Consider the following 288,358-nt stretch of genomic DNA (forward strand, 5'->3'; position numbering starts at 1 on the left):
GTCATCCGATACGTGGAGATGGTCGAGAAGCGTCTGAATAGCTGAAGGATCTTAGGATCGTAGGGGGTAATTGCACAAAAGATTCCGATGGGTCGAAGTGTATCCGTAAGGGCCCCCGCAGATATAAGATAAGATAAGATAAGAATCGTACCTCGATTTTATCGCGCCACCTATTAAACACTATCATAACTACACTGATGATGCCTACAATTTTTTTTTCAAAATGTGTATTGATTGATGTGATATCATGATATTAAAATAAAGAAGCATGTCATTTGTTCTTATAAAAAATAAATACACACAAAAATATTTGGGGAAAATATAATTTTGGCCACTTCCAGGCTGCAAAACAGCGCTATCTAGTTTTAAGCCTAAAAGGCCCATACATTTCAGGGGTACGCTTTTTTGTATGGGCTTTGTCTGTCCCGGTATTATATCGTCCTTGGTTATTACTAATCAGGTATGGTAACATGAGGTAAAATTGAAGAGTTATTAAGGGATAAGACGAAAAATGTTATTATGAGCCTTACGGCGGTTTCTAATGTTTCTATCTTACCCTGCAAGAAAACCCCTTCAATATTGCCCCATGTTACCTTACTTCATCATCGGATCTATTCGAGGTCCACAAATAGATAAATGTTTTACTTGTGAGGACCTTGTATATTTGTATATTTATTAAGTTAGATTAAGCACACCTTCTTTGCATGCTTTGATAAGCAGAATGTACTATGGGACATAATGTATACTGTAAGAACATGTTTTGTGAACTACATACATTCTTGCAAATGAATAAATGATTTCATTTGATTTGTTCGTAGACCTCCCAACAAAGTTTGTGAAATTTGCTTCCTTGTCACAAAAACTAAATTTCGCTTACCTATTCCTTGTAAGAAAGTATCTTGATAGGGTAAAATTAAATCTTGTCAGGCTTTACATTACTCGACTCTTTTCTTTCCGCACAGACCTTGCTTATAACCTCCTTGAAACCATTTTTATTGAATGATATGTTTTCTGTAGACTACTGTCAAATTATACTGAACTGAGTGGTAAATAGTAAGGTTATCCTATAATGAGAATTGTTGCTTTTTCGTGAAACACAATTAGTTATTGAGGGAAAACTTCATTGTAGAATGGAGAAAATTATTATAGATCGGTTAGTATCTACGTATCTACCTTTAAGGCAGTTCCTGTTTAAAATACCCCGTACCTATGAACTGTACCCAATAGTGTCCCTATCCGACTTATTTGTCACCCTATTTAATCCATAGGTATGGTAGGTACCTACTAATATAGGTCCGCGATTCTATCGCTACTAATATTATAAAGTTGGCCTAAAGGGGTGGCGCGTGTGTGTTCGCACTGTTCTATTGTTACATTACGTCCGAGTCTTTCACGTTCATAAACGATGTCCACGAATTGAATAATGCTTAGTTTAGGTTCCGTATAAAAAGGTACAAAAGGAGATCTTATTATAAATCCCACGGAAAAATCCAATAACCGGCTTGTGATGCTGAAGGCTTAAACAAAAATATATAAATACTGTCCGTCTGTCTGTCTGTCTATCACATTATTGAGAAAATAGTTTTAATCATTGGCAGTATATACTTATGCTATCTCTTTGGAATTTGGAATACTTATGAACATCGTTAATCTTTACAAATTGAAAGTATATTTTTTTTTATTTATTAAATATTAATTACAGAAAATGGCCAAAATGAAAGGGTGGCAATTTGTGAAATTTCCACTAAACATGGCTATAGTGAATATAACAGGAAAAATGAAATCGTACACTTATCTTGAAAACTTTTTTTTTAATTTATAAACAACCGTTCAGATTTACATTTTCAATTTCAACACCCTTGCTGGTGTTTATTGTACCTGTATTTTTTAACAAAATAACAATGAAATTACCTGCTTTCAAATAGAGGCAAAATGGTTAAAATCGGTTCACGCAATAAACAATTATCCCATAAAAATCATCTTCCATACTAGCTCGCGCGCATTAGTTTACTCAATTTGCCGATAGATGTCGCTGTACGTTGAACGCTCATTTCCTACATCGCGTTTTTCTTGACATAATGAGGTCAGTTCGACGTTCAGGTCGAAACTATTGAAGTCGAATAGTCATGATTTTATTAGGACGTTGTCGAACAATAAAATGGTATATTAAAATATTACTCGTCATGTGGGAAATTGAGTCTTGAGGGATTTAGTCAAGTCTGTAGAGTTCTATGAATAACATTTTGATGATACAACTATTGAAAGTTTGTACGGAACCCTCGGTGAGCGAGTCCGACTCGCACTTGACCGGTTTTTTTTTAAGTGGAGATAGTTGAAGGGATGGAGAGTGACATAGGCTATTATTTGTCTCTTTCTAACCCCCCACTTTCCTAAAATGGGGGTTTGTATGGAGCATTCCGCAATTTTCGAATTTAACTCGAGCCAAGCTGCGGGTAAAAGCTAATACACCCATAAAACCGTAAATCTGAAATTATTCAGCTTCAAGAACTTAAGAAGTGCGTTAAGTTTTACTCCCTAGATGATTACTTGATTGCAAATAAAGGGACAGAAGACTAGTCAAACCCTTATGCGACGCTGATAGAAAACGGTCCCAACTTGTCTTTTCCCTTTAATACAGTATCATACAGATCCAGTCTGACCCCCCCTGGAGCCTAAGTTGGCCATACAAATAGACCATGATACCAACACATACAGAGTCTGTATGATACAACACATTTCCAAAATTGTGTTATTAATATGGGAAAAATTCGCTCCGCTCACTTGAGAATTTTTATGTTGTACTTATGGTACCCTGGACTTTAGAAAAAATAGATCTTATAAGGAAAGTTAGGTCATTCGCTACCGATCAACCTAGTTCTTGTAATGAGAGCTATCGCAAAAGGAGTATTCAAATAAAAGAGATTAGTAATGGTCGTTTCTGTAATGGTCGTTTGTCGTGATCATGAAATAATAGGTTTTATGCAATCGCTAATAATAAAATCGCCACGTTTTACACATAACCATTACCGTCCACGATGGTATTTTTAATATTTGAAGCCCAACTCGAACAAAGCTTGTAAAATGTAAGAGGGATACGATACCGAATTTTCTATTAAACCACATAATTTAATAGAAAATTGTAGGATCTTAAAATTTTCAAATAGCTTTGCCAGATATTACTAAGTTTCAGCATGTGTAGTTAATAATTTGGATAGGTGTATTTTTTGGTCTAGCATAATAAACGAGTAATACGATTTCAATTAAATTCAAAATATATGTAACAAAAAAAAAATCGTACTAAAAGGTTTTGTCACTCTGCAATTTTAGACATTATAGGCACAGTATTTAAAAAATGATAAAGAATACTATTGTACATCGTTTGTCACTCTGCTTAGACCATAGGCACAGTATTTATGATAAAGAATACTATTGTACAGTATGGCCACTCCCGCTCCCCGCTGAAAGTGCCGCCCACCCCCTCTCGGTTACCTCACACTTACCGTGTACGTGACGATTTTATTATTAGCGATTGCCAAAAACGCGAACCGTCGACCTCATATTTCACTCATAAATACAAGCATACTCGTACTGCATTGTACGCGTTCACCTTCACGAGCTTAGACTGTGTGCTAGGAATGCGCCTCTTTCATATATTTGATCACTAGTGTCCGAGGTGTGCTATAGGAGAAATGACAATCGTTGATGCCGATCAAAACGCAGTCTGGCTCTGTCGCGCCAATATGGAAAAGCCAATATGGCTACGATAAATGAAACAATCTGTCGCACTAATGAAGAAGAGTACTATGAAGCGTTTGTTTACCGTAGGGCAATCGATTCTCACCTTGGCTAGGCAGGTCTATTAATTACATCACTGGAAGAGTTTGAATAAAACATTTGTTTGTTTTTAGTGCTACGGAAGAATTCCCTGGCAGTAAACGGTTTTTATTGGCCCTGAATGTAATCGGACTGATGGGTTGCCTTATATTGACTATTGTTTTAGTCCTATGGGCTATAGGTAAGTGAAGTTATCAACCTTAAGTACAGTCAACCAATATGATGTTCTACTATATGTAGAACCTTTTCACAGTGCATTTTGAAGTGACTTCTATAACAAATACAGCACGATGTCAATAACACAGAGTTCTAGAGTGGCCTATTTAGGATTCAAATTAGTTGACCGTAGGTAAATACCTCCTTACATACCTAAAATGTAAACTGTCTAAGCAGATTTAAGAAGTTCGTACTTCCATACTAATATTATAAATGGGAAAGTGTGTGGGTCTGTTTGTTTGTCCGTCTTTCACGGCAAAACGGAGCGACGAATTGCCGTGATTTTTTAAGACGATACAGGAGGGGTCAATTGTCCATACCAACGCTCTCGACTATTTCCTTCCTGGTGGCTAGCCGAATGGCACAATCGCTCACGAAACGCTCACGAAACGAAGCGCTAGTAGATATCTATCTCTATCGCGCTTCTTGAAGATACGTTTGGCGTCGGAGAAAATGAGTTTTTACTGCAAAGTTTTTAAACACAGATTATTATTATTTTTATCTATGTCGGACCGTTTTGATTTTTTTGATATTATAATTTTTAAAGACGGAGGCTAGGCTCTAGCGTCAAATTTCGTCAAACAAATTTCCGATAACCTAAAATTAAAATTTTGAAAAAACCCCCGACCGCGACATTGTAGACCGATTTTCATGAAACATGGCTAAGAACACTCCCGACTTACTCAGCTTTCACACAAAAAAAAACTAAATCCAAATCGGTTCATCCGTTCGGGAGCTACGATGCCACAATTTTTTTCGCAATATCTTTTAACTGAGTTGTGCTTAATGCACTATTTTTTTTTTCGACAAATCTAGTTAATAACTTAATTAACTAAAAATTCCCAAATTGAAAGGGGGCTCCTTTCCATTTTAGCATTTTCGATCCTGTGTCGTCTTTTATGGTTGAAGTAGTGTTGCTATAAGACTAGTCTTGAAGACTTTTAAACCTTAAAGACTTGCAAACCCTAAAGGTTCACGCTTTAAAGACTCAAGCGTTAAAGGTTTTAGCTCAGAAACGGTTCAAAACCTTAACGACTCAAGCTTTTTATGAGCTCTTAAGAGTGAGTCTTTAAGACTCGGGCTACGTAGAGAGCTCAAGCCCCCTAAACCTCGAAGGCCTGTGTCAAGCTTTAAGAGCTCAAACAACGAGCTTTATAGGCAGATAGTATTTATTTTTAACCCTTAATTTGACGGTGTCGGTTTGGTAGATTTAGGGTTCCGTACACAATGGGTAAAAACGTAAGTCTATTACTAAGACTCAGATATCCGTCCGCCCGGTCACGTCACCACGCTGTATCTCATGTATCTCAGGATACTAAAAAGTACGGAGCTCTCAGTGGGCGAGTCCGACTCGCACTCAGCCTGTTTTTTTTACTTCTGTTGACCTTAGGATCTAGTTTATTAAAAGCTCTTAAGACTTAAATGCTACAAACCTTATAGACCTAAACCTTCAAAGCTTAGGAGTCTTTAAAGCTTGAGGACTAAAGACTCGAGGATTCTGTGCTCGTAAGCAGCAACGCAAACTTATAAGGTTGAGGCTTATATTATATGGTCGAGGCTTTAAGGTTCGAGGCTTTAAGACTCAGAAGTCGCGACTCGAGTTTTGTAGTTTACGCCTCAACGCTTAAATTCACAACACTAGGTTTTGAAGTGATGGAGAGTGACATACGCTACTTTTTGTTTCTTTCTAACGCGAGCGAAGTCGCAGGCAAAAGCTAGTACATATATGTAACACTAGAACGACGAATTAAACAACACCGATCCCAGTTTCCCGACCTCTGAAAATGTTATCCATACCCATAGGATCTGCATAGCATAGGTATTAGATTTACCTACATTACAAATTTTCGATCACGGTAGCCAGTGAGCGCGCTAACTAACCTTTTGACTTGCAAATCTACTTACTAGCGGGAGGTAAACTTGATGTCACCATTGTATCTTAATTTTTTTTAATAGCCTATAATGTGTCCCACTGCTGGGCAAAGGCCTCCTGTTTTCCGCCACTCGTCACGGCTCTGTGCATGCTCTCGCCAGCCGCCACAAAACGAGCCCAGGTGTCGTAGCCGAAACGAAAACGAAACGCCACGAAAGGTAATCTGGCTCTGTCGCGCCAATACGCAAGAGCGATAGAGATAGATATCTACGAGCGTTTCGTTTCGTGAGCGTTTGTGCCATTCGGCTACGTACCCTGGTCTTTCCTCCATCTCGTCTTTGGTCTACCTCGGCATCTGGTAATTTCTGGCGCCCATTCGGTCGCTACCTTGGCCCATCTCTCCGGATGCATCCGACAGACATGTCCCGCCCAATCCTACTTGAGCTTAATTAAGTACATCTAAAAAAACAATATTAGCCTTTTATGGTAAAATGGCACGAGGATTTAGGGCGCGTATCTAATCGGGTACGTAGACTTAGTCATCATCATTCGCTTGCTTTGATCCCAATCCCTTGAGGTCGGCGCAGGATGTGTTCCTCTTGCATAAGTACATCCCTATCACCCGACATCTCATCATAAACTTGGATCGTAATTAATATATTTTTACACTGTAAATATTGTGCACTTTTAATAATACTCTTCATTAGTCATAGGATCAAATTAGGATAAAAGGGGAAATGTCACAACCGGCCTCTTATGGTTCTGACAGCGGTTGGGGTCGGTTAGCGACAGCAAATCAAACCATTGCAACAATAGGTACATTCTTCATATTTACAACCTTCCATTACTTAAATATATTTGGGCAGGAGTCATGTCCAGAATTTTAAATACAACAGCTAAGGAAGGTTTTAGTTCTTACCTGCAGTCGTATACGTATAATACTGAAGTCCTCAATAGAAGACCCTCAGGTACAGAATTGTGCGAATAACTTACAAGCGTCACTTGTTTTTAATGTAGTCTTATATTACGGAACGCAAATGGTGCTGACATTAAGAAGGGGAGGCCTATAACGAATCAAATTAGGGAGGTTTCGTGTCCTAACTGAGCGAGTGTGAGAGTCTTCAGTGTTTAATTAAGGGTTCCGGGTGTTACCTATTTAGATTTTCAAAATTATTATTGATTTACGTCATGCGCCCCGGCAGAACCACATCGTCTTTCGTAAACATAAACATATCAGAAAATATCTATAAGATATCTATAAAATTCTAGGACCATTTGGAAAAATTCTATAAGTATGCCTAGTTTTTGTGTAAATCTAATTTCAAAGTGGTTCTGCTACAGAGCTTCCTCCAAGATATTTTTTAACTACACATGCTATTTACACGTATACCACATCAAATAACTCTATATTAATTCTTTATTTATCTTATTTAAATACTAAATCACTCTGTTTATTCTGAATACATAAATTAACGACTTAATGTATTAGTACATATAATACCTACTTCGGTTTTGTAGGAAGAGGCCTTACTGTGCTATACTATTTATTATTTATTCTGTGCCAAAGGATGGAGCACGGGAAATTGGAAACTGCAGCCGTATCGAAGAAACAGATCAGCCGGAAAACAGATTAAAGTAATTCACTTTGTAAGTCTGTGTGCACGCATTAGTCCACAATCATTTAGTTGCTGAGGAAATCCTCGAATGGAGGGGATTTGACTTTGTAACTGACTAGTCTGACTTCGGTCGGCTGTCAAAAGCACAAGCCATGATTCATCATTCCGCTTCCACATTAATTCGTAAATAATTCCTTTCACGTCAAATGACATTCATCCCTGAACATCACATACCCATACGGTGCCAGTCGATTCACTGTGGCTTGTTCCACTATCGGTGCAACTTTTAGGCTTAGAAACAGTACCTATTAAGTACTACATGTTATCTGCGCTAGAGCACAGAATATATAATAGAGTTAATTTTAATAACGTAGACCCTTCATAATTGGAATTTTATCAATCTGAACGGGTTGCCGGAGATTAGAGGCCTATAACCGGGAAGTAAACTGCCAGGGAAATGACACGTGTTCTAAATCGTTCTAGAATAATTTTCGGCATATTTGGTAATGATATAGGTACTAGCTTTTGCTCGCGGCTTCGCTCGCGTTAGAAAGAGACAAAAGGTAGCCTATGTCACTCTTCCCTTCAACTATCTCCACCTAAAAAATCACGTCAATTCGTCGCTCCGTTTTGCCGTGAAAGACGGACAAACAAACAGACACACACACTTTCCCATTTATAATAAAACGTATCTTAGGTACTCATTAAAGAGATTGCTTATACAATATTTCAATTTTAGTCATTAATATATGCGAATTAATATAAAACGTACTTTACCTATACGTATACATACTCATGAAAGACTGCTTAAAATATGTAATATCATTTCGAAGAAATACTTCTACTAAAATGTGACGCCGTTTGCTACAGGTATTAGGTAAAAAGTAAGTAGATGCTACCTGCGTTTGCTTTATCTATTGTATGATTATTGTTCAATGTAGAGCTATAAAAACACTCGATGATAGATTATAGTTATGTGCGACAGTAAGATTTATATATAAACTTGTCGGAGATATAGGATCCCACAATTTACTATCAAACCCCTCAAGAAAATCCGTTCAATCGTATCCCATATTCAATGTTACCTTACATATATTTAGACAACACAAGCCTTCTCGGCTTATCGTGGAGGTTAGTCAATCTCTGTAAGCATGTAATATTTACTTAATATTATGAGGTACAGAATTTGGTCGAACATCTCTTACTGTAAGTACAAGCGTGCACTGTGCTTATACGGGTAGCGGGGCGTTGAGTCGACCCAGTTTTCCGAACAAGCTTGATGATACGTTAATCGGCCCTAATCTCTCCAAAGCTGTCACCGACAAACAAAATTTGCTTGATTTAGCTACGCAGGTGCGTGTTTTCAGCGTCAAACAAATTTAGTCAAGGGTTCTTAATATCAGTATACCAAGCCGAAAATGAATTGAGATTGGTTTTAGTAAGTTCTTTGCTGTTTCGTGCCTACTTATCTACATTGTCAATCGATCCTGCTATTTTAGGTGGTTATTAGACGGTATTTTCTATAGGTATTAACTATAGAAAATACCGTCTAAATTTACAACTTTTCTTTTGCAAAACCTGTAGCAACTGGGTGGCTAGCCAAATGGCACAATCGCTCACGAAACGCTCACGAAACGAAGCGCTAGTAGATATCTATCTCTATCGCGCTTGCGTATTGGCGCGACAGAGCCAGCGGCGTATCGCTTTCGTTTGGCGTCGGAGAAATGCCATTCGGCTACGGGGGCAGGCCCGTTTTCTCGATTGTGCCATTCGGCTTGCCACCCTGGTGTCACTTTAAAGTAGTACGGTGTAAATGTGTTTTAGGTGATCCAAAGAGCACCTAGAAAACATTAGATTTTACATATCAGTTTATAAAAGTCCTATAGAGATGCTACAGATGTAGTGCGTAAAGGGTTTCCTTCGGAAACGTTCGTATCTGTCATGCTAGTTCAGTCAATGTCGGTACATCTTGTACTGAGACTGACTGAAATAGCATGACACGTTCGTACGTTTCGGTAACAATACGAAGGCAAATCTTTTCGCACTACATCTGTACCTACCTTAACTGGGTGTGTAATGATTAGTATAACTTTCTTTGGTATAATTACATTTGATATAACAACATTTCGTATATATTTAAAGGATATAATTACTCATTTGACATAATTAACATTTGGTATAACCACAAAATATCTACTTTTATTTTGTATAATCATTATTTCGTATAACACATATTTATAATAACCGTTATATGGTATAACTATCTATTGATATACGATTAGTATAATAGAACTAGAAAACAGTATAAAACATTTCATGAATTAATTTTATTCTTTTTTGAAGGAATCACAGTTCTAACCTAACCTAACCTACTTTTCTGATAGCAGTACGTGTGTTTAAGGGTCACAATTCTAACCTAACCTAACCTATTTTTCTGGTAGCAGCGCGTTGTGTGTAGGGGTTACAGTTCTAACCTAATCTACTTTTCTGGTAAATGATTAATCTAATTTACTGTACAATTGTTTTTTATTCTAATTGTGCTTTAGAAAGAATTTGTGTTATACAATTTATTTATTATCAGAAATAAGCATTATACTAAAAGTGTGTTATAATAAATGATATTCTAAAAAATGATCATTATATTAAATAAGAATTATACAATTTGTTAGTATATTATTTATTGTTATATGATTCAATAATTATAGCAAATGATCGTTATAACGACTAAAAATATATCAAAAAAAGTTATATCGATCGATACGCACCCCCTTAACTGTATCTTTCATGCAGTTTAGAGACAATGAATACGAAATATAAATCAAACGACTTATGTGTTAGGTACCTACTTTTGCAAACTTGGCATAAACTGCATAGTATATCATACTAAGTAACTGTTTCTCACGACTTCGTACGCGTTGATTAATTATTACTTGACCCGATATCCATAGCTGGGCATTAATTAACTCGTTAATCCGTTAATCGTTAATTAACGAAGTTAACATTTCGATTAACGGATTAACTTTTAAGTTAACTTGAAAAAATGTTAACGGACTCGTTAACTTCCGTTAAATTTCTCCGAGTCCGTTAATCGTTAATCTAGTAGGGCACAGGCTCCATCTGCGCTGCGAAAAACACGTTCTGAACGCTACTATAAAAGCCCGAAGTACGGCAAATCCTATGATTTGCCGGTAAATCCTAGGTTTTACCGATGTTGATTCCTAAAAGTCCGAAGTATTACCTAAAAAGTATTCTTCACGTGGATTTGCTTTTACTAACTTTGATTCGGTGAATCCTAAGGTTTACCATGGCGACTGTTGTAGTGATAGGGCAGCAAATTCGAGCCCTATTTACGACCACATTCGCTTCCCTAGCCTCTACCGCCCAAAGTGCCACAACAGTCCCGTCACCGCCTGCATCCTGACACAGCTCTTAGCAGTAGCTCAGGCGATCACTGCCTTCCACGTGCAGCCTAGAGTTCAATAGGCTAGCTGTACTTCGGCCTTTTAAAGAAATATAATACGTTATAGTGGATACTGATGCAACTAAATATTTAAAGAAAAGTTCATTTTTTTCACGTGTTAACGGATTAACGATTAACTTTAACTTACGTTCAATTTGTCGAAATGTATCGCTTTAACGATTAACGAAGTTAACTTTCTTAGTAACGGATTATTAACGATTAACGAAGTTAACTATTTGATTAACGGTGCCCAGCTATGCCGATATCCAGTTTCATTCAACCCCTGTTTTTAAATTTTAAGGTAATTTATTGTTTTAAGTTTCTTTTCTACGAATTTCAAGCCTCTCGTCAAATATTTCTAGTGTGCAATCAAAACTTGTTCAACAAAGCACATTTGCTAAGTTTATCTTTTTTTAGATACTCAGATCAGAACTATTGATTAGGTACCTATACCTACCTTCTTAGTTGAGTCAATAAAATCAGGCCCATGATAAAAATAAGTAAAATGAGGGTCTTCTTATTCAGCAGTTTGTTAAAATAAAATAAGTAAATAATGCCAATACATACATACAATCACGCCTGTATCCCATGAAGGGGTAGGCAGAGCACATGAAACTACTCAAGTTTCAGTGCCACTCTTGGCAAATAAGGGGTCGATAGAAAACGAAACTGTGACATTGCAGTGACAATATAATTACGTATTAAGTAATTATGTGATTAACATTACAGGTATCCTATGGCCGGAACCAAACACAGCGAGTTTTTTGATCAAAATAATTGAAAGTAAAAATACGTCGAAAATCGGTCGCGCTGAAGATGGAACTGTTTGTGACAAATGTAAATCTTTACGTGAAATCCTAAAGACGTTGTATTAACAATGTTACACTTTAGTAGTGACAGGTGAGTTCATTGCAACTTTTTTCCAGTCTCATCATCCTCCTTGCGTTATCCCGGCATTTGCCACGGCTCATGGGAGCCTGGGGTCCGCTTTGACAACTAATCCCAAAATTTGGCGCAGGCACTAGTTTTTACGAAAGCGATTGCCATCTGACCTTCCAAACCGAAGAGTAAACTAGACCTTATTGGAATTAGACCGGTTTCCTCACGATGTTTTCCTTCACCGAAAAGCGACTGGCAAATATCAAATGACATTTCGCACATAAATTCAGAAAAACTCATTGGTGCGAGCCGGGGTTCGAACCCGCGACCTCCGGAACGAAAGTCGCACGTAAGTTTACCGCTAGGTTACCGCGCCATCAACTTTTTTCCAGTCTGGGCTAGTAAGTTGTATGAAGTGCGTTACAATAGTTAAAGTTTCCCGAGGTTAGGTACATTCCAAAACATTTGAGTGAAATAATTGTCTACGAGGGAAATAATGTTCACATACTTGTCTAATATAGATTTCACCACACCAACTGGTAACGGCTTACTTTGCTATTCGAAAACAGATAGCAAAATTGCATTTTATCGACAACAGTGCAAAGTAATTTCATACAAATTTTAACTTAATATCTCGAGCTGGCTGGTAGAATTTACCTATACATGATGATTTTGAATCATAAATATTGAATAAATTGATAGATTTGATTTAGTCTGATGTTTTGTAGTCAGTATTTTGTTCGCGTTCGTGTGGTGAAAATTTTTGTGTTTCACTCGGCGGCGGCAAAGTTTGTTTAACCTTCGTGCCTTGAAACCCTCGCAACGCTCAAGATTCCACTTTTTGAACCACTCGCTAGGCTCGCGGTTCAATATTGGAATCTTTCGTTGCTCGGGTATTAATATTGGCTCATGCGGTTAAACAACAACTTTGCCCCTTTGTAAAACCAATAACTATTAATCATTTCGTTTAAATGTTCTGCATCAGCAGTCTATAAGTCCCTGCCTATCTTAAGTGCAGTTCACAAATTTCATTTAACCTACCCAATTATATCTATCACTAACCAAATCCGCCGGGCAATGGGTTCAACGGTTTATTTGTTTAAGATAAATATGATAACAGACAATGGAGTGGAAATGTACGTCAGTAGAATTGGACTCTGCGTTCTAACCAGCTGTTTGCAAATATCCTCAGCTGGGCCTAACCTAACACTGCTTTGTGATGCTGATGAACACATTGTGCCTATAAATAGTTCCAATTATGATAGGGGCCACTAGTTCATCTCAAACTGGTATGTACCCACTTAAGTTGTTTACAAATGAAATGACTAATGGGATGATAAAACTTTCTACATTTACTTTGTATTTAAAAGCCGATGGATAGTGAAGGAGTTGTGAGACAGAATTTTGAGTTCGCGACAGATTTGATAGTGGTTCTTAGGTCAGCCAGTGTAGTCTGAGAGACAGCCCCGGTAAAAGGTAACTATTTAGGTGCATTGTTAATCATGAACAATATTAACGTTTCCGGAGGGGCTAAATTAAAGATAATTAGTTAATTGTCGATTTTTAATATGGAAGCAGACAGGTTAATAATCAGTGAGCCTTGCAGACACCACGAAATCTACAAGGTTTTCCTAAAAAAATATATATATTATGGTTAATGCTTGGGAAAGGATTATCACGTTCACTGTTCGTGCCCCCGCATAGCAGCTTCTATTACAAAGTCGTAAGGTTGACAATTCTTATATATTCTTATATCTTATACATATATTATAGTTTCTTAATTCATCATAAAAACTGATTATAAAGTTTAAGGTTTAGTGGAAGGATCAGCCGGAAGAGGAATAACTTTAGTCCAACTTTTCTCGGCCAAATGGGTGATTTTTTTTATGGGATAGGAGGCAAACGAGCAGACAGGTCGCCTGATGGTAAGCGATCACTGACGACCATGGACACCCGAAACACCAGAAGTGTTGGAGGTGCGTTGCCGGCCTTTAAGATGGGTGTACGCTCTTTTCCTGAAGCTTTTGAAGGTCGTATCGGTCCGGAAATACCGCAGGCGACAATTCATTCCACAGTTTAGCTGTGCGGGGAATATTGCAAAAAGGTCAGGTGCCGTAGCCGAATGGCATTTCTGCGACGAGAAACGAAAACGAAACGCCGCGAATGGTAGTCTGGCTCTGTCGCGCCAATACGCAAGAGCTATAGAGACAGATATCTACGAGCGTTTCGTTTCGTGAGCGTTTGTGCCATTCGGCTAAGTACCCAGGTCAAAAGTACCTACCCGAAACCGAAGATGTGTGAAAAACGTCATGAAAATGAGTGATGGGAAAGTGGTTTGTCAGGAGCGTAGCTGACGGAAATCCGTGGTCTCTGCTTAGGTATACTCGTCGTCGTCGTTCTTCGAAACAAACGGTAAAGCAAATATTATCACTATAAAAGCCGGCAAATTTGAAAAGTGTTGGACTCGCCGGCCAATCCATACTTAATATAATAAATAGGAAAGTGTGTGTTTCTGTTTCTTTGTCCATCCTTCACGGCGAAACGGAGCGACTAATTGACGTGATTGAAGGGATGGAAAGTGACATAGGCTACTTTTTGTCTGTTATTGCTAACCTCCCGCTTTCCTAAAAAAGGGGGTGGAAGTTTGTACGGTGCATTCGACAATTTTCGAATTGAATGCAGGCGAAGCCGCGGGCAAAAGCTAGTTCTTCATAAAGCGCGTGCCTTTCACCTTGACTATGGCGGAATCATCGACGAGCCGTAACACTATAGGGGCGAAGGTTTATCAATTTTATCATCATCATCATTTCAGCCATTAATCGCCCACTGCTGAGCATAGGCCTCCCTTCGTGTACGCCACTTATCCCGGTCCTGGGCTAATCTCGTCCAGTCCCGCAGTTTTTCGAATGTCGTGCACCCAACTAGCCAATTTTATCATACATATAATTTACTAAGAATGGGTGAGGATCGGCTGCTAAGAGGGCGTATTTGGGAAGACCAACTGGTGGCTGCCCGCCGGGTCGGCCCAGATACCGTTGGGAAGACAGTGTGATGGCGGATCTGTGTCAGCTACAAGCCGATGATTGGCAGGAAGCTGCGCAGGATCGGGACAGGTGGCGTGCTCTCGTTTTGGAGGCCAAGATTCTCTTTGGATCGCAGAGCCATGTCAGTTAGTTAGTTATTATTTCGTGCCCTTTTTAGTGACGTCTGTTTAAGTATAGTTTATATTTTAGTTATTTAGTAACTATCATTAAATTTGTAACCATCAGGTAACCACGTTTGGAACTGCGCGGCGCCCGGCCCCGGCTACAACATCACCGGGGATATGTTCAACCTGTCGCTGCTTCTCATGGCCGTGGGTGTGCTCATCGTAGTCTTGTTCACGCTGTTTGTCAAGATATACTGACGAGTAACAGGGTGGGTCCGAATATACTGATGTGCCGACTGCCGACAGACTTGCAAAATTGCGAAATTTTCAACATACTTAGGGAAAAATCTGAAATGTTCCTCGGTTTAGTATGGAGATTGAATCTATCCATTTCATTAATTACTTATATAAACATGTAAAACTTCATGAAATTTTCAAGAAGTTTTCATTTGTTTATAAAGTTATCGCAACTTGCACATTAGTAGGCCCGAATATTGGCCATAGATTTCAATTCTTAACCTTTTGAACGCTTTGCTTGATAAACATAAATATAGCTACTCTTACTACTACTATAAGCTACTTTACTCGAGTATCCAAAGAACTTTGACATCCATAACAACTGTACTTAGTTGTTTTTGGCACTATGAGCACGACAACTTTCGGTGTTTTGGCTTTCAAAGTGTTATTCAGTAAGGGTTTAGTCTCATTCCAATTTAGTGATGTGCAAGTGGCGAAAACTTTCCAAAAAAATCTCAAATTTCTTTAAAAATTTATGAAATCTTCACGAAAAATAAAGAGAATTTAAATTTATGAAATGGAAACTTTCCATCCACACAATTGTCCATACAAAGTATGGAAAGTTTTCGAAGTTTTTCTATGTGAACATTTCAGAATTTTGGAAACTTTCCGTCTTCACATCAGTACCTACTCCAATTCACCGCAAATTGTATGTCACCAACCAACTCTTCATCGTCATTGTTAACATGGTCAAATTACCTGTCAGGTTGTATGTGTTTCTTAAAATGTGTAATAACGGGCACGTTCAATAAAACAAAAATTGGAACGGCTCATCCATTTTTATTGTAACTTAAAAACTTAAGGCAAAAAGATAATGAATACAATGTTTGCAATGAGTATGCCGCCGTGCTATAACTACCTACCTACTGAGTATAACTTTTAACATTTTAATCACTCTTAACTCTTATGCTAATAAGGCTACCCTTAAATTCTACCGCTTCCAATCAAATGGGCTGAACTTTTCGTGTAATTTATATTTTATTGCTTACAATGTCATCTAAAGATAATCTTAAATTAATAAGCAATTTTGAACAATATTCTTTCACATTTAAATGTCGAGTAGGTAAGTATTTAACTAACATAAGTAAATTAATTTAGCCTATTAAAATCTTAAAACATAACAAAATATAACATTACTTATTAAACATAGGAGCATTATAATAATATGTAACGCAATAGCCAATATTAAGCGTACACCAGCTTACTGAATAAATTCCTTAATAGGCGCAAGCGAAAGATTATCGTGATCGACTCACTCACTTCGTGTATAATCAGTACCTTATGATATGCTAATGATATGATAAAAAATCTACACTGGTTCCAGCCAGCTCTCAGAACGGCGTCACTAAATAATTATGACTGTATAATAGTTTCTAACATGCAATTCAATAAAAAAATCTTAACTATATCACTACCAGTATTTCGTTAAGGCATAACATAATAATTTATTATATTGTCAGATCTATTAGGAAGCATGTTCTCTTAATTAGTAATTGATGGCTTTTTATTGACTTTGTTGTATTACTTCGTAAACACATACACATTAAGGAGCTTCTAAACGGGCCATATTTTCACTGCAATATGTGGCCGGCAACTATTGGCGTCCCTCTTACTCACATGTGAGAGAAAGACACCAATAGTTGTCGGCTGTTAGGTTTAAGATATCGGGTAGATGAGATTTCCCCGCCTGCCGGCTGCACCCGGCAACCGTCATGGTCAGTCGAAATATACCGATACGTGAAACGGACGTGTCTTCTCGACACCCCTTTTCTCTTAAAAATAACACCGGGAACATATTGCAGCGAAAACATGGCCCGTTTAAAAGCTCCTTTACTTAAAGAGCAATGATTGTAAGCGAAATATTGTCTCGTTTGCGACACTAACAGCAAATAATGGCAGTATTATTAGCTTTTAGACTCATCTAAAGTATCGCGAAATTATAATTTAGTCCCGATATATATTTCCTACTAAAGTTTTCAAGATTTTATGGTTTAACATTAAATTGATATTAAGATATTTTATTTGGGACAGTAATTATATTGGTTTAGATTTCTTTTTTAAAGTGCTTAAAACGGCAATTTTTTTTTTCATTGCCCCTTAAAGGATCACATTTATAATTATAATATCTGTAATATTTTCAAATTGTTTGCATTGCAGAGATTCTAGGTAGCAATGAACACAGCTGAAAATACTGATTACATATTAAATAAATACGTTCAAAACTCGCCCTGTATGCGTTTTTCTTCTACTTGAGCACTCTGAGCTGTTAAGATATTTACGTAGACCTTCATATCTGTGCCCTACGCCAGAAAAAAATATGTAAAATAATGTAGACTGAGCAAGTTAGCATCGATTTCGATAGCAGCGCCTGTGCAAACGTTAAGTAACCGTCGTTAAAATAACATTTTGTACGATCGAGGCTGTCAAAATTGCTGCCACCTCAGCTTGGTAAGAGTATGTATCTAATTATTTTGTTAATAATTGCCAATGAATGCATAAAGGTTTTGGCGTCAATGACGGTTGTGGGACCGAGAGATTCAGTCTTCCCTCGACTGCAGGTAGGTAATTTAATTTTTAAAAGGGTATTTATTTCATGTGGGGAGCGAGGTTGCAATAATTGACCGAAGACCCGTGCGTAGGTCACAAGCGTATATATTATGCTCTGTGAGCATAGCAACAACGAGTAGGTAATGTAATTATTAGCATACCAAGTCCATTAAATTAAGCCTAATCAACAACGAATGTTAGTTCATTCTTCGTTATCTTGTATATTTATTGTATTTGTAGCACTTGGATAGGTATTGTCGTAAGCAAGATCGCTTTGCGTCATCGCCTTTAGTGTCTACACTTATTTCACGTGAGAAGTACATAGAAATATTTTTAATATCTCCTAATAACATTAAAAGTAAACACCTCAATTTTTCAACTTGGATAGAGGCCTTCGGCTCCAGGCCGATTACATCAAACAAATTTGAAATTTACTTAATCGAACTAAAATCAAGGTTCTTTCTACTCAAAAATTACGTATGCCACTTGAAGGGATAAATACATCTTATATGTAATAATATATTTATTATGCATAGAATGCGGTTGCATAGCTTTAAGTGTTATGAAGGCTCATTAAATAAGTGTCATGTTAAGTCAGGGAAAATAATTGTAAACAGTTTTTTTCCTTAATTACAGACTGCAATAATACTTGTATACGAGTTACAGATATCTTAATGTATATGTATGTTTTATGTACCTATGTCCGGATTAAGAACACGTTGTATTCCAATACCATTTTAGAATCTAGATTTAGAGACATATTGTATTGCACAAAATATATGCATAACAACAGATTGAACCATGACAAACAATCGAGTTAATTCACCCATTTATAGCCAAGACCGATTGAATTTGTAACAGACCGAGCTGTGTCTGAAATAGATCTTGCATATTTGATTGCTTAATAGCAGTAATAGCTAAATTTTGAACCGATTTCTGCATTATAAAAATAAATAAATTGATTTAACAACAGTTTTTTTTTCTATCGGTCCAGAGTATTCGTTTTGTTCAACATAGGCCTTTACCTATAGAGTGAAGCGTTCAATGTCAATAGCCAGTAGGGTGGTCCACGTTTGTATGGGACAAAAATAAAAAACAGTGCGTAGAGTCCCTCCACGCGGAAGAAGTGAAACTTCGTAACATAATTGTGATAACTGGGGGCAACCCGGGGATAGAAGAAAAAATAATAAAAATAAAAATGCTAAAAGATTTGCCGGGGATCGAACCTAGAAATAAGGCTAGCGTGACGGCAAAAATGTACTGTAGCCTCTGGACAACCGTGCTTTACACAAATGGGTGCAAATTTAAGTGTTATGTGCAGCCAATGTCCAAGTAGAGTGAAAGTAGATTGAATGAGTGAGTTGTCGTTGCGCAACGTAACACTGACTGAGTGTTACGCGCTGTCAGTTGGAAGTCGCATTAACAAGTAAGAAGTTTCACTTCAATTATTAACCATTACTCCACAAGGCTACTTGTCCTCCTACTACTTGTACTCCACAAGGCTGTTAGTCCTGCCTGTCCTCACACAATTAGATTCAATTTTTATACGCTTTTAAGAAAAAATAACCATGTGAAGCCCTAACATTAAAAAAAAATTAGGTCCACCCTAATAGCCAGTAGGCATCTCCGAAACGCATGCTTAATCTTATTTTTAATCAGTATCTTAATTGTTCGATAAAGAGTATATTTTATAATTTAATTTACGATATAAAATTAACTTAAGCTGGCCTTTCCTCTCATATGTGTCAAATGGAGTGAATAGATGGCAGGGCTGCCAAATTCTTTACAAAATACTACAGATTTTGTATCAACCGACCAACCGATTGAAATTGAAATTAAAAGTAGGTAAATATTTAGTTGGACAATCAGCACGTTTAGTGTTTTCTTTTTATATTCTACAATATAGGCCGATAAATCACTTCTACTAAATGAACATAAGGCCTTTTAATTAACGGGACTTGAAAATACCTATGCTATTTTATTTTTATGCTATTTACCTAATATTATTACGTAAAGACGAGTCTTTGCAGAATATTCGTAGCTAATAGGTATTTTAAATGCATACTTCAGTACCTATTCGATCGTTATACTAATGTAATGTTGCGCGTGCATTTATGGTAAAGATTATTAATTTATTATTTACCACTAATCTATTACAGTGAAACCTGGTTAAGTGGGACCTGGATAAGTGAGAAACCTCTTTAGTTGGGACAAAAGGTGCGGTCCCGACACTTTTGCCCTGCTTTACCTCTATTAGTGAGACAAAACGGACCTCTATAACTGAGATAAGCTTTTTCGACTGCATAGTCACATTTACCTCTGTTAGTGAGACAGAGTCCATTTTACCTCTGTTACCAGACTATACATATTTGAAAAATTACATTCATTTAAAATTGTTTCTTTAGAATTTTATAGGAGTTTACCTCTGTATTTGACACAGTCAATCTATGACCTCTGTAACTTGGACTTTATTGAAAATCAGTATCCATGTTTTTAATAAGTAATTCTTCATTCATCCTTCATCCATCCATGTTGTCGGTTATTTGTGTTTAGGCGAGTTGAAGGGTTTTCACATTTATTTTAAGTATGTAATTAAAACTATCGAACTTAAAACTAAAATCTCAAAAAATTACATAAAAAATATTTTTTTAAAAATCACAATAATCATAATATAAAAGTCGAACGCGCAATGACGTCCGAGCTTTCGATATTTTTTTAGACAAGGTTTATTTTGTACTTTTATACCTTTTTAGAGAGACCAACTAGCTACCAGCAGCAGCTCGTCCATACAAGCCAATTCCCACCGGCTTGCCTAAAATTGATTACTAATAAAGTACCTAATGTTAAGGTAGGTTTCTTTTTGCTCGGTGTTGCCTAGCAGAAATTTTCACCAGCCGCCACCACTGCTAGGTACATAATAATAACAATATTATGTTACCTCTATAACTGACAAAACCTCTATTCTAACCTCTGTTAGTGATACCCTCTGTAAATGAGACAGACATTTTATTATACCTGTCTAACTGAGACCCTTTATAAGTGGAATACCTCCTTAAGTGACAAATTCTGTCGCCCCTTGAAGTCTCACTTATCCAGATTTCACTGTACTTGCCTTTATTTTCAATATAAATGTAGGTAATTTGTAAATTTACGTTATGATAAAGACGAACCAAAACTGACTATTTTCCTACCTCGAATACTAAAGACTCGCGAAAAGTAATACATTCAAATTTAGCATCAACGTTTCAATCGTTTACCTATAGGTAGAGCTACCTTACAAACAAGTGCACTTAATGAATCTCACTACGTTTATAGTTCCGTTTGTTGCGTTCTCGACGCGCGCGCCACCTTGCGGGCGCTGGCGTCCCGGTATACGATATGACACCATCAGATCTTAAATTTCACTTACAGTCCAAGTTACTACTTAATTATTACTTAATCACATGTACAAACCAAGCGACTTAAATTCAAAAGCAACCCGCTTGCGGTTTACAAATAACACTCATCCAAATCGTGAATGTTAAGTCTATGTACTGTGCAAGCTACTATTCAAAACGTGTATTTTTGAGTCAGTGTGCATACCTCGTTACATGACGAGAGCCCGGTATCGTCTATCCGAAACTTCGGGGTTTGATATCGACGATCGTATTTATCTCATGGACGGAGATTATTCAGCTTTCTATATCATTTGATCCGACGCGGACATGCGTGCCGCTCAATGTAGTAATTAATTGTTATCACCAAGTGTTTAGTAAAGCACTTAGCGAGTTGGTGTTTCGAGTAGCGTAACCGAATATTCTCTAGTTTGAAAAGCCACAATATAAATGTAAATGTATCACACCAGGCGAGCGCAAAACGCGCCCGCCCGTCCCCTGTCTAACGTTACTGGCCGATCGAAGCCACTTGTTCGCACTACGACGTTCTCTAAACTATATTACTCATACAGTGTCTAAACTGGAAGCATTAACAATTCCTCAATTCCGTGAGTGCTAATGCCTAAGCTTATTCGTAATTAAAATGCATTAAGTAGAAGAGACAAAAATTGCTCGTACACATGTACTTGTATACATTGCTCTTACCTATATTACAGTATTGATTAATCAAGCAATTTTGACCTCTCGTAATTTAAATGGTCCATCTTTTACATTTGGATATAACAACGACACACCGCGGTGTTGTACACAACCTGAGCTCACTAATTACATCTAACATTACTTCACGACTTTACTGGAGTCGATTATAAAGCGCAAACATTCTACTGAGCTAGTTCATTTGTTAGTATAATATTTGGAAGAGTAAGGACAAACGCTGGAAATGCATTCAGTCTTCAGAAAATATAAGTATGAATGGCTGAGGGCCCGTTCCATACGTAAGTTTCATTGAACCAACCGAAAACGTTCAACATGTATATCGTTTAACCCTGATTCAATAATATACAACTAAATAAAATGAGAACTAACTTATTGTAAACTCTGCCCGACCACTACTTTTTCCAACAAAAACAAGTTACTGGTATGTATATACTCGGCCACAAACTAAAGTGTCCTCTAATAAATATTACTCTACATGGTTTAATAATACTGGTGTAGTAATGAGAACTAGTATTTTTGTAACTTCATTTTATAGCGGCCGTATTTGCAATAGCAACAATGTGGAATGTTCCAAAATTTCGTGGAATCAAATTACGTTCACTAAGAGATTATTTCAAATAAACTAAAATTTACAATTAATAACTAAAACATGTAGGTAAATAACATTTTAACTAAAATATTTTTAGCACGTACACTATGTGCGTTTAGAAAACTAATAGTTGCTTTAGAGATATATAGGGAAGACACCTGACTGAGATTTGCTCGAACATGCCGCGCTTGACTAGGCCAGCGGCGGCGCTGCACCATTCATTACCAGCTAAATAAATAAAATAATATATTACCAATTTGTATATCAACAACGTGAAATATGTAACTATTATTCGTTCGTTTTCTCATGGATTACGTAATATCATTGTGTGATCGAGTATCTTTGTAAGGGGTAAAACTCTTTACTAGCCATGTGAGTCGCATTGTGCGCCATGCGGTATCCCCACAGCTCCATCGCCTCCTTGCATGCCATCTGAAATTAAATACACATGTTATATTGATGTCATCATACTCAAATTACAACGGCATTCCGTCACAGTGTGGAAATATGATAACTGTATTTAAATTAGCATATATTTATTTTGTTTAAGCAAGTGTTATTTGACGAACAAATACCTACTTATACGGTCGGTAATGCAAATAATATTTTTATGTATTATTTGTGTATGACTGATATTCTTGTATTTAGTCATTTGATTATTATCAACAAAGAGCAACATTAAGGGCTCCCACATCGAGCGTTAGCTTTTTCCATACAGTTGGCCCGGCGCTACGCTCGCGAGACGCTAGAGATGCGGGGGGGGTAATTGGGTGGGTTATATACCAACATGATGTCATCTAACAACTAAAAGAAAAAATATATACAATAGGGTTGCCCTTACGGTCAATCCGCATTGGGCTAACGTAGGGACTATAGCCCCAGCCCTGCCACGCGTGGTAGGAGGTCTGAGCCCAACAATGGGCCATATGTATTATGTAGGCTCAATTATTATTATGAGAGTATCAAACCTTTGGGTACGGAACTCTAAAAAGTACTGGCAGTAAATGCGGTAATCCGTAGCCTTGGTTCGAATACAATCGTTCTACGTTTACATAATCACAGGTGCCTATCATGGTCGACGGTATAATGCTCACATGATCAACTCTAAGAATTCCTAAGCAGATGGTTATGAGCGAAGTCTCATAAAATTAGATAGTTTATTATTTAGAGGTTAAGAAGCTGACGATATTATTTACAGTAGGTAGCGTCTAACTAACCTAGGGTAAATTGCCAGTAACTAGCCAGCGTCCAAGCTGACAAAGTGTCAATCGGTGTGAGATGACATTTGAATCGAAATGACAGACTGACAATAAAATACTCACTAACGAAGATCCGTAAAAATGTAACATGTGTTAGATTATGTTTAAAGTAAGCGAAATATTGTTTTCAGTAAAGATGGTGTTTTTTTTACGCACTAGTGCGAGAAGTGGTTCATTATATGCCAGGTCGAAACTTCGGAGTGCCATTTGTACTGAAAAACGTCGTACGATACACGTGCGAAAAGGAAATTCGTAACTCGTGTCGATTTAAAACAGTCCCTTCGGTCGTGTTTTAATTTATCGCCACTCGTTTCGAACTTCCTTTTTTACGCACTTGTATCGTAATGTACTATTTCAGTACAGATGTTGTTTTTTTTATATTTTATATTATATGCCAGGTCGAAACTTCGCAGGCTCATCTGTACCTACTGAAAAACGTCGTACGATACACGTGCGAAAAGGAAATTCGTAACTCGTGTCGAACTTCCTTTTTTACGCACTTGTATCGTAATGTACTATTTTAAGTTGTTGATTTTTTTAAATATTATTACAGGATTTTATTTAAAATTTCATTAGGTTGCGCGAGTTTACGTTTCGTGGACGCTGTCATGTGTCAAAAAGAGGTTCTTACAGCTCTGGTACAATAACAAGCATTAAATAACAAGATACAATTTAACATACAAAAGTTAACATCAAAAAATATTAACAGACTAGGTACTCTATGGAAATTAATTTCAATAAATTATATTGTAGCTAAAATACGTCGTTCTTTTTCAGAGAAAACATATCAAATTGTCACAGAAGAAAAAGATAATATAAATCTCAATGTCATTAAATATGCACTTTACAAAACATACATTATTTGATGTGCTTTGTTATCTGAACACATAATACAATTATTTTAATTGCTATTCGTCGATAGGTAGGATAGATTCGTTATGTTAATCCACATATACACAGCACTTCGTCAGAGGAACCGAGAGGCCTTGGCTTCAATGCCGTGGCTACATAATAAATGAGTGTCCAATTACATACGTCAACTCCACCAGCTTTGCTTCCTAGTGCACAGAAGGCCTGCAAGTGATTTGTGTGGGATTACCCCTGTTAGAACTCACAAAGGATAATTACTTGGATTGAATCTGCATTATGAAAATGCCAATTTACGATACCCTAGTGTACCACCAAAGTCACCCCATCAATAGTTTATTAGATTAGTGTTGAGTAGACGACATGTTACGTGATGTGGACCGAGCTAAGAAACGCGCTGTGTAAAACAAAACTGCATGTTAGCCTATTTAGGCACATCGCTGAGCTATAACACGATGCTAAGGCACTAATTTAGGGTATTTAAACAATCGCATCATGCAATTTAGATTCAGTAAATGACAACAAATGATGGTTCAAATTAATATTCACTGACTAGCCCTGTAGTCGAGGTGTGTAAACTTTTTTATAATCAACGAAACCGTGTATAAAAAATATTAATTACGAACAAGAAAAATGTACTACGTTACATCATAAAACATAACATCAAAAATAATCTTAAAATAAACTTTCGCCCAGGCCCATCTCTCGAAGCTACAAGTTACAAGCGGAAGTCTCCAACTTGTCATATTAGACATTGACAACTACTTGTAAATTGTAACTTGTAGCTTCGAGAAAAGGGCCACAGAACGCTCTTTTACCGGAAAGAAATGTCGCAAGACAATTCGAAGGTAGGCATTTGACTCCGGCCGTTGGGAGTGCAGGAACTAGTCCATTACGGAGGTCAGGCTGAGTCCTAGGAAAACAGTTGAATTACCTGGATCTCCTCAACATAGTCGTAGTCGAGAACAGTCTTCCACCGGAACGGCACGTCACGGGACACCCTGAACGTGGAGCTGACGCCGGCCACCTCGATATTGGTGTGTGAGTGGAGGAACTCTTCGACGGCGGGCGTCAGGCTGAGCCCTAGGAACTTGAACAGCCGGAGCGTGGTGGTGTTGGGTTCCAGGGCCAACTCTTCGTAGCGGAGTACCCTGCAAATTAATGAATTATGTTTAGATTTTTTAAATGCCCGTTTATGTGTCCTACTGCTCCCGTTCTGTGCTATTTCTGACCAATTAATCGTGAAGGTGTTCAAGGTCGTCCCGCCATCTCCGTCTGGGCCTACCACGTCCGCGCTTAACTCGAGCCAACCATCAGGTGGACGTTTAGAATAACATCGTAATTTAGATAAATGTAATATTCCACGATACTAGTGCGGAAAAAAGCAAATTCGAGACAAACCGGAGTGACGAAATCAATACTAGTTGCTAATTGACTACGCTTAGACTGACTATTGCTTGGACAGGATACGTAATCAATACGTCAGAGGGTCTTTCAGAGCCAGTAGCAGACAAACTGCGGGAAAGTAGACTTCGCTGGTATGGTCACATAATGCGCAGAGATGACAGCTACTCCGTGAAAACTGTACTCAACATCAGTACACAGTCAAGTGGAAGAGGCAGACGACCAACGACGTGGTGGTCAACTGTGGAGAAGGATCTAAAAGCCCAGAAACTTAAATCAACGACAACCCAGGGTAGAATATCCTGGCGCCGATGCACAAGGAGGCCCGACCCCAGATAAACTGGGATTATGGGCAAGAAGAAGAATAGAGACATGTAGATTTGTATAATCGATTCTTTGATATTATTACTATGTCGTACTAACACGAGCTAAGCAAGTTAGTTCCCAAAGTTTAATCGATTGTTGCCTATGACGGCTTTGTCATTATAAAAAGCTTTCAATTCTATCATTAGTCATGACTTTGTCAAACAAAACACGAGTTAAAATGTTCACAAATTTTAACGATGTGGCGCCGATGCACAAGGAGGCCCGACCCCAGATAAACTGGGATTATGGGCAAGAAGAAGAATAGAGACATGTAGATTTGTATAATCGATTCTTTGATATTATTACTATGTCGTACTAACACGAGCTAAGCAAGTTAGTTCCCAAAGTTTAATCGATTGTTGCCTATGACGGCTTTGTCATTATAAAAAGCTTTCAATTCTATCATTAGTCATGACTTTGTCAAACAAAACACGAGTTAAAATGTTCACAAATTTTAACGATGCAATATCTATTCGTATGCAGTAGGTACCTATAACGGTACTGTTATCATTTAAATCGGCCTTGACTGAAGTCGCAGCGAGCCACATACAGATGTTATGAAACATTTTAGCGCAAGTACCGTTTGCCGAAATTTCTTCTATACGAATGTACGGTCGAGGAAATTGATTCTTTAGCAATTTGCGGTTCAATTAGATTTGGTTGACACATACTAATGCTAAGAGCTGTCAAACGTAAAGTGAACCGCTAACTGCTAAAGAATTAATTTCTTCGACCGTACTAGCCCCGATGCATATGTTTTCGTCTAGTCAGACCATTTTTTGAGGTTCTCCTTTTTGTACAAAAATAATGTCTTAGTTCAAAAATCATTAATGTTTAATATTAATACTAATCTAGTTTATTTTTTATGGCAGTGTTTATCACTGATACTGAAAGGAAAAAAAAATACGATTTTTATTTTATTTTTTATCGATGGGTATTGTAATACATGACTGATGTAAGGCCGCCCAAGGAAAGTAACTAAGTTTTGCTAATAAACTAAAAACATATCTTAAAGCCTATGCATGCAGAACTGCTATAGGAGAGGAGAAGTTAAGACAACATTTTTTAAAGTTCTTTTTTTTAACAATATAAGTCACATGCAACATTATTTTACAATCAAAATAAACTATATTAGAGTACTTTTACAATTCTCACTACTGGGTCGTGATATACCTACATGTGTAAACGTTATTAGAATAAACAAAATATTTCTGTATTACTAGACGAACTCCTCTGCATCGGGCCTAGTATAGATGATTTTCTTTTTCATTGCAAAAGAAAACCGGAAATTCTTTAAGAGTATAAAGAAAGATAGTCTGGCATTGAATCAAAGTAAAAAAAAAATATGAAGACAGTTGCGGATGTAATCATTTGGTTTGTATGGAACAAAGCATGTTGCTGATTTACATTCAAATCACATGACAATGCATTGTGCTTGTCTTATTTGGCTACATATACCTAAAAATATTTCGAAGTAGCTTTTCTTTTGTCTTTACTTATCTATAACATCTATCTATTTATTTTACAGAGTCACAGAAAAAAAAAGCATACATAATGATACAGCAGATCGATAAACATTTATATTATAGTGTTTGAAGCTACTACATTTATGTCAGTCAGCACCGCCGGTGAAATTACAGGGTTGATGGAATACGTCCTTGCTTTTGTGTTAGACAAAAGAATTAAATAAACCCGACAACACGTGGTTTATACCTTTTCAGGGTATTGCTCATGTGTTTATTACATAGGCAATACTGAGTTAAAGACACATAACAAACCCGCATTTAGGTACTGACGGCGGGATTTATACTTAAGAGTTATTTTATCGAATCGATAACAAGTTCAAAAGTAGGTACATGATTTTGATTAACTAAAAATATCTGGGCAACCGAGCTTCGCTCGGTTCTGTTTTGTATCCTTGACATGTGTCGCCATCTAGTTCAAAAATGAATAGTACCTACATCGAGCGAAAGAATTCTCAGCCTTAACAACACAACTACTCCACACGAGATGGCGCGCATTTCGCCACAAAAACTCAAATAGTGTATTTTCTATTCGTTTTAGCCTTGACCTGTGTCGCCATCTAGTGTTTGCAATAAATAGTACTTACATCGACCGAAAGAATTCTGTCTTAACAGTACAACTACTGCACACGAGATGGCGCGCGAAGAAAAACGCATGAAAACTCGAAAATTCGCGTTTTCCGGGACCTAAGGATAAGTTAGACCGATTTTTCACCCCCAAAAACCCCCACATAACAAATTTCTGCGAAATCGTTAGAGCGGTTTCCGAGATCGTCAGTGTAAATAAATATATATATAAATAAATAAATAAATAAATAAATAAATATACAAGAATTGCTCGTTTAAAAGTATAAGATGTATTTAGGATGCCACATAATTCGTTCATAAATATTATATATTTTTACTATTAGATAGGGATTATAGCTGGGGGAAGGGAGATATTTTGAGGGTAAAAAAAGATATTCAAATAACTTTAGTGCGTAGATTAGGAAAAATAGATTACATACGAGTAATGTTGGGCGGTTAATATTACTCTGTTGACCATTGCAACGAAAAAACGGCAGGATTTTTTTTAATATATAGGTATAGAAACTTGTCCGCTCAAAATTGAACAACGAACAGCCTATATGGATCTACCTAGCTCATTAATCTGGAAGGGGGTAATTCCATGGCAGAGAGCGAAAAAAATGAATTTTTTGAGGTCAGAATTTTTAAAATCTGGTTATGGGGTAATGTTCTTTGGCTCTAGACCTTACTTGAACTGATTTTTAGGGTTCCGTACCTCAAAGAGGAAAAACGGAACCCTTATAGGATCACTCGCGTGTCTGTCTGTCCCTCTGTCACAGCCGATTTCTCCGAAACTACTGGACCGATTTACTTGAAATTTGGCACACGTATGTAAACCTGTGGCCCAAAGACGGACATGTAATTTAATTAAATGAAATTTAATCACAGGGGTCACTTTTGGGGGGTAAAATTGAAAATTAAAAATCAAAATTATTAAAACTATATTGTGTTACATATCAAATGAAAGAGCATTTTATCAGCATCTGAAATATATTTTTTTTATATTTTTTGTTTTGGTAATTTAGAAGTAATTTAAGAAAATAAGCAAAAAATTACCATTCCCCCCCCCTTATCTCCGAAACTACTTAGCGTAAAATTTTCAAAAAAATACACGAGATAGCCCTCTCCCTGTAGATTACAGGAAAACCTATTAGAAATCTACAGTCAAGCGTAAGTCGGACTTAAGAGAAAAAAACTCAGATTACGAATTTCACTTACTGCCGCTGCAAGTAGGTACTAAACGTCTTAAAATTGTGTAAGTGCGTTGGACAGGTATAAAGAAATTAATTTCTGTCTTTTTCTTTTTAGAACTTGTTAAAATTTTTTTTCATTTGTACAAAATGACTTAAGTTCCTACTAAAAAGGAGGCGCTTAAGACCGTTTATAAATTGACTGAGCAAAATTTTATTCAAATCGGTCCAAAAAAAGGTGTCTGTTGACGAAAACATAGAATTTGTGCCACCGAAAGCCCAAATCTGAAGTCCATTTTGCTCTATCTCTTATCGTTTCCGAGATATATACGTAAAGTCTTGAAAGTGCGAAACGTTAACTTTGCCATCATAGTCGTTCAGGCGCTCATGAGTTCTTTGTATGGAAAAGTCGAAAACCGACTCGCACTTGACCAATGTTCATAGAACGTTGTGGTTTTTTTTATTAGCAAAAATGACTTAAGCGCCTTCAGAAGTGCAGGTGCTTGAGACCGTTTGTAAGTTAAAGTTAGCTGTGATGGCTCAACGAAGAAAGAAGATTTCAATATCCTACTTATACATATTTCATTAATTTAACTATACAGTTTTTATTACTCAAGCCAAGCGTTACGTTAGCTATTGCTATTGAAAGGAAAACTTGTGTATAAAGCTTGAAACAAATTATGGGACGCGTCTGACGGACGCGGCTGACGACCGCGACTGATAAGCCGATGGCTTGCGTGGGCGACGGTCGCGCGACGGCGATGCGACGCATACGAAATCAAACCTTATCGATATGGAAGTAGACGATGCGATGAGACGTGACGGCGACGGTCGCGCGACCGTCGCCCACGCAAGACACGGCGTAAGTGTGCACAGTCTTAAAACATTCAGCGCCTCAGATTGCGGTAGGACACCACCACCGATTCATCCGAACGCTCAAGGCCACGTCCACGGTTTATGTCCAATAGTTTGCACAATTCAGTGTCATATTTAGAGATGGGCCGAATATTCGGTAAATATTCGGTATTCGGCATGTTCGGCAAGTTTTTCAATGTTCGTATTCGGCCGAATAGTTCGGTTACATTGCCGAATATTTACCGAATAAACAAAGTAAATAAATAACGTAAGTTGTTTCGTAATTCATGGGATAATGACATCCCATTTCAAGATTCTAAGGACCAAAGGGGGTTATAAATGCGTTAAATATAAGTACCTACACTAAATTATGTAAAAAAGTAAAAATAACATAGCTTACAAAACAAAAATCTAAATTTTCTTATGCACTAAATTATAGGAACATTAAGAGCCTTAGTTAGTATCCAATGTACCCATTACCAATCATTGAAAAGTTTTTAACTCTATGCCACGATTTCAAATATGGTGGAACCGAATATTCGGCCGAATATATTTTGATTTATTTTTGAATTTATTTTGATTTATGTTTGAAGCGATCGGACACTTTTGAGTGTCGAATTTGTAGGTGACTGACAGTGTATCTAGCCTCGTGGCGCCGAATGTACTTTCTAAAGTACATAATGGTTTCAATGGAATTTTAACTCTCATGTAAACAAATAAAATATAATTTCTTTTGTTTCTAAAATTTTTAGAATAACTGAAATTGAATTCAATCTCAAGTACAATAAGAATCAAAATTCCCTAGCAAAAATTTTGTATGGTGGGCGCCACGAGGCTAGGGAAGTTTAAATCGATGTTATCGCATCGATCTACTGAGGGGGGCGGTGCCTACAGCAGTTGTAGTTGTATGCATACCTAGCTCACGCACACAGACGCGTCCACTGGCGCCGCGCCGGTGTCTGCGTGCGCTCTCTGCAATGTCTCTGCAAATTCTATGCACAGCGCAGAATATGCAGAAACCACATGGTGGTCTGTGGCAGAAACTCAATTCTACATTTTTAGGGTTTTTAAAATAAGTACGTTTTGCCATATATCAATAATTACCTATCTATATTAAATTCATTAATCCGTATACCTACATTACATTTTTACAATTAAGTGTATGAATTATACTTTTTATCGTACGGTCAGCTACATAAATATCTATACACCTGTATTCATTCAATTTTGAACCTTCTTCTTCAGTAATAAGTTTCGATATGTAAAGAAATTGAAGGACGATACACAGGCGGGCGGAGACACCGCGCGCCGCTGCGGGCGGGGCGGGAGGGAGGAGGGGTGTCGATGGACGATGTCACGCGGGATTCGCCGCGCGAACTCATCATTCGCGCGGTCGGCTCTCGCTGCCTGCACACGTTCGCTGCTCTCGTACGATTTGATATTATACAGGGTGCCCGGTAATTAATGGACAACCTTTTAACCACCAAGAGGGCACCTTATACTGGTCCAGAAAATCTATGGGATATGGGTTAAATTGTGGTGTAGGCGAGAGGCTGGCAACGCCCAGCTGTCACTGCAATGCCATAGTTTCGTTTTCTTTTAACCCCTTATTTGCCAAGAGTGGCACCTTATATTGGTCCAGAAAATCGACTTTAAGGTTTAGTAAAAGTCGCCTGGTTTTCGAGATTTTCACAATTTTTAAAATTTTAATACCTACTACCTAAAATTTTAAAAAGTGTGAAAATCTCGAAAACCAGGCGACTTTTACTAAACCTTAATGTCGATTTTCCGTAAGGTGCCCTCTTGGTGGTTAAAAGGTTGTCTATTAAATACCGGGCAGGTGCACCCAGTATATTTGTCAAGCAATTTCTGTATATAATAATGTATTTATTAAATAATATTTATTTAGTAATTTCCCGCTAGAAACTTGCGTTACACTATTCTGTATACTTTTTCAGCTACCATAACCAAATTTGGATTAGATTAAAAAACCTGTAAAACTTAGAACCTTTCAGATTGTTTTACTCACCCTTTCTGATGTTTACCATACTTACTTACCCCGTTATTCATAAACGTACACTAAAGTTATCAAGCCGATAAATTTCGTTTGTCCCTTTCCGACGTATCGGTGTGATAGAAAGGGACAAACGAACTTTATCGGCTGGATACTTTAGTGTACGTTTATGAATAAGGGTGTTAAAATTTATAGCTACGAAATTTTACATAAAACACCTACTTTAAAATAAAATAAAAAATGTTGAATTTGGTTAACATTATAAAAGACCTCACGCAAGCTGTGCTAATTAGTTCGCGAATTCGTCGAGAGGTGGCGCTAAACACAATTATGCTCATTAGAGAACCTATACTTCTAGCCTAGCCCAGTCTTTAGAATTATGTGAGTAACGTAAAAGTTTTGTAGGTACGGAACCCTCGGTGGGCGAGTCCGACTCGCACTTGGCCGGTTTTTTTTTAATAAACTGAGTTTAACTAAGTATGCCATTTTTTTTTAAGTTTAAAATGCGTGCTTTTTACGATACGTGCGTAAACTGAACTAATTAAGACTCACATTATATTCAAGGGATTATTCTAATTATAAAAAGTAGCTGACATTTTTAGAAAAATACTAAAATAACATAATATTCAAAAAAATCCAAAAAATTATTAAAAACTGAATATCTTTTTTGGGGGAAATAATATAACCTTCCCTCATATCCCTAAAAATCAAGGAATCCTGTATTTTTTTACTTCTGTAACATTTACTTCATATTTCGATCACTTACTATAAAAAAATACGTTTCATTCGGACGTAACAAAAGTTACTGATTTCTTGAAACGCAAGTTACCAATGTTTTGCATGGTTATTTTCATAATTGAAAAATATTAAGATTCCTTTTTGCTACATAGACATACCTGTACTCTTGACTGACACGATTTAAGTTACAAGAAAATTCTTAAAACAATAATGGAAATAAAAAATCGTATTTAAATGATGCTTTAAAAACCCATGTCCAATTTCTGTAACGAAAGTTACCACCTCATTTTAGTGTACTGAGGCCAGAAAATGGTTATGTTTCAAATAATTTCCACTTTAGTTTAATGAGATTTAACTGTATTAAATGGTGCACCAGCAAAAAAAGATATTTAAGTATGAATCAAGCCACAAATAACCTTTGTTTGACAACTTTGCGTTCTAAATGTAACGCAAGTTATCATGGAATTACCCAAGGATGTGCAAGGTCATTGCAAACATTAGAACAATTATGCCGTTCATGAATCTACTGTAAAAAAGAATAAGTAGCAATGCTGATGCTGGTTCAGTTTGGCTCGCTACGTTTTTCCATCATTTGCATATACTGATTCAGGACCGTACCAAAGCACTTACAAAATTACTCAGGTGAATTTTAGGCGTTCTTGGGCGTATTTCTGATAAAGTAACTCTGTAAACCTATTATTCAAGTTGACCAAGGTACTTAGCAGAATAGCACAATGCTCACGAAACGAAACGCTCGTAGATATCTATCTCTATCGCTCTAGCGTATTGGCACGACAGAGCCAGACTATCTTTCGCGGCGTTTCCTTTTCGTTTCGCGTCGCAGAAATGCCATTCGGCTACGGTACCTGAGTTGTTTTTTTTTAAATAGTAACAATGGATCTTTATAATGAGCATCATTGTCATCTTGCAGCTTTTAATAGATACTACCATACTATACTAACTACATATGCGATTGGCAAAGCACATGACGCGGGTAATATCGGATGCAGCAAAGAGGATCGAGTATTATAGAGAGTTACTGTCAAAGTAAAATGTGTAATCACAGTGCATAGACCGCCATCTCTTGACACAAGCTTAAAACTTTTGAACATCAGTTTTGACAATTTGGCCCATATTCTTAGCTTGATATGTTTTAAAATGTCAAATATTAATATTAACGCCATCTAGCTGAGCGTAGGTACCCCAAAAGTGTAATGCCATCTAGGCCACCGTACCTTTTTCTGTATGGTACTGAGGTACGTTATTTTCTTAGACTTTATCTGTCTATACGGAGTTATATATGTCTTTGGATGCAGCCAACCGTCTTTCATTGTAAAGCTTTACATAAAAGTAGTACGAAGAAGAACTCTTAATTACAGTTCACATTTGGTGCAAAACGCCGAAGTTCAGCTTTACACACAGACCAACCCCTATAGACATCTATTACAAGACGACTCGCGGTGGCCAGCCTTCCTAGTATTTGCACTGATATAAGCGCGGGCGCTCGCCGTGCCCGATCAGTATCGACCAAGTAACAGACCCGAAAGCAGCGCGTGTTTTTCGCACAAAAAAATTGGAAAAGGGTATTTTGATGCCTTAAAGATGTCCACCTGTAGTGTGAAATGGTGTGGAAAGGTAACAAGAAGCTCAAATTTAAAAAAACAGACGGCATTACATTCCACAAATAAGTCATATTTATAATTTATTCAGAGCCGGCATAGGTCAACTTACATTGGCCACTTACGCGTCAGTAGAGGGACAGTCACTTCTGTCCCTTTTCATATGGTGCCAGCGCGCTTAAAATCCTCGCACCCCAAACACTGGTGACTCGTATCGCGAACCAAATATACAAGACTGCCACTCTATAGGATGGCTTTACATCACAATATGGTGCCAAAAATTCAATTAACAATGATGATGAATAAATACCTCAAAGGACTTCAGTGATTTGAATCCAGATTAATCCACTTTCGCTCGAAATTAATAAAGCCTTTATGGAAAATGAATGCAAGCTCTAAACGGTAAAAGGTAATTATTTCAACCTTGAATTTGTAAACGCTTGTCAGCCACATTAGCGATGTTAATATTATAATTAGGATGCACAGCAACAGCATATGTCCACCACACAAACTACCTGGAGTTCTTGCCATAGAGACTAATGAAGTGGAGAGCACATATGACAGTGACAAAGTTGTCCTCTTGTTTTGTTTTATTTCAGTAGGCCTCCTAATAGGCTAGTTTCCTATATACTAAAATAAAATATTTTATGCAGTGCACGAAATAAAGCAACAACATAATTAGAAGAAATATATGGACAGTAGTTATGTTTAAACATAATTTTTATTTTAATAAGTCAAAGAGAAATATAATAAAGTAAATGAATTGACCGTGACATCACTCTTCAGTATTTCATAGTACCTAATTCCATATTACCAAATCATTTTGACAGTTCTTAAAAAGAAGCTGATTTGACTAGTAGGAAACTAGCCTATTTCTAGTCATTTAAAATAAAAACATATGTTACACAGCCTATGTACCCAATTGCATTCTTTATTCCACTTTCTTTTACCTTAGCAGAAGCCCAGCATTCTTGTAGCTTCAGTATAACAGTTTATGAGATGTTGAGGAGATTCCAAACCAAGGACAGTCTCAGAACTCTACACTTATTTTGGTACCTACTCATTTATGAACTAATTATTTTAATTTACTAGCCAACTATGACATATCATTGACCTTTGTGTCTGACAGGAAAGAAAAAAAGATACAGACTATTATGATGGTTATCTTGTAATGGAAAATTCTGTGGTTGTGACATGTAGTCTAATATTATAGGTATCACTTACATGAGCCTATTCGGGTACTGCTGCTGCAGTCTTCCGGCAGCAACATAGTCGCTTATCATGTCAGCACAGAGCAATTCCGGCTGCCAGCAGTCCGGAGCGGGTTGGCAGAATCCACGGTGTTGCCGGGACTGCATTACTCCACGGGGATCACGGATCAACAGCACCACCTTTACGTTAAGCCTGGAACAAGAGGAAATATATTGATATAGTAGATTCCGCTTTGAGATTTAAAAAAATCAAATGCTATGAAATATAATTATACATACATACAACATACATACATACATACAATCACGCCTGTATCCCTGTATCGCCTGTAAATATAATTATGAAAACTGAAAATAAATTACTGTGGCAACAGAAAGAGTTATAAAGTTAGGATTATTACTGTTATATACACTCTTGAATAGATTATCGTGCAATTTTTGTAGAATAAGAAAAAGAAATAAAGTCATTTTTGAAGAAGGCATATTTCATTTTAATCTAGGTTTTATGCTTCACAAATTATAGTTGCTATTGTCTATAGCTGTCACTCTTACCAACTGTACAGTTAATGAAATATTTCAACATATATGTTGTATACAGTATGTAAACCAACGAAAACCATTTACTGAAGCCTGTTAATATTTAAGTTACACAGAGCAACTTTTACTATGGGACCAACACCCAAAACGCGAAATAAAAATTTACTCTCCCATAGGAAATACTTACTATAAAATAAAACTACCTATGAAACTGTCAGAAGATATGACCTTAGACCGCATAGTCCAGTGGACTAAAGACTGGCTCATATCGTAAATCCTGACAAATGCACAGTTCTTCACATTGGGAAAACCAACGAAACTGGTTACAACATTGATTCTGTTCCCCTGCAAGCTGTTACCATCAAAGAGACCTGCATATCGCATGACCTGAAATGCACGCAATCACCAATATGGAAAGCAAATTCTATGCTGTATATGGAAAGGCATTCCATGTGATCACTTTATCTTTTGTTGGGATTTACAAGACATAATGGAGTCCTTTGCTTGAATAACTTTTCAGGTATGGTCCCCCTACTTCAAAAAGGATATTACACTATTAGAAAAAGTCCAGAGAAGAGCTACTAAAATGGTCGCTTCACTGAAAGATAAGCCATACAATGAACGGCTTCAGGAATTAGGTCTTACATCATTGGAGGATAGAAGAAAGCGTGGTGATCTCATTGAGACTTACAAAATCTTGTCTGGACACTACAATGTGAATAATATGAAAGACCTATATATACTAAGCCAGAACTCAAAACTAAGAGGGCATTCTAAAAAGCTTATCAAACCTCCATGTGCTAGCAACCCTAAGAAACACTTCCTGCAGAATCGCATAGTCAATATGGAATTACCAGAAACTGTTATTAGCGCGCCGTCAGTGAACTGTTTAAAAATAGACTGGACAATTATATTAGAACTTTGAAAGTGCAAAATAAACACAAGTGCAGTGATATTTAGCATCAGCTGAAAGCTGCTAGGTATCAAATAAATAATAAAAATAATAATAATAATAATATTTTCGTGATTTCGGGGTTGATCCCATAGTAAAAGTTTCTCAGTATCACCTGGACATTTACGGGTTACAGTAAATGGTTTTTGTTAGTTTACATACTGTATATTACAAATGCAAAAAGTAGTGGCACAACATGTGGGGTATTGTTTTATCTTTTGTTTCATATAATGCAGAATGGAGCCTGAATTAACATAACTCACCTGTCCAGTTACTTTAACAATGGAATTGTCTTCTTAAACATTGTCTCATGAGCTTATTCATTTTAAGATTGAGGAAATTACATCACAACATATTTTATTTTATTACTAAGTAATAACAATTTATTATGATAATAATAAAATATGTCAAGTCTTGGGATAAAGAATATTAATGGAAGGCTACACAAGAAAATTATTTAATTGTGTTGTGTACATTATGGCAAGTATTTGAAAATTAATAAAACTAAAATTGGAAGGGCAGTGAGGAGGCTTTTAACCAGCAGGGATCAGTGCAAGCACTGAGCAATTAAGCTATAATAATTTAAAGTGTTAATTGATTATTGAAGTTGGAAATATTGAAATTAATTTATAAATGTATATTAATTTGTAATGAAATATGTATATAATGTAAATAGTTAGATTTAAGATTAAAATTTGCATGCCGCCCTTGGCTAAATATGTAATACCGACTGCTGATTTATATTCTGTCCAACTTAATGTACCATATTTAAGCAAATAAATTATATTCTATTCTATTCTAAGAAATACTGAAACTTACTCATGGTCCTCCAGAATGTCCCGCACCAATCGTAGCCGCAGTCTCACAATCTTCATACTTTGGAAAGGGAACAACCTACAAAACCTAGAAGTGAAGTTAGCGTCGAAACACAGTTCTTTCTTATATTTACAGTGGTCCCATAATCTCGTGTTGTGGCTGAACTGGTGTAAGTGACCCTTCCCATATTTAAAATAGTCTTCCATGTCCTTAAAGTCACAGTTGAGCATGCCCTTGATAGTGCTTAATGCTTTGTCTGCCTGAGGGGGGCCTCTGATCTGAATTATCTCGTAGCTCAAAAATGGCTCATAGTGGTAGAAATTTCCAGCCAATGCATTCAAAATATCACCCAAAAACGTAGTGCCAGATCTCCATGTAGATATAATGAGGCTCCTCAAAGGCTTACCTCCCGATTCCAAGAGTAGGTCCTCCAATTTTTTTACCCCTGAATGTGTGAAATTGTAATCTGATAACTCGTATTTAATTTTTCCTCTGGTCTTCTCCAGTAGCTTGTCAAGGTTCGGTGACCCATCGTAAGGGTTTGTCGGAATGAGCTGCGGATACAGTTCATCTCCATCCTCGATCCTCAGGAAGTTCCTAATATTCCTGCGACTCTCTGGGTATGGACGGTTATATGTGTTATCTGTATATCGACTTCCAGCAAGAATTAACAATACACTGAGGCCGAATGCGAAACATATCGAGTAAAAGTTAACTCTCCGCAGCATTACGATGTAAACACGTGTAAAGAGAACGCTGACTAACTGTAAGGGCAGGTATATGTTTAGAACACGAGCACTACCAAGACGCACTCACTATCATTGTTTTGAAGCCTTTGGGTGCATTATAATCATAATTCTTGGCTGCTTGTTACAGCGGAAACACCGCAATGCACCCCCAGCGCCATTTTGAATAAAGTGACGTAGCGTAGATTAAACGTTCAAATGTCAACTTTTTTTTTAATTAATCTGAGCGATGCACACAGACACTCGCCGATGAGCCAAAATGTTATTGAAAAGGGCAAAAACTAATAATCTCACAAACTTACATGAACAAATGTATAAATAATTATGTCACTGAATAATTTACAACTACATTCAACTCACTACTTCTAACTTCGTAAAATATACCTTTATAAACATTTATAACGTCTACACCTCTTTGAATCAACTACGTGAATGTCTTGTGTTGGTCTTGTGCAATAGCCGCGAACTGCTGAGTTTTTATTCGATTATTAAACCTAGGCATTACGTTAGTGTACCTATTACACCGTGTCATGGTAGTGCAGTGTAATAAGAGCGTTATCACCTAAATTGTCAACAGAACGAAAACAGAACCGAACTAAAACTACTTGTAGGTACTTATTACTAATGATGCAAATAATTAAATGACACGTTTTTAAACATGAAATTAGTCTTCTTACTAATTATTAATTAATACATGTTTAAACATAAAAAATAATGGGCCGGGTTCAAGTCCAGGTCTGGGTAAGGTGGCGTTAGGGTAATTACGAATGACTAAAATGCTCGGGTAATTTCGAAAGGGGAACCTTGATATGATGGAAATAATGATGCCCATATACTCTCCAAGAGTTCAATGGTCAATTAAATAACTTATTTATTTTCCCCTCACCAGCTCGGAAACACGTGTTTTGTCGCATTTTATCCACTAGTGGGTAAAGTAATTTGACCTTGAATAAAGTCAAATTAACTGCTTTAAAATTGATAAAAGTAGGTGAATCTTATAAAGATGATTTACCATCTGTGGAACTACTGGAAGCAGTGATAAACGCATTTTCCCCTCACTAGAAACACGTGTTTTGGGTAAAAACGCATTTTATCCACTAGTGGGTAAAGTAATTTGACCTTGAATAATGTCAAATTAACTGCTTTAAAATTGATAAAAGTATGTGAATCTAGTAATAAAGATGTTTTACCACCCGGGGAACTAGTGGAAGCAGTGATAAATGCATTTTTTTGCGTTGTAGTTTCCTCGCTACAGTGAGGGGAAAAGTTTTGTGTTACACTCGGGTGCAAATGTATTTTACTTCTCGTGTGTTAAAAACTCGCAAGTTCAGGATTCTATTCTCGAACCACTCGCTTCGCTCGTGGTTCAACTATAGAATCCTTTCACTTGCTCGTTTTTCAATTCCACACTCGGCGTTAAAATACAACTTTGCCCCCTTGTATAACAAATAACTATTTTTGCGTTGTAGTTTCCTCGCTACAGTGAGGGGAAAAGTTTCGTGTTACACTCGGGTGCAAATGTATTTTACTTCTCATGTGTTAAAAAACTCACAAGTTCAGGATTCTATTCTCGAACCACTCGCTTCGCTCGTGGTTCAACTATAGAATCCTTTCACTTGCTCGTTTTTTAATTCCACACTCGGCGTTAAAATACAACTTTGCCCCCTTGTATAACAAATAACTATTATTTATATTTTTGTTCTTGTATCGTATATCTACAATAGTTTCTACTAACTGTGACCTAGTAAAATGTGTAGGTATAGTGTTAAGTGTTTAATGTATATTTAGTATAGCATATAAATATGTTGCCACGCCCTAATAGGGTCCATGAGCACGTATACCTACTTTGTAACATCTTATAACACCATGGATGCAATAAATAAATATGAATATCGTAAACTAGAACTTTCCTTTGCTAATCCGCGAATAGATAACGTGCAAGTCAATCAGTGCTAACCTGTTATAATTACTTGCGTATTTTTTCATGCAATAATTTTACCTCCACCGCAAAAAAAAAAAAAAAAAAAAAAAAAATAAATAGGAAAGTTCTAGTTTACGATTAACATGGATTTCCGCAAAGTAACGCCTGATTCCATCGATTAAATATGAATATGATGATTTTTATGCGACTTTTGAAATTAGACGACTTTCGTAGGTAATTACCTATATATTGCACCTTACCTATGATTCCAGGCCCGCGTCCAGTTATGGTTCCAGTTTTGGGTGGGTGGGTTTCATCACAAAAAATATTGCCGTACCTACACATACCTAATTCCAAAACTTAAGTCTATTTTAAAGACGTTTAAAGGTACCTGACCCACTCGCTACGCTCAGTCGCTCATATCTTTCGCTTCCTCAGGTATCAATACTAGCACAAAAGGTTGTTGTTTACAACAACTTGCCCCCTTGTTAAATAACTTTTGTTCATATTCGGCAGTACTTCGTTGATATTCGGAGATAAACTCAGTTGACATCACAATCACTATTACGGTTTTGACGTTGACCCAAAGCACAGTATAATAAAGAATGCTATCGTACCTACAGTATGGCCACTCCCGTTCCCCGCTGAAAGTGCCGCCCACCCCCTTTCGGTTACCTCACAGTTACCGCCTGTCAAAAACGCGAACAGTCGACCTGTCATATTTTACTCATACAAGCATAGTACGCGTTCACCTACACGAGCTTAGACTGTGTGCTAGGAACGCGCCTCTTTCATATATCGCTAGTGTCCAAGGTGTGCCCAAAGTCCTCCTCATTATGGTAGGTATTGAATGAGACAGCTTCGCTCGCGTTCGATTCGCGTTAATTTCGAAAATCACGGAATGCTCCACACAGACTCCCCTCCCGTTCAGGGAAGAGGGGAGTAAGAAAATTGGCTTGCTACAATGTTCTCATGGTTCATATTCTTACTTAGTTAGAAAACATTTCAACAGCATTTATGATTTGATTGATAGTTTAATTACGGCGTAATCGTGTTGACAGAGCTTACGATTTGCAAATCCGTGGAGCAATCACATTATGATCATTTTAATCCAAGGAAAATCTTTGTGAATTTACAAATCTGTTTACCTAATGCAATGGGTGATCGTGATAGCTCGCTTCATCATCGCTTATTCATTAACGGTCAGGGCCGCAACCTTCGGATAGCAATGACCATTTACTGGATTTTTTATAAGGTTTAAGAAGAATTAACTAAACCGGTTCAGTTTACCAGATTATTCATGTAAGTACGTCGGCAATGTGTGAACGGTCGCTAACAGAGCGGCGAAGCTCGAAGGTTATCAGAAATTACAATGGACACGCCTCTGTCTATAGTCTAAGCGTTAGAATGAGTGTTTAGATATTTTTTCCCCTCACTAGCTCGGAAACACGTGTTTTGTCCTTTCATACCAGCGGGTAAAAACGCATTTTATCCACTAGTGGGTAAAGTAATTTGACCTTGAATAAAGTCAAATTAACTGTTTTAAAATTGATAAAAGTAGGTGAATCTACTAAAAAAGACGATTTACCACCTGTGGAACTACCTACTGGAAGCAGTGATAAACGCATTTTTTGCGTTGCAGTTTCCTCGCTATAGCGAGTGATACCTATAGGTAGTGAGGGGAAAAGTTTTGTGTTGCACTCGGGTGTAAATGTATTTTACTTCTCGTGTGTTGAAAAACTCGGCAAGTTCAGGATTCTATTCTCGAACCACTCGCTTCGCTCGTGGTTCAATTCCACACTCGGCGTTAAAATACAACTTTGCCCCCTCGCTATTCTGATGGCGGCTGTTAAAGGTCTGCAATAATGTTGACGAACTTCGGTTGTATTTTTAGATGGAAACGTCCTTAACGCACTCGAAGCTAAAGCTTAAAATCTCCAACCCTTCGTGTTGCGGTTGCGTTGCGGGCGTCCATGAGCGGCAGTGATCGCTTGCCATCAGGCGACCTGTCTGCTCGTTTACCTTTTATCTCATCAAAAACACATAGATATTGTGTAACAGCCCTGATGTGAACGCAGCCCGTTGGGTGAAGAAGCTAGATATAAAATTGTAGTCCTTAAGTTGATAATAGTTTGTTAGTAAGCGACCAGTTTATAGCCATACGATTAAATAAATAAACAGTAAGTACGATACAAAAGAAAATTTTAATAGTTTATCGTACACATGAGAAAAATATGTAAGTACCTATTACCTACTAAGCATGCTCAAGTGCTGAACCGTATCACATTCTGCTTTATATGATAATATTTACTTAGTATAATATTAAATTTGCTGAATAAATGAATACCGTACCTACGGAAACTATTGCAATTCGTAGATATACCATTTATTTTCACCACACCAACTGTTTAAAGGTTCTCTTGATTATTTTTTTCGAAAACTGATAGCAATATTGCACTTTATTCACACTACTATCCACAGGACAAAGCAATTTCAAACAAATTTTAACTTGATGTTTTAAGCTGCTGGCTGGGAAGATAATAATAAATTTTAATAAATTGTTGGATTTGAGTCCACCTCAGAGAGGGTGTAGTGGACTGTTTAGTGTGTTTCACATTATCCGATTCCATATCGGATGTAGGACCGATATCCCATACGTTACAGGCGCCATCTTAGATTTTTTCTATTGAAATCCTTTGACATCCGATATCGGATCGGATAATGTGAAAACGGACTTATCAGAAGACATAGAACTAATAGATGGAATTAGAAGGCTTTCAATTCACTTTGGCAAATTTATTGAAACTACACATGTAAATAAGTCAATCGACAAGATCAACAAGTTGATCTGATCACAAAAAAATAGGACCTCCTATTATGATCACAAATAACAGAAAATTAAAAAAACAGGCATTTATCACTAATAGTTTCCCACCAAGATGCCCCCAAATCTGCAATAATATAAAAAATAAAATACATAGATGTGACCGTTTAGCAGGCACCGGAGGACCCGTACGAAGTAACTTCAACTGCAGGGTTCACTTTATAACCGACGATGTGGAACTTTCCAATAGTTTCACCCAGGAAGAACCACAATCCAACTTCGATTGAAACGAGGATCAAAAGCCAAGCTTGCTTCACGGTGAGGTTGTTGTAGCCTTTTTTCTGTATAAAGTCTTTTACTATACCGATCTCCTGTTTGAGTTTCTGCAAAATACAATAGGTAACAGTGAATAAGATGAACTCTTAATAAAATTGACCTAAGATGGCAGGTTCAGCAGACCAAGCAATAATATTATGAAATTTTCAACATAGTTAATCGTGGTGCCAGTCGTCCGATCTACTTTTATTAGTTAGGTACTTATCCACCTAAGTACTCTGTAAGGATTTATAACGAACTAGCTTTTGCCCGCGGCTTCGCTCGCGTTAGAAAGAGACAAAAAGTAGCCTGACGACCGGTCTGGCCTAGCGTGTAGTGACCCTGCCTGCTAAGCCGTGGTCCCGAGTTCGAATCCCGGTAAGGGCATTTATTTGTGTGATTATCACAGATATTTGTTCCTGAGTCATGGTGATTTTCTATATATATAAGTATGTATTTATCTATATAAGTAAGTATATATGTCGTCGCCTAGCTCCCATAGTACAAGCTTTGCTTAGTTTGGGGCTAAGTTGATCTGTGTAAGGTGTCCCCCAATATTTATTTATTTTATTTATTTATATTTATGTCACTCTCCATCTCTTCAACTATTTCCACTTAAAAAATCACGACAATTTTCGTCGCTCCGTTTTGCCGTGAAGGACGGACAAACAAACTGACACACACACTTTCCCATTTATAATATTAGTATGGATAACCGAAACTGTAACAATCACAAATACCTACACATAAAGTGATCTCATGAAGAGTCGTACATTATTTCTTAATTTTACAAGAAAGTACTTCAAATGCTTTAAACTAAGTCCTACCTAAGAAATGCCAACAAGATGCGGGCGGCTTCAGTCATGCACTAAGCGAATTGGGTATTCGTGGCAGATTTCCGATTCAAAACACAAACAAAAACACAAAATCAAACGCGTAATGCGATTAAACAAATTCATGAATTCAAAACGTGATAGTACTATAAATTAAGTATATATTTTTCAAACGAATTGTTTAGTATTTACACAAGTCACTTATTATTATTATAAATGGGCTTATTCTTGGCCACAGACTAGACAAAGGCCAAGACGTGGCCTACGATGGAGTGAGCTCGCCCAGAAGATGCCTGTTCACTCTTGATTTGAAGGTTGCCGGGTTATATGAGCTCGGAAATATAGCCGCCGGCAAGGAATTCCACTCCTTGGCAGTGCGCATAAGAAAAGTAGAAGCAAAGCGCTTCGTGCGTATTCGTGGTACCAAGTAAGGATGGAGACCGGCCGTGCGTGTAAGAGTAATAATTAGTGTTGCATGAAACAGTAGCCTAAGTAGTAGAAAAGTTTTACAAACCGCCATTTCACCCATGCTTGCCGGGGGTGCCATTTCCAACCTGTAATATCCTTTGGCAACCCGCATCTTAGCTGCCAACTCCGACTTCGAGGCACGCTCCGCCTTTTCTGTGATAAGAAGCAAATGTAACATAATTTTGTACAATAGTTATTTGTTTTATAAGGGGGCAAAGTTGTTGTTTAACCGCACGTGTTATTATGTATTGTGGATAAAATGCAATTTTGCTATCTGTTTTCGAATAGCAAAGAAAGCCTTTATCAGTTGGTGTGGTGAAAAATACATTTTTAGGATGTTTGATATAAGCTTGCTTGCTTGTGTGGTGACGGATTAAAATTTCACCCGCCCCCCCCCCCCCTTCTTCCCGTGGGTGTCGTAGAAGGCGAATGTGAGATATCCCCATGTATGGGAATTGTGGCGTAGGCGAGAAGCTGGCAACCTGCCACAGCAATGTCACAGTTTCGTTTTCTTTCACTCCCTTATTTGCCATGAGTGGCACTGAAGCTTTAGTAGGTTTATATGCTCTGCCCATCCCTTTATGGGATACAGGCGTGATTGTGTGTATGTACCTATGTATGATATAGGCTCGCTGATTCTAGGTACTTTTCTTTGAATAGGCACATAAAAGTCATCCAGAAAAATGAAAAAAGTCCAAAAAGTTCTGTAGATGAGTATATTAATAATAATTATGTGCACCGCATTGTTTTGTGACGGAGTTCTTAATGGCAGCAGTAAGAACAACTTTATGGAATGTCTATGGAATATCAAGCAAATCTTGTCACTAAAAGCCTTCGCCCCTGCATTTTTTATTTTTTCCGCCTTTTTTAGTGAAATACATAATTCATTTTAGATCTCATAAGTATGCTCATTTCCATACTGACAACATCAAGTAGGCACCTACTCGTACTGTAGCGATTAGTAACAGCAAAGAGGATCGAGTATTATAGAGATTTACTGTCAAAGTAAAATGTATAATCACAGTGCATACTTAGACTGCCATCTCTCGACACAGGCTTAAAACTTTTGAACCTCAGTTTTGACTACAGATGCACCGAATATTCGGTTACTATTCGGTATCTGGCCTATTCGGCCCTTATTTTAATATTCGGCCGGATACCGGATAGTGACGTAGGTACTATCCGGCCGGATACCGGATGTGCTATTTATGATTGAATGATTTTGGAGTAAACAAATTAAATGTAAAAAAAATCAGTTACTGTTATAATACTTATAATCATAACCCTTTATTATTAAAAAAAAAAAACATTTAAACAAAAACGGACGCCGCGCGAAGTTCACTACGAAACAAGTCAAACCTGCACGACGCGCCCACTCTCTGCTTAAATTGTAGGTAAAATTCTGCTGCCCGAATATTCGGCGGCCGGATACCGAATATTCGGCCGATGGTTAGGCCGAATATTCGGTATCCGGTATCCGGCCAAACAACTATTCATTGCATCTCTAGTTTTGACAATTTGGCCCATATTAGCTTGAAATGTGTTAAAATGTCAAATATTAATATTAGCGCCATCTAGCCGAGCGTCGCCCAAAGGTGTATCGCCATCTAGGTCACAGTACCTTTTTAGGGTTCCGTACCAAAAAGGTACAACAGGAACCCTTATGGTGCGACTCTGTCCGTCTGTCACATTGTTAAATATCTCGAGAACTACTTATGCTATCAATATGAAATTTGGAATAGTTATAAACATTGTGAACTTCTACAAGTTGAAAGATTTTTTTTTTTAATTAATTAATATAAATGATAGAAAATGGCCAAAATGAAAGGGGGGCAAACTGAAAATTTCAAGTAACTAGGTCAAGTGGGGTATCGTTAGAAAGAGCTCAAACTGTACATATCAAAAATATTTTTTACAATTTTTTGGTTGTGGAAAAAAAAATGTTTTTTGAAGGAAAATGTAAAAAAAATACCGTTCCCCCCCTTATCTCCGAAGTTTACCAACATAAATTTATGAAATTTTCACCAAACATGGCTATTATAATGAATATTACAGGAAAAAACAATGAAATTACCTGCTGCTGCAAATAGAGGCAAAATGGTTAAAATCGGTTTATGTAATAAACAATTATTCCATAAAAATCATCCTCCATACTAGCTCGCGCGCATTAGTTTACTCAATTTGCCGATAGATGTCGCTGTACGTTGAACGCTCATTTCCTACATCGCGTTTTTCCTGATATAATGAGGTCGGTTCAGGAGCGTCCTTGCGACATGTCGTAATAAGTCGTAAACTATTGAAGTCGAATGAATAGTCTTGATTTTAATTTGGACGTTGTCTAACAATAAAATTGTATATTACTCGTAAAATATTACTTGTTATGTGGGAAATTGAGTCTTGAGGGATTTAGTCAAATCTGTAGAGTTCTATGAATAACATTTTGATGATTCAACTATTGAAAGTTTGTACGGAACCCTCGGTGAGCGAGTCCGACTCGCACTTGACCGGTTTTTTCTGTATGGTTTTGAGGTAGGTACGTTTTTTTCTTAGACTTTAGTCTTTGGTGACAGGTAGCATCCACGACATACATATTATTGGAGTAGGTGCCTACACTAGTTAGTTACCTGTATGATAATGAAGGCATGTTTTGATACATTTAGCTACCTATCTAAATATATAAATAAAAAATATTATAGGACATTCTTACACAGATTGAATGAGGCCCACGGTAAGCTCAAGAAGGCTTGTGTTGTGGGTACTCAGTACAACGATATATATAATATATAAATACTTATATTACATAGAAAACATCCATGACTCAGGAACAAATGTCTGTGCTCATCATACAAATAAATGCCCTTACCGGGATTCGAACCCGGGACCGCGGCGTAGCAGGCAGGGTCACTACCGACTGCGCCAGACCGGTCGTCGTTTTATATATCTAAATATATAAAAGAAGAAACTGACTGACTGACTGGCTGACTGACATATCAATGCACAGCCGAAACCGCTGGTCCTAGAGATTCCAAATTTGGCACATAGGTTTCTTATAAGGTGACGAGGAGCACTAAGGAAGGATTTTTCAAAATTCACCTCCTAAGGGGGTGAAATGGGGTCCAAAGTTTGTATGGGAAAATAAGATTATTACGCGGGCGAAGATGCGGGAAAAAGCTAGTTTATTATATGGCACGGTAAAATATGATCATCACTTAAGGGTTGGTGCCTACCTTACTCTTTACTCTGCTTTCGCTTAAAATCAAAGTATAAGTATGCCTAGTACTTATTACCTTTAATAAGTTCCACAAGTTGATTTACTTTTCTGTTTCTGAAGACTTCACCCTTGTACACTTCCGCCAGTTCTTGAAAGAGTTGCATGCGGTTTCCTTAAATAATATGGAAAACTAAATCAATCAAGTAGGTACCATGACAAAACCGATTATATAACATACATAACAGCCCAGTGTTGGAGCACCATAATTGATTTTTATAACATTCAGCTGATTCAGCATCACGACCATAAAATCAAAACATATGGTGATAACTGGTACAGAATACCTTGTGGCATTAAGACCGCTTTTGTATTGTACGATAAGTTTTCTTCTGTGAAATTAAATATAAATAAATAGCATAGCAAAGATAGTTTAGTATTTATAATTGAATTGTGTAAAGAAAAATTAAGTTTAACTTAACTTACTAAGAGATCCAGCTAAAGATTTCGCGTGTGCAGCCATATTTATTACGCTGGTGGCAGATTTATTTATCTAAATATAACTGTTTTCAGAATATTTTAGAAATTTTGAAACCACACGGCAGGTCTCAGTGACATCTCAGTGACACAATATTGTGACAGCATTGTAATTTCAAATATTTTATTTTTAACTTTATTGCAGCCTCCACCTCAACTCAATCTCATTTTATTATGCTTAACATGGAATGCAAAGAGCATTGAATCACTACTTGATGGAATGTAGAAATAATTCTAAATTATTTCAAATATTTTATTTTTAACTTTATTGCAGCCTCAACCTCAACTCAATCTCATTTTATTATGCTTAACATGGAATGCAAAGAGCATTGAATCACTACTTGATGGAACGTAGAAATAATTCTAAATTATTTCTATTCTTCATGATTATTAGATAAGTTTCTTTCCTGACACAGAAATCATTCGGTATTCCGGACCTTTGGGAGCCAACACGTAGAGGCCCTTTTGACACTGTAAGGGTATAAACATTACCTACACTTGCCCACACTGAGCCGACGCAGACGAAGCAACCGTCAGGGTGTAAAGCAAGTGTAAGGACTATTTTGAGAGTTAAGTAATGGAATCTAATTTGTATGTCTATCACTTTCATGCTATTGAATGAAAGTGATAGACTAAACTCTGCTATGGGATATGGGGATAAAACACCGGACGCCTGCCTTATCCATACTAATATAATAAATGGGAAAGTCTGTGTGTCTGTTTGTTTGTCCGCCTTTCACGGCAAAACAGAGCGACGAATTGACGTGATTTTTTAAGTGTAGATAGTTGAAGGGATGGAGAGTGACATAGGCTACTTTTTGTCTCTTTGCAACACAAAGACGTGGTAGGACGTGGGGACGTGTTTATTGATACACAACATAAAGTCATAAAGACATTGAAAGTTACTACAACATTCTCGGTAGGTTGAACGAAAAACAATCGAGCAAATTATACATTATTAAGTTACACACAAACCATGCACAAGAGTAATCAATCAAAGTCGTCGATTATCCTTCAGCTCTCTTCGAGTATAAGTATGCCAAAATAACTTCGGAACTAAAAATCAAATTTATTATTATAGGTATTAAAATAAACATTCACAACAATTCAACACACGCCAATCTCATGCAGTTTATTTCTTTGCCTTCGGTGGATCCGGCTTCTTAGCCTCAGGTTTTTTGGCTTCGGGTTTTTTAGCTTCAGGCTTTTTGGCCTCAGGCTTTTTCGCCTCAGGTTTAGCAGCTGCTTTAGGAGCAGCTTTTGCAGGCTCAGCGGCTTTAGGCTTTGCCTTTTCTTCTGCAGGTTTTGCTTTTGTCGCTTGAGCTTTTGCGGCTTGTTTTTCTTTTGCCGCAGCTAAAGCCTTGGCTTTTTCCTCTGCTGCTTGTTTAGCTTCGGCCGCAGCTTTTGCTTGCTTGGCCTTAAGTGCATCTTCTAAAGCTTTTTTCTTCAGAGCGGCAGCTGCGTCGATCGCATTTATTGCTGATCGCAGCATCGCAATTATACTATTACCGATAGCGCCTCCAAAATTTTCTATAGTTTTTCCTCCAATTCCTTGAAAAAAACTTTGTGTCATAGGTGGCACCATTTCTACTCTGGCGTAATGCCATGCTTGTGAGACACATGGTTTTGCGGCCTCGCATATATCTTGAAAAGAAATGACATTAATCATTATTTTAGTATTAAAGCATGATATACTTACCTACACCGTGTTTAGTTTGTTTTCCGTTAAATTCGACACGCAGTAACAAATAATATTATTAGGAAGTGGAAGTGAAGTAAAGGATTTCACAAACGTGTTCAGTAATTAAATTTATTTTTTAATAATTCGATAACCATAACAGTTAAGACGCTAGTTTCTTAGAGAGTTAATTGAATATAGTATTTGACCTAAAGAACCTTCCCTTAAAGTTAACGGAATTCAATAAAAACACGGTGTATATTACATTTCAAATGATTTACGTACAATATTCTATTACATGGTTAGCGACTTCATTTTGTATCTTCTAACTTAAAAACATTATTTGTAAATAAACAGCAGGGCCCCAGAATTTCACATTTTTCACAACACTAGCAACGAGAAGACGAAGACGATCCACTTCCTAATTTTTGATTAACTTTTTCTAATTCTTTTTCAAGGTACTCTTTTTCTCCTTCTAATTGGCGATCTCGTAATACTCCCATTTTATCAATTAATAAATCGGTAGTTCTTGACATGCCATGTTCTAATTTCTCTATAACTGTATTGTCAACTATAGGTCGAGCGGCAGTGCCAGCGATCCGGGATTTAGCGAAATACCAAAAGTTTGATAAAGGTCCTCTCACGGTCTTTATAGAAACTGCAACAAAACAAATTCTGGTTTATTTTCAATGAAACATATCAACACAATTCAAGCTGCTCAAAAATATATTTTTAATGTCTATACATATGAGATCCTTATTCACTCTGCTATTTTTTGGCCACAAGTACTTGTAAAAATATAAATAAACATACAAATGATTAGATTTAATGACTCCGAGTAATACGGTTACATAAAACAATTTCGGAGAAACCGTCAACTACTTAAATATTTGTTTTGCCACAGTTTCTTTAGTGCCAGTCAAACTATCTGTGAAAAAGTAAATTGAACATACTTAGAGCTAAGTCCAGTGCGATTCGGATTGACCTGGCCATAACAATTTATTTGTGAGGTGTTTCAGTTTTTGGTAAAAATTATGGGACTGCCATTACTGTTTGTTGTAATTTGATTGACAGTGACAAAGGTGACGTTGGTGATTTTTATTTTATTTTTAAAAGACAAATCTGCTGTACTTTTTTAGTAAAAAGTAGGTAGGTACAGTCTGACCGAAAAGAGTAGAAATTAATAATGGTAACATTCATCCCTTTCAAATCAAGAATCTTATATAATATTCTTATGTATATAAGATTCTTGTTTCAAATCAATATAGTTTATGGATGGTTTATGGTATATTTGACATATTGTAAAAATCAAGTAAAAATGTCACTTTTATGTCTACTGTGCGAAATAAAGCGTTGGTGTCTTTGAAAATGGTGTATTAGGTAGTTAATTATCAAGTGATAAGTATTACTACAAATACAACATAATCAATGTTGGAGGTAGCCATTTTCAAAAGTCTGGAGTGCTAAGGAATAGGTTAAGGGCTCGGACGTGGCTCAGAAGCATGTAGACACTTAAGTGACCTATTAGTTGACCTATTCCTTAGCACTCCAGACTTTCGACTTCTGCAGGGCAAGCACATGAGGGGCGCGACCGCGACAGGATCCCACGAAGTTCCATTTCTAAATGTACGCAGTGAGTCTGTAGTCTACCATCAACACCATCACCTTTTTTTTTAAAACGAGGGGAAATGCTTTACAGCATCCCACGAAGTTCCATTTCTAAATGTACGCAGTGAGCCTGTTGTCTACCATCAACACCATCACCTTTTTTTTTAAACGAGGGGAAATGCTTTACAGGATCCCACGAAGTTCCATTTCTAAATGTACGCAGTGAGCCTGTAGTCTACCAACAACACCATCACCTTTTTTTTTTTTTTTTTTTTTTTTTTTAAACGAGGGGAAATGCTTTACAGGATCCCACGAAGTTCCATTTCTAAATGTACGCAGTGAGCCTGTAGTCTACCAACAACACCATCACCTTTTTTTTAACGAGGGGAAATGCTTTACGCATACCAATCCAGGCGCAGGGACCGGCCTGGGATGGTTATGTGGGACTCCCATAGAGGCTAATGAGCCCCATGGTTTACCCACTAAAACCCCTCGATTGCCGCCTCAGGGCTATAGGACGAGGTCGCAGGCGCGTTTCGGCACTCCTCCGCAAATCCATACTATCACCTGTGTCTACCCTGATGTTGTCGGCGTGAGTATCTTGTGCTACTAGATGTACATTTTAGGCATTTTAGCGAGTCCACCACTTGCTTTTTACACGCGAGATCTAATGCATGTTAATGCAATGTAACTATTTCGAGCCTGTGTTTGCGCTTCTACGATCAAATCAAATGCATCATTTTTAATAGGAATCAATTTAAGTAGGTATACATACACCCTTTGAGGTAAAGCAAGCAGAGACGCGATAGTTTCTAAGCAATTTAATGATTATCTAGCAATTTAATTGATATTTTATTAATCACTAGCTTTAACTTTAAATATACATATAGGTAATTTAAATAAGAACACGAATACCTAATTAAAAACGAATTGTCTAAATAGTGACTTGCCACCATCTACTAAATTACGTAAATCGCAAACGATCAAATTACCGAATGAAGTCCTATCAAACACATTAAGCAATGATGATTTGCGAATCCGCTGAACGAATCGTTGACCCAAATCAATTGTCTTGTGTTCTCTGTGGGGCTACCATGAAGTACTAATGCCGTTCAGTTTAGGTCGAAAGACTGGGACACAGCTATACCAGATTAGCTCCGTCCCTCTCTCTCAAACTAAACTGAACTACTTTAGTACTTCATGGTAGCCCCTCTGCTCGCCACATGCGGGGCACTGATGAAACGGTTATTGTACGATACCTATAGAAATGTAGGTCGTCATTTTTGATATTATTTACAGCGATAAAGCTTTTGGATCCTATACATATAGTATGTATATAGTAGTCTGATTTTTAGTTTTACACACCGGACCGTACCTTAGGACCGTAGAACTCTTATAGTACATAGTGCAACATGGAAGGTAACCATATTGCAAACGAGTGTGTTTATTCACGACAGCCATAGGCTGGTCAATTAAAGATAAAGAATATTTTGCAAAATTCTTATCTCCTGAGTTAAAAAACGAAAAAGAAACACCCGGGGAAAAATCATAAGGCAAAAACTTCAACGTCGGCGTTGCAGCGAGTAGTGTTTACGTGTATTCTGGACACGTAGATAAAGTAACAACTTTTAACATCAGATCTGATGAAAAAAATGTTAATTTTTAAGTCAGTGTCACGGCTGTCATCATCTAACCGAGCATATATATTTTTCTTCAAGTTCATTTTTCTTGAAGTTTCAGATGTGAAGCTGAGGCGGTGGTAGCCAAGTAGATATGACGTCTGTCAACCGGAGGAAAACCTCTGTGATGAAATGAAGAAGAAAAAGGTGTATGAGCAGTTCCCATTCCACATTGGACTATCATGGGGACTCCCCGAGCCCTCTTACAGTGAAAGGACGCCTGTACCCAGCAGTGGGATGAATATTCGTACTTAAGGACTCAATCAATTATTATTTTAAGGTACTTACGTCTTTTCTTAGACTTTATTTAAAAGGTACCTTGTCATTGTAGTCCTAAGGCACCCTGGAGGTGCAAAGGGCCTTCACAAGCTCGCGCCACGCCTTCCTATCTTCAGCGACGCTCGTGGCCCCGCTCCAGGTCAAACCAGCCGCTCGTAGCTCATTTTCGACGGACCGCTTACATGAGTCATGAGTGAACCGGGCGCTCGGGGCCACGGCTTGCAATTTGCGGTATTATTTATAAAATACGAGGTTATTGATAATTGATAAAATCTTTGATCTTCCTGATATCATAATATAGTTAGCTAAATATGCTTGCTGAAATTGACAATTCTTTTATTATGATTTTATGATCAATTTATATAATTATTGCCATCATACCTACACGTGTCTGTGTTGACAAGAGGTTTCAATTTACGACCGAGGAAGTGGTTGAATCGTAGGTAACTTAATAGGGTTATTAGTTACGTAAACATAATTATGTATATCAGTTCGTAATCATGCGTGTTACCAATGTGGTTTGAAAAAAACTGGGCTATGCGGGTATTTTGTACCAGTACCTATGCAAAATTATTCCTTTTTTTCTGGTATATGGCATGGATACTTGGGTACTATAATAAAAATATTTTCAGTATACCTACATACATTAATTACATTATGGTGTTTCTTTCCAAAATTACTATCAGACATCCTTAATAACTTACCTATCTACATTTATAGATAAATCTGTACAGTTCACAGTCTGCAGAAATATCAAAGTTTAATAATTTTTTTTGTATGGACACACATCTCTTTTATTGATCCGATACTTTTGGTGCTAACTGTACATTTCTTGTCAGGTTGATACGATAATAAGCGCTGGTGGCCTAGCAGTAAGAGCGTGCGACATTCGATCCGGAGGTCGCGGGTTCGAAACCAAGCTGGTACCAGTTTTTCGGAATTTAGTCAGTCTCTTTTTGGTGAAGGAAAACATCGTACTTGTACAAACCCTACACCGACACTTAGTGCGTTTTCACATTATCCTATCCGATATCGGATGTCGGACCGATTGCCCATACATTACAGGCGCCATCTTGGATTTTTTCCATTGAAATTTTTCCGACATCCGATATCGGATCGGATAAAGTGAAAACGCACTTAGGGTATGCTAGAACTAGAAAATTAGAAATAAGTACTAGAATATATCACTCATATCCCTTTCTGATAAATAGGTATAATAAGTAGGTAGTTCCTTTCCTAATTCATCCACTACATTTATCATATCAAGTAAAAAAAAAGTATTAGTAAAAAAACCAAATTAGCCATTAAATTAGACAAGGCGATGGGGACCGTGCGCGACGACAACGCCACGTGACAGTGACAATATTGTAACCGCTGTGAAGCGAGAAGTAAGTAAACATTGTGAAAAAATTAATGAAATCTTGTGCTATTTTACTACATTAGACAATTTTGGACGATGGTGGTTACAAACATTATCGCCAATAACATTAAATCGTTGTTTTCAGTGAGAAATTAACAAACTGGTGACTAAAACGGGGTTTCGTGCCATCGCTCAAGAAAGTATTTTCCAACCTGAGACGATGAATAAAGGCAATAAATTGATGCTAGCTGGGCATTTTCTACAGATTGAAGACATTATTCCACCATTTATACCTATGTGCAATAAAGTATAAATAAATCATTGGCTTTTGAAATAGTTGATCAGTTCACTGCTATCCTGTCATTTTCATAGGCTAATTACTTATAGGAATTATAAATATCATTGCAGGGTACAGGGTTTATTGTAAAATAAAAACAAACTTGCTATAATAACGTTTAATTATAATATTACCTACATTACAAAAACTTGTTTCATTTACTTGAAAATATTGGAGGTTTACCAGATATCACATCAAATACATATTACTGAGGCACCTCGGACACTGGCGATCAAATATTGGCAGGGTGCAAAGCGGGTGGAGGTGGTAGCTAAAACGATCACAGCGCTCACTACGGCCAAAATTGACATCTTAGTCGCTGACTTGCGCTGTCAAATCCATATTGCAGTAAACATTTTCATGTCGTTTTTGAGATAAATTTAATACGGGCCCAGTAAAATTTGTTATGGCGAATTGTAATAACTCCAAGAAAAGTAGCGACTAAATTCTAGCTATTTCCAAGACCGTATTGGAAACGAAACCGCCGTTTAAGTGAATAGTTGCCGTAAGAAGAAAAGTGTCGTCCAATCTCTGAAGTTTTACTTAAAGTGCGTAATCAATTGATACAAGTATTGAATTGAATTTAAGGTGAATTTATAGTGCAAATTTTATTGGAGGTAGAAAAGCCGACGTGGAAGCCAATCCCAGTTATGTTCGAAATCATTTTATTTGTTTCCTCATCTGTGCTCCTGTTTACAAACCAAAACGGATTGACGAAAATGCGTAAATATCGAGGTTTCAATGGGAAGAAGGAGCACGAGAACAATAGAAGCAGAAGCAGTCCATCCACTGAAGGCTTATCACATTTTAAATAAAATTCCTGAGAACCGCATTCATGATTGTATTTGATGTGATATCTGGTAAACCTCCAATATTTTCAAGTAAATGAAACAAGTTTTTGTAATGTATATTATAATTAAACGTTATTATAGCCAGTTTGTTTTTATTTTACAATAAACCCTGTACCCTGCAATGATATTTATTTACCTATATTATAGTTAGCCTATGAAAATGACAGGATAGCAGTGAACTGATCAACTATTTCAAAAGCCAATGATTTATTTATACTTTATTGTACATAGGTATAAATGGTGGAATAATGTCTTCAATCTGTAGAAAATGCCCAGCTAGCACCAATTTATTGCCTTTATTCATCGTCTCAGGTTGGAAAATGATTTCGTGAGCGATGGCACGAAACCCCGTTTTAGTCACCAGTTTGTTAATTTCTCACTGAAAACAACGATTTTAATGTTATTGGCGACAATGTTGTAACCGCCATCGTCCAAAATTGTCTAATGTAGTAAAATAGCACAAGATTTCATTATTTTTTTCACAATGTTTACTTACTCCTTGCTTCACAGCGGTTACAATATTGTCACTGTCACGTGGCGTTGTCGTCGCGCACGGTCCCAATATGAAAGAGGCGCGTTCCTAGCACACAGTCTAAGCTCGTGTAGGTGAACGCGTACTATGCTTGTATGAGTGAAATACGACAGGTCGACTATTCGCGTGTCTGACAGGCGGTAACTGTGAGGTTACCGAGAGGGGGTGGGCGGCACTTTCAGCGGGGAGCGGAAGTGGCCATACTGTACGATACTTAGTACTCTTTAATACTGTGACTGAGGTTTCTTGGATGAAGATCAATATTCGTGGAGTTTAGGGACCCTGACGAAGTTTTATTTGTTGGTTCTCGTAATAGGTAGGTAGGTAAATAATTAATGGTGTAATGTTTTATTTATTACATTTAATTATTATGCAGAGTTTCCTTTACCGCTAGTTAGCCGGATAATATGTATATTAAAATGCCATAATTGACATAGTTTCAGTGTAGATAAATAATTTCATATAAACACACACGCATTTGATTTTTCAACTTGGAATTTCCTTGGAAAATCACCTTAACTTCTATTCGATTTCGTTGACTGTTAGTCTGTTTTCATCCGATCCGATACCGGATGTCGGAAGGATTTCAATGGAAAAAAAATCCAAGATGTCGCGTGTAATGTATCATACATTACACGCGACATCTTGGTGTATGGCATATCGGTCCTACATCCGATATCGGGTCGGATAATGTGAAAACGCACTACACGTACCTACGTCAGTTATTTACATTGTGTGGGTGGTCGGTCACTGTAATGCCCTAGTAGAAATTTACATTGTTTGGGTGGTCGGTCAGTGTAATGCCCTAGTAGAAACTGTATGTTTACAGAACTTGCTCAAAATTGTCACTTTCCCCGTTTGATGTAACCTTTATTTATCTGGTTACGCAAAGTCCCCCATTAGCACTATTATCGTTTTTGACTGTGACCTGGCTGGTATTAACACCTAGTAATATTTGAGCGTGCACGGGAAAACGTCCCACTTTGTCGATTGCTGTAAGCCACTTTGTCAGTTTATTCATATAAAGATACAAGTAAATCTCATCTTAATGGTAACCGACAAAGTGGGACGTTTTACTAAACACACTCACATATGGTGACAATAAGTGTGTGGTAAAATCACACAATACTTAGCATTTTAGACCTTGTAGTGGTTTTGGCTTGTTTTTGTTAATATTTTTCGTTTTCGGCAGCTACGCTCTAAAAACTATGGCATCTGACATAAGTCTGACATTAAAATAGTATTTTATACAATCGTGATTTAATACAGAGCTTTTCAGTCGAGTACGGCCTAATAGTACAATACCTACGAAAGTGAAAAGCTCAATTATATAACTATGGTATACAATACTTTTCTATGAGTTCTTCATCTTCAATGGGCGAACAATATCATCATTCAAGCTAAAATGAATGTTAATAGCGTCGTTCACCGTTGTATCAACATCGAGTTTCCTGGCAAGCAATTGTTTGTAATAACTGTCTCTGATTGGTCGATAACGTGATAGATAAAAAAATGTGTTTCAGATGCAGAAAAATTTGCCAGGTATCGCAAATTAGTATAGAACTTGTACGAAGTTCTATTTTTGAAATTATTATAGTTAAGAGGATACGGTAGCGAAAATGCTAAAATGGAAAGGATCCCCTTTTCAACTTGGGAATTTTAGTTAAATATACAAGTGTTATTAACTAGATTTATCGAAAAAAAATTGTCCATTAAGAACAACTCAGTCAAAAGATATTTCAAAAAAATCTTTAAAATCGAGGTTCCGCTCTCGACTCTTTCCTCCTTCAAAACTTAATCAATCGGAACGAAATTTGAGAATCTGAATAACAATGAAATAATCTATGTCGGACCGTTTCGCTTTTTTGGTTAATTGTTACCAATCTTGAGTATCACACCTTTTTTTGCGCCACAATGAAAAAGGCCGTTTTTGGAATTTTTTGATTGGCTCTAGAATCTTTAAAAAGCAGAATATTAAAAACATCAAAACGGTCCGACACAGATAAAAATAATAACAATCTGTGTTGAAAAAATCATTGCTCTATCTTCAAAAACCAGGGAGGAAATAGTCGAGAGCGTTTGTATGGAAAATTTACCCCTACCGTATCGTCTTAACTAAAGTGAAGTGTAATGAAATACCTATTATAGTTGACTTAGTGTCAAAGACTATCCAACACTGAAAAGCCAGCACTTATAGTTTAGTACGAGGTGACCTAATTGACAGATTAAAGTCGACGAGTAGAAAAAGTGTCTGTTGAAATGTAAGGCAATGCGGCTACTACGGACCATGGGTTCGGATCGGATTCGGATCGGACATAGTGCGAAACCGCTCTCACCTACTCTACGAGTATACAGGTAATATAAATTATTGTAAGAAATACATAAACACGCTTATTGCAAATTTTCCATTAAAGTAATTTGTATAACACTTTGCGGGTATTTAATAAGGCATAAAGGAAGAAGGAGCTTATACTATTTATTGCCGCAAAACGAGCTCCTGTAGCAGGGGTTTACCAAAGAACCGGCCAAGTGCGAGTCGGACTCGCGCGCAAAAGGTTCCGTACCACTGTCTACAAAAAATGCAAAAGTAATCATGTCTGTTGTATGAAGGCCCATTTAAATATAAATTTTATTTATGTTTTTAATGTTCGTTTGTATAAATACCTCATCTGTGGACAACGGAGTCTTGGAAGTAGGGTTTTATCCTTTGGGTAATACGGAACCCTAAAACAGTTACTAAATTTGCACAAGACATTGATAACATGGTTAGGTACACAGAACTTAATTTAGATAGAAGAAACAAATTCATATATTTGTATAGGGGCCGAGCGTGTCAAATTTTGTACTGAAGTTGATTCTTGCCTGTAATTTTAAATATGGCTCAGGCTCTTGATTGTTCATAATTTTTGTGTTGTTGCAATTGAATATCACGTAACGAGGCATTTTTTATGTTTTGGTTGACTTTAACTTACAAAAATTGACGCCCGAAAGCTGCAAGCTGCGAGTAAAGACGGACAACTCAGTGGATTTCACTGAGTTCATTTGACACGCTAAGCAGATACGTTTGCTTGATCTATGGTATATATGACATCTGTGGTTAGGTATGACGTATTTGTTAAATGATAACACGAGACTGCATCACGAAAACGAAATTATCTTTGAAATTATTCTTAATATGTATTACATAATTACGATACGAGTATCTCAAGTAGGTAAACACCGGAAAGAGGTTCTTTGTGAGATTTCACACAAGTAAACCATAGATAGGTTAATGTGATACTGATATCAGTATAATTTAAATTAAATAAATATATTGTTTGGACAAGGTTGTACTAAATTTGTAATACTTTGTTTGGAGTTACTATGCTGGATAATGTCCGAAACGAACATAATAATATCCGGGGATCGTTTAGGGTAGCATCCGGCCATATCCTCAGACGTGATGATGACCATTCTGTTACGAAGGCCCCAATGGTATATTGATGGATAGGTATTTAAAAATGAATAGGGGTCTACGATAATCATTTTTTGATATTGTCAATATTTTCGGAAATAATCGCTCCAAAAGTTTAAAAAAATGTGCTCCCCTCTAACTTTTGAACCATAAGTTTAAAAAATAGAAAAAAAATCACAAAAGTTGAACTTTGTAAACACTTTCTAGGAAAATTATTTTGAACTTGATAGTTTGAGCAGTTAAAAAAAATATATATTAGTTCAGTAGGTAATCATTTTCTTTGATCACCTCATCAACTTAAACCAGGAGTCCAATTAGTAAATGACATGGTGTTAAAACTACCATTTACACCTCATTATCATTACCTATCAATAACAAGTGAACCCAAACTGTCATCTCTCCTTTAGTCCAGAATGTTTTTGCGTCTTGTCCTCGTTCGTAGGTTCATTGCCTCCGGCGTCTAACTGGACACTTTTTTAACCGAGATCTCGACAACTACTCGATATGACATAGCGGGTGCGGCGCTATATATTTTTTTCTATATTTTTTGCCTTGCGTCGCGTGGGTGTTGACGCTAATAAGATTTTGAGGTCCAATAATTATAATTTGAGTATGCGACAGATAACAGGATAATAAAAAAATATAATGACACAAATGTCTTGATTACTATTAATCATCAGAGACTTAAATGTCTTTTGTCTATAGACACTTGGTAGGTATACCACTTAAAATAACAGGGCCTCCCTAAATGCATCAAGGCTCCTTCTCCATCTCGAAACCATGGCCTGGGGCCCGTTTCTCGAAAGGTACAAGCCTTGTATTACAAGTGCGCAAACTGTCAAATCGTATGGGTTGTCATGGAAACACACTTGTAATACAAGACTTGTACCTTTCGAGAAACGGGCCCCTGGGGCCCATTTCTCGAAGCTACAAGTTTGCAATTTACTAGTTGTCAATGTCTTATATGAAAAGTTGGAAAGAGACTTCCGCTTGTAACTTGTAACTTTCAGTTTGGAGATATGGGCCCCTGGTGGCCTGACAAAGCTCGAGCCTAGACTAAGGGGAATTCCGGACCTGGGTACCTAAGTCAATCATTAAGTGTTACTTATATTGAATGACAATAGCTCCTAATGGCCATGCAAGTTCTACACGGTGTTTCCGGTACCACTCAAAACCTCAGACACCCCAACTGATTTTTATTTTTTTAAACTCATCTAGAGTATTCATCTTTTAATCTGATCGTTACTTTTTTTTTGATTGAATTTTTAATTTTCTGTACAGCTCTACTTGACTTTTAGCTCTACACTCAATAAAATAATTGCTGACTACCATCATAAACCATAAGACTATTTATTTGTGTACGTTACTGCAACGACATAAGGTTTACCAATAGACAGCTAAGATGTCACTGTAAAACACTTTAAAGCTTTGTCACAGTAAACTTCAAATTGGACAGGTAATAGCAGTAAGCAAATAAACTCAATATTCAAAATGACAAGGTTGTAATTAGGTACGAGTTCAATTTGTTATGACTTATGATAAACATTAAGATTAAACTGACAAACAACGTCAAACTAGTAGCGGAAAAAATAATCATCCAAGTAACCGGCCAGTATTAATACCCCTAAATACTGAAAAAAGGTAACCGACCTCTAGCAATGCGATATACACAATGTTGTATTACGAGTACAATAGAATGGGCACGTAAAAAAAACTAATAATACTAATTTAAATAAAAATATTACCCCCATCAAGATATAGCTCAATCGATTCTACTCTCGATTCTGAACAAACTGTTTTCAGGTTTTTAGTGTTAAGTGAAACACGGTGTATATCTGTCGAATAAATTGGTACATTTATGTTAGAATGCCGCATGAGGTGTAGTAGTGTAAAATGATGATGAATGAGGAATATAAGCGTCTTTTGATCTTTGAAACCGAACCGAAGCAAATATTACAAAAGCCTTTCAGCGTACTAGCATGCTCGTACGCTTTCGTCATTTAATTTGCATATTCACAGGGTCATTGTGTGAGTACATTTTCGTGAGCGTCTTAAAAATCTAGCGGAAGCCTAAACAGTCACGCGTATGCTTAATTAAACCCAATTAATAACCGCGGATATCATATGTAGTAGAAATCATTCAATAAATATTAGCTCATGGTTTTGTAAATAGCATTATCGTTGAGGGTTATCGTATTTAGGTAGTGAATTAAAGATTAGATAACTATTTTTCAAGTTAAATGAGCACGGGTGGCGAGGCGTACTAGAAGGTATGGCTTTCAGCTATGTAGGTACACTAAAGTTCACTAAACCAATGTCTCTCTAGCTAAGATTACAATTGTTGATCCACGACGAACGATACCCAACCAACTGGGCGGCAGTTCTAAACTACTGCGACTAACTCAGCTTTCAGACAAAAAATACAATCGAAATCGGTTTATCCGTTCGGGAGCTACGATGCCACAGACAAACACACACACAGACAGACAGACACGTCAAACTTATAACTCCCCGTCGTTTTTGCGTCCGGGGTTAAAAATTGGCTCCCCACTGTCTGTCCCTATTATCACTATTATACCTATGTATGCTTAGATCTTTAAACGTAACGGATTTCGAAAATTGTTAAACATGTAGGTCAGTGTCGGGAAGATCGTCTACTGAATATAATTTTTGTATTTATATATCTATCACTTCTTACACCTCCGAAGGTATACCAGTTTTTCATCCTTAATCCATTGGTCTTCAATAAATATCCCTAGGACATGCCTAGGACGAACACTAGTTAACAAAAAATTTGATTCGTGTTTCGAACTCGACCATCGGGTTCAACATGGTTACGCAAAAAATTAAAATAAAATAGAAGCAGTTGGAATATTTGTGCATTATGTATGTAACGTGTTAATGTAATAATCGTTCTTCCTGTCTAGTACAATTAATGCTCCTAAAACGCGTTCAATATATTGTTTTATGTCCTGAAATATGTAACTTCGAAATTGTGCCTAGTCGGAAAGACACCTTCTATATAAGAGTAAGGCACCTTTTTTAGGCTTTACGGGAAATAAGTCGAGTTTAAACGGGTGTTGTAGGTTAATTTTAATTATATTATAAGTTTCGGCTTTGCTTTTGTCTGGACCTGAAAAAAGAAAGTTATCAACCTCATTTACGGGACATACTTATGAGTTATGACGGTTTTGCCTTACAAATAGAAAAATGTTGATATGTTGAAAATATCAACGTTATTTGTTTTAATATCTATCACATTACTCCCTGTTATTACAGAATATAACAATGAACATGATTTTGATACTTATTTCCATATGAAATTAAGCGACAACGAGCACTAGACGGTCTTTCCTTAGCGCGTGGGGACGGTCAACACGCCGAGCCTTAAAAAAAGTGATTTTTATCACATAAGTTTACTTTAATTCACCAAAGTATTATAAAAGCTGTGTAGAATATAAAATTTGGTAGGCCATAGGAACATGCGGATCACTCCAGACTACTTTAATAGTCTAGTCTAGTTTATCCACTCAAACTTTATTTCAAATAAAGTATGCCGGTCTTGCCCGCACTGACCTTACCCATGTATGTAGTGATTGGAGATGGTTTTAGTGTATAATACCACAGAATATATAATAGTACAAGTACAGAAGGCTCACTCCTTTGATGTTCACAAAACGCCGCCATTCTAAATTCTTACCTACATTAACAAACGGACCGCACGCGTGCAGACGACATTGAATTCTATTGCGCCGCGCGAAGGTCGTAGCTAGGGCTTGCATTCCGGAATTCCGGAATCTCGAAATTCCGGAATTTCGGACAATTTTTTCGATATTACAGTTCCGGAATTGAAACATATAATCTCGAAAATTCCGGAATTGAAAAAAGATATATTTTTGGACGAAAACGTGTAATATCAGCCTGGTTATTTTACAAAACTACCACCGCGTCTATAAAAGATATGTAAATTTATAAGTTAGACACTGCTCGGATTCAGGTAGTGCCTATTTTATGACCAAAGGGTTGCATCCAGGGCTAGTTAGAGCGAGATAGTGTAATTTAACCCGCTAATATTATACCCTTGTCACTTTCTGGTTTTGCTCTCAATTGTTTTAGCTAATAAGTGAAATATATAATCAGTTTAAATTAAATATTTGCTGTAGAAAGTTGTGTTTTGTGATAATTTAAAATTACTAGACGGGAGTTGAGTGTTATGCTCGAATATTGAAGGACAATTAAATATAAATAAATAACATTAGGTACATTATTATTTTATTAGCGTTATTTATGCTCAATTTAATTAGATCGAACTTAAATTTCAGTAATAATCTAAATTTTACTTCTTTTCTCATAGCACTGAATATTTTAGGCATAAAGTCTGTTCAGACGCAAATCGTAGTATTTGGTATTACATTCATTCACAAGCATAACGTCGTAGTTACTTTATACACTTTTCACAAAGACGTGTCCATATTTTACTAAACTCTATCTAAGTCTATTACCCCTTACCACAAAATCAAAAGATTTGAGAAGCAAATATATGGAAAATGATGAATATGAAAAGAATGATTTATTTTTTTACAAAAAAATAAGGTGTACATATGTATACATAGGTATACCTAGGAATAAATCATAAAATCTGTCTTTTTGGGCTAGCTTGGACATCTTTTGTCCCTACTCGAGTCTGATAAAGGTAATTCAATATTTCTTTTATTACAGTTATGTGAACAAGACGTTATGCCATTCTTGTAAATTATTACTTTTATATTATTTCGATGGTCAATGGATAAAAAAATAACTTTAACGTTGACCACTACCAGAAAACTGGCACTAAAACGTCGTTTGTATCGTTAACTGTAGTTCGAAATAACTTGCAAGACCGATTTTGACACAAAATGGGCTTTCCTGTAAAATTACTAAAATGAAAATTTCAGTGTTATATGCCTTTCAGGTGCGGAGTTATTGTCTTAAACGTCGATTAATAATAAATTTCAATTTAAAATTGTATTATTTCATCAAAAACCCACCAGAAAACCAAACCAAAAAAAATTGTTCAATTCCGGAACTAGTTCCGGAATTCCGGAATTGAAGTCCAATCTCGAAAACCAGTTCCGGAATTGAAAATCGTCCGATATTGCAAGCCCTAGTCGTAGCCACTGAATGGGCCGCGAACTCGCGGCCGCCGGCATGTACTTGTAGCGCGGCGAAAGGATCGCGGAGTGAGCCGCCCCTGATAATACCCGTATGAAGCTAAGGGCGGGGATAATTTTCGATACGTTTTTTTTAACAGCAGTGCGCTTTGTTATAGGATAGCGTGTAGGATATTTTAAGCAGATTATTATCATCTTAGAGGCAAAAACAGACACAAATCGAAAACGTAGTGTGATTTATATCTTCAAAAGGATACAAGGATGAGTATTCACCAATCTTAATACGTAAGCTATTCCTTTAATTGGCGGAAATCATTGAAACCGTTCACGAACGGCCCGCGGTCGTGACGGGGAAGACGGATTACGTCACTTCACCGTGAGATTCGCTCATCTCATTGCCACCATGAATGAACGTACTCTACGAGTGATAAATCTATAAAGACGCATAAATTAGTTAAACGTCCATATCGTAAGTTCTCTGTAAATCTTCTTTGTAATATTCTTTAGGAGCTTATTCTGCGGTGATGGAATTCATCGATCAGTCATTTGTTTCGTGTCAAATATCTCACGTCGCACGCACTCGTAAATGCAAAAACAAACTGTATAAGTGTATAATATACAGCTACAGAATAAGAAAAATAACGTACCTCAGAACCATACAGAAAAAGGTACGGTGGCCTAGATGGCGTTACACCTTTGGGGGACGCTCGGCTAGATGGCGCTAATATAAATATTTGACATATTAACACAAATCAAGCTAAGAATATGGGCCAAATTGTCAAAACGGAGGTTTAAAAGTTTTAAGCTTGTGTCGAGACGAGAGATGGCAGTCTATGCACTGTGATTACATATTACTTTACTTTGACAGTAACTCTCTACAATACTTGATCCTGTTTGGTAAGAGTAAACGGATTTGAAATATTTTTACCATGCTGCACCGAAATTACTGGAAAAGTTGCGATGTCTGATGATAGCACTAATGAATTCTACGCCTGGTTTAATTTACCGCACGTATAAGTGCGTTTTCACATTATCCGATCCGATATCGGATGTCGGACCGATAACCCATACATTACAGGCGCCATTTCGGATTTTTTCTATTGAAATACTTCCGACATCCGATATCGGATCGGATAGTGTGAAAACGGCCTAAGGCTTACACACTGTATATCGTAATATTAATTAATGCTAGTAGCCCGGTTCTATTATTAAAGCTAATATAAAAGTCGGCAATAAAACCTTATTTATGTTGATTGCGCAAGTCAACAAAGCTTAGGGCATCTACAGTCATCTGCAATTATAAATAATAGTAAATTACAGTCATTTACATTTATTAAAGCAAGATTAAAGTAAAGTTTTTTTTTAAGAAATGCGTAGAAAGAGAAGATGGACTAGGTATAGGTATTAGGTAAGTATGTATAACTACACGGTGCGGTGTAACATGAGGACTTGATAAGCCAGAAAGATTGTAACCGCGCGTTTCTGAGGCCATAATTAAGGAGGAAAAAATAGAATTTAAGTAATTAAAATAAAAAAGATTAAGAAAAAATTTGTATTTTTTTTATTTTTGCGGATGGATGTAGCTTCACTTAAAAAAAATTATTCGTAAAACTGTCAATACTGATTCTTACCTGTTGTTCTTGTAATATACGTTTTGCAATTACTTACTTGTCATTGTCACTTTTTTACATCCGTACTAATATTATAAATGGGAAAGTGTGTGTGTCTGTTTGTTTGTCCGTCCTTCACGGCAAAATGGAGCGACGAATTGTCTTGATTTTTTAAGTAGATATAGTTGACGGGATGGAGAGTGACATGACATAGGCTACTTTTTGTCTCTTTCTAACGCGAGTGAGCCCCGGGCAAAAGCTAGTCTATCAATAAGGATACTCAGTTAAATTAAAATGCCTACCCCACATAATGGCATCATCGCCACCAAAAAACCATTTTGTATGAATAAATAAAAATCAGTTGTTTTTTTTATGGAACTTTAGTATTGAAATGTGACTAGCAGGGCAATCATGGTCGCGCGATAAACGATGAAACATCGGGCCGTCCCTATCGCACTATTTGTAAGTGCGATAGGGACGGCCAGATGTTTTATCATTTATCGCTCGACCATACTTGCCTTGCAGGAATACGATGTTGAAATTATTCGGTTTTCTCATGGTACACCGTGTATGTACAGGATCCTTTCTATGACTTCTCTTTCCGCCCGAATACACTGTGCATTTTAAGAGGAATGTGTTCCAATCCAGTTGTGGAATAAGCTCGCCCGGCGAGGTTTTCACTTTTCAACCAGATTTGTATTAAGTTATGTTTTTGTTTTATATCAAAACTGTATTAAATAAGTACCTATGTCTAGAACAATGAGCCCCTCTCGCCATCAAACGTTACAGTTTTCTATTTCGAATAAAAAAAACTAAAGTCTACAGAGTGAGGTTATTCAATGATAATCACGATACAGAACTTAAATTTTGAAAAAACCCTTGATATAGTGGACCGATTTCCATGCCTAAGAACACTTCCTACTAGGTAATTCAGCTTACAAACAAAAAGAAACGAAATCTAAATCGGTTCATCCGTTCGAAAGCTATTACGATGCCACAAACAGGCACACACACAGAAAGGCAGACACGTCAAACTTGTAACACCCCGTCGTTTTTGCGTCGGTCATATTTTGGTAGGGATGGTAACGCTCATAGGCTACGGCGACTGCTTACGTCACACAAACGTGACGTGCTCTCATGGCTTTACAAATACGAGCGTACCACCCGATTTTTGAGTCTCACGCGTTCGAATTCAGAAAAATGTCACTTAAAATTATAAGCAAGTCACCGTTTTCAACCGGTATTTTAGTGACAAAATCCCGTATGCGAGATTCAAAAATCGCCCTCCGCCGAAATGACAAGCCGCCGAGATGCTGATCGAAACGCATTCTGGCTCTGTCACGCCAATACGGAAGAGAAGTTCTAGTTATCCAGATATTTTTGCATCCTTGTGTTATGTTATGTTATGTGTAACATGTTATTGCAGGTGACTATATCTATAGAATGAGGATCAATTTACATTCTACAATCATAACTCGTACGGAAACCGCAGGACGCACAGGTAGATACGAGTAGGTAGGTAAAACAAAGAGAATGGAGTATAGAGGTTTATTCTGAAACCATAAATTAAATATAACAAGATCATACCATCCCATACATTAAAATGCGACCGCCTACGAACGCGCTTACACTCCACCACACATAGATGGCGCCACAAAAAAATGCCTTGTTGCCACCGATTATTAAATTTGTAGATTGGCATTAAGTGTCAATTCCGAGCCGTAAAACTATGTCAAAAGTGACACTTAACGCCATCTACAAGTATAATTGAAAGCTACAAGACATTTTTTTTGTGGCGCCATCTATGTGTGGTGGAGTGTAAGCGCGGTCTTAGGCGGTCGCATTTTAATGTATGGGATGGTATGATCTTGTTATATTTAATTTATGCTGAAACTTAATATTATAATACGTATAGTACATTAGACTGCCATCTCTCGACACAGGATTACAACTCATAGAACGTCTGTTTTGACCATTAGGGTGCCTTTGCACCAGAGATGTGCTATACAGCTATGCTGCGAAAATGTGAAAACTACGCTACGAAACTGTGTGACCGTTTCCACCAATACTAATGTGCTAGGTAGTCCACAGCTAGTAGGCCACAAGGCCACAAGGCAGCTGTGCGGGGAAGATGCGCAGCTCGAGCTATGCGATGTATAAACGCAAGCCTACGGACATTGCTACGTGAATCGCGACTATCCATAGCACGCATCCGTAGCCCGCATCCATAGGACTCATCCGTACGTAGCACACATCCATAGCACGTATCATATTTCCATATAAAAGTCATAACAGTCCGTTTTCACATTATCCGATCCGATATCGGATGTCGGAAGAATTTTAATGGAAAAAATCCCAGATGGCGCCGGTAATGTATGGGATATCGGTCCTTGATCCCGTTTCCACCAGTGCTATGATATGTGGAACAATGAATATGAGTGGTGGATATCAGACGCACCATAGCAACGTAGCGTAGCACATCTCTGATGGAAAGGCACCCTTAGACTATCATTTAACTATTGTTAAGTGTCGCCATCTAACCGAGTTTGAAATAAAGGGGTCTTAAATGGAGTTATAGGTACATCTTTGGTAAAAGCATTCCAGTTTACCATTTACTTCATCCTTAGAACTAGTTATGTGAAGTGTGGATTTAATGACACAGTTACATGTAATCATTTCGCTAACAAGTAGTTTCCGACACCTCAGGGTACGTAGCCAAATGCACAAAACCTTACGATAATATCTTTTCCCCTCACTAGCTCGGAAACACGTGTTTTGTCCTTTAATACCAGCGGGTAAAAACGCATTTTATCCACTAGTGGGTAAAGTAATTTGACCTTGAATAAAGTCAAATTAACTGCTTTAAAATTGATAAAAGTAGATGAATCTAGTAATAAAGATGATTTACCACCTGTGGAACTACTGGAAGCAATGATAAACGCATTTTTTGCGTTGTAGTTTCCTCGCTATAGTGAGGGGAAAAGTTTTGTGTTACACTCGGGTGCAAATGTATTTTACTTCTCGTGTGTTAAAAAACTCGCAAGTTCAGGATTCTATTCTCGAACCACTCGCTTCGCTCGTGGTTCAACTATAGAATCCTTTCACTTGCTCGTTTTTCAATTCCACACTCGGCGTTAAAATACAACTTTGCCCCCTTGTATAACAAATAACTATTAACGTATATCGTCACTACTTTAAAAAAATCTCGTATCTCACGCTGTTCCTCAAAGTTAGAACGCAGTAAGTCTATATGCATTCCATACATACTTACTACAATTTTCTTTTCATTGACAGACGAAGATACAAGTTTTTTTAAAAGTAGTGACGATATATCGCTCTTAGGTATTGGCGCCACAGAACCAGACTGCTTTTCGATCGGCGTCTAGCGCCAACGATTGTCATTTCGGCTAGGCCGACAGGACGAAAGACAGTGGACATAACCTCCTAAAGTCCCTGTTTAAAAAAAAACATACAGACGACTTGAGAACCGTCCTTCTTGAGAGATTTGAGGCGACGGTTAAAAATTGTACGTATTGCAAAATTTATTTTGAACATCTATAGCCTACTTGCCTCCTAGTCAAGTCAGCTTCTTTTTAAGAACTGTCAAAATGAATTTGAACAACTTGCTAATATGGAATTAATATGAAATCGAATTGAGTGACGTCACGGTCAATTGTTACTTTATATATATCTACCTGACTCAAAATCGGTCCAGTAACGACGGAGATATCGTGGAAAAAACTTAAAAAAAAACATACAGACGAATTGAGAACCACCTTCCTTGAGATTTGGGGCGGCGGTTAAAAATTAGAACATAAGTAATCTAGTTTCAAATTTACTTTGCCCTTGGTAAATCCATGTATTATACATTTTAGAAAAATCCGTCTACATTTAAGAAAAATTTTAAAAAATACTCCATTTTGTGATTTTTAACCTTTTATTTCTTTAACGTGCATAACTTTTTTTACATGAAATGAATGTTAAAAATAATCCTTTAATTATGGGCTACAAAATAAAAATTAATATCCTAAAATTACTATCCTAGTGCACTTACTTTTTTACTAATAGCATTCATTAGCCAGGAGGTAGAATTTTTTCGAAAAAAACTAAAAACTCGCATAACTCAAAAACTGCTGATTTTCGACCCACTGTTGACTGGGCCAAAAACATTGCAATATTTGCAAATAACCTATAGAATAACCCCTTTGAAGGAATAGATCCAGCATATATAATAGAATTACCAGCCAACCTGTATTTTTTGAAGAAAAAAAAAATTTTTAAGAAAAAAAACCGCCGCCTGGGTTCTGGTGAAATCTACTTGCGAATGTTGGATTATGTAGAAATGTGTACTTGTGTAGGTACCGTACCTTCTCTCTAGGGCTTTGAGGTAGGTACGTTTTTTTCTTAGACTTTATCCGTCTATACGGAGTTAAATATAAGTATATCTTTGATAATAACTAAATAGGAAGTTGTAAAAGCCGTAACTTATTGAGACATTAAATTACGGTTTTGAATTTAATTAACAGTAAGAGTTAAGACACTAGTTTTTATAGAAAAATAACACAAATAAAACCTTTCCTTAAAGCTCAAGAAAATCGTTAAATCAGTATTGGGCCAGGAATTCTTTATAAAAATTATTCGATTTCCGCATGTTAAACCGTGTTCAGTATAAGGAAGTTAACTATAGTTTTATACTGGCTAACTATTAATTTAAGCGACGATAACATAATTATGCCAAAGTCGAAATTATTACCATTTCCGTTTCCTTTTTTATCAAATGGAATTTGTAGGTACCTTTTCATTAGATATCAAATGGCAATAGATATAAAAGGTTCATTATAACTTAAGTATAACACTGTACAATTGTAGGTACATAGTATGTAACACATTAATATATGTTATGATATCAATACAGTATGGATGTTTACAGTATGGACTTCTTCAATAACCTAACCACAAAATTAAAATTTTGAAAAAACCCCCGACCGCGACCTAGTGGACCGATTTTCATGAAACATGGCTAAGAACACTTCCGACTAAGGCCTGATTTAGACGGCGTGCAAACTCGCATGCGATTTTAGTTACATTGCGGGCTGTTAAGGGTGCATACGATTTTGCACAGCCATCAAATACCGCAATGTAATAAAACTCGTATGCGAGTTCTCGAACCGTCTAAATGGGCCCTAACACAGCTTTCTAAAAAAATACTAAATCGAAATCGGTTCATCCGTTCAGGAGCTACGATGCCACAGACAGACACACACACAGACAGACAAACAGACAGACAGACAGACAGACAGACAGACAGACAGACAGACAGACAGACAGACAGACAGACAGACAGACAGGCAGACAGACAGACACGTCAAATAACACCCCGTCGTTTTTGCGTCGGGGGTTAAAAAAGGAGATTTTCGAAAGGGTCGACAACGCGCAAGTCCTCTGGAGTTGTAAGCGTCCATACGCTACGGTGACTGCTTACCATCAGGCATTTATGAAATAAACCCAGACTATATGTGAGTGTGTTTAGTAAAACGTCCCACTTTGTCGGTTACCATTAAGGCGATATTTACTTGTATCTTTATATGAATAAACTGACAAAGCGGCTTTATAGCCATCGACAAAGTGGGACGTTTTCCCGTACACATTCACATATATAAATAGAGGTAGCTATTCTGAAATATTATTTGCAGGACGTGATATTCAAATAAGGTTACAAATCCGTACATATAGGGAACGTATGGCAACCCCTAGCTAAAGGCAAATCCATACTAATATTATAAATGGGAGTGTGTGTGTCTGTTTGTTTGTCCGTCTTTCACGGTAAAACGGAGCTACGAATTTGAAGTGATTTTTTAAGTGGATATAGTTGAAGGGATTGAGAATGACATAGGCTACTTTTTGTCTCTTTCTAAGAGGATCGAGTATTATAGAGAGTTACTGTCGAAGTAAAAAGTGTAATCACCGTGCATAGACTGCAATCTCTTGACACAGGCATGAAACTTTTGAACCTCAGTTTTGACAATTTGGCCCATATTCCTAGCTTGGTAGTTGGTATGTGTTAAAATGTTAATATTAGCGCCATCTAGCTGAGCGTACTCCAAAGGAGTAATGCCATCTAGGCCACCGTACCTCTTTCTGTATGGTACTGAGGTACGTTTTTTTCTTAGACTTTATCTGTCTAGATGGAGTTATATATGTCTTTGATATTATGCTTTTACAGTCATTCTCTATATGTATACTTGATTCTCTTTTCTTTTAACGATGTATGAATGCTTCAAACGTTTTGGTATTGTTATGCTTATCGACGTAAATTATCAGTATTTTAGATGAAATGGAAGGTCATAGTTATTATTGTATTTATGAATAGGCATTGCGTTGCATCAGTACATAATTATAAACGCAATGCGATACAAAGGTAGACATACAAAAAAAAACTACATTCTAAATAATATGTATACATACACATAAAGGTCCCTTGGCCATGGATGTTTGCTATGTATATAAGTATTTATATATTTCGTTGTCTGAGTACCCACAACACAAGCTTTCTTGAGCTTACCGTGAGCCCAGTCAATCTGTGTAAGAATGTCCTGTAATATTTATTTATTTATTATTCTTAGAGACGTGTAAATTTTGAGGTAAATACCCATATTTTTGGCGTGTTAACTTGTAAATATGTCTGTGACCTCGACTGTACAGATGGGAAATACAGGATCCGACCATCAATATAAAACACATTCAGTTCATTATTTTTGAGAATACGCCCCCACTAATCTCATGTCTATTATATTGCTCACTTTTCAAGTTTTACTTTTTAAAGTGATCCAAATTTTGGTTTTAGCAATAGATGTAACCCATCCAAAGCAATGCATACAGTTTGAAACATGTAAGTCATGTGTGCATGTGACGGTTTGGTGGAAGACACAGATATAAGAAATAGGTAATAGTATTTAATGCTCTGAGGTGGAAGACCTGTCGTATCGCGCAGTGCAAACTTTAAAGTTCAAAAGAGGAGAGGGCGACCGGGCCACACTTTTGGTTGTTTCTCGGATCGATACTTAAGGGTAAAATTGTCAAAACTAAGGTTCCAATGTTCTAATTATATGTCGAGAGATGGCAATCTTAGGCACTACATACATATTATCAAAGAGGATCCAGTATTATAGGGAGTTACTGTCGAAGTAAAAAGTGTAATCACCTTGCATAGACTGCCATCTCTTGACACAGGCATGAAACTTTCGAACCTCAGTTTTGACAATTTGGCCCATATTCCTAGCTTGGTATGTGTTAAAATATTAATATTAGCGCCATTTAGCTGAGCGTACCCCAAAGGAGTAATGCCATCTAGGCCACCGTACCTCTTTCTGTATGGTACTAAGGTACGTTTTTTTCTTAGACTTTATCTGTCTAGATGGAGTTATATAAATATGTCTTTGATATTATGCTTTTACAGTCATTCTCTATATGTATACTTGATTCTCTTTTCTTTTAACGATGTACATATGAATGCTTCAAACTTTTTGGTATTGTTATGCTTATCGACGTAAATTATCAGTATTTTAGATGAAATGGAAGGTCATATTTATTATTGTATTTATGAATAGGCATTGCGTTGCATCAGTACATAATTATAAACGCAATGCGATACAAAGGTAGACATACAAAAAAAAAACTACATTCTAAATAATATGTATACATACACATAAAGGTCCCTTGGCCATGGATGTTTGCTATGTATATAAGTATTTATATATTTCGTTGTCTGAGTACCCACAACACAAGCTTTCTTGAGCTTACCGTGAGCCCAGTCAATCTGTGTAAGAATGTCCTGTAATATTTATTTATTTATTATTCTTAGAGACGTGTAAATTTTGAGGTAAATACCCATATTTTTGGCGTGTTAACTTGTAAATATGTCTGTGAACTCGACTGTACAGGTGGGAAATACAGGATCCGACCATCAATATAAAACACATTCAGTTCATTATTTTTGAGAATACGCCCCCACTAATCTCATTCTATTATATTGCTCACTTTTCAAGTTTTAATTTTTAAAGTGATCCAAATTTTGGTTTTAACAATAGATGTAACCCATCCAAAGCAATGCATACAGTTTGAAACATGTAAGTCATGTGTGCATGTGACGGTTTGGTGGAAGACACAGATATATGAAATAATAGTATTTTCACCACACCAACTGGTAAAGGCTTTCTTTGCTATTCGAAAACAGATAGCAAAATTGCATTTTATCCACAAGGGGGCAAAGTAATTTCATACAAATTTTAACTCGATGTCTTAATCTGGCTGCTAGATTTTACCTATACATGATGATTTTGAATCATAAATATTGAATAAATTGATGGATTTTATTTATTTTTATGTTTTATAGTCAGTATTTTGTTCGTGTTGGTGTGGTGAAAAATTTTGTGTTTCACTCGGTGGCAAAGTTTGTTCCCCCTTGTAAAACAAATAACTATTAATGCTCTGAGGTGGAAGACCTGTCGTATCGCGCAGTGCAAACTTTAAAAGTTCAAAAGAGGAGAGGGCGACCGAGTTTGTCGGAACCGGAGTCCTTCAACAAATTCAGCCAGGCCAGACGAGTCTTTGTGCTAATCTTAGAAGGGACAAAAAACCGTCGGGTTGTGGCCCTTCTTACACGGTCCCCCGTGTCGGTCGGCGGGCCGTCGGCCGCGCGGCGTGCGGCGTGCGGCGTGCGACCGACGTCGCGGCCGAACCACACAAGTATACTGTACACACAGGCCCGCCAGTACTCCGCGCGGCGGCAGTAGGGGAGCGCGTGTCGCGTGTCGTCTTCCACCGCTCACAGTTACACTGACGCGCCACAACTGCATTGTGCATTTACGACGACAATCGCAATTTGCTAACCTGAAAGTGAAACATTGCCGACGTTCCAGTGCCCCCAAGTAAATGCTCGTTCCCGCCCGCAAGAAGAAAAATAAACATTGCACTTCGGTAAGTTTATTTATTGGTCGCTTAATACTTAAATCTGTACTTTCTATCGCATGTGATACACTGTAAGCCGGCCCTCAGGATGCTGGGGATCGAAAAAGATTAAAACTTTAAAGCACTTATTTACTTTGTGAGCATGGTGCGGTTCCTAAGTAGGAACTTTTAAACGAGTTATGCTAATTTAGTTGCGCTGATGATTTTACTCTGTATAAATAATCATCATCCCACACATTTAGCCGATATTGGTAGCGAAAGCGAATTTTTTGCGATGGAGAGATGTGCAGTGATTTTGAACTGTTTCCGACAGTGGAGAGACGCTGAGCAATTAGCGCCCACATAATTACTGATTGCCCATAACCGTTGTGGCCTAGGAATGCGCCGGCGCTGGGAATATGCATTCCGCTCACTCGATTGCAGTTTTACACAAACGTTCCGTTTGGTGCATTGCATGGCTGATAGGCATTCACTAGAATGTACATCCAGCTTCTACATAAAAGGCACCTAACCTATCATTTTATGTTAATTTTTATAGTTTCTTATTATTTAAGTATTTATTCTGAAGGTGCACGTTAATTATTACTTTGAATACGTACCTGTACATATGAACAAATATAGTTATGTACAGTCCTTTGTAACATGGGCAATAATAAACTTACTGACATGACATGGAACGCATCCTAAATGTAGGTTGCTTCTTAACAGAATATGACTAGATATCAACATATATTATTATAATTTATCTAGTTCCTTCTGTTTATTAAACTTACCTATCCCAGAATTAAAAAGGCACGTACTTAATTACAGATTTATTTATGAGTTTGTAATCCAACTGATTAAAAGTTTAGCACATGCTCGTATTAGTTTTCTTTATTTCCAATTAGACGTACGTAGTACCTAGCTTACGTAGCTAGTACGGTTTATGTATTTTATGAGCGTTTAAATGCCATAATCATAATCAAACAAGTTTTATCAAACGAACCCAGCGGCAGCTGCGTTGAACTTTGCTATTTTTACCACAGTTTACATAATTTATATTTTTAATTTATATGAGATATTTTTGTTTAATTGAAGTGAATACTAAAATTGCTAAACATACAAGTATACAGTTAATTAAATCTAAAAAAGGCACTTGAGGCATGCTGGCGGCATTTCCTCGCTGTATCGGAATGCTGACAGGTTAAGCGAGGAAGTCGCCATCTCTTGGGTCATCAGTTACGTTACGTCAACCAGACGTTTTGCGATCTCTGCAAAATACTGCATGCACACTAGCATTGATAACATACGAGTTCTGTTTAGGAAGCCGATTTTTTAAATTTAACATTTTTACAACTAGCCACCAATCAAATTATTTTATAGAATATTTTTTGATTTGTTATTTTTTAAGTAGTCACACTACCATATATAAATTATAAATTGAAATAGATATCATAAACGAATGAAAAAACGACAAGGCCCACTGATAACCGAGTTGGGAATAATCGAACCCGGGTCTTCAGCTTACGCGGCTAACGACATTACCACTAGACCACCCGCCCGCAACATATACAAACACACATTAGATTACAATAGAATTCTCAATAAATCGTTTGTATTTTGAAAACAACAACTTGCCATTTGACTGATTTGCCACAGATTTCGAGTGACAATGACGAGCGGTCGATAATATATCGGTCGATCGATATATAAATTGGTCCCTTGATTTTACCACGATTTACCTTATGGTTGGATCACACTTGACGGTTAAACTGCTCATTTATCCTTATTGCATGGTCTTTGAAAACCATTAGGAAGTTCAATTTACGTCTATTTTATTCGTTAGTAAACATACACTGCCTAAACTGTATTCCGCGAAGGCCGGTTTCAAGTAAATAGGTACGCATTACTTAAGATTTTATTACTTTAGGTCAAGTACTATATATTTTTTGTGGTTGTCCGCATCTGAAGGGTCGTTATTTCAATAAGGTTTCTTTTCTGTTGGTAAGGTATATCGGCGCCTAAGATGGGCCATCGCTAATTTTTATTTTCGTCATTAAGGGCCAGTTGCATCAACCAAATTTAACAGACACATCATCGTCAGGCAGCAGACATCTATGGAATTATTCATAGATTTTTTTTAACGAACGCTTTAACGGTGACAGACGGTTTGATGCAACCGGCCCTAATATCTATAAACTTGCAACTTTGCGTATGGCACTAGGTACTAGTAATAACGAACATAGACACAAAATTAAGCTCATTTCCACTTACAAAAGTATGAAATTTTGAAAGTGGTAAGTACAGCCTTCTTAGGCGATTGTAGATAACTTTTTGCAGATGTAAAGAACCTTATCCGAGTAGCATATGGGACCTTCTCCTATGTAACCGTGTAATAGTAATAGCTTTACCTTCACCGCCAGCGAATTAACTAGGAAACTTTTTGCAGAGGAATTGCGATATTTAAATAAAGTAACTAAGCCAGTGGTTTAGCTATCAGGATCAAAAGAACTTGTAAGAAAAATATTAGGCAGGATCCCCTGGTTACCCTCATCTGGCAAAATAATTTTGGTCAGAAACACACTTCGCATAACATGTTTCGCAGAAAAACATTCGGCCGAATGGTAATTTTGTAGAAAACTTAGTTGGCATTATTACTATTACGCATGCGACACATTTGGCAGAATATTGTTTTACAGAACATTACTTTGGTAATGTTCTGTAAAACTTTGGTAATGTTCGGTAAGGTTTTGGTGGGATCAGGATATTCGTCACAATATTATTGAAAAAACATTAATTTTGGCCTTTTAATATTAAAGTCTATAAAGACGTTGACAGCAAATCTTTCTCAAATGTGTAATAGCAATAAGCAAGAACGATTTAATTCTGGACGGACAAAGCCCATACAAAAAAAAAAGAGTATAGGTACCCCTGATACGAGTATAATATGGGCCTTTTAGGCTTAAAACTAGATGGAGCTGTTCGCAGCCTGGAAGTGGCCAAAATCATATTCACCCCAAAAATATTTTTGCGTGTTTTTATGTTTTCTAAGAACAAATGACATCTTTCTTTATATTACAATCATGATATCACGTCAATACACATTTTGAAAAAGAAATGGCAGGCATCATCAGTGTAGTTATGATAGTATTTTAATAGGTGCACTAAGAATCGTACTTAGTATGAATGAAGTATGCAAATCCTATATAAATAATCCTTGGTACTTCCCACAAAATATATTAAGTATGTACTTTTTAGGGTTCCGTAGCCAAAATGGCAAAAACGGAACCCTTATAGTTTCGTCATGTCCGTCTGTCCGTCTGTCCGTCTGTCCGTCTGTCCGTCTGTCACAGCCGATTTACTCGGAAACTATAAGTACTACAGTGATGAAATTTGATGGGAATATGTGTTGTATGAACCGCTACAAAATTATGACACTAAATAGTAAAAAAAAGAATTGGGGGTGGGGCCCCCCATACATGTAACTGAGGGATGAAAATTTTTTTTTCGATGTACATACCCGTGTGGGGTATCAATGGAAAGGTCTTTTAAAATGATATAAAGTTTTCTAAAAAACATTTTTCTTAAAGTGAACGGTTTTTGAGATATCAGCTCTCAAAGTCGTAAAAAGTATGTCCCCCCCCCTCTATTTTTATAACTACGGGGTATAAAATTCTAAAAAAAATAGAGGTGATGCATGCTAATTAACTCTTTCAACGATTTTTGGTTTGATCAAAGTATCTCTTATAGTTTTTGAGATAGGTTGATTTAACTGTAATTTTTATTATATTTGCTGCTACGGAACCCTTTGTGCGCGAGCCCGACTCGCACTTGGCCGGTTTTATTAGATATTAGCAGTTAAACTAAATAGGTAATTAAGTGGTAATGAATGAAGCACATATAATCATTATAGATATAGTCGCCATCAGATATATCGGAGCGGCCGGGTCGTTCAAAAATATCTGAACACGCTCTAAGGCCGTTTTCACATTATCCGATCCGATATCGGATGTAGGACCGACATCCTACACCCGATAAACGCTTCCGATAGTGTCGGATGTCGGTCCGATAAAACGCATTGTTCCAAATCAATGAATTTTGTATCAAAAAATATTTTTAAAAAGTTTTATATTTAATAATTATAAGCACTATATTTCAAATATTTTATTGTAAAATTAAAATAACGAGCATAAAAATACTCAAGTGTGTGCAGGTAAAATAAATAATTTTACATTTAACTATATCTACTAAAACATGAAAAAATTAGTATCCACAATTCGGACCGATGAATTACAATCTTTTTTTTTCAACAGAAATTCATCATTAACAGCTGTTTAATAGACGCCATTTTTGTCACGCACATCTACTACAAACGTATACCTACATTATACAGGGTGTAAACCTAATACTTAACGGTGGTGAGTATAGGACATAAAAAATGGAATTAGATAACTTTTACTTAAAATTGAATTTTTTTTTATCCATACAAAATAATTCGGCCCGCAACGCAATGCAAACACACTCGCGTTAACCACTCGTTGACAGTTGTCATTGATTGTCATCGCAACCACGTTTACAGTACATTGCTGCTGGGAAATTTTTCAAAAATTCATTATGTGGTGAAAATTAAAAGTAACTCAAAAACACCTCTTAATTAATGATAACAATATTGAATTATATGCCTGGTTTCATTTATCGCCCTTATTAGGTTTACGCGCTGTATACGCACACATACAAATATTATCGGCCGACAGCTGGCGGGGGGTCCGGCATGCCAAAAATGTCGGAAGCCTCCTGCCGATATCGGCAGTTCGATGGTGCCTCGAACAAAAACTGTTGTAGGAAAGTGCCATCTACATTAAATCCGCAATTTTTGCGTTTTATATCGTTTTTTACATTAATAATGATCTATCAAATACATAAATAAAGACCTGGAAGCGCATAAATCTTACATTTTACATCCTTCCTACATCCGATATCGGATCGGATAATGTGAAAACGGCCTGTGCGTTTACAAGTTTACATTATCCCATATGATATCGGATGTCGGAAGGATTTGAAAGTCAAAAATCAAAGATGGCGGCATGTATGGGATATCGGTCCTACTTCGGATATCGGATCGGATCATGTAAAACGAGCTAAGACCTTGACAAGAAGCGTGTTCAGATATTTGTGAGCAGCTTGACCGCTCCGATATATCAGACGGCGACTGTAAAACGCGTTTACGCCCCTTATTATGTAAATGCATTAAAGAGGATACGGTAGCGAAAATGCTAAAATGGAAAGGATCCCCCTTTTCAACTTGGGAATTTTAGTTAAATATACAAGAAGTGTTATTAACTAGATTTATGGAAAAAAAATTGTCCAATAAGAACAACTCAGTCGAAATATATTTAAAAAAAAATCTTTAAAATCGAGGTTCCGCTCTCGACTCTTTCCTCCTTCAAAATTTAATCAATCGGAACGAAAATTGAGAATCTGAATAACAATGAAATAATCTATGTCGGACCCTTTAGCTTTTTTGGTTAATTGTTACCTATCTTGAGTATCACACCTTTTTTTGCGCCAGAATGAAAAAAGGCCGTTTTTGGAAATTTTTGATTGGCTCTAGAGTCTTTAAAAAGCAGAATATCAAAAAAATCAAAACGGTCCGACCACAGAACTATATTTAGATAGAAGAAACAAATTCATATATTTGTATAGGGGCCGAGCGTGTCAAATTTTGTACTGAAGTTGATTCTTGCCTGTAATTTTAAATATGTCTCAGGCTCTTGATTGTTCATAATTTTTGTGTTGTTGCAATTGAATATCACGTAACAAGGCATTTTTTATGTTTTGGTTGACTTCAACTTACAAAAATTGACGCCCGAAAGCTGCAAGCTGCGAGTAAAGACGGACAACTCAGTGGATTTCACTGAGTTCATTTGACACGCTAAGTAGATACGTTTGCTTGATCTATGGTATATATGACATCTGTGGGTCCGACACAGATAAAAATAATAACAATCTGTGTTGAAAAAAATCATTGCTCTATCTTCAAAAACCAGGGAAGTAATAGTCGAGAGCGTTTGTATGGAGAATTGACCCCTAATTACCGTATCGTCTTAATAAGTGGCGCTATAAAATTCAGGTACCTAACGATTCTTATTAGTATTAAGATTTGACAATCCTTTACTGCCGTTCAAATGTTCCACTTCTTTAGGGAAGTATGTGAAGTGGCCGAAGCTCACGACCGCGAAATGATCGGTGGGGAGGATGACGTTGTCGAAGTCGACGAAACTCACTTATACACCCGAAAGTACCACAGGGGGCGATTACTTAAAAGCCAAACATGGGCTTTCGGGTGTATTAGCCGAGTAACAAAAAAATTCCACGTCGAAATAATAGGACAAAAGTAGAGCCACGTTGGACCCCATCATGGCGGCCAATATAAAAGAAGATTCGTACATAATGTCGGATTACTATCACATGGTTTTGTCACTGTTTCTCCATGAATTCTCACACTACCTCATTAAACACCACTGAAACCATACATTACTGAAACGGTCCTATTATCGTAACATGCAAAACCTTATATTAATAACTTAATCTGGAGATTTCATTAAAAACTTGAAATGGTTTAAAAGTTAGGTTATTATGACGAAAGAAAAATGACGTTATTGTTTCTTTTAAGTTCTACAATTGTCTATGATGGATAGGGCTGGGACTAAAGTTGCCGATATTGTAAAGCCAGCTACACGCTACTCAACTCACGCTCTATACCAACCACGTAGTGATTCAATACTCTTAGTACCAACTATCATTGTTTAGGTAGGTAAAAAAATAAAAAAATGACGGTACTGATGGTTTCAATATTATTTTACTCGTTAACTGCTTTTCTTGGCATGTACGCATGCCGATGCCACGAACGCGAGTGTGGACTCTTTTTGCATATCGAATATCGCGCGAGTGTGGAGAGCGCTTAATTGACGTTTGGACATTATTTGACAAATTATTTTCGCATCACTAAGAAATTCATCATTCAGAGACAATTTCAAAATGGCGGTTTGTTTACATTGTTTAGAAGTTCCATTGACGGCGACTTACCTACAGATTTTAATGACTATGACGTGAGGTCGGTTAGAGTTGGAACGAATACAAACATTACCAATGTAAATTATTAATTAGAATGGTAAGTCCCTTAAAATCGAAGGACATAGGTACTGAAATGGCAATTTGTTAAAATTAATTGAAATGGCTGCCAATTATAAGGCACATAACATCAATATTTCATACCATGTTTGAGAAAATGAAATTTACCCCTTACCATAGAATATATAATAGTACAAGTACAGAAGGCCCACTGCTTTAATGTTCATGAAATGCCGCCTTTTTAAATGCCTAAATAATTCTTACAAAGAAACGAGCCGCACGTGCGCGGCGTCCGGCGATAGGGTTGCCTACGGATTAAATCGAATTAATACTGAGATAAAATGTTATACTATATATTCAAGTCTTGGGTACTTTGTAGGTATATTTACAGTATTTATATATTTTTGTTTAAGTTCCAACATGACAAGCAATATTGAACTTTTCCGTGTGACTTAATCAATAGTAGATCTGTGTAAGAATGTCCTATGGTATTTATTTTATTCATGATGGCTATTTAACTGAGCATTATTAGCCATTCCACACGCGGACATCGCATAATTAACCTTAAAGAACTCGCGACGTAAAGTAACAATAGAAAGTGCGAACGTGCGTTTCGTGAGAACGCGCGCAACCCTTGACTAGCCGCGAACTCGCGGCCGCCAGCATGTACTTGTAGCACGGCGATAGAATCGCGGAGTGAGCCGCCCCTGCCTTACCACAGAATATATAATAGTACAAGCCCTTACTCGTGATTACCTCCTGTAGTACCTAAGAGCTTGAGTGCAGCGTGTACAAACATATTTATGAACGCTTTTTGTAGGTGTATCTTTAATCGGCTCATGTCATCGAAATTGATAAATGGTTGTCTGCTGTGTGATATTGAACAATACGGACTTCCACACTCACAAGTATAATAGTACCTATATCCACTTTATGTCCACTTATCCACGTATACAGTTGTATGACAAGTAGCTCTTATCTATCGGATGAATTTCGAAGTCAATGTGAAAGGGCGAGTGTCCACGGTATCCACGGCCGTATGTACACATGTCTGTTTCCTGGATTGGTGGGAATCTACCAATACACATAATATACGCACAAACGGCCATTTATAGCTGACCCCTCGAATACGAAGCCCAGTATGTCGTAATAGGTGTTCGATGATTTTATGAGGTCATGTTACAGTGGACTGTTCCCCCATTGGAGTGTGATATAAGTATGGCTACTGGCACGTGACGCGTCGCACTTGGCCGCACATCTCTATGACATTCGTCCGATTTAATTTTAAAGGGGTGTTTGTCACGCTATATGAAGGTGCTTCCTATATGTAGACATAAAGCTTAATTATGAGCTTTTTAAGATACGTTTAAATTATATGTTGGTAAGAACCTTTGCCATCGCCAAAGCTGATGTTATTAAACAACGCCGCTGAATAATAATAACAAAGCTGAATATAGATACTTATTATATTAGGTCAATGAGTCAATGTCAAAATTGTCAAATGTACCTATTTAATACCAAAAATACTAACTACGAAATCGTTTTATTATTTTAAATATTTTCATATTTGGATTGAACTCTTCCTCAGAGTATTCATTCAGTTATAATATAATTTTATAATCATTTAAGACGAGGTTTTAAGTATGAAGACAACACGATAAGGTTAAAAAAACCGGCCAAGTGCGAGTCGGGCTCGCGCACAAAGGGTTCCGTAGCAGCAAATATAATAAACTTATTATGTCAATTATCTCAAAAACTATAAGAGATACTTTGATCAAACCAAAAATCGTTGAAAGAGTTAATTAGCATGCATCACCTCTATTTTTTTTAGAATTTTATACCCCGTAGTTATAAAAATAGAGGGGGGGGGACATACTTTTTACGACTTTGAGAGCTGATATCTCAAAAACCGTTCACTTTAAGAAAAATGTTTTTAGAAAACTTTATATCATTTTAAAAGACCTTTCCATTGATACCCCACACGGGTATGTACATCGAAAAAAAAATTTTCATCCCTCAGTTACATGTATGGGGGCCCCACCCCCAATTCTTTTTTTTACTATTTAGTGTCATAATTTTGTAGCGGTTCATACAACACATATTCCCATCAAATTTCATCACTGTAGTACTTATAGTTTCCGAGTAAATCGGCTGTGACAGACGGACAGACGGACAGACGGACAGACGGACAGACGGACATGACGAAACTATAAGGGTTCCGTTTTTGCCATTTTGGCTACGGAACCTTAAAAACAAGTAGAATGACTAATGCAAATAGTTACAGTAGAAAATGCAATACAAATGTTACGCGAAAGGAACAAATGCGTAATAATTTAAAGAATGCTGTTATAATAATTGTAGTGAGCCTTGCTCTTCCGAGACGAGAGCTCGATTAAGACTTCGTCAGTGTTGCGACATTGCCGGCATGCTTTTATCTTTTTGCCCGTGATTGTTGGCATGACTGGAACAGAGTTACTTTTGAACACGAGAAATATGACTGCCACTTCAATTTAATAGTTAGGTATTTTTGATTTTTATCTTTTGCCTGACTAACTTTATTATTTCTTTTGGGACTTATTTTTAGCATGTTACAAAGACAGATTGTTCTGAAGCATGGTCACTTTTGTTATTAAGTATTTAAAGCGCATTCTGCTTTAGAATCAAATCGAGTACCTACATCGGACTTACACGGATCAGAACCTAACTTATTATTTCCAATTGCGAATACTTGAATCCCTCACTACCTCAGGATTATAGAATCCTTTGCTTCGTTCAGGATTCACTGTACGCCCTCGCCGTAAATATCTCATTTTGCTCCCTTGTTACTCAATCTACTATTTTTACAGCAGTAGGTAATCATAATGCTACATTTAGTGGGTTGAATGTCGACTGGGCACGAGTATAGCCCGGTGTAATGTTCCACCCATCTTGCCATCTGACGGCTGCTGTTTGTTATGACAGAGCCGTCAGCCTCTTTTAGAGGGGCCGTCTTTTTTGTAGGAGGTCCAAGAGCTCGCTTAATACCCTCATAAACACCGCCCATGTTTCCTGCGTCTGCGCTTGCCTGAATTCCTTGGCAGAGTTCTGTCCAGTATGCGTTTGCATAAAAACGAGAGCTGCGCTGGAGTGAGGCTTTCGCCTTTTTGAGCTCTTCTCGTGCAGAATCACAGGGATTAAGGCGGAAATTTATGAGAGCTTGCCGTTTCAAGTTAATAAGGGGAAGTAAGTGCTCCTCATTTTCAAGTATCCAGTCGTGAGACTTTGCCTTTTGATAACCAAAAACCCTCCCCGCGGCGTCTGTGAGAAGAGACTTAACCATTTCCCTTTCGTCAGACGAAAATTCTCATTTACCAAGCATGTGTCCTAAGTACACTTCTGTACGGAGCGGAAACTTGGACATCGTACGCAAAACAAGAACGCCGGCTGAATTCCTTTCACATGCGCTGTGTGCGGAGCATACTGGGCATCACATGGAAGGATCGCGTGACAAACGAGTCTGTTCTAGCCGAGGCACAGCTTCCTAGTATCACAGCCATACTAAAGAAGAGGCGACTGAGGTGGCTCGGGCATGTGTATCGAATGGAGCAGACTCGTTTACCACGTCAAATCCTGCTGGGAGAGGTTGCAGATGCAAAGAGACCGGTCGGACGGCCAATGCTGCGCTTTAAAGATTGCGTGAAGCGTGACATGGTCACATTTGATATTCCATGCAACCAGTGGCAGCGGCTGGCCGAAGACCGACCCACGTGGCGCCGTGTTGTCCATGACGGTCAATCCAAGCACGACAATGCCTGGTTCTCCTCCTTGAATGATAAACGCATGAGGCGTCACGAGCAGGCCTCTAACCCCCGCCCATCTGGGGGAGCATACACCTGCCATGTGTGCGGACGAGGGATCCTCTCTCGAATTGGGCTATACAGCCACGAACGTAAGTGTCGCAAGGATGCTGCTTAAATCATCTGTTATAGATGCAAAGGCCTGTATATATAGTGGGCCACAGACACCAATTTTTCGCTTACCCGCATGCAACTCAAACTTAACGTTCATATGAGCATTCTGGTTCCCGAGGCAAGCTAACGTTGTTTAGATAACTGCACAATACCTACCTGAGCCTGCATTCCTTGGCAAAGGTGACTAACAAATTACCTGTAACTTATGTATTATTTTCGAACTGGCTTGCTATAAAGTGTAAACCTTTGACTAATGTATATCGTAAACGGATCAGGAAATATCGTTTTCTTTGAAACCTAATGGACTGTAACGGGATAAAATAAGTGAATATAATTGTGTAATATTAACTGCATGGAAATATACCTGTTTTGAATAGGGGAACTCGGAATGCTGACCGTGTGATTTTATGAACACCATTTCTTTATTCTATAAAAGCTAAACAAAAGAATGTGCACTGATTGTCCGGTGACTGAGGCATGACAAACAATCGGTTAAGCGTTTCCAAACATGGTGTTGTGTAGGACAATAACATTAATAACTATTAAGCTACCAAATGCAATAAGAAAGGGAAAATTTTATTCGAATATAAAATTGTGTGTGTTCGAATAATGTCAACTCTGGACGTGAGACATGCGCAATTGCGCACGCGCTGACATTACCCTTCATCGCGAGGTCGCGGGGCGGACCGGTGGCCGGCTTGGCAGGCAGCTACTGCTAGTAGGAAGCCGAAGGGGAAAGCCTTCATATACTGACCCGGGTGCCCATGCACACCCCGGGTTCCCCTCCGTTTTCAAACTTAGTTTTTAAATAAATACAAAAAAAGTAGTCGACTTACTCGTGTCAGTTAATTTTTGAAAAGGTAAAATTGTCTGAGTATTGTTTACATTGTAGCTTTGTACACATATTACCTATATCTGAACATTATAGCAGAGTAAGAGTCCATTTACACGATGCGAGAACTCGCCTGCGAGTTCCATTATATTACAGTCATTTGATTAGGGTGATGAATTGAATGTAACCTCAACAGTACGCCATCTAAACGAGCCCTAAGACTCATTTAGATGGCACGAACGCCGCATCAATGGCTCGTATCTTCGCTCGTCGGTAACCAACTTTTAGGCTTGTGTCAGAACAAGTACCGAATGTGTGACTTCGCCGACCGGGAGCGAGAGCTACTTATCAGAGCAACACAAAAACGTCAAGTTTTCATAATAAACTTCGGTTACTTACAACCTTTCGACCCGGCATTGTTATTATCTGTGGACTATTTGCATCATTGTGACACTATTCGGTCCCATTCGTTCTGATCTTTCCGACCGTAGTGGTCGCTGGTCTTGCTGAACATGAGCAAAAGACCTAAAAGAGCGAACTAGTTCGTGGAAGCGATTGAACGAGATCGGAGCGCTCCGATACTCCGATCAACGAACGAAACGGCACAAGCCTACCAACTTTATTCTTATTACGCAGCCGGCCTTCGCGTTTCTTCCTATCTGACAGGTATGGTGCAAAATGATTCCATAATGGCGTTCGCGTGACAATGGGAAGGCTGGTACTGCGTCGGATTAATAGTTTAGCACTATGATAAATCGGTTATTAATTAACAACATTTTCAGTCGCGACTACCTTTTCACGAAACAAATGTGACTTTCCACGGGAAAGAGCAGCGCCACATTAGTACGTATTTGAGCGTCATATTCATTAGTACCTAATAAATAGCGTAAGCACCAACCATCATAAGGTCTCGTGAGACGTCTCAAATACACTTCAATAACTGCCAAAGAGCTGACGTCTGAGAGCGGTTTTCAGTTTCATCTAGCATTGTACACGTTACAGAGAGTTCTCAAAATTACTGGAAATTTTAATGAGAAAGTCTCAAGCAAGTTTCCAATGAAAACATTCTCTTGAAGATTAGGACGTACGAGTTGACGATCGCTTTATTTGATGTTTGAGTTACACCAAAGACATATGTAACTCCGTATATAGACGGATAAAGTCTAAGAAAAAAACGCACCTAAGCCCTAGAGAAAAAGGTACGGTGGCCTAGATGGCATTACACCTTTGCGGAACGCTCGGCTAGAAGGCGGCTATTTGACATTTTAACACATATCAAGCTAACAATATGGGCCAAATTGTCAAAACTGAGGTTCAAAAGTTTTAAGCTTGTTTCGAGAGATGGCAGTCTATGCACTGTGATTACACATTTTACTTTGACAGTAACTCTCTAGGTATAATACCTACTCGATCCTCTTTGGTTACACACTGGCGTTTAGTATCCTTAAAACTCTAGCCCTAATTTACCCTAAAACTTGGCACTAATGTGGGAAGAATAATACCGAGAACTTGACGACCGGTCTGGCTCAGTCGGTAGTGAGTAGTGACCCTGCCTGCTGAGCCGCGGTCCTGGGTTCGAATCCCGCGCGGTAAGGGCATTTATTTGTGTGATGAGCACAATTTGTTCCTGAGTCGTGGATCTTTTGTATGTATTTATCTATTTAAGTATGTATATCGTCGCTTAGCACCCATAGTACAAGCTTTACTTAGTTCGGGGCTAAGTTGATCCGTGTAAGGTGTCCCCAATATTTATTTATTACTTTCCATGAGAAATTCGCAATTTTGGAAACTTCTCTTCGGTGCGTCGAAAGTTTCATCATTTCGGTGTAGTCCACGTCAGGCCGTTTTCACATTATCCGCTCCGATATCGGATGTCGGAAGGATTTCAATGGAAATAATTTTTAAGAAAAAAAAACCGCCTTCCTTTGGGCTTCTGCTGATAAATACTTTCAAATGTTGGATTATGTTATCAATTCGTCTGTATATTTTTTAATGTTTGTTATTCGATATCCGTCATTTCTGAACCAATTTTGAAATTTGGATGATTCTGAAGTACTTACAGATGAGAATGATTCTCAGAACGGAACTCTAACCAGGAGCGGCTCACTCTTCATCAGCAGATCCACTGCATCAAATTTCACTGTTCTGGACGTAAGTGCATGCTGTTCTTATAAAAATACCAAAGTCACTATAAGTGTGCCGTTCAGATTTGAGGAGTTCCGTTCTGACCATCATCAGCAGTTCCACTGCACCAAATGTCACTGTTCTGGACGTAAGTGCATGCTGTTTTTATAAAAATACCAAAGTCACTATAAGTGTGCCGTTCAGATTTGAGGAGTTCCGTTCTGACCATCATCAGCAGTTCCACTGCACCAAATGTCACTGTTCTGGACGTAAGTGCATGCTGTTCTTATAAAAATACTAAAGTCACTATAAGTGTGCCGTTCAGATTTGAGGAGTTCCATTCTGACAATCATCAGGAGTTCCACTGCACCAAATGTCACTGTTCCGTACGTAAATGCATGCTGTTCCTTTAAAAACACAAAAATCACCATATGTATGCCTTTCAGATTTGAGGAGTTCCCTCGATTTCTCCAAGATCCCATCATCCGAACTGGGTTCCAATCTGTATGCATATACATTCAATAAAAAAATAATAATTTCAAAATCGGTCCAGTAACGACGGAGATATCGAGGAACAAACATAAAAAAAAAACATACAGACGAATTGAGAACCCCTTCCCTTGAGATTTGGAAGGCGGTTAAAAAACAAGAGGGCGCCTATAATGTATAGGATATCGGTCGGACATCCGATATCGGATCGGATAATGCGAAAACGCACTCAGAATACACGTCAATCGCTACTTAATAAAACTATTAAAAAGGAAAATATTAACTTACAAACTAAAATAACTACTGCTTGGTGACAAAGGAATTGTTCGCCTCAATTTCGGTTATTAAACTTAAATTGATCAGATGACCTCAACGGTATCCAAAACGATAACGAGATCGACCCAAGGCTGATAAGTGGTTTTGTGAAGTGATTGGCTCATGTTAAAAGGTTTATAATTATAAATATGATACCTTGCTTACGCCAAAATTAATTCCTGTGTATTTATAGACTAACGACACTAACGTAAACCAAATAACATAATGTAAAAACACACAAATAAAAAATGGGTTGGGTTTTCGCTGTTAGGTAGGGTGCCCAGATGGCTGGCCGCGTCGTCGCCCCGCTGAATAGCAATGCTGATTCGCTGAGCCAAATATTGGCCAGCTCTCTGGTCACCAGAAACATGTACATATTAGACCGCACCTCATTGGAATTCATTGATTACCACATTGAAGTTGATAGCTTCAATATGCGATGAATAACAAAATTACTTCAAAGGCATATATCATGATGACAATCATGATGATCTTATAACGAAAAAAAAAACACTCACGACTCTTTAAACTAGAATATACTGAACTGACTTCATCAAACCCAAAGCATCGTCATCAACACTTACATATGTCCGCATACGATCACTAGACACACACGTAATTAAAACAAAATATGGGATGTTTCAACAACGCTCATATTTTTGCAGCGATCGGCTGACAGCAATTGGGTTTGCACATTTCCGCTATTTACCGACAGAAAATAGGTCTAAGCAGAATAAAATGAAGCTTCTATACCTACATACACGGTAAATCGACGAGTTCGTGAATTTCGCCAAAGAAGAAGTTGATATTTTGAATTCTGAAATCCATTTATTAATAATTAATAACCATTAAAACATACTAAAAACACTTGAATCAAAATCTTACAAATAAAATAAGCTTATAAAAAATAATCCTAATGAAATAATTAGAAAACAATAACAGTAAAAAAATAGAACCCAATTATGAAAAGGAAAAACCATCTATCAAATCCGCCTGCGGCATGGTGCCCGTTATGCTGGCGGCATTTCCTCGCTGTATCGCCAGGGCGATACGTTGCGAGAAATACGCGCCAGCTCTGGGGTCTCCAGTAGAGTCGATAAGCCGTGCCGACAGAGCTCCCACAAAGGCTTTCATGTCGGCTGACCAAGGACCCAGTGTCTCAAGGACTCAGTAATTTTACCTTTTAAAATCTGATCAAGAATAACACTGTTAAAATAATCCGGGTTTCATTAAATCCTACCGCAGAACGAGGGGATTTATTCGCGTAGCGAAACCAACACAAGGGCCAGACGTACGCATAAATTTACGCAATGCGGAAAAAATTACTACACGTTGTAGTTAACTTAGGTAATAAAACTTAATTTGGCGGATAGATGCAGCGTTACCTACCTTAGCTGGAGGTCTGTTGGTAATGAAATTAACCTTTCTTGATCTTGGAACAATAAGATATTCTTCAGGGTGCTTCAGGTGAAGAACCTTCTTATATACCCTTAATATTATACCTGTATATTTTATAAAAGGCGTAATTCATTTGATAGACATACCTACCTCCAGGATTTATTCATACATACTCGTAGAAATAGAATGGAATAATTTTCTGTCAACGTTGAATATGGTTTTGGTGGCAATTGGTTGACTGTATGTAAGAAAGGTAAAATCGCACATCAAATCCACACGATGGACTACAGTCATCGCATCGCCGGAGATCCCATCTTTCCCACCGCCCGTTCTTACGAATATGTTCACAATTTTCACAAACGATACGGTATTCAACAAGTCCCGATGCCTTGTCCACACTGCTCGTTTTACACGACTGTAGGTAAACAAGGTAACGTGAGCAGAGCTGTGCACTGCCTCGACATTATACTAAGTGGCGTGAGTAGGTACTTGCCATCCAGGCATTGAGAATTTGTACAATTACCAATGCGAAATAAGCTCTGGGAACCTATTCATTAGTCATTACTCTGCGAGCTATCTGCGAGATAGCTGTATTCTAGTTTAGCTTCTACTTAATAAGTCATAATGTGTTAGATCATGTTAAATCACGCATTTTAATTTACTTATATAAACAGATAATGGTGATAAACTGGAGAGGAAACCCTAGCGGCTGGGAAAAAAACTTCTTTGACAAAGGTAAACAACAATTACAACCTCTTATGAAAGGGTCGTAAATGAGCATTTCTTTTTTTTTTTTGCCATTAAAAAAAAATTGATTGTTTTAGGGAATTTTAGGTCAATTGTACTCAGAATCACGAGTACTTTCAATCTCACTGGGAGACAAAAAGTGTCCCTGAATTTCCATACATTTTTGTTACTTTCCTCTTTTGTTACCCCATACAACATGTACGGAAAATTTAACTACTAGGATTGAAAAAGCTAGTAATTCTGAGTAGAAATAGCATATTTTTTTCAAAAATATCACACTTCATGAAAGTGGCAAAAAAAAAAATGCTCAACTACTTATAGGGTTTTAAAGGCGCATGTCCCAGTCCTCTCATGTAGCTGCAAGCGTCCATGTAAAGATATACGTTAGCAGCGTGTCATCAGTCTTTCATGTTTTGCCATCATCACCGCATATAAAAAGTAAGGTTACTGATATTTCAATTTCAAATCCGATATATAAATAAAAGTAGGCAGTAACGGTATGGGCACGGTGGCGGCATTCCTCGCATGGCGCCCGGTTGGGCGGCCGTCGTCCCAGCCGACCTGACTAATACTGCCAATACCTGATACACGGCGAGATTCTTACTCGGCCAACGGGAAAACTTTTTGTACTCTCAACAGCTCAACCATCCCTTTTATATCGCAAATGCAAAATTTTGTATCGTAGGTAGTGAGTGCGGTTAACGATGTCTGAATCTGCCCCCAGCGAGTTTTTGCTTGTATTTTTTTTTATTGATTTGTCTTTGTATTAGTATGGAATATGCCAAATTTCAGCTCCCAAAACTTTATACTTTAGTAATTAAAAAAACAAAAACGAAATATGATCTTTCTTGGATATTTTTAGGGTTCCAATCCGTACCAAAAGGTACAAAAGGAACGCTTATGGCGACGCTCTGTCCGTCTGTCTGTCACATTTCTAAATATCTCGACAACTGAGATTTGAGATTTGGAACAGTTATAAACATTTTGAACCTCTACAAGCTGATAGTATTATTTAAAAAAAATATTAATATTAATTATAGAAAATGGCCAAAATGGAAGGGGGGCAAACTGTAAATGTCTAGTTACTAGGTCAAGAAAGAGCTCAAATTGTACATATCAAAACTATTTTTTATAATTTTTTTTGTTGTGGAAAAAAAAAGAATTATGAAGGAAAATGTAAAAAAATACCGTCCCCCTCCCGTTATCTCCGAAGTTTACCAACGAAAACTTGCTTTTATGCTAAATTTTTACAGGAAAAATAAAATCTTGTATGTACCTTGGAAACTTTTTTTTTAATTCGCAAAAAACTTATTAGATATTAACTTTCAATTTAACCACCCTTGCGGATTATATCGAACTTCAAATTATACGAGGTTATACGTAAAAAAAATCTCTTTTAAATAAAGAAGAAACTGTCCAAATCGGTTGACATTATAAAGAATTATCCCTGATAAACTAACATACTAAACAGGTCGCACAAATTAGTTAGTGGAATCACCGAGAGATGGCGCTGTACCTATAGGTAATTATAGTCAAATCTTTAAAGTTATACATATGAGATACATGAGATTCTTTTAACTTTTGTAAGTTTGTACGGATACGTAACCCTTGGTGAGCGAGTCCGACTCGCACTTGGCCGGTTTTTTTTTCTGGGCAACCGATTTTGACGTGCGTCCCGTATATTGTGTATGACGACAAGCCACTTTTTCAATCGGTGCACAAACTTGGTGCTTCAGTTACCTTTACATATTTTTAGGTGACAATTGTAGACGGTAGGTCCCATTATATGTGTCAGTTTATTTGATGATCTTCTTCAGAAGTTCGTTGGAGTAGTTGGATGGCTTGAAGGTCCTCGATCGGTTTTAAGGTGCTTGTTAGGCGTGGATGTTACATTCTAAGCCGTCTTCTTCTTAAACTTAATTCTATCCTTTGACACCAAAGGTTCCTGCAACTGCGGTCTCGGCTTTGGGCACTCCCAACTGTTCAACCACCCGCTTACCTTAGATATAGAGTTCTGTTCTATGTAGTTAACGTTTGTTTCACTGCTAGACGTCGATGGCATCTCTTTTACTTGACTAACTATTAATTTACTACTTCATTTTCTACTTCTTTATCATTACGAAGTTTCTTAAAATAATCTGGCTTCGTTATTAACTGGTTGTTTTGTTTGTCTGGAACAACAACGAGTTTGAGTAAAATCGCTGTAGCTACGTTCTTCTGTCGTTTTGTTTTTAAAGAATTGTCAGTTGACGATTCTGTTGATTGTTGATTTCAGTTGGTCTTGTAGCTCTTTTGTCATGTGCTTTAGTTCCCATTTGACTTTTGGGAAGACCGTTTGGAAGTATATTTCGTTTGGTACATTTTGTTCCTTATTCTCTCCAGTTTCGTTCACATTATTTGTATTTGATACAATACAACGGTTTTATAATGATCGTTTCGTTTTTTAATTTGTTCGTTTTGATCTTTGATACTTTTGCTCTTAAACATAATTATTAAGTATTCAACTATCGTAAACCAGTTTGTCTTATTCCGTTAAGTTTGGAATCACATGTAGTTTTGTGCTCATTGGCTATGTTATTAGGTTTATAGCCATGATTATTATTTTCTTTGGAGAATGCTTTGGAACGTTTCTGTTAAATTTCAAGTCAGTGCCAGGAACATACACTCCGGCGTAAGGCTTTAGTTTGCTGATTCTAATTTCATCTGTTTCCCTGTTTCTGAAGAGCGTCAATGGCTCGTTATTGTCTGAGGTTTCTTAAAATAATCTGGCTTCATTAATACTGGCTGTTTGTCTGGAGCAACAGCCAGTTGAGCAAAGTCACTATAGCTACGTACTTCTGTCATTTTGTTTTTAAATAATTGTCGGTTGACGATGCTATGATTGTTTAGCTTGCTAATTCTGATTTCATCTGTTTCCCTGTTTCTGAAGAGCGTCAATGGCTCGTTATTGTCTGAGGTTTCTTAAAATAATCTGGCTTCATTAATACTGGCTGTTTGTCTGGAGCAACAGCCAGTTGAGCAAAGTCACTATAGCTACGTACTTCTGTCATTTTGTTTTTAAATAATTGTCGGTTGACGATGCTATGATTGTTTAGCTTGCTAATTCTAATTTCATCTGTTTCCCTGTTTCCGAAGAGCGTCAATGGCTCGTTATTGTCTGAGGTTTCTTAAAATAATCTGGCTTCATCATTCATCAATACTGGCTGTTTGTTTGGAGCAAAGTCGCTATAGCTACGTTCTTCTGTCATTTTGTTTTTAAAGAATTGTCGGTTGACGATGCTATGATTGTTTAGCTTGCTAATTCTGATTTCATCTGTTTCCCTGTTTCTGAAGAGCGTCAATGGCTCGTTATTTTCTGAGGTTTCTTAAAATAATCTGGCTTCATCATTCATCAATACTGGCTGTTTGTTTGGAGCAACAGCCAGTTGAGCAAAGTCGCTACAGCTACGTTCTTCTGTCATTTTGTTTTAAAGAATTGTCGGTTGACGATGTTATGATTGTTTAGCTTGCTAATTCTAATTTCATCTGTTTCCCTGTTTCTGAAGAGCGTCAACGGCTCGTTTTGTCTGAGGTTTCTTAAAATAATCTGGCTTCATTAATATTGGCTGTTTGTCTGGAGCAACAGCCAGTTGAGCAAAATCGCTATAGCTACGTTCTTCTGTCATTTTGTTTTTAAAGAATTGTCGGTTGACGATGCTATGATTGTTTAGCTTGCTAATTCTGATTTCATCTGTTTCCCTGTTTCTGAAGAGCGTCAATGGCTCGTTATTGTCTGAGGTTTCTTAAAATAATCTGGCTTCATCATTCATCAATACTGGCTGTTTGTTTGGAGCAACAGCCAGTTGAGCAAAGTCGCTATAGCTACGTTCTTCTGTCATTTTGTTTTTAAAGAATTGTCGGTTGACGATGCTATGATTGTTTAGCTTGCGAATTCTGATTTCATCTGTTTCCCTGTTTCTGAAGAGCGTCAATGGCTCTTTATTGTCTGAGGTTTCTTAAAATAATCTGGCTTCATCATTCATTAATACTGGCTGTTTGTTTGGAGCAACAGCAAGTTGAGCAAAGTCGCTATAGCTACTATCTTCTGTCATTTTGTTCTTAAAGAACTGTCGGTTGACGATGCTATGATTATTTAGCTTGCTAATTCTAATTTCATCTATTTCCCTGTTTCTGAAGAGCGTCAATGGCTCGTTATTGTCTGAGGTTTCTTAAAATATTCTGGCTTCATTAACACTGGCTGTTTGTCTGGAGCAACAGCCAGTTGAGAAAAGTCGCTATAGCTACGTTCTTCTGTCATTTTGTTTTTAAAGAATTGTCGGTTGACCATGCTATGATTATTTAGCTTGCTAATTCTAATTTCATCTATTTCCCTGTTTCTGAAGAGCGTCAATGGCTCGTTATTGTCTGAGGTTTCTTAAAATAATCTGGCTTCATTAATACCGGCTGTTTGTCTGGAGCAACAGCCAGTTGAGCAAAGTCGCTATAGCTACGTTCTTCTGTCATTTTGTTTTTAAAGAATTGTCGGTTGACGATGTTATGATTGTTTAGCTTGCTAATTCTAATTTCATCTGTTTCCCTGTTTCTGAAGAGCGTCAACGGCTCGTTATTGTCTGAGGTTTCTTAAAATAATCTGGCTTCATTAATATTGGCTGTTTGTCTGGAGCAACAGGCAGTTGAGCAAAGTCGCTATAGCTACGTTCTTCTGTCATTTTGTTTTTAAAGAATTGTCGGTTGACGATGCTATCTATGATTATTTAGCTTGTTAATTCTAATTTCATCTATTTCCCTGTTTCTGAAGAGCGTCAATGGCTCGTTATTGTCTGAGGTTTCTTAAAATAATCTGGCTACATTAATACCGGCTGTTTGTCTGGAGCAACAGCCAGTTGAGCAAAGTCGCTATAGCTACGTTCTTCTGTCATTTTGTTTTTAAAGAATTGTCGGTTGACGATGCTATGATTGTTTAGCTTGCTAATTCTAATTTCATCTGTTTCCCTGTTTCTGAAGAGCGTCAATGGCTCGTTATTGTCTGAGGTTTCTTAAAATAATCTGGCTTCATCATTCATCAATACTGGCTGTTTGTCTGGAGCAACAGCCAGTTGAGCAAAGTCGCTATAGCTACGTTCTTCTGTCATTTTGTTTTTAAAGAATTGTCGGTTGACGATGCTATGATTGTTTAGCTTGCTAATTCTAATTTCATCTGTTTCCCTGTTTCTGAAGAGCGTCAATGGCTCGTTATTGTCTGAGGTTTCTAAAACTTATCTGGCTTCATCATTCATCAAAACTGGCTGTTTGTTTGGAGCAACAACCAGTTGAGCAAAGTCGCTAAGGCTACGTTCTTCTGTCATTTTGTTATTAAAGAATTGTCGGTTGACGATGTTATGATTGTTTAGCTTGCTAATTCTAATTTCATCTGTTTCCCTGTTTCTGAAGAGCGTCAATGGCTCGTTATTGTCTGAGGTTTCTTAAAATAACCTGGCTTCATCATTCATCAATACTGGCTGTTTGTCTGGAGCAACAGCCAGTTGAGCAAAGTCGCTATAGCTACGTTCTTCTGTCATTTTGTTTTTAAAGAATTGTCGGTTGACGATGCTATGATTGTTTAGCTTGCTAATTCTAATTTCATCTGTTTCCCTGTTTCCGAAGAGCGTCAATGGCTCGTTATTGTCTGAGGTTTCTTAAAATAATCTGGCTTCATTAACACTGGCTCTTTGTCTGGAGCAACAGCCAGTTGAGCAAAGTCGCTATAGCTACGTTCTTCTGTCATTTTGTTTTTAAAGAATTGTCGGTTGACGATGTTATGATTGTTTAGCTTGCTAATTCTAATTTCATCTGTTTCCCTGTTTCTGAAGAGCGTCAATGGCTCGTTATTGTCTGAGGTTTCTTAAAATAATCTGGCTTCATTTAATACTGGCTGGTTTGTCTGGAGCAACAGCCAGTTGAGCAAAGTCGCTATAGCTACGTTCTTCTGTCATTTTGTTTTTAAAGAATTGTCGGTTGACGATGCTATGATTGTTTAGCTTGCTAATTCTAATTTCATCTATTTCCCTGTTTCTGAAGAGCGTCAATGGCTCGTTATTGTCTGAGGTTTCTTAAAATAATCTGGCTTCATTAATACCGGCTGTTTGTCTGGAGCAACAGCCAGTTGAGCAAAGTCGCTACAGCTACGTTCTTCTGTCATTTTGTTTTAAAGAATTGTCGGTTGACGATGTTATGATTGTTTAGCTTGCTAATTCTAATTTCATCTGTTTCCCTGTTTCTGAAGAGCGTCAACGGCTCGTTATTGTCTGAGGTTTCTTAAAATAATCTGGCTTCATTAATATTGGCTGTTTGTCTGGAGCAACAGCCAGTTGAGCAAAATCGCTATAGCTACGTTCTTCTGTCATTTTGTTTTTAAAGAATTGTCGGTTGACGATGCTATGATTGTTTAGCTTGCTAATTCTGATTTCATCTGTTTCCCTGTTTCTGAAGAGCGTCAATGGCTCGTTATTGTCTGAGGTTTCTTAAAATAATCTGGCTTCATCATTCATCAACACTGGCTCTTTGTCTGGAGCAACAGCCAGTTGAGCAAAGTCGCTATAGCTACTATCTTCTGTCATTTTGTTTTTAAAGAATTGTCGGTTGACGATGCTATGATTGTTTAGCTTGCGAATTCTGATTTCATCTGTTTCCCTGTTTCTGAAGAGCGTCAATGGCTCGTTATTGTCTGAGGTTTCTTAAAATAATCTGGCTTCATTAATACCGGCTGTTTGTCTGGAGCAACAGCCAGTTGAGCAAAGTCGCTATAGCTACGTTCTTCTGTCATTTTGTTTTTAAAGAATTGTCGGTTGACGATGTTATGATTGTTTAGCTTGCTAATTCTAATTTCATCTGTTTCCCTGTTTCTGAAGAGCGTCAATGGCTCGTTATTGTCTGAGGTTTCTTAAAATAATCTGGCTTCATCATTCATCAATACTGGCTATTTGTTTGGAGCAACAGCAAGTTGAGCAAAGTCGCTATAGCTACTATCTTCTGTCATTTTGTTCTTAAAGAATTGTCGGTTGACGATGCTATGATTATTTAGCTTGCTAATTCTAATTTCATCTATTTCCCTGTTTCTGAAGAGCGTCAATGGCTCGTTATTGTCTGAGGTTTCTTAAAATAATCTGGCTTCATTAATACCGGCTGTTTGTCTGGAGCAACAGCCAGTTGAGCAAAGTCGCTACAGCTACGTTCTTCTGTCATTTTGTTTTAAAGAATTGTCGGTTGACGATGTTATAATTGTTTAGCTTGCTAATTCTAATTTCATCTGTTTCCCTGTTTCTGAAGAGCGTCAACGGCTCGTTATTGTCTGAGGTTTCTTAAAATAATCTGGCTTCATTAATATTGGCTGTTTGTCTGGAGCAACAGCCAGTTGAGCAAAATCGCTATAGCTACGTTCTTCTGTCATTTTGTTTTTAAAGAATTGTCGGTTGACGATGCTATGATTGTTTAGCTTGCTAATTCTGATTTCATCTGTTTCCCTGTTTCTGAAGAGCGTCAATGGCTCGTTATTGTCTGAGGTTTCTTAAAATAATCTGGCTTCATCATTCATCAACACTGGCTGTTTGTCTGGAGCAACAGCCAGTTGAGCAAAGTCGCTATAGCTACTATCTTCTGTCATTTTGTTTTTAAAGAATTGTCGGTTGACGATGCTATGATTGTTTAGCTTGCGAATTCTGATTTCATCTGTTTCCCTGTTTCTGAAGAGCGTCAATGGCTCGTTATTGTCTGAGGTTTCTTAAAATAATCTGGCTTCATTAATACCGGCTGTTTGTCTGGAGCAACAGCCAGTTGAGCAAAGTCGCTATAGCTACGTTCTTCTGTCATTTTGTTTTAAAGAATTGTCGGTTGACGATGAAATGAAAATGAAAATGAAATATTTATTTTTCAAGTAGGCATATTACAATGCGCATATGAACGTCAAATAAAGCTACGCCGGCTCTAACCCTACGCCTCAGCCTCGAGAAGATTTCAGTCCCCCCTCAGTTGGGAGGGGGGTATCCACTATGGGACCGGCAAGAAACTCGGCGGGCAACTTCTTTTCAAAACATTACATCTTATAACTAACATGCATTAAATAACAAGATACAATTTAACATGCAAAAGTATTCATCAAAGAATATGAACGAATATGATGTTATGATTGTTTAGCTTGCTAATTCTAATTTCATCTGTTTCCCTGTTTCTGAAGAACGTCAACGGCTCGTTATTGTCTGAAGTTTCTTAAAATAATCTGGCTTCATTAATATTGGCTGTTTGTCTGGAGTGCAGCCAGTTGAGCAAAGTCGCTATAGCTACGTTCTTCTGTCATTTTGTTTTTAAAGAATTGTCGGTTGACGATGCTATGATTGTTAAGCTTGCTAATTCTGATTTCATCTGTTTCCCTGTTTCTGAAGAGCGTCAATGGCTCGTTATTGTCTGAGGTTTCTTAAAATAATCTGGCTTCATTAATACCGGCTGTTTGTGTGGAGCAACAGCCAGTTGAGCAAAGTCGCTATAGCTACGTTCTTCTGTCATTTTGTTTTTAAAGAATTGTCGGTTGACGATCCTATCTATGATTATTTAGCTTGTTAATTCTAATTTCATCTATTTCCCTGTTTCTGAAGAGCGTCAATGGCTCGTTATTGTCTGAGGTTTCTTAAAATATTCTGGCTTCATTAACACTGGCTGTTTGTCTGGAGCAACAGCCAGTTGAGAAAAGTCGCTATAGCTACGTTCTTCTGTCATTTTGTTTTTAAAGAATTGTCGGTTGACGATGCTATGATTATTTAGCTTGCTAATTCTAATTTCATCTATTTCCCTGTTTCTGAAGAGCGTCAATGGCTCGTTATTGTCTGAGGTTTCTTAAAATTATCTGGCTTTCATTAATACTGGCTGTTTGTCTGGAGCAACAGCCAGTTGAGCAAAGTCGCTATAGCTACGTTCTTCTGTCATTTTGTTTTTAAAGAATTGTCGGTTGACGATGCTATGATTGTTTAGCTTGCTAATTCTAATTTCATCTGTTTCCCTGTTTCTGAAGAGCGTCAATGGCTCGTTATTGTCTGAGGTTTCTTAAAATAATCTGGCTTCATTAATACTGGCTGTTTGTCTGGAGCAACACCAGTTGAGCAAAGTCGCTATAGCTACGTTCTTCTGTCATTTTGTTTTTAAAGAATTGTCGGTTGACGATGTTATGATTGTTTAGCTTGCTAATTCTAATTTCATCTGTTTCCCTGTTTCTGAAGAGCGTCAATGGCTCGTTATTGTCTGAGGTTTCTTAAAATAATCTGGCTTCATCATTCATTAATACTGGCTGTTTGTCTGGAGCAACAGCCAGTTGAGCAAAGTCGCTATAGCTACGTTCTTCTGTCATTTTGTTTTTAAAGAATTGTCGGTTGACGATGCTATGATTGTTTAGCTTGCTAATTCTAATTTCATCTGTTTCCCTGTTTTGAAGAGCGTCAATGGCTCGTTATTGTCTGAGGTTTCTTAAAATAATCTGGCTTCATTAATACTGGCTGTTTGTTGTCTGGAGCAACAGCCAGTTGAGCAAAGTCGCTATAGCTACGTTCTTCTGTCATTTTGTTTTTAAAGAATTGTCGGTTGACGATGCTATGATTGTTTAGCTTGCTAATTCTAATTTCATCTGTTTCCCTGTTTCTGAAGAGCGTCAATGGCTCGTTATTGTCTGAGGTTTCTTAAAATAATCTGGCTTCATCATTCATCAATACTGGCTGTTTGTTTGGAGCAACAGCAAGTTGAGCAAAGTCGCTATAGCTACTATCTTCTGTCATTTTGTTTTTAAAGAATTGTCGGTTGACCATGCTATGATTATTTAGCTTGCTAATTCTAATTTCATCTATTTCCCTGTTTCTGAAGAGCGTCAATGGCTCGTTATTGTCTGAGGTTTCTTAAAATAATCTGGCTTCATTAATACCGGCTGTTTGTCTGGAGCAACAGCCAGTTGAGCAAAGTCGCTATAGCTACGTTCTTCTGTCATTTTGTTTTTAAAGAATTGTCGGTTGACGATGTTATGATTGTTTAGCTTGCTAATTCTAATTTCATCTGTTTCCCTGTTTCTGAAGAGCGTCAACGGCTCGTTATTGTCTGAGGTTTCTTAAAATAATCTGGCTTCATTAATATTGGCTGTTTGTCTGGAGCAACAGCCAGTTGAGCAAAGTCGCTATAGCTACGTTCTTCTGTCATTTTGTTTTTAAAGAATTGTCGGTTGACGATGCTATGATTGTTTAGCTTGCTAATTCTAATTTCATCTGTTTCCCTGTTTCTGAAGAGCGTCAATGGCTCGTTATTGTCTGAGGTTTCTTAAAATAATCTGGCTTTCATTAATACACTGGCTGTTTGTCTGGAGCAACAGCCAGTTGAGCAAAGTCGCTATAGCTACGTTCTTCTGTCATTTTGTTTTTAAAGAATTGTCGGTTGACGATGCTATGATTGTTTAGCTTGCTAATTCTAATTTCATCTGTTTCCCTGTTTCTGAAGAGCGTCAATGGCTCGTTATTGTCTGAGGTTTCTTAAAATAATCTGGCTTCATTAACACTGGCTCTTTGTCTGGAGCAACAGCCAGTTGAGCAAAGTCGCTATAGCTACGTTCTTCTGTCATTTTGTTTTTAAAGAATTGTCGGTTGACGATGTTATGATTGTTTAGCTTGCTAATTCTAATTTCATCTGTTTCCCTGTTTCTGAAGAGCGTCAATGGCTCGTTATTGTCTGAGGTTTCTTAAAATAATCTGGCTTCATCATTCATCAATACTGGCTGTTTGTTTGGAGCAACAGCAAGTTGAGCAAAGTCGCTATAGCTACTATCTTCTGTCATTTTGTTTTTAAAGAATTGTCGGTTTGCTATGATTATTTACCTTGCTAATTCTAATTTCATCTATTTCCCTGTTTCTGAAGAGCGTCAATGGCTCGTTATTGTCTGAGGTTTCTTAAAATAATCTGGCTTCATTAATACCGGCTGTTTGTCTGGAGCAACAGCCAGTTGAGCAAAGTCGCTACAGCTACGTTCTTCTGTCATTTTGTTTTAAAGAATTGTCGGTTGACGATGTTATGATTGTTTAGCTTGCTAATTCTAATTTCATCTGTTTCCCTGTTTCTGAAGAGCGTCAACGGCTCGTTATTGTCTGAGGTTTCTTAAAATAATCTGGCTTCATTAATATTGGCTGTTTGTCTGGAGCAACAGCCAGTTGAGCAAAATCGCTATAGCTACGTTCTTCTGTCATTTTGTTTTAAAGAATTGTCGGTTGACGATGTTATGATTGTTTAGCTTGCTAATTCTAATTTCATCTGTTTCCCTGTTTCTGAAGAACGTCAACGGCTCGTTATTGTCTGAAGTTTCTTAAAATAAACTGGCTTCATTAATATTGGCTGTTTGTCTGGAGCAACAGCCAGTTGAGCAAAGTCGCTATAGCTACGTTCTTCTGTCATTTTGTTTTTAAAGAATTGTCGGTTGACGATGCTATGATTGTTTAGCTTGCTAATTCTGATTTCATCTGTTTCCCTGTTTCTGAAGAGCGTCAATGGCTCGTTATTGTCTGAGGTTTCTTAAAATAATCTGGCTTCATTAATACCGGCTGTTTGTCTGGAGCAACAGCCAGTTGAGCAAAGTCGCTATAGCTACGTTCTTCTGTCATTTTGTTTTTAAAGAATTGTCGGTTGACGATGTTATGATTGTTTAGCTTGCTAATTCTAATTTCATCTGTTTCCCTGTTTCTGAAGAGCGTCAATGGCTCGTTATTGTCTGAGGTTTCTTAAAATAATCTGGCTTCATCATTCATCAATACTGGCTGTTTGTTTGGAGCAACAGCCAGTTGAGCAAAGTCGCTATAGCTACGTTCTTCTGTCATTTTGTTTTTAAAGAATTGTCGGTTGACGATGCTATGATTGTTTAGCTTGCTAATTCTAATTTCATCTGTTTCCTGTTTCTGAAGAGCGTCAATGGCTCGTTATTGTCTGAGGTTTCTTAAAATAATCTGGCTTCATTATTCATCTATACTGGCTGTTTGTCTGGAGCAACAGCCAGTTGAGCAAAGTCGCTATAGCTACGTTCTTCTGTCATTTTGTTTTTAAAGAATTGTCGGTTGACGATGTTATGATTGTTTAGCTTGCTAATTCTAATTTCATCTGTTTCCCTGTTTCTGAAGAGCGTCAACGGCTCGTTATTGTCTGAGGTTTCTTAAAATAATCTGGCTTCATTAATACCGGCTGTTTGTCTGGAGCAACAGCCAGTTGAGCAAAGTCGCTATAGCTACGTTCTTCTGTCATTTTGTTTTTAAAGAATTGTCGGTTGACGATGCTATGATTGTTTAGCTTGCTAATTCTAATTTCATCTGTTTCCCTGTTTCCGAAGAGCGTCAATGGCTCGTTATTGTCTGAGGTTTCTTAAAATAATCTGGCTTCATTAACACTGGCTCTTTGTCTGGAGCAACAGCCAGTTGAGCAAAGTCGCTATAGCTACGTTCTTCTGTCATTTTGTTTTTAAAGAATTGTCGGTTGACGATGTTATGATTGTTTAGCTTGCTAATTCTAATTTCATCTGTTTCCCTGTTTCTGAAGAGCGTCAATGGCTCGTTATTGTCTGAGGTTTCTTAAAATAATCTGGCTTTCATTTAATACTGGCTGTTTGTCTGGAGCAACAGCCAGTTGAGCAAAGTCGCTATAGCTACGTTCTTCTGTCATTTTGTTTTTAAAGAATTGTCGGTTGACGATGCTATGATTGTTGAGCTTGCTAATTCTAATTTCATCTATTTCCCTGTTTCTGAAGAGCGTCAATGGCTCGTTATTGTCTGAGGTTTCTTAAAATAATCTGGCTTCATTAATACCGGCTGTTTGTCTGGAGCAACAGCCAGTTGAGCAAAGTCGCTACAGCTACGTTCTTCTGTCATTTTGTTTTAAAGAATTGTCGGTTGACGATGTTATGATTGTTTAGCTTGCTAATTCTAATTTCATCTGTTTCCCTGTTTCTGAAGAGCGTCAACGGCTCGTTATTGTCTGAGGTTTCTTAAAATAATCTGGCTTCATTAATATTGGCTGTTTGTCTGGAGCAACAGCCAGTTGAGCAAAATCGCTATAGCTACGTTCTTCTGTCATTTTGTTTTTAAAGAATTGTCGGTTGACGATGCTATGATTGTTTAGCTTGCTAATTCTGATTTCATCTGTTTCCCTGTTTCTGAAGAGCGTCAATGGCTCGTTATTGTCTGAGGTTTCTTAAAATAATCTGGCTTCATCATTCATCAATACTGGCTGTTTGTTTGGAGCAACAGCCAGTTGAGCAAAGTCGCTATAGCTACTATCTTCTGTCATTTTGTTTTTAAAGAATTGTCGGTTGACGATGCTATGATTGTTTAGCTTGCGAATTCTGATTTCATCTGTTTCCCTGTTTCTGAAGAGCGTCAATGGCTCGTTATTGTCTGAGGTTTCTTAAAATAATCTGGCTTCATTAATATTGGCTGTTTGTCTGGAGCAACAGCCAGTTGAGCAAAGTCGCTATAGCTACGTTCTTCTGTCATTTTGTTTTAAAGAATTGTCGGTTGACGATGTTATGATTGTTTAGCTTGCTAATTCTAATTTCATCTGTTTCCCTGTTTCTGAAGAGCGTCAATGGCTCGTTATTGTCTGAGGTTTCTTAAAATAATCTGGCTTCATTAATATTGGCTGTTTGTCTGGAGCAACAGCCAGTTGAGCAAAGTCGCTATAGCTACGTTCTTCTGTCATTTTGTTTTTAAAGAATTGTCGGTTGACGATGCTATGATTGTTTAGCTTGCTAATTCTGATTTCATCTGTTTCCCTGTTTCTGAAGAGCGTCAATGGCTCGTTATTGTCTGAGGTTTCTTAAAATAATCTGGCTTCATTAATACCGGCTGTTTGTCTGGTCTGGTGCAACAGCCAGTTGAGCAAAGTCGCTATAGCTACGTTCTTCTGTCATTTTGTTTTTAAAGAATTGTCGGTTGACGATGCTATGATTGTTTAGCTTGCTAATTCTAATTTCATCTATTTCCCTGTTTCTGAAGAGCGTCAATGGCTCGTTATTGTCTGAGGTTTCTTAAAATAATCTGGCTTCATCATTCATCAATACTGGCTGTTTGTATGGAGCAAAGTCGCTATAGCTACGTTCTTCTGTCATTTTGTTTTTAAAGAATTGTCGGTTGACGATGCTATGATTGTTTAGCTTGCTAATTCTAATTTCATCTATTTCCCTGTTTCTGAAGAGCGTCAATGGCTCGTTATTGTCTGAGGTTTCTTAAAATAATCTGGCTTCATTAATACCGGCTGTTTGTCTGGTGCAACAGCCAGTTGAGCAAAGTCGCTATAGCTACGTTCTTCTGTCATTTTGTTTTTAAAGAATTGTCGGTTGACGATGCTATGATTGTTTAGCTTGCTAATTCTAATTTCATCTGTTTCCCTGTTTCTGAAGAGCGTCAATGGCTCGTTATTGTCTGAGGTTTCTTAAAATAATCTGGCTTCATCATTCATTAATACTGGCTGTTTGTTTGGAGCAACAGCCAGTTGAGCAAAGTCGCTATAGCTACGTTCTTCTGTCATTTTGTTATTAAAGAATTGTCGGTTGACGATGTTATGATTGTTTAGCTTGCTAATTCTAATTTCATCTGTTTCCCTGTTTCTGAAGAGCGTCAACGGCTCGTTATTGTCTGAGGTTTCTTAAAATAATCTGGCTTCATTAATATTGGCTGTTTGTCTGGAGCAACAGGCAGTTGAGCAAAGTCGCTATAGCTACGTTCTTCTGTCATTTTGTTTTTAAAGAATTGTCGGTTGACGATGCTATGATTATTTAGCTTGCTAATTCTAATTTCATCTATTTCCCTGTTTCTGAAGAGCGTCAATGGCTCGTTATTGTCTGAGGTTTCTTAAAATAATCTGGCTTCATTAATACCGGCTGTTTGTCTGGAGCAACAGCCAGTTGAGCAAAGTCGCTATAGCTACGTTCTTCTGTCATTTTGTTTTTAAAGAATTGTCGGTTGACGATGTTATGATTGTTTAGCTTGCTAATTCTAATTTCATCTGTTTCCCTGTTTCTGAAGAGCGTCAATGGCTCGTTATTGTCTGAGGTTTCTTAAAATAATCTGGCTTTCATTAATACTGGCTGTTTGTCTGGAGCAACAGCCAGTTGAGCAAAGTCGCTATAGCTACGTTCTTCTGTCATTTTGTTTTTAAAGAATTGTCGGTTGACGATGCTATGATTGTTTAGCTTGCTAATTCTAATTTCATCTGTTTCCCTGTTTCTGAAGAGCGTCAATGGCTCGTTATTGTCTGAGGTTTCTTAAAATAATCTGGCTTCATCATTCATCAACACTGGCTGTTTGTCTGGAGCAACAGCCAGTTGAGCAAAGTCGCTATAGCTACTATCTTCTGTCATTTTGTTTTTAAAGAATTGTCGGTTGACGATGCTATGATTGTTTAGCTTGCGAATTCTGATTTCATCTGTTTCCCTGTTTCTGAAGAGCGTCAATGGCTCGTTATTGTCTGAGGTTTCTTAAAATAATCTGGCTTCATTAATACCGGCTGTTTGTCTGGAGCAACAGCCAGTTGAGCAAAGTCGCTATAGCTACGTTCTTCTGTCATTTTGTTTTAAAGAATTGTCGGTTGACGATGTTATGATTGTTTAGCTTGCTAATTCTAATTTCATCTGTTTCCCTGTTTCTGAAGAACGTCAACGGCTCGTTATTGTCTGAGGTTTCTTAAAATAATCTGGCTTCATTAATATTGGCTGTTTGTCTGGAGCAACAGCCAGTTGAGCAAAGTCGCTATAGCTACGTTCTTCTGTCATTTTGTTTTTAAAGAATTGTCGGTTGACGATGCTATGATTGTTAAGCTTGCTAATTCTGATTTCATCTGTTTCCCTGTTTCTGAAGAGCGTCAATGGCTCGTTATTGTCTGAGGTTTCTTAAAATAATCTGGCTTCATTAATACCGGCTGTTTGTGTGGAGCAACAGCCAGTTGAGCAAAGTCGCTATAGCTACATTCTTCTGTCATTTTGTTTTTAAAGAATTGTCGGTTGACGATGTTATGATTGTTTAGCTTGCTAATTCTAATTTCATCTATTTCCCTGTTTCTGAAGAGCGTCAATGGCTCGTTATTGTCTGAGGTTTCTTAAAATAATCTGGCTTCATCATTCATCAATACTGGCTGGAGCAACAGCCAGTTGAGCAAAGTCGCTATAGCTACGTTCTTCTGTCATTTTGTTTTTAAAGAATTGTCGGTTGACGATGCTATGATTGTTTAGCTTGCTAATTCTGATTTCATCTGTTTCCCTGTTTCTGAAGAGCGTCAATGGCTCGTTATTGTCTGAGGTTTCTTAAAATAATCTGGCTTCATTAATACCGGCTGTTTGTCTGGTGCAACAGCCAGTTGAGCAAAGTCGCTATAGCTACGTTCTTCTGTCATTTTGTTTTTCAAGAATTGTCGGTTGACGATGCTATGATTGTTTAGCTTTCTAATTCTGATTTCATCTGTTTCCCTGTTTCTGAAGAGCGTCAACGGCTCGTTATTGTCTGAGGTTTCTTAAAATAATCTGGCTTCATTAATATTGGCTGTTTGTCTGGAGCAATAGGCAGTTGAGCAAAGTCGCTATAGCTACGTTCTTCTGTCATTTTGTTTTTAAAGAATTGTCGGTTGACGATGCTATGATTGTTTAGCTTTCTAATTCTGATTTCATCTGTTTCCCTGTTTCTGAAGAGCGTCAATGGCTCGTTATTGTCTGAGGTTTCTTAAAATAATCAGGCTTCATCATTCATTAATACTGGCTGTTTGTTTGGAGCAACAGCAAGTTGAGCAAAGTCGCTATAGCTACTATCTTCTGTCATTTTGTTCTTAAAGAACTGTCGGTTGACGATGCTATGATTATTTAGCTTGCTAATTCTAATTTCATCTGTTTCCCTGTTTCTGAAGAGCGTCAACGACTCGTTATTGTCTGAGGTTTCTTAAAATAATCTGGCTTCATTAATATTGGCTGTTTGTCTGGAGCAACAGCCAGTTGAGCAAAGTCGCTATAGCTACGTTCTTCTGTCATTTTGTTTTTAAAGAATTGTCGGTTGACTCTGCTATGATTGTTTAGCTTGCTAATTCTAATTTCATCTGTTTCCCTGTTTCTGAAGAGCGTCAATGACTCGTTATTGTCTGAGGTTTCTTAAAATAATCTCGCTTCGAATACTGGCTGTTTGTCTGGAGAAACAGCCAGTTGCGCAAAGTCGCTATAGCTACGTTCTTTTGTCATTTTGTTTTTAAAGATTGTCGGTTGACGATGCTATGATTGTTTAGCTTGCTAATTCTTATTTCATTTGTTTCCCTCTTTCTGAAGAGCGTTTCGTTACTGTCTGAGGTTTCTTAAAACAATCTGGCTTCATTAATACTGTCTGTTTGTCTGAAGCAACAGTCAGTTGTCGCTATAGCTAATTAGCTACGTTCTTCTGTCATTTTGTTTTTAAAGAATTGTCGGTTGACGATGCTATAATTGTTTAGCTTGCTAATTCTAATTTCATCTGTTTCCCTGTTTCTGAAGAGCGTCAACGGCTCGTTATTGTCTGAGGTTTCTTAAAATAATCCGAGAACGTAGGTTGGCCATACAAATTAACCATGTGTGTGTTCTTAAAAATTATGCACAACGTGATGCACTGAGTAGAATGTCACAAAAAAATGTTGGCGTCATCATACCGTATGACAACATGTACACCTACTGACAAACAGTATCGTTTATATGTATGTAAATATTTAAATAACTTTGACAACTTATTGTACAAAAAAATAACCAACGATACTTCTGGCTCTTAAAAAATGAGGCCAGTAATTTTAAAATCACGTTTATCATGGTACGGTGTTCAATGAACAGGAAAACATTTTTGAATATGACTCATTCAATATAACAAACAGAATAATTTGATGATTATGTCCTTAGGCTTAAAATCTTGAGGTAACTTGGGGCTTTTCCTTGAGAGTATTCTTTGTAGGTGGCACGTACGCGGTATAAAAACGAATTGCGAAATATAAACCAACGTTATCCTCCTGCCCGCGATTTGCTTTTCGGGATATGTTTATTCTACCTTGGGACTCAACCTACAATTACCAAGTTGCATATTATATAAAACTATATATAAAGTAAAGGAAACCGAAGTGAGAGTGAAAGATCTTGGTAAGAGTTAATATATGTTCCCAAAAATCGACGTTGTCACAACTCTCCTCTGTCACAACTTACTTCGGTCTCCCCTAACATTCGTATTAATAATATTTATCTAAAAGCATTCATACCTAATTCAGCTGCTATAATAGAACTAAAATGTTTTCTCGAGATCTCCACTGATTTAATAATATTTACATCGCACTTGGTCGGTTTTATATATCATTATGTCCGCTGGTCCGTAGTGAATTGCCGTCATGCACAACATAAAGGACAAATCAAGAGCATTCACTTGTAAAATACTAGCGATACGACCCGGCTCCGCACGGAGAGTAAAACTTAAAAATAGGTATAATTATCACTATTTTTTGTAGATCAATGAAAGAACGATAATTTCAGCACTATGTGTTATATCACTTGTATCCCAAACGGATAGGACAGTGTCAATTAAAGATTAGTCAGTGTCATCGTTCCAAGTTGATTAACAGTATTTCATTTTACCTGAAGAAATGCCGAGAGTTTTGAAAGTTTTTTATAAGTCTACTGAAGAAATGCTATCTTCATAGCACTATTTGTACCGCTTGAAAATCCGTTTAGTAGTTTTTGACAAACAAACAGACAAAAAGTAGACGCGGCGACTTTGTATAGACTAGATTGTAGCTGCGTTCTAATTTCAAATAGGCACTACAATAAGTATCGGGCACCTTTGGTACGTATCTTTATCGCCGTGGTTAAACGCCGTCATGGATATTCTAATGTCCGAACAAAAAACCCCGTGAGTCATGCGGCGCCATTCTAGCTCAAGCATACTCAAGATAGTCAAGATTCATCCTTCAGCCTTTTGTGATAACAGTGTCCCACTTGCGGCTATTGAATATGGGAAGGATAATATCAGCAGATCGAATGAATACCGCGTATAGATGACGGTACGATACTGTCGACACGTACGGAAAAACACTTGTAAATAAAGGTACCTACTTACCTATTATTTATTATTTTCTAGAAAAGGCAGTTGGAATAATTAATCGATTAGCATTGCATGTAATTATGAGAGCAACGTTATGATTGATAGTAATTGGATGATTCCTGATTGGATGTAGGTATATCCAGGAAACAATATAATTCGGAAATCGTTGAAGCAACAACGCCTACTTTTTTGTAGTACCCGATTTTTCTTTTTTAGGGTTCCGTAGTCAACTAGGAACCCTTATAGTTTCGCCATGTCTGTCTGTCCGTCCGTCCGTCCGTCCGTCCGCGGATAATCTCAGTAACCGTTAGCACTAGAAAGCTGAAATTAGGTACCAATATGTATATCTATCACGCCGACAAAGTGCAAAAATAAAAAATGGAAAAAAATGTTTTATTAGGCTACCCCCCCCCCCCCCCTACATGTAAAGTGGGGGCTGATATTTTTTTCATTCCAACCCCAACGTGTGATATATTGTTGGATAGGTATTTAAAAATGAATAAGGGTTTACTAAGATTGTTTTTTGATAATATTAATATTTTCGGAAATAATCGCTCCTAAAGGAAAAAGAAGTGCGTCCCCCCCTCTCTAACTTTTGAACCATATGTTTAAAAAATATGAAAAAAATCACAAAAGTAGAACTTTATAAAGACTTTCTAGGAAAATTGTTTTGAACTTGATAGGTTCAGTAGTTTTTGAGAAAAATACAGAAAACTACGGAACCCTACACTGAGCGTGCCCCAACCAGGGTTGGGCAGTATTTCAAATACATGTATTTGAAATACTCGTTTAAAATACAAATACGTATTTTGTATTTGTATTTCAGATACTGCTTGGTTAAGTATTTTGTATTTGATATTTCAAATACTAGACCACAGAACTTAATTTAGATAGAAGAAACAAATTCATATATTTGTATAGGGGCCGAGCGTGTCAAATTTTGTACTGAAGTTGATTCTTGCCTGTAATTTTAAATCACTGAGTTCATTTGACACGCTAAGTAGATACGTTTGCTTGATCTATGGTATATATGACATCTGTGTACTAGACACATGTATTTAGTATTTTGTATTTGAAATACTCAAGGCTGTAAAATATTGGGTTGGTAAGAAAGTAATGAGCGAATCATAACCAATATTGTAATTTTTATTTAATTTATTATTTTAATCATTTATCAAAAATATAACGGCCTTCGTTATCTACTACTTGTCTCCATCGTTCTGGTAAAGAATGAATAGCATCGGCGAAGAAGTTCTTAGGTTTAGATTCAAAAAACTCAGCTATGTACTGTCGTAGATGGGCTTGATCATCGAACTTTTTTTCATTCAAGGCATTGCTTAGCGATCTGAACAATGCGTAATCCGTAGGTGCCAAGTATGGAGAGTACGGTGGATGAGGTATCACTTTCCAACCTAGCTCCAATAGTTTTAGCCGAGTCACTTTTGCAATGTGTGGGCGAGCATTGTCGTGTAAGAAAAAAACTTTAGCATGCTGTGGACGATTCTGACAGATTTTTTGGTTTAAATTTTCAAGCTGATTACAGTATACTGATGCGGTAACAGTCATTCCACTTGGTAGGAGTTCCCAGTGAATAATACCATGAATATCCCACCAAACGGACAGCATAACTTTTTTCGGGTGAGGCTCTGTTTTTGGTGCCTCTATTCCTTTTTCGTTTGGAGCTAGCCACTGACGTTTGCTTGTGTGATTTATATATAAGACCCATTTTTCATCTCAAGTGATAAGATGGTCCAACCAGTTGAATGTGCGGCGAAATGACAGAAGTTGTATGCAGATATCGGCACGGCGGTTTAGTTGATCTCTATCAAGTTCGTGCGGTATCCAAACACTGTATTTGTAATTTTTTCCCAACTCGTGTAAATGTGTTTCTATGGTGACATGAGAGCAGCCTAACTCGGTAGCAAGAGTACGACTCGTTAGCCTCGTATCTCCTTCAATTAAGGTTTTTAATTTGGCTACATCAATCTTCACCGGTCGACCAGACTTAGGTTGATCTGATAATGAAAAGTCGCCACTACGAAACCGCTGGAACCATCGTTTCGCCGTGGCCTCAGACACAACTTCAGGAGCAACACGCTGACATATATTACGCACTGCTTCGGCGGCTGAATGGCCAGACTGAAATTCATATAGTAAGCAATGCCTTACATGCACTTTTAATTCGTCCATTTTCTTCCTTATATTAGCTCGGCGACAGCTAGTGAATGACTGACGAGATACTGTGCGACTCGCCCTTTATATACTTTCGACCATAGAAGATTCTAGAACTCTCTCAAAAATTTTATGTGGAATTCAATCGATCGCTCATTACTTTCTTACCAACCCAATACATTTGCACAAAATACATTTCTGAATAGTTTTTAACTATGTGATAGTCTGATAGTCCCTTTAGGAGACTGTGATATATAAAAAACGGCAACACTGTCAAGTGTCAACGTCAAATGTCACTGTCATTACTGTCAGCGTGACTGTCAGCGACAAGTGTCACATCACTTTGATAGTTGATTTCGCGGTATTGTGTCCATGACATTTTTGTTACTACTGCCACTACTGGAGTGTCTGGAGTGACGATTTTTCGGTTTTACTCAATAATATTAAGTTTATTGCGATATTATTTTGACGAGTCGATCGGCGTTTAGTGATTGAATATAATAATGGATGCAAATTCAGGCGGATCTGCGTCATCTACATCCAGAGAAGTGAGAGAGAAACGAGGAAATGTTGACAATAATGGCGGTGGTTGCAGTGACGCTGGTGGTGTAAAAACATTTCCACTAATTTTAACCGACAATTGAATGTTTTTTTTTCACCACACCAACTGTTAAAGACTCTCTTTGTACTTCGAAAACAGATAGCAAAATTGCAATTTCATACAAATTTTAACTTGATGTCTTAAGCTTGCTGGTAGAATTTACCTATAAAGGAAATATTTTTTATGAAACATGATATCAAATCATAATATTAATACCATCTAACTTAGGATATGATATCCTGGATATCAAATTAAAATTTATATGAAATTACTTTTGAACTGCAAAATCGTACAACTTTTTCATCAGTAAACCTTTACCAGTTGGTGTGGTCAAAAGTATTTTGTATTTGAAATACATTTTTAGAAACGCTATATTTTGTATTTGGTATTTGAAATACATTTTTTTAAACTCAATATTTTGTATTTTGTATTTGAAATACCCGTCACCAAAGTATTTAGTATTTTACATTTGAAACACATTTCCAAATGTAATTAGTATTTTGTATTTGAAATACTATTGGCCAGTATTTTGCCCAACCCTGGCCCCAACACGCTCTTGGCCGGTTTTTTTACCGCTCTCGAGCGTCACTGCTTTAATCCTTACCTACATAAATTGGAAACTTATTTACTTGTCCATGAAGAATATGTACCTAGATACTATGAGACAGGCGATTACTCATTGACGACTCAATTTATATGGAAATTAGGCATGTACTCGTATTGTATACTAATAAACAATAGCAATGTATATCTACAAATCAAAAACATATTTATGATGCGAGCTATAAATAAGCAGAAGTATTGTTATAACAATCTTCGTCCGCTGTTCGTTCAAGGTTTTTGTAGAATTCACCAAGAATAGCTCACAAGTCTTTAAATAGTGTACCTGCGTGTGCTGTTTTTCGGAAGAAAAACACACCTAAGAATTTGTTTTACATTTATAATTCGTACTGTAGTCGCATTGCGTTACGATTATGTTTAGATATTTTTGTTATCGTATCTTTTAACTCATTCCGTATACCTATTTAGTGCCTAGTTTGTAGTATGTGTGACTGAAAGAATGTACATATCAGATAATTCGTTATGATTGATCTGTTACCATTTTCCTTTGTTTCTATTACACAAGTACAGCTAAAAACGTCCGTTGTATGTTTATAAAATACCTAGATGCTTGCGGCTGTTTATAAAACCTACTGTCAACTATTTTACTACAAACTAGCCAAATCTAGTTGTAATTAGCGAAAAGGGGACGACCACTTCAGGCGAATTCTGTTATTTTTAATAGGAACATTTGTTGTCCATTTTCTTCTTATTAATGGAAATATTTTACACGATTTGTGTATTTTATTACGTTTTGATTTTTAAAATATTTTTTAATAATTGCAAAAACTTTGAGACAACTAAAAAACTGGCTTCGTATGATTTTTTAAATTCCCCTTGTAATTAGCGTACCAATGAAACAAAACTAAAGGCACACCTACTTATGTTTAAAATAGGTACTCCGAATGGTGTAAAAACTATTTTCCAGATTTATCGACATTCCAGGGAGATCCAAAAGGTCCTAATAGTAATTTTCCTACAAACGACTAAACGGTTGTACGGAAAATAATCTCCTATCGAGGCAGCACGCAGCACAGTAGGCCTAGCACACGATTGCCGCAAGAGTATTAGAGATAGATGACATGTCTTCTTCTAACTGTATTAATGACATAAGGACTGGTAGTCTATCTCGCGGCGACATACTCTCGCGACAATCATTTAGGCCTGCTGGTGCATTGCATTCAATAATTTAATTATACCTAGATCATTCAATGAACTGACTGAAACAAACTAATTGACAGTGCTTTGTAGGTCACTTGTGTTTGGGTTTTCGCAATAGATTGGAAGTCGTTTTGAATTGTTTATAAACTGCATAATACTTACATATTTTATTTCTTTGTTGGGAGTTTTTGTACTCAGTTTTACATAGGTAGGTACTTTTTAACCCCCGGCGCAAAAACGACGGGGTTTTATACGTTTGACGTGTCTGTCTGTCTGTGGCATCGTAGCTCCCGAACGTATGGTTTAGGCCCAGTTCTACAGATTTGTATTACAGATTTGTATTACAGATTTATATCTCTACAGACTCCCAATTCTACATAATTTAAATTTTACAGAATCTTGATTCTACATATTCACAATTCTACAGATTCCCAATTTTACATAATTTAAATTTACAGAATCTTGATTCTACACATTCACAATTCTACATAATTGGTATTCTACAAAATTTCAATTCAACATATTCGTAATTATACAGACTCCCATTTCCACAAACTCCCAATTCTACAGATTCCCAGTCCAACAGATTTCCAGTCCTACAGATTCCCAATTCTACAGATTATACTATTAGTACGGCCATATTTGAAAATATGTATACTATTTTCAATTTTACTCTAATACATATATTTATACAATATTATTAAATATTATAATAGCACCATAAAAATATGATATGTTATTTGAGTATGTTGTATCAAATTAGATAAAAACTATTTCTTAGGTAGGTCTTGTTGAGTGATTAAATAATAAGTTTAAATTTTATTCGCACTCGTTTTATTTGTTGTAAACTAAAATTGTCCATAGGCAGAACCTCCTATTAGAATTTCAATAAATATGAATCTCTTTACTGTAATGGTAAAATTGGTCATTTTGAAGGATGCTAATCTGTAGAGTTTAAATATTTAACCAAAGTTTTTCATCTGACTACAAAGAAAGCGGCTCTGTTTTATAATAAGTAAGTACATAATAAATAAACTAAAGAATCTGTGCAGTTAGGAATTTGTATAATTGGGAAACTGTAGAGATAAGAAACTGTGGAATAAAGAATTTATAGAATTGGGAACCTGTGTAATTGGTTATCTGTTAAATTGGGAATCCGTATTATAGAGCATCTGTGGAATTGGGAATCTGTATAATTGGTTATCTCTTAAATTGGGAACCTGTGTAATTGGTTATCTGTTGAATTGGGAATCTGTATAATTGGTTATCTGTTAAATTGGGACTCTGTAGATTAGAGAATCTGTAGGATTGGGAATATGTAGTCATGGGCCTAAACCGAACTGAACTGATTTAGATTTAGTTTTTTTGTTTGAAAGCTGAGTTAGTCGCGAGTGTTCTTAGTCATGTTTCATGAAAATCCACTAAATAAATATGTCGCGGTCGGGGTTTTTCCAAAATTTTAATTTTGTGGTTAGGTTATGTATTAAAACTGTTACCTACATGTAAGTAATCTATGATTTGTGGATTTAGGAATTTGCAGTTTGCACGTACCTCATCCGAACTTATTTACTTCAATCACTTCAATGTTTATAACTAGTTTTAAAAACAAAACAGAACATTACTGACACTCTTTTCGATTTTGTCTTAAAATGATCCATATCTCCTCTCATCTCAAGTGATACCTCTTAACTAATATTTTATACTTTGAGTGCATAGATGCAGCCATATGTAAATGTACATCTAAATACCGGTTACCGGTCCAATGTGTAATATTAAGGCAATGGTTGTTATTATACTGTCCAGATCAATCTGTGTTCGTACAATTAACGGTATTCTTAATGTGAACATTAAATGACTGGAATTATGCCTGTGATACCGTTCTGCACTTAAGAAAATGTGCATTAATTAACTGATATTTTTATTTAATTTAATGAGATAATCACGATTACATAAAACTTGATAGTTATAAACCAGAATGCTCCATGTACTTATTTAATTAGCAGTAAAATACATAATTAAGCTTATAATAGTAGGTAGACTCAGTTAGGTATTGTATTATGTTTACTACTTTGTCACGTTACGGACAGGAAAATGCTTTAAGACGCTACAGGAGCGAAAATGCTAAAATGGAAAGGAGCCCCCTTTCAATTTGGGAATTTTAGTTAAATATACTAGTGTTATTAACTAGATTTATCGAAAAAAATTGTCCATTCAGAACAACTCAGTTAAAAGATATTGCAAAAAATCTTTAAAATCGAGGTTCCGCTCTCGACTGTTTCCTCCTTCGAAACTTAATCAATCGTAAAGAAATTTGAGAATCTGAATAACAATGAAATTATCTGTGTCGGACCGTTTAGTTTTTTTGTCTAATAGCTACCAATTTTGAACACCACACCTTTTTTGCGCCATAATCAATAAGATCGTTTTTGGACATTTTTGATGGGCTCTGGCTCTAGCGTCTTTAAAAATAAGAATATCAAAAAAATCAAAACGGTCGGACACAGATAAAAATAATAATAATCTGTGTTGAAAAAATCAGTGCTCTTCAAAAACCAGGGAGGAAACAGTCGAAAGCGTTTGTATGGAGAATTGACCCCTCCTGTATCGTCTTAACAAAATGGCAAATAGAACGTCAATGTTTAACAGTGTTTTGAAGTGACTGTAGGTACCTACTGCTTAAACACAAGCTTGTACAGTCACCATCTGATATAATATCGGAGCGAGCGGACAAAGTGCTCAGAAATATCGGAACACTACTTTAACGTTTTGGTAACAGCGGCATGTTCCGATATTTGTGAGCACATCGCCCGCTCTTTATGTATCTGATGATATTTAAAGCACGTTGGCTCGGAGCCAACGCAGTTTCAAACGGCTTACGATGGATTGGCGTTCGCTTTTCAACACTAACAGGCCAATATACTGATATCAGAACGATATCCGAAAAATGTCATTCAGTCATTGTGAGTCTCGCCCGCACCAATACGGCTACGGGTAAGCACGAGTGAAATGCACGATATCCGAATGAGATCCTTCAGTTTTCCTAATTATATCAGTGTAAGAATTGACCTGTAAACAGTCCAAGCATTATAACTGTTTATACACTTTATACCTACAATCAAATGATGTCCTTAAATTCAGTTTTAGCGAGATTACTTTTCTTTTCATAGCTCGACAGTTCTGGGTCAGAATCTAAGTCATTATCACCTGGCTCATATTTGCCTTGACCCTGTTTAGTGAATTGCGTAATCATACTAGTACCCAAATAGTACAGCAGTCTAATTCTGCGTTTCTATCTGAAATGTGCACATTTTAAAAGTAAAGATTGAATACTGAATTTAATAAGTAGGTGTGTTACACGCAAAAAAAAATTCGTGCTTCGTGCTAATACTTACCGTACTTGCCTGAGTTGTCAGACTTATCATCTCATAAACCTTATCAAATTACGTTAAGCACGTCGTAAACAATCATCTCAACATAGTAGGTATATCGTGGAAGGAAACTAGCTCACTCTGGGAGTAGACTTAGTCGCAGAAATATCAAACGCAGAAAGTTAAAAACTTATAAAAGTTATAAGTATAATATCAGTCTAGTAAGGGCCACTTGCACCAACGAAAATGGAGGGTTAACCCAAGGGTTAACCCTCCATTTTATATGGAATTTGACAGTTGACAGCCCACTAACCCTGAGTTAAATGGTTGGTGCAAGTGGGTCTTAGAGAACTTGTGTAGACTGAAGATATTTTTAGGGTTCCGTACCTCAAAAGGAAAAAACGGAACCCTTATAGGATCACTTTGTTGTCCGTCTGTCCGTCCGTCCGTCTGTCAAGACCCTTTTTCTCAGGAACGCGTGGAGGTATGAAGCTGAAATTTATATCAATTACTCAGGTCTACTGTCCCTTGAAGCTGTGAAAAAATCAAACTTCTAAGCCAACGCAATCAAAAGATACAGCCGTTTATGCCGCAAATTTTCGACACTTGCAAGGGAATCAAAACCTACAGGGTGCTTTCCGTGAACTCAGAATCTTGAAATTTGGTACGAAGCAACGTCTTATAGCATAGATAAAGGAAAAATTACGAAAACCATGAATTTTTAGTTACATCACATAATATATTTTTTTTTAATAATTTTAACCTTACTACCCATTTCCTCATAAACGCGTAGAGGTATTAAATTGAAATTCATACCAAATACTCAGGTCTATAATACCTTTAAGCTGTAACAAAATCAAACTTCTATGTCAACGCAATCAAAAGAAACAGCAATTTAAGCTGCATATTTTGAAACTCGCAAGTACTCGCAAGGGAATCAAAACCTAAAGGGTACTTCCAGTCGACCTAGAATCTTGAAATTTGGCATGAAGCAACGTTTTATAGCACACATAAAGGAAAAATTCCGAAAACCTTAAATTTTTAGTTACATTACAAAATATATATTTTTTAATAAATATAAACTTATTACTTTTTTCCTCATGAACGCGTAGAGCTATCAAGTTGAAATTCATATCAAATGCAGGTTTGTACGGAACCCTCGGTGAGCGAGTCCGACTCGCACTTGGCCGGTTTTTTGTAAGGAGCTTGTCTTTGGAGCTTGTTATACTAAGGACCTGTATGTAGGTTGATATATGATAAATACTCCTTCTGAGAAGTAAGGTTCTCAATTTTGACAAAACTCTTGTCAGTTTCGGTTTCAATGTGCACAAAAATGCACACTCAAAATTTTTGTAAAATTATAAATTAATTATTCCTTTTCGGACATTATGTTAAATTGCAAGTTTAAGTTAAGAACCATACATAAAACAATATAAATTCAACAATTTAGAAGTTCTGGCAAGATAGTGTTCCTATTGTAAGTACCACCTAATTTTCAGTAGGAGAATATAAAACACACTAGCCTAACATAGCACTTAGCAGGCAATCCCTTGCTTTAGGTCTCCGGCAATACAACTGAATAAATGTGATATATCCTGCTCTCGGTGTAAGACCACAAGAGCCGGCTGATCGTATAATTTCTAGGCAAATTCTGAAACGTGAAAATTAGTTATTTAGTTACCTGAGGAGAGGGAGTAGTGTTGCATGTGCTTCCAAACGGACCATTTCTCACTGCAGTATGTGGAGTCTTTTGCTAACGTGTGAGTAAAATTAAAATTTTGAAAAAACCCCCGACCACGACATAGTGGACCGATTTTCATAAAACATAGCTAATAACACTCCCGACTAACTCAGCTTTCAAACAGTTCGGGAGCTACGATGCCACAGACAGATACACACACAGACAGACAGACAGACACGTCAAACTTATAACACCCCGTCGTTTTTGCGTCGGGGGTTAAAAAGAAGGTTATCAATAGTTGCCTGTTTAGGATTATCACCACCACATCATTCGCATTCGAACAAAATCATGAGCATTAAAAAGAAATGATAATAACTATCTACAACATAATTTTGTTTAGGTTCCGGTCGTTACCATCACGCTGACACCGTTTCGGAATACCGTCGCGTGCGGCCTTTTGGCACCCTTGGGGCTATACAAAACTATGAGAATTGGGTTGATGACTGATCAACGTTGAATTTTATTACATTACGGGGTTCCATTACTGGAGATTTGACATCCATGACTCGATGACAAAACATGGACAAAACCTCTTGTTAAGTATGTAGATTTGGGAACTTTCATGCAATATTCAACAGTAATATATATTTTATTTTGGAATGTAAATGAAAGATAGGGCTTTCAAGTTTTAACATGATTATATTGATTATGGTAGAACTTTACATTACATGCTTCAGTAAAATGTCACAAATACTCTAAATGCTGTCCTTGTTGTTGATTTATAGAAATGTACACCTTGATTATAATAGTTTTGATACGATATGATCTTATACAGTTGCCGTAATACTGTACCTTCTTTTAAGTTATACAATGCTAACCGAAAGTTTAATTTAGTAAACTTGGACAGTTTTTTTTATAAGTGACCTCGACGCGATTAAAGATTGTAAGCCTCACGCGAGCCTTATCTGCAATCCTATCGCATGAGCGTTGTACACAAACCAACCACTGTCTTTTGAACTACGAGACAAGCTGGCCAAAGCCGGACGCCTTCAGCGGCGGCCCAGCCACGAACGACACGACATTGGTCTAAGCGCGTCAGCGGTGAGCGGCAGCCATACGTGCGAATGAAAAGTCCCATCGCTGTGTCTCGCTCCAATGTATGGCCGCCGCTCACCGCTGTCGCGCTTAGACCAATGTCGTGGCTGAGCCGTAAGCCTGGCGTCTACTTGGCTCGCCGAGTCGAATCTCATTAAGACGCTACAGGAGCGAAAATGCTAAAATGGTTAGGAGCCCCCATTTCAATTTGGAGATTTTAGTTAAATAAACTAGTGTTATTAACTAGATTTATCGAAAAATAATTGTCTATTCAGAACAACTCAGGTAAAAGATATTGCGAAAAATCTTTAAAATCGAGGTTCCGCTCTCGACTGTTTCCTCCTTCAAAACTTAATCAATCGTATCGAAATTTGAGAATCTGAACAACAATAAAGTAATCTGTGTCGGACCGTTTAGTTTTGCTGGCTAATTGTTACCAATCTTGAGTATCACACCTTTTTTGCGCCATAATGAAAAGAGCCGTTTTTGGAAATGTTTGATTGGCTCTAGCGTCTTTAAAAATAAAAATATCAAAAAAATCAAAACGGTTCGACACAGTTAAAAATAATAATAATCTTGGTTGAAAAAAACATTGCTCTATCTTCAAAAACCAAAGGAAATAGTCGAGAGCGTTTGTATGGATAATTGACCCCTCCTGTATCGTCTTAAGCCTGGCGTCTACTAGGCTCGACGAGTCTCATTAATTCACCTTCTGCATTTCTTCTGAAACTGCGTCCATTACCGACGTGTCGAATCGAATTCACCGTTCATAGTAAATGTATGTAGGGCTCGATTCGACGCGGCTCGATTCCGCCTAAGTGGACGCCAGGGCTACGACTTACGAGTACTAACAGACGTGCGAAGCTCGACGTACGCTGTATCAAGCCCTCATATATAAGAACTAAGTAATGTCATGATACGCTCATTTCTAAGGAACAGCCAAATTTTTTTTCGCGATATCAGCATTGGTCCCATAATAAAAGTTGTTCATTATGACTTCAAAAGTCACTTTGCAAAGTTTGAACGGTCCCTTTTTATTTCAGCCTGTATATCAAATCGAACTTTACAAAAATGTTACCCAAATCATGTTCATCTCCTATGCTGTAAGAGCATTTTTAACATCGTCGCATAGAGTTTGATGACACGGTGGAGTCATACGTCATTGCAAATTACCATACAGTATGAAGTTTACCAAAACGTTTACGTGACTGTTTTGAATGAAATTTACACTAAGAAGTACAGCGCTAAGTATACTGGTAGGGTTTTCAGCAGAATTCTCACTCTGCAGTTGATTGGAATAACTTTACATCCTATTGCAAACATTCGTGCTACACGCATCCTTATCAGTTATCACCGACAGAAAAGGACAAACTACCACAAATATTATTCACATGATGAAATCCATCCATCCATCCATACTATCCATATCCATACTAATATTATAAATGCGAAAGTAACTCTGTCTGTCTGTCTGTCTGTCTGTCTGTCTGTCTGTCTGTTACGCTTTCCCGCTTAAACCACGCAGCCGATTTTGATGAAATTTGGAACAGACAATCTTTAGACCCTGAGACAAAACATAGGCTACTTTTTATTTCGAAAAAAAGGGATGAAGGGGTTGAAAAAGAGGTTGAAAGTTTGTATGGGATTTCTTAATTTTAAAAGATAAAACCATGAAACTTTATATTTTAGCACTTGATAAGAAATCATTAAACATATATTTAAAGTCACATACAGGTCGAACGCGATTAATTAACATTATTTTTACCTTTAAAATAAACATGGTGGGAAATAAACATTAACTAAAAGCGGGTAGATTATATTTATTTGTCTACCCCGAACATTTATACAAATTAATATCGGGTAGTTTTGTGTTGTTTACATCTCCGGTGACATTTTGCTGGGACGTCAGTCTTCTGCGACCACGGCCAGTGCAACCTGGCCAAAACGTTGGGAAAAAAGGTAAAAATAATGTTAATTAATCGCGTTCGACCTGTATGTGACTTTAAATATGTGTACAAAGCGCGAGAACTTAAAGTGTTATATCATTAAACATCTTGATAAGGGATAGGGATAGGGATAGCGATAGGGATAGCGATAGGGATAGGGATAGCGATAGGGATAGCGATAGCGATAGCGATAGCGATAGCGATAGGGATAGGGATACGGATACGGATAATATGGGTATCGTTAGAGGGATACGGATAATCGGTCGGCGGTCTCTTACAATCAATGTGCTCTAAGACGATCGTTGTTTGCTTGCTTGAAGATTACGTTTGCGATAAGTATAAGCAAAATGTAAAAAATTGTAAGGGATAATAGAAAAAAGTACTTTTTACCCACCGATCATAGTGTCGAAATACGGGCTATGTGGGATGTTTATAAAGGTTTCCCCAGCGTATATAGAATTACCTACGCTGTGGTCGATGTGTAATATTTCTACAATCATTGCAAGCAAAAGTATTATGTGCAATCGAAATAATCGCAGATAAATATACTTACAGAGAAACCTAAGGATCCAAATGAAAATCTTAATGAATACTTTTATTACGCGGGCGAAGCCGCGGGTAAAAGCTAGTTATTAAATAAAGTCTTCACAACGTCATCCCTATAAGTACCTAATTTGAAACTTCTCGCTTACATATCAGGGCCAATATTTAAACAAAGTTTTTATCATATCATAATACTCGTGTTTCCACGTAAATATGTATTTCCATATTGTAAATTAGATACGTATTAGATTTTTTTTTGTATAATAAAGAAGGTGGATTTTTAATATGATTATTTTAAGAGACATTAATCATTGGTGAAATAAGTAATTGTATGAATTACACTTTACCTCGTGTGTCTCAACGAATTCCCAAGCCTTTAATGATATGATATAATACAACAAACAATCTGGTATTGCTAAATGTATGAGTCTTACGTCCGTGAACGCTAGAGCGCACAAATTTCGTTGGACACGAGAGCATTTTGTACAGTCGCCCCCGGATATCGTCACTACTTTAAAAAAAACTTGTATCTTCGTCTGTCAATGAAAAGAAAATTGTACTAAGTATGTATGGAATGCACATAGACACTGCGTTTTAACTTTGAGGAGCAACGTGAGATACGAGATTTTTTCAAAGTAGTGACGATATATCGGAGCGACCGGGCGCAGCGCACTAGTGTGATAAACTTTATCGCATCGGTGCGGCCCTATTGCACTTACGAATAGTGCGAAAAGGAAGGCCAGCGTGCGTAGCCGTATGCACAAATGCCAGATAGATATCTACGAGCGTTTCGTTTCGTGAGCGTTTATGCCATTCGGCTACGCACCCTGATGTGATAAGGTTTATCGCGCTAGTGTGCTAGGCCCGGTGCTCCTCAATATATACCTAAACATGAACTTTTCGTCAAAGTTATACGTTGATGCTCACTGCTCAGGTATTTTTGTGCATCTCAGTCGCTCTAATAAAGGTGGTGTCTGTGACCTGTCCATCCTTTTATTGTTGCAATAAGATCCACAAATGGTCCAATGATATGATCGTACCGAGATTATTTATAATGATATTGACAACAGTAGTCGACTAGTCGTGTCCTTGAGCCTGAGTCTAATTGTATGCCTAGTTATTTAATGAGCCGTGTATTTCTGGCAATGGACGAATGATACAGTCAGTAGTGTCAACAATTTTTCAACGTTGTATTTATCTGGTTTTGTTGTTATCCCAAAATATAATTATATAATGCGTTAGCCACTGAGGGTGTTGAATTAGCCCTAATCTATATCTTGGTGGTAAACCCTTAAATGCACAGTGATGTATATGTATATGTAAATATGCATCATGCATTTTTGACTCTATTGACAGCATGTCTGAATTCAAATTTGAATAAATCTTCGTCAAGGTCATGCATTTAAGGGTTAACAAAAATAATATTCGCTCGTATCTTCCACAAAAAAATACTAATGGCTGGCTATCTTTTAAAAACAACTCTAGCTTTAACGGAAAAGAGACCTTAAAATGTATCATCTTTTAAAAAGGTATCCGAAAAACACGGCAGATCCGGCAGGTTTCGGGCTAATTGTCCGACAACCTCAGAATTTCTAAGAATCTTGAGATAATCGTTGTAATAATGAGTCAGAGCTGCCGAAGGTCGTCGGCCTGTTTTACGACTGGCGAACATCGCCATCGCCTCCCATAGGAAGCATCGCACAATAACTTACAAAAAACCGTTTTAGGTACTCGCCGTCACGATTCGAATTACAAAAACATTAGTGTGGTTAGTGAGTAAATTAACCACATTCACCGTCACTTAAACATTGAATTGAATGGTTTAAACACAGCCACTGAGTTTATAATATGCTTTCTTTGTATTTTTTCGCTTGTAAGGTTTTTTTTCCTATCTACGAAGAGTAGGTGTAGTAGATATACATTTACAAAAAGTATCGAAAATACTATTTTGTTAGTTGATCTTTTATTTTTAATTACGTTGTATTGAAGTACCTAACTACGACCTTGTATTATTAGTACGTAATATTAGTTAGCTACATAATATCTAGTTCGATGTAGGTATAGGTTAACATCAGAGGGCAATAAAACGTGGTTAAAATCTTATTCATAAAAATTGTCGTAAAATACCCTATTCTACACATAAAGCGCATCGAGATACACGGGGATTACGGTTAGAAATAAAATTAAATGACAAACCTCCAAGTTGTGAGGCAATTGAGCGCGCGTGCCTGGGAAATTACCGCGCCATGCCCCTGTGGTCTTTCCCTGTCAGGCTCTGTGGGTGAGCTAGCTAACTACCTAGATCCCTGTAATACTGGGCTCAAATGATTTACAATTGATGCCGAGATATTTGAATCTTGCTCCAACGTTGACCAGCGAGCAGTCCTCCTGGGAAGTACTTCGCTTGTAAAAGGCTACAATCATAATCAATCTTTTACTAATGCAATTTTATGGCCGTCATTGCGAGTAAAATAGTTATAGCTCTCGGGACAAATTGTATTACTAGCAAAATAGCCAATCATACTGGGAGCTCGCACAACATATTCATTTGACAACGCACTTGTAAGAGTTGCGCACATCCATATATCATAATACAAAAATCGTTGCACATAACCTCAAAATCTCTTCCTAAACAGCTTCCCATGCACCCAGACCGGTTTCCGAAGGTGACCCTCGCAAGAGTTTCAGGTCGCTTGATGCCTATCTTGCCTTACGACATTTGAATTACCTACTTACAACATCATCGGGTCTCGGAAGTCGGCCGGCATCTAATGGTACAGTTCATAATGATGGATAGCTCACGGCAACATGATTGATTTCGGAGCTTGATGGTAGCGATATTTATTTTTTCTTATGGACTTTTTAATGTAGGTTTACTCCCCTGCTGAGATTAAATAACTTAGAGCTATAAATAGCAACATTTGGCATCGCTCTCTACTACGACCGTGCTAGTACGACGATCTATGATGATGAAACTAGCTCTATAAGTCTAGATTGTACTCCTCGGTCCTTTTATTTTATGACATTTTGAAACAAATTGCCTTGCAATTTGCAGGGAGAAGGTCTGTGGGTATTTTATTTATTCTAAATTACTTAGAGGTATTATGCACGTACCCATATACCAACATAATTTTTGCTAGGCAATTTTGCAAAGAATAATAAAAACACGGAACAACTGGGCATTCTATTTTAAAACAAGGCACATTGCATAACGAAGAGTCAGGCATTCACTATTTTTAGAAGCTTTGATGCATGAGAGTAGCGCAGCTGGGACTTAGTTCTTGAAACTTTATTTAATATATAATGTCTTCTTCAATTTAAGCGCACAATATTGTCAAACATAAGTTCTGTTTTGCCTTTGACTTTTGTAGAAAATAAAACTTTGATTTAGTCATATAGTTAAACCACAATGTAGGTATATTATTTTAGAAATAGATACGTACAAACTTAGCCGGTAATAATGATTACCAAAATTCTTTAAATCTGTCAAGAAATATTGTTGTCTTCACATATTCTGACTCTTCATTTTCGTATAGATATGGTACTCAGGGAAGTAAGTCCAACTAAAGAGTCCTTGAGACACACATTGTTTCACTATAAGTAATTTTTATTCAGGAGAAAATAAAGAATATGTTTGTGCCCTCTCTGCATATTTAGACAAGATACAAATCTATCGATGTGACAGAGTCAGACGTGTTTGCCACGGCGAATGAACGATTGTTAATTTGGCTAGCCCGGCTGGTATCTTCTGTCAATGTCATTAGAATACAGATGATTCCACGTCCGATCAGCAAAAGGTGCCTAAGTGCGTTTTCGCAGTATCCGACCCGATATCGGATGTAGGACCGATATCCCATACATTTAAGCCGCCATCTTTGATTTTGGCCCTTGAAATCCTTCCGACATCCGATATCGGATCGGATAATGTGAAAACGCACTAAGTGGGAGCCATTAACTCTGTTCCAGTGCTAACATCAGTCATCATCAGCATATTCGCAGTATACGAATAATGTATGATCCTTCGCACAATAGATCCGTCCTCGCCGCCGCGTGTCACGTTTCTTGCCATCCGTTTCTGCTGCCCAAGGCTCTACGTGCACTGGAACATCTAATGGGTATAATTGCTATCATTTTGATACCTTATCTATTTGGTCGGCATCGGCAACGAAGGTCTTTTCGAAAGTGAATAGAAATTGGCTATCAGCATTGAAAAACTGTTGTCTCTTCATAATATGAAATATTATCAAAATACATGCTTTTGTTATATCCATCAGACTATAAAGTACGTTGAGAAGTCATCTTGAATTTCTCCAAGAGCGATCACCTTCTGACTGTGATTAAAATAATTAACGCCTACCCAATATTTGAAAGTATCGTCTTTTAGCTCAGCACTCAAATAGCTAAATAATATTAGTTAAACTTTGGAAGCCGCAAGATATTAAAGCCGACGTCAATTAGCTGCCACGAACATGCCTGTACTGCACTAAGCACGATATCGTAATAGGTAGTACCTACTAATTACAGCTCAAACAACACATCAGAGGCAACCAAAATCCTCTCGGAATATCGGAAATTCATTGGCGCAACTTTCAACGTTATGATTACAGTTCTAGAGCAGCTTTGGTTATGTATCAAGCGGTAGCGTGACTACGCCGAAGCCAAAAAGCAATTTCTGATGCAGACCACGTTCGCCGTTTCCTGGCCCTTAGTCGCTTTGCAGGCGAACTTATGCCTATAGTAGCTAGTATAAATGCGCTGTGTCTTCATATGCAATCAGAGGTCAGAGTTATGTTGGCTATGGAACAAGTTGGCGGTCGATATGCGATGATCGGAACAGGGTACGTAGCGAAATGGCACAAACGCTCACGAAACGAAACGCTCGTAGAGATCTATCTCTGTTGCTCTTGCGTATTGGCGCGACAGAGCCAGACTACCTTTCGCGGCGTTTCGTTTTAGTTTCGCGTCGCAGAAATGCCATTCGGCTACGGGGCCAGTTCGGTAACGAAGTGGGTGTACCGTCAGCGTCACCCGTCCGGTCGGATACAAACGTACTAAGTGTATACCGGCTTTAAATGTACATACGGCATTATATCTTTGAAAATTGTGGCAGTTTTGTATTTAGTAAATGCGCAATGCGACGGTAATGTGACTATTTACACCTTTACTTTCGCAAAGATAAGATTACTGGGAATAGGTACACAATGTGATGCGTTTTATTTGTACTGGTATTTTTCTACTTCCTCTTAATGTGACATTATCTGGGTAAAGGGACCTTATTGTCGATGGCGCTTACGGCGTTATGAGCGATGTTCGTTTACAAATACCATGCCGCGGGACGTAAGCGCCATCTAGAATAAGGTCCCTTTACCCAGATAACATCACTAATTATAAATGCTGTAAAATTATTAAAACTGTTGGTACTCCTCAGTCCTCAAAAATTTACAATTTAATTAACATTATTTTAATTATAGGACTAAGTTACATAGAAACTTATATAATATATCTATCTATCTATCTATCTATTTTAGACATTAGCTAGCTTTTAAGTTTAGTCTTAGTTTCTTATATAATTATGTAAATATGTTCATGTAAATAAAGTGAATAATTATGTCTATAAAATATTTGTTTTAGATTATATGGCCACCATCCGTCCTCAAAAATTAACCTAGTGTTTTCCTTTACCTATTTACACAGTTTAAACAATTAGGCTACATAATTCCGATTCACACATGTTTTGTCAATAATTAATATACTTACATAATTAAATAACTTTGTGGCGAGACCGGAATTGGTCCTCGAATCCTTGTGAATTTATTAATTGAGAGAACCAATTGATTACTGTAATTTTGATCATAATATTTTCGCTGACACTCTGATACACAAACTTCTATAGTATCCGAATACCGAAATACATTTTGCATTTGTATAATATACCTATACACTTTTCTTTCCGCCTGGTAAAATTGTTTGGACTTGAATACTCTTCACGGTTTGAGTTTACTAAACATTCATTATACTATAATCGTTATTTTGCAATATTGATATACTTTCTCTTGCGCGGCCGAAGCCTTTGCTTTGCGACCAGAGTTTTTCCTTTTATCTTGATCTGATATTCCATCAGTCCATCATCCATGAATATGCAGCTGGTGTTGTTACTCTAAGTAAGGTAACGTACCCAAACTACGTGACACGTTTAGGGGGGGGGGGCGTCAAAATACTACGCTTTATCACAAAGGGGGAGGGAGGGTCTAATTTCTTGTCACGTAACCAGTGGAATTTTGGCCCAGCAGCAGTGGCCAGCAATGGGGCGCATATATAGGCTGGTGATGCAGATGAAGGTGATGGGATGAAAATCATTGTTTAAAGGCTAGAAAAAAAGATGACAAACACGAGTCATTAAAATCAAATTTTAAAACTTTATATAGGCACACGAATATTTTATTAACAACATTCTGCAAAAAATGATTTAAAACTTCATTTATAAATCCTCTAATGGGGGAGGGGAGGGGATCTTGGCATATACTACGCTTGGTCACCCAGAGTGGGAGGGGGGGGGGCGGCACAATGTAATCACGTAGTTTAGGTATGTTCCTTATATGTTAAGATAACTTCCGTCCGGTCCCTTGCTGTAGACAAATAAGGTCATTGATCTCCCTAACTCTGTCAATTCCATTCTATACAATACAGATACAGGTAGCTTCGAATAGTGGGTAAAACTACCAGCTCTACTACTCTTTAATGTCTTCAAGGTTTGAATAATAAACTATTCGAGCCATTTACTTTTATAGCAATATTTCCCGTGCTCGAGCTTAGATTGCCGAGATGTTGCACGTACTTGTACCTCCACATAAATAAAAACATAAATTTATACAGGGTGTCGGTGGTAGATTTCTATTTTTAACTTGAAATAAAAAAATAACGGCTTAAGCTAGAATCTTTATTAATATCTGAAAACATAGATAACAAATGCGGATTTAGTTATCTAAAAATAATATCGTCTAAATGTCGTCCATCTACACGTACACACTCCTCGAAACGGAGCCTCGTGTTTCGTATCACTCGCCGCAGCATATCCTGCGAAATGTTACTGATTTCATTAACGATATTTTTTTTTAAATCAGCTACACCCTATTTTTATTGAATTCCGTTAACTTTAAGGGAAGATTCTTTAGTTAAAATACAATAAATTTCTCTAAGAAACTAGCCTCTTAACTCTTACGGTTATCAAATTATTAAAAAAAATAAAAATTACTGAACACGTGTGTGGCATCCCTTACCACTTCCTAATGTTATTTGTTTTGACATGTGCCGTCAAACACTTGACAATGACTTTAATGTTATGATTAAGGTCCTCTCACACTAAGTAATTCATTTATTATGTATGGAATCGAAAAAAAAAATTCGAATTTAATAAAAAGCGATATACAGGGTGGTTCCTGTTCCTGATGATTAAAGGAAAACAAAAAAACACGGTATATAGATCGTGGGTTGTTATTATATTTTTTTTATAGATGCTAACGGGGCCCAGCAGCGACAATTTTGCTTGTTCACATGACCACTCATGTGAAAATGGGCCTCGTCACTTCACACGACGAATATTGAAATGTAAAAAAAATTGGCTGGCGTGCAATAACTAACGTATCATTAACTTTAAAAAACGCTTCAATTTCATAAGAACGGTGGTGTTCTAACCACTGAGACATGTTGAAAACAAAATCCGCAATATTCAGCAATGCATTCCCGCCAAATGTTAAAACCAAAGTTTTTTTTTAAGTTTACAATTGTCAACACCCTGTACTACGCCAACCGGCTTCCTTTCCAATTACCCGACGTACATTTACCTATTACGATATCTTTATGCTTGCTTTACTACCACCAAAGAGGATTGAGTCTTATAGAGAGTTACTGTCAAAGTAAAATGTGTGATCAAATCACAGTGCATAGACTGCCATCTCTCGACACAAGCTTAACTTTTGAACTTCAGTTTTGACAATTTGGCCCATAGTTTTAGCTTGATATTTGTGTTCAAATGTCAAATATTCTAATTAACACAAGTCAAATTATAATCTATTGAAAATATTTCAACTTGTGCTATCTTAAAGTAGTCACAACACTATATATACAAATTAAAACCGAAATAAATTACACATATGGAAGAAAAAGTGACCAAGGCCTCTAGTGTAAGTTTAGTAAGGACTCTTCCAGCCTCAGGCACTATAGGCCTTGGCCTTGGTCAATTTTTCTCCGCCTCGGTCACTCCGAAAGAAATTACACATATGAATGTAATTTCTTTCGGTTTTAATGTCAAATATTAATATTAGCGCCATCTAGCCGAACGTTCGCCAAAGGTGTAACGCCATCTCGGCCACCGTACCTTTTTCTGTAGGGCTTTGAGGTACGTTTTTTCTTAGACTTTATCCATCTATACGGAGTTACATATTATGTCTTTGCTACCACGTTACAGTATCGAAGTACTTCGATTTGAAGCAGCTTTCCTTCTTAGAAAAACAGTTTGAGCCTTGCTTATTTCCTCTTTTAAATGCAAACGATTCAACTCAACGAGAAACCGTAGATTGCGACAGGTTCTGTCACTCTAACCGTTACCTAACATGCATACATTTTATTAGCCTTGACATATACCTACGTCGAACTATGTGATTTACTCTTAATGCATTCGAAAGGAATAGGATGGGACCGGTACTTGGGACACCGTCGTCTAGAATGGCGCGTGCACAATGATATGGTTTAACCTTTACAATCTTATTGAATTGTACTCAAAATTTAAATATAGAACTGAGTAATGTTACTGTGGGTATAGCCATCTGGCAGGAGGGGTGTCTAGTATGTTTTTTAAAAGTTACTGTAGGTATACATTAATTATTAATAACTATATTTAGACGACGGTCTGGCCTAGCGCGTATAACCTGCTGCGCCGCGGTCCCGGGTTCGAATCCCGGTAAGGGCATTTATTTGTGTGATGAGCACAGATATTTGTTCGTGAGTCATGGATGTTTTCTATGTATATAAGTATTTGTAAATTATATATATCGTTTTCTGGGTACCTGCAACACAAGCCTTTTTGAGCTTACCGTGGGACTCAGTCAATCTGTCTAAGAATGTCCTTATAATATTTATTTATTTTATATTTGAGCGAAGAATGTTTCACCGTTTTTGTTATTATAGGTTTGTTCAGAGTAAGTAAACTTAAAAGAAAAACGTAAAATAATTACATTAAAATTACTATTTAAGACGATACGGTAGGGGTCAATTCTCCATACAAACGCTCTCGACTATTTCCTCCCTGGTTTTTGAAGATAGAGCAATGATATTTTCAACACAGATTGTTATTATTTTTGTCTGTGTCGGACCGTTTTGATTTTTTTGATATTCTGCTTTTTAAAGACTAGAGCCAATCACAAATTTCCAAAAACGGCCTTTTTCATTGTGGCACAAAAAAAGGTGTGATACTCAAGATTGGTAACAATTAACCAAAAAAGCTAAACGGTCCGACATAGATTATTTCGTTGTTATTCAGATTCTTAAATTTCGTTCCGATTGATTAAGTTTTGAAGGAGGAAAGAGTCGAGAGCGGTACCTCGATTTTAAAGATTTTTTTGAAATATCTTTTGACGGAGTTGTTCTTAATGGACAATTTTTTTTCGATAAATCTAGTTAATAACACTTGTATATTTAACTAAAATTCCCAAGGTGAAAGGGGGGCTCCTTTCCATTTTAGCATTTTCGCTAAACTCTTTAAAATGATACAATTGGTAACACAACCCACGAAGTTCATTCGATCCATTAAGTGGCACAAAGCTAAGGCGTTACTATAGTAGAGAATGCGTCCAAGTAAAACACTTTCGCCCATGAAGGTCGCGCTCATTCCGATTTGAATACGAGTATCTGTCCGCGCGTAGCATGCCATGCCGTAACTGTTTGTTGTGACTTGGCTACTTTACTTACATAAGACGATGGCTCATAATGGGATGAGCACACCGGCGGTCGCTAATCAAACATCGAAATTGACATTGATGTTTCATTAGATACATAAACATAAATACTCCTAGTGCAAAGACATTGTCGTCACAAAGAAAAATATCCTAAAGTATTTATTCAAACACTCCTAAATATATGTATATTTAATTTACTCGATCATTTTGAGATTCCACCAGGAATACATGGATGTACTTTGGAGCTGTAATGTTCACTTCAACAAGTTGGTCATACGAAAATAGTTTAGATTAAGTACCTGTTCAAAAAATATTTAGTGCCTTCTCTCATATTAGTACGAGTAAGGTACAGCGGGGCAAATCTCGACTGGGGGCTAATGTAACTGATCCATTTTTTCTATTATTACACTATGATGTGGAGTTCTATATGTATTCACTGAATACTCCTACCATATAATATAGCCGGTGGACTCTCTATTTAATAATGCAAACATTGTAAAACATGGAAAAAATGGACCAGATACATTTGCTCCCCCAGTCAATATTTGCCCCGCTGTACCTTAATATCGGTTTTTCAAAAATTCCGACGATATGCGTCGAATCGGCTAGTTACTCGTATTCATAATATCAGTAAAATAGCCAAAATGCAAGTGGAATCCCCGAACAACCAACATACCAAATCCCGACGGGTTACATTCCGGATGAGTTTGCGAAGAAACAATGACATGATTAGCACAATGACATGAATGTAGCGAACCGTTGCTCGATCATAAAATGGCCGTTTCGAACGTTCCAGTGGTCCTAGACCGCATGCAGTTGTAGCTGCTTGGGAAAACTGAATATTTAAATTCACTGTAGGCAAATTCCTGGTCGTTATGGAACTTACGACCCATTGTGGCAGCCCTCCGTGACAAAGTAAAGGCGGAAGGTCCGAACACGGACCGCATTGACCGTACGTCGAATAACATGGAAAATTTCTATGCCGTGTTAAAGTCACGCAAACATTCAGTACCTACGGCGCACTCGTACCTATTTGGGACAGGAAACGCAGGGCTCCAGTTGAGAGACCTCCCTTTTAACTACCATAGTATAATAAAGAATATATCGTACAGTATGACTACTCCCGCTCCCCGTAGAAAGTGCCGCCCACCCCCTCTCGGTTGGCACAGTTACCGCCTGTCAAAAACGCGAACAGTCGACCTCATATTTCACTCATTCAAGCATAGTACGCGTTCACCTACACGAGCTTAGACTGTGTGCTAGGAACGCGCCTCTTTCATGTATTTGATCGCTAGTGTCCGAGTTGTGCTTTTACTTAGGGCCATACTTACGCTGCTGTATTTTACGTTTATGTTTCGGGATCAAAACGTTTCCAAAAACGGGTAGACAGAGCTCATGAACCTGCTCAAGTTTTAGTGCCATTTTCTATGGCAAGGAGTTGAAAGAAAACGAAATTGTGATGATCACAAATCACAACACAACTGAATCTATATCGTAAGTCGGCTTCTATGACCTTCCTGAGTGTGTTAGTGGTGAAATTCGTCACCACACAGGGAACCAAAACGTCAAACCTAAAAATATACGTCTTCATAAATATTGACCTGTTAATGAAATTCTACCAGCAATAGTTACTTTTGTGTGTTGTTTGCTGCCACTTGGTCTACAAGGACATTATTAACATTATCAATTCATAACTACGAAATAAGTAACTAGTTGAGTAGTAAACGTTCGCTTAAGTAATTGAAATGTTACTTTTCCTTTGAAACTGTTATTACGAACTACGATGTTTGTTAAAAAAAACCTAGTTAAGTTACTTATTGCAGAGAATAAGACCCGTTCCAGTAAACACCAGTATGTAAACAGTTTAAAAAAATGTTTCCTGGTTTAATAATGTCATCGGTTGCATCTTGCAACGTGCAGTTATTAGGGTTGAACAACGCGACATCGCTTTGCGTGCATAGATAATTATCATTACTTGCATTTTGTCAACCCTAATATAAGGTATACTATACCTATCCCTACATTACGAGTACAGAGGGACAACACGATTCGTTCCTGAATCGCTGTTAACCTTTTCTTTTGCAGGTTTCTTTTTCTGTACGTTAGTACTATTTATTCTGTATAGTAAAGCTGCCTGTCTAGCCGAAGTGACAATCATTGACGCTAACGTGGCGATCGAAACGCAGTCCACCTCTGTCGTGCCACTACAGAATAGGCTTGTGTCGTTCACGAACTATGAACTGTTAGGAATAAAATCCCATCAATGACCGAAATGAACTGAATCTTTCCGTGCTCTGAGAATCGGTATTTGCTCATTTAGTTCAGTATAGGATCGGCGAGCGCGAGCGGTTTGGATCGAGAACGAATGTGCGACTGCGCCGACCGAGAGCGAGAGCTACTTAGCAGAGCAACAAAAAAAAGTCAAGTTTTCATATTAAACTTCGGTTACTTACAACCTTTCGGCCCGAAATGTTACTATCTGTGGACTATTCGTATCATTTTGACACTATTCGGTCCCATTCGTTCTGATCTTTCCGACCGCAGCGGTCGCTGGTCTGGCTGAACTAAATGAGCAAAAGACCTAAAAGAGCGAACTAGTTCGTGGGAGCGATTGAACGAGATCGGAGCGCTCCGATCAACGAACGAAACGGCACAAGCCTACTACAGAAGACCGAAAGGGGGAGGTAGCTACGAAACGCTTACGAAGCATACGCGATTATGACGCTGGCTAGGAACTCAGGTTGGCAACTTGGCTTGCTGCTAGACACATTACAGTAGCTCACCGACTCGATAACCATCTGAGTAACGAGGTTCCGGCGATAAACGCTCTTCAATACATTTGCAACTGTTTTACGAATTAAATGCGTGCGTGCCGTGTTTATTTATATTTTATACACTTTTTATCGTTCATTTTATACCCCTTAAGTATATATGTATTTTTCTTTTATAAAACTAAACTTATTAACAATGAATATTATTAGGAGCAAAACCATGTAGGTATATAATGTTATCTAATCTACGCTCCTGATAAAACAATACAGGGAACATTTCAAATGTGTAGGCCTGTAACTCCTGTCGTTACGTACATGCAAAGTACTTAACTCTTAAAGTGTAATTGTTTCCCGGTACACTTCCCTGTGATACCAATGCACGATGAATAAGAAATTGCATTCGATAAATGATGAAAGCCAAGAACAGTGTCGCATTTGTTTACCAAGTTGTGTCAATTGTTTCAGACGTGGCTCCCGACTGCGCCCGCCCGCCGCGCGCCCCCGCCAGCGCCTGTACATAATAATCTGTGGATTCTGTGATGCTGACACGAACAGAGCCCTACAGGAAACTGCGTCCTAGAGGGCGACGGAGGACGTTGCCGTCTTCTAAGTAACATAGTTCCTAAGTGTAAAGTGTAACGTTGTCAAAATGATGGGCAACCGGAGAAACTTAGTGTTTAGAGTGAGCATCGTGATAAACATCGCGGTGCTGCTGTACGCGGCCATGCACCTTTCTGGCACTACGAGCAACGGAATAGACTGGGTGCCGGTCAACGTGGACGGGCAGGAACCCGCGAGGAACGCCGAGTTGCGGTATCTGTACGAGAGGCGAGCCGAGCCCCGCAACGAGACGGAAACCAGACCCGATGCGCTTCTCAAGACATACGATGAATCCACGTCTCAAAAGACGCCGTCCACTGTTGCCACTACCAACAAAACTGCTTCTAGCACTGCATCTGTCGTAGTTCCATCGGAGTTGGAAATAACCAGCGACGGTCTCGACATAGTCGACGAGAACGCTTTATCCGAGGCTACGCTGTTGCGGCTGCGCTCTCTGCTGAACTGTAACGAGAGGGAGTTCCTGCCGGTGACCTACCAGCGCGGCGAGTTCTGGGTGCTGAAGAACTACGTGCGCGCTGATCACGGCGTCGTGCTCTGTCACGAATCCATCACCTACACCACGCACGCCGGCTACGAGTTCCTGGACAACGTCCTGCCGCTCGTAGAAAGGTAAGCGAATTCTTTTTAGTTTGATTTGCTAATGCGCTCGGCTCACATACATACATATGTACATACAATCACGCCTATTTCCCATAAAGGGGTAATAATAGGCTGAGTACATGAAACTACTCAAGTTCCAGTACCACTCTTGGCAAACAAGGGGTTGCAAGAAAACGAAAATTGTGACATTGCAGTGACAGGTTGCCAGCCTCTCGCCTACGCCACAATTTACTAACCCACATCCCATAGTCGACTTCTACGACACCGACGGGAAGAAAGGGGGTGGTGAAATTCTCGCTCGGTTCACAATCGTAGATTGTTAATTGAATCAAGTCATCGTCCACCAGTTAGACTGCTCGAGTGATAGAATTCTTTTCTTGGTTGGATTTCATAATAGACAATTAAACGTGTCGTCACTTCGCTCACGATTTATTTGGCAACGTAGGTACGCTCGCCTGCCGCCGGCATTCTGAACAATACCCTACAAGTAAAACAATACAATCTCGACGTCACTATTATAATCAGAATAAAGGCTCAGTTAAGTTCTTCGTAGTTTGTTCATAAATCATATTATAATATAAAATGAATTAGAACTTTGTGATATTAATTTGATAAGCGAGACGCCATTGAATTTTAGCGACAGTCGACTTTCATTCGTCAGTTGCCTTGACAAACCACTTATGTATGTACTTACATATACGAGTATATACACTGCAGATTGCAGCAACGACGTAACAAAAATGTAGCCTTACGTATATACATAGTAGGTAATTAGGTTCTAAAACATTAAACTCTGGATCACTCAGCATCACACAAGGGTAAATCATTATCATCAAATAATAGAATAAATACCTCAACTAAATGTGGCTATTCTCATCATTAACAATTAAAAAATAGAAGGTCTCAACTCTCATACAGCGTAAGAAAAATCCGGCAAAATCTGATCAGATACAGAGAGCCTTTGTTTTTATTACAACATTGTCCGTTATTGTGAAAAATGTTAATAGGCTAATACCTAGTCACGTTCGAGGTAAACTGATCTCAGCAATAACTATTGTTATCTTAGTATGCATCTTTTTTTACTATTTATAGTTTTATTAGACTTATATTGACGGTCAATATAAGTCTAATGAAAATAACCGTGAATCATTCAAAACTCTTATTTATAGTTTTGTCATGTACGTTTTTCCGTCACTCCGCGCTTGTTGTAATGTCAGCAGCAATAATAATTATGTTACACAAAGGATGCAGCAAAAATATCTGACCCATAAGATTGTGTCGCGTCACATATTTTTGCGAGCTTCGAAGAGTAATTTTTATTGCTGGTGACTGTACTGTCGCCGTCAGATACATGGGAGCGCCCGAATAGCACAGTAAAAAGTATACGTTTACATTAGTTTAATTAAATATGTAAACTCGTATAATAGCAATTGGACACTCGCACGATATAGTGAATTACTCTGTCCTCCTAGTTGAACTCGACACCAATAATATATGTCCTCAAACAAAGGTCAGAGGACATTCGAGCCGAGCAGTTCAGTTAGAGAGGGTGTTTATAAGGAGCATGAAAACAAAGAACCTTGCCTAGATAGATGTAAACTGTTTTCTAAATAAATTCGTCAGTTTTGGCACGCTACTCATACGGGCATTGGTAATTAAAAAAGTAAGTTGTTTGTAAACTAATTTTTTTTAACTGCCGCCATTTTGTTGCGAAACTTATTAAGTAGTAAGTATTATTAGGCGTTTGTTACACTTAAATTAATGAGGTGCCAACTGCCAAGCCTTTGAAGAAACGTCACTTTTGACCTTGACATATTCGATTCATGTCGTATATTGATCAAATTTGTATCGTTTATTAATTTGGAAAAATGCAGGATGGAGATTCTGCCTACGCTGAACCGACCCAAAAGCAGATTTTCACCCTCTTACTAAAGTTTAACACCACTCTTAGATAAAACAGGATAGTTTGTTCAAAAAGGTTAAGTTCAAGCACAATTTGTACAAGATAAGAGCTCACGGCGCGATCTGCGCGTGCGCGTAGGCAGAGCGGACGCAAGCGCGGCCGTGGCGGACATGCGGTGATACCGAAACTGGACGCTTCCGTGCCGACCAGACCACGAGCACGGTAGATTGGCCAAATATGACGTGTTTTTGCCACCCGTTTCTTTTCACTGTACGAGCCTGATACAGGCATCTTCTTGGCGATCTCACTCCATTGTAGGCCACGTCTTTGCCTTTGGCTAGTCTGTGGCGAAGAGTAAGCCCATTTATAATTTAAAAAAATGACCTTCCGTTATTGCCACCCGTTTCTTCGCACTGTATGAATCAGGCGGCTTAGCACAACTTGCGTTGTCGCGCGCGAGTCCATACCATACATCAAGCGCGACTTCTAGTATGGACTCGCGGACGAGAGTGCCAGTTATGCTAGACCACCTGGTAGGTCAAATATGACCTGCCATCTCTCAGCCGTGTGTTCGATTGTTCTTAGTATGAACTGTACAAGACTGATAGAAATGGTGACCTGCCGTCTGTTACCAATTAGCTTGACTGTTGTCTTATAAAACTTTAGGCCTAAATACTAATAAGTAAGTACTAATTAGTACGCGGTTGCTTTGACATGCGCCGAACGCGGCTCTAAAAAGGTCACGATAACTAACACGATTGGTGAGCGAACGATCCCTTGTTTCAATTTTTCCTGTTAGCTTCTGTATTTTTACGAGTAACATATAGGTAAAACATACATTAATGTTTGTAAAATATGAATAATGTGAGTGATTTTAATTTTACCCAAATTATTTTAAACATTAGGCCATGCTCGTACATTACAGTTTACAGTTGATATCGATGCTTAAAAATACGTAAAACTTACGTAATTTGTGTAGATCTATTTAAAGTCGATTATCGTTTCAAAATGAGTATGCGCATATATTCATTACAAATTAAAGATGCAGTATTAAATATGGTATGTTATAGTATGAAATGGTCTGGGACGCAATTGAATCCTATGATTACTATGATTACATGTGCGGTAAGTGCAACTATTGGTATTCTCTTCATAAAGCAGAATCTTTATGTGGTGGTCTACGGTACGTTTTGAATGGCCCACATTCAATGCTGCAACGCACACCACTCAGTCCACTCACAGATGACTACACAGACACGTATGTTGTGTGCGTGCACTATCAATAGGCATTCTAAACAGATTATAAAAAAAAGTTGCGTGAGTGCTGCATGTTATGATGATGCTTATATTGCTTATTTGTAACAGTAGTATAAAACACATTCAATGTGTGTTGGTGCCACCCATGACACCGATGTTTAAAGTGTCTAGTGTACGTGATACATTAGTTATGCTTGGTAATGTGTTTCTTTTTTATTATTTGCTAAAAGCGATTTTAATGCGGCTATGCGATTTGCATACTGGGAGTGCTGAGCGAAAATTTATGTTATTAACTATGTTGCAAATGCGATTATGATGTTTTAAAATTCAATTATAGTCGACCGTTATATCTGTGTATCCATCCTAACCTACATCATTATTTTAGGTTGAATTTCTAGGAAGAAAGTAGCTATATATTATATGATAAAGCCACTATAATACCTTCTTCTATAAACTAAAAGGTTTTTTGTTAAGATTTCTAAGTACTTACAGACTTAGTTTCCATGGGATTTTTTCAGAATCGAGAAAATAGTATACTTATTACATTTTAGCCTTTAAAATGTGGTCAGGAATAAGCTGTTACAATTAATCGGTTTTCTCGTGTTACGCTGTCTATATTAAAATATAGCGTTTTGCAGCTCCCTCTTAATGAAATTGGATATCATGTAGTTATTGTCATAAAGTAGTGTTTTCACTTGACTGTAATAGAAGTAAACATGACCCACCCAGTAATTAATAGAATTGCTTTAGCTGACTAACCTTCAACGAGAAGGCTACTTAGGTACTATTAGTACCTACGAGAAACAAAGCACAATATTTTAGACTACCTTAGACGATGCAGGTACGCAAGTTGCACAATAGTTCATGAATATTTACGAAAATTATACACAATTTTATTGACGGTACGAGAGTGAAAAGCTTAATTATATCACTATGGTATACAATAGGTACTTTTTATATGAGTCATCATCTTAATCATCCTCTGGTGTTTCGGGTGTCCATGAGCGGCAGAGATCGCTTACTATCAGGCGACCTGTCTGCTCGTTTGCCTCCTATCCCATAAAAAAAACATTAGATAACTATTCCTTTTCGGTATGCCTTAACCCCGACCTACACCTTCTATGGTAGTCCGTGGGTCCCACTCGGTAACCATTTTGGCCCACCTTTCAGGATGCATGAGGCAGACGTGTCCAATCCAACCAAGTTCCACTTAAGCTTAGCGGTCTTGCCACCTACATTTACTACTCGAGTTCTGGAGTATCTATCAGACCGAAAAGGAGATGGTGCGACGACCTGGCAAATTTTATCCGAACTGGTGGGGAAATGCGAGTGATAGAGGGTCGAGTGGAGGAAGAGAGGAGAAACCTTTGCCCAGCAGTGGGACACTGACGGCCCAGCCACGACTTTGGTCTAAGCGCGGCAGCGGTGAGCGGCAGCCATAGGTACGTGCGAATGAAAAGTCCCATCGCTGTGTCTCGCTCCAATGTATGGCCGCCGCTCACCGCTGTCGCGCTTAGACCTATGTCGTGGCTGAGCCGTAATGCAAGCTATTAAAAAAACTAATCCAAGCTTTTGTAAGCTTTGTACAGCTTGTTCTTAAAGCGTATTATAGTGTCAGATTTAGATCGTACACTTAACAAATACAGCTGTGAATACAAAGTGTCAAAAATATGTATGCTCACCTTAATGTACAGACTACAGGCAATAAAGTTTTGTATGTATATTTTTGGCACTGTTTGTATCCACACCTGTGTTGTTGACTGTACTATTTCGTGAAATCTTGTAAATCTATTTGTATTTTGTACCTATTTGAATACAGCCAAAAAATATTTTAAAAAAGCTGTTCTTCACTATTTACAATTGAATATCATTTCACCTTGGCAAAGTATCTAAAACGAAGATAACCTTCAATACTACTATAACATTATTATTACTTGTGTAAACTTCGTCAAAGAAAATTATGTAAACTATTAGCACGCCTAACGAAGACATTTAACTGTCCGTCGGCGGAAATAATTCGTGTATAGGTGAATTTTGGCATAGTTGTAGGGAATGGTGTTCTAATCCACATACTCAAAGTACTGATGGGTAGGGGAGGAGCTAACGGGTGGAGGGGGGTGTAAAGGTCCCTTTTTTTAGTTTTTCGCGAATAACTCTTAAACTGTGGCACATAGCAAGAAATGTTCTGAAACACAAGTAATCTTCATAAAATTCTCTACAAAAAAGTCTTATACACTTTTTATCTGGGACCAATCGTTCATGAGATATAGAAGGGAAAAGATGGACAATAAAGGAATAAACTCATTTGTTTATGAACAATACGTTTATTCTTATAGAGACGCGGTAGCGTGTCAAGCCAGGTTCAAGTAACAAAAGTAGCAAGCAGCACCGTGTGTAATATTACACGAACCGTTTGGAGCCACATTTGACCCCCTTCTAACTCAAAAACTATTTCACATAAACGTGTTATAATGCAACGTAAAAAGAAACCAACGCGCGTAGTAAAAGTATGAGCTATAAGCGCTCCTCAATAAGCCCGGTACTAGCAGCCCGCCTTAGTGCGTTTTCACATTATCCGATCCGATATCGGATGTCGGAAGGATTTCAAAGGCAAAAATCCAAGACGGCGCCTTAAATGTACGGGATATCGGTCCTACTTCCGATATCGGATCGGTGTCTGTCACTAAAATACCGGTTGAAAACGGTGAATTGCCTATTATTTTCAGTGACAATTTTCTGAATTCGAACGCCGTGAGACTCAAAAATCGGCCCCCTGGTCGCGCCCCATCCTTGTGGGGCGGTCTTACGTCGAAGTTTTGAGGACGACTGGGATGAGCGAGCGCCGGCCGCGCGGTGGCTTATAAAGGGCTGCGCGCGCGCGCGGGGTAAGTGCGTTTTCACATTATCCGATCCGATATCGGAAGTAGGACCGATATCCCGTACATTTAAGGCGCCGTCTTGGATTTTTGCCTTTGAAATCCTTCCGACATCCGATATCGGATCGGATAATGTGAAAACGCACTAAGGCGGGCTGCTAGTACCGGGCTTATTGAGGAGCGCTTATAAGCTCATACTTTTACTACGCGCGTTGGTTTCTTTTTACGTTGCATTATAACACGTTTATGTGAAATAGTTTTTGAGTTAGAAAGGGGTCAAATGTGGCTCCAAACGGTTCGTATAATTAACACACGGTGCTGCTTGCTACTTTTGTTACTTGAACCTGACTTGACACGCTACCGCGTCTCTATAAGAATAAACGTATTGTTCATAAACAAATGAGTTTATTCCTTTATTGTCCATCTTTTCCCTTCCATATCTCATGAACGATTGGTCCCAGATAAAAAGTGTATAAGACTTTTTTGTAGAGAATTTTATGAAGATTACTTGTGTTTCAGAACATTTTTTGCTATGTGCCACAGTTTAAGAGTTATTCGCGAAAAACTAAAAAAAGGGACCTTTACACCCCCTCCACCCGTTAGCTCCTCCCCTACCCATCAGTACTTTGAGTATGTGGATATGAACACCATTCCCTACAATTGTGCCAAAATTCGCCTATACACGAATTATTTCCCGCGAGATAGGCTTCATTGAGTGTGCTATATCTAGCAAACCGGTACAGCCAAGGAAAAGTGAAAAGGTATAGGGAGTGGCCGGCCGTCGACAAATTAAGACAGATGACTCTCACAAATGTCCACTGGCCTTGTTTGTGTAAATATAAACGAGAGGAATAAAAGGGTACGGTTTCTACTGTTACAAACTATGCTATTATAGCACCACAAAACAATATTTTGATAGAAGGAACGAATATTTGTATAGGGGCCGAGCGTGTCATATTTTGTACCGACGTTGTTGCTTAACCTATCTATGATAGGAAACACATATGTCTCTGGCCCTTGAGTGTTCATAATTTTTTCCCCTCACTAGCTCGGAAACACGTGTTTTGTCCTTTAATACCAGCGGGTAAAAACGCATTTTATCCACTAGTGGGTAAAGTAATTTGACCTTGAATAAAGTCAAATTAACTGCTTTAAAATTTTACTTCTCGTGTGTTAAAAAACTCGCAAGCTCAGGATTCTATTCTCGAACCACTCGCTTCGCTCGTGATTCAACTATAGAGTCCTTTTACTTGCTCGTTTTTCAATTCCACACTCGGCGTTAAAATACAACTTTGCCCCCTTGTATAACAAATAACTATTGTTTTGTTGTAATTACTAATTAAATATCACTGGACGGAAATCCTAGACGTTTTGAATGTGTTCGATTAGCACACTAAGCAGAGATGCGTTTGCTTATGCACGGTGCTCGTGAGCATTGCGAGAGATTTTAACAACATATTTCTGATCCCATTTTGAGACTAAAATGTCATATAAGTAGGTATATACTTTTCTGGATTTCGCCTAGTTTCAGAGTTGTTACGAATTTGAAAAAAAAATCTTATATTTACTCAATACAAAAGGCTTTTTTTAACGGCGTTGAAGCCATTATGGAGAAAAGTCTCACTATCCTCATTGATAGATGTCAATAACAAAAAATAAAACCGCCTTCAAAAATAAGCGCGTTACAAAACACGGAGAAACTAAAAAGCCAAAAATAATAAACCTTTCAATTCAGATTTCTTATCGTATTGCAATAAGCTAAACATCCAAATTAGAAACAAATCAATTATTTTTGTAGTCGGTACCAGACCTGTTCGTCGCCTTGCTATTGCCTGTTTGCCCCACCCAACCATACACAGGCTGGTACCGACTCCAAAAATAATTGATTTGTTTATAATTTGGATGTTTAGCTTATTGCAATACGATAAGAAATCTGAATTGAAAGGTTTATTATTTTTGGCTTTTTAGTTTCTCCGTGTTTTGTAACGCGCTTATTTTTGAAGGCGGTTTTATTTTTTGTTAAAAAGTTTATTTATTTGTCGATTTTTAGTGGTTCCTAGTGATATTATATGTATCAGTCCGAATACATGTACAGTAGTGAAAGAATTATCCTTAAACTCCTAACCATTGAGGAGTTGACCTTCCATCATCAGCTCAGCCACATAAAATTATTACCATCAGACGTAAATACTGGTGTACCTTTGAAAAATAGACTAAAAACATTACATGTGCCTATAACATTTGAAGAGTTCCCTCGATTTCTCCAGGATCCCATCATCAGACCCTGACTTGGTGCCAATGGGACCATCTCGGGGTTATACCGGTTCGATCAAAAAAAAAATTTTGAAAATCGATCCACGATTCTCGGAGATATCGAATAACATACATACAAAAAAAAAATAAAAAAAATAAAAAAAAAAAAACATTCAGTCGAATTGAGAACCTCCTCCTTTTTTGAAGTCGGTTAAAAAGTGCGATATAAACCTTTTAAAAATGAGGATTTTAGATGAAAAAACCGTTAAAACTCATTTTAAGTGCCAGTTTTATGAAAAAAAAAATTTTTAATGTGAAAATACATTCAAAAATAACAATTTTTTTTTTGTCGAAATTTTTTCACCTGTGATTACAAAATAATCTTTCTTTTAGCCTTAGAAATGCGTGGTTAAAATCTCTCGCAATGCTCACGACACGAGCACCATGTATATTAAATATGTGTCACCGTGTAAAGCACCCATTACGTTTATCGAAATGAATTCAAATAAGTTTTCTGATAAATTAACATTTGGGGAAAATCGATTATGCGAAGTCTGTTATGTGAAAATCGTTTCGGACAATTAAAGTTATGCCAAATAGAGGGAACCCATCAAATGACATTTCACACATAAATATGTAAGCTAATATATACTCTGTCAACCAAGTCTGTCAGTAAATAAGAACAAAGAAAACTATAAATGCATCCTTTTCTTTAGGGTGCTAAAGAAACGGATACCTATAGTTTTCTTACTTCTTATTTACTGACAGACTTGTTTGACAGAATATAATTTCTACTTATCTATATGAACCATAGTTCTATTCATAATAGGTATTCTCTGGAAAGTGGCATGTCGCAATCTGCAGGTAACACAAAATGCTAGCAGCAGCAGTGTCCTCGTCATCAGATTGTTTTGTGCAATGCGTCTGCGCAAAGTGCACTTTCACTGTTTCCATCGGATACGGCATTAAATTCATTATCACTGATTTCGCTTCTACGGAATAGTGGAATACTAGATAATGAAATAAATAAATATTGGGGACACCTTACACAGGTCAACTTAGCCTCAAACTAAGCAACGCTTGTACAGTCACCATCAGATATATCTGAGCGGCCGGGGCGTGCAAAAATATCTGAACACGCCTTATCGCCTTGACAATAGAGGTGTGTTCAGATATTTGTGAGCACCTTGACCGCTCCAATATTTCTGATGGCGACTGTACTATGGGTGCTAAGCGACGACATACATACTTAGATAGATAAATGCACTTATATACATAGAACACATCCACGACTCAGGAACAAATATCTATGCTCATCACATAAATAAATTCCCTTACCGGGATTCGAACCCAGGACCGTGGCTCAGCAGGCCAGGTCACTACCGTACTCCTAAGTCGCAAACTAGCAGTACAGCAAAATTGAACATTTTCCTGTTGAGTCAGTTACCGATTAAGGAAAAAATATAATTCAATGAGGAACTTATTAAAATGGAAGCAGCTAACAAGCTGTGGGTTATTTCACCACACCACAGTGACATTGACACTTGACACTGACAATCTGTGCCTATTTCAGGGTTTATAAGTACCTTAGGACAGTTAGGACCACCAGACAGTCGGCAATGTGGCATCGCTTCACGTTTAGTATTCCAAAAATACGCACTAAGCGTTTCGATTCAACATTTATTTTGCGAACCGCCAAGGAGTGAAATGCCCTGCCCGAGTCTGTGTTTCCACATGAGTACAATCAAATACAGCAAAATTGAACATTTTCCTGTTGAGTCAGTTACCGATTAAGGAAAAAATATAATTCAATGAGGAACTTATTAAAATGGAAGCAGCTAACAAGCTGTGGGTTATTTCACCACACCACAGTGACATTGACACTTGACACTGGCAATCTGTGCCTATTTCAGGGTTTATAAGTACCTTAGGACAGTTAGGACCACCAGACAGTCGGCAATGTGGCATCGCTTCACGTTTAGTATTCCAAAAATACGCACTAAGCGTTTCGATTCAACATTTATTTTGCGAACCGCCAAGGAGTGAAATGCCCTGCCTGAGTCTGTGTTTCCACATGAGTACAATCCAGGTCTCTTTAAAGCAAAAGTAAATAGGTATCTCATAGGTAAGCGTGCTCCACCGTAGACCGCATCATCACTTACCATCAGGTGTGATCGTGGTCAAACGTCTACCTATTTACCTATACTAAAAAAAAAGTTTTTCTTTTGCATATCCATTGTTGAACGGCGAAGTGTCACTGTCGAGCGACAAGTGTCACTATTGTGAATTTGGCCACTTATTTATAGACTACTAGCTTTCGCCCGCGGCTTCGCTCGCGTTAGAAAGAGACAAAAAGTAGCCTATGGCACTCTCCATCCCTTCAAATATCTCCACTTAAAAAATCACGTCAATTCGTCGCTCCGTTTTGCCGTGAAGGACGGACAAACAAACAGACACACACACTTTCCCATTTTTATAAATGGGAAAGTGTGTGTCTGTTTGTTTGTCCGGCTGGCTGGCTGGCTTTGTTTATTAAGCTGAGTTTACACCAGCAAGTTATTGCTTCAAGTTTTGAGACGGGTAAGAGTGAGTGGCAAATATCTGCACCTCTTTCTTGCATATACCTCTATTTCAAAACTTGCAGCAATAACTTGCTGGTGTAAACTCGGCTTTAGTATGGATTGTACGTGATATTGTAGGACAAGGAAATCTCTCGGAAATTCCACTATAACTCTAGATATTATATATGCAATAAAAACACGATGTAGATTTGATACTTATCATAATCATAAGTCTAGTTCTCATGCCGCTAATCGTAATCTTAGTAACAGTAACATCGAATGCAAGTAGAACAAAAATGACATAAAAAGGCAGATCTTGATTGCAGTAAAATATATGGGTTTAATGGCTGGAGGCAATCACAACGGAAACGTTTGGACGTTAAATAATGAGCCGTCGCGAGATGACACGAAATCAAATTGTTTTGTTCATTGACTTATATATTTACTTCGTAAGGATTTGGCATAGGGAGAACATAATTGATAGTCGATATTACGATATGAATGAGAGCCAAGCGTGCAGTCTATTTTTGCGAACAATCACGACTCATTAACCAATTACGTTCCATCAAAGCGCAACAAACAAGAATGTTTAGTCATAATAGTTTAAATTTCCTTATCCTACTATAAAAATCTTTGGTTTAATTGTACGTAATGATCTTGGTAGCCGACCGTAATCTGGGCGCCGTATACTTTATGCATTAAAGCTCATACAGTGTGTAAATCTAATACGGGCTAATCTCTTACCGTTAATTAGTATAGGACATAATAAATGTAATTAGATAAATTTTACTAAAATAATTAAAATTAAAATTGTATCCGTATAATATAATTTAGCCCGCAACGTAATGCAAACACACTAGCTTTAAACGCTTGTTGACAGTAACTTTTAAAAGCTCATATGTGAGTGTGTTTAGTAAAACGTCCCACTTTGTCGGTTACCATTAAGGCGAGATTTACTTGTATCTTTATATCAATTAAACTGACAAAGCTGCTTTATAGTAATCGACAAAGTGGGACGTTCTCCCGTGCACACTCACATATGGCTTATATCGCATAATTATGTAATGTCATTAACTGTCATCGTAACCATGTATTGTTCACATTACAACCGCTGAGAATATTTTCAACAATATTATTATGGTTGAAAACTAAACCAACTTAAAAACAACTCTTAATTAATCATAAATCATTAACACTAATGGAATACACGGTGTTTCCGGTATCACTCAAAACCTCAGACACCCCAACTGATTTTTATTTTTTTAAACTCATCTAGAGTATTCATCTTTTAATCTGATCGTTACTTTTTTTTTAATTGAATTTGACTTTTAGCTCTACACTCAATAAAATAATTGCTAACTACCATCATAAACCATAAGACTATTTATTTGTGTACGTTACTGCAACGACATAAGGTTTACCAATAGACAGCTAAGATGTCACTGTAAAACACTTTAAAGCTTTGTCACAGTAAACTTCAAATTGGACAGGTAATCGCAGTAAGCAAATAAACTCAATATTCAAAATGACAAGGTTGTAATTAGGTAAGAGTTCAATTTGTTATGACTTATGATAAACATTAAGATTAAACTGACAAACAACGTCAAACTAGTAGCGGAAAAAATAATCGTCCAAGTAACCGGCCAGTATTAATACCCCTAAATACTGAAAAAAGGTAAACAACCTCTAGCAATGCGATATACACAATGTTGTATTACGAGTACAATAGAATGGGCACGTAAAAAATAATTAATAATACTAATTTAAATAAAAATATTACCCCCATCAAGATATAGCTCAATCGATTCTACTCTCGATTCTGAACAAAGTGTTTTCAGGTTTTTAGTGTTAAGTGAAACACGGTGTATATGTCGGGTCGGGTTTCATTTATCGCCCGTATAAGTCTTACACACTGTATACATAAAAAAAAATAGACCATTAGACCATTTGGAATGAAGATTCAGCATTATAAGTATATATAACGTCACTACTTTAAAAAAAACTTGTATCTTCGTCTGTCAATGAAAAGAAAATTGCAGTAAGTATGTATGGAATGCATATAGACTTACTGCGTTTTAACTTTGAGGAACAGCGTGAGATACGAGATTTTTTAAAAGTAGTGACGATAAGTACTTGCCATAACTGCCATAAGTGATTACCGCTTGGCCGTTTGATGCAACCGTATCTCGACTGGCACTTGATTGATTATACTTGTAGAGCTTAGGAAACTATTCGACGTGATCATAATATGTGACTTCTTGTGAATGAAAAATATAACTGTATGGTTATTTCGAATTTGCATAAAGTAATAACGGCTTGCTTAAGTTGATGGACATAGGGCCGGTTGAATCAAACCGTCTTTAAGGTTAACTTCGTATCCCATAAACCTATCAACGGGGCATTGAGCTCTAGCAAACCAAAAATCGCAAGTTAGTACTTTTGAAGACGCTGAACGCTTGTGTACAGTCAACCAATTTGAATCCTAGGCCACTGTAGAACCTTTGCACAGTAAACGTCAATGTGACTTCTTATGGCAAATAGAACATGGTTTAAATAAGATAGGGTTCTAGAGTGGCCTAGGATTCAAATTGGTTGACCGTACGTATGTTCATTCTAACGGGCGATTTTTGGTAAGCCAAAAGCCGATGCGGCATCGATTAAAAGCGACAAGGTACAGAAATCATCACTTCTTTATGCCGGTGACTGTACCTATAGACATTTTGTTAATTTCAGATGAAAGGACCTAACCTTATACCAAAGACATATGTAACTCCGTATAGACGGATAAAGTCTAAGAAAAAAACGTACCTCAAAGCCCTAGAGAAAAAGGTACGGTGGCCTAGATGGCTTTACACCTTTGGGGAACGCTTGGCTAGATGGTGCTAATATTAATATTTGACATTTTAACACATATCAAGCTAACAATATGGGCCAAATGGTCAAAACTGAGGTTCAAAAGTTTTAAGCTTGTGTCGAGAGATGGCAGTCTATGCACTGTTACTTTGACAGTAACTCTCTATAATACTCGATCCTCTTTGCCTTTTTAGGCACGAAAAGCCACTTTTGATCGCAGTTATCTTCCTACTTATATGTTTTTAGGGTGATGATACTGATGATGATATAATATAAATAGATGTTAGCACTAAACAATCAAAACAGCTTAAAGTTGACGTTACAAGGTTGAAAAAGATTAGGAAAACAGTTAGATGCGCATTATTCTGTTTGTAAAACGGTTCACTGATAATGAAGATAGCGACATATTTTACAAAGAATCGCGTACGAATCTTCACGAAGAAAGTCATTCCGAACTCATTGCCAGACATGCAACTGTGCAACAGAATCGGGAGCAGCAAAACCGAATGAATCGTATCGACAAACATATCGTTTAAGAAGACTGGCTTTTAGGTAACGACGGAATATAGAAATAGAAATAAGTACCTAGATCATTCACGAAGATTGATTCGTCGTCGAAGAAGGCGCTATCCCAAGTCTCCGTGTCAAACTTTTTGTACATATATTTTGAATTTTTATTGCGTCACGATGAATTCTAAATTCTCCGGGTGGAGACACACCAAAACTGATAATATATGAATAACATGATCCATTTATATCAGCAAATCATATTAGTTATTTATAGTCAATGCTTGCATGGTGCATGGGTTAAGAATCTAAGGGCCACTTGCACCAACGAAAATGGAGAACCCTCCATTTTCGTTGGTGCAAGTGGCCCTTAATGTCGTAAGTTTTAATAGAAGTTGAACGTTGAAGCTAACATTTGTACCGGCAGGGTAGGCAGCCAAATGCGCAAACGCTTACGATACCAAATATCTCAATTGGTCTCCCGTAAGCGCCACAGAGCCAGACGCGTTCGATCGGCGTCTAGCGGCAACGATTGTCATTTCGGTGACTCCGGCTGGGCTCTTAAAATCGTTAATCGCTGCCAGCGCACCTTGCTACTACTCGCGGAGGCTTTCTTTGAAACGCTGTTACACTTTCGACGTCAATTATTTATTAGAACAGGGTATATAGTCAAATTCACAAACGCTTACGCTAATATCCTATCGAATCTCTATTGCTCTCCGTGTTACCGCGACAGAGTTTCGATCAGCGTCGCGGCAATGATACTCATTTCGGCCGGCTGGTCTCTCAAAATCGCTGGCAACCTTACTAAGACTACTCGCGGGGGCTTTCTTTGAAACGCTGTTACACTTTCGACAGTTTCGACGTCAATTATAATGCATTAGAACAGGTGTAGATTCGCGAGGCCGAGGCCTTGCGTTGCGGTCAACCCAGATGGAGCCAAGTGCACCGCTCCATCTCGATACAGTTATCCGCATAGCGACTGCGGTCACATATGTAGGTCGAACTCTTGGACGTGAAATTAAATTTATGGCTTTTGAATTCCATTTCTAATTGCGAGGTATGCCGTGTGTGGTAATGTCGTGGCGGTTTTAGGCTCGCTACGAAATTGTAGCTTGTGGCATAAGGAAGCCAAATGACCCGCAGCTTGTTTCAGCACAGTGGCAATTGTCGCCCGATAGTGACACTTCGCCTGAATGTCAGAGTCAAGTGTCAATGTCACTGAGGTGAAATAAGGTTACTGCATTATGGACTAAGAGCCGAACCCAGAGCCGCCAGACCTTCCTCAAATTCTCAAGGATGTAACTTTGGGATAATGTAGAGTTCGTATTATCGACGTTTAATGTCTGCATATTACCTAGTTCGGCCGGTCGGCCATTTTTTTGCAATTTTGACCCTTGCAAAAATGAGTAAAAGTTCCCTTTACAAATGGATGATGTGAAAAGGTTGCTTTGTATGGTAGGTACAGCGGGGCAAATCTCGACTGGGAGGCAAATGGAGTGTCCACCAGTTATATATGGTAGACGTGTTCAGTGGATACATGTAGAACTCACTTACTTTAATAACGGAAGAAATGGGTCAGTTACAATCCCCCCCCTCCCCAGTAGAGATTTGCTCCGCTGTACCTTACACCGGTTACATGGCCACTGAATAACGACTAAATATACTCGTCTAAGCACTTTACCGTTAAACCTATGCCGCCTATGCTAAATAGTTTTCTAGAATCATTACTTACCAAGGCCGGGTACACATTTTTGCTAGGGGTATTTAACCCACGTACAAATTTTTGTACATATTCCAGTAGTACACGTAGTACAGTCAACCAATTGGAACCCTAGGCCACTCTATAACCATGTCAAAATGACAAGCAGTAAGAGATGTCTTACAATCTGATTTATAACGTCACTATGACATAGTTCTACAGCGGCCTAGGGCTCCAATTGGTTGACTGTACATTGAGCAACGTGTGGCGGAAGTAAAAAATTGCAAACAAGAATAAGATCGCGACGACCGGAGCGATTTAGACACTCGAGTTTGCAAAATTATTACACCCCGAGTTGTGGAACGCAATATTTTTCGTTACACTTGCAATGAAAAAAATTAAAAAGATAAAAAAAGTTAATTATGGTAGGTAATTGAAATTTCACAACTCCCTCGGGAGAAAGATTTTTCTATAGCTCCCGCTACGGCTGCGTGCGAGCAGTTGAGTGAGTGTGATGAAAAATCTACATATGAAAAGGTTCTTATTTCAAAATGAAAACAATTGCTTTTGGGACGTATACATGTATAGTGGACTACTACCTAATACCTATCAGTTTGCCTGTTAAAAACAAAAAGTGACAGCGCCGAGTAACTGACAGCCCTTTGTCCGGCGAGAACTTCCGAACGGGTTCATGAGGCCGAATATTTTGTTGATAGGTACAGTCACCATCAAATATATCGAAACGGTCAAGGTGCTCACAAATATCTGAACACACCTCTAATGGGCTAGTTTCCTACTAGTCAAATCAGCTTCTTTTTAAAAACTGTCAAAACGATTTGCTAATATGTATTTACTATGAAATACTGAGGAGTGACGTCACGGTCAATTTTACTTTAATATCTTTCTCTTTGACTTATTAAATAGAAATTATGTTTAAACATAACCACTGTCCATATTTTTCTTCTAATTATGTGGTGTTTTATTTCTTGCACTGCATGAAATATTTTATTTTGAGTATAGGAAACTAGCATATTGTCAAAGCGATAAATGTTTATGCGCGCCCTGGCCCCGTAGCCGAATGGCATTTCTGCGATGCGAAACGCCACAGAAATGTAATCTGGCTCTGTCGCGCCAATACGTAAGAACGATAGAGATAGATAGCTACGAAAAAGATATTATCGTAAGCGTTTCGTGAGCGTTTGTGCATTCGGCTAATACGCACACGGCCGCTTAGATATAAATATGTGATGACGACTGTACTTTGTACTATAGCAGCAAGAAGAGAGCGATGCATTCGTACTATGTTTATCTCGCTTTTGAACCCCCGACGCAAAAACGACGGGGTGTTATAAGTTTGACGTGTCTGTCTGTCTGTCTGTCTGTCTGTCTGTCTGTCTGTTTGTCTGTGTGTGTGTCTGTCTGTGGCACCGTGGCTCCCGAACGGGTGAACCGATTTCGATTTATTTTTTTTTTGTTTGAAAGCTGAGTTAGTCGGGAGTGTTCTTAGCCATGTTTCATGAAAATCGGTCCACTATGTCGCGGTCGGGGGTTTTTTCAAAATTTTAATTTTGTGGTTAGGTTATATAATTTGTGCTTAGGTACATCGTGCAGTTGGCAAATGTAGATTTTGATAAAACCTAAACAATATGTCAATGTAAATTATTCTTGACATATGTCGGAGTCGGATTGTAACGAAAGTGAAATATGGGGCTGATAGACAGTGGACCCCTTTCGATGCTATCAACTACTTTTTAACCGACTTCAAAATAAGGAGGAGGTTCTAAATTCGTCGGGATCTTACGCTGACAGATATGTTTGTCAAATATGGTCTCTTATCATCTGTAATTTTATCTTACACTGTAATTGAAAACAGCCGCGGTGACACAACTTACACAAGACTGGACGTATCAAATGACGCGAAACACGTGGAATACGATAGTGTTAGCGATTCTTGCCTTCGAAATGTAGGATAATGACTAATGAGTGAATGTGGTGTGAAGTGATTCTGTTATGTGTAACGTAGGCGTAACTAAATGCCTGGCCGTCGCACATAGACTTCAAAAGAAAGGATAAAGTAATTCATATAATTTCAACCGAACACTCTTGTTCGATGCGCCTTTTTCACATTACAACGCCATTGGTTGATGAGACAATGAGATAGCATCACGCGCACTGCACACGTGCAAAGCGGTGTTACTGATACCTCTGTGCTGGCATCATTTTTGGCGCCCGTATGCCACGTCCATACAAAGTTGTATATAAGTCAATGGCAAGTAACGAGCTACGATGCCACAGACAGACACACACACAGACAGACTGACAAACAGACAGACAGACATACACACAGACAGACACGTCAAAATTATAACCAGAGATCGGACGGATTTGCGACATTCTTAGTGACTTACGTCATTTTAATGACTTTTAGTATGAGATGACGCACAAAAATCCGATCTCTGATTATAACTCCCCGTCGTTTTTGCGTCGGGGGTTAAAAAGCTTAGAAGGAAGGTCTAGGGTTGCAAAAAAACGGTTTTTTTTCTGGCTTGAAAAAAAAACTGAAAAAAAAACCGTGAAAAAAAAACAGTTTTTTTTCTGGAGTATGTTTTTTTTCTAAAGTACGAAATCTCAAAATTTGCAAAGTAGTTAATACTTTTATACGGTTTTTTAGACTTAATATTAACTATTAAACGAATTTAATCAAATAACTTTAATTTCTGGTCTTATAAAAGTAACATTTACGAAATCTGTAGTTGGTAGTTATCACTATTTACTGTTGGCAACACCACCGCCTCTCCACGCTACACGCAGCATCGGGAATTCCCCAATAAACGTTTGTATACTGAATGTTAATTGAATTAAAATGTACGTTATTGTTATTGAAACACGTTACAACTCACGAAAAACCGTTATTGTCGTATTATTTGTTCATCTGAAAAAAAACCATATTTAGAAAAAAAACCATGGTGGTCGGTTTTTTTCATGTTTTTTTCACAATTCTGAAAAAAAACATTTGGTTTTTTTTCTATTTACAACCCTAGGAAGGTCAGATGGCAGTCGCTTTCGTAAAACTAGTGTCTATGCCAAATCTTGGGATTAGTTGTCAGAGCGGACCCCAGGCTCCCATGAGCCGTGGCGAATGCCGGGATAACGCAAGGAAGCTGATGATTTAATAAAAAGCTTAGTTGCATAATATTTAATATTAGTTTAATAGTATGTACAGTCAAGTGCAAAAATACGTATCGATTTTATCCGCTCAAAAATATGTACCGAGACCTTATTCCGCCGACATAAAGTGCTATGGGACATATTTTTGATAAGTTGTACGCACCCATATTTTTACACTTGACTGTACCTAGGTACCTACTATCGTACAAGACACTTCCACAAAATTCAAATTTTGAAAGAACCCCCGACAGTGACATAGTAGACCGATTTTCATGAAACATGGCTAAGAACACTCCCTACTCATTCAGCTTTCAAACAAATAAAACTAAATCTAAATCGGTTTATCCGTTCGGGAGCTACGATGCCACAGACAGACACACACACAAACAGACAGACACGTCAAACTTATATTTAACACCCCGTCGTTTTTGCGTCGGGGGTTAAAAACTGAAGGTTGCTAGCTTCATTGACTAATCGTGTTGTCTCTTTCAAATGCATGGCACTACCCCTTTCGGTTATTTAGGGTTGTGAAAAATTCCTTAATTATCTTATGAGCTATAACCCACGCAAACAGACTTCAAGTTGTGCCAAACCTAAAATAATATTATAACAATAACAATGCTGAGCCGAATAGAGTTTCCGAACTTTCCGAGCACTGGCTTAAAGCTAAAGCTCCTCTTGCATACAGGGTGCCCGGTAATTAATGGACAACCTTTTTAACCACCAAGAGGGCACCTTATACTCGAGATTTTCACACTTTTTAAAATTTTAATACTACCAGGGGCGGCTCACTCTGCGATTCTATCGCCGCGTTACAAGTACATGCTGGCGGCCGCGAGTTCGCGGCCTACTCAGGGGTGGCGCGCGTTCTCACGGAACGCACGCTCACACTTTTTATTGTTACTTTACGTCGCGAGTTTTTACTAAGGTTTATATGCGATGTCGGCGTGTGGAATGGCTAATAATACTTAGTTAAATGTCATCATGAATAAATAAGACAATTTCACACATCTACTAATGATTAAGTCCCACGGAAAAGTTCAATAAGTCTTGTGATGTTAGGGATTAAACAAAAATATATAAATACTGTATATTATATACCTAGAGAAAATTATATACCTAAGAATTAAATATGATATAGTATAACATTTTATCTGATTGTTAATTCGTTTTAATCTATAGGCAACCCTATCCTCCGAAGCTGCGCACGTGCGGCTCGTTTCTTTGTTAGAATTTTGTAGGCATTTATAAAGGCGGCATTTCGTGAACATCAAAGTAGTGGGCCTTCTGTACTTGTACTATTATATATTCTGTGATACTACCTAAAATTTTTAAAAGTGTGAAAATCTCGAAAACCAGGCGACTTTTACTTAACCTTCATGTCGATTTTCTGGACCAGTATAAGGTGCCCTCTTGATGGTTAAAAGGTTGTCCATTAATTACCGGGCACCCGGTATACGAGATGTTTGCACTAAGTATATAATACAATAGAATACAAATCCACTTTATTGCACAACCTCAGAAATTTACATAGGAATGTGTGTGACATAAATAAAAATAAAAAATAAAATAAAATAAAAATAGTTTATTTGCCAAAAAGTGTTACAAAAGATTTTACCTTTGACCACCACACTAGGCTAGGCCTGTCTCGTGGAGTCAGTCCAAACATTACCATTTACATATTACATTTACTTTTCCTACGCTGAAGAAACAATTCTAATGACTAAAAATTATTTAAGACTAAAGCTAACCAGACTTAACAAGGGTAACACGGTTAATCACAGTATAGTTCAGTAACGAATTTTCGATTTTACTAGTGTTAACACATTTAATTAAATAACATTTATTGTATATTTGTAGTCAGCAGGAGTGAATGACTTGTATTGTATATAAGGTGTGTGTGTGTGTGTGTGTGTGTGTGTGTGTGTGTGTGTGTGTGTGTGTAAGTGTCTGTGGGCCAAATAGGAAAACTATTACACAGTATTTCCTATTAGACATTATAATAAATACTACATTATACTACAGATGCAGTGCGAAAAAATTTAATTGCCGTCGTATTGTTACGGAAACGTACGAACGTGTCATACTATTTCAGTCAGTCTCTGACGTCTCAGTACAAGATGTACTGACATTGACTGAACTAGCATGACAAATACGAATGTTTCCGGAAAAATACGAAGGAAACCCTTTTCGCACTACATCTGTAATGGTATTATGTTACAAGAGAGCAATAGTACATTACATCAGAGGCCGGGAAAATGAGGATTTCCGGCCAAGTGGGTATATACGGCCGAGCGAGCGTGCGAGCGAGGCCGGATAGGGATACGAGGCCGGGAATCCGTTTTCACGCCGAGGCATGTATAGTGCTTTTCTCAAACATACAATGAAATAAAAAAAAAATGCTCTAAAGGACAATATTTTATTTAAAAAAGTTACTTTGCAGGCCTAGGCCTGAAAAATAATATGAAATCCCTTTACAGTCCTCTCGAGTTGTTGCGCCCAAAAAGCGATAAGTACTTCCCAGCCCATTTTAAGGAACGTAAAGACAATATTTCATTGCATGTTTGAGAAATAGTTATTTGTTATACAAGGGGTCAAAGTTGTATTTTAACACACGAGAAGTAAAATACATTTGCACCCGAGTGTAACACAAAACTTTTCCCCTCACTAAAGCGAGGAAACTACAACGCAAAAAATGCGTTTATCACTGCTTCCAGTAGTTCCGCAGGTGGTAAATCATCTTTATTACTAGATTCACCTACTTTTATCAATTTTAAAGCAGTTAATTTGACTTTATTCAAGGTCAAATTACTTTACCCACTAGTGGATAAAATGCGTTTTTACCCGCTGGTATTAAAGGACAAAACACGTGTTTCCGAGCTAGTGAGGGGAAAATAGTTATTTGTTATACAAGGGGGCAAAGTTGTATTTTAACGCCGAGTGTGGAATTGAAAAACGAGCGAGTGAAAGGATTCTGTAGTTGAACCACGAGCGAAGCGAGTGGTTTGAGAATAGAATCCTGAACTTGCGAGTTTTTTAACACACGAGAAGTAAAATACATGTGCACCCGAGTGTAACACAAAACTTTTCCCCTCACTGTAGCGAGGAAACTACAACGCAAAAAATGCGTTTATCACTGCTTCCAGTAGTTCCCCAGGTGGTAAATCATCTTTATTACTAGATTCACCTACTTTTATCAACTTTAAAGCTGTTAATTTGACTTTCTTCAAGGTCAAATTACTTTACCCACTAGTGGATAAAATGCGTTTTTACCCGCTGGTATTAAAGGACAAAACACGTGTTTCCGAGCTAGTGAGGGGAAAAATAATATATTTATGGCTAGGGCGGTAAGAATTATAATTGAGGACTAGGATTTCTAAAATATCTCATTCAAGTGAACGCGCCTAATGTTAAATAGTACATTTCGGTACTAGTGCGAAAAAAGTGTTTTAACCCAGATAAACCTGAATGCAAAAATTCTTACCCCGGATTTTTCGGAATATTTTGGTATAAATTGTCACTTACCCACTAGAAAAAGCCAAAAAAAAGAACATCCGGTAGGGTTAAATCGACACGAGTTACGAATTTCCTTTTCGCACGTGTATCGTACGACGTTTTTCAGTACAGATGGCCCTCCGAAGTTTCGACCTGACATTATCCTATAGATCCATTCGGGAGCTACGATGCCACAGACAGACATACAAACAGACAGACAGACAGACACGTCAAACTTATAACACCCCATCGTTTTTGCGTCGGGGGTTAAAAATGCAATTTATAATAAATAAATAATAATAATATCAGTCCATGTCTTACACAGATTTACTGAGGTCCACGGTAAGCTCAAGAAGGCTTGTGTTGTGGGTACTCAGACAACGATATATGTAATATATAAATACTTATATACATAGAAAACATCCATGACTCAGGAACAAATATCTGTGCTCATCACACAAATAAAATGCCCTTACCGGGATTCGAACCCGGGACCGCGGCGCAGCAGGCTGGGTCACTACCGACTGCACCAGACCGGTCGTCGTCAATTTCACACGGTCCGTCCCCTAGTTTAGTCATACCGTATTATCGTTCTTTCATTTGATAATGATTGACCCCGTAACGGATTTTAGTATTTCGCTGGTTATCTCAGTAGTCCCAAATGCAGAGACCGTAACAGCGTGATAATGACTCTATTAATAGCCGTCAGAAATTTTTGTACAACAAAATACTCAAAACGACATAATTATAGGAGCTGTCCACATATTACGTCACGCAAAACGTCGACATTTTTTATCGCCTAGTTCACCCTGTATATCAGTGGCGTGGCGTGAAAATTTTCGTTGATAAAGCCGGGGGGTTTTCGGGATCTGTTTTGTATGGACTTCTACAGATACTTTAGAATTTTAGGGAACCCGTAGGGAATCGAGTTGTATCGACGCCCCGCCACTGCTGTATATCAATCAAAGAATTGCTCTAGATGGATCGGATAATATAATATGTCAATATCAAAAGCGATGTTTATATTTAAAAAATAACTGCACATACCTGACCCACATACGATGACGTACAGAGATAAAAATGGTGACAATATTAAAGTTTGAATCGTACAGAAAGTTTAAGTCAGATTTAGTAAAGGTTAGGCGCTGAGGATTATATTGTTACAATGTACCGTCCTACCGTCCTGTGGCCTCGAAAATTGCCTCTGAGACAACAATGTAAATAAATTCTAAGGCATAACTTGGCCTCCGACTTAGGAAAACGTTATTACTTCCATATGTAACATCACTATGGTTTTAAGATAAAAAATTGGCCAAGTGCGAGCCCTGCTCGTCTGCAGAGGGTTCCGTACAACGTACAAAAAACTTTAACTTATTTATTATTTGAGGAAAAATATATAGTTTTTAGATTATTTCCTGTTGGATGGCGTGTGATTTGCCATATTTGGTCAATGTCAGTGTCAGTCAGTGAGAAGTACCATTAATTTTGATTCCTTTGAGAAGACAGAAATATACGTTACGTTTATCGCGGCATACCTATTTGTTATCTTTTCTTGCGTTTACTAAGAAGTTTTTTCGACCTTATTTTTTTACTCTTCAGGCACTGGTCCCACCGCGAGCTAGTAAACTATGAGCTATCGGCTATAAAAACGAACAAAAGATAAGCACTCCCGCATAAATAAAAGAGACACGGCGATGTTTATAGTTACTCACCCAGCGGTGAGCTATCAATATCGTCGTGTCTCTTTTATTTACGCGGGAGTGATTTTCTTTTGTTCGTTTTTATAGCCGATAGCTCATAGCTTACTAGCTCGCGGTGAGACCAGTGCCTAACGCGTTGCCTCTTGACAGACAGACGTATGGACCGACAAGAAAGTGAATCCTATAGGTAAGCATAAGTATAAGAGTTCCGTTTTTTTTTTCTTTTTGATCTACGGAACCCTAGAACACGACACGGCATAGGCTCCGGCAGATAAAAACAACAAAATGACCTTGCCTGCTCGTTTAAAGTATTATGAATTCATTCATTCCTCGCCTTGTTATAGTAATTGCTCATAAAAACTAAAAAAGGCTTTTCTAGAAATGACGTTAGAACCACAGAATAATAAAGAGTACTATCGTACAGTATTTTCTGAAAGTGCCACCCACGGTTACCTCACAGTTACCGCCGTCAAAAATGCGAACAATCGACCTGTCATATTTCACACAAGCTTACACGCGTTCACCTACACTAGCTTAGACTAGGAAAGCGCCTCTTTCATATATTTGATCGCCAGTGTCCGAGGTGTGGTAGAACTATGTCATAGTGATATTATAAATCAGATAGTAAGAAATCTCATACTGCTTGTCATTTTGAAATAGTTGTAGAGTGGCCTAGGGTTAAAATTGGTTGACTGTACATGTTTAATTTACACATTGAAATAAAAAATGATGTGCTATTTTATTAAATAAATACTTCGTCGGTTGCAAACTAACACACATAAATCACATGTAGCCGTAATTATTTTTCCAATAAATATAAATAAATATTGTATACATAGAAAACATACATGACTCAGCAACAAATATCTGTGCTCATCACACAAATAAATGCCCTTACCGGGATTCGAACCCAGGACCGCGGCTAAGCGGGCAGGGTCACTACCGACAGAGCCAGACCGGTCGTCAATATTATAATATTTACTGAAATACGAGTAAACATAACCAGCGCTTGATTATAGTGTGGCTACCGTAAGTTATTAAAACATTACTCAATTTTATTACTGAATAAGTACATTCTGTATTAAGGGCGGAAAGTGTTACAAACTCGAGTTATTAAACTCTCGTTCGTAATCCTTCAGCCGCCCGTGATATACACAATGCTTTTCAACACACTCGCGTAGTAATAACTAAATTTTAAACGAAATGTATTGAAATACCTACTAGTTCGTCCGCCATCTTGTTATTTGTGACAATTATGACAGATCGTGGAAGGGCCCATCCAGGTCACTTTACCGCCCTAGAGCGACGACGCAAGCGACGTCCCTTGCGCGTCCTTCCTATACAAAATGTACTGAGGAGACGTTTTTTAAATTACATTCAGGCGGCGTGGCGCTGACGTCCGTTCCGCCTCGGCGGACATGCGTCTCTTGACTGTGGACGGTGCCTTACGTATCAGTACGCAGGCATGTATTGTAATAACACCGTTTACGAGCGAGTGTGATGAAAACATAATGACGTTCATTGCATGGAAAAAGTCAACAGTGCCCCCAAACGGTTACTACCTACTACCTAGAACCAGAAATATCCATGACGTTTTAACCTACCGTACGTATTAATAACCTAACCACAAAATTAAAATTTTGAAAAAACCCCCGACCGCGACAGTACACCGATTTTCATGAAACATGGCCAAGAACACTCCCGACTAACTCAGCTTTCAGACCAAAAAACTAAATCTAAATCGGTTCATTCGTTCGGGAGCTACGATGCCACAGACAGACACACACACAGACAGACAGACAGACACGTCAAACTTATAACACCCTTAAAAACCCATTATAGTCACAAAGTGGCACTAAGCCGTAAGGTAAAGCCTGACATTCTTTCATCTTGTTACTCTGGACTGACAAACATCTGAAGAATCGCTTAATGGTTCCATTGATTGATTAGAGCAAGATAATGAATCGTAATTACTACGGACCATTGACTTATATATTTCCGAGTAAGGACGTGGCATACGAGCACCAGGGTACCTAGTCAATCGCTTACACTTCGTAAACATTGTAAACACAAGAAATGTGTCGCATGTCGCATAACTTCAAACTTGGGTAAATCCATTCTGCTATAAGGTTGATTTATCTTTCAGATCATTTTATTTGGTACCAATATGTATATTAATCACGCCAAAAAAGTGCAAAAATAAAAAATGGAAAAATATGTTTTATTAGGGTACCGCCCCTACATGTAAAGTGGGGGCTGATATTTTTTTTCGTTTAAACCCCAACGTGTGATATATTGTTGGATAGGTATTTAAAAATGAATAAGGGTTTACTAAGATCGTTTTTTGATAATATTAATATTTTCGGAAATAATCGCTCCTAAAGGAAAAAAAGTGCGTCCCCCCCCCTCTATAACTTTTGAACCATATGTTTAAAACATATGAAAAAAATCACAAAAGTAGAACTTTATAAGGACTTTCAAGGAAAATTGTTTTGATCTTGATAGGTTCAGTAGTTTTTGAGAAAAATACGGAAAACTACGGAACCCTACACTGAGCGTGGTCCGATACGCTCTTGGCCGGTTTTTTTTAATGTATTCAACCTTAAGCAGACTTACCTAAATAAGTTTGAAGTTAAGCGACACAAATGAAAATCGTTCGACGCCAGACGCCGTCTGGCTCTGACGCGCCAGTACGGAAGGAAATGATAACGGTATTATAGTAAGCGTTTATGCATTTGACTACGCACACTGTAGTGTCGCGACAAAGCCAGACTGCGTTTCAATCGCCACGTACTGTCAACGATCGTCACTTCGACTAGACCAGCAGAAATGCCGAGCCAAGTGTATTCAGTAAATTTCAGTGCTTTGAGTCGTCGCGTGTGATGCTAACTCATCAGCCAATCGCGTTCTATGTATTGTTCAACCAAGGAGAATGTTCAGTCGAAATGATATAATTTGACACATCCTCACTTTTGAAATCTTTGCCGCGGACGCAATTCAATGCAAATACCGCAAGCGAATCTTTATTTCACAATACTGTTGCACCAGTACTTCTGTCAGCAAGAGGTTTTTACTACGAAAGAATGTTTATCGTATAGCCTCGTGTCGTGCAAAACATAGATTTGTTGACGTTTCACTTTTCAACGATGAGTCGATGACTGGGTTAGTGTCACTATTTGAATTTTAAATTAAAGAAAGCATTGTTTTGAACAGAAGTTAAGAAACAAAATTTGATCTTAACAGTTTACCAAAAGGATACTGGAGATACATTTAAATGGGTTCTGTATTTTGTTCTGATTAAGTAAAAGTGGAAAAAAAATTTTTGCCATTTTTTCTGGTTAGTGAACAGTTTGTGGACGTTAGTGAACAGTTTCAGTTACGTTACGTAACCGGAAACTGCGATAATTAATAGGAGTCATCATCCTCCTTGCGCTATCCCAGCATTTGCCACGGCCACGGCTCATGGGAGCCTGGGGTCCGCTTTGACAACTAATCCCAAGATTTGGCGTAGGCACTAGTTTTTACGAAAGCGCCTGCCATCTGACCTTCCAACCCGAAGGGTAACTAAGCCATATTGGAATTAGTCCGGTTTCCTCACGATGTTTCCTTCACCGAAAAGCGACTGGCAAATGGTGAATCAACTTTTTCTTGCTTTTTGCAAGAATTACCCTTACTTATTATTAGGTCTACTTTTGTGATTTTTAACCTTACCATCGTGAATAAAGATCCTTATTTCACGTATACCAATTAGGGAAAAATTTAAAAACGATTCATTTTTAATTAAAACAATATGTGACCCAGTGGAAGAGACACTTTTTTCATACAAAAGTGAGGGACAGCTATGTCCACTGGGTCACTGCTCGAAACAAAGTTATAAAATAGGAAATCCTATAATTACATGTTGTATTGCGTAGCTAGTATATTTGTCTTTAATATAATAAGTATACATTAATTAGACTAAATCCCATTTAAATTTTCTGACCACATGTAGTCGAAGTATGCGAAATTTTGCTGGTAAAGAAAAGTTGATTCACCCAAATATCAAATTACATAAGAAAGATGAAAAATGAAACACAAAAATTTTAAGAAGTCTCATCAAACATTTTTCATAGGTATTAGGTACCCACTACTGTTAATCACAGTGTTATTAAAGCAGGTGTCTGTTTACACTGATAACATGTTTGCGTGGCGATGAAAATCCAAAGCTCATTACAGAAATGGAGGGTCGGATTTCCTAATTCATTTGCTAATGCATCAATTAATTATCGATCGTATTGAGGACAGCCGAATACAGTTTTTGCTAGGTAGGTAGCAGGTAAGTTCAGACAACTAGCTACTTCGCTACCTACTCCCCCGGTCGAGTAACGAAGTGCGTAAATGTCTGCATACTGGCTAGGGACCGATTTTCGAATTTCGAACTCACAAATTCGCCGTCTGTTGACAACGACGAAAGGCTATTTTTGAAAAAGGACGGCTAGTGATTTTAAATAAATCTAGTCGTAATGACCACTCATTTTCGATTCTGTTAGTAGAATTTAAATCGCTAGTAGTGGAGATATTATTGAACAAAATTCACAAAAGCGAATAATGCACGATATTCAGATACGTAATACAAAATATACGATAAATACCTCATATTTATTTCTAATAAAATTATATTTTTAATTATAAATATGTCAAATTTCTCGCATTCGTTTCGTTCGAGTCGGTTTAAAACGAATCTACAAACCTATTCGTAACTTCTTAGGTACTAAAAGAATATGCTGTAAATAGTACAGTCAGCAGCAGATATACCTGAGCGGGCAGGGTGTCCAAGAAAACCTATACTCTTCAATCGTCAAAAAAATAGTGACTTCTAAGTTGTCATTTTCACGTAGGCTTTCAGTTCGTCACATATATCTTAACACCTGAGTTTTTCTTTAACACATACACTCTTCTTTAATCACAATGACAATAACGGTTAGAATGTCAGTGGTAACTAAGCAGTCGAATACAAGCCGCTGTCATTAATACCTACACGCCCTGTCAATCACGCACGTCAGCAGCCAGGGTGCCACCAGTTGCTAAGCAGTTGTTATTTCAGTGGTAACTAAGCATCAACATTTTATGTGATTAACCAAAAAATACTGCAGCCGTTTATTAGCTGCTGCGGTATGCTAGCGAGTTGATGAAATAATTTTAATTGAGCGTAGTGCGTGTATATTGCGTAATATAATTATTCATTTATTTTCGAGCTCGTGGACGATAGCCTAGTTGCTTATGCTCCAACTTAATTTAAAAAATTCCCAAAATGTCAAAATTGACAAATTATATGATAAATATTTTTACATATTATTTTACAATTTTCATCAATCGCCGTATTCTTTAATAAAAACGGTTCACAATAGTTATTGTGCTGTAAATAGCAATATTTCGAATATTTATTTATTTATTGCTTTCCAGAAGTTAGTTGAAAATTGCAGGAAATCAAGAAATAGATAGTTGCAGTCAAAAGAAAGTAAGGACAAAGCCTTATTTAAATAATGTATTTTATAGTAATCTAAATCAAAATGCAATTTGAATTATCTCTTTTCGTTTCTGTTTCAGTATTGATAGCTCGCCAAGGCACCGAAAACTAAATGCAGTGATAATTTTATTGGTGACAAAAAGTGAAAGGAATAGTTCCCGTCATAGTTATCAACAAACAATATTTCCTATAATCTTCACAAAACATTAAACTATTTGCCATAATGCATACTTTGCAATTGGCAGGAGGTACCAATGCTTAGCATGATAATCAAGAAACTTTTCAAAGAATTTGATGAATAAAATTGGCCTATAAATTTATTGTTTTATTCCCCATTAAGAATATACGATACTTTAAAAAATCCAAGCTGAGTGTGGGATTAAGTAATGCTCGATAAATTAGCCGTAAATCGTTTGACAACTTTTGTCTCGTTCTGATCATAGTGCCATCTGAATCTGTCGTGCTGATATATATGTAAGGTACAGCGGGGCAAATTTCGACTGGGGGGCGGGCAATTGTAACTGATCCATTTTTTTATTATTACACTATGATGTTGAGCTCTACATGTATCCACTTGTTAAGAATCTCATACCTTCACAAATTATTGATATAATTATTGTAAGGCAGTGTTAAATATCTCATAATTTTACCCAAAGATTGATATATTGTTGTAAGTTGGCTACCCGAACGGCGGGCTGTCAGTTAGTTTTTTCGCGTGAATAAGTGAACTTTGTTTCTGTGACGCTTCGTAAAATAATAATAAATAGCACGAAGAACCCGCTTTGGAGTATTAATTATTATGTCGGTAAAACACTGAAGACGCCTACCATATAATAACCGATGGACACTCTATTTAATAATGCAAACATTGTAAAACATGGACCAGTTACATTAACCCCTCAGTCGAGATTTGTCCCGCTGTACCTTTTGTGGTAAAACATTTTTAAACTAATAAAAATAAAATGAAAATGAAAATGAAATATTTATTTTTCAAGTATTTTTCAATAAAATAATCTGAAAGTAATACTTCCGTCTTAGTGCGTTTTCACATTATCCGATCCGATATCGAATGTAGGACCGATACCGATATATTTCAGCCATACATCTGATATCGGTAATATTTTACGTAGCATATTTTGCCTATGCTGGAATGTACGTTCAAGATAATTTAGAATTATCGTTAAAACTTATGCAAAAAAAAACTCAAAACAAATAAAAAAACGAAATAAAAATAAAATCCAAAAAAACTATTATCTTTACGCGTGTCTCCGCCGAGACTTGAACTAGTGACCTCAGGATTGAAAAGCAAACGAACTTTAAATGAGGCCATAACGTGCCTTGACAACTGTCCCGAAATTCGGCATCATTTAGCTTTCTCTATGTGTCAGGCGTTTCGATGTTCATGCTGAAAAGTAAATTAAATACTTACGTTAGTAAATTGCACCTGTCAAATTATTGAAGAGAAAAACGTGAGACGGATGTATGGGATGACAAGACTGTACTGCTTTCGATGGCTGTCAAAACGCTTGCCCGGAACTATTATTCATTCAATATTTGGCCATATTTGTATGCGCTAAACGTCTATTTTTCCAGATTGTTCAGGTATATTTGACACGTTAACCGCTTAGATACCAATGGTTTTTTGACAGCTCAGGTAAGAATGACTTGTTGTAAGTATAGCAATTAATGAATAGCGACTGTTAAGATATTTGTGCCATGCTGAGCGCTCACAAATAAATGCTACCATGACAGTCAACAACTTTTTGACAATTTAAACGCTAACCGCTCTTTGAGCACCCTGGGTGTATAGCAACTTCTGCTGCTGACTGTACCTACCCTAAAAATTGCCATAAAACTTATCATAGCAACACTTAACTATTTTCATAGAAAAGTGTCAAAATAAGTTGCCACATGCATAGACGGTGGCGCCCTTATTATTTTTTTTGTACCCTATTTTGCCAAGCTGTGTCTCCATCGCGCCAGTAGCTAAACACGTGAAGTGTTCAAACGAGGCACAGCTCGGGCCTGAAGTTAGCAACAGTCTGCACCGCACCCTCCAATTATACGCCCCGCTGCTTCGTGGAATTCCCCCAAAACGGACCTTACAATAACTTTTGGCTGATGAAAAGTTTTATCAAAGAGAATTTGATTTCGTTTTAATAGCTACCAAAACTATTGCTTATGTTTCTTTGCGTTTATATAATATGTATTGTTTGTTAATTCTTTTTTTGAAAATGAATATGAAAAAATCCGTTACCTCTCTTTCTTTCGTATTAAAACTAGGGATACTATACTAGGATTATTAGGTTCCTAATGGGTTCCTATGATTCCGTTATGCAGTGCACGAAATAAAGCACCACATAATTAGGAGAAAAATATGGACAGTAGTTATGTCTAAACATATTTCTATTTAATAAGTCAAAGAGAAAGCTATAAAGTAAATTAATTGATCGTGACGTCACTCCTCAGTATTTCATAGTAATTCCGTATTAGCAAACCGTTTTGACAGTTCTTAAAAAGAAGCTGATTTGACTAGTAGGAAACTAGCCTATTATTGACTATTGACTAAAGTGATGCTTTCAAGACTGAACAGTTGACTGTGAAACCCTGACTTTGGACATCGAAGTTTATATAATTCTACTCAATTTAAATTGTGGCTCTGATTCTTATTTTAATAGCTTACGTCGAAAATGAGATCTGGTTCTAGTTGCATCTATTCGTCATATTCCTAACATTTAAATGCATGTATCTCGTAGCGATATTATTGTACGAAACACGTGAAATCGGCCCCGGCCCATACGGAATTGTCAACATTGTCGTTTACAACATAAACTAACGACCAGCAATTACTAAGTAATTTCGCTAGTACAGTCAAGGTATTTTTCGATGCGACCAAATTCCCAAAATTATGTATACACGACTTTATGCGTGAAGGTTAAGATTGTGGATAGATATTTTTGGCACTCTGTCCGTAACTATATTTATCACCGCTCTTGACTGTACGCAGTCATGTCATAAACATAATCCATACTTATACTTACTAATATTATAAATATTTGTTTGTTTGTCCGTCTTTCACGGCAAAACAGAGCGACGAATTGACTTGTCTGTTTGCTGATAGTTGAATGGATGGAGAGTGACATAGGCTAATTTTTGCCTCTTTCTAACCCAAATCCCTAAAATGGGGGGTGGAAGTTTGTATGGAGCATGCCGCAGCTTTCGAATTTAACGCGAGCGAAGCCGCGGGCAATAGCTAGTGGGTTATAAATAAGTTTTTTTTTGCAAGAATTTCAGTTTTGTTTGATCGCCGATTGTGCCTTTCTTTCAACAGTCATCTACTGCTCTCCGAGACGTTTCTACTTACTCGATGGGATACGACGTTTCATGACAGAGTTTCTATGACCACCTTTCTGCGCCATCATCAGATCAGCTCCATGATACCATAATATTGCATTGTCACGTGATTTACATATGCGTGCAAAATTTCAGCTCAATCGGAAACCGGGAAGTGGGTCAAATTTAGCTTCTACGTTATGACGCACACTAACATACTAACAAGACAACTTGAAAATAAAAGCTTATAACAATTACAATCACTTATAATGATGTTAAGATGTCATAAGCATCGTGCATCGGATTCGTAAGATTCTTTAACCATCGGATGCAACTTGCCCGCTAACATTTTGTGCAATTGCATTGAGCAACGTCCTCTTATTACAATATTGATCCATTGAAATCGTACATTCAGCCTTGCATCAAATGAGGTAGTTCTAATTTTTTATACATATTGTTAGGGATGAAATAGTGATGTCAAATCCGAGTTTTCCACCTCGAAAGCCCACCGGATCATTATTAAATACTTGAAAAACCATGACTTTTTTTGGTTTTTCTCATATTTCACCATCAAAAACTTTCCTAAGGGCTAAAGTCATTATGAACAATTTTAAGAATAATAAATTATCAATAAAATAATATAAAAAGTATCTTTGTGGCCCCAGTAGTTTCTGAGATACGCTTAGTTAAAGTTTTCACAATTTCATAAAAACACACTGTATAGTCAAAGTCATATACTGAGGGTGAGGCATGTCCTTAAACTACGACAACCAATGTTAGTAGGTCCCGCAAGGGGCCATCTGGTCTGCTACCACCCTCCCGCCGAAATCCAGGCACCAAATAGCCTTGCTGCGTTTCATCTATGTACAGTGCCAGTGCCTTTGGACGATGATTGGGTATCAGGTATGTTACCGGAACCAGTAGCTCACGCTGGAAGGTAGCGAGATCTGAGGCACGGTCTTGTCGGTGGCCGACCGCAGGAAGTTGGGGGCCAAAGCAGTAAACGCATGCAGCACCTTGACAACTAGTTTTCACCCACCCCGTAGCCTTCAACAACATGAAACGAAAAAGAAAAAAGAATACAAGTAAGTGTAAACACCAGCGGCACTTCCTCTTATTGAAAGTGCATCTCACCAACGTGTACTATATCGATCTGTTTCTCCACCATCTTGAAATCGAAAAGCTCATCAAAACATCATCCTCCTGGCTCTGCAATGTATCCAAAGCGGTGAGTTGGTATTTAGCTGAGCCGTCCCGCAGGTGGCTGCAACACTACGTATATGATCGGAGTTGAGCTTTGTAGAGTATGGAGAGTGGATCGACATGGATTTCACCAGACAGTGGCCGGATCCCGTGGAGCTGAGACCGAAACCGAGTGCCTGTTTGGATCAGCTGTTAGCAGAAGGTCACTTTCCTGGTTTCCGCTGTACGTCGGTAGACACAGGCATACGATCGCTTTCTCAGAGCCCAAGTAAATAATTATCCACAAAGCGGACCCCTTACCACCCCGGACCAGGTCACCTCAAAGAAACAGAGGCGTTGTAGAAAATGCCGTCGCGGATGTACACACAGACCCCAGCATCTGCTCTGAACTTGTCCTCCAGTGAGTAGCCTGGGTAGTTGATGTACGCCGCGTCCGCTGGGTTTTTAATTTGCGTATTCGTCAAAAAGAATATGTGCGGCTTTTCGATTTCAGGATGGTGGAGAACCGGATCGATATAGTGCACGTTGGTGAGCATGCGCGGATCCAGGGGGGGGGGGTCATGGGGGTCATGACCCCCCCTGGAGCCTAAGTTGGCCATACAAATAGACCACGTGACCCCCCCCCCTGGGGCCCGGGCCTTTACCACCTGACCCCCCCTGGGCACGAAGCTGGATCCGCGCTTGTTGGTGAGGTGCACTTTCAATGAGAGGAAGTGCCGTTGGCGTTTACCTACACTTACTCGTATTCTTTTTTCTTTTTCGTTTCATGTCGTTGAAGGGTACGGGGTGGGTGAAAACTGGTTGTCAAGGTGTTGTGTTTACTGCTTGGATCACTTGAACTAATCAGGACAATGAGGAGCTCACTTAGCGATTGCCTTCTCCTCCCATCCAGTCGCCATATCTGGCACGGTGGAGCTATTCGCGGGTTTTTCACTAGGTGGCGGGGCAGCCGTTTGCATGTGGCTGCCGTACAACTGGACCTCAACTTCCTGCGGTCGGCTACCGAAAAGACCGTGCCTCGGATCTCACTACCTTCCAGCGTGAGCTACTAGGTCCGGTAAACTTTTGGATCCAAAATGACTAGCTGTAAGCAACATAACTGATACCCAATCATCGTCCAAAGGCACTGGCACTGTACATAGATGAAACGCAGCAAAGGCTGTTTGGTGCCTGGATTTCGGCGGGAGGGTGGTAGCAGACCAGATGGCCCCTTGCGGGACCTACTAACATTGGTTGTCGTAGTTTAAGGACATGCCCGTGTCCTATTAAGTAGTTTATGGACATAACATTAACTCACCCTCCAGTATATGACTATACATTGTGTTTTTATGAAATTGTGAAAACTTTAACTAAGTGTATCTCAGAAACTACTGAGGCCACAAAGATCCTTTTTATATTATTTTATTGATAATTTATTATTCTTAAAATTGTTCATAATGACTTTAGCCCTTAAGAAAGTTTTTGATGGTGAAATATGAGAAAAACCAAAAAAAGTCATGGTTTTTCAAGTATTTAATAATGACCCGGTGGGCTTTCGAGGTGGAAAACTCGGATTTGACATCACTATTTTATCCTTAACAATATGTATAAAAAATTAGAACTAAGGTAACTGTACCATATTACGGGAACTTAAGACGTTTCCTACTTTAAGTGAGGTTTGAAACAAAAATGCGAGGTTTCTAGTGGTGTTAACTATTTTATTTTGAGGATAAGTCTTCTACGATTGATTTAAGACACTATTTTGCATCGTAACTTCTAATTTATAGAAATTACCGTTGTTTTACTAAACCCTTAGTTTGCCCATTATTCCGGGATACAATTTTGGTATGGCTTTAATTCCGGGAGTCGTTGTACATTATTACGGGATATCTTTAAAGTCCACTTTGTTGAAGCATAATGTAAAGAAACGAATTAAAAATATTGTTTACATAAATATATAATGCACATATCGTTTTGATAAATGCTTATACAGAGTGTATTTTTTATAATTGGCAATATTTTGGTGAGCTGGAATGGGAAGGGAAATATGATATTTTACGGTATAACGATTATATGATATAACGACAGGGTGTTATAAGTTTCACTGTCTGTCTGTCTAATGCATCGCTTTCGAATGGATGAACCGATTTTGATTAGTTTTTTTCGTTTGAAAGAGCTGAATTAACCGAGAGTGTTCTTCTTAGCCATGTTTGATGAAATCGGTTTACATAGGTACTATTTTATATTTATATATGTCTATCCTATTATGTATTGTCCTCATGTAAATTTTAGCTTTCTAGTACGAATGATGATTGAGCTAAATCGTAGACGGACAGACTGGCTGTCGGACAAACCAATATGCGGTATAAAATTTTTTAGCTAACTAAGGAAGTTTAAGAACATAATATCCGGGTCTTTGTACCTTATTTTATGAGTTTATATATTTTAATATACTTTATATAAGTATACCGGAATAAGATACACTCATATAAAGTCGTGTACTTAATTACGGCAGTCAAAAAAAGGCTATATTAAAACATAAACAAGATTTTTTTTTCTTAGTATATTGGAAGATTATATAACAATTACACTCAAAACATTGAAATAAATAAACTTTGTGCTTTAATTTTATGAAATAAAACAAATTTAATATTGATGGCACAGTCTAATATTTCGCACGTATTACTCAATGAGTATACATTTCGTATTCAATTATGAGATTAAAATCTAAAAAATATATGTACCGTAATTATGTCACTATAATCTGTAATCTTTACTTAATGTATTTACATCAAATATATAAATATACTAAACCGTAAATAGTAATAGGACACAAAAACATTACGGACTGTGTTTCCGTTATTCCGTGATACTCCCGCAATTATGTACACCTCGTCAAAATGGTGTACATTATTCCGGGAGCGGGCATTTTAATAAAAATATGTTTTAAATTAACTTGAAAAGATGATATAAATGTCTTTTAATAACTATAAGACAATTATGATACAAATTTAATATCAATAAACTTACCATCATCACAGCAAACCCTTACGAAGTTCCGCTGCCGCGTTAAGCTCACCGTCAAACACGCCCATAGAAACCACTGCGTGGTTGCGACTGACACATTTGGAGGTACCTCATGGCTTCAAAAGATAAGATAAATATCCGAAAATCGACTTTTTCGGTTCTATTTGATCTATAGTTAATTAAATATTGCATTAACTTAAGATTTTACTGATAGTTTCCTTATTTTGCGACAAAAACCAAAGTATCCCGGAATAATGTACCACATTTTACTATCCCGGAATAGTGTACAGATACCTTACCTCATTTGATGCAAACCAACCCCCCCTGAAACATACGATTTCAATGGATCATATAGTATTGTTACGTGAACATACACATAATAGGTATTGAATATCACAATTGCGACGTCATTTCATTGTCAAAACTCTGATCGGAGCGCTCTCGATTATACTCAATTGGTAAACAATATTTTGTGCCACACAAACTTCAATGGAAAGAATCCAAGATGGCGTCTGTAATATATGAGATATCGGTCCGACATCCCATATCGGATCAGTCTGACCAAAAAGAGTAGAAATTAAAAAGTGGCAACATCGTAGTGTCGTCCCATTTCCTCACACATATTGATTTGAAAGGGATGACACTGCAATGCTGCCACTTTTTAATTTCTACTCTTTTTGATCAGACTGTATTTTAACAATGCGTATTTATAAAAGCTTTTCCTCATTGCGATATTTTACCATTACCTACTTGTTTCCTGTTGTATTTTTGTTTTGTTCGATATAACTGCGAATGCTTATACAAAGTCATTCAATATCACTCGATATCATAACAACGTGGGTCGAAGGTCAATATTTATTTATAATCATAATTATAAAAATTACCTCCCACTGCAGTCAGCCATAACAAAATTCAGTAACGTACCATATTGTACACTATGAAGGTAATTTACTTTACGATTACGCAAACTCACCAACCCGTAATAAATGTGTCGGTAGTTTCCATTGACTTATTGGATAATAAGGACGTGGCACTAAAAATGGTGGTAGCACAGCAGTGTCACTAGGTAGGTAGCAACAGCGGCTGGCCCTTACAAGCCGATTCCCACCGGCTTGCCTAAAATTGATAACTATTAAAGTACCTAATGTTAAGGTAGGTTTCTTTTTGCTCAGCCGCCACTGCTAGGTGGCACTGCTGTACACGAATACAGCAACAATGTTCGACAAACATGAAATAAAAGCGACAAATCGCGCTTGCTGCGAACTCATTAATCAATTTCGTTTTTACGTACCGTCAAAATTAACCTGACTTCGACTACATTCAAATTGTACCTTATTATTAATGAAACAAAAAGCATCGTTATTTTACTTATTTGTCATAATATATAATCATGTTCTAATACGTCTAATCGTAGGGTTCCCATGATTGAATTGGATAAATTTAAATTAAATGTTTTACAATAACAAATAAATATAATTACGTTAATCTAACAAAGCCTGTTAGTTGTTTATAAATCTTATAATATACCTTACTGAACGCTCATGCTTAATTCTGCCCACACGTCCTGAATTACCCCGTATGATTTGCTTTATCCTTACTTTCGAAATCTTTGTTAGTTTCACTTTTATGCAGCCTTTATCGATTTCCTTAAATATCAAAGGGGGGTGAATATGACTGCGATAGCTGTGAGTTTCGTGACCCAAATACCTCGTCTAATCACCTCCCATGACGAGTTTAACGATGAATATACTTTTTACTTCTTTTTTTAATTTTTATTGCTCTTTGTTTGACTCCGTGCTGCTGGTTTAATCGCTTAATGTTGTGCGAAATTGTACAATTATACACTGCGACAGTTATGAAGCTATTAATAATGGTGTTGATAGTACTCTACAGTTACACTGACTGGTAATCGTTTTTACTGGTATTTAAGTAAACAGACGAAAAAATTGCGTTTGTGTCCTAACGGTAGCTACATGTATACATAATGATGATTTTGAATCATAAAAGCTTGCCCTATAGTAAATTACATAATACTTAGACCCACTTGCACCAACCACTTAACTCAGGGTTAGTGGGCTTATCTGTCAAATTCCATATAAAATGGAGGGTTAACCCTCTATTTTAGTAGATTCAAGTACTAGGCTCAAATTATTTGAACTGGGTAGGTAACGCCGTGTCTTGCGTGGGCGACGGTCGCGCGACCGTCGCGCGATCGTCGCCGTCGCGTCTCATACTTCCATATCGATAAGGTTTGATTTCGTATGCGTCGCATCGCTGTCGCGCGACCATCGCGCGACCGTCGCCCACGCAAGCCACGGCGTAACAGTAGAGGACGAAGGTTACGCTGTAATAAATAAAGCGAATTCAAGTTCTTGTATAAAAAAAGTGTTACAAAAAGGATTACCAACATAATATGTCAACCCTTTATCGCCCACTGCTGAGGATAGGCCTCTCTTGTACCTTGTACCTACTACGTCACTTCTCCCGGTCCTGAGCTAGTCTCATACACTTGTGATCTGCATTTTATTATTGAAATAAATGGAATGAATGGAAAAGATGCAGGTAAATAATCATCATTGTCACCAAAATTTATCCGATTCCCAGTAACTAAGTATGTAATTAATACCTACAGGTACATACACCCTGTTTATATTGAATTTCGTTAACTTTAAGGGAAGGTTCTTTAGATCAAATACAATTAATTTCTCTAAGAAAGTAGCGTCTTAACTCTTACGGTTATTGAGTTATTGAAAAAATTAAAATTATTATAGCCTTTACCATTTTCTAATGTTATTTGTTTTGACATGTGCCGTCAATCACTTGACACTAACTTGAATATTATTCTTAAGGGTCTCTCACACTAATTCATTCATTTATTATATATGAAACGATGAAAAAATTTTTTGGCGAATTTTTTTAAAAGTGATATACAGGTTGGTTTCCTGATAACGAGCCTAACGACGTGTCGAATTTAACGAAAAACAAAAAAAAACGGTGTATATAAAACATCAAGTACAAATATGTTTTTTACAAAGCCAGCTTTACTAGTTGAACTCGAACTACTCGAAGTGTAGCCCGACCTATCAACCGACATGTTAAGTAAACACTGGCTGGTCACGCAACCAGCCCTCCCCATAGACATGGAATAAATAAAATTAGCTCAGCTCCTACTGAATTACTAATGCTAACTACAGTCAATGGGATACCATTGGTGACCCGCTAGGAGGGTCGTCAAAATACCACGCTTGGTCGAAATGTCATTTCTGCGTAACTACGTTTAGTCAGCGGAGCTTGGGATAGTAACTAATTGAAAGACCATTTTTCAATTAGTTACTCCCTTTTCGTTGTTTGTGTAAATTGTGTATTACGTTCACATTGTTGCCAAGCACACCAAGTTAATAAATATAGGCTTTAGCGAAATAATTATATATATATGTACTTTAGTTTACTAATTATTTAGTAATTTGAATAAATATATTGACCAATGGTGAGTGTGCACGGGAAAACTTCCCACTTTGTCAATTGCTATAAAGTCGCTTTGTCAATTTATTCATATAAACATCCATACTAAATATACTAATATTATAAATGGGAAGGTGTGTGTGTCTGTTTGTTTGTCCGTCTTTCACGGCAAAACGGAGCGACGAATTGACGCGATTTTTTAAGTGGAGATAGTTGAAGGGATAGAGAGTGACATAGGCTACTTTTTAGGGTTCCGTAGTCAACTAGGAACCCTTATAGTTTCGCCATGTCTGTCTGTCCGTCCGTCCGTCCGTCCGTCCGTCCGTCCGTCCGTCCGTCCGCGGATAATCTCAGTAACCGTTAGCACTAGAAAGCTGAAATTTGGTACCAATATGTATATCAATCACGCCAACAAAGTGCAAAAATAAAAAATGGAAAAAAATGTTTTATTAGGGTACCCCCCTTACATGTAAAGTGGGGGCTGATATTTTTTTCATTTCAATCCCAACGTATGATATATCGTTGGATAGGTATTTAAAAATGAATAAGGGTTTACTAAGATCGTTTTTTGATAATATTAATATTTTCTGAAAGAATCGCTCCTAAAGGAAAAAAAAGTGCGTCCCCCCTCTAACTTTTGAACCATATGTTTAAAAAATATGAAAAAAATCACAAAAGTAGAACTTTATAAAGACTTTCTAGGAAAATTGTTTTGAACTTCATAGGTTTAGTAGTTTTTGAGAAAAATACGGAAAACTACGGAACCCTACACTGAGCGTGGCCCGACACGCTCTTGGCCGGTTTTTGTCTCTTTCTAACCCCCCACTTCCCTGAAATGGGTGGTGGAAGTTTGTATGGAGAATTCCGCAAATTTCGAATTTAACGCGAGCGAAGCTGAGGGCAAAAGCTAGTATAATATAAAATGGTAACCGACAAAGTGAGACGTTTTACTAAACACGCTCACATTATGTAAAATGAAAAGTCCACATAGTGTAAAAGAGCCTTTTTCAATAAAAAATACATTGCACTCATGTTTCCAAAAAATTGACTTTTTAGGCTCGATTTACTCATAATTGTATGTACCTATTTTCAGACTTATGTCATATACAGTATGTAAACCAACGAAAACCATTTACTGAAGCCTGTTAATATTTAAGTTACACAGAGCAACTTTTACTATGGGACCAACACCCAAAACGCGAATTAAAAATTTACTCTCCCATAGGAAATACTTACTATAAAATAAAACTACCTATGAAACTGTCAGAAGATATTTTCGTGATTTCGGGGTTGATCCCATAGTAAAAGTTTCTCAGTATCACCTGGACATTTACGGGTTACAGTAAATGGTTTTCGTTAGTTTACATACTGTATATATTTGCATGAAAAAATGTGATCCAAAATTTTGTATGAAATAACAAATTTACTGACAAAGGCTCAAAATACCTAATGAGAGTCTAGTCTTTAACAGTGTGTTTTATATTTTGCAACTGTTTGTCCCCAGATGGATGGCGCCCGTGAGCCTGGCCATCCACGCGCCCGGCGCCGACCTGACTCCCACGGTGAACAGCATCAGGTACCTCCGGGACTGTACGGGGAACGACCTCGTGCGCTCCTTCGTCACCTTCCACGTGTTCTTCTCGCACAAGCACATACCGAGCACGGTGAGTTACTCAACTGTACGGTTTATAATACAGCCTGGCCTCCACGACCTGACTCCCACGGTGAACAGCATCAGGTACCTCCGGGACTGCACGGGGAACGACCTCGTGCGCTCCTTCGTCACCTTCCACGTGTTCTTCTCGCACAAGCACATACCGAGCACGGTGAGTTACTCAACTACACGGTTTATAATACAGCCTGACTTCCACGACCTGACTCTCACGGTGAACAGCGTCAGGTACCTCCGGGACTGCACGGGGAACGACCTCGTGCGCTCCTTCGTCACCTTCCACGTGTTCTTCTCGCACAAGCACATACCGAGCACGGTGAGTTACTCAACTGTACGGTTACAATGCAGCCTGGCCTCCACGACCTGACTCCCACGGTGAACAGCGTCAGGTACCTCCGGGACTGCACGGGCAACGACCTCGTGCGCTCCTTCGTCACCTTCCACGTGTTCTTCTCGCACAAGCACATACCGAGCACGGTGAGTTACTCAATTGTACGGTTACAATACAGCCTGGCGTCCTCGACCTGACTCCCACGGTGAACAGCGTCAGGTACCTCCGGGACTGCACGGGCAACGACCTCGTGCGCTCCTTCGTCACCTTGTATTCTTCTCGCACAAGCACATACCGAGCACGGTAAGTTACTGTTCGAACCATGTATGATGGTTCAAATCAATCGACAAGAATAAGTTTTTACCAACTTCACCATCACTCATCAGTGATGGTATTATTCTTGCCTAGTTAGCAGCAGAAGTAGCCGCTGCGTTAATCTGGATCCATCCAAGAACTCTAAAAATATACTTTTAGAGCCCTACTTATAAGTCAGTGTCTGTTTCAACCTTTATGCTCTCGCTGGCACCTACTAGCATATACATATTAGACATATTAGTACAAATGTGGCACCGTAGAGAATATGAAGGGGCACCATGAGGCAGTCTCTCACAACCCCCTAGCGGCTTCACGCACTGCTATCTTTTGCAAGTGGGCGTTGCGAAGTCCGATGCCACGTCTTCGCGTGCAGCGTACCGTTACCGTTTTTATGATTGGCATTCCCGTGTCCTTTACTTCTGAAACGACTTGAATTTATATACACTCAACTTTACCTTTCTTCTTTACAGATACCAGACCCCGAGAGCTTCCTAAACACGCCATACAATTGCAGCAACAGCGCTCCCTACGTGCTAACCAACTCGACGTACATGAAGCAGAAGAGCTTACTCTACCCCGTGAATGTAGCTCGCAACGTCGCGCGTGACTCTGCGCTCACGCATTTCATCCTGCCATCGGACATCGAGTTGTACCCTAGCCCTAACCTGGTGCCGCGGTTCCTGAACATGATTGCGAGAAACTCGAAACCTCTGAACACTTCAACTAGACCGAGGGTCTTCCCGATCAGTATATTTGAAGTCGATGCCAAAGTCAAAGTGAGTAAATTAGTATTTTTTGTTGTATTACTGGGTAAAAACTAAATGTAGCTCGCAACGTCTCGCGTGACTGCGCTCACGCACTTCATCCTGCCGTCGGACATTGAGTTGTACCCTAGCCCTAACCTGGTGCCGCGATTCCTGAATATGATTGCGAGGAACTCGAAACCTCTGAACACTTCAACTAGACCGAGGGTCTTCCCGATCAGTATATTTGAAGTCGATGCCAAAGTCAAAGTGAGTAAACTAGTATTTTTGGTGGACCAATGCGTTTACATTTCATCCGTTAAGGACAAAATACTTCTTATCAAACGACCATCCATCTACTTACTTTCTTCTACTGCAGTATTAATTAATAGGATGACTAGTTTCTGCCTGCGGCTTCGCTTGCGTTAGAAAGAGACAAAAAGTAGCCTATGACACTCTCCATCCTTTCAACTATCTCCAATTTAAAAAAAAACACGTTAATTCGTCGCTCCGTTTTGCCGTGAAAGACGGACAAACAGACACACACACTTTTCCATTTATAATATTAGTATGGATTACTTATACGTTACCTATAGTTATGTTACCCTAATGACGTTATTGATAAACGCTTTATGAGCCTGAATTAACTAATAATAACTTGTCTTATTGAATTAGTGTACTTGTAAGAAAGGGATGACACATTAAACTAATTCAGGCAGGCAAGCACGGTCGCGTGATAAACGATATAACTTCAGGCCGTCCTTGTCGCACTATTTGTAAGTGCGATTGGGACGCACCGATGGGATAAAGTTAATCAAACTAGTGTGCTACGCCCGCAGGTCAGCTACTTTTACGTGCATTAGACGGTAAATCTGCTGATTTACTTAATACGATTCGATATATTGATTGTTGAATTCCAGGTGCCATCAACCAAAACTGAGCTCCAAGATATGTTGAAGAAGAAGAAAGCCATTCCCTTCCACAAGTTCGTTTGCCCGACCTGCCACAACATACCTCAAGCGCAGCAGTGGATGACTGCTGCTGAAACGACCCGTAAGCTATTCTTATTTTATTTACTGCTATCAACCAAATTTTTTTATTTGATAAATTGGATAGAAATATATAAATGAGTTGACCCTGACGTCACTATATATACTCGTTCTTATGGTGCTCCTACACTGGCTGTTATAAATGCTATATAACAATGTGTGACAAGGATAGCGTAATGTACCTAAATGCCATCGCGCTGTCCCTGTCACACATTGTTTTTTGTTTTATAAGATTTATAACAGCCAGTCTAGGAGCACCGTTATTAGCAAATCGTCGACAGTTCATAAAAAGACTGATTTGCTTCCCGCAAGGAAAGTAGCCTAGTAGACTCAATTCAAATGCATGTAATTTGGCAAAGTGGTTACGCTAGCAATTAATCAGGGCTCCGTGAGCTATTTATGCGTCTGCAGCGCCTTGCCCGCCGTATGGAGTATTCTAATTGCGTATTATAGGTCAATGACCCCGCCATGCCCGCTTAGCGCCTAGCGCCAGATACACTTTGTCGTTTTGCAAAATTGCTTTATTCAACAATGTAGCATTTTTTCCGTTAGTGGTTTATATATTAACCTTTTAACCGCTTTGGCTTTTTACCGAGCACGTGTCGCTGCCCGTAGTACTAAGATATAAGACTATTTCGTAACTAATTTTAAAAAATCTCGTTCATGATAAGTATGTCGCCGCGAGATAGACTACCTGTCCTTATGTCATTAATACAATTAGACAAAGACGTGTCATCTATCTCGCGGCGACATACTCCCGCGGCCATCATGTGCTAGGCCTACTGCTATTCGTAAGTTGAAAGGTATAGTAGGTAATTGTATATGCAATTATGCATCCTATATATATTTCTCTGTATCAAGAATATTTATAAGTCCCATCCATAGTCAAGTACGTACCTAATACTACATTCGTCTTCTCATTGACAGAAAAAGATACGAGTTTTTTTTTTTTTTTTCGAAGTGACGATTTGTCTGGTATATCAGTATCATGTCTTGTATATCTGACTATATCGGATTTTAAATATAAAAGTTGGTCACTTTCTATAGAACTGCAGTCTGCTAACGACGTAGGGAATAAATCAAATTATTTTATTAAATATTTGTTTTGATTTGTTTTTTTTTAGTACGTATAATAGTGTTACACTATAATATATAAATTATAAACTGAAATAGATACCATACACTAAAGAAAAAGCGATCAAGCCCACTGGTGGCGAAGCCGGGAATCGAACCCGGGTCTCCAGCTATCGCGGCTGACGTGCTCAAACCATTACACCACCCCGACCGCCGAGGTACCCGTCGAAATTTCTCTAGTGTATGTTATCTCTGAAGGCTAAGCGCCTTTGACCAACTCTAAGGGCGAGCAATGTGTGCTTGCACCTCCTATATGAATCATTTTGCAGGATATAGCGAGAGAGATGGTGCTGCCATTTATCGACGTGGGGAACAAATCAAATTATTTGCAGTCTGCTAGTTTTAAAGTTTTCTAAAGCGGTATAATATTGAACAAGCACAAATTTTGTACCCTTCCATAATAGTCCTTATGCTTAGCAATAACCCCTGGACTTTGTATATTTCAGAAATGGAGGTATTCCACGTGGGCAAAAGAAAAGGCAAGTTCGTTATTTGGGAGCCCATTTTCATCGGCACGCACCAGGACCCCTACTACGATGAGCGGCTGAGCTGGGAGGGCAAAAAGGACAAAATGACGCAGGTATGTATCAGTACTTGTACTTATACAAACACATGATTATACAGTTGTAGTGCGAAAAGATTTGCCTTCGAATTGTTACGGAAACGTATACGAACGTGTCATGCTATTTCAGTCAGTGTCAATACAAGATGTACTGACATTAACTGAAGGAAATCCTTTTCGCACTAGATACATCTGTACATCAAAGCGGACCCTAGGCTCCCATGAGCCGTGGCATCAACTGCTGAAAAATCTTGATTTCTATAGAATAGAATAGAATAAGTTTGCAAGAAGCGCTGGTGGCCTAGCGGTAAGTGCACGCGACTTTCAATCCGGAGGTGGCGGGTTCGAACCCCGGCTGCGGCTCATACCAATTAGTTTTTTGGAACTTACGAAATGTCATTCGATATTTGCCAGTCGCTTTTCGGTGAAGGAAAACAACGTGAGGAAACCGGAGTAATTCTCAATTAGGCCTAGTTACCCTTCGGGTTGGAAGGTCAGAAGGCAGTAGAGGTATGTAGATAACTTTTTGTTAACTTTACTTAAACTTGGAAACAACCGTTTCGGGGTGCTGTTCACTAGCTTTCTTCATACATTGAACATCAATTTTCGCGACGTTTACGCCATCTAGTAACATTGTCTGAAGGAATATATTCTATTACTGACTCATGACGTCGTAATTTTTTTTACAGGGTTACATTTTATGTGTCAAAGACTACGATTTCATGATCCTGAACAACGCGTTCCTGATCCACAAACCTGGGATCAAGTACTACACGAAAAACGCCAAACGGGACGCCATCGTGGCTCGGCAGAACCATTTCGTGAAACAGGTCATCACACCAGAGCTCAAGAAACTCTTCGGTACGAGGGATGGCTGTGCGATGTGACGAATAAAATACGAAGACGTCTCTGTCACATGAAAATGTAATGACTTAATGTCCCCTAGATGGGCGTCCACTGTGCGATGCCATATTGTTTAGGGTCTCCGCTAGGTGGCGCGGACGCCCGCCGTAAGCGCACGCTCGCGAGTCCCGCCAATATGTAAAGTCCGTCACCATTGCGCTGTTCATACAATTTCTTAGACGGGCGTCCGTTTTGGTAATCCGCGTCAGCTAGCGGAGACCCTCATGATCGTCTTGTGGCTATGACCCTACGTTGTGACTTGTGATAATATAATGAACGCAATTTCTGTCTTGATAACAATCAGTCGTTATTTGACGACACGATGCTAGTTCATTAATCAGCCAGCTAAGGAAGTCGATTGATACGTGGAGGGAAAATCTATACCAATATGCCTTTGATAACTCTTCTCAAAAATATTTAAATGTAATGTAAAGTAAATGTGGACAATACAATAACATCAACATTTTCGAAGTTGGATACTGCGATATTGTCATTGATAATTCGTCACTACTTTTAAAAAATCTCGTATCTCACGCTGCTCCGCAAAGTTAAAACGCAGTAAGTCCATATGCATTCCATACATACTTACTACAAATTTCTTTTCATTGACAGACGAAGATACAAGTTTTTTTTAAAGTAGTGACGAATTGTAACATATTAAACGTATCCGTTCTGTGTACGGGAAAGAAAATAATGTATAGATAAGTGTGCCTAAGGGAAAGTGGAAATTACATATCAATGCTCTTGAGGATGAAAGTTAAAATTTATCAAGTCCAGACAGCATCTAATATACTGTGACAGCGATTGCGGCAAATGTATCGTAAGGGACTATCCACAATCAGGCGACGCACGTCGTAAGACGCGGAACGGACGTCAGCGCCGCGCCGCCCGAGTGTATAGTCGCTTGGGGCGCGTCGCTTGAGGCGCGTCTTACGTCCTTCCTGTACAAAATGTACTGAGGAGACGTTTTTTAAATTCACACTCGGGCGGCGCGGCGCTGACGTCCGTTCCGCGTCTTACCACATGCGTCGCCTGAGTGTGGGTTGCCGCTTACACACCTTTCTTACCATTATAAGCATGTGCTCCGGTACGTTTAGCCAGTCACAATATATTTTATGCTGTAGCTATAGATACAGAAAATTCACCTTCTTTTTTAGACATAAAAAAATGTTTGCACTTTCAACTCGTAAGTTTGTGCGATTATTCATTATTTATCAAAAATGATAACAAAATATACAAACTCTGCTTTGAAAGTACAAACTTTTGTTAAAAATGTAAATATAAAGAAGGAAAAGTCTTACGAATGGTCAACTAAGTAGTATCAAAAACCTATGTATAATGCTATGAGTACTAAATAAATAACGCTATAAAGGTTTGATATTTTTCTAAACGAATTTTGTACTTTGTATCTTCATGAGCTCTTTTATACATGTCCTTATATGTAGGTAACTAGGTAATTTACTTATTTAGTAGCTTCAGTCCGACTGAAACGAGAGGAAATCTCCGTCTACCGATGTGCATTAGATATTTTCTTAATTCCATCAAAATGTATTCGGTGCAGGGTGTATGTATCTATCTACCACAGACCACAACTACTAGACAGGACAATCAAGCCAATTATACCACCACACATATAATTTCCTATATTAATTTGGGAACGCAATCGCTTGATCCAGCAATTTGGTATATTTATAAAAATATAGTTTTAGGCCGTTTTCACATTATCCGATCCGATATAAGGAAGGATTTCAATGGAAAAATCCAAGATGGCACCTGTAATGTGGGGGATCGGTCCGACATCCGATATCGGATCGGATAATGTGAAAACGCACTTATAGGTTTGAACCTGGGCTGTTATACTCTATCGTGCTGATTAAATCATGGCATTTTATCAGTAAAACTTCTCACATGTCTGGTGACCATGCGCTCATTGTAAAGGATTCATAATACCAAAGAGGATCGAGTATTATAGAGAGTTACTGTCAAAGTGAAATGTGTAATCACAGTGCATAGACTGCCATCTCTCGACACAAGCTTAAAACTTTTGAACCTCAGTTTTGTCAATTTGGCCCATATTCTTAGCTTGATATGTGTTAAAATGTCAAATATTAATATTAGCGCCATCTAGCCGAGCGTGCCCCAAAGGTGTAACGCCATCTAAGCCACCGTACCTTTTTCTATATGGTTGTGAAGTACGTTTTTTTCTTAGACTGTAGCTGTCTATACGGAGTTACATATTATATCTTTGATAATACTGTGTCTGGGTCTGCGGTATCTTACTAAACTAATCTATATTATCATGTACTTAGGTATTAAATAAGAACTTGTAATAGTCACTTGAACCCAGCTGCAACTACTATTGTAATAAGAGCTACATCTACGATTTTATATCATTTAGGTCTATTAAACCTTGTAACGTTTTATACAGTATCTAGGATATTTAATAACCCATCTAATTCTGTAATAAAACATTAAATGGGTTAGGTATGTTTCTCATGAAAAAGAATCTAGTTCGTGATCTGAAATACTCCACTAAAATACGTCATTACTTATTTACTTCACACGTTACAGTTACCTCTAATAAGTAATCTAGCAAAAAAAAAAACCGGCCAAGAGCGTGTCGAGCCACGCTCAGTGTAGGGTTCCGTAGTTTTCCGTATTTTTCTCAAAAACTACTGAACCTATCAAGTTCAAAACAATTTTTCTAGAAAGTCTTTATAAAGTTCTACTTTTGTGATTTTTTCATATTTTTTAAACATACGGTTCAAAAGTTAGAGGGGGGGGGACGCACTTTTTTTTCCTTTAGGAGCGATTATTTCCGAAAATACTAATATTATTAAAAAACCATCTCAGTAAACCCTTATTCATTTTTAAATACCTATCCAACAATATATCACACGTTGGGGTTGGAATGAAAAAAATATCAGCCCCCACTTTACATGTAGGGGGTACCCTAATAAAACATTTTTTTCCATTTTTTATTTTTGCACTTTGTCGGCGTGATTGAAATACATATTGGTACCAAATTTCAGCTTTCTAGTGCTAACGGTTACTGAGATTATCCGCGGACGGACGGACGGACGGACGGACAGACAGACATGGCGAAACTATAAGGGTTCCTAGTTGACTACGGAACCCTAAAAAGAGTTAGAAATTAAAAAGTGGCAACTTTGTAGTGACGTCCCTTTCAAATCAATATGTGTGAGAAAACGGGACGACACTACGATGTTGCCACTTTTAAAATTTTAGGTACTCATTTTTTTGGCAAGCTGTAGGTACCTATCTTCGACTGCGACGCAGTAAAACATATTAGATATCAGCCATTATAGTGCGCTTCGTCATAGATAAGCCAACATGGGTTATTTCTCTAGGAAGACGTAGATAAAAATAACCTCTGTTGACTTATAGACCTAAGTCCTTTTGAAAAGAACCCTAGGCCACTCTACAACCATGTCAAAATGACAAGCAGTAAGAGATGCCTTACAATCTGATTTAAAACGTCACTATGATATAGTTCTACAGTGGCCTAGGGTTCCAATTGGTTGACTGTACGTGTGTAATTCATAAATTACTAACATAGGTATATTCAGTAAACGCCACGCAAGCCTACTTATTCTAAGAAGTATACCTACAAAGGTGCTCGCGAGGAACCCATATAACTTTAACGGCATATTCTTGGTCACATTTTAAGACTAAAATGTCATATAAACTTTTCTAGATTTCGTCTAGTTTCAGAGTTATTGCCAATTTTAAAAAAGACACTGACAGATCATTTCCGTATTGTTACTCAGGAGAAAAGGTTTCTTAACGGCGCTGATGCGCAATTGTGGAGCATAGTCTCACAGTAGTCATTGATAGATGTCAAAATGTGACAAGAAAAACTTCCAAATAATTTGGTTTTTAGAAAAATAAATGAAGGAACTCATTTTAATTGCCAACTTTATAAATAAAAAAAAAATTTTATGTGAAAATACGTCCAAAAAAGTAAAAAAAAAATTTTTTTTTTGGCGAAAAATTTTAAAATTCATATAACATTTTTTCTTTCTTTTTGCCTCAGAAACGCGTGGTTCAAGTTATGCGGGTTCCTCGCGAGCACCTTGTATAGACGGATTCAAATTTTTTTGCTCAGAAATCAGTAAATAGAACTAAGTCTCTGTATATGACAACCCTCTTCCTTCATTGCCCCACTAAGTAACTGACTGATTGGTAACTATAGTGGTGTTTTACAATAAAAGAGCTGTCAATTGTAAATGAGCTTAGCTATATGTATGTTAATGTCCATCTCATGAGTATATGGCCGGCAACAAACAGTCTTAAATTTCATAATCTTATGAAATCAGATCGAGTGCACGAATTCCCATACAATTTCGCAACTGTCCACACACAGTCTTATTTTTTAAGATTATGATTTTTTTCAGATTGATCTGACCGATTGCGAATAATTTGAATTTTAAGAATGTGTGTGGCAAGGCAGTCAATCTTATTTTACAAGATTATGATTTTTTAAGATTATGAAAATTAAGACTGTCTGTTGCCGGCCTAAAACTATACTGTTTGAAATTCAATTTACAATCCGCATTAATCCCTGGAACGCCGTTGTCAAATAATTGCTACAGAATTAATAACCTTAAATTTGTTAGTTACAGTTTAATTGTCTGGGACAGATCTGGAACAAGGCGTTTGAAGTGTTCAAGTAGAAGCAAAAATCATACGGGCGTCATATGTTCCGCAGGTATTTAATAAAAAGGTGCGGTAACTTTTCACTTTAAACTAATATGTCAGGATATGTAAAATTGAGCTTTTTTACTATATTTTTTCTCTATAAGTACCTATATAGTCAACCAAATGTTTTCATAGTATTATGTTTTCTATTTTGCACATATTTGGCTGGGCAATGAGAAATATTTATTTTATATACCTATTGTTTACTTCAAGAAAATGGCACAAGTCAACATCTACATATCTTTTTTTGTTAGCGATTATATTTTATAAGATTATTTATTTAGTAAAATGCTAAATTCCTGAAGTGCATTTTGCTTTAGTATTAGTTAATCGTATACGTAGGTAACCGTACTTTAAGTAGGTCACGTTTTGTAACCATTGCTGTAATTTTAAGCCATAGTTATACCTAACGCGAAGCGTAGGAATTACGAACCTGAGCTAATACAAAATCTTAAGGGTATTCAACTATTCATTATACCTAAGTATAATATTTTGTAAACTTCGATCCTGCCTAAAATAATAAAAGGGTAATAGATATTAAGGTTTACCAATGAACCGCAACGGCCTTTAACGAAAGTGTAGGAGAGAGCTTATGTCTGTGTAGTGTATAACATACCTACTGTCTACTGTGGAAGGCTACTTGTCTCCTAGTCAAATCAGCTTCTTTTTAAGAACTGTCATAACGAATTTGAACGACTTGCTAATTTGTACGTCACGGTCAACTCAGTTACTTTATATATTTCTACCTGACTTATTAAATAGAAATTGGATTTAAAAATAACTTCTGTTCATGTTTTCTTATAATTATCTGATGTTTTATTTCGTGCATGGTATACAATATTTTATTTTAACTACAGTCAAGTGTGGCGTATGGTGTATTTTAACTACCTGTGGCGGTATCAATATTGTAAAACGTCTTCGTCTACGGCACATTTCTTTGCCCCATCCCGGGGTACATACTTATCTTCCCCAAGATTTGAAAAATATTATTTTAACGCCTGGATTTTGTGAAATTGCACTAAGAACTAAACGATAATTATAAAATGTATATAGGCGGGCAAAGATAATTATGTATATGTACCCTTCACGAAGAGACGTTATTTTATAATACCCATTAAATTTGGATGAATCACAAAAAATAAAATACATTTTCGTTAGCTACTTTTTAGCTTATGTCACTGGCCTACAAAAAATACCAATGTAAAGCTAAAAAAAACTTTGTTTCTAAATCATTTAACCTTTTAACCTCTTAAAATTTTTCAAAGCAAAGAGGGGCGTAAAATCATTGAAAGAATAAATATTGTCCTTGGACAGAAAAGTGTCACCTTGTTCCCTCCAAACGGGAAAGAACCACCTTTTCGAATAGGTGATATGAAATAAACATACACGGACATAAGCTCACTCCTAGAGACCGCAGGCGCTCGGTCGTAATTTTTATATTTGAAGTAAATACCTAGTCGGTATAAACGCGACTGTTCGTGTGCAACTGAGCACATGTAGCGGGCCTTATTCTATCGGTGATTTAGTGTTTCCGCGGCCGTAAAACGGCCCACTTTGTCGCTCGTCATAAAGACTCAAGGTTATTCATTATTATAAGGAAGCCTGTCTGCGGACGTAGCTCACTAGTGTGATAGGCTTTAGGCACTGGTCCCACCGCGAGCTAGTAAGCTATGAGTTATCGGCTATAAAAACGAACAAAAGATAAGCACTCCAGTGCAAATAAAAGAGACACTGCGATATTAATAGCTCACCGCTGGTCGAGTAGCTATAAAAATCGCCGTGTCTCTTTTATTTACACGGGAGTGATTGTCTTTTGTTCGTTTTTATAGCCGATAGCTCATAGTTTACTAGCTCGTAGGCTTGTGCCGTTTCGTTCGTTGATCGGAGCGCTCCGATCTCGTTCAATCGCTCCCACGAACTAGTTCGCTCTTTTAGGTCTTTTGCTCATTTAGTTCAGCCAGACCAGCGACCACTGCGGTCGGAAAGATCAGAACGAATGGGACCGAATAGTGTCAAAATTATACGAATAGCACAGAATATATAATAGTACAACGAATAGTCCACAGATAGTAACATTCCGGACTGAAAGGTTGTAAGTAACCGAAGTTTAATATGAAAACTTGACGTTTTTGTGTTGCTCTGCTAAGTAGCTCTCGCTCTCGGTCGTCGGCGCAGTCACACACTCATCCAAACCGCTCGCGCTCGCCAATCCTATACTGAACTAAATGAGCAAAGACCGATTCACAGAGCACGGAAAGATTCAGTTCATTTATTCGGTCATTGATGGGATTTTATTCCTAACAGTTCATAGTTCGTGAACAACACAAGCCTACTAGCTCGTGGTGGGACCAGTGCCTTATCATGCAATCCGTGCAATCGTTCATGCCTTTATGGTTGGCAACAAAGGAGGACATTTTTGTCCGGCTGCGGACACAAATAAGTAATGTAATAAGTGTTTAAGCTCACCACGTTCGGACGTAGCATGTAGGTAGACAGGTAGTATAAGCATATCCTCTTTTTAATAGTCTTTATATTTGACTTTACTAGCTTATTACGTTAAAGTCAGTATTCTTGTTTAGATCTTATTATTATTATTAGCAGTAAGTTAATATGTAAACGGGCTTTGGTTTCGGCAAACGCATGTGGTGTGCTTTCACTTGAGTGGCTGAAAGTGCCTCTTAGATAATAAGTGCAATATTATTGAAAAGTCTCTCGATGTGATCATTTACGAATATACATATTTATCGAAATAAAAATAAAACTATTGCTTATCTTTTATAATGTTTTAAACAATTTCTTAGAAATCATCATGTAAAATTAATCTGTGTAAAAGTTTAAATAAAAAAATCTGACAGTGAATGTTACCTAGTTTTGTTTTCGCACGTACAGACAACCAATTGGAACTCTAGGCCACTGTAGAACTATGTCGTAGTGACGTCATAAATCAGATTGTAAGAAATTTGTTACTGCTTGTCATACTGACATGGTTGTAGAGTGACCTAGTGTTCCAATTAGTTGACTGTACATGAATACCTATCGATGGACGTATGATATTGATATCTATGATTTTCGTAGGTGGGCCTTTTTTTTTTTCAAAGTTATCCACCCCACTTTTTTTGTAACATGGGAATTTTTTACGCGATTCATATTCATACTCAGAATCGCGAGGTCTTTCGATCCTGGTAGGAGAAAAAAAATGTCCCAAGATTTCCATACATTTTACAGACCTTCCCTTCCGTTACCGCTATATAAATAATAAAAAATTCCAAATAAAAAAAAAGTGAGGTGGACAACTTTGAAAAAAATGGCCCAGGTACTTAAGTTTTTGGTTATAGCTACTTGTAGTTAGTCTGTGCGGAAAGAGGAGAGCCAGGTAATGTATGTGATCCAATATTTAGATACTAAGTACGACTCTCCTCTTTCCGAACAGAGAGTACGTAGCCAAATGCACAAACGCTTACTATCTTATCGTGTTACCTATCTCTCGCTATTCCGTATTAGTGCGTTTTCACATTATCCGATCCGATATCGGATGTTGGTCCGATATCACATACATTACTGGCGCCATCTTGGATTTTTTCCATTGAAATCTTTCCGACATCCGATATCGGATCGGATAATGTGAAAACGGCCTTAGAGTCTATGCACGCCGCGCAACGCGAGAGTATGTCGCCGCGAGATAGACTACCTGTCCTTATGTCATTAATACAATTCGATGCGATGCGATTTGATTGTTTTATGCGATGTTCGCGGAGGGGCGCGCGCCGGGCTGGGACTGGGACGCGCTTCTGCGCATGAGGAGCGCTACCGCCAGAAAGGCAATTTTCGCCTCCTCCAACACGCTTCTGTCCGCGGTCAGAGAGTGGGACGCCAGTGGCCTATCCCACAAAACTTTACAAGTGTACAATTCGACAAAATTGTAGCATTGTAAACAAACACATGTAACACAACTATTACAAATAAAACCGGCCAAGAGCGTGTCGGGCCACGCTCAGTGTAGGGTTCCGTAGTTTTCCGTATTTTTCTCAAAAAGTACTGAACCTATCAAGTTCAAAACAATTTTCCTAGAAAGTCTTTATAAAGTTCTACTTTTGTAATTTTTTTAATATTTTTTAAACATATGGTTCAAAAGTTAGAGGGGGGGGACGCACTTTTTTTTCCTTTAAGAGCGATTATTTCCGAAAATATTAATATTATCAAAAAAAGATCTCAGTAAACCCTTATTCATTTTTAAATACCTATCCAACAATATATCACACGGTGGGGGTGGAATGAAAAAAAATATCAGCCCCCACTTTAACATGTAGGGGGGGTACCCTAATAAAACAATTTTTTCCATTTTTTATTTTTGCACTTTGTCGGCGTGATTGATATCCATATTAGTATTAAATTTCAGCTTTCTAGTGCTAACGGTTACTGAGATTATCTGCGGACGGACGGACGGACGGACGGACGGACGGACGGACGGACGGACGGACGGACGGACGGACGGACGGACGGACAGACAGACATGGCGAAACTATAAGGGTTCCTAGTTGACTACGGAACCCTAAAAAGGTAATAGTGTGGTGTGAGTAAGATACATGTCACCGACCCCTTTTTTAGCATGGCTTCCATGCTTTAGTTACACCACAGAATATATAAAAGTACAAGTACAGAAGGCTCACTCTCAACAACCTGTCAACGGACTCCATGCGACATTGAGTTCTATTGCGCAGCGTAAAGGTTGTCAAACTTTACGGGCCGCGAACTCGCGGCCGTCGAAATGTACGGAAGAAACGCGGAGTGAGCCGCCCCTGGTTATACTTCCGTGCGCGTGACATCGTCCATCGACACCCCTCCTCCCTCCCGCCCCGCCCGCAGCGGCGCCCGGTGTCTCCGCCCGCCTGTGTATCGTCCTTCAATTTCTTTACATATCGAAACTTATTACTGAAGAAGAAGGTTCAAATTGAATGAATACAGGTGTATAGATATTTATGTAGCTGACCGTACGATAAAAAGTATAATTCATACACTTAATTGTAAAAATGTAATGTATACGGATTAATGAATTTAATATAGATAGGTAATTATTGATATATGGCAAAACGAAGGAAATTGTTTACACCTCCGCAAATAAGTATCTAATGATATTTTTTAATTTACCATGTTACTTCACGTACCTAGTACCGTACTTATTTTATAAACCCTAAAAATGTATATTGAGTTTCTGCCACAGACCACCATGTGGTTTCTGCATATTCTGCGCTGTGCATAGAATTTGCAGAGACATTGCAGAGAGCGCACGCGGACACCGGTGCGGCGCCAGTGGACGCGTCTGTGTGCGTGAGCTAGGTATGCATACAACTACAACTGCTGTAGGCACCGCCCCCCTCAGTAGATCGATGCGATAACATCGATTTAAACTTCCCTAGCTCGTGGCGCCCACCATACAAAATTTTTGCTAGGGAATTTTGATTCTTATTGTACTTGAGATTGAATTCAATTTCAGTTATTCGAAAAATATTAGAAACAAAAAAAAATATATTTTATTTGTTTACATGAGAGTTAAAATTCCATTGAAATCATTATGTACTTTAGAAAGTACATTCGGCGCCACGAGGCTAGATACACTATCACCTACAAATTCGACACTCAAAAGTGTCCGATCGCTTAGTTGCAAATGTGTGCGTCTAGTTGACAAACGAAAACTTCGCAATGTAGTAAAAACTACTTTAATTTTTTTACAAAAACAACGTTATCTTAGTAATTAAAGTTCAATTTCAAATGCAAGCAATTGGCGGTTATGGCATTAATAAATGTGATCATCGCGCAAGCCATAATATAATATTACCGCAGGTGGCAGGTGTGCATATTTTTAAACAAATCTACGTCTTATTGCAACCAACATAAGTTTAATTCAGTTCGCGCTGCTGCGCGGTAGTTTAGATCGATGCGATAATCCATCGATAATCAGATAATCACCTAAAAACGCGACGAACGCCGTCCACTGCCGCGATCTAGATAATGAATATGACACTGAATTGTGCCACAGACCAATACAACAAGACGGCCCTTACAGGGCGACTCGCGGTCACCAAGCATACGACAAATCAGGTTTATAAAAGTTTGAACGCGTGCGACACCGATCAGTAGCGCCTAGCGCCCAAGTATACGACCCGCTAACAGTGTTCGTGTCCGCTCGGGAAAAAATCTTAAATAATCAAATTTGGTTGCAAACAATGGTCTGTTGCAGCATAAAGTGGTGTGGCAAGTCTTCTAACACTTCTACATATAAAAAAGACTAGCTTTTACCCGCGGCTTCGCCCGCGTAATAAAAGTATTCATTAAGATTTTCATTTGGATCCGTAGGGACCGTAGGTTTCTCTGTAGGTATATTTATCTGCGATTATTTCGATTGCACATAATACTTTTGCTTGCAATGATTGTAGAAATATTACACATCGACCACAGCGTAGGTAATTCTATATACGCTGGGGAAACCTTTATAAACATCCCACATAGCCCGTATTTCGACACTATGATCGGTGGGTAAAAAGTACTTTTTTCTATTATCCCTTACAATTTTTTACATTTTGCTTATACTTATCGCAAACGTAATCTTCAAGCAAGCAAACAACGATCGTCTTAGAGCACATTGATTGTAAGAGACCGCCGACCGATTATCCGTATCCCGCTAACGATACCCATATTATCCGTATCCGTATCGCTATCGCTATCGCTATCGCTATCCCTATCCCTATCGCTATCCCTATCGCTATCCCTATCGCCATCCCTATCCCTATCTCTATCCCTTATCAAGATGTTTAATGATATAATACTTTAAGTTCTCGCGCTTTGTACACATATTTAAAGTCACATACAGGTCGAACGCGATTAATTAACATTATTTTTACCTTTTTTCCCAACGTTTCGGCCAGGTTGCACTGGCCGTGGTCGCGGAAAACTGACGTCCCAGCAAAATGTCACCGTAGATGTTAAACAACACAAAACTACCCGATATTAATTTATATAAATGTTCGGGGTAGACAAATAAATATAATCTACCCGCTTTTAGTTAATGTTTATTTCCCACCATGTTTATTTTAAAGGTAAAAATAATGTTAATTAATCGCGTTCGACCTGTATGTGACTTTAAATATATGTTTAATGATTTCTTATCAAGTGCTAAAATATAAAGTTTCATGGTTTTATCATTTAAAATTAAGAAATCCCATACAAACTTTCAACCTCTTTTTCAACCCCTTCATCCCTTTTTTTCGAAATAAAAAGTAGCCTATGTTCTGTCTCAGGGTCTAAAGATTGTCTGTTCCAAATTTCATCAAAATCAGTTGCGTGGTTTAAGCGGGAAAGCGTAACAGACAGACAGACAGAGTTACTTTCGCATTTATAATATTAGTATGGATTAGTATGGATTAGTATGGATAGTATGGATGGATGGATGGAATAACATTCCACAGTTAAGTCAAATTAATTATTTTGTTGAATATTGTTTATTATCCGCGGAGTTCATTTATACTGGTCAATATGGTTGTACTGAGCGGCGCCGAGGCGCGTCCATCCCTTTTTGCCTAGTTAACAATGCGATATGCTATCCCTTTCACGTAAACGACTAGGGATGGGGCCATGTTAGTTTATGTCTGTTGCGGGAACTTCGTACTACCGTTCGTACCATGTGCTACCATTTTATGAAATATTAAAAGAAAGCAGATTTGTAATTGTGAATCTGTAGAGTCTGTAGTGTTATTTAGTTGATTGATTAGTTTAGAATATTTAGTTGGTAATTTAACTTAGTAAACGTAAGTAAAAATGCACAGTTTAGTTACCTATTATAATTACTAGAATGATTTTTATTGAGGTGCTGTCACAATCATCATCCTTCTTGCGTTATCCCGGCATCGGCATTCGCCACGGCTCATGGGAGCCTGGGGTCCGCTTTGGAAACTAATCCCAAGATTTGGCGTAGGCACTAGTTTTATAAAAGCGACTACCATCTGACCTTCCAACCCGAAGGGTAACTAGGCCTTATTATAATTTAATTATAATATTATAATTTGTTGCAAAACAAATTCACCACAGTACTGGTACCGGTACCACACCTCGGACACACACAGTGTAAGCTCGTGTAGGTGAACGCGTAATATGCTTGTATGCGTGACATATGACAGGTCGACTGTTCGCGTTTTTGACAGACGGTAACTGTGAGGTAACCGAGAGGGGGTGGGCGGCACTTTCAGCGAGGAGCGGGAGTGGCCATACTGTATGATAATACTCTTTATTATACTGTGCCGGTACGGTACCATTGTCTATAATAGACATGTCCCATTCCCATCCCTACTGCTAATCGTAAAGGCGCGCCATTATTTGAAACGACCAATGGCAGCACCGCTTCACCCCGCAAGGATTGGTGATTTGCGTCTCGAACAATATCGCTTGCATTAGGCTTCTAGTGGGGTGTTCTGTGGAATTGTGCAAACTATTGGACATAAACCGTGGACGTGGCCTTGAGCGTTCGGATGAATCGGATGGTGTCCTAATACCGCAATCTGGTCGCGCGACCGTCGCCGTCACGTCTCATCGCATCGTCTACTTCCATATCGATAAGGTTTGATTTCGTATGCGTCGCATCGCCGTCGCGCGACCATCGCGCGACCGTCGCCCATGCAAGCCATCGGCTTATCAGTCGCGGTCGTTAGCCGCGTCCGTCAGACGCGTCCCATAATTTGTTTCAAGCTTTATACACAAGTTTTCTTTTCAATAGCAATAGCTAACGTAACACTTGGCTTGAGTAATAAAAACTGTATAGTTAAATTAATGAAATATGTATAAGTAGGATATTGAAATCTTCTTTCTTCGTTGAGCCATCACAGCTAACTTTAACTTACAAACGGTCTTAAGCACCTGCACTTCTGAAGGCGCTTAAGTCATTTTTGCTACTAAAAAAAAACCACAACGTTCTATGAACATTGGTCAAGTGCGAGTCGGTTTTCGACTTTTCCATACAAAGAATTCATGAGCGCCTGAACGACTATGATGGCAAAGTTAACGTTTCGCACTTTCAAGACTTTACGTATATATCTCGGAAACGATAAGAGATAGAGCTAAATGGACTTCAGATTTGGGCTTTCCGTGGCACAAATTCTATGTTTTCGTCAACAGACACCTTTTTTTGGACCGATTTGAATAAAATTTTGCTCAGTCAATTTATAAACGGTCTTAAGCGCCTCCTTTTTAGTAGGAACTTAAGTCATTTTGTACAAATGAAAAAAAAATTGAACAAGTTCTAAAAAGAAAAAGACAGAAATGAATTTCTTTATACCTGTCCAATGCGCTTAGACAATTTTAAGACGTTTAGTAACTACTTGCAGCGGCAGTGAGTGAAATTCGTAATCTGAGTTTTTATCTCTTAAGTCCGACTTACGCTTGACTGTAGATTTCTAATAGGTTTTCCTGTAATCTACAGGGAGAGGGCTATCTCGTGTATTTTTTTGAAAATTTTACGCTAAGTAGTTTCGGAGATAAGGGGGGGGAATGGTCATTTTTTGCTTATTTTCTTAAATTACTTCTAAATTACCAAAAGAAAAAATATAAAAAAAATATATTTCAGATGCTGATAAAATGCTCTTTCATTTGATATGTAACACAATATAGTTTTAATAACTTTGATTTTTAATTTTCAATTTTACCCCCCAAAAGTGACCCCTGTGATTAAATTTCATTTAATTAAATTACATGTCCGTCTTTGGGCCACAGGCTTACATACGTGTGCCAAATTTCAAGTAAATCGGTCCAGTAGTTTCGGAGAAATCGGCTGTGACAGAGGGACAGACAGACACGCGAGTGATCCTATAAGGGTTCCGTTTTTCCTCTTTGAGGTACGGAACCCTAAAAAGTATTCGTTACAAGTTTGAAGTATACAAATAATTTACTTTTGTGGAAGCATATCACAAAAAAATAAGGTTTGTCATGACAACTACAAAATTGTCAAATTGTAGATGTGTAAATATACAAATAAAAATTTGTAAAGTTTGTAAGTTACAATTTTAAATATGTATGTATCAATTTATTTAGCTTCTATGATTTTGAAGGTAGTTTCACTCCGTTTAATAAGGAATTACGCTTATTGTCTAGTGAAGAAGAAGACATAAATGATCTATCTCGCGGCCATCATGTGCTAGGCCTGCCTTTCGATCGGCGTCTAGCGGCAACGATTGTCATTTCGGCTTGGCCGGCAGATTCGTTATCTAGTGATTAGTCTGATATGCCTATATCATTCTCAAATAAGCGTTTACTTCGTTAATCAAGTTCATAACTGATTTATATAGCTGGTTATCACGCAAACTATCCACAAACGTTGTGTGCGTGCTCGCTATGAAGCGCGGGACCGCATTACCAATATTTATCTTTCCGCTCTACTGTAAGTCACCATCATCCTTGCATTATCCTGGCATTCGCCTCGGCGAGCCTGGGGTCCCCTTTGACAACTAATCCCAAGATTTGGCGTATAACGAGTAGCAACATTCTTCGAATGAGCGACGGCTAACTTTCATTGTTTCTATTATCATATTTTTACGACATATTTTTACAGCATGACGAATACATTAAAAAAAATGGCATTCTGTTTAGTCCGTCAGTTAGATCGTTTGAAAATACTGAACACATATTTTTCGCTTTATCTAATGAATGAAAAAATACAAAGATATAGGGCATCTAAGTTCCGGAGTGGGGGCTTGTGACGTCACTGTTAGGTAAAAATTGTACTTAGGCGTGACGTCACGCAAAACTTCAATGCACTGTACAGTCATCATTTTTCGTTTACGAGAAAAAAGAAAAAATACTTACGTCCAAAATTTTTTTTTAGTCGTCTCGCCTATTTCCACGCTGGTGCCCAATAAGGGTCCCCACAAACCTATCGAATATGGAGATTAGAAATAGTCTCCCCTGCTATCGACGCGGAATTGGCTTTCACCGGCCAAAAATCGCTCTATAGAATTAACATACGTACGGCTTCGGTTGCGTCTTCATACAGTCAGCAGCAGAAGTCCCGCAGCGGGCAAGGTGTTCAAAATGAACATGACACGATCTTATTTTTAAGACAATAAGAGCGTGTTAGGATCATTGTGAACACCTTGCCCGTTACGGAACTTCTGCTGCTGACTGTACTAACGAGCGCTTTTTGGTCGGCTAGAACTGATTCCGCGTCGATCATAGAGGAATAAGTAAGGGAAGAGTTGTAACTCCATACATCAGTAAATGCAAGTTATTTGTACTTATAGGCATAGTTAAGTGACATCTAGCGACAATCACGCGTCAACTAGCGTAAATTATCAGTACTGCTACTTGTCAATAGATGTCGCGACGAACGAAGAGTCTAATGCTCATCAATTTTTAGCTAATATTATAATAGTATTAATCAGTATTCTGTTTTCAATTCCTTCTGCTTGTAATATAAGTTGTAAACAGTTCTAATATTAAATTGTTGGTCGACGAAACACTGTTGCCACCTAGTATTGAGTAGTGGTACTGATAATTCACGCTATTTGACGCGTGATTGACGCGTGATTGTCGCTAGATGTCACTTAACTATGCCTATACAAATCATCATTTCAGCCATTAATCGCCCACTGCTGAGCATAGGCCTAGGAGCATAGGTACGCCACTTATCCCGGTACTGGGCTAATCTCATCCAGAACTGCCCCGCAGTTTTTCGAATGTCGTCCACCCAACGAGCCAACGGATGCCAGGCGCTTCTTACATCCGTTAGCGGCCACCATTCGGTCAACATTTTGGTCCACTTGCCATCACTCTGCCTGGCAACATGCCCCGCCCAATTCCATTTGAGTTTGGAAATGACGTCACCCACGTCCCGCACCTTGGTGCCTATCACCTATACAAATAACCCGCATTTACTGATATATGAAAATGAAAATGTTTTAATGTTTATTTGGGCACAAACGGTACATGTTTCTTATAGCTAAAGTAAATACATAATTTATGAACCAATACAGTTGCCACCACTTAATATATCATTAAAGACTAACTAATACGGAAATGAAAATGAAATATTTATTTTTCAAGTAGGCATATTACAATGCGCATATGAACGTCAAATAAAGCTACGCCGGCTCTAACCCTACGCCTCAGCCTCGAGAAGATTTCAGTCTCCCCTCAGTTGGGAGGGGGGTATCCACTATGGGACCGGCAAGAAACTCGGCGGGCAACTTCTTTTCAAAACATTACATCTTATAATTAACATGCATTAAATAACAAGATACAATTTAACATGCAAAAGTATTCATCAAAGAATATGAACAGACTAGGTACTCCATGGAAATTAATTTCAATAAATTATATTATTGCTTAATAATACGTCGTTCTTCTTCAGAGAAAACATATCAAATTGTCACAGAAGAAAAAGATAATATGAATCTCAATGTATGGAGTTACAACTCTTCTTTACTTATTCCTCTATGGCGTCGATAGGTTTGGGGAAACCCTAAAAAGATATGGCAACAACCTAAATTGTACGAACAGTTACAGGGACATTAGAGCAGACCCTGTACGAAGCCGAAAGATTTTACAAACCAATGACTGAAAATTACGACGTGAGGCACCGCGGCCAGTTGAACCTGCCACCCTGTATGAAACAACTCATGAATTGCTGGGAAGTAATCAAGTAACGCATTTGCAATACCCGACAAAAATGTGCCGTTTTCAATTCAAAAGGATATTCCATGCTACGGTTGAAATGTACCTTTTCAGTACAGATGGTGTTTTTTTTACGCACTAGTGCGAGAAGTGGTTCATTATATGCCAGGTCGAAACTTCGGAGGCTCATCTGTACTGCAAAACGTCGTACGATACACGTGCGAAAAGGAAATTCGTAACTCACGAAAAACCGTTATTGTCGAATTATTTGTTCATCTGAGAAAAAAAAACAAATTTAGAATAAAAATGGTGCTCGGTTTTTTTTCATGTTTTTTTTTAATTCTGAAAAATAACAATTGGTTTTTTTTCTATTTGCAACCCTAGTTATCACTCCTATTTCTTTTCTCAGACCGGAACTTTTCTGCAAGTATGGGCGTGAATACAGGCAGGCCCTCGAGAGTATGTGTATGGACCTACGGTTCCAGTGTGTGGAGTTCTTGGGCCCTCAACCGTTCGAGACACTTAACGTGTCAAATTGGGCTTACTGCCCCCCTACCAGAGTACAGCAGTAAGCAATAATAGTACATTATTTATTGTATCAAAATACTGTATAAGTTTTCATCGCGCATATGAAACCTCTTACAGTATACAGGTTTTGTGACATTAGCAACTTTTACTGTCGGACCGCTAATCCATGGGTACTGTCAAAAGGTAGAGGAGAAAATGGTTTTGTGAAATGCCTTCGGCTCGTTTCATATACCCACACTCGTTAATCCGTTAATCGCGTTAACATTTCGATTAACGGATTAACTTTTAAGTTAACTTTAAAAAATAACGGATTCCTTCATCGGGTCCGTTAATCGTTAATCCAGCACCCCAAGTCGCTGCGCCGCATAAACCACGTTCTTACTGCTACTGTAAAAGCCCGTAGTACGGCATAACCTAGAATTTATTGTCAAAAGCAGATCCGTCGGTTATAAACAGTCTAAAGACCAATTGGCGACTTTGGATCACTTATTTGAGATCTTCTAAATCTTATTAGGCGTGCTAGATCGATCACTAACCTGGGAATAGGGTGCAATCATCAGGCATGACAGACAAATCGCGCAACCGACGCATCGAGTTAGAGTCCCGCGCGGGCCTTAGATTACTCTACTAAGTTATCGTGTCCCACAGCATCGAGTTGTCATCTCAAATCTCAATCTGAAGAACCGACGCACCACGATCGCGACCGCATGAATGACCCAATAATTACCAACCCGAAGTAAAACCTAGGATTTAGCCAATCAACGACAGTAAAAGCTCGAAGAGACCGTAATATTACATTTCGGTTTTTTTTTTACCGATTGGCGTCACAGGTTTTAATGGTTTTTGGTGGATACTTAGTAAATACAAATACATAATACCTACAGTGAAGTCCTACTTTTATGACGTGTTAACGGATTATCGATTAACTTTAACTTCCGTTAAATCTACCGAAATGTATCGCTTTAACGATTAACGAAGTTAACTTTTTAAGTAACGGATTAACGATTATCGAAGTTAACTATTTGATTAACGGTGCCCAGCTATGCATAAACCCACACTTGCGTTGTAATGCCCTTCATTATGCACAGTCGCATAGACTACTATTGTTTGCAGTACTAAGCATAGGCCAGTCATAAAATGTGTCAAATTTGAGACTGCGGTTGCGACCTCTGGGGGCCGATTTTTGAGTCTCACTGTCACTAAAATACCGGTTGAAAACGGTGAATTGCCTATTATTTTCAGTGACAATTTTCTGAATTCGAACGCGTGAGACTCAAAAATCGGCCCCCTGGTCAAATGGCTCGCCTTTCGGCTCGTCTCATAAAACAAACACTCATGTTTTAATGCCTCTAATTATGCACCAGTCACATAAGTAACTATTTAGGGACTGCATGGCATATTAAAACAAACAAAATTTGTTTAATTAGATAATATGATATGTGTGTTAGATAATTTAGATATTTAATATCTATTTCAGGGATTATTTGGACCTCCGTCCGGCTGCGGGCTTTGAACAAAGAACTGATTTTGAGTGGTGGAGACATTTACAGACAATTCCTAATTACCAAAGTTTAGGCCTGATCGATGGAACTGTGAATTTCCCAAAGAGACCTTGGTCCTTCTGGGGTTGGTTGGGGTGAGTACATGCAGAAACGTTTAGAGAACTATTGTTTGTTTATTTATTTATAAGTATTCACTGTTGTTCCGTAGGTCAAACAAAGTTGATTTAGCCCGGTAAACCAAAAAGGGTAATTTGTATAGGCATAGTTAAGTGACATCCAGCGACAATCACGCGTCAAATAGCGTGAATTATCAGTACCACTACTCGATACTAGGTGGCAACTGTGTCTCGTCTGCCAAAAAAATAATATTATAACAGTTTACAACTTATATTACAAGCAGAAGGAATTGAAAACTGAATACTGATGAATACTAAATATTGTAATATTAGCTAAAAAATTGGTGAGCATTAGACTTTTCGTTCGTCACGACATCTATTGACAAGTAGCAGTACTGATAATTTACGCTTGTTGACGCGTGATTGACGCGTGATTGTCGCTAGATGTCACTTAACTATGCCTATACAAATAACCCGCATTTACTGATGTATGGAGTTACATATCACAACTCCACCATTACTTATTCCTCTATGCTTAGGATGTGATAAATATTAAACACGAACCTTCTCGTATTTTCAGATGGCACCTCGGATTCACCAGTATAGAATACTAATGGATTACCGAAAGTTATTTGAAATAAATGAAATAATAAATTTTTATTGTGTTTCAAATATGGTACAGGAGTTGTTCAGACAATATTATATTATAAATAACACATATTTCACCTCAATCTACAACTAAAACTAAGTCTACCTATACAATATATGACGACTACATAAAAAAAATGGAATTCTGCTTAGTTCGTCAGTTAGATCGTCCAAAAATACTGAACACATATTTTTCGCTTTTTCTAATTAATGAAAAAATGCAAAGATATAGAGCATAAAATTCACTTCGGAGGCGTGGGGGCTTGTGACGTCACTTCTAAGTAAAAAATTGTACCTAGGCGTGACGTCACGCGGAAACTTCAACGCACTGCCAACAAAGTCGTCGTCATTTTTCGTTTACGAGATAAAAAAAAATACGTGTCTAAAATTCTTTGATAATCTAACTGACGGACTAATTAGTTTTTTTTAGTCGTCTTGCCTATTATGGTCAGGGCCAACTTCAGTCAAAAGATGATATATGTATTATTCTATGGAATAGAATGCTTTTTATACAAGCCAAGATTTTAGTTTTACTTTAAATGTTTTCAAAGGCAATATTTAAGATCATTATCCAGTCTGTCAGATCTTGATACTCATACAAAAAGTGTTTTTAACGTATATTCTTTATTTACATGAACATATTTACATAATTATATAAGAAACTAGGACTTAACTTAAAAGCTAGCTAGTGTCTAAAATAGGCCCTTGAGGCATTGTACCAAAGTGTATTTAGTTTCACTATATAAAGCTGTTCTTTTGCAAGGTATTGCTAGCCTGTCAGGGTATCTCGTATTAAAACTACATATCTCTTTAATACGTCTTGAACAGTTCTGGGTGCATTTTAACAAATAAACATACATACATACATACAATCACGCCTGTGTCCCATGAAGGGGTAGGCAGAGCACATCAAACTACTCAGGTTTCAGTGCCAGGTTGCCAGCCTGTCGCCTACGCCACAATTTAACCCATATCCCACAGTCGCCTTCTACGACACCCACGGGAAGAAAGGGGGTGGTGAAGTTCTTAACCCGTCACCACACGGGCACCGTCACCACACGGGCAACACAAATAAACATATTTCGTAAATATACATACAAGGCACCGTCATTAACATTAAGGTCTTTGAACAAGGGTCTGCAAGATGTCATAATATCAACACCACATATTCATCTGATGCATTGCTTCTTAGCTATCAGCGCTCGGACTGCGTGGTGCGAATTTCCTTACGGTTATCGAATTATTAAAGAAATAAATTTAATTACTGAACACGTGTGTGGCATCCCTTACCACTTCCTTATGTTATTTGTTTTGACATTTGCCGTCAAACACTTGACACTGACTTTAATGTTATGATTAAGGTCCTCTTACACTAATTAAATAATTTATGTATGGAAAGAAAAAAAAAATTTCGAATTTAACGAAAAACGATATACAGGGTGGTTCCTGGTGATGAACCTAACTGCGTGTCGAATATAACGAAAAACAAAAAGATCAGTGTATGTATAATATATTACTACTTGTAAAGTCGTGTACTTACTTAAACAATTAAATTATCACCTAATATTATAAAGCGTGTTTTTCTTATACTGTCACGCCGTGTCTTGCGTGAGCGACGGTCGCGCGACGGTCGCGCGACCGTCGCCGTCGCGTCTCATACTTCCATATCGATAAGGTTTGATTTCGTATGCGTCGCATCGCCGTCGCGCGATCATCGATTCGAAATTCTACTTGGGGGGGGGACCTTACACAGATCACCCTAGCCCCAAACTAAGCAAAGCTTGTACTATGGGTGCTAGGCGACGATATATATGTATATGTACTCAGGTACCAAATAGTATCAAATAGGTACTAAATTTTAGTATGTACTAAACATCAAATATCTGTAATGGTCCAGGGGTCCTGACGCTCACAGGAAACTGGCATATGAACATCATTCATAGGGCTACTAGCAACTACCCACTCTAGCAACAAAATGCTGAGTATGAGTATTCAAGTCAAACAAAGAATTGCAAGATTTAAAAGCAACCATGGAGTTTGTAGACAGTTTTCTCCCATATTGATTTAGCCACATATAGATAGTATAAATTAAAAAACGCGTCCCTCGCGTTATTGTCATGCTATTTTAAGGTTAAATTTCTTAAATTCTCATATAATTGATGATGTTTAATAGTAGTGATTTTCGTGATCACCTGAAAGTTCATACCTTTCTTTAAAGTTACATTTCTTCTGTGCCCCGACCCGTCCCAGTAGCTGAATGTGACCGTGATGGGCTCATCTTTAAGGCTGGCCTGCGTCATGACCCACTCTAAACGCAGCTCCTCTCGGAGCTTGAGGTCTGCCTCCTCTCGCTCCCGGTCAGGCAGGAATGATGTGTCTACATCTGGGTTCTTGCGAATTTTCTTCAATGTCTGAAATGCAAAGTATGTGCCATTTTTAGGGTTCCGTAGTCAACTAGGAACCCTTATAGTTTCGCCATGTCTGTCTGTCTGTCCGTCCGTCCGTCCGTCCGCGGATAATCTCAATGTCCGTAAGGACTAGAAAGCTGAAATTTGGTACCAACATGTACATGTATATCAATCACGCCAACAAAGTGCAAAAATAACAAGTGGAAAAAAATGTTGCATTAATACCCCCCTGAACGTAAAGTGGGGAGTGTTTTTTTTTTTTCATTTCAACCCTAACGTATATTGTTGGATGGGTATTTAAAAATGAATAGGGGTTTACTAAAATCATTTTTTGATAATGCTCATAATTTCGGAAATAATCGCTCCTAAAGTAAAAAAAATGAACCAAAAGTTTAAAAAATACGAAAAAAATCACAAATGTAGAAATTTATAAAGACTTTCTAGGAAAATTATTTTGAACTTGAAAGGTTGAACAGTTTTTGAAAAAAATACGGGAAACTACGGAACCCTACACTGAGCGTGGCCTGACACGCTCTTGGCCGGTTTTTAGGGTTCCGTCGGCAACTAGGAACCCTTATAGTTTCGCCATGTCTGTCTGTCCGTCCGTCCGTCCGTCCACGGATAATCTCAGTATCCGTTAGCACTAGAAAGCTGAAATTTGGTACCAATATGTATTTTAATTACGCCGACAAAGTGCAAAAATAAAAAAAGGAAAAATATGTTTTATTAGGGTACCCCCCCCCCCCCCTACATGTAAAGTGGGGGCTGATATTTTTTTTCATTCCAACCCCAACGTGTGATATATTGTTCGATAGGTATTTAAAAATGAATAAGGGTTTACTAAGATGGTTTTTTGATAATATTAGTATTTTCGGAAATAGTCGCTCCTAAAGGAAAAAAAAAGTGCGTCCCCCCTCTAACTTTTGAACCGTATATTTTTATATTAAAGGAAAAAATGGAAAAATTTACGCTTCCGGCGGGACTTGAACCCGCATCCTTTTTGCAATCCGTGCAATGCTCTTACCAATTGAGCTACGGAAGCCACGCCGGACTTCGCAAATCTTTCCATGCCTTTCCTTTTGTTCACACGTCTTGGGGTGACGGAAGCGTAAATTTTTCCATTTTTTCCTTTAATATAAAAATGTTTAGAATCGTTAGCAGACGTTTCTTTTTAATAAAAATTAATTTTGAACCGTATGTTTAAAAAATATGAAAAAAATCACAAAAGTAGAACTTTATAAATACTTTCTAGGAAAATTGTTTTGAACTTGATAGGTTCAGTCGTTTTTGAGAAAAATACGGAAAACTACGGAACCCCACACTGAGCGTGACCCGGCACGCTCTTGGCCGGTTTTTATTAATTTAGAGATTTTATCAAACTAGTGGGAGCCGAAAACCTTCACAATATGCTAACTTAGTGCTTCAAGTCTGTAGAGGAGAATATCTGGGCACACTAAAAGAAAATTGAGTTAAACTGTAGACTACTACTACTCCACTACTCCAGTGGTGGGCTAAGTACAGCCCGTGGGCCAGCCAGATATTCCTCTGAAAAGATTATGCCTGTCCCTCAAAAGAGTGTGTGCTTGGCCCGCCATGTAGTAATTTTTGGTGTTAATCTCCTCTAAAATTCCTTCAAAGTTTGGCCCCCAACGAAAACAGTTTGCTCACCAAAAGCTTGTTCTACAGTATGTTACTAAGGTCAATAAAAGTTTAAATTTTTCTGACACCACACACAAATTGTTGTGTAATCAATTGAGATCCTGGTGGTGGTGGTGGTGAGACTGGTGAAAAAATTTGATTATTGAGACTATACTTACTGGTTCCTCCTTCTCCCTCCAACTTGTTTCTTCTGGCTCCTTCTTTATCCCACTGGTTTCTGGACCACTGTCTTCTTCCTCTTCTTCATCACACATGGCAAAGGAGAGTGCTTGAATCTGTCAACAATAACTGGTTCAATTAGGATTTATTGTTACTGCAATATTTTGTCAACCTATCTGGCCTAGCCTAACATCCTGGGTAATCCCTAAATTCAATCATTCTGGTAAGTTCATTTATGTGTGTGATGACTACAGGTGTTACAACGGGTTATTAGGTTTAGGCAGTTTAGTGCATGTTTGAGTTAACACTATGCAATAATGCAGTGGTGGGGTAAGACCTAAATTTGATGTGGGCAAGATACAGTTTGCAAGGCTTGCTGATACTAGTGCCAGATACTTGCTAGCTGTTTTTTTATTATTTGCTAGATGAGTTATTATATCTAGGTATATTTATTATTAGATAACCTTTATAAATTCTCAGCAGGGGCGTACCTAAATTGAATCCTGAGCACAGCAAGGTATTCTGAAATAGAATCCCAATTATAGAGGGATTCAAGTGTTAACGCCCATGATCAAAATCAAATCAAATTATTAATTATATTTCAGGTGTTTAGGTGAGGGCTAGGGCTTTCAAGGCGCGAGGCCCCTTGGACCAATACGCCTTACGCCGCCTCTGCAATAACATATTACTAATACTATGTTACACCTAATCAAAGTTAGTGTGTAAGGCATACTAAAGGAGTATATTGTTAGGATACTATTTTATATTTACAATGTTTTAGTAAATAAATACGTTTTTCTTGTCTATCTAAGCTAAGTGCAATGTAAAAAGTATCTGTACTGATTAGTCACGTGACGGGTCACGTGACTGATCCCTTCATCTGAAGTATTGACCGAACTAGTCAGTCAGAGGTGACATCGGAACGTTAACGGTCGAGCAATATTTCAGGTGTTTGGTATTTGGTAATTATAATTGTAAACAGGTCTGTACGTTTTGTTTGTTAAAACAGGGACATAAATGACGGTCATGTGTGCAGTAAAATGCAAGAGTATTATATCCTTTGTGCCAAATAAATGTACATTGTTCGATTACAACCAGCACTGTTTCACTTAATAGTTATACTCCTTTTAATATGAAGATAATAATTTTAAGTTGCCTCATTTTTCAAGAGGTTTTAAACTTTATTATTTGATAAGCCCTAAACCACTGAAATTAAAATTTTGGACATAATGTTAAATTTAGAGGTGATTAAAATGATCATAATAGTTAATAGAAACAGACAAAATGTATATGTCAATGATTATGAGTTCAAACATTTGAACAATCATATAAAGGAACATTTCTCTGAGTAGTAAGCAGATCTCATCATCATCATTGGCTTTCAAGTCTATAACAGACTATTTAAGCAGTGTCAGGCGGGGCGACAACATTTTTTGCGGCTGTGTAAGCCAATACGGGAGCGGCAAACACAACCACAACTCTGGCAGGTGCAGTGTGTATTAGTATTTTATCTTTATAAAGTGTTAAATAATTATAATGTTTAAGTAACAACAAAGAAACAAGTAAGAACAATCAGGAAAATAAAAACAAATTTAGGATAAAGAATTTGAGATAGAAACCTGTCGTTTTTGTTTGTTTTTCTGTGCCAATTTGGCTTCAATTTCCTTCTGTTTTTCTTTCTCTTTTTCAGCTTTCTTTTGAGCTAATTTCTTCTCTCTTTCACGCACAATATGCTCCTGTTTTGCCTTCATTTCATCAAGAGTTACTAAGCCAATAGTAGAGCTCTTCAACTGTTGTTCAACAGCATCGTAATGAGTTGCAAACTTGTTCTCGATGTTGTCTATTTTGAGATCTTCCTCTATTTTCTTCTTACGAAGCTCTATTTCTTGCTGAGCCTTTTCTCGCTTTTTCATCAGATGCATGGCTCTACCAGCCTCTGAAGCTGCTCCTTTGTAGTGTGCCATGATATTTTCCTAATAAATTTCGTGCAATATGATAACACTCACACCCTTAACGTGATAATGTAGTGTTTTAAATTAATTAATTAATGTAATTCTTAATCAGTGCTATGTGAAATAAAATAGAATTTTGTAGAAAATGCGAAATTGTGTCAACCAACAACAATCAATGATGGATGATGTGAGATGTCAATTGTCAATGTCACCGTCATTGTCATGACACCTGAGTATTGCCATAGACAAAAATGGTCACGTTCTGATACCTAGCCATGTCTATCTTATAATACAGTTGTCATATCATATACATATATCATTCCAATCGTCGTTTGATATTAGCATGTTTACTACCTGCGTTACATCTATTTTCTATCTTACCATAAAAGATATATAAATGAATAACATAATTTAAATTTTATATGAAAATTGGAGCACTAGTGCAGCACTAGTGTTCGAGTGAAAGAACAACACAGAACGTACCTCGAAACCATTCCATTTTTTAGTAAAAACGCTGAAATACAACGTGTTTGCACTATTGATCCTCCACTCCATACCCATTCCATACCAGTGCAACTGTCACTTCATTTCGTTCGTTGAAGGAAAACAAAAAAAGCGTGCAGCTGTGCACCGGGTTGTTTAAAAAAAAATGGTAATTCCACGGAGGTTGAAGTGAATGATAACACACACAGCTAAATGAAGATTAGTACTGATTGCAAAAAATGAATGAATGAAATGAGTGTAATGTAAAAAAACTATCAATATATTTTTGAAAAACATTATTATTTATTGATAGACTTATCATTAATGGTATTAAAAGCAGTAATGGTATTATCCGGTGAACTTTATAGCTCATATGAAATTTCACTTCCAAATAATTATTCAGCTATCGATATATTTTGTATCGGAAGGATGTCCCTATGTTAATTGACGTTATTGCTACTGCGACTTCTATGTCTGCTAATAAGTAATGAAAAAATAGGTAAACACCATTTTAACAGCTACGATGATAAAATAAGGCAATCTAATAAAATATCTTTGATTTCTACGATAAATATTACAATCATAATCTGACAATTAATTAATCACATACGAGATATTTTATTTTCTGCTTTGTTTGAAAATTATTCTATAGACGTAATTCTTAACAAAATAGTTAATAGAAACTTTTTGGTCTTTCTTGCAATTCACTGTTGAATCTGCAGTCGGTACACGGTAAGAACACTAATTTCAAAATCTCGTTGTCTTTACATGACAGTGTTATAGTGTGCGTGGCCTCAACTGAGTTGAAACTACCTTATAGCGCGCGTAAATTTTTGTATGTGCCTTTGTAGCCATTGTAACTTAACAAAAGTTTGTGAAATTATTGTTAGCTACGAAAAATGGATGAAACAGTATTATTTCCCTCACCTAACTGGTTCCAAGTATCAGGTTTAGTAGTGAGCAACGATGGTTGGCTAGCTTACGGCGGTCCAAGCAAAAGTCTTTGTGTCTTGAAACCCGTGCCAGCTGATGGGAATGGGGTAGTTGAAGGTGCCGAGCAATATACTGCACACGTCTTAAACCGAGCACATCCGGACAAGTAAGAACTTTGATATTAAGTAGTGTGCTATATTAAATATTCTTTCTTATTACATTTGTTTTTTATTGTTTTGTTTTTTTATGCAGGATTGTAAGTTTAGACATCTCACCAGAATGGCCGGAGAAGAAGCTGTTGCTGACAGGAAGCGCAAGTGGCTCTGTAAAGCAATGGAGTTTAGAGGATGCCAACGTTGGAATCAAATTCAAGTCCAATCTTAGTCATGACATTCACACTCATGAAAAAGAGGTACTTGCTGAAATTTTATTGATATTAACTAATGAGCTAACAATTTGGTAATATCTTAAAAGGGTAAATTACCTAATGTTCTCATTTGTAATCTACCCTCAAAGATACAATTCTCAATCTTGCAGATTAAAAGTTATAGTCAGGCACAAAACTTGTCAGTTATTAAGAATGAGAAAAATTTTACTCAAGCTAAATATAAGGTTGTTGTTCTTGTTGATTCAATATATAAATAATAAATAAATAAATATTATAGGACATTCTTACACAGATTGACTGAGGCCCACGGTAAGCTCAAGAAGGCTTGTGTTGTGGGTACTCAGGCAACGATATATATAATATATAAATACTTATATACATAGAAAACATCCATGACTCAGGAACAAATATCAGTGCTCATCACATTGATGTCCTAGGACACCCCATAGTTGCATAGGGCCTCCACAAGATCCTTCCATGCCTTTCTATCTTGAGCCACTGCCTTGGCCTCGTTCCAATTCAATCGCCATGTCGCAATACACAGAAATGATCGGGTAATTTCGAAAGGGGAATCTTGATATGATAGAAATAATGGTGATTTTTATGCGACTTTCGAAATTAGACGACTTTCGGAATTACCCTAATGCACCTTACATTATTTACACTGTGTGAGACAAAACAAAGGATAGTGTAAAAGTTAAGATAGGCTTCTTGAGCCATTTTTTTTCACTTGATAACAGTAACAGTTAAAGACACTATTTTCTTAGAGAAATTAGTTGTATTGAACCTTAAGAAATCAATTAAAACAAGTTGTATGTCAAAGTAACAGTATTATTAAAATGATTTGGTATTCACAGGAAATAATTGGTGTAGCGTACAGCAATGAGGTGTATGCTGTAACTGTGGGCAGTTTCGGCAACATTGTGAAATGGGACCTAAACGCCAATGTGGTGAAAACATTCAATAACATGCTAAAGACGTCCAAGCCAACTTGCATGGCCTGCTCCCACCACATTACGTTAAATGTGGCCATTGGTACCAAGCAGGGAGTTCTTTTTGTGGTGGATTTGACTGGTAAGATCATAGACTTGGTATTTTGAATCGGCTATATGCATGCACAAACAAAGTCAAAAACACTTTAAAATTACTGTAAACAAATCGAATACTTTAAAATACCTATGTAATTTAGGAATCCTTGGTAAGTTGGCAAATATAATGTGGATTAGTAATGAAAATTAAATGCAAATTTATCTGATTCTATTATATTTTATTGAAGGTGCTGGCAGCCTTATCTACAAAGTACGCAGTCAGGATGACGAAATCATGAATGTGAGCTGGTGTCCTCAATATGAAGTCCAAGTTGGGAAATCCGTTGACGAATCCCAAAGAACTGGCATTGTTACTGAAAAACCTAGCAAGTTGAAGCTAAAGAAAGGGGCAACTCAAAAAGAGCCTCAGAAATATAGTGCCTCTGAGAGAATGGAAAGAATTAGACAGCAGGAGGACCTAGAAGAAAAAAATACTTCTGGAATCAAAAAAGATCTTCCCCAAGATAGTTTTGAAGATTTTGTAGTTGTTCCTGAAGATGACATGTTTGATATTTATAAAGATCATGAAGCAGATGAATTTGGTCATAAAAAATATCAACCGGAGGATATATTAGTAAAAATCAAGGAACCCGAGGAACAGAATGATTATTTGGCTGAATGCTTGAAGCTTAAAGATGCCATACTAAAGAAAAAGAATGAACCAGAGCCCTCAATTGAGTCATTAGTAGAGGCATTGGAGAAAAGTGATTTAAACAGTGAGAGTGGTCCAAAGGAAGAGGTACCTAGTGGTAGTAAGGTTATTAGTGATTCTAGTCATGAAGAAATCAATAGTAAAGAGGAGCAAGAGGAATCTAGTTCCGTGTCTAGTGTCCACATGCATAAACATTTGTTAGCAACAATTGGGAAACATGGGTAAAGATTTTTTTTTATCCTAATTATCATTTTCGTTTTATTGTAAGTAAATCAGTTATTTAATGATATGAATATTCTTATTTTATAATAATGAAGAGTCATCATTTATTGTCTATGTAGATCTAGGCAATTTTTTTTTAACTCAATTTTCAGTTTCATTAAATATGTAGTATGTATGGACCTTAAATATGTAATATGGCGCCCTTGTGATATTTGTATCAAATGCACTATTTTCCAGTGGTGTCCGCATCTGGTCAAAGACAGGCAAGCTCGTGGCCAGCTGCGCGTTGAGCGCCGGCAAGCAACAAGGCCGCTTCAGGAACTCCTGGGCCACGCTGGTTTGGTGCCAGCCTGAGCTGCTGCTCATAGCTGATGGGAAGAACCAGTTGTTGGAATGCAATCCATTGAAGCCTGATTGGTATGATTACTTTTTTAGTGCTTGCAAAACATTATCTGCCTATCTTAAAATGCTTGCCTGACATTAAAACGTTGTAAGTTATTATATTTCCCTTATTAATAATAATATTAATATATCAATTGAGGATAAATCATTTGTCCCGTTTCATACCTTGAAGGTCCTGATCTTTTGTATTGTATGCAATAAGGGTTTTTGTTAGAATTGCTATTAGAATTTTCTTATTGTGGTTAGAATATTGATCCTTCTGTGATGGAAAGCTGCGTTTACATTTTTCTGCTTGTATTAAGGAAACAGGCGGTTAATATTATGCGACTAAATATTAAGAGAAGAAAGAGTTCCGTTGATACTCAACATTTGTTTTTTGTTTTCTGAAAAAGCAAGAACAAGCTTGTAACAAAGTTAATTCACAACCTACACAAGCGCGGCTTACACTGCGTGGCCACCAACGCTTGTCGAGCGAACACCGCCTCGCCCGTCGCTTGGAGCGCGTCACAGGACCGCTCGCTCGTCCGCTACAGCCTGCGCGACCGCTCCACCGCCGTGTACAACACGTGCGGGGGCTTCGTCTACAACGTGCAGTACTGCCCCTATGACGTCAACAAGTTAGTCACGAGTCTAGTCTACACTGTGTCTACTAACGCTCGTCGAGCGAACAGCGCCTCGCCCGTCGCTTAGAGCGCGTCGCAGGACCGCTCGTTCGTTCGCGACAATGACGTAAACAAGTGAGTAACGCGGCTGGTCTTTACTAGCGTTTTAGCTACATTAGTGCGGCTTGCATCGCGTGACCTGGGCCAACAACGTTGGGTGAGCAAATACCATATTCTTTTGTTAGTCCTAATTCCTATCCGTCGCAAACCAGCCACGGCTCTGTGCAGCGGTCATAAGTGGGAATTAAACTTGCTGTGAAGTGAGCTTCAACTTATAGATCACATTCGCCATCGCCGGCGCCACGTGATGTCGCGACTGAGCCATTACTATTTGTAGAGAAAGAGACAAAATATAACAAAGATTCGCAAGCGTACATTTTATGAGTAAAAATATAACTGTGTGTTCATATTCTCAGGGTGGCGGTGAGCGTTGGCGACGGCGCCGTGCGCGTGTGGACGGCCGAAGAGTCTGAAGAAGCGGAGGGCAAGCTGTCGGCCGGCCGGGTCGTCACCTACTGGCAGCACGTGCAGGGCAAAGTGCTCACAGTAGCCTGGCATCCTACCAAGGAGAACTTGCTGGCGTTTGGAACTGCTGAATCTAGGGTAAACTGCTACATAATACATTGATACCGTTAACCTGTCGTATGCCGGAACGTGGATGGATCCACGTTCGTAGGTATTGACCATTTAAAATTAATTAGAATTCAATACTGGCTGCACTGATTGACGTTCCCGACATATGAGAGGTTAACTTGTAAAGATCATTGTTTAGTTAACAATTTACTATTTCATTTATTATGCACGAAAAGGTTTACATGAAGCGGGTTGAAAGTGAAGCATTTCTTACTTATCTACATTATATTATTTATTACACTAAACTTTACTCAGACCCACTTACACGTGGAGGGCCTTATTCGACTCTGGCAGCAAAACATTGCCGTAATATTCCCAATGAACAATTATAATTCATTTGTAAAGTGATTCGTCACATAATTTGTATATTGATGTGGTTTGGTGCAGGTCGGACTGATCGAGGCAGGGTTTGGTGAGCGGCCGGCGCGTACCCTTGGTTCAGGGCTGTCCGGCGGCGTATACGCACTAGGCTGGGGCGCCGAGCGTCTCTACGCAGCCGCGCGCCAGGAGCTCAGGGCCTACTGCACGGACCGCCCCGATGAATGTAAGCACTCTTTATAAGGACCGATCTTTTGTAATGCCGAGAGTTGATAAACCCCACACAGAGATATATAGTCGCAGTGCGTGCATATGCTCGCTTCTTGCCTCACACTTCTGCGATCGTATTGGATTGGAGCGATGCCGAGACTGTCAACGTGTGTGTACAATCCAGTACGTTTTTCACAGGTTTCGTTATCTAACAAAACTGACTTTCCATCCGATCCCTAATCTAATATTTATGTTGCAGCGGGAACTCCAGTGCCGGTGTCAGTGGAAGGCGCCTCGTGGGGCGTGACGGCCGTGCGCGTGCGCGACGGGCTCATGTGTGTCGGCAGCGACGCGGGCGGCGTGGCCGTGCTACGCGAATTAGAATCGACGCTGCTGGCGGCCACCTTCGTGGGCAGGTGTGTTAAGGTTTTTCCAAACCTATCGACGCGGAATCGACTCTAGCTGGCTAAAAATCGCGCGTTAGTATGAAGACGCTTATGGCCCGGCCACGACATCGGTCTAAGCGCGACAGCGGTGAGCGGCGGCCATACATTGGAGCGAGACACAGCGATGGGACTTTTCATTCGCACCTATGGCTGCCGCTCACCGCTGTCGCGCTTAGATCAATGTCGTGGCTGGGCCGTTACGCTTCGTCGTAGCTTAACGCATGCGTACGCATGTTCATACTAACGAACGATTTTTGACCGGCTAGAGTCGATTCCGCGTCGATAAGTTTGAGGAGACCCTTAGAGACTGACTGTTTTCTTGATTTACACCTGTAAAATTTTAATATATTTTTTATGAAATTCTGCTTCGCATTGTCCGACAAAATCGGAACTTATGTATGAATATCTCTTTTACTGGCCTCTACAATATTGTACATTTATTTAATTTTCTTACAGTAAAATGATCCACACCATCGAATGGCACCCGCAGCAGACGTCTTTCGCCAACGAGGAGTCTCCGCACAAGAATTTGATCGCCGTGTGCTCACAGGACAAGGCGAACGCAGTCGTTATATTAGAGTATATCGATAAGGAAGGTGAGTTTCTTAGGAATTTGAATAACAGGGATTGGCATAATAAGTAGTATTAATAGTGAAACAATCCTATTTTTAGTAATTTAATGTAAAGTTTGGCCAATTTGAAAATAAGGATTAGTAAATAGATTATGTGACTTGATTTCTGACGGTTCTTTTCATTCATAAGGTATAATTTTATACGGCTTGGATCAGTGTCCCTTCCTGTAAATAATAACTAGTTCCTAATATTTCTTTGTGTATTATTTTCGCCAGAAAACCAGCCGAAGTTGATTGAATTCAAGAGACTCATAGGACACACGAACACTGTTTTGCAAGTGGCGTGGAGTCCGCATTATGATATGAGACTGTTGTCCACTTCGCACGATGGCACCGTGAGGGTAAGGCATTATTGTGATTGTATGAATTATTATACAATAACAAAACATATTATAGTCGCACAGCGATCAAAATTTTGAAGGTTGATGTGCCTGTTCCTTTTTAGGGTTCCGTAGTCAACTAGGAATCCTTATAGTTTCGCCATGTCTGTCTGTCTGTCCGTCCGTCCGTCCGTCTGCGGATAATCTCAGTAACCGTTAGCACTAGAAAGCTGAAATTTGGTACCAATATGTATATCAATCACGCCAACAAAGTGCAAAAATAAAAAATTGTAAAAAATGTTTTATTAGGGTACCCCCCCCCCCTACATGTAAAGTGGGGGCTGATATTTTTTTTCATTCCAACCCCAACGTGTGATATATTGTTGGATAGGTATTTAAAAATGAATAAGGGTTTACTAAGATAGTTTTTAGGGTTCCGTAGTCAACTAGGAACCCTTATAGTTTCGCCATGTCTGTCTGTCTGTCCGTCCGTCCGTCCGTCCGCGGATAATCTCAGTAACCGTTAGCACTAGAAAGCTGAAATTTAGTACTAATATGTATATCAATCACGCCAAAAAAGTGCAAAAATAAAAAATGGAAAAAAATGTTTTATTAGGGTACCCCCCCTACATGTAAAGTGGGGGCTGATATTTTTTTTCATTCCAACCCCAACGTGTGATATATTGTTGGATAGGTATTTAAAAATGAATAAGGGTTTACTAAGATCGTTTTTTGATAATATTAATATTTTCGGAAATAATCGCTCTTAAAGGAAAAAAAAGTGCGTCCCCCCCCTCTAACTTTTGAACCATATGTTTAAAAGAATATGACAAAAATCACAAAAGTAGAACTTTATCAAGACTTTCTAGGAAAATTATTTTGAACTTGATAGGTTCAGTAGTTTTTGAGAAAAATACGGAAAACTACGGAACCCTACACTGAGCGTGGCCTGACACGCTCTTGGCCGGTTTTTTGATAATATTAATATTTTCGGAAATAATCGCTCCTAACTAAAGGAAAAAAAAGTGCGTCCCTCTAACTTTTGAACCATATGTTTAAAAAATATGAAAAAATCACAAAAGTAGAACTTTATAAGGACTTTCTAGGAAAATTGTTTTGAACTTGATAGGTTCAGTAGTTTTTGAGAAAAATACGGAAAACTACGGAACCCTATACTAAGCGTGGCCCGACACGCTCTTGGCCGGTTTTTTTTGTTGGATCTGTTCTATTTCTATTCGATTGTAACGGTGGGAAATGAAATTATGGATATTGTTTGATTTTCTTCGTTACAAATGTTTTCCTTGATGTCATTATCACTTAAATAGTAAGTGTGATATACTTACAGTTATAAAAACACGTCATTGGATCTAATGTTCGTGTCATAAGGTTGAATAGGTATCAGTGGCGGGGCGTCAATACAACTCGATTCCCTACGGGTTCCCGAAAATTCTCCAGTATCTGTAGAAGTTCATAGAAAACAGATCCCGAAAACCCCTCCGGCTTTATCAACGAAAATTTTCACGCCACGCCACAGCACATGATGGATATATCATTAACCCTTTAACCCTTAATTCGGTCCATGTAAAATTCAATTCCATGGTCGTGCGTTCAAGACTTACTACTAAATAATACTGAAAGTTTTGGTTAGAAAAAAAAAAGAGGGTCAAAGATGTCGTATGCCCATTTAAACACTGCCAAATTAAAGGTTAAAGAAACCGTTTCCCAGCCCTTTGAAAGAGTTAACCGTTGTTTTCGGTCAGGTATGGGACGTAACCTCGGGCACTTGCGTGTCGATATTCGGCGGGCACGGCGGCACGGCGCTGGGCGCGGCGTGGGCGGCGCCGGCCGCGCTCTCGCACCACGTGCTGTCCGGCGGCGCCGACTGCTGTCTGCGGCTGTGGGACGCGCGCCGGCACACCGCCGAGGCTTACGTAGGTAGGTCGAGGACAAATGACGATCAACCACCTTGCTCTACAGACTGTAGCACCTAGCTTACAGGTAGGCCGCGCTCTCGCACCACGTGCTGTCCGGCGGCGCCGACTGCTGTCTGCGGCTGTGGGACGCGCGCCGGCACACCGCCGAGGCTTACGTAGGTAGGTCGAGGACAAATGACGATCAACCACCTTGCTCTACAGACTGTAGCACCTAGCTTACAGGTAGGCCGCGCTCTCGCACCACGTGCTGTCCGGCGGCGCCGACTGCTGTCTGCGGCTGTGGGACGCGCGCCGGCACACCGCCGAGGCTTACGTAGGTAGGTCGAGGACAAATGACGATCAACCACCTTGCTCTACAGACTGTAGCACCTAGCTTATAGGTAGGGCGCCTGCCGCACCACCGCAACACCCTGCTGAGGCGTCGAGAACTAGTGAAGATTGACCACATCGCTTTATAGACTGCAGCTAAAAGCAACTGAAGCTCTAAACTGAGGTAGTTGAGGTGTTCATATTTATAACTTTAGAACGTTTGCAAAGTTGGTAAAATGTTAATTTATAGAGTTACTCGTACAACAAATTAACTAGAATTTAATAGCGAATAAAGGATTGAAATTTATCAGAGGTCAGAGAGAGAAAGCAACGCCCGGCGGCAATGTCCTTGCTAAGCTGAATGTAGACGTTCCAAGTCCGGGGCAGGTTCATTTCCCGAAAATAACGTTCCGTCTGTGAACCCGCCCAATGGTGTATTCTAACACTTAACACTACTGTCTACTCTCTAATAAAATTATTTTCTTCTGATAGAAACGAAAGAAGAAGCGCCGAAGAAAGACAAGAAGAAAAAGAAAGACAAAAAGGAAATCAAACCTGAAGCCGCGGCCGAAGATTCCGAAACTGCAGACACTGAAAGCAACGGTGTAGCGGCCACCTTAGAATCGAAAGTGAAGATTTCCAAGAAGTTCCTGCTCCCAACCATCACTAAACAGATGCAAAAGCCAAAGACGAAGGGAGCCAAGAGGTTGCTCCACAATTTCATGGTAAAGAAGAATTTGGAGACGGCTGTTGAGAATACTGAGGAATATGATCTCGATTATATCAAGATGTTCGGGAATTCGAAGGAGGTTAATGAAATATTCGATATGGAAAGTAAGTCTTATTTTAAGGAAAGTTATCGAAAGAATGAATATTTATGAAAAGAAATGGGGCTGCTGACTATAAGTTCGTTATTCGTTCTGTCAGTTATTCTGCGCTATAACTTTTTCCGTTGAACAGAGTCAAAGCAATAGGAGGCAGTCACCCGTTTACGTAGTAAATAGGGAACTTGACTGTAGTAAAAATAAAATATTTTTTCTACTCGTCAACTTCAATCTGTCAATTAGGACACCACAGACTAAACTATAAGTGATAACTTTTCAGCGTTGGATACTCTATGGCAGTTCCGACGCAACTATAATATCTCATTATAGTTGACTTTAGTTAACTGTAATGATTTCAAAAATAGAACTTCATACAATTTCTATACTAATTTGCGATACCTGGCAAATTTTTCTGCATCTGAAACACATTTTTTTTAATCTATCGCGTTATCGACCAATCAGAGACGGTTATTATAAACAATTGGTTGCTAGGTAATTCGATGTTGATACAACGGTGAACGACGCTATTAACATTAATTTTAACTTGAATGATGATATTTTTCGTCCATTGATCATGACTACATCATGACATTGGTCATTGATTGTCATCATGACTAGAACACGCAAACTAATATGGTTGTTTAAGAACCTAAGACACGCTGCTCCAAAAACTGTCCTGAATCGAATATATGTTGCTTTGGCTGAATCAATTCTCACATATTGTATACCTATCTGGGGTGGGGCCACAAAAACTAAATTCCTTGAACTTGAAAGAGCTCAGAGGGCTCTTTTAAAGGTCATGTACACTAAGCCGTTCACCTTTCCTACATCTGAACTTTATGAAACCTGTGACTTGCTAACAGTAAGAAAACTGTACGTGCTAAATGTAATTTTAAAAAAACATAAAAATACTATATATAAAAACATTCCTATAACTTCGCGTAGAAAACCTAATGTAGTTCCCGTAACTATCAGTAACACAGCATATGCAAAAAGACAGTATTCTGCCCAATCAACTAGGTTGTATAACATGGTAAATAAAATTATTAACATTTACCCTGTGAGGCTTAAAGAATGTAAGATAATGCTTATAAAGTGGCTTAAAGATAAAAGCTATAATGAAATTGAAGATCTCTTGACATAAGTAGTTATTAGTCCCTTGGGTTGTAGGTTACTCAGTACATAATTATTATAATACATACAATTACTTATATATATCACACGAATGAATTGACTTACCAGGATTCGAACCCAGCATACACAGCACAGATACACATACATTGATGATGAAGATGATGACTCATAGAAAAAGTATTGTATACAATAGTGATATAATTAAGCTTTTCACTCTCGTACCGTACTATTAGGCCACTCAGCAAGCTTCGTGGCCTAAACATGGTACTCGACTGAAAAGCTTTGTATTGAATGAAAGTTTATTCACAAGAACATAATTATGGTGCGTTACAGTAGATGTTATAATATAAAGTGTTTACATTGGAGATCCTTAATATGCTCTGCCACAGGGCATGTGAAAATTTCCATGATCACTACATGTCAAAGCTATGTATGTGAATATTAATTGCGTACATGCAATGTCTTCCTTACAAACTAAGAATATTAGACTAAAACACCGAATGCTTAGTGCTATATAATAAATGTTGAAAGGCATGCATGTTATCGTTACAATTATATTTAAATCATAAATTTATACTTAGTATTATATCACGATTGTATACTATTATACCATGCACAAAATAAAGCATCAGATAAATATAAGAAAACATGGACAGAAGTTATTTTAAAATCCAATTTCTATTTAATAAGTCAGGTAGAAATATATAAAGTAACGCAGTTGACCGTGACGTCACTAAATTCGATTTCATATAAATTCCATATTAGCAAGTCTTTCAAATTCGTTTTGACAGTTCGTAAAAAGAAGCTGATTTGACTAGGAGGCAAGTAGCCTATAGAGACGGTGACAAAAAAATGCTATCTATGACTTTCTAACAATGATCTATTCTATTTATCGGGAGGAAGAAGCATACAACATCCCTATTCAAGTAATATAATGTAATGTTTACAGTGGAGCATCACCTGCGCGTGGGCAACACTGAATCATGGCTAGTGCTGTGCGTGCTGCGCGGACATATTGACGCGGCGCTGCGCCTCGCCGCCGAGCGCGACCTGCTCTGTCCCTACCTGCTGAGCCTCGCGCCCGGCGTCTCTTCCAAGTGAGACGCACACACACACACATACACACATCACACACCACACACCACGTACTCGCTCATGCACGCACACTACAACAAACAAACACACACACTTGTCGTTCATGAACTTGAAATCATATAGGGGAGGGAACCTGCATAAACACACTATTTATTGAGCTCAATGTTAATTTTAAGCTTCCAAGCATCCTACAAGATGGCATAACCTGCAATACACAAGAAAACTGAACTCTTTCATGTAGATACTTTCTGTGGCGTTGGCCCTGTGTCAATACTTTATGACTTCGATTCAGGCCACAAGTTGGCAGACCCACCAACGCGGCAATAAAAAGAAGAAAATGTTTCTGATTAGATTGATGACAATTGTCATGTTTTTAAAAATATTTTAAGCGGGACTTAATACGTGAGTAACCCGCTTAAAATATTTTTAAATATGTATGAGTCTCACGGGAGTTTTAATAGTTAAAATTGTCATGTTTGATTCCAGGTACTGGAAAGACGCGTGTAAATTGTATTTGGCTCAAATAGATCGACTCGTCGCTAACGGCGAGGAAGAGAAATTAGTCGGTAAGTAGTCTCTCTCTTCTCCCTCCCCTCCTCTCTCTCTTTCCCCCCTCTCCGTCTCCCTGCAGAGGTATTCCCGATGAACTACAGTATGGGGTTCTTCAAAAAAAGAGTGTAAAAGTTTCTAATGGGGCGGCAACGCGCATGTGACACCTCTTGAGTTCCAAGCCTCCATAGGTTACGGTAACCGCTTTCCATCAGGCGGCCCGTATACCTGTTTGCCACCGACGTGGTATTAAAAAAAACCGTCTGTCGCCGTCAAAACGTTCGCTAAATGTTATTGTATGAGAAGTTCCATAGACCTCTGTGACGATGATGTGTCTGTTAACTGTGTTTGATGCAACTGGCCCTTAGTGTGATTTATTAAACGTGTGTCTTAGTGAACAAGAACTACGGCGGGCCCGTGTACCGCAAGGTTCTGACGATGCTGAGTCTGCAGGACGTAATCGGTGCGGTGAAGACCCTCGTCGAGAATAAACTGTACAAGGAGGCCTATTTGCTGTGCCGGATAAGGTATAGTATACTACTTTGCATTATATAAATATTCCAAACACGACTATATTACTGTATGACATTTCGTCGACAAAAGATATACATACACCGTGGGTCTGAATAACCCGAAAGATTTTAACCACGCATTTTTGATGTAAAAACAAACAAAAAATATTATAAGACTTTTGTAATTTTCGGACAATTTTTTTTAACTATTTTTGAATGTATTTTCACATAAAAAGTAAATATTATTCATAATACTGGAACTTAAAATGAGTTTTAACATTTTTTCTAAAAATCGAATTTTTTGAAAGATTTTACTCCTCACTTTTTGACATCTATCAATGAGGATAGTGAGACTATTCTCCATAATGACATCAACGCCGTTAAAAGGGCCTTTTGTACAATAAGATTTTTTTTTGTCAATTGGTAATAACTCTGAAACTAGGCGATATCAAGAAAAACGCAGACATTTATATGATATTATAGTCTCTAAATGTGGCCAGGAATACACTGTTAAAATCTTTCGGGTTATTCAGGCTCACAGTGTGCCTATATAAATACGCGTACAGCTCATCCTTTGTAATAAATATATGTTTTTTAGATATATGGACACAATTGGAGAGGAAGTCCTGCAGTCATGGGCCAAGAACTGCCTCCACTCTGGAATGTTCGACATGGCTGCTGTATGGTCAGTATCTAGTTTTTATGTCTGTTTATTGCTTCAGAACCTTCAGTATGAGTTAGAATCACAGTATACAACTTTCTCGACCTAAAATGGGTCAGGCGGTCTGACGCTGTCGCGCGCGAGTCCATACTTGAAGTCGCGCTTGATGAAGTCGCGTATGGTCTCGCGCGCGAGAGATCGCAAACCGCCAGTTGATGCTCTAGTTATAACTATAATCTACTATGTAATTATTTTTTCCCCTCACTAGCTCGGAAACACGTGTTTTGTCCTTTATTACCAGCGGGTAAAAACGCATTTTATCCACTAGTGAGTAAAGTAATTTGACCTTGAATAAAGTCAAATTAACTGTTTTAAAATTGATAAAAGTAGGTGAATCTAGTAAGTAGTAGTATTTACCACCTGTGGAACTACTGGAAGCAGTGATAAACGCATTTTTTGCGTTGTAGTTTCCTCGCTATAGTGAGGGTAAAAATTTTGTGTTACACTCGGGTGCAAATGTATTTTACTTCTCGTGTGTTAAAAAACTCGCAAGTTCAGGATTCTATTCTCGAACCACTCGCTGCGCTCGTGGTTCAACTATAGACTCCTTTCACTAGCTCGTTTTTCAATTCCACACTCGGCGTTAAAATACAACTTTGCCCCCTTGTATAACAAATAACTAATATTTGTTCAATTATGAAGTATCTCGTTTGCAGCCACCTCGCCCTGGGCAACCTGCTGGAGGCGGCGACGTGCCTCAGCAAGTGCCCCCACACCGACAACCTGAGCCTCGCCGCGGAGCTCGCGCGCGCCGCCGGACAGACCATCCTTGCTGACAACCTCATAGGTACGTAGGTATCACAGGTGTGTGTGTGTGTGTGTGTGTGGTTCTTATGTCACATAAAGCAAGAGTCTAACTGTGGTAAATTTTTAACCACTTAGATTTTTTTATCGAGCTGGCTGCCAGTACGAAGTTAGACGGATATTTGTCTTATTACCAGACTTCGGCAAAATGAGGTGGACGTTGTACAAAGGTATATTTCGGGCGGTTAAAGGGTCAAATAATAGAATACGCACTAGGTAGGTACTACAACACGAGAGTACGCTGGCCGCAGCAACTGCTTACCATCAAGCGATTCGTTATATAAATAGCTTTCTATATTTTACAAAACTGCTGGTTTTCAAATGATTGCGGCTTTGTAAGTCACCGAAATGTAATTTGGGAAACCCCTTGTTACCCGAATTATGCTTAAATCACTAGGACTCGAGTCCACATCGCGAGGACCACGCAATGCCGCCTTAGCACATATCCCTTTACATTCTATACGTTTCTGAATGTTGTGTAATAGAGCTCCCTCGCTAACCTTAATTCTTGTCTATTCAAAGGTAGGACGCTGAACACCCCTGGGTGTCCTGACGTGGCGACGGAACTCGACAAGATGCTGCCTTCCAGGGCCGAGTTGTTCTTGCGAGAGGTGCAGAGCATCGGAGGTGCTGACGGAGACAACGGGAAAGATGATAATGAATAGGTTTTTAAAAGTCGCGCGATGCGTCTAGAACGCGAACCGCATATTGTACAGACATCCTGGTGGCGATACTGGCGGGTTACTCCTATTAAGTTGTTTTCGGTGGTACACTGACAATTTGGTATATCAACCTGGTGAGAAGGACCCGTACTGACGGATTCCTGAATATGATATGTACTTGTATAAATTTAACTGTCCATTCCTGTGTACTTCTGGCCTCCTGAGACCCAAAAGCTTTGCAAAAGTTTTGTTATTGAATTTGGAACTCTGTTAATGAATAACAGAGTAACATAACCTGCGATACACAAGAAAACTGAACTCTTTCATGCAGATACTTTCTGTGGCGTTGGCCCTGTGTCAATACTTTATGATTTCGATTCAGGCCACAAGCTGGCAGACCCACCAACGCGGCAAAAAAAAGAAGAAAAAATATTGTTCCGTTTTGGAACTCTGTTATTCATTGAAAGTTCTAAATAGATTTTTTGAATATGTAAACTTTCACCGGCTGGTACCGGGGGTCTTAGGAGTTTCTAGTTATACTCTTTATAATATAAATTTGAACTCTGTGTTGCCCGTTGAAGCCTAGTGGCGCTGTGTACTGTTTCTTGTCGGATTGTATATAAACATCCATATCATAAGTGTTAATGCTCCGAAATACCTATGAGGTTTTTATTTATAATTGTTTTTATTAACGTACACATGTATATGTATATTAAAATATTAAGGAGGATTCAATTTCCTATTTTATTTATCTACTTGTACTTTTTCAAACACACTTTTTTATTGTATGATCTTTAAGTATTCATGTCATGTTAAACTAGGCTTGTGATGTGATGTATTGTTTAAGTTTAATTGTGAATAAAATAATGTCTGTTCTCATATTATATTTTAATTTTATTTCACTGACAATGCGGTGAAATGGTTCCAGTAAGGGTCCCCCCACATCTAGCGTCTCGCGAACGTCGTCGCCTCTCCAACGCCTGCGCGGCGTCGACGCCGCGCTTCCGCAGCGCCGACGCGACGTTGCGACGCCTCTCGAACGTCGACGTCGCAGTAACGTCCGCGCGGCGTCGACGCCGCGTTAGCGCCGCGCCTCCTCGACGTCAGTGGCAGTAAACCAAAAGTAGCTTATACGTTAGTTCGTATGCCTTAACCAATTTTTTGAAAAGTTATTTCTATAATGTAGGTGCATCAAGGCGACTTGTTTACAGAGGATCTGTGGCCTGTGTTGTATCAACTACGTTTGACGTATTGCTTCCCTGTCACACTTACGATTCCCAAGTGCGACAAATGTGTCAAAAGGTTCACGGCAGGCCCTCCTCAATGAATGCTCTTGACACGTATCTTTATCTAATCTAGGTAATTATCGGAAAAACTGTCATTTCATAGAAATATTGTAAAAACACTAAACAAGGAATGTGTCGAAGAAACGGGAGCAAAAAGCAATATTTACGCGTCTAGCGACCGTCATGATGCAGAAATTTAAGGTTTTTGATGAGTAGATTACGTTTATTTGCCATAATTTGTTAGTTACTAAAAATACCGGGAATCCGGTATTACAATATTAAATACCGGTTTTGAAATCTACCCCAAAAATCCCGAGATACTGGGATCCCGGTATTGTAAGGGTCCCCCCACATCTAGCGTCTCGCGAACGTCGTCGCCTCTCCAACGCCCGCGCGGCGTCGACGCCGCGCTCCCGCAGCGCCGACGCGACGTTGTGGCGCCTCTCGAACGTCGACGTCGCAGTGGCGTCCGCGCGGCGTCGACGCAGCGCCAACGCCGCGCCCGCGCAGCGCCTCCGCGATGCCAGCGGCGACCAACGTCCAGCTAGGCCTTACAATACCGGGATCCCAGTATCTCGGGGTTTTTGGGGTAGATTTCAAAACCGGTATTTAATTTTGTAATACCGGATTCCCGGTATTTTTAGTAACTAACAAATTATGGCAAATAAACGTAATCTACTCATCAAAAACCTTAAATTTCTGCATCATGACGGTCGCTAGACGCGTAAATATTGCTTTTTGCTCTCGTTTCTTCGACACATTCTCTGTTTAGTGTTTTTACAATATTTCTATGAAATGACAGTTTTTCCGATAATTACCTAGATTAGATAAAGATACGTGTCAAGAGCATTCATTGAGGAGGGCCTGCCGTGAACCTTTTGACACATTTGTCGCACTTGGGAATCGTAAGTGTGACAGGGAAGCAATACGTCAAACGTAGTTGATACAACACAGGCCAAAGACCCTCTGTAAACAAGTCGCCTTGATGCACCTACATTATAGAAATAACTTTTCAAAAAATTGGTTAAGGCATACGAACTAACGTATAAGCTACTTTTGGTTTACTGCCACTGACGTCGAGGAGGCGCGGCGCTAACGCGGCGTCGACGCCGCGCGGACGTTACTGCGACGTCGACGTTCGAGAGGCGCCGCAACGTCGCGTCGGCGCTGCGGAAGCGCGGCGTCGACGCCGCGCAGGCGTTGGAGAGGCGACGACGTTCGCGAGACGCTAGATGTGGGGGGACCCTAAGGCCTAGCTGGACGTTGGTCGCCGCTGGCATCGCGGAGGCGCTGCGCGGGCGCGGCGTTGGCGCTGCGACGACGCCGCGCGGACGCCACTGCGACGTCGACGTTCGATAGGCGCCGCAACGTCGCGTCGGCGCTGCGGGAGCGCGGCGTCGACGCCGCGCGGGCGTTGGAGGGGCGACGACGTTCGCGAGACGCTAGATGTGGGGGGACCCTAAAGTATGGTACGGCAGTGTTTGCTTCGCGCTCGACCTTGCGAGGGCAGTGCCGTGCCTCCCGATAACCTGGTAGGCAAGCATGGTCACGCGATAAATGAGAAAACATCAGCCCATCATCATCGTTTTATCATTTATTTTATCGCGCGACCATGCTTGCCTGCCCGAAGTCAATACTCACAAGGTTTATTTTTTTGTTGATGACGTTTTGGAACACCGTTGCATATGGCGGCGGCCAAAGAGAAATGGAAGAGCTACGCTTATGAAAGAGTTACGCTCGCTCGATTCAAATATAGAATCTTTCGCTTCGTGCAGGATTCAATTTATGTCCTCCCTGCAAATAGCTCCCTAAACACAATGTACTATTGTTTGTACTTACCAACAGTAGTATTCTAGAACAGAAGTGTCACTTTGATTCCTCCTCTAGTAAGAAGTGCGACTTCTAGCGGGGTAGAAAAAGCCTTTTCCGAAATAGTAATTTTTACTAGTCTATTTCGAAACTTCAAACGCCATAATTATGTTCTGAAAACGTAAAACTCGTCGTGATAACTCTCCGTACAGTCGGATTCATAAATATGTGTACATTTCTTCGTTGCAATAAGGTGAAAAAATGTACACATAATGAACTACGGTCGTAGTCGAGTAATGAATACTCATTTCGCAGAATAAAACATCGGTGTGATATCATATTATTTATTAACACAATGAACATAGTACAAATAAAGGAATAATTCAAATGTTGTTATTGTGCGTTAATTAAGATTCATTTATTTATTGCCATTATTAACATAAATTGTGTTGATGGCTACATAATTACGTTTTATAACATTGAGTGCTAGTGGTAGAAAAGGTGCCTTATTGATTCCCCGAGATAAAATACGCAGTTTTTTTCTACCAAAAGTTAATTGGCCGATATTTACATTGCTAAAAAAAATGCTGGGAAATTATTAGGTACAATAGGCAACCACCCAATCACAGATACTAACATGCTAATTGCTAACTTTAGGCTATCACATTATTTTTGTGCTCGATTCATATTCATATTGGTGTCGCCGTCACAAATGTCAGAAATCAGTATGATAAATTCAGATCATGCTGCTGACTGGACTCAGCCTATTTAGGTATATTTGGAAGTACGTATCGAATAATGGTTGCAGTTGAAACATTCTTACGAATTCAAGAATAAGGCGACAATCGTGGCGTCAACATCAAAAGATAGTTTGGCTCATATGAAAATACAACTATGTTCATGCAATTGTTAAGAATCTCGTAACTTCACAAATTATTTATATAATATTTGTAAGACAATGTTAAATATCTCATAATTTTACCCAAACATTGATATAATTTTTGGTATGTTGGCAACCCCAAGAGGGTTGTCAGTCAGTTCGCGCGCGAAGGCGAGCTGTCAGTTAGTTTTTTTCGGCGTAAAGAAGTGAACTTTGTTTTCTGTGACGATTCGTAAAATAATAATAAATAGCACGAAGGATCCTTTTTGGAATCTTAATTACTATGTTGGTAATAATTCAGAAGTGACATAAGTTCTCAAACCCACAGAATTGTGTTTTGTAAGTAAAGGATCAAGGACAACTTGGTAAGTAAGAATAGTTTTTCTTTTCAATCTGAGCCGGCTTGCTACTGATACGATTTCGTACTTAATTATCGATCGTAGTTATCGGGGGTTACTAATATACTGAACAATTAACATAAATAACATGTTTTGTGCCCTGAAAGCAAACAGAAAATGTCGTAATATTTGAGGTTATTTGCAAGAAAATAGTTATGTTCTACTACTAGCTCGGACAAACTCGAGCCTCGATTCAACATAAGGTGGATCAAGTAACTTGTGTTATTGTTTACGGGTTAAGATATTCTCGTAGCATAGTAACTAAATTACGAAATCCGGTTATTCAACGGGCCAATGTGGGCTAATGAAATTTTGCTTGCAATTGCTACCTCAAGATGCTAGTGTACAATTTTTCAAATCCTAAATAGTATTTGAGATGAAGGAATAGAATTTAATCATCAACGCAAGACGATCCGTTACAAACAGTAGCATAGCGGGAAAGTGGTCTTACTCGTTGGTTATTGATTTGGTTTTGTTAATGGTGGCTTCACACAGTTTCAATTAAGTGATTCTGCCAATAGCTTATGACATTATCATGTAATATATACGGATCAGTTTGACAGTCCAGTGAGGTAATGTAGCCAGCGCCTGCGACACCTTACCGCAGGGACTTTTAGTTTTTATTTATTTATTTATTTCTATATATAGGAATTTTTACATTTAACGTATATATAGAACTAAAATAAAAATGACTAGTTATACTACGAATTATTCATCAGAATATTTTAGTGGATTAAACTGATTAAGTACTTATTATACTAACTACATTCAATAACTAGTGCTTATTGGGTTTTATCATCCTCGTCAACTCAAAGCAATAACAAAAAATAATATATTTTACATTCTGACATTAAGATTCTAATAAAACAAAGACAGAACAATTTCACTTATACATAATGTCTTCGTCCATCCTTATTAAATTGGATGTTCTAATACAGTCCATGGGTCAACCCATATTGTTGGTATTACACGTTATTAAATTCTCAAAACTGCATTAACAAAAAAAATATATATATAAAAATGTATAATGATAAATGAACTATTGCATGTGGCATTGGGTGGTTGGGTTAAATTGATTTAACATCAAGTAGTTTAAAATAAATCTATACCCGTCAAATAATATTTTAGTACAACCAAACAATCTGATACAAATTGTTAATCACACATATACAGGGTGGGTCATAATGCGTTTATACATGGTGACCCATATAGTTCCCATGACTATAATAAATAAGGTTTTTCTTTAATCACGTATATACTATGACTATTATGACTTACCTGAACTTAAGGACCTGTTTGTTATGAGTAAAAATCATCGTCTTAGAGGCCACAGCTTGAAAATTACTCGCGTTCCCAGCACAAGCAATCCTAGAAAGCACTTCCTATCAAACCGTGTCGTACGCGAGTGGAATAAACTACCAGAAACAGTGATAAGTGCTCCCTCAGTGAACAGTTTCAAAAACAGACTTGATAAACATTTAAAACTAAAATATAAACATTAACTATAGAACAACAAGTGCAGTAATATACACGCATCAGCTATCAGCTGCTAGTGTATCAAATAATATAATATAATATAATACAGGGTGGGCCATGATGCGTTTGCACATGCTGACCCACATAGTGCCATGTTTATACCTGATACGAATATTTTTTTTATCGCACGCATACAGGGTGGGCCATAATGCGTTCATATATGGTGACCTACACAGTGCAAATGGTTATACTGAATACAATTCTTTTTATCGCACGTATACAGGGTGGGCCATAATAATACGTGAAAACAAGTAGAGATCGTTTAAGTTCGTCTGAGCGCTATAGTCGAAGGAGAAGTAGTTCTCGAAAGCATTTATCTAGTAGTAGTGAGAGTAGTAGTGACTTTCATGATAAACATCATAAATATCGACACCGTCATATAGTTCACAGTGTGTTTTAATTTGAGGAAATTGATTGTTTTTTTTTATATTGTTATATTGTTTTGAATATTGAACTGCTTAAGTTTTGTGAAACTGTGAAGTTGTTATGTTTGTGTCTACTTATAATTGTTGAAATTTATCTCAGATAACACCACTACAGTTGTACTGGACGAGGCCGAAGCCCTTTTGTGGCAAGCGGTAGCCAGTCATTTCATCATAACGCTGGACGAGGCCGGAGCCCTTGTGTGGCAAACGGTAGCCAGTCATTTCATCATAAAACTGGACGAGGCCGAAGCACCTGGTGTGTGAAGCGGTAGCCAGATTATTTAGCTTATACTGGACGAGGCCGAAGCACCTGGTGTGTGCAAGCGGTAGCCAGATTATTTAGTTTATACTGGACGAGGCCGATGCACCTGGTGTGTGCAAGCGGTAGCCAGATTATTTAGCTTATACTGGACGAGGCCGAAGCACCTGGTGCGTGCAAGCGGTAGCCATATTATTTAGCTTATACTGGACGAGGCCGAAGCACCTGGTGTGTGCAAGCGGTAGCCAGATCATTTATCTTGTACTGGATGATGCCGAAGCATGCGCAAAACGGTAGCCAGACATTTCATCATAACCCAGGACTGAGGCCACAGCACCGGTTGTGTAAGTGGTAGCCTGACATTCTATCGTTACGTTGAACGGCACCTAAAGGTTTATGCATGTGAGATGGGGGTAAGCGGTAAGCAGACTAATCAGTATTATATTCAAGAATGAAATTTCAGAATTTTATTCTATCGTTGAAGAACTTAACATCTTTATGGATAACTTGATGATGGTTCTTTTATTAATATATTTATTTATTTTAGAACTTGATCTGAATCAAGTGACATATTCTCGCTTAATTAGGTATTCATCTTGTATGATTTTCGGACATTTTGACATTATATACCACGAATATGTTACTATTTTATTTATTATGTATTGAATAATTACTAAATTGATTAAATGTATGTATGAAATTCTATTTTGCAACATTTGTTATTCGATCTTTAAATGGACACGCAAGACTACCCATACAGGATACAAGATATTTCTTTAAACAAGCGGATACGATGGCCTTTCAGCGTTCAGTTGTATAAATTGCTGGCTGAAGGGGGTGAAAAAAAAAACATTTGGTCGTAAACGCTGACACTGTATGTTGGCTTAGCGCAGGACCTTTTCGTACAATTTTATGTATGATAATCTACAATTTCAGTTTCGCGTCCATAACAAGATTAAATTGACACATTGACATTGAAATATCGACTAATAATACAATATTTAGAAATATCGACTGAGTTGCAGCTCTAGTAATTCTAAGTCTTTCCCTTATAATTCAAATGCTGCATATTGTATGGTCATTTTTTTCACTGTAAGTTAGCAAATGAAACAAACTACTTTCAGAGTTATTTGGAGGTACACCTCCTAAAGTAAATTTAATTCTGTGTCAAATTGAGATACTCAATTTGCTGTTTTTTTTTTGTCTGATATTTTATTAGGTTAATTTTAAATTCTGGTTTTCGTATTTGGGATTCCCTTTAAAAACCTCGTATTACTAGTAAATTTAAAGAACGAAGATAAAACACTTTTACGTAGTCATGAAGTAGTGACGATTATTAAATGATATTTGAAATGATAATATTTTATATGAGATGCGAAATGCAAAGACTTATAATGTTAAAGCTTTAGGATATTTGATTGCAAAAAAAAAAAAAATCTACAACGGAAATAAAGTTTCGCGCATTATAACGAGGCGAGTTAGATTTATATTTATATACTATCGGAAATGTGAATCTTGGTTGCAATTTACAGAACATTTGTTATTCACTTTATCTTTATTCTTGACGAACATTACAAAACCATTACTTAGAATAGCTTCTGTCTCCTTGTAATTAAGTGATTGAAGAAAAGTATATGTGAGCTTTTTGGGCTCGTTGATTGATTCGCCTTTCGACAATTCTTTAGCATTGCATTGTAGATTGTAGGTTGATGCTTTATTTAAGTTGGTCTTCAAAGCGTTTTGCAATTCACAGCGTGATTCACATAGAAGTAAGCATAAAACTGCTCTAGTATCAGCCAGCTCGTATTTTTATACAAATTACCTATGATTAAGCGATAATATGGTACCTTTTGCTTGAGAGTGGCACATAAGCAAAATTTGAACCACACTTGAAGAGCCACATCTACGGGACATACTGGTGTTACCGCATTAACCTTACATAAATATATTAAATTAATACTAGTATTACCTATGACCATTTTAATTAACTCCATAGTTATTATAATTTACAATGATTTTGTGTATCTGCACGTAATTTTATGGCACTGATGTAGTTTTAGCTTCTTTATAGTGTATTCATAAAATACAAGTGACTTGAGTCATATATAACATCTTAAACAATTACTATTTTATATTGATTATTGATACGATTCTGGCTGCCACGTGACAGGGTTAGCCAATTGTGGAGCCGTAGGATATTGATATCATGGTTTTTCAAAATATTTCCTATTAATAAACTATTCTTATTTTTACAATAATATTTCACAAAAAAAAAGTCCCTAATTCACCCATCTATAAAGATCTTGAACTAGAATCTATTTTGTATAAAGGGCTAAACTGTTTAAGAATACTCTGAGGTTCCCAGAATCGTAGATATTACCTGGTGGACGGTGCAATATTTTAGTTGTATTATTTATTACCTGAAACTAATCAAAATTTAGCAGTTGATTCAGATGAGCTGTAGCCTGTTATAGAATTAAAATGTATTTATTTACTTACAATTATGATTTTGTTTACACTAGTACTCTTTCTCCACACTTGCATAGCGTTTGATAAAAATTACTATTTATTAAAGAAAAAAGTGTACTAGCTACGTAGATTCTAATGAACAAACGGGTCTTAAGGTCAATCTATGTTGTGTTTATGCTACGAATGGCTGTACTAGGTACGGTTCTAACTCGTGACAACCTCGTTGAAACAAGTGGAATCTGTTTTAGTTATAGGTAAAGCGTAAAGACTTCATTCCCATTATAGTCATTAAAATTAGGAACAACATCTTATAGACTGATTCCGTATGTTGTAATATTCTAATTTTCAATAATAATATCTGCTAATCTACACAATTTTACATCCTACTAGGATCACTGAATCGGAATGAAGACAGGCTATGATACTTGAGCTATGGCAGATATTAACGACCCATGTCTGTAATTATTCACTATGGATGTAAATACACACAGCTTGTTCTGTATAAATAATACTTTAGCACGTTGGAAGACGTCAAGAAAGATACCGATTTTAATATGCTTATTGCACATGTGAAAACCATTTATGGAGCGGTAATCCCCATCGGCATCGCGGCACATTTGACGTACAGCGATCGTACTTTATCATCATATTTATTCAAAACTGTAGACAGACGCCTATCCGTTAGACTACTTCTCTTATTGTATTTTTTTGTAGTCGAGGTGACAGCAAAATGTAAATTGGGTGCATATTTCACGATATTGTAGTACATTTATGAGACTAAATGCACATTTCTTTAACTGCGAAGCGCAAGATTAATTAGAAATTATATTAAATAGGCTATAATGAAACTAAAATGAGATCACATACTTAAATGAGTATGTGATAGATTTAAATGCACGGCTTCTAAATTTATTACAACTTAAATAAGAGTGTCCATATCATTACAAAACTTATTGTGAAAAAAAGTAAATACTTATGCGAGTTAGCTAGGCTGTAAAACACACTCGAAGTAGCAGGAACCTAGGAACTAAAAGGTTACGACATGGTTTAGGACACGCTAGAAATCGTTAGTAAAGAGATCTTCTATAATTAATACGAGATGTATGATCGATATTTAACATACGTCAAAAATGAAAACAGATGAGGTTCTAGATTGGGTTCCCGTGGCACACCAGAAGTGGCCGGGGATGGATGGGAATAGTAGCCGTTGCCGGGACGTTAACGAGTTTTAAAGTAGCATTTTAGCTGTCAAAGTAATGGTCCGTGCAATATAATTCGTTTGCTTATTATGATTATTATATATTTTGTTGAGTGTTCTTTGTAAATTGAGTCTATTTAGTTTTAGTAATAATTATAGAAGAAACATTGTTTTTGGCACAAAATTATATAGGAATATAACGTCTGGAAATGAGCAGTTGCGACTAGAATTTATTTTAAAGTTATAATAGGTTTATATTATATGCACAATGAGGAATTCCAATGAGTGATTAATTTAATATTATGCAATAACCTACTTAAAGATTTGGATATGTAAATCTGATGTTATATATGCAATATAAATATCTGTGGTTGTAAAACAAGATGTAGACTATAAGAAATTTAAAATAAGTTAGCTGTTACCATGGCGGGCGTAAGAAACTATGAGATTCATTTAGCAAGAAATTGTGTATCGTCAAAATGATTTCATATTCAATTTAATGTTGTTCCATTGTTTCAATGTATGTTATTTAATGTAGTTCCAACTCTATCTAGCAAGAGAGAAAAAGTGAAATAGTCGTGTATCAATGATCTGCTAAATTAGATGGAATACTGAGTGTTCTTTCTCGTGTTAGAATAAATTTACCTAATATGTCCCAAATAAGTTTATAAGATATGTCTGCGGATTCAGTGCAGCTCAGCAAAAGAAGGTCGTTATACTGCTATCGCGCAGGTATAATACGCTATAGGCTACGAAATGTCCATCGAATGAGGGCATTCTAGCAGAGCAGGATGGCCGAGGGGGCCAGAGGTATTTACAGTTGAGTGGCACTGGATGTACAGATATATACATATATATACAAACATTTTTTTTCTCTTTCTATTCACTGTATTGTCGTTTATTTATTTATTTAAACTTTATTGCACAAATTATCAATAAAAAGTACAAATGGCGGACTTAACGCCTTAAGACATTCTTTACCAGTCAACCATTGGGCAAAACAGAGATAGTTTGGTGCACAAGATTATAAAGCCAGTATGAGATTGTGATGATTAAATACAAATCGATACCTACTATTATAAAATAAACATACACAATACATAAACCTACATATACATATACATAATAAATAAACCTACATATACATTAGTATAATACACATATATAAACATAATACACATATACATAAATAAATAAATGTACCTAGTGCGAGACATCAAGTAGACTTCAATTTCGAATGTTTGCAAATAAGTGCTTACGCAACTCGCTTTTAAAAGAGAGCTTGCCTGATAGGCAGAGGAGGGCATTCCATAGACGAATTGCCTGACAGCTAAACGAGTTGGACAATTAGGTAGTGGTTCGTCGCTACCTACTAACATCATCCTGATTGAATTACTATGACACCTGACAAAATGGCTTGATTTGTGAATAACTGATACTAGACTGATTGTAGAACATTTTAATCCAGCTGGGTTCGAGTGATCTGAACTAGTTTTTTTTAAATATCAGTATGGTTCAAGGGTACGTTCATTCCAAGTTTTTGGGTAGATTACTTACAAGCTAATTTTAAAACCAATTGTTAAAGCTTGTTTGATTCCTTTTATCTATGTTTTATGCCTGGGACAGGCACTGGGTCAGGATGGTCGACTGTTAAGAATCTCGTAACTTCACAAATTATTTATATAATATTTGTAAGACAATGTTAAATATCTCATAATTTTACCCAAACATTGATATAATTTTTGGTATGTTGGCAACCCCAAGAGGGTTGTCAGTCAGTTCGCGCGCGAAGGCGAGCTGTCAGTTAGTTTTTTTCGGCGTAAAGAAGTGAACTTTGTTTTCTGTGACGATTCGTAAAATAATAATAAATAGCACGAAGGATCCTTTTTGGAATCTTAATTACTATGTTGGTAATACAATAAAACGTCAGTGTTGCTTCCAGAGCATTCTAAATCTCTATAGGCACATCAAATTAAGTACACTAATATAATACTAATTATTGTACCATTTAAACACAGGTAAACGGACTAAACACTACAAAATACCTACAATGGCACCAACTCGTTCTAGACGTTCAGTCAAAGTAATCACAAACGAAGCTAACAGATCGGCCTGTCCATAGCTAAATGCTTCTGGAATGTCAATTAACATTCAGTCTTCAATTTCCAATCAATTTATTTTTAATGACCGTTGTGTGACGGGATAGCCTCATATTGTGCTTCCCAAAAATGATACATTATTATAATCAATATTAGAATCATTGTAAATATTTGGTCATGCAAATAATATTATCAACACGTTTGTGGTGTTAATTTTAGTTAAAAACAACTTTTCGAACTAAAAAGCAAAATATTGACATATCAAAATTATGTTTAATAAAATGTTTAATAGTTAGTAAAGGCGTAGCAAAGTGCCACAACCGAGTATAATTTAATTTGTGACTAACATACGACGAGGCTTGGGATTCGTATTGTTCGAAAATATTGTGCAACAAAAATCTGAATTTTCATTTACATATTTATACTTCCAGGCAGAATACATACATAATAACCAAGTCTGAGATTCTAAGTCTCAAACCCCGCCGTACACACTAAGAGTATATGCGCCTTTGACGCAGACATTGGTGAAATAGTAACTTTTCTTTAGTTTACATACCTATAATTCTAAGCACCATAAATACCAGAGTTGATTTACACGGTGTGAGATCTCGCATGCGAAATTCATCATAACACAGCATTTGAACTGAATGTATCTAAATTGGAAGTACATGTCTCTAAAATCGCATGCGAGTTCGCACATCGTCCCAATGAGCCCTAAGGCCGGTCTGGACTCAGACTACGCCAGTTCCGGGTCATCATTCTCTCGGTTGGACTCGCCGAGGGGCTTGCCTCGCTTCTTGCAAATGGTTATTAACTTCGCGTTCATCTTCTTCAGTTTCTGGTTTTCTTTCATTACTTCAGTTAGGTGTTGGTTCTGAAAACGTAATAGAAATAAGTATGCCAGAAGTATAATTTTTAGTCCCACTGGTCCAAAAATGGTCACTGATATAATTCAAAATTCTGCGCAGAGGGCGCCGCTAGCACATTGTCGATGGCGCACCGCGAATGATGTTCAGTGTGTTGTTTCCTATTGTCTCACTTGTAAATCGTAAAAGCAGGAAATTGGCTGTCATATAACATCCATAACAGCCAGTGCGGGAGCACCATAACAATCCATACGGTTCGAGGATTATAAACACAATCACTGCGAGACAAAAATAGCGCATTACTCCAGAAACCAATCGTTAATTTTAACTATATTTTATATCGACCACCCGCTTAGGTTGTCCGGAATCTGAGAGCAAAGTTCACGAGCGAGCGCCCAGCAGGTTGCTTCCTGGCAGTTAATATTGGTTTGATATCGTTGTGAGCGTCAGGACCCCTGGACCACTACAGATATTTGATGTTTAGTACATACTAAAATTTAGTACCTATTTGATACTATTTGGTACCTGAGTACATATATTTGGTACCTCCACTGATATCGAAAAATCGAGCGAATAAAGTGGCCAGACATTCTGACGTCAGGATGTCTGGACCATTTTTGGTTTACATAGTTCTAGACAACACTACTAATTGATATCTTAGTCAATATTTACTACCTATTTGGTACCTGTCAATATATTTTTTTCAAATTTTTTTGGCGTACCAGAAAAAAGTTATGACGGAATTTAAAGTTGTGAACCCGGCCGTGCCGTTGGAGTATGTAGCGCCTGTCAAAAGTATAGAGGCAAATCCGCCTGCCCTCCTGCGCGCGTCAACTTAAATAGGAATTTAGTTTTAGGCACTCGCACATCATCTCTACTACTGACTAGTGGCATTAATATAGTCGAAATATAATAGTTATTTGTTATACAAGGGGGCAAAGTTGTATTTTAACGCCGAGTGTGGAATTGAAAAACGAGCAAGTGAAAGGATTCTATAGTTGAACCACGAGCGAAGCGAGTGGTTCGAGAATAGAATCCTGAACTTGCGAGTTTTTTAACACACGAAAAGTAAAATACATTTGCACCCGAGTGTAACACAAAAATTTTCCCCTCACTATAGCGAGGAAACTACAACGCAAAAATTGCGTTTATCACTGCTTCCAGTAGTTCCGCAGGTGGTAAATCATCTTTATAACAAGATTCACCTACTTTTATCAATTTTAAAGCAGTCAATTTGACTTTATTCAAGGTCAAATTACTTTACCCACTAGTGAATAAAATGCGTTTTTACCCGCTGGTATTAAAGGACAAAACTCGTGTTTCCGAGCAAGTGAGGGGAAAAAGTAATTAGTGTAATTACACTAGTTTTCCATTTTCCTCCTGAGAGACCTAAACACGTGGCAACAGTTGGGCAAATTCTAGGGGGGAAATAGCATAAACTGTTATAATTAACAGCGTCATTGGTAATATTGGTATATAGGATGTATTTTGATGATGTGGACCAGTCTATGGTCCACGAGCTCCGTTATAGGGGTTCATCATATAAATAAACCACTGCTTTCGGTAACATTTGTTTTTTGCATCGATTAGTGTCAATTATGAATTAAGAATAAATACAAACATCAAATCAATCATCTACTATCAGTACCTACAACCACAATGCCGCCAAATCTGCCATACAGCTCTACAGCTGCTGAACAGTCGCAAAAATGACCGGCTGTCAGGGGTAAACTGATTTACAAATTTCTCCGCCAGGAGATGTCTCTCAGGGACATGACATGAGATTAGACGTTATTGAGACTGTAGGAGGTTCTCTCAGGAGGAAAATGGAAAACTAGTGTAATTACACTAATTACTTTTATATTTCGACTATCCCTAGTAGCATTTATCGTTGGGGTGTCCTCGCCAACGGTTGGTTTATTGTTGGGAGATGATAATCGGTCTACCAACAAAGCCCCAACATTGGACCTACCGCATAGAGATTCTGTTGTTTTTCCCACACACGTGTAACATTGGGCCTACTAGCTTTACGGTAGGATAACTAACGAAGATTTTTTACCGTAGGTAGAACATTGGGCTAACCGCATTAAATTCCACGAAAATATATTGTGGTTAAATACGCAGTGGGCCAACGATGTAATACCAACGTAATATTTTCCACAAACTGACAACAATGGGCCAACAGCTTCTACAGTTGGCCAGCCCACAAGGTTTATTGTGTAATTTCCCACAAACCTCTAACGATGGCCCTACTACCTCTACGGTTGGGTAACCAATGATGAATTTGTAGCTTTGGTGTACCATTAAAATGCAATGGGCCAACGATGTAATACCAACGTAATATTTTCCACAAACTGACAACAGTGGGCCAACAGCTGCTACAGTTGGCCAGCCCACAAAGTTTATTGTGTAATTTCCCACAAACCTCTAACGATGGCCCTACTAGCTCTACGGTTGGGTAACCAATGATGAATTTGTAGCTTTAGTGTACCATTAAAATGCAATGGGCCAACGATGTAATACCACCGTAATATTTTCTACAAACTGACAACAGTGGGCCAACAGTTTCTACAGTTGGCCAGCCCACAAAGTTTATTGTGTAATTTCCCACAAACCTTTAACGATGGCCCTACTATCTCTACGGTTGGGTAACCAATGATGAATTTGTAGCTTTAGTGTACCATTAAAATGCAATGGACCAACGATGTAATACCAACGTAATATTTTCTACAAACTGACAACAGTGGGCCAACAGCTTCTACAGTTGGCCAGCCCACAAGGTTTATTGTGTAATTTCCCACAAACCTCTATCGATGGCCTTACTAGGTTGGATTAACCAATCAGGAATATCGTAGGATTGTCCAGCCTTTCAGACCTTCCAGCTCCAGCATATCAGACCCTTACCAAATATAATGAAAGAACTCGTCAATACGGATAAGACGAGTCGAAACTCGTCACGCAATATATAATTTCACTTACAAGATTTAGTTAACAGGAAACACACTGGACTAAAAGCCTAATCAAAAGATTCTAAATAATAACCTAACCACAAAATTAAAATTTTGAAAAAACCCCCGACCGTGACATAGTGGACCGATTTTCATGAAACATGGCTAAGAACACTCCCGACTAACTCAGCTTTCAGACAAAAAAAACTAAATCAAAATCGGTTCATCCGTTGGGGAGCTACGATGCCACAGGCAGACACACACACAGACAGACAAACAGACAGACAGACAGACAGACAGACAGACAGACAGACAGACAGACAGACAGACGGACAGACAGACAGACAGACACGTCAAACTTATAACACCCCTTCGTTTTTGCGTCGGGGGTTAAAAATAGTTTGATCGGATATAATGTTTTCATATAATGCAGGCCGCTACCAGCTCTCCTTTATAGAAAAAAATATTTTATTAGAATAAAAAGTCATGAAGTAAAATGTCATAATCATTTATTTCTCTACAATAATAAATAAAATCATAATGAAATGAAATTAAGAACTAGCCTAGTCTACAATAGCTACGCCATTTAGGCATTGTACCAAGGATGCTGGAGACATTTGCTCGTTGTATCGCAATGCTGATACGTTGTAGGCTTGTGTCGGTCATGAGCTAAGTACTGATAGGAATGAAATCCCATAAATGACCGAAAGGAACTAAATCTTGCACGGTCTTAATCGGTCCTTATTAGGTCCTATAGTTCAGTGGGATCGGAGAGCGCTTGACCGAGTGAACTGGATAACAGGCGGAACGAAACAGTAAAAAATGCCATTCGCACAAGTGTGAAAGAGATGAAAGGAATGTTTAAGGTCTAAATCTATGCAGGAAAATTAAATATTTTCTATATAAAATATAACTTGGATAATATTATAGGTACTAAAACTTGGAATTATATTCAGTTACCAAAGATTGGAAAAATATCATATGTAAAAGGAGTCTGGAATGAAATGTATCAGACCTAAATCATCCCTGACTCCCAATAACCACCGATCTAAAGGAACTAAAAGACCAACTAGTTCATTTGACCGATTGACCGAGAGCAGAGCACTCTCTGTAGTGAATGAGCCTAATAATTATGTTGTGCAAGGAAAAATTTAAGTAAAATTAAGAAGTTATTTTTTATCTGCAAATAATATGTGAATTTTTCCATTTTTCCTTTAATTTAAAATTATGTAAAATTAAGAAGGTTTTGTACTTTATTAGGAACTATAATCAAAATCGGATTCTAGAAACTCAGCGTCCATTGATTCTGAACTACTGTCAGAGTCATCATCATTAAACACACTTAAAATAAACGATTCAAGTTCTTCCATTATTCTGTTTCTGGTTTTACACTGAGCTTCAATATTGAGCACATGATGAGTCATTTTCTTCTAAAGCTCTGGTGTTATGCTGTCAAAAGCTTCCTGAATAAGTTTTTCAAGGTCAGCTGCTGGTATGCCAAAATTTTTGCTTGTGACTCTTCTCTTTGCTGAGCTCCAGATTAGCTCTATCTTGTGGGCTTGTCTGATCCTTTGTTCCCTGGAGTACAGAAGATACCATGGTTAGCTTTTCCCTCAATATTTATTCTTTTCAATGTAGAAAAACTGATATCTGTAAGGAAAAATTAAATTATATAAACACCATTTACATATACATTATAGGACATGTAGTACAGCTCCATATATTGTATGGTCTGATAGCTAATTCAGTTTAAGAACAAGCAAGTCTTGTATTATATAAACCCAATACATTCTTATAAGCACTGTAGGTTTTACAAACAATAAAATTATTTTGGCCCTGTATACAATAACTATAATCCTAACTTTGGTTGTATTCTATATATGTATAAATCTATGAGTGTTATTAATTATATGTATTATAGCGAGTCCATTTAATAAAAATTCAAATTGAGTGTTAAGTGAATCAACATAATAGTCAAATTAGGTAGGTAACCTATGCTAATCTATTTTTGAAAAAGACAATTACTGAATTCAGTTTAATATTTACCAGTCATTGACGATATTTTCTCTAAATTTTGTTTTGACTAAGCAAATCTTTTCAATCAGCAAGTCTTTCAGCATCCCAAGATTTTCCAAAAGAACTTATTTTTCTTCAGAAACGTCGAGTTTTCCTGAAAACAATAAATACACCGTTAAATTCCATCATTTAAAAAAGATAGATTGGACCGAAAGATATAAGTATTTAATGAACTGTAGATTGGTGATATACTTAAACAAAAGTATCAAATTATTATGCTCTACTAACCTACAAATTTGGACACCACTTCTAGACACTCCATGTTTTCCTTTCTTCTTCAAAAAAAAATTCTTCACAAATTTTTCTAAGTCCCAGAATCGGGCCCCTTTTGCTATACTCTGACCCTTGTTTTTGTTTGCATTTGCATATCACGGCAAAAATATCACGAATATCATCATGAACTCAACAAAGACTAGCTAGCTAGAGAGCTTGAGTAGCTTGTCAAAGTTATCAATGTCAGAATGACATTTTATTGGGTGTTGCCACTCAATATTTCATTAGACTATAATGTGGCACGAGTTTTACTTTTACATTTCTGATTCGTGAGAGATTATAAACGTGTATAATTATAATCTACACGGTCCAAACGTCGGGAATACTTGTATATACTGCCTTTCTCGTTATAGGGCTCTATATTATACTACCCAACATTTTTCTTTATAATTGGCAACACGCGATAATGGTGCCCCGCCCTGCCCTTCCTTAATCAGTGTTGCTAGACGGTTCCAAAAGTCACCATTTTGGTGACTTTTAGCCCTCCTTGGAGTTCTTTAGAGTATTTTACGTAATGTAAAAATTCTAAAGACATTACTGAATATTATATTTATTTATTGCACATAAAAAATAAGTACAAATGGTGGGCTTAATGCCTTAAAGCATTCTCCACCAGTCAACCACTGGGTCAAAAAGAAACTATATAAGGATTTAGTTTTTTATTTAAATAAATGGCTACACCTATAGTGATTCTCCGATATTTTTTTAGCCTATTATTGATTCGCCGACAACGATTCGCCGAATGCCATTTAGTAGAATAATCAAACTATAGCTGTCACTTTTGGTCAAATAACGTTTTATGTAGAATCTTGGTTCGGTTTAGTTCGCTTCTGTGCAAATTATTCGAACTATTATTGGACAATTTTCATTTAGCAAAGTAATATTTTCGTTTAGGCCACGTTTAAGTCGAATAACGTTTCACATTTGATACATCGTTCAAACATTTTCGAATAAAAGGACAATATTGTTAACTGTAGAAGCAAATAAATTAGGAATTTCTTACAGGGTATCCCTTTGAAATTTTCACATTTTATATTGGAATTGTTTCATAAAAGTGACAGTGAGATGGATTTACTCTCTTCTCACTCTCACTTTCGTAAAAAAAGTTTCGTTTTTAGGATTCTGTACCTTCAAAAAGGAAAAACGGGAACCTTATAGGATCACTCGTGTGTCTGTCTGTCTGTCTGTCACAGCCAATTTTCTCCAAAACTACTGAACCGATTAACTTGAAATTTGTGACTCAAAAAAAACGGACATGTAATTTTAAGAAAATTTAATTATGGGGGCCACTTTTGCGAGGTAAAATTGAAAATCAAAAATCAAAGTTTTTTGAACTATGTTGTGTTATAATATCAAATGAAAGAGCTTTTTATAACTATCTATAAAAAAAATGTGTCAAGTAATTTAAGAAAATAGGCGAAAAATTACCACTAATGAAATTATCCAATCAAACTCAAATAACATGATCAAAGTGTAAGATTTTAAGAAAAGTAATCATATAAGGTCTGTATAGTTAAATTGTGACACATATACATACGGGTTTTTTTATTTCTTCTCATAAAATTAATTTACCTATCCATACTATAAAAAGGTGACTTGGTCAGTAAAATGGTGACTTTTAGGGAAACTAAATGTGACTTGTGAGTTCAGGGCCCTGGCAACACTGCTTTCTTTCATTTTTCCTTTTCGGCCCATGCGCTGAATGGTGGCTTGGTCGCTTGCATTGCATCGGCACCGGTGTATTTTCTTTGGTGATGTGAAAAGCAAGCAAAAGCAAGGGAAATTTCTCGTATTTGGCGTCAACATTCAGTGATCAGGTAAGTCAAGATGATATTTTTGGCTACCACGAATGTTATTTTAAGTATCTATATAGTGTGCTCTGTTATGATTTCTGCGTAATGAGTAATCAATGATATATTATGGTGCCTTCATTTAAGTTGTAATGAATAACATTAAGGTGGAAATACATTATTACACGCCACATGACGCGAATCAAATTGCAGTTTTTTGCTATTCACATGTACATCCGACGCGTCACCTTGCTCCGTACAATCGCGTGTGCACGTTTAATACATGGCGGTCATGGGCGTCATGGCGTCGCGTGTTAATAATGTGTTTTCGACTATATTAACGGGTTTTTTCGGTTTTAGTGTGTGATACATGACAATAACCTCTAACAATACAATAGTGTGGGTCTACACAGCGAGGCACGTCCCTTATTTTCTGTGTAGCGGCATGTATAGCGTCGTTGAGTTTGCTGAAGAATGGCTGACACCCGGGAAGCAGCGATGTCTGTGGCCGCCCCAAAAATTGATGACCAAGTTTGCAGCCAAGTAAGTTCAGCAGGGTCTGTATTTTCGTGGCACTTTTGTATCTGTGCTAACAAAATTACTTTTAGATGTTTGTGTTATTGAGATATCTTGTCACAACTTACAAAAAAAAACTAGTATTAAGGCATATTATTACAAGAGATTACTTTCACAGGTGAAAAATCAAATAAACATACCTACTGTTTATAGTGATGATGATTATGAGGCTTATACTGGTGAAAAAAATAGGACTTATCGGAAGCAAGTAACTTCTTCGGTGCAATCTACACCTGTTAGCTCAAAATCCCAAAAGCAACACTCTAGGCCGGTATATACAGAACTGAACAAAAGTGATGATGATACAGATCTGAGCAAACGTGAAGATTTCAAGGAAAGCTCTGCAAAGACTACAGACAGTGAAATGTCACAGCTTCTGCAAAGTCCAAGTGAGTATGTTTTACTACCTACACCCAACATAAGTTAAAAATAAATATTTTATGGCATGTATTAGGATGATGATATGATTTTCATAGATTATCATTATTTTTAAACTTGTGAGTTTTTGCATCAAGTATGCATCATGACTAGTAATATAATTCTTTTAAACGTTTATGAGTCAGTCTGCAGTTTCATTCTGTTTAAGACTTGATAAGAATATGGTCTTTTAAGGATAAGTAGGTTAATAGTATTTATGACTACTTAATTATGATCACCTAATTTAAAAATCAGCCTCTTCTCTTTCTCTAAAATCTTTTTATTTTCAGGTGGCCTGGATAACCTAGACTTTACAATAACACCATTTTTTATAAATGAGAAGCCAAATTCACAAGCCTTAGGTGAGAGGAGTTAAACTCTTAGTGTCATTCATAACTGTTAGAAGTTACATCTGCATTTTTACCTTACTACCCAGTTGTATATTTGCATACCTAAAGTAAATATTTGCTAACATTATATTCTTATATTGATTTCAGATGTCATAGCTAAGCACTTAGCTCGAATTGAAGCTGACTTGAAAGAGATGCAAATCGCACAGAATGAAATATTAAATAGGGTGCGATCATCTTCTGTCTCGATGGAACATTCACTGCCAGGGGAAAGAACATTGCCATGTGAGGACAGCAAGGATTTGATTGATACTGAAAAGTGGATAAATGCAGCTCCCGAGAACAGAAAACTTTTGGTATGTCATTTATTATTATTAGTTATTACATTGTCATAATGTGACCATCCATGGCTGGAGGGTCCTTATGGCAAGGCCATGTGTAATTAGTATAATGCAATTTGTATTTTGCTCATACTGGTTTGAGGTATTTTTAACCCCGACGCAAAAAAGACGGGGTGTTATAAGTTTGACGTGTCTGTCTGTGTGTGTGTCTGTCTGTGGCATCGTAGCTCCCGAACGGATGAACCTCCAATTTAGATTAATCTTGCTTGCCCCAATTGACCCCAGCTGTCTCATTATTTAATAAAATTTACGGAAATTACGTAGCTAATTGCATATGTATTTACATCTTTTATAGACGCAGTGCGGTTGAACCAGGTTGCAACCAACGCTACTGATGCTGTGATACAAGAAATAATTCAGATGAATATGGCTACATAGTTCTTCCAATATATACACCTTCTTGTTGACACTTCTCACAAGCGCGCAAGGAATTGTGGGATTTGATACATTTTATAAATGCCCTAGCTGGTGCATCTGCTATTATACAACTTACTTGAAATTCAAACTTTACTCCATTAACATATAAACCATTCTGCTCTAACCGTAAACATTCTTCTACAAAGGGACGCAGAAATACAGCAGCATTGTTGGGCTTTGATTCCCCGTAATAAAGTGCTACAATAAATAGCTGCTTGTCGGGAGATTGATCTAAACCACCTCTGTGTTACTGATAAAATGAATATTCTCTTTGTGTCATTTTTCGTTGCATGAACGGTTTTTAGATGTTGTGCCTTTAGAAGCTCTTTCTACTAGATATATTTCAAGGCCAAAGTATACATATCTATGAACCACCAGCACAATCTGTAACGTTTACATTACGCGGCGTTTCTAATAACGTTCGTGCATCCCTCGGTGAAGAAGAATGACAAGGTTGCAACTTTTTTAGCAAATCGTTTAGAGCAGAGTGACCTAAATTATGTTTCTTAGACCACAATACAAGAAAAGAATTAATATTATCATCTGAATCAGATGGAACATCAATATCTCTTAAGGGTTCTTTGGTATAGTAATCAATTGGAATATTTGAATTAAAAGCTACGTCAATTGTACCGTAATGATCTGCACTTAAGAGTGATTCATGTTCAGTATTGGAAAGAGAAGTGAGTAAACGTAACTCTTGTTTGATTTGTATTGTCTTACGAGCTAGACTTCGTTTTTTTTTATTTTTTTTGTAACAGCGGGTTTGCTACTGCTTGGCTCTTCGGGCTTCCCGTCCTCCATTGCGGTCCTTAGTGAATCTGAACCAATTTCATATTATCTCTTAGAACCGAAATTGGATTTGTTAATCAGGAATATGAAGACCATCAGATTTTAAAAAGTATACTAACAGAACTTGATTGATATTGTAGTCATTAAGAAGATAAAAAAATGTCCGAAGTCTGATTCCTATATAATTGCAAAATATAGGAATTCTTAAATAAATCTGATTTTTATGTGGAACATTGGTTCCACATAAAAATCAGATTTATTTACAACAGTAGCAAATTAGGCATATATAAAGTTAGTCACGGCACAAACAGATTTTTTTACATCTCGTCACAGTTGCACAAAATATGTTTACTGTTACCCAACTTTTGTGATAATGATGACTCTTTTGTATGTAGGTATACCCTTTGTATTATACTATTAGGTATGGCCAAAGACTAATAGAAGTATATATTTATACTGACATACACTGACACTGACATCTCAATACTTACATGATACACTGACACTGACATCTCAATACTTGTATCACATGATTAAATATATTAGAAGTAACATTGAACTATTTCCAATAAAGACATTTAAAAGTTCACGTATCACACAAAAACATCAAAACATCTTACACTCAGCATGTTGTCGACTCGCGAAATCGAATAAAACGGTTCTTATTGCGGGACCAGGTATCTATTGGGTTGGTAAGAAAGTGATGAGCGATCGATTGAATTCCACATAAAATTTTTGAGAGAGTTCTAGAATCTTCTATGGTCGAAAGTATATAAAGGGCGAGTCGCACAGTTTCTCGTCAGTCATTCACTAGCTGTCGCCGAGCTAATAGAAGGAAGAAAATGGACGAATTAAAAGTGCATGTAATGCATTGCTTACTATATGAATTTCAGTCTGGCCATTCAGCCGCCGAAGCAGTGCGTAATATATGTCAGCGTGTTGCTCCTGAAGTTGTGTCTGAGGCCACGGCGAAACGATGGTTCCAGCGGTTTCGTAGTGGCGACTTTTCATTATCAGATCAACCTAAGTCTGGTCGACCGGTGAAGATTGATGTAGCCAAATTAAAAACCTTAATTGAAGGAGATCCGAGGCTAACGAGTCGTACTCTTGCTACTGAGTTACGCTGCTCTCATGTCACCATAGAAACACATTTACACGAGTTGGGAAAAAACTACAAATACAGTGTTTGGATACCGCACGAACTCGATAGAGATCAACTAAACCGCCGTGCCGATATCTGCATACAACTTCTGTCTTTTCGCCGCACATTCAACTGGTTGGACCATCTTATCACTGGAGATGAAAAATGGGTCTTATATATAAATCACACACGCAAACGTCAGTGGCTAGCTCCAAACGAAAAAAGAATAGAGGCACCAAAAACAGAGCCTCACCCGAAAAAAGTTATGCTGTCCGTTTGGTGGGATATTCATGGTATTATTCACTGGGAACTCCTACCAAGTGGAATGACTGTTACCGCATCAGTATACTGTAATCAGCTTGAAAATTTAAACCAAAAAATCTGTCAGAATCGTCCACAGCATGCTAAAGTTTTTTTCTTACACGACAATGCTCGCCCAGACATTGCAAAAGTGACTCGGCTAAAGCTATTGGAGCTAGGTTGGAAAGTGATACCTCATCCACCGTACTCTCCAGACTTGGCACCTACGGATTACGCATTGTTCAGATCGCTAAGCAATGCCTTGAATGAAAAAAAGTTCGATGATCAAGCCCATCTACGACAGTACATAGCTGAGTTTTTTGAATCTAAACCTAAGAACTTCTTCGCCGATGCTATTCATTCTTTACCAGAACGATGGAGACAAGTAGTAGATAACGAAGGCCGTTATATTTTTGATAAATGATTAAAATAATAAATTAAATAAAAATTACAATATTGGTTATGATTCGCTCATTACTTTCTTACCAACCCAATATAATAAACTACCCGACAACATAAAAAATATTAAAAATGAAGCCACATTCTATAGTAAATTAAGGAAATGGCTGACTATTAATGCTTTTTATGACATCTCAGAATATTATAATAATAATGCAATTTAATGTTCAATACGATCACATACTATTATTATTATTTTTTTGTAATTATTGTTCAACATCTATTTCTTTTTTTAAATTAATTATTGAATTTATTTGAGAGTATTTTCTATTTTTAAAATGTAATATTGTATTGTACCCTAATTATGATAATTTAACTTTAACTTTGACATGTAAAATTGTTAATTTTATGAATAAATGAATATGAATATGAATAATATGAATACTTAATTAAGACGAGTAAGGCTCCATTAATTGTATTAATTGTAACTTTTTAACCTTTTTAGGCTACTAGACTTATATCAATATTGGCAAAATAAATAATTGTTTTCTATAGAATTTGACTTAAGAAACCAATATTTATAGGCATGAGGTATTAAAAGTGTATGTTGACTACCTACGTATTTTTGACTAAAAATGATTTTTTTTTTAATTTTGGACACTGAAAACGCTATCGGCGATGTAGTGACGTCATAGGATTCCAACCTAACTATGTCGAATCATAAATGACATTTGTGCCTTATATTTAAATGTTAGAAAATGTTGTTTTCCAGCAGAATGACAACAAACACAGATAATCTATAGACTAACATGGCTGATGTTTTTGCCTGATTAATTAGTTCATAGTTCATAGTTAGTTCATAGTTATTTATTCATTAACAAAATGATTGTGTATGAAACAAATATACAAAAGAAAATAACATACAATATTTACATTACTTAACAATAAAATATCTTAATATAGATTATTCATATTTACAATTCCATTAATATTATACATTATGTCAAAACAATTTAAATTATTAAACTAAAAATCTTCTACCTTATAGAAGCACTTCTCTTCCAAAAAAGCATTTAATTTATTTTTAAATATTTGTGTATTATTTATTGTTTTAAGTTCAGCAGGCAACTTATTAAATAACAAAACAGATTGATTGATTAATTAAAAGTATACTTTGAAAATATTTTTTGCGGTTTTCAAGTCATAATAAAATATGGCAATATTTTTTTTCGGTTCATTGAACAGTAATCTATATATATAAAAATGAAATGCGTTTGTTAGTTACCTATAAACTCGAGAACGGCTGGACCGATTTACGTAATTTTGGTATTGAAATGTTTGTATTAGACCGCAGAAGGTTTAGGCAGTGTAAAAACACGTAAATATTGTGATGATAATTAGAAAACAGTGATTCTTTTTTCCCATACAAATTGTTCCTACCTGACAACTTGACAATGACGTGACGTTAATGACAGGTGCGTTCCAAACTTACATTAATGACGGATGCGTTCCAAACGCATTGTGATTTTATTAATTTATCTTGGCAAAATAATGTGAAAATTAGTAATTATTCCGTTAAAGAAATAAGGAATGGCAAAATAATGTGAAAATTAGTAATTATTCCGTTAAAGAAATAAGGAATGGCAAAATAATGTGAAAATTAGTAATTATTCCGTTAAAGAAATAATACTAAATCGGAACGCACACGTCTGTTACAGCTATTTTAAGTAGTCTATGAAGTTGTCATTGTCAAATTGCTTGCCAGATTTATAAATTTTCTCTAATAGCTGTAACAGACGGTTAGATTTGGTTCGGGCCGGACCGGTCGGATTTGGTCCGCGTGCTCTACAGACGGCCGGATATGGTTCGGAGCGAATTAAATCCGCTGTCCGACTCGAACCAAATCTGACAGTTTGTTACAGCTATTAATTTTATACTTCACAAAAGTAGTGATGAACCAGTACCATCGCAAATAAATAGTTACATTCGCTCCGTGCAAAACTTAGGCGAAGGAAACCGAAACGATCACAATCCTCAAGATCTCTACACACATGGCGATCGGTTGCTCGATTAGAGTGAGATAGAGCGATAGAGTGAGGCAATACATGTTTGTCCTTCTCTACCTATTGCTCCATCTCACTCTAATCGTGCAACAAGTAGTTGATTAGGTGGATGTCACACTGGCTCCGATTCGCATCGCACAACCGGAGCCATTGTATCATCCACCTTAATATGTAGCGGCCAGGTAATGCGGCTAAAAAATATTGCTTGAAATGAAATGAATGAGAATGAGCTGTCATAACAGAAAAAAAATCTGTTAGACGTTGTCAATTGCTGTGATTTGTGTTTTGAGATAAAATAAAAATAGTATATCATGGAGAATAGAGGTAAGGAAGACAATCTGTCGAAGTAGAACAGTCGCGAAAATGAGGCCTATTAATTGCAGTTACAAATCTCTCCGGTAGGAGCGCATGTCTCACTCAATACTCAAAGGCCGGCAACAGACGAGTCTTAATTTTCATAATCTTAAAAAAAAATTGTATGCAAACTGACACTGACAGATCTGTCAGTGTCAGTTTGAACTGTCAATTTGCATACAATTTTTTTTTAAGATTATGAATTTTTAAGACTGTCTGTTGCCGGGCAAAGACGTGACATGACATTAGACGTTCTTTACTCTAGACAGATTTCGTCAGACTGAGCAAATCAAGACGTAGTCGCGTGGTAGTGCGCTGGCTTCGTATGCGGATGTTCTCAGGTTCGATCCTGACAGCGATTTTTTTTGTTTTTTGATTTTTTTTAGTATTTTAATTTTGTCAATACTAAACAAAATATTTTTGGATATTAAAAAAAATATTGAGGAAAAAATATCTGTAGAAAAAAATAATAAAGGTCTCATCAGGATTTGAACCCGGGACCTCTTGCTCTGTAGGCGGGGTCACTACCGAGAAGGCTAAGAGATTGTCAAACCGTTATGCACCTGCGATTGCAGCTCCACCTATCTTTTCTTTAATATGTGCACTTCTGATACATAAAGAGGTTGCTCCTTTATCTCTATTCTTCATGTAGTATATTTTTGTAGTTGGAATAAACTAGCTTAAATGGTGTATTTTAAATGAATGGTAAAAAAACTCCAAATTGATTTCAAAAGCAATTTAAAGTATTACAGTTAGTAACTAAAACAACGCAATAACCGGATGATTGCCACAAGAGGAAAAAGGTAAGTCATCTTATCTCTTCAATAGGTATGTGCATAGCCAGGCACCGTTAATCAAATATTTAACTTCGATAATCGTTAATCCGTTACTAAAAAAGTTAACTTCGTTAATCGTTAATGCGATACATTTCAACAAATTTAACGTAAGTTAAAGTTAATCGATAATCCGTTAACGCGTGACAAAAAAATATTTTTACTGTAGGTATATATTTAGTTGTATCAGTAATCCACTATAATGTATTATATTACTGTAAAAGCCCGAATTACAGCAAGCCTATTGAACTCTAGGCTACATGTGGAAGGCAGTGATTGCCTGAGCTACTGCCAAGAACTGTGTCAGGAGAGCTGCAAGATCACAGCAGGCGGAAGCCGGGTAGAAGCTAGGGAAGAGAATGTGGTCGTAAATTGGGCTCGAATTTGCTGCCCTGTCACCACACCCCCCCCTGTGAACCACAGTATAATCTAGAACAGTTGCCATGTTAAAACTTAGGATTCATCGAATCAACGTTGGTAAAAGCGAACCCATGTGAACAACAATTCTTTAGGTAATATTTGGGCTTTTGGCGATCAAAATCGGTAAAAGCTGGGATTTACCGGTTAAATCCTAGGATTTTCCGTACTTCGGACTTTTACAGTAGCGTGTTTTTCGCGGCGCTGCCCTGCTAAATTAACGATTAACGGACTCGGAGAAATTTAACGGAAGTTAACGAGTCCGTTAACATTTTTTAGAGTTAACTTAAAAGTTAATCCGTTAATCGAAATGTTAACTTCGTTAATTAACGGATTAACGAGTTAATGCCCAGCTATGGGTATGTGTATATTAAATAGGTACGCTATAATGTAATTAATGATGTAGCTACTTAATTGTGTCAAGTAAAAATGGTCACTTCTTTGCCTTGCCCCATGTTTTGCGCCTCCAAGTATAAGGCGATACGAAGTACGCCGGGCAGCTAGTTAATAATATAAGAGAGACTTTAAAAAGGGTCAAGTAGCCTATTACCACCTGTTATCACCAAATTGTTACCTGTGTACTTATTGTATTGTGTTGTACTCTTTCTTTAATACGTATGTCATTTCACACTGGTGTACACATTTTTAAACTTAATTATAGTCATAAAACTGATACAGACCTATTTATTTTAACATCTTACGCTAATTGGTTGTATGTACCCATTTTCTGAAATTCCTTATCACTTTTAGAATTGTACCGACCTAATGTTCATACAACTTGTATGAGAATTAGGTCGGTACAATTCTAAATTAAGGTGCGACAAAGGGTCTCCGAAGGAATCGCTTGAGGGTGCCTGTGTACGTTAGGGTCTCTCAGGGTGCCTGTCCACTGGAGTGGAGCAAGGCAGCGGAGCGGTGAGCGAGGTAAAAATCCACCAATTGAATATCATAAAATCTCCGCTCCTGATATTCTATTGGTAGATTTTTACCTCGCTCACAGCTCCGCTGCCTCGCTCCGCTCCAGTGGACAGACACCCTGAGAGACCCTAACGTAGGCCCTCCGACAGAGATGTTTATAAGGCCCTACGTTGATAATCAAGTGATGGCCCTACAGCTATTACCATTCCGTAGGGCCTCCGAAGTTACTACCTGAAAGGCCCTATGTATGCACAATAAACTGAGGGCCAACAGCTGTAACTATTAGGTAGGGCCTTCGTCGGATATGTTTCAAAGGCCCTACGAGGAAAATCGAGTGAGGGCCCTACGTAGGATCTTCAACGTGGGCCCAACTTGTTTAAGAGTTGAATAAATAACGTTTAGCCAACGGTAGGGCCTCTTCTATAAATACGCAGTTGGCCCGACGTAGTTGGCCCCTTGTTGATTCTATCGTTGGTCCTTCTATTCCTAGGGGTGACACGCCGGACGGTTGGCCAACCTAAAGGTGGACAAAGGCCCAACAAACAGCCAACTCAAAATGCTACTAGGGATATTAATGCCACTAGTCAGTAGAGATGATGTGCGAGTGCCTAAAAATAAAATCCTATTTAACCCATTCAGGGCCAGCAACTCAGCTTATGAGTCATGGTGGAACAGTTCCGCAGGGCCGATGACTCGCATGTGAGTCCTGAATAAATTCTGATTTAAACATAAACAAAACGTAATATAACGTAATAATGTAAGTATAGTTTGAGATAACAACCATTTTCATAAGGTAATAATGAAAAAAAAATTCTAAACATGTTTTTTTTTAGTGAAATGGGGTCGAGAATATTCAAGTTTGGTTTACTATAAGTGTAATATAGTAAATATTCTGAAATTCGAGATACATACGTGTTCCAAGCAAATGGATGAATCCACATTTCAAAAATATAAATAATACATATATGCCTGAAGTTATAGACCCGACTCAAGGTATGGGTCGCCGTGGCCGGGCGCTACTTGTAAAATCTACACATATTTTCATAGCACCCAAAATTAAACTTTATTGCATTGTTTTAAAGCTTATTTCATGACGAAATTCGTTGCGAATTGTACCATTTTACAACGGATTACTGTTTGGATGGCAGCAAGCAACATTTATAAGAACCAAACATATTACCATGCTATATTTTTTTATTTCATTACAACTTCATTACAACAGGGCAGCTTAAACAGTCACAAAGTAAGTAGTAATTATTGTATTATCATAAAAGTGTGTGACAAATATTTACAAGACAAGTTTTTTTCTAAACATTTGCGTGGTGTTTATAACAGTTTTTAAGTGCTCTATTGTTTCTATTATAATGACGTTTACCAAAACAAAGATCATGACAGGCCACATGTAAGATTATCGGTGACACTTGGCCAATAAACAATGAATGCACCTGAGCGGCGGCGGATTAAGCGGTCGTCTCATCTTTCACGTGGTATTTTTAACAAAAACTCAAGAAATTATTTTTCCCATCCCCTTTATTAGGATGTATTTTAGAGTAATATGGGAAATTCTATTTAGTCACGATTTATTCGTTGGCGACTTTATACTCGTCCCAGTGCTCTTCAGTGATTTCGTATTTTGTGATTTTTGTAACCTTGGCTATGGATGACTAGAAATATACATAATCACGCGCTAAGTTGCGGAATTTCATTATAAACATTTTTTAAGTACTTTTCTGAACCGTATAATTAATTAATTACATGAGAATAACTGCATCCTCTCGATAATCATATATTTCTGGTCAGACTATAAAATGTTCATTCTTACAAATAGCAACAAATTAGTAAATACATTTATTTTGAATATGAACAGAAAACAGTTGGTTAGTAAAAATGTTGCATAAGATTGTTCAACTGGCCGGATTCATAAGCGGCAATTTATTTTGCGTTCGCGCCAGGCCAGAGACCCATGAGCTGAGTCACGCGTTTTAGCTAAAAACGGTTTGTATGGTGGCCCGGCGTGATGTGTACGCTCGACAGTCCATGGCCATGAATGGGTTAAGTTGACCCGCAGGAGGGCAGGCGGATTTGCCTCTATTCTTTTGACAGGCGCTACATACTTCAACGCCACGGCTGGGCTCACAACTTTAAATTCCATCATAACTTTTTTCTGGTACGCCAAAAAAATTTGAAAAAAATATATTGACAGGTACCAAATAGGTAGTAAATATTGACTCAGCAATTCCCGTCAACTTTGTACAATGCCACGTCAGCAAATTTTAATTGATCCTATTTTGTTACCAACATTTAGTGATATAATTCGACTTTCGTAAGATATATACAGGATAATTGTTATAATTAAGAAAATATAGATACTAGAGAACCTTAATGACGAAATAAAACTTAATAAAATCTCAATTCATCAACAAAATCTTGGTAACAAAATAGGAATTAATAAAAACAAATTTAACTTTTCCCTTAATTTTTGTACAAAGTTGACGGGAATTGCTGGACTAAGAAATCAATTAGTAATGTTGTCTAGAACTATGTAAACCAAAAATGGTCCAGACATCCTGACGTCAGAATGTCTGGCCACTTTATTCGCTCGATTTTTCGAAATCAGTGGAGGTACCAAATATATGTACTCAGGTACCAAATAGTATCAAATAGGTACTAAATTTTAGTATGTACTAAACATCAAATATCTGTAGTGATCCAGGGGTCCTGACGCTCACGATATCGTTCTGGGTCTGGCACGGGCCCTGGTACCTGCACGATGGCGCTGCCGGTGGCGACGAGCACGGGCGCGCTGGCGGCAGCGGGCGCGCGCAGCTGCTGCTCAAGCGCCTGCTTCTGCCGCGACATCGTCTCCAGCGCCTGATGCAACAAACACATACATACATTACATTGTTGCCCGGGTTTGAAAGAGTACGTTGTTCAACATGGGGCGTGAGATCAATATTGCAAACGAGTATGGTAAAATCGCGTCGGCTAGCAGTAGCGATAAAAATATGCAAAAAGGTGAAAAAAGTTTAATAATGGGACTAGAAATTTCACAATTCCGTAGAGAAAAAGCTTCTTTTGTAACTCCCACAGCGCCCGAGTGCAGTTGGGATGGAATACTGAGCGAGTGTGATAAAAATGCACTTTCTGTCGAGATACCTTGTAAGTTGCAAGTTTTGATGGGCATTTTCCGTAATTACGAGTATATATTAACACGCTTTTATTAGGTCGTCGTGTATGTAACTAACTATGTAATGGAATCTAAGGGAGCTAATTTAACCATCTTCCAGGGGTCGTAGCGTAATGAAAATTGGCAGCTGTATGTAGTTCTGATGACAATACAATAATATGGTACTTTTGAACTGATCTGATGATGGAGCCGGAAGATATGAACTAGAACTACATGATGGAACATCGTATCGTAGCTGTTTTTGGGTTTCTAAGAAAAGTCTTGTAATGTACTTTGACTACGATTAGGTTTCAAGGTCTGATGATGGAGCCGGAAGATATGAACTGGAACTACATGATGGAACATCGTATCGTAGCTGGTTTTGGGTTTCTTAGAAAAATCTTGTAATGAACTTTGACTACGATTAGGTTTCAAGGTCTGATGATGGAGCCGGAAGATATGAACTAGAACTACATGATGGAACATCGTATCGTAGTTGGTTTTGGGTTTCTTAGAAAAGTCTTGTAATGAACTTTGACTACGATTAGGTTTCAAGGTCTGATGATGAAGCCGGAAGATATGAACTGGAACTACATGGTGGAACATCGTATCGTAGCTGGTTTTGGGTTTCTTAGAAGTCTTGTGATGAACTTTGACTACGATTAGGTTTCAAGGTCTGATGATGGAGCCGGAAGATATGAACTGGAACTACATGATGGAACATCGTATCGTAGCTGGTTTTGGGTTTCTTAGAAAAGTCTTGTAATGAACTTTGACTACGATTAGGTTTCAAGGTCTGATGATGAAGCCGGAAGATATGAACTGGAACTACATTTTTTTTTTTTTTTTTATTATAAACTGGCCAGTGATTGAACTGATGGAAAGTGACGACAAGGCCGAGGTTGTAGCTCACTGGTTCAGTAACAGCCTATTCACTCTTGACTTGAATGGTGGAACGTATCGTCGCTTACTCTTGACCACAGTAGCTGGTTATGGGTTTCTTAGAAAAGTCTTGTAATGAACTTTGACTACGATTAGGTTTCAAGGTCTGATGATGAAGCCCGAAGGTAGGCACTGGCATTCCATGATGGCATATCGTATCATAGCTGTGTTTGCGCTTTTGAGAAAGGCCACGTAATAAACTTTGAACGTTACGTTTTCAACGTTATAACAAACCTATTATTGACCGAAGCGAAGCGAGGGCTAAGTTAGGTTAGGGTTTTCTTGCGAGCCTTATAAGCGGAAAAAGAAAGTAGACCAGGAAAAATAGCTTGACCTGGACATAATTCGATAACCGTAATTTTCTTTTTCTGTCGTATAAAGTATCATTAGTGATAGTTAAAATACAAATTATTAATCAAATTAGGGTTCTGATTCAATTTAAAAAAAAATAAAAACGAACTTTGAATATTTTTTGATTTTATAACTAAAGTATTAAATGTAATCCGGAAAAAGTGCTTGTATTATGTTGTGACACCTGCATTTCATATAAAAACATCTAATTTTTATAAATAATTCATACAGAACTATCATTTATAAAGAAGGTTTAGTAAGTTACACATTTTCAGGCGTATTTCACTAGAAAATATTGTTAACCGTAATCCTGCAATTTATTATGAATATAATATTACGTGTCTTGATAAATTATTAAAACTTATACCAATACTTTTGGCGCTTGTTCAAAATCTTAAATATTGATAATTTTAGGAAAGGAAAAATACCTAACTAAATTGAAAGATGGTAAATTTTGCCGTTAATATATTCTTAGTACTATACGAAATCAATTAAACAACAAATATGTAAGATTCATTACTTAATTGATATTTTTCTTACTTGCGCTTTAATATGAACGTTATTACCTGCAGAATAAGGTCGTGCACAGAGTAGGTATAGCTAGTATAGTAGTAGCGGGAACGGGCGGCGAGTCGTCAACACGTGTTTCGCTCTGCGATATCAAGGGCGCCGCGTTTTCAAAACGCTTCGATAACAAATATTTCACCGTCCAGTATAAGAGAGCTCCCTTATTACAAGTGACAAAAGTCATACAAATCAATTAGTCCGATAGGTCACGTTAAACTGGTCAAGTCGTTAGCTCAATAATAGTACCTATCGAGCTTGACGAGATGCTTGGATCACAACAACGTAATACAGGGTGTTTGGTAACCGGATGCAAAGCCGAAAGTAGGAGATAGTCTAGGTCATGTAGAACATTTTTAGCCATACTTGTCTTAGACAAATGTTATTAGTTTTTTTTTAATTTAAATTTTAAGATTTGTCGGATAAAACTACAAAACTTCAGACTAAATCGATAATAGTACTTTTTTTACTGCAGGTAGATTTTTTTTTGTTTTATTTTGTATTGTGCAATGTCTATCTTACACCAGGAAAGTGATTTGAAACATCTTTGTCTAAAGAAAACGAGTTGACAGCGATTTAAAATTTTAGTTACATGAAAATGTAAATGATTTAAGTGATTTAAAAGTACGATAAAAAAAAAACTAAAATAGCCACGAATTTTCAAACCATTTTAAAAACATGCTTGGCTTCTACCCTTTTATTTAAGCTATCAAACACGACTGTAGCTACTGTATCCTTGAAAATAAGCCACCTAAACCAACTGGGTAGCTAAAATGTTTCACTCTACTTGTGATACTTGTGGTAGTTGTGGTGACGAATCTCATTATGATTTTACAATAAAACATTGGTTCTGAATACTAAGTTGGCGTTGACTTGACATTTGACTTGTTTTAAAAGGGTTAAGTGTACTGGTCAAAAATACCACATGCAATTTTAACAAACAAAGGCTTGCGGCGGTGAGAGACAAAAGGGACTGATAGCGGCAGGCGGCGAGCGGCGTTAAACAAAGATGATCGGTTTTGTGCTTTATTGACAAAGATAAACTGATTAGCTACATGAGTATTTGTGCAAAAACTAGTAATTTAGTCTAGTTACAACTTCAGTTGCGATTAGACGTTCATTGTGGTTTAATTTCCCGCTGTCATCTCAATTTTACCGTGTCAAGTTGTAGCTGCCGTAGGCGCTCCTTCACGTGTAATTACGACTTCTTCATTGTAAACATGGAGTTTACGAACGAAGAATACGCTGACATTATCTACATGTACTGCAAAGCTGACAGTAATGGAGCGATGGCCCGACGGATGTACCAAGAGCGTTTTCCAAACCGGAGATTGCCTAATGTGAGAGTGTTTTACAATTCATTCCGAAGGCTACGTGAGAATGGTATTGCTGTGCAACATGGAGGGAATCCAGGACGTAATCGCCCTGAAGTGGAGGAAGACGTTCTACAGGCATTTGCAGAGGATCCGACTACGAGCATCAGAGTGGTAGCTCGTAATCTGAACTTGTCCACATGGAAAGTATGGGCCACAATGAATCGTGAGGGAAAATATCCTTTTCACGGCATCGGAGTTCAAGGTTTGGACGAAGGAGATCCTGCACGCCGAGTGGACTTCTGCCGATTTTTACTCAATGCGGATATCGAAGACCGACATTTTTTGCGAAGCATTCTTTGGACCGATGAATCGAAATTTTCCCGGGAGGGGATCACAAATTTCCATAACCTACACCAATGGGCTGACAAAAACAACAATCCACATTGGAAAAAGCAAGTGTCCTTCCAAAGAAAGTTTTCCGTCAATGTGTGGGCTGGAATCATCGGCAGAGTCCTTATTGGGCCACATTTTTTGCCAAATAATTTAAATGGGGCAAATTATTTGGAATTTTTACAAAACGATTTGCCCAGGCTTATTGACGAAGACCAGCTGCCCGGTGCAGTGACATTTCAACACGACGGTTGTCCCGCCCATTACTCTCTGGCTGTAAGGGAGCATCTGGATAACTGTTTCCCGGACGGTTGGATCGGCAGAGGCGGACGAATCCCTTGGCCCGCTCGGTCACCTGATTTGACACCATTGGATTTTTTCGTTTGGGGCCGAGCTAAGGAGCTAGTCTACACACAAGAGGTCATTAATACCGTAGAAGAGCTGAGGGAGAGGATAGAAGCGGCGTTCGAAAGGATGAGGGAAGAAATGATATTCGGAACAACCACCACAGAAGTAAGAAGACGGGCTCGTGCTTGTATTCGAAACGGCGGGTCACATTTTGAAAACGAGCGATGATGTGTAATTTTAATGTGTTGATCGTAAAAATAAATAACTTATCTTTTATGCTTTTGTTTTAATTTACCCTAAACATTCCCTCTTATTAGTACAGGTAGCCTATTTTCAAAGATAAAATGGCTTGAGACATGATTGTCTTATCGCCCGCCGCCTGCCGCTATCAGTCTCTTTTGTCTCTCACCGCTGCGGCGCGCCGCAAGCCTTTGTTTGTTAAAATTGCATGTGGTAGTTTTGTCCAGTACACTTAACCCTTTTAAAACAAGTCAAATGTCAAGTCAACGCCAACTTAGTATTCAGAACCAATGTTTTATTGTAAAATCATAATGAGATTCGTCACCACAACTACCACAAGTATCACAAGTAGAGTGAAACATTTTAGCTACCCAGTTGGTTTAGGTGGCTTATTTTCAAGGATACAGTAGCTACAGTCGTGTTTGATAGCTTAAATAAAAGGGTAGAAGCCAAGCATGTTTTTAAAATGGTTTGAAAATTCGTGGCTATTTTAGTTTTTTTTTATCGTACTTTTAAATCACTTAAATCATTTACATTTTCATGTAACTAAAATTTTAAATCGCTGTCAACTCGTTTTCTTTAGACAAAGATGTTTCAAATCACTTTCCTGGTGTAAGATAGACATTGCACAATACAAAATAAAACAAAAAAAAAATCTACCTGCAGTAAAAAAAGTACTATTATCGATTTAGTCTGAAGTTTTGTAGTTTTATCCGACAAATCTTAAAATTTAAATTAAAAAAAAACTAATAACATTTGTCTAAGACAAGTATGGCTAAAAATGTTCTACATGGCCTAGACTATCTCCTACTTTCGGCTTTGCATCCGGTTACCAAACACCCTGTATGTATGAAAGCTTGCGGCGCTTAAGACTGTATTCTTTCGAGTCGTGTGTAACGTATTTTGGCGAGGCAAATTTGAAGCACAGTGCGTGTCTGTCTCACTCACTCTTACGGTAAACCTAATGAACTGTTTCACTTTCAGAGGATTTTTGAAGTAATTTGGGTAATATGACATTGTCGCGGTGAGGTCTTTCCGGTACAAATTTATCGGTGGATCTTTTCGGATTTGTGGATGATGAGCCGATGCGATGTCGCTTCATTTTGAAGTGTCGACTCTCGCGAGGGAGTTCTTAGAGGACCGCGAGGAGCGCGTGTGACTGTTGAGTTTTTGAATGATTTGAAGTTTGTGAATGATTTTATTTTGTGTGTATTTGTGTGGGCATGAGGTGTTTGTGTTGCGAGAGTCAAATCAATAATATGAGTGGTACAAATTTTATTAGGGGGCCTCATGTGTGAGAAACTCAACACTCGAATGCTGCGTAACAATGCGAGCCGAAATCGCCTAATCGGAAGTGTCCGACTTGGTATCGACTAATCTATACACGTTGTAACATGAGAAACCAGAAATCAAAACCTGGTTTCTGGTATCTGGTACCCGGTAACCGGTAACCGGTAACCGGTAACCGGTAACCGGTATCCGGTATCCTGTATCCTGTATCCTGTATCCGGTATCCGGTAACCGGTACCCGGTATCCGGTAACCGGTATCCGGTAACCGGTATCCGGTAACCGGTACCCAGTAACCGGTATCCGGTAACCGGTAACCGGTATCCGGTAACCGGTATCCGGTAACCGGTATCCGGTATCCGGTAACCGGTATCCGGTAACCGGTATCCGGTATCCGGTAACCGGTATCCGGTAACCGGTATCCGGTAACCGGTATCCGGTAACCGGTAACCGGTGACGGGTCTCCGGTATTCGGTGACCGGTAACCGGTAACCAGTAACCAATGACCGTTAACCGGTATCCGGTAAACGGTGACCGGTAACCGGTAGACGGTAACCGGTATCCGGTAAACGGTAGACAGTAACCGGTAACCAGCATCCGATATACGGTATCCGATATCCGGTTTCCCGTGTTCGGTTTCCCGTTTCTGGTTTGGTTTTGGTTTTGGTTTTAGTTTTAGTTCTGTTAGTTTAAACAAAAACAAAACTGAAAACGAAAACGGAAACCGAAACGGGAATGGAAACGAAAACCGAAATCGAAACCGAAACCGAGACCGAAACCTACACCAAAACCGACACCGAAACCAAGACCAAAACCGAAACCGAAAAAAATATTTAAGTTCCTAGAAGTAAAGAGTGACAGAGATAGCACTATAATCATTTAAGTTCCTGGTAGTAAAGAGTGACAGAGATAGCACTCATGTTAGTCAAACTCGTGGTATGTGCACTTCCCGCACACAGTAAAGAGTGACAGAGATAGCACTATAATCATTTAAGTTCCTGGTAGTAAAGAGTGACAGAGATAGCATTGTAATAATAAAATTTATGTTCCTGGTAGTAAAGAGTGACAGAGATAGCACTATCATAATTAAAGTTCCTGGTAGTAAAGAGTGATAGAGATAGCACTCATGTTAGTCAAACTCGTGGTATGTGCACTTCCCGCACACAGTAAAGAGTGACAGAGATAGCACTATAATAATTTAAGGTCCTGGTAGTAAAGAGTGACAGAGATAGCACTATAACAATTTAAGTTCCTGATAGTAAAGAGTGACAGAGAATAGAGATAGCACTATAATAATTTAAGTTCCTGGTAGTAAAGAGTGACAGAGATAGCATTTTTGTTATTTAAATTTCTGTTAGTAAAGAGTGACAGAGATAGCACTATTGTTATTTAAATTTCTGTTAGTAAAGACGTAAAGAGTGACAGAGATATCACTCACGTTGGTCAAAGACGTGGTTTATGGACTACTATTTGGACCCCCCAATGTCACGCTTTTTTAATCCTTTAACATGGATTGTCACATTTAGTATGACGTAATATATGAATGACGCCTAAAGATTGAGAGAGACAGCAATATTGTTCTTCAAATTCGTGGTAGTGAGAACAGGGTGCGTAGCCGAATGGCACAAACGCTCACGAAATGAAACGCTAGTAGATATCTATCTCTATCGCTCTTGCGTATTGGCGCGACAGAGCCAGTCTGCGTTTCGTTTTCGTTTCGCGTCGGAGAAATGGCATTCGGCTACGGGGCCTGAACACAGCACACACAGCACAGCACTATGTATCGCGCGGCCGCCGACTACGCAAGTCGCCGCGTAATTATAATAACCGTTCGGCTCCTTTTTAGATCGTGTACAGTCAACAACACAGCTGGCAAGACAAAGTGCCAAAAATATGTATAGAGTATTTTATTTCCTGTACAAGTGTTGGTACTTGGTACATTAAGGTATGTGTATACATATATTTGGCACTTTATCTGTATTCACAGCTGAGTTGCTGACTGTACCAATAACGATCAACTATGAACTTTTGTGGTTTGTTTTAAATAGTTCTATGCAGATATAGATTAGAATACCTATTCTATCGGTACTTTTTGTATAGGTTATTATAATAACTGGACAAAATAATTATAATCAGTGCCGGCGCACTCCGCGATCACGATTCTTTCGCCGAGCTACAAGGCCTTGATATATAGGATGTATTATTTTATCAGCAACAAAAATATGTGATGATATTGAATTAAGGCAAAACAAGACATATAAACGCTCTCCATTATTTCCTCCCTGGTTTATGAAGCTAGAACAATGATTTTTAACACATACGAAATTCGTACACTGAAATAAAGTGATGATACTATAAATATACTCGACATTCAAAGTCGATAATCTAGTGACGTAAGAAGTTATTGATATAACAGAATTTTGCACAAAATAGGCTCACCCTTTGATGTTGAAAATGCCGCCACTCTATAAAACAAACAGACCGCACACGAGCAGCCGACATTAAATTCTATTGCACGGCGCGAAGGTCGAAAGCCGCGCCCGCACCTGGGCGTAGGTAGCGAGATCGGGTGCACGTGCGCTTACCTTTGAAATCGCCGACACACAGGTGTCGCCGTTCGCCCTCTCTTTTCATTTATGTTTCTGTTTCAATCGGTTAGCCGTTTGCCGGCCGGCAATAAAGGTTGTTTTTTTAACCGACTTCAAAAAAAGTAGGAGGTTCTCAATTCGACTGAATGTTTTTTAGGGTTCCGTAGTCAACTAGGAATCCTTATAGTTTCCCCCTGTCTGTCTGTCTGTCCGTCCGTCCGCGGATAATCTCAGTAACCGTAAGCACTAGAAAGCTGAAATTTGGTACCAATGTATCAATCACGCCAACAAAGTGCAAAAATAAAAAATGGAAAAAAATGTTTTATTAGGGTACCCCCCCTACATGTAAAGTGGGGGCTGATTTTTTTTTTCATTCCAACCCCAACGTATGATATATTGTTGGATAGGTATTTAAAAATGAATAAGGGTTTACTTTTACTAAGATCGTTTTTAGGGTTCCGTAGTCAACTAGGAACCCTTATAGTTTCGCCATGTCTGTCTGTCCGTCCGTCCGTCCGTCCGTCCGTCCGTCCGTCCGCGGATAATCTCAGTAACCGTTAGCACTAGAAAGCTGAAATTTAGTACCAATATGTATATCAATCACGCCCACAAAGTGCAAAAATAAAAAATGGAAAAAATGTTTTATTAGGGTACCCCCTACATGTAAAGTGGGGCTGATATTTTTTTTCATTCTAACCCCAACATGTGATATATTGTTGGATAGGTATTTAAAAATGAATAAGGGTTTACTAAGATCGTTTTTTGATAATATTAATATTTTCGGAAATAATCGCTCCTAAAGAAAAAAAAAGTGCGTCCCCCCCCTCTAACTTTTGAACCATATGTTTAAAAAATATGAAAAAAATCACAAAAGTAGAACTTTATAAAGACTTTCTAGGAAAATTGTTTTGAACTTGATAGCTTCAGTAGTTTTTGAGAAAAATACTGAAAACTACGGAACCCTACACTGAGCGTGGCCCGACACGCTCTTGGCCGGTTTTTGATCATATTAATATTTTCGGAAATAATCGCTCCTAAAGGAAAAAAAGTGCGTCCCCCCCCCCTCTATATTTTGAACCTTATGTTTAAAAAAATATGAAAAAAGATCAAAAAAGTAGAACTTTATAAAGAATTTCTAGGAAAATTGTTTTGAGAAAAATACGATAAACTACGGAACCCTACACTGAGCGTGGACCGACACGCTCTTGGCCGGTTTTTTTGTTACTCGATATCTCCGAGAATCGTGGACCGATTTTCAAATTATTTTTTTTAATCGAACGGGTATAACCCCGAGATGGTCCTATTGGCACCAAGTCCCAGGCGGCGCGGCGCGCGCCACGCCGCCTGGGGCGCGTCTTACGTCCTTCCTATACAAAATGTACTGAGGAGACGATTTTTGAATTACACTCAGGTGGCGTGGCGCGGACGTCCGTTGCGCGCCCCGAGACACGCGACGCTCTGGTGTGGCCGGTACCTTACGTCCCTAACCTATTAACCGATCCGCCGCGGTGACGCGGCCGGTGCGCGGCGCGCTCTCCCAGGCCCGCGCCCCGCGCGCTCCCCCGCCCCGCGACAGCCGCTCTACGACAACTTTGCACCCTTTTAAATTACTGACATTTACAGTTTCTTAAGCGCGACCTTCACAGTATTAATTTTGATAAAATCATGATTATAGTACACAAAAACCTGGTCTTAAGCAAAAAAATCTCAGTTACAATTTATACCTACTGAGAAATTCATGTTTATTTAAGCGTTAAAAATATATGTTTAAGATCGGTGTTAAATGTCTATATATACTTAATACAATGCAAATTGATATATATATCATGGTCACCATTTTTACCTACCTAGATATTCACATTAAATGAAAACGGTAAAAAAAAGTACACAATCAGATTTATTTTCTGTGTAATATCGCTAATAACTGATCGCATCTGAGTGCACCACAAAGTTAATCTAACAAAGTTTTCGGTTAACTATTTTGCTGTTAGCGAAAAGTGGGATAATGTACTTTATCTCATGATTTTTATAAGATATGAATACGATCGTCTTTTTTTTTATCTATGTACATAATTACTATTTGATGCTTAATAATAATACCCAATAAAATATCAAAAAGGACGAGTTATTGAATTATGTCCAGGGTACCTTACTTTTACTCCACTAAAGACTAATTAAGTATCTACAATAAGTTATGTTAGGGTTTTCTTGTGACCCTTAAGGGCAGCCCACATAGCGGGCTAGCATCGAAACGCATACAAAACAAAAGTTGATAACAAAACCAAAATGGGGGCGGGGGGCGAAGACCCCACAAAGGGGGCTCGGGGGGCGAAGCCCCCCGCAAAAAAGAAAGATCAACGTAGTATTTGAAATAAGTTCGATTAGGGTTTTCTTGTGACCCTTAAGAGCAACAATAAGGGGGGTTCGGCGGGCGAAGCCCCCCGCTTAAAAAAAAGATCAACGTAGTATTTAAAATAAGTTGGGTTAGGGTTTTCTTGTGACCCTTAAGAGCAAAAATAAGGGGTCTCGGGGGGCACAGCCCCCCGCATAAAAGAAATATCAACATAGTATTTAAAATAAGTTGGGTTAGTGTAAAATCTTCGCTGGTCTCAGGTCTTCGTAGTGGTGGTAGAAATAATAAGCGGACTGTAGTTTGGTGCTGGTTTTAATCCGAATTGTGGAAGACAAAGAAAGTGGTACAGTGAATGTCGTTGGAGGCGGAATAACCGTAAGTTTTTAAAAAAGCTCTAAAAGCTGTCAAATTTGAACTTATCACATTGCCATTTGTAAATTTAGATTTAACTAGAGATTTGAAATATTATTATACTTATACAATTCAATGAATATTTTATTTAAAAAATAGTCAAGTAGTATGTGAATGAATTAAAACATTACCAATAACATGAAATTAAAAATTGAATAAATTAATACTGAAGATTTATAAAATGCATAATGTCGACTCGAACAATACTGAATATTTTAGTCAAAGAATATACAAATTGAAATGTCAACAGATACATGATTATTAATTAAAATTAAATTGAATTATTATTATTAAATTTATAAAATTGAAAATTGATTTTTAATTACAAAAATAAATATCTTAGCCTAACGAAGACAGGATCAAAAACCAGGGTGGTTTTTGAACGGTTTCGTAACATGCTCCCGCCTTGAAGTCTATGACTTCAACTGTATGCTGACTTGCCTAGGGGGAGGGTAGATGATGGTGCAGGCCGTGAGATACCGTCGCTGCCATGGATGCCTTCCAAGTTGTCCTGCTGCTGAGTGCCACGAACCGGTGATGTCTTGGAGGCTGCAATCTGTGCATATGGAACGAAATGTGTGGATCGCCCATCAGGAAGTGGAAAGGAACGAAAGGACTGAAATATGTTTGGGTGAAAATTACCATAATTTGAGTCAGTAGGTGTAATGTACCTATGTGAAAGTGTGTAATAAATAACGTGATAACAGTATAAATGAAACGCCTCACGCTCTCTTGATACGTTACCTATCAAGAGCTGTATCGTTTCGTTATTCAAAAGAGGCCCTGCATGTAAGAACGTGAGGCGGTAATATTTGAATATAAAAATGTATACATATTGACGCTGATGTTTTGAACTGAGCAACCCTGAACGTTGAAGAACCTGAATGTGAATGGAGTTGCTCGGTCTTCCCACCCCACGATCGTAACTGCACCTGTGAATTGTATTGCCATGTTTGGCTTCCAAGCTACGCTCCATAGAAAGGAGGCAACTGAAGTTCGCTGTAATGAGTATCCCTGGACTGACGGCCGCTCATTAAACGCGATGGATGTCGTGGATTGCTGATCATGAGCAGCTTTTGGACACTGACATTGTATCGTACAACTGTCACTCGGAACATTTGAATCTAATTCCCTAACTGGAAACTGAATATTTGTATTTGAGGGAGTTTTATGTGCGGATATGGATACTTGTGTGTTTATCGTGCTATCTAACATATTTTTGATCGCCTGAGTGGACACTTTCACTGTTGAATTAAGTTTTGAATACTTATGAATCAGCACTTGTGCATTCGACATGCTAGCGAAGTAAATGTCTTCGAAGAGTGCCCGCTCATCCTCTATATACTCTCCGCTTGTGAATTCTGACAATATGTCTATGTCTAGCAGCAATGTATCAAACTCATTGTATAAAAGCCCTATTTTGTCAAATCGAAGCTGCAGCTCTGCAAGCTGTAACTCGTTTACTTGCGGTTCAACAGTTAGTTGCGACACAAAATTGTGAAAAACAGTAAGTTTACCTTTAATAAGTCCAAGCTTGTAATTAAGTTTATGAAAATCATGTTCCGATGACATTGTGGCATAATAAAATGCTAAAAAATGAGCCTATAAATATTGGTACAAATTATGACCTTAAATAAAAACTTTGCTCTTAAAAAATCTCCAGGCGCTAAAACTATTTGCTATGCGAATCAAAGGTATGCACTTGTATTACGTAACCTTGTTTACGACTTATTTGCACTGCAGTTAGTTATCAAGATTGTTTTAAGAACGTGTTTGCCTATTGTTTTTGAAGTTTTTAATTGAAATTAGCGTAATAAAGTTACAAAATTATTGAATTATTGTTATCGTATTATATAGGAATTATGTGAAAGTGATAGTTTATATTAAAATCTTAAATATTATTACTGTGAACTGGGTCAAGAGGTTATACCTACTAAAATGAATATCTCTAGTGAATAATCCTATCGAAATGTCTACTGGCTTCTAATCCAAATGATGGCAATGAATTAACTTTCTGCACTTAATGGGAAAGCAATGAATTTGGTATTTGAATAGGTATGGCTGAATAATACCTAATGAATATTGCAGCTACACAGAAAATGAAGAAAACAAAGGAATGTGGATAATAAAGAAAGGAATGGAACGATCTCACTTTGTTCGTTTTCCCTCCTGTGCTGGCTGCTGCTTGGTTTTGAATGCTGGCTCCCGCTGATCTCCACTGAATACTCCTGGACTGGTCTAGTTGGCGCTGAATTGGCTGGATCCCGCGACTGACTGCTGGTCACGGATGGATGCCCACTGCAATGGGATGCTGCGTGTGCTCGTCGCGACTTTCACCCGTCCTGGATCCTGGCTGATGGGATGGGACGCTATGAGTGGAAGCCCTGGAACCTGCACGCAGCTGAATACGCCCTGCGCCAACCTGGTCGACCCACGGCTTCGATGATGAAGACCCGTTGCATAGGTGGAGCCTGACTCGGTGCCACAGTCTTGTCCTCTCACAATTCAGAGGCTTCGTAAGGACCATGTAAAATCCAAATTACATGGATTCCAAATTGTATAAATGTGAATAAATACAAATTGTGAGGACAAAGAAAGTGGTACAGTGAATGTCGTTGGAGGCGGAATAACCGTAAGTTTTTAAAAAAGCTCTAAAAGCTGTCAAATTTGAACTTATCACATTGCCATTTGTAAATTTAGATTTAACTAGAGATTTGAAATATTATTAAGATTTAAATTTTTGGTGGCTCATTGTTGGCAACCTCACCCTACTTATACAATTCAATGAATATTTTATTTAAAAAATAGTCAAGTAGTATGTGAATGAATTAAAACATTACCAATAACATGAAATTAAAAATTGAATAAATTAATACTGAAGATTTATAAAATGCATAATGTCGACTCGAACAATACTGAATATTTTAGTCAAAGAATATACAAATTGAAATGTCAACAGATACATGATTATTAATTAAAATTAAATTGAATTATTATTATTAAATTTATAAAATTGAAAATTGATTTTTAATTACAAAAATAAATATCTTAGCCTAACGAAGACAGGATCAAAAACCAGGGTGGTTTTTGAACGGTTTCGTAACAGTTAGGGTTTTCTTGTGACCCTTAAGAGCAAAAATAAGGGGGGCTCGGGGGGCGAAGCTCCCCGCATTAAAGAAAGACCAACGTAGTATTTAAAATAAGTTGGGTTAGGGTTTTCTTGTAACTCTTAAGAGCAACAATAAGGGGGCCCCCCGCATAAAAGAAAATCAACGTAGTATTTAGAATAAGTTGGGTTAGGGTTTTCTTGTGACACTTAAGAGGAACAATAAGGAGGGCTCGGGGGCGAAGCCCCTTGCATAAAGAAAGATCAACGTAGTATTTAGAATAAGTTGGATGAGGGTTTTCTTGTGACCCTTAAAAGCAAAAATAAGGAGGGCTCGGGGGGTGAAGCCCCCCGCATACAAGAAAGATCAACGTAGTATTCAAAATAAGTTGGATTAGGGTTTTCTTGTGACCATTAAGAGAAAAAATAATAAATAATAATGAAAATGAAATATTTATTTTTCAAGTAGGCATATTACAATGCGCATATGAACGTCAAATAAAGCTATGCCGGCTCTAACCCTACGCCTCAGCCTCGAGAAGATTTCAGTCCCCCCTCAGTTGGGAGGGGGGTATCCACTATGGGACCGGCAAGAAACTCGGCGGGCAACTTCTTTTCAAAACATTACATCTTATAATTAACATGCATTAAATAACAAGATACAATTTAACATGCAAAAGGTATTCATCAAAGAATATGAACAGACTAGGTACTCCATGGAAATTAATTTCAATAAATTATATTATTGCTTAATAATACGTCGTTCTTCTTCAGAGAAAACATATCAAATTGTCACAGAAGAAAAAGATAATATGAATCTCAATGTATGGAGTTACAACTCTTCTTTACTTATAATACTTATTCCTCTATGGCGTCGATAGGTTTGGGGAAACCCTAAAAAGATATGGCAACAACCTAAATTGTACGAACAGTTACAGGGACATTAGAGCAGACCCTGTACGAAGCCGAAAGATTTTACAAACCAATGACTGAAGATTACGACGTGAGGCACCGCGGCCAGTTGAACCTGCCACCCTGTATGAAACAACTCATGAATTGCTGGGAAGTAATCAAGTAACGCATTTGCAATACCCGACAAAAATGTGCTGTTTTCAATTCAAAAGGATATTCCATGCTACGGTTGAAATGTACCTTTTCCCCTCACTAGCTCGGAAACACGTGTTTTGTCCTTTAATACCAGCGGGTAAAAACGCATTTTATCCACTAGTGGGTAAAGTAATTTGCCCTTGAATAAAGTCAAATTAACTGCTTTAAAATTGATAAAAGTAGGTGAATCTAGTAATTAAGATGATTTACCACCTGTGGAACTACTGGAAGCAGTGATAAACGCATTTTTTTGCGTTGTAGTTTCCTCGCTATAGTGAGGGGAAAAGTTTTGTGTTACACTCGAGTGCAAATGTATTTTACTTCTCGTGTGTTAAAAAACTCGCAAGTTCAGGATTCTATTCTCGAACCACTCGCTTCGCTCGTGGTTCAACTATACAATCCTTTCACTTGCTCGTTTTTCAATTCCACACTCGGCGTTAAAATACAACTTTGCCCCCTTGTATAACAAATAACTATTTCAGTACAGATGGTGTTTTTTTTACGCACTAGTTCGAGAAGTGGTTCATTATATGCCAGGTCGAAACTTCGGAGGCTCATCTGTACTGAAAAACGTCGTACGATACACGTGCGAAAAGGAAATTCGTAACTTGTGTCGATTTAAAACACTCCCTTCGGTCGTGTTTTAATTTATCGCCACTCGTTTCGAACTTCCTTTTTTACGCACTTGTATCGATGTAGGGATTTCAGTAAATTCACTAGTGCGAGATATTTCAAATTATATGCCAGGTCGAAACTTAGGCTCATGATGTACTGAAAAAGTCGTTCGTTTAGGTCGAGCGAAAAGGAAATTCAACTTGTGTCGATTTACATAGCTTCGGTCGTTTTAATTTATCGCCTCTCTTTCAAACTAAACTGTATCGATGGGATCAGAAATTCCACGAGATATTTACAAACTTACATCAGTAAACACGAGTTTTTTCGTAGTGACATCTAGCGTCAAATAGCGTGAATTATCAGTACTGCTACTTGTCAATAGATATCGAGACGACCGAAAAGTCTAACGCTCTACAATTTTCAGCTAACATTACAATCGCATTAATCGATATCCTATTTTCAATTCATTCTGCTTGTAATACATAGGTACAGTCACGCCTGTATCCCATAAAGGTTTAGGCAGAGCACATGAAACTACTCAAGTTTGTAATAATAGTTGTAAACTGTTTCGACATTATTATTTTATCAAACGCGACACTCTTGACATCTATAGTGTCGAGTAGTGGTACCTACAGATAATTTCGCTACTCGACGCTGGATGTGACTACTTACGATCTAACTGCTGTATCGGTAAGAAAACTAATATTATAATTATGGAGTTTTACCACTTTTTCCTTACTTATAGGTATTTTATTCAGGGACGTTAGCGACATAAATACTAATCAGTGTTATCACTAGGGTTGCAAAAAACGGTTTTTTTCTGACCTGAAAAAAAAAACATGAAAAAAATAACAGTGAAAAAAACAGTGCTTTTTTTCTGGAGTACGTTTTTTTAGGGTTCCGTAACTTCCGTAGTCAACTAGGAACCCTTATAGTTTCGCCATGTCTGTCTGTCCGTCCGTCCGTCCGCGGATAATCTCAGTAAGCGTTAGCACTAGAAAGCTGAAATTTGGTACCAATATGTATATCAATCACGCCAACAAAGTGCAAAAATAAAAAATGAAAAAAAATGTTTTATTAGGGTACCCCCCCTACATGTAAAGTGGGGGCTGATATTTTTATTCATTCTAACCCCAACGTGTGATATATTGTTGGATAGGTAATGAAATATAAATAAGGGTTTCCTAAGATCGTTTCTTGATAATATTAATATTTTCGGAAATAATCGCTCCTAAAGGAAAAAAAAGTACGTCCCCCCGCCCTCTAACTTTTGAACCATATGTTTAAAAAATATGAAAAAAATCACAAATGTAGAACTTTATAAAGACTTTCTAGGAAAATTGTTTTAAACTTGATAGGTTCAGTAGTTTTTGAGAAAAATACTGAAAACTACGGAACCCTACACTGAGCGTGGCCCGACACGCTCTTGGCCGGTTTTTTTTAAAGTACGAAATCTCAAAATTTGCAAAGCAGTTAATACTTTTATACGATTTTTTTGACTTAATGTTAACTATTAAACGAATTTTTAATCAAATAACTTCAATTTCTGGTCTTATAAAAATAACAACACGAAATATAGTTGGTAGTTATCACTATTTACTGTTGGCAACACCACCGCCTCTCCACGCTCCACGCCGCATCGGGGATTCCCTAATAAACGTTTGTATACTGCACTTCAATCGAATTAAAATGTACGTTATTGTTATTGAAAAACCGTTATTGTCGAATTATTTGTTCATCTGAAAAAAAAAACAAATTTAGAAAAAAAAACGATGGTGCTCGGTTTTTTTTCATGTTTTTTTTTTTAATTCTGAAAAATAACAATTGGTTTTTTTTCTATTTGCAACCTAGTTATCACTCCTATTTCTTTTCTCAGACCGGAACTTTTCTGCAAGTATGGGCGTGAATACAGGCAGGCCCTCGAGAGTATGTGTATGGACTTACGGTTCCAGTGTGTGGAGTTCTTGGGCCCTCAACCGTTCGAGACACTTAACGTGTCAAATTGGGCTTACTGCCCCCCTACCAGAGTACAGCAGTAAGCAATAATAGTACATTATTTATTGTATCAAAATACTGCAAAAGTTTTCATCGCGCATATGAAACCTCTTACAGTATACAGGTTTTGTGACATTAGCAACTTTTACTGTCGGACCGCTAATCCGTGGGTACTGTCAAAGGTAGAGAAAATGGTTTTGTGAAATGCCTTCGGCTCGTTTCATAAACCCACACTTGCGTTGTAATGCCCTTCATTATGCACAGTCGCATAAACTACTATTGTTTGCAGTACTTAAGCATAGGCCAGTCATAAAATGTGTCAAATTTGAGACTGCGGTTGCGACCTCTGGGGGCCGATTTTTGAGTCTCACTGTCACTAAAATACCGGTTGAAAACGGTGAATTGCCTATTATTTTCAGTGACAATTTTCTGAATTCAAACGCGTGAGACTCAAAAATCGGCTCCCTGGTCAAATGGCTCGCCTTTCGGCTCGTCTCATAAAACAAACACTCATGTTTTAATGCCTCTAATTATGCACCAGTCACATAAGTAACTATTTAGGACTGCAGTGGCTTAGCATGGTCGTTAATTTCGTTTTTTATTTTAAACTCCTTAACTTGGTCGATTCCCAACTTTAGGGCTAACTTCACACCGGTGAATGGCATATTAAAACAAACAAAATTTGTTTAATTAGATAATATGATACATACATACATACATACATACATACAATCACGCCTGTATCCCATATAAGGGGTAGGCAGAACACATGAAACCACTAAAGCTTCAGTGCCACTCTTGGCAAATAAGGGGTTGAAAGAAAACGAAACTGTGACATTGCAGTGACAGGTTGCCAGCCTCTCGCCTACGCCACAATTTAACCCGTATCCTATAGTCGCCTTCTACGACACCCACGGGAAGAAAGGGGGTGGCGAAATTCTTTACCCGTCACCACACAGGCTATGATATGTTTGTTAGATAATTTAGATATTTAATATCTATTTCAGGGATTATTTGGACCTCCGTCCGGCTGCGGGCTTTGAACAAAGAACTGATTTTGAGTGGTGGAGACATTTACAGACAATTCCTAATTACCAAAGTTTAGGCCTGATCGATGGAACTGTGAATTTCCCAAAGAGACCTTGGTCCTTCTGGGGTTGGTTGGGGTGAGTACATGCAGAAACGTTTAGAGAACTATTGTTTGTTTATTTATTTATAAGTATTCACTGTTGTTCCGTAGGTCAAACAAAGTTGATTTAGCCCGGTAAACCAAAAAGGGTAATTTGTATAGGCATAGTTAAGTGACATCCAGCGACAATCACGCGTCAAATAGCGTGAATTATCAGTACCACTACTCGATACTAGGTGGCAACTGTGTCTCGTCTGCCAAAAAAATAATATTATAACAGTTTACAACTTATATTACAAGCAGAAGGAATTGAAAACTGAATACTGATGAATACTAAATATTGTAATATTAGCTAAAAAATTGGTGAGCATTAGACTTTTCGTTCGTCACGACATCTATTGACAAGTAGCAGTACTGATAATTTACGCTTGTTGACGCGTGATTGACGCGTGATTGTCGCTAGATGTCACTTAACTATGCCTATACAAATAACCCGCATTTACTGATGTATGGAGTTACATATCACAACTCCACCATTACTTATTCCTCTATGCTTAGGATGTGATAAATGTTAATCACGAACCTTCTCGTATTTTCAGGTGGCACCTCGGATTCACCAGTATAGAATACTAATGGATTACCGAAAGTTATTTGAAATAAATGAAATAATAAATTTTTATTGTGTTTCAAATATGGTACAGGAGTTGTTCAGACAATATTATATTATAAATAACACATATTTCACCTCAATCTACAACTAAAACTAAGTCTACCTATACAATATATGACGACTACATAAAAAAATGGAATTCTGCTTAGTTCGTCAGTTAGATCGTCCAAAAATACTGAACACATATTTTTCGCTTTTTCTAATTAATGAAAAAATGCAAAGATATAGAGCATAAAGTTCCGGAGTGGGGGCTTGTGACGTCACTTCTAAGTAAAAATTGTACCTAGGCGTGACGTCACGCGAAACTTCAACGCACTGTATCGTCGTCATTTTTCGTTTACGAAAAAAAAATACGTGTCTAAAATTCTTTGATAATCTAACTGACGGACTAATTAGTTTTTTTTAGTCGTCTCGCCTATTATGGTCAGGGCCAACTTCAGTCAAAAGATGATATATGTATTATTCTATGGAATAGAATGCTTTTTATACAAGCCAAGATTTTAGTTTTACTTTAAATGTTTTCAAAGGCAATATTTAAGATCATTATCCAGTCTGTCAGATCTTGATACTCATACAAAAAGTGTTTTTAACGTATATTCTTTATTTACATGAACATATTTACATAATTATATAAGAAACTAGGACTTAACTTAAAAGCTAGCTAGTGTCTAAAATAGGCCCTTGAGGCATTGTACCAAAGTGTATTTAGTTTCACTATATAAAGCTGTTCTTTTGCAAGGTATTGCTAGCCTGTCAGGGTATCTCGTATTAAAACTACATATCTCTTTAATACGTCTTGAACAGTTCTGGGTGCATTTTAACAAATAAACATACATACATACATACATACATACATACAATCACGCCTGTGTCCCATGAAGGGGTAGGCAGAGCACATCAAACTACTCAGGTTTCAGTGCCAGGTTGCCAGCCTGTCGCCTACGCCACAATTTAACCCATATCCCACAGTCGCCTTCTACGACACCCACGGGAAGAAAGGGGGTGGTGAAGTTCTTAACCCGTCACCACACGGGCACCGTCACCACACGGGCAACACAAATAAACATATTTCGTAAATATACATACAAGGCACCGTCATTAACATAAGGTCTTTGAACAAGGGTCTGCAAGATGTCATAATATCAACACCACATATTCATCTGATGCATTGCTTCTTAGCTATCAGCGCTCGGACTGCGTGGTGCGAATTTCCTTACGGTTATCGAATTATTAAAGAAATAAATTTAATTACTGAACACGTGTGTGGCATCCCTTACCACTTCCTTATGTTATTTGTTTTGACATTTGCCGTCAAACACTTGACACTGACTTTAATGTTATGATTAAGGTCCTCTTACACTAATTAAATAATTTATGTATGGAAAGAAAAAAAAATTTTCGAATTTAACGAAAAACGATATACAGGGTGGTTCCTGATGATGAACCTAACTGCGTGTCGAATATAACGAAAAACAAAAAGATCAGTGTATGTATAATATATTACTACTTGTAAAGTCGTGTACTTACTTAAACAATTAAATTATCACCTAATATTATAAAGCGTGTTTTTCTTATACTGTCACGCCGTGTCTTGCGTGAGCGACGGTCGCGCGACGGTCGCGCGACCGTCGCCGTCGCGTCTCATACTTCCATATCGATAAGGTTTGATTTCGTATGCGTCGCATCGCCGTCGCGCGATCATCGATTCGAAATTCTACTTGGGGGGGGGGGGGACACCTTACACAGATCACCCTAGCCCCAAACTAAGCAAAGCTTGTACTATGGGTGCTAGGCGACGATATATATACTTATACAGAGTGGGGCCTGTAACAAAGGCGAAGAATTGAACTGTAGGCTATTCTCCTTATACTGATCAACATTTGTTCAGTGACTTATAAAAATTATGAAGTCTTTAAATTTTTAATTTTTCATACAAAATAAATATTAGCTTCAATGTACGCCATTATTGTTGTCATTGGCGTTGTCTGTCAAACTTTAGACTTAACAGAATTCGCAATACATTACCTCTTAGAAAAAACTTTCAATGGTGATAAAAATTAAAATACAAGTTATTTTTAAAAGTCGCCGAACAAATGTTGATCAGTATAAGGAGGATAGCCTAGAGTTCAATTCTTCGCCTTTGTTACAGGCCCCACTCTGTATAGATAAATACATACATATATAATATATATATGTACATAGAAAACATCCATGACTCAGGAACTCAGGAAAAAATATACCTCTACATTTAAGTACAAAAAATCCGAAACGAATGGCGATAAATGAAAACACGACCGACGAAGGGAGTGTTTTAAATCGACACGAGTTACGAATTCTGTACTGAAAAATATCGTTTCATTTGTTTCAATTCTAAACTCGTTTACCTATAATTATGTCACATAAAATATGTACTTACTATCTAATCTTAATTAACACATTAGTGAGTAGGACATAACGCAGCCTATTTAACACTGAATTATTAAGTCACTTACACCATCATTAATGTACTTAATAGAAATAGCTAGAAATTCGAATCTTCATTAAACAAGTGAATTATGAGAAAGTGGACCTCTCCGATACCGCCTTTCCATACAAAGTGGTTTTATTTTCCTCTCTGGGTGTTTTTTTTTAATTCGAGGTGTACCTGTGTCATCCTCCTTGCGTTATCCCGATTTTCCACGGCTCATGGGAGTCCTTATTAGAATTAGTCCAGTTTCCTCACGATGTTTTCCTTCACCGAAAAGTGTCTGGCAAATATCAAATGACATAATTACAGTCGTGATTGTATATATGTATGTACTTGAGCTAGCTTTTAACTTAGTTTGAATATGTTCATATAAAGGCTTGACAGTTGACATCGTTCTTCTTATTTAATACTAGCTTTTTCCTCGCGTTAGAAAAAGACAAAAAGTAGCACCTATGTCACTCTCCATCCCTTCAACTATCTTCACTTAAAAAATCGCGTCAATTTGTCGCTCCGTTTTGCCGTGAAAGACGGACAATCAAACAGACACACACACTTTCCCATTTATAATATTAGTATGGATACGAAGTTCCAATGTCGTAGCTTGTATATTTTAGATTTGATTGATATCTCATATAAATAAATTATTTTCTATTTCACAATGATGAAAAACGTTTGTATGGAGAAGCGTTCGTCCCCTTTCCTCTTCTTCATATCGAAAAAACCGTAAACTCTAACAGGATCATAAGTTCGAGTTCGTTTTCTGCACATGCACAATGTCGGACTAACTGTAGTTTTGTGAAGAAACACATAGTTATTATTTTATACTCTTTGAGTTAAATAAATAAATTCTAAATATGTGTCGGCAGATCTGTCTGTTAGTCCTGTGTAAGTTTTATCCTATTTACAGTCTTTAGTCCAATATTACATTATTTTCATTATATCAGGGTTCCGTGCCAAAAAGGAATCTGTCCGTCTTGTCTATCACATTATTAAATATCAACAAAATAATATAAATATGTAATTATGTACATATCTAATATTTCTATTACCTACTAAATATTATATTATGAGTGTTATGGCCATATTTTATTCTGACGAAACCCTAGATGGATGAACACTGTAATGTGACGAAATCTGCGCTGTGGATCGGAACGAAAGTTTTTTAAATTCATTTCTTATTAAATAAAAATATAATTGCCGTACTTAATATCTCGAGAACTGCTTATGCTATTGAGTTGGGAATAGTTATGAACATTGGTAACCTCTACAAGTTGAAAGTATTTATTTTTTCAGTTAATTAAAATTCATTACCTACAGATATTACCTAGATAATGGGGGTAAACGGACAAGAGAGGTATCGGTAAAAAGAGCTCTAATTGTACATATCAAAACAATTTTTTTTGTTATGTAATTTTTGTTTGTTCTTGACGAAGGTGTGAATTCTTCGCATTGTGAATTCGGCCTAGCCTGCCTGCTAAGCCGCGGCCCTTGGGCTCGAATCCCATGTTTACAATTTTTACATTATTAAGATACTTTGTCCAATAATGTAACTCAAGTGAATAGTGTAAAACATGGAAAAAAATCGATTAGTTGAAAATTGCCCCCAGTTGTAATTGACGCATTAGTCCCCCCTTCCTTTATTTTAGTAGACCAGTCTGGTTGTCACGTAGGGGCATTGTTCCAGTGGCAGGATGGACATCGGGAGATTCCTTGTTTAATGCCAAATTAAATTACCAACCCATGGATGAATTTTTCGAGCCTCGACATCGCGGTCACCTATTTTTGCCGCCATGCGTCAAAGATTTGATGAACTGCTGGGAAGTCAACAAGTGAGTATAAAATACGCCCGCACCACACTAAAGTCATCCACATACTCTTCTGTACGTGGGAGCGAGAATGTTATTTTTTTCTCGCTCTCACTTACGCGAGAAAATGTAAAGTTGCGGTACACAAGGAGGTAAAGCCCTGCCAATATTGCTCGGAAGCCAGTGAAGGATTCCAATATTGAGCCACGAGCGTAACGAGTGGTTCAGAATGTGGAATAATGAGCGTTGCGAGAGTTTCAAGACTTTCAAGGCACGTAAGTTAAACAAAGGTTGCCTCTGAGTGAAACAATTTTTTTTACCAAACCAACACGACGAATTGACTGTAAAACATCAAACTAAAACACATTCAACAATTTGTTTAACATGATTTATTCAAAATCACCATTTACAAAATAAACGTCAATTCTGAATTCTGCCAGCCAGCTTTGGACATCAAGTTAATTTTTTTATGAAATTACTTTGCACTCTCGTGGATAAAATGTAATTTTACTATCCGTTTTCGAAGACTCAAGAGGGCCTATGTTGGTGTGGTGGTTATTTATGTGACTACATATCATTTTGTGGTGTTTCAGCCCGGACGTCCTGTGTAAACAGAACGGGACCAAGCCCATTATGGTTGTACGTTTTGACACTATTTGTATGGACTTAAGATATCAGTGCCGCGAGTACATGGGATACCAACCGTTCCCAAATAATAGAGGCAACCTTTCTACTCTGTTCACTTACTGCGGAACTAATTCTTATGCAAAACAATTGCCATTGTAAGTACATGTATTTGTAAGTTTTTGCTATGTTGTATTTAATAATTAATAAATACTTCAAGACAACAATAACAATACATATACACATTATGTTTTGGTTTGTGAACACTCTAGGGCCTGAGATATATTTAAAATCACAGGCAAGTAACAACTTCAGTAGGTACAAAATCTGACACGCTCGGCCCAATAGGTGAACTTGTTTCTTCTATCTAAATCTAGTTCTGTGGTTGATTTTCTATGTTGTTGTTTGTTAAAATAAGTACATGTTATAAACTATAAATGGAGTTGAGCGGGACATGTTGCTAGGCAGAGTGATGGCAGGTGGACCAAAATGTTAACGGAATGGTGGCCGCTAACAAAATGTAAGAAGTGCCTGGCATCCGTTGGCCCGTTGGGTCGACGACATCCGAAAAACTGCGGGTCACAACTGGATGAGATTAGCCCAGGACCGGGAGAAGTGGCGTACTGGAAGAGAAGCCTATGCTCAGCAGTGGGCGATAAAAGGCTGATATGATGATGATGATGATGATGATGATAAACTATAAATAAATATAAAACTATAACAATAAACCATACAGCGTGTGGATTCCATACGGGCGTATAGTGTATCCAGCGTATGTAATGTATGTACCTAACAATTTAATAATTGTTGGCGGTTTAGCACAACACGTTCTCACGCGCGACTCCATGCCAGGCGCGGCTTCAAGTATGGAAGTATGTAATAAATAATACCTTAATGGTTGTTGACCGATGAATATGATTTTGTTTATTTCAGAAAAGAGACGCAATATTGGGTGAAAAACGATACAATTACAACAACTGCTAAACCTGCTGGTTAAATAAATAATAATAATAATAAAAACAACCTAAGAATTAAAATAAATAAAGAGAATAACAAAAAAAACATGAGATTTTTTTTTATTAAAAATGGATGGTGAAATAGTGTTTTTTTTTCCTATAGGTACCTACCTACTGTACGTTACCCAAGTTATTAGGCAGTTAGGGCGAGGCTTCAAAAAAATGATGAAACACATCAAGAGAAGGTAGGTAGTGCCCTTGTGCTTCCCCTTGCTTCGTCTTGGGTAGTACCCCCGTCATGCGCGGATCCAGGGGGGGGTCGTCATGGGAGTCATGACCCCCATGACCCCCCCCCCATGGAGCTAGGTTGGCCACACAAATAGACCACGTTACCCCCCCCCCCCCTGGAGCCTAGGTTAGCCATACAAATAGACCACGTGACCCCCCCCCCCACCCCTCG

At 37.8% G+C, this 288,358-nt stretch overlaps 9 protein-coding genes and 2 long non-coding RNA genes across 17 annotated transcripts; 7 read left to right on the top strand and 4 right to left on the bottom strand.

Annotated features, from left to right (window-relative positions):
- Window positions 1–16,083: 16,083 nt before the first annotated feature.
- On the bottom strand, window positions 16,084–39,551 carry LOC125240818 (carbohydrate sulfotransferase 4-like). The gene is made up of 4 exons (XM_048148943.1): window positions 38,472–39,551; window positions 36,177–36,356; window positions 25,611–25,827; window positions 16,084–22,982 (listed from the first exon to the last, which is right to left on the bottom strand). The coding sequence occupies exons 1-4, from the start codon at window positions 39,194–39,196 to the stop codon at window positions 22,872–22,874; spliced, it is 1,233 nt and encodes a 410-aa protein (XP_048004900.1). The 5' UTR covers window positions 39,197–39,551; the 3' UTR covers window positions 16,084–22,871.
- A 4,388-nt stretch (window positions 39,552–43,939) lies between these two features.
- On the bottom strand, window positions 43,940–214,013 carry LOC125241970 (protein FAM50 homolog). The gene is made up of 5 exons (XM_048150689.1): window positions 213,512–214,013; window positions 211,892–212,008; window positions 209,873–210,077; window positions 45,622–45,728; window positions 43,940–44,342 (listed from the first exon to the last, which is right to left on the bottom strand). Exons 1-5 carry the CDS (start codon window positions 213,854–213,856, stop codon window positions 44,127–44,129), a joined length of 990 nt encoding a protein of 329 aa, XP_048006646.1. The 5' UTR covers window positions 213,857–214,013; the 3' UTR covers window positions 43,940–44,126.
- On the bottom strand, window positions 50,188–52,044 carry LOC125241972 (histone H1C-like). Of its 3 annotated transcripts, none has more exons than XM_048150690.1 (2): window positions 51,952–52,044; window positions 50,188–50,964 (listed from the first exon to the last, which is right to left on the bottom strand). In XM_048150690.1, exons 1-2 carry the CDS (start codon window positions 51,989–51,991, stop codon window positions 50,453–50,455), a joined length of 552 nt encoding a protein of 183 aa, XP_048006647.1. In that variant the 5' UTR covers window positions 51,992–52,044; the 3' UTR covers window positions 50,188–50,452. The 3 variants fall into 3 exon arrangements, 2 of the variants coding, with proteins under 2 accessions (XP_048006647.1, XP_048006648.1); XM_048150691.1 differs by lacking the exon at window positions 51,952–52,044 and adding an exon at window positions 51,284–51,375; XR_007178805.1 differs by lacking the exon at window positions 50,188–50,964 and adding an exon at window positions 51,386–51,656.
- LOC125241969 (beta-1,4-glucuronyltransferase 1) lies at window positions 76,608–188,361 on the top strand. Its single transcript, XM_048150688.1, has 7 exons — window positions 76,608–76,834; window positions 139,253–140,017; window positions 182,298–182,457; window positions 183,582–183,887; window positions 184,775–184,907; window positions 186,484–186,617; window positions 187,289–188,361. The coding sequence occupies exons 2-7, from the start codon at window positions 139,437–139,439 to the stop codon at window positions 187,484–187,486; spliced, it is 1,512 nt and encodes a 503-aa protein (XP_048006645.1). The 5' UTR covers window positions 76,608–76,834; window positions 139,253–139,436; the 3' UTR covers window positions 187,487–188,361.
- Window positions 169,596–170,105, top strand: LOC125241974. The gene is made up of 2 exons (XR_007178806.1): window positions 169,596–169,780; window positions 169,870–170,105. It is a non-coding gene; the product is annotated as an uncharacterized LOC125241974 (long non-coding RNA).
- Window positions 202,381–207,198, top strand: LOC125241973. Of its 2 annotated transcripts, XM_048150692.1 has the most exons (4): window positions 202,387–202,641; window positions 204,759–204,900; window positions 205,282–205,440; window positions 206,878–207,191. In XM_048150692.1, exons 1-4 carry the CDS (start codon window positions 202,596–202,598, stop codon window positions 207,038–207,040), a joined length of 510 nt encoding a protein of 169 aa, XP_048006649.1. In that variant the 5' UTR covers window positions 202,387–202,595; the 3' UTR covers window positions 207,041–207,191. The 2 variants fall into 2 exon arrangements, with proteins under 2 accessions (XP_048006651.1, XP_048006649.1); XM_048150694.1 differs by lacking the exon at window positions 204,759–204,900 and having other exon boundaries at window positions 202,381–202,641; window positions 206,878–207,198.
- A 1,044-nt stretch (window positions 214,014–215,057) lies between the features above and the next one.
- LOC125241317 (gem-associated protein 5-like) lies at window positions 215,058–230,656 on the top strand. The gene is made up of 19 exons (XM_048149730.1): window positions 215,058–215,426; window positions 215,513–215,672; window positions 216,506–216,722; window positions 216,925–217,609; window positions 217,848–218,027; window positions 218,405–218,629; window positions 219,091–219,277; window positions 219,695–219,851; window positions 220,095–220,251; window positions 220,738–220,877; window positions 221,130–221,254; window positions 222,994–223,168; window positions 223,969–224,310; window positions 226,384–226,531; window positions 227,016–227,095; window positions 227,473–227,605; window positions 228,189–228,275; window positions 228,968–229,098; window positions 229,638–230,656. The coding sequence occupies exons 1-19, from the start codon at window positions 215,227–215,229 to the stop codon at window positions 229,778–229,780; spliced, it is 3,672 nt and encodes a 1,223-aa protein (XP_048005687.1). The 5' UTR covers window positions 215,058–215,226; the 3' UTR covers window positions 229,781–230,656.
- Window positions 230,657–246,442: 15,786 nt separating this feature from the next.
- Window positions 246,443–248,295, bottom strand: LOC125240865. The gene is made up of 3 exons (XR_007178682.1): window positions 248,255–248,295; window positions 247,997–248,120; window positions 246,443–247,600 (listed from the first exon to the last, which is right to left on the bottom strand). It is a non-coding gene; the product is annotated as an uncharacterized LOC125240865 (long non-coding RNA).
- A 1,774-nt stretch (window positions 248,296–250,069) lies between these two features.
- Window positions 250,070–253,156, top strand: LOC125240864. 4 transcript variants are annotated; one of them, XM_048149007.1, is made up of 6 exons: window positions 250,070–250,116; window positions 250,450–250,632; window positions 250,784–251,054; window positions 251,373–251,444; window positions 251,580–251,788; window positions 252,129–253,156. In XM_048149007.1, exons 2-6 carry the CDS (start codon window positions 250,564–250,566, stop codon window positions 252,141–252,143), a joined length of 636 nt encoding a protein of 211 aa, XP_048004964.1. In that variant the 5' UTR covers window positions 250,070–250,116; window positions 250,450–250,563; the 3' UTR covers window positions 252,144–253,156. The 4 variants fall into 4 exon arrangements, with proteins under 4 accessions (XP_048004964.1, XP_048004965.1, XP_048004963.1 ...); XM_048149008.1 differs by having other exon boundaries at window positions 250,077–250,646; XM_048149006.1 differs by having other exon boundaries at window positions 250,077–250,632.
- A 24,224-nt stretch (window positions 253,157–277,380) lies between these two features.
- Window positions 277,381–282,282, top strand: LOC125241921. The gene is made up of 4 exons (XM_048150632.1): window positions 277,381–277,604; window positions 280,129–280,287; window positions 281,255–281,413; window positions 281,976–282,282. Exons 1-4 carry the CDS (start codon window positions 277,516–277,518, stop codon window positions 282,007–282,009), a joined length of 441 nt encoding a protein of 146 aa, XP_048006589.1. The 5' UTR covers window positions 277,381–277,515; the 3' UTR covers window positions 282,010–282,282.
- Window positions 282,283–285,239: 2,957 nt separating this feature from the next.
- LOC125241938 lies at window positions 285,240–288,039 on the top strand. Its single transcript, XM_048150651.1, has 4 exons — window positions 285,240–285,398; window positions 286,198–286,342; window positions 286,912–287,100; window positions 287,876–288,039. The coding sequence occupies exons 1-4, from the start codon at window positions 285,368–285,370 to the stop codon at window positions 287,937–287,939; spliced, it is 429 nt and encodes a 142-aa protein (XP_048006608.1). The 5' UTR covers window positions 285,240–285,367; the 3' UTR covers window positions 287,940–288,039.
- Window positions 288,040–288,358: the final 319 nt, after the last annotated feature.

The sequence above is a fragment of the Leguminivora glycinivorella genome, chromosome Z (genome assembly GCF_023078275.1).
Source record: "Leguminivora glycinivorella isolate SPB_JAAS2020 chromosome Z, LegGlyc_1.1, whole genome shotgun sequence".
Taxonomy (NCBI): domain Eukaryota; kingdom Metazoa; phylum Arthropoda; class Insecta; order Lepidoptera; family Tortricidae; genus Leguminivora; species Leguminivora glycinivorella.

Excerpts from the sequence above, each read along its gene's own strand:
- LOC125240818 (XM_048148943.1), bottom strand. The coding sequence starts at position 39,196 with ATGCTGCGGAGAGTTAACTTTTACTCGATATGTTTCGCATTCGGCCTC. Across the intron at positions 25,828-36,176 it reads CAGTACCCGAATAGGCTCAT|GGTACTCCGCTACGAAGAGT; the intron begins GTAAGTGATACC and ends ATTAATTTGCAG. Across the intron at positions 22,983-25,610 it reads ACTATGTTGAGGAGATCCAG|ATGGCATGCAAGGAGGCGAT; the intron begins GTAATTCAACTG and ends ATTTAATTTCAG.
- LOC125241972 (XM_048150690.1), bottom strand. The coding sequence starts at position 51,991 with ATGGCCAGGTCAATCCGAATCGCACTGGACTTAGCTCTAA. Across the intron at positions 50,965-51,951 it reads CGCACTGGACTTAGCTCTAA|ATATATGCGAGGCCGCAAAA; the intron begins GTATGTTCAATT and ends TTTCTTTTCAAG.
- LOC125241969 (XM_048150688.1), top strand. The coding sequence starts at position 139,437 with ATGATGGGCAACCGGAGAAACTTAGTGTTTAGAGTGAGCATCGTGATA. Across the intron at positions 184,908-186,483 it reads GACTGCTGCTGAAACGACCC|AAATGGAGGTATTCCACGTG; the intron begins GTAAGCTATTCT and ends TGTATATTTCAG. Across the intron at positions 186,618-187,288 it reads AAAAGGACAAAATGACGCAG|GGTTACATTTTATGTGTCAA; the intron begins GTATGTATCAGT and ends TTTTTTTTACAG.
- LOC125241973 (XM_048150692.1), top strand. The coding sequence starts at position 202,596 with ATGAAGCGCGGGACCGCATTACCAATATTTATCTTTCCGCTCTACT. Across the intron at positions 202,642-204,758 it reads ATTTATCTTTCCGCTCTACT|TTACAGGGACATTAGAGCAG; the intron begins GTAAGTCACCAT and ends TTGTACGAACAG. Across the intron at positions 204,901-205,281 it reads AATTGCTGGGAAGTAATCAA|ACCGGAACTTTTCTGCAAGT; the intron begins GTAACGCATTTG and ends TTCTTTTCTCAG.
- LOC125241970 (XM_048150689.1), bottom strand. The coding sequence starts at position 213,856 with ATGGCACACTACAAAGGAGCAGCTTCAGAGGCTGGTAGAGCCATGCAT. Across the intron at positions 212,009-213,511 it reads AAAACAAACAAAAACGACAG|ATTCAAGCACTCTCCTTTGC; the intron begins GTTTCTATCTCA and ends TATTGTTGACAG. Across the intron at positions 210,078-211,891 it reads GGAGGGAGAAGGAGGAACCA|ACATTGAAGAAAATTCGCAA; the intron begins GTAAGTATAGTC and ends TTTGCATTTCAG.
- LOC125241317 (XM_048149730.1), top strand. The coding sequence starts at position 215,227 with ATGGATGAAACAGTATTATTTCCCTCACCTAACTGGTTCCAAGTATCA. Across the intron at positions 215,673-216,505 it reads TTCACACTCATGAAAAAGAG|GAAATAATTGGTGTAGCGTA; the intron begins GTACTTGCTGAA and ends TGGTATTCACAG. Across the intron at positions 229,099-229,637 it reads CCTTGCTGACAACCTCATAG|GTAGGACGCTGAACACCCCT; the intron begins GTACGTAGGTAT and ends GTCTATTCAAAG.
- LOC125240864 (XM_048149005.1), top strand. The coding sequence starts at position 250,460 with ATGACAATAACCTCTAACAATACAATAGTGTGGGTCTACACAGCGAGG. Across the intron at positions 250,633-250,818 it reads ATGACCAAGTTTGCAGCCAA|TGATGATGATTATGAGGCTT; the intron begins GTAAGTTCAGCA and ends TACTGTTTATAG. Across the intron at positions 251,055-251,372 it reads ACAGCTTCTGCAAAGTCCAA|GTGGCCTGGATAACCTAGAC; the intron begins GTGAGTATGTTT and ends TTTTATTTTCAG.
- LOC125241921 (XM_048150632.1), top strand. The coding sequence starts at position 277,516 with ATGACTGAAGATTACGACGTGAGGCACCGCGGCCAGTTGAACCTGCCA. Across the intron at positions 277,605-280,128 it reads AATTGCTGGGAAGTAATCAA|ACCGGAACTTTTCTGCAAGT; the intron begins GTAACGCATTTG and ends TTCTTTTCTCAG. Across the intron at positions 280,288-281,254 it reads CCCCCTACCAGAGTACAGCA|GGATTATTTGGACCTCCGTC; the intron begins GTAAGCAATAAT and ends TATCTATTTCAG.
- LOC125241938 (XM_048150651.1), top strand. The coding sequence starts at position 285,368 with ATGTGTCGGCAGATCTGTCTGTTAGTCCTGT. Across the intron at positions 285,399-286,197 it reads GATCTGTCTGTTAGTCCTGT|TGGCAGGATGGACATCGGGA; the intron begins GTAAGTTTTATC and ends GCATTGTTCCAG. Across the intron at positions 286,343-286,911 it reads AACTGCTGGGAAGTCAACAA|CCCGGACGTCCTGTGTAAAC; the intron begins GTGAGTATAAAA and ends GTGGTGTTTCAG.